Genomic DNA, 288,358 nt, shown 5'->3' with positions numbered 1-288,358 from the left:
CTGCGTCAGCCGATTAAGGATAATCCTTTCTAGAAGCTTCCCCAGTATATCCAGCAGGCATAAGGGCATATACAATGCTGGATTCCCGGCGGTTTCCCTGGTTTCGGCAGCAGCACTAGTTTCTGGATCTTCCACCTATCCGGAAAGTTACCATCTGCTAGGCATTTCTGCAGCACCATCCTAAACAAATCTGGAAACGCCAGTATCGCAGTTTTTAGAGCCACGTTTGGAATTCCATCCGGACCCGGAGCTTTCTTCATCTTCAGACCTTTCGCCACTGATGACAGCTCGTCGTTGGAGACTTGCATACCTGCAATGGTTACTCCGTCTTCATCTACGTACGGTGTAGGTGGCCACATCGTAGAATCATGCTGCGGGAAGAGACCATCAACGATGATCTTCAGCTTGTCCGGACACATTTCCGCTGGCGTCGCTGGACCCCTGATCCTCGCTGTTACGACCCGATAAGCGTTGCCCCAAGGATCAGCGTCAGCTTCTCGGCACAACTCCTTGAAGCAGTTGGATTGGCTGACTTTAATCTCCCGTGTGTATGTATGTGTGTATGTGTGTGTGTGTGTGTGTGTGTGTGTGTGTGCGCAAAAAGTCTAGCCAACTTTTCAGGCGCTTAGCCCTACCCGATTTGCTCGCAACAAGTTGCATTCGACGCAAAATCCTGTCCCATTGTTTCCTATAGAAATTGGCCAGATCGGACTATGGTCTCAGAAGTTATGGTCAAAATACTTTTTTTTAGGCAACAACGAGTGGAAAAGTCTAGCCCATTTTTCAGGCACTTACCCTTAACCGATTTGCTGGCTACAAGTTGCATTCGACGCAGAATCCTGTAACATTTTTTCCTATAGAAAATTGGCCAGATTGGACTATGGGCTCGGTAGATATGCCCAAAATATTTTTTTTCATACCAAAAGTGCGTAGAAATTACTCACTCGAAAAAAAAAACGAGAAAGGCATCATCACCGCTAGGTGGATTAATCTGGGTTTTTTTAATTTGTCTTTATCCTTTATCAACTGCAACCATTGTTCTTCAGCAATTTCTGGTAATTTTTCCTTATCCTCTTTTAAGCTATCGTTCCACGTTTTTGCAGGTCGCCCTCGTTTTTTTTATACGAAACTGTAATTTTTTCGTTACTTTGAGTGGGTGTCTTTCCGGCCTTCTCTCTATATGTGCCCAGTATTTAATTCTCATGACCCTAACTTTCTCGACTGCTGTCTTTTCATCCAATAGTTTAGAAACTGTTATCCTTCCCCTCGGTCTGTTTCTGGAGTATCTTAACATTTCTTTTAATATTTGCAATTCATATCTATTAATCGATTTCCTATTTCTCTTCACTAATGCTGCTGCTTTTAGTCCGTATGTAATAGCTGGCGAAATAACTGTATTATAAATTAGTTTGGAGAGGGCCCATGGTGACTTGTATCGTCTTATAAACTCTATGATAATTTTGCTACTGCTTATCGCTTGCCTGCACCTCTTCCTTGTTGTCTGTGGCCTCTCTAGGGTGTCAGTTAGGAATGTCTTATATTTTTCACTACTGCATAACTTTTTCCATCTAAACTAATCGATTCTGGAATGTTCCTATCTGAAAGTGGCTCCCGTATCATAATTTGAGTTTTATCTACATTAATTTCTAATCCTATTTTTTCTAGTTCTTTTTTTAGTAACCTAATGATTGATTCTATCTGTTTCAATGATGTGGCGATTATTAATAGGTCATCTGCGAAGGCTAATGTCGTTTTCGGTTTTAAACCTGGGTCAGGTCCGACCCCGACTCTGAATAACCGAACGAAAAACGAATCGGGATCGAGTCAGTATGATGGTATTAGTGAGAACTCAATCCCTATAATCTGTTTTGTTTTCAATTCGCATTTTTATCAGCTGGCAGAAACAGACATATTTTATCTATTGAATTTTGTTATTAGTGTTATTTTTTTCTTGTTTTATGAATTATGGGGGAAATCAGACGTTTCTTCTGTTAATTGTTTAATGACTAAAATGACTATTATTTCATCAATAAACTAATATGATTAGGAGCTTGTGATGAATGACGACGGCAATGTGGATTGCCGTGAAAGAATTTATGCCAATCCGTGTTTCCCGATAAACTGTTTATGCTGATTCTATTGATAGAGCAATTATACCTAAAGCATATGTTCGAATACACAACGTAATAGTGAATAAATAGCAGCTACCTTCTCGTCACTGCATTTTATAAACATTTTCAACCAAATTTTCAAACCTCATTTTGTTTATAGTGGAGCTATCATCTGAGGTAATCAGCGAAAAATATGTCTATATCTGAAACCGATACACCATCAGAGAAACTTGAAGACAGCACAAAATTAAAATAATCCTTTTTTGCGTGGAAGAGCAACAAAATTGATAAATTTAACAAATGAAACAAACAAAATCAAATACCCATCCGTGTCTTTTACGTTTTCATTTTCCTTTAGCGTAAACATAAACACCAGTTTGACAGCTTGTGTTTGAATGTATTGGTGAATCTAGGTTGGATCTCGATAAATCGGCAGAGCGAACCTCATTCATTTTGGGTCGGATCTGGTGCGGATCGCGATCCAACCTGAACGAATAACCGAACGTTTTGACAGCTGTTAGAGCGGATCCGGTGCAGAACTAGGTTCGACCCAGCAATAACCGAAAACGACATAACACTACTGGAAGTTTGCTTTTATTTGATTCTAGTAGATTTAAGCTTGGGTAGTTCTTTTTAATTTCCTTCAATACTTTCTGTATTATTAGAGTAAAAATATATGGAGACAGAGGGCAACCTTGCTTGATACCCTTTCCTTTTTCTCTTTCCTCTGAGTACACTCCTTCCCATAAAACACAGGTACGCTCAGTGCTCAAAGCATCCATCACCCTATTTATGAGATGGCTAGGCACATTCAGTTCCTCTAGTATTTGTTGTAGCTATTAGGATTATTGGAAGAATATTACGTTATATTCAAAAACTATTATTTCTTTTCTGTGTAAATTATAAAATAATTATCATTTGCAATCTACTCATCGAGGAAATTTCTACGAAATCAAAAGTATTTTTTATATCAATCGATGTAAGAATGGTTGGCTTTTCGCTATTCCAATATTCCTCCAAGTATCTTCTTGTAAAAACATTTGGTCATCCGTTGATCTGTTCTGCGTGAATGCTGTTTGATGATACCCATGTAGCGACCCTAAACGCCATGCAATAATCATCATTTTTCTTCTATTTTTAAAGTATGTCATATAAACGAACAAAAGGAAAGATTGGACAGGTTGGAACCTGTCCATTTATGTTTATCAAATAGCAACCGCTGTTGAAAATAAACAACGGATATTTAAGTATAAGCAAAACTTGGCGAATAAGCTGGCCTAGAAATAGTAGCTGACTCAATTGTTAAATAATTGTTTATTTAGAGAGTACGAATGCTCTCGGAGCAGAATGTCACATGAGAGTAAATGTAGGTAGCATGCAACATTCTGCAACATTATTGAAAATGAGAGAAAAATTGTAAACAATAGCCAGTAGTTATAAATAACGTTTTTGTAAATAAAGAAGAGAGTCGATTTTTGGACTTGGAGTTAGCAAGTCCCATCAGAATTGTTCAAGTGTTTTATTTTTCAAAATTGTGATGACTGTTTTCCAGAAAACTAACCGCTCGAGCTCGCGCACCCAGGATCGCCTGCATATTCTCGTAATCTCTTTAACAACCATCTCGCATAAATTTTATTACCGATATTGCTTATTGTAATCCTTCTATTTCTCTTTCGTTGATTCTTTCTTCGGTATTGGGACTTGATACGACTGCTTCCATAGTTAATAGAAAAGACAGAATCTCGAATAATTGCCTCAATATCTGGTTTTGTTGGAGATTCCGATAGCTCTTCTCTGTCTATTTTTACTTCTAGTTGTCGCCCTATCGTTTTATCTAGTTCAGCAGTCCATTTTTTTATGGAGATTGGTGTTTTTTTAGCTATTTTTCTCCTAACAAATTGTCGCAGGAATCTATATGATCTTTTGATTCGTTCTCCTACTTCATAGTCTTGTAATTCATTATAAAAATTGAATATTTTTTTCTCATTGTGTTCCTTTACTTTAGCTAGATATTCGTGTCTCCTACAATTCACATTTTCTTTGTGCCAATCCGTTCCTATGCCTTTTTCTTTCGCAAACCTCATTTTTTTCTTGCTTTCATCAGTCCAGCTAAAGCCTTTTTTCTCTTAGGTGTCATCGGAAGTTTTACCTTTCGTAGTACCTTTTTTAAGGGGCCCTCCTTAGCCGTGCGGTAAGATGCGCGGCTACAAAGCCAGACCATGCTGAGGGTGGCTGGGTTCGATTTCCGGTGCCGATCTAGGCAATTTTCGGATTGGAAATTGTCTCGAATTCCCTGGGCATAAAAGCATCATCATGTTAGCCTCATGATATACGAATGCAAAAATGGTAACTTGGCTTAGAAACCTCGCAGTTAATAACTGTGGAAGTGCTTAATGAACACTAAGCTGCGAGGCGGCTCTGTCCCAGTGTGGGGATGTAATGCCAATAAGAAGAAGAAAAAGTACCTTTTTTGCACAATTATTAACTTTTTCTACTACCCTGCTATAAGCTTCTGTGATAATTTTTTTTTCCATTTCTAGTGGGCCATAGCTCTGCAGTTCTTCGTGGTAGGGGAAAGGGTGGCAATATGCCCTAGCTAAGCAAACACTGCTCTATTGTCTTATTTGTAACGCTATTCATGGGTATTTTTACATTATGCATCAACTAAACAAGATAGCTAGTTGATGCCATTCAAAAATTGTCAAAAATCTCAATCATATTGATAATATTCACGTTTCAAAAAAGTGGTGATATTCTGTTGCCGGAAAACTCATGAGGCAAAACGCCTTTTAGCTGGCAGCTCCTAGGGAACAAAGTACCACGCGTCGGCGAATCAGCATTCTACTATGGATAGTCCGTGGAGACGCAAGTACTTTGTAGGTTATTGCCACTAGGGCGTTTTGCCTCGCCAAAATGTTAGATGTTTCTTCAAAATGTGGAAATTTTCGGTTTTTCCGACCTTCCCATGCACTATTTTGAAACTTTCTTCGCCTATCCTACATAATTTTAGATCTAGTTTTGTTACGGACATCTTAATGACGGTAAATATGAGGGAAACCGCAAAAGGCGTTTTGCATCGGGGGGCGCGTTTTGGGGCCTCTTCCCCTACGCTTTTTTTGTTCTTTGTGTTGTAGATTATTTGGATTAGTTGACTTAGTAAGCTTCTTTTCCCTCATATCTTTTTTCCATTGTGCTGTATTTAACCCTATCATTAGAATTTTGTGATCGGTCTGAAATGTGGTCCAATTAGCTCTAACATATTTAATTTTGACTACTGTATTTTCTGAAGCTAATATATGATCCATTTGTGAACTATGTCGAGTGCTTGTCCAAGTTACTAACACGGATTTATCGTATCTCATAGAAACTACGTTCATCTTATGAATTTTTAAAAATATTTTCATGTATTCGCCGTTATCATTTGTTGTGTGGTGTGCAATAAATTTCCTTAACCTATTCAGTTCCTCTTCTTCTGCATCCTCTCCCAATATTATCATTTGCTGTTTTTTTGGATTTCCGTTTACATATGCTCCCAAATTGGCATAGAATGAGTTGGCAGTTGTATTTGGAGCGTGTTTCACCAACAACCAATCTTTTTTTACTCCTTCATACTGAACTATAGCTGTTATGTTTTTATTTACATTTTTAACATTCTTCACACTAGCCTTCCCGTTGTTTCGCCTTTAAATGGCTAGTCTTCTCATGTTATTGTTGTTTCTGTGGTCTGCTATCCACCATTCATAATTGAAAGTATCTATTTTTGTTCCTGACATATTGACTTCTTGTAGAATTGCAATGTCAATGGCGGCTTTATGCAGTTCCTCGCGATCTCTTTTCTTTTTGATAATTGACAGCATCCTCTCACATTTATCGAAGCTATTTTAAGAACGGAATTTGTCATTCCTTCTTTATTGTTATAGTCCTGTAATTGAGTTTGATTCCAAAAGAATAGACCAAATGGGTCTGAGCTTGACGACCGACTGGCAAATAGCTTACACAACCTCACTTGATCAGTACCGTTGCTGATGAAGAATGTGTATAGCCGCCAGACATTCTAAATACTCACGCTCCTCCAATGTGGACGTCTACAATACACATGTGGAAGTATTGGTTTGATAAATGCATTGCGAGTGATTTGACTATGCGTCCAATTTGGGAATCTCGAGCTCGTTCAGTAGCCGCTAGGTTGCGAAGGCCGACGGAGGTCCTTCGTAGCTTAGTTGGTTAAAGCACCAGTCTAGCGTACTGTAGGGTCATGGGTTCGAGTCCCATCGAAGGGAAAGTGGTTACCTCCAATACATTTTCCAAATCAATATCTTCCACATAACGTACATATTCACATATGAGTTTTCATAAATATTAGTTTATGTATGTAAGTATTTTGTTATGAAGTTATGTGACGTTTTCGCAAGTTTAATCAACGAAACACTTATTTTCTACTTTTATTTAAGTAGGCGCAGCAGATTCTTAAAATGAAACTTTCATTCCATTGATTACTATTGTTATGTCTCATCTAGATATGAAACTAAGTCACTTCAGCAAAGCTTGTCGGGCAATATTAATTTTTGCTACTGCCTTTACAATGTTTCTTCTTTTAAAATTATGTGTGTCCCACTTCAACCTGTAGGAATACTGCAATTATTAAAATAAAATAAATGTCATCCTCGTGTTGACATTATTGAGTGCCCATCCATTTTAAACTGAAAATCAAAATTGCGACCACAGTTGTAGCAATTCTTAATGAAAATGTATCTTCGTTGATTACCTCACCCCTTCGTTGATTGCATATTTATTAAGGCAAAAGTAGAAGTAAAGTATGTAATTGAATTCAATTATGAATGACTTACCATGTGATCGCGTTTCGATGAATTTTCAGCTTCTCCTAAAAGTGCTGATTTCTCCGTTCTGTTTCCTTTTTGTTTTTGTATCACCATTCCAACGCTGTCTATTTGGCTTTCTCCATTCAAGTTCATTTGAAGAAGATTGATTTCTCCATGTCCTGCTCTATTTTGCTTTGGTTCGAAAACACCTCCTAACCCGTTCGTTCTGTTCAAATATATTCACTGTTTTTTGCCAAGGCATACTAGGCGGTCTCTCAATGAGCCTAAAATTTCCCATAAATATGTGAATGCACGCTGGCACTTTGACACTATGCTGCTCTTATACATACTCAGTAAATCTAAAAGAGTAAATACGAATTAACCAAATACGCAATAATGAGTTAACGAATTAACACGAATACGAATAAAGGTAATCGAAAACACATAAACTTCCTGAATTTATCTGACTAGGGAGCGGGACCATTTAGACAGCACCCCCTATTCCCGTCCGCAACGTTAATAACTCAGCCGCGCTCCAACCAAATGGCATGATTTTTTGTACATCACTAGATATCGACAGAAACTAACCATGTTCTAAAAAACAAGTAATTCGGTTTTAATGCTCCCGAATAATGAACGTTGTGAACGGGAAAATAAGGGGTGCTGCCCAAATGGTTCTCTACCCTAACCTGAAAAGTGATTAAATTAATGGAAGTGATCAAATTCGCGCCAGAAGAAATTGATGCACCATGCGTCTCCATCTCATCGTTGGTTTATGTACATTTACCAGGGTTAGTAATGTTCACTCAATCTCACGAGCAGAGGATGCTCACTTACGCCGATTTTCGGCGAGCAATCGTTTTGCGGGAAAGAAAATCCCTGAATAATCCACCTAGCGGTGATGTTGCGTTTCTCGATTTTATTGTTTGTTTTTGCCTTAGAGTGATACTCATGAAAAATAATTGCTCACCTTACGACATTTGCAAACGCTTTTTGGCGAACCAACTAACTACACCCAAAAAACAAATCTGACAATTATTGTATAAAATCTGGGCATATACAATTCTGTAAGCTTTTTATACAAATATTGTATTAAAATAATACAAATCTGTATTATTTCAATACAACAATTGTATTAAAATCTTCCGAAATTGTATATGCCCAATTATTATACAGTTTCTGTAAGGTTCTTATGGTTAGGTGTAACCTTATGTGGTTTAATAAAAATCCTTTCCGGGTTGCAGATCTGATCCAGCGTCTGTTCTCTATGTTAGAAGCGGCTCACAACAGCGTATGTTCACTAGAGCATTAGTGATTAATCATGATTAATTAATAATGGGTTATTTAATCATTTATCATTAGTCTTTATCATCCAGAAAAAAAATCAATCATTAATCATTAATCGTTAATGATAGAAATTATTTATAGCATTTAACCATTTATCAATAATCATATTCATAATTGTTTTTCCTTCATTCATTCATTCTTCATCAAATTTATTCATCAATCTTAATAACTGCATACATCGCCTATAATCATATAATATTTATATATATATATGATTATTATCAAATCTAAGGCTATCAAATTTATATTGAATACAATTTGATAGCCTTAGAGAAAGATTTCTTGATTATTGATTACTATGCAAATCATTCAATTCGATTATTCATAATAATCAATCATGAATCATAACAATCGGTTATCTTTAACCATACACATATATGAGCTCTAAAGCCCTATAAGATCAATTATTTTGAAATAACACTCAGTTAAATTATTGGTCTACGTAGTTCGGCAGTGCTGGCAGAATAAACGATTTTTTGCATATGGTTTGAACACTCAATCTTCGAAGCGTTATAACTTTTTTCGTCGACGTTCCAGCAACATGCCTTCTTCAGCAAAGTTTTTCGGCATCCTTTGGGTTATACTTTAACGCAATGTGCCACTTGGTTTACGATGAACTGAAACCTCTAGTAGTAGAAATGCAAAAATATACGTTCTCCCATACTAATTTCCATACAAACTTCAAACGCGATGCGGAAAGCGAGGAAGCAACCAATCGATCCCAAATTCTGCACAGCTGTTCAGGACCCAGAGTGGTTTCGAAAAACCATTGATTTGAAAAAATGACCATGACGCCCCACTCTAGTATCCAGTGTAGTGTGAGTATGGGTTAACTACACTCGACTACAGTTCTCCATGCACTACTTTCATTATTATATCTTTGAAAAGATGGAAGAATCTTACATCAGACTGAAGAGGGAAGCAAAGCAGATAGGACTAGTCATTAACACGTTGAAGACGAAGTAGGCTCAAGAGAAGAAAACGGCCATTCATCACGAGCTTGTATCAATGGCGACAAAATCAAGGTTGTTGAAGAATTCGTGTAGGTACTTGAGCTAATTTAACCTCCGATAACGATACTAGCAGACAAATTCGGAGACGCAACGTAGCAGGAAAGCGTACGTACTTTGGACTCTAAAAAACACTCCGATCGAATAGAATTCGCCGCCGTACCAATCAGACTCCCTCATTGAACCGGTGGCGGTAGTCCTTCTTGGACACGAGATCTGGACAATGCTTGTGGAGGACCAACGTGCACTTTGAGTAAAAAAGGGTCTCTACAACGATCCGACAGACACAAGAAGGCGAGGTGTGCAGCGATCAAGGTGGATCGATCAGGTGGAAGACGATTTACATACCCTCCGTTGACTGCGTAGACGAGCGATCGTTGCTGTGATATACAATGAGCAACACCGTCTAGCAAGCCAAGCCGTGGTGAGGTATCCTTGTAAGCAACGATTTTTGCATACGTACCCCGCTTGCTCTAGTACAACACGGTGTCTCTATCGGGAAACATTATTATTCTAAAATCAGTATCTCTGAAACACCCACCACGTGATAGTATGTGCTCTCCTCTTTCATATAGTGGGTAAACTAAAATGTTCTATGGGGGGATCCAAAGCAATTTTTATTTTTTTCACTTTTTTAATGCAAACTCCATAGAAATCCCAAATCATAGCCGATTTAAATCCCCCAAAAATGTATGAGAAAATTACCTCCGATAGAACATTTTAAAAATGCACTTACATGAAAAAGGAAAACCTATACTTTCGTGTAGTGAGTGTTTTAGAGATACTGATTTTTTGAAAATAAGCCTCTTCGAACAAAGACACCATGACAAAGAAGCCAAACAATCAAACCACATCATGCGTTCTGCTTTATTCGCTCTTCTTTCAAGGTGATAAGATAGTCGAGAGAAAGTATCAACGCCTCCCATTCAGTGTGCTAGAGTTCCAGACTCTAAGAGGTCTTCATTCTTAGAATGCTTGAATGGCTTTTTCTAATAGCGCACCGTTACGACGCTCATTGTTATGTTACCAAGCTTCGCTCAATAGGAATCATCGAACGTGCAATTTCAAAGCTCTTAGGAAGCTCATAACTTGCCCCGCTGCAGAGCATCAAGTTGGCTTAGATTACCCGAATTTTTCTCATGATATGATTTAGCTATATAGCGCATTTGGAAAATCAAATGTGCTAATCACTAGCAATTAAACCTACTGGAGTTTGCTTGCTCCTGGATCACTTATTAAGTATCGGTTGCATTGTGATGTAAACAGCGGGCTTCGCTCAATAGGTGTTGTACTATGTACAACAATGTGAGTCAGCTTGTCGACGACAAAATCAGTGAGAATGCCAAAAACTACGACATTCTACGGTGGGCTGGTTATATTAGGGTAGTGTGAATAGGGACATGAAAAACGTTTCTTGGTAAACGAGTAGAAAAGTTTCAATAGAAATTGTTTGCAATGAGCGGTGAAACGAATGGTGATTCATTATTTCAGTGAAAGTTCCCACTATTCGTACATAGCCCATAATACGCATATAAACCTTAATTATATTCACTTTTGGGATTGTTTATCCTATTACATATTAATAGAAAGGTTTTAGCTCTAAAAAGTAATAAAAAGAATATTTTCGAGATTGTTGCCAAAATCGGGAAGAAAATGTTGCCAAAAACGGATGTTGCCAAAATCAGGGGTAGACAAAAACGGGTGTTGCCAAAATCGGGATGCGACTGTAGTAATTTAGAAAACGCCTTAGTTTTTTGTTAGGGTAAAACTGGCCGTGTGGTGTCCAGGTTCCGGAAACCGTAAAAAAATGCCAACCTAAAAGTACACAACCTATTAGGTTTCCAACACCTCAATCCTCTCAGAATCTCATTAGTAATCCAGATAACGCCATAGTCTTTTGGTAGGGTAAAACTGGGCATGTGATGATCACGGAACAGGTTCTGGGAGCCTGGACTTCACGGTACAAAAGGCCAACAGAGAACAATAAAACAGGTCCAAACCCTTATCTTACCTTACACCTTACTTCTCCGGTACTAAAGACCAACGTAGAACTGCAAAATAAATCACTCTTCAAACATTTTTATGTTCGGATGTACCACTTTGACCAGCTATTAGATCTATCGTAGCATTCCCAGTATTCTTAATATATAGGTGCATCTTCAATTACTCCAATACTATTGATAAGCAATGCAGTATCGGTTTCGATATAGTTCTTGTTTTTTTCTCTCAAGAGGATCATGATAGCCTATTTGGACCCTTTACAGAGAGCAATCTCATTGAATGTGCACCCCTTATCAATAAGAATTCAATCCTTTCTTGAGAATACAGAACAGTAAGGTTATACCCCGTTAGGCATAAGTACGTTAGGCATAAAGGCGTTAGGCATAAGTACGTTAGGCATAATGAACGTTAGGCATAATGGACGATAGGCATAATGTACGTTAGGCATAAAATGACCCAACGAACAGCCTATGACATTGAGAAGGCAGAATTACAGTTAAACCTCCATGAGTCGATGTTCTATGACTCGATATCGACTCATGGAAGCAAATTATGCCATATTAAAAAATATTTTCTGGCTTACTGTGATGGTCCCTTCAAACAGCTTTCCAAAGATTTGCTATTCCTCATCTCGATATTTCCATGAGTCGATGGTCCCTTCGATATCGACTCATGGAGGTTTGACTGTATGCTAAACGTCCATTATGCCTAACGTACATTATGCCTATCGTCCGTTATGCCTAACGTCCATTATGCCTAACGTACTTATGCCTAACGTCCTTATGGATGGAGTCGTTTTGTTGATTTTTCTCGGTGAACAAAAACTAAACACAATTATTTCAGCGTGACGTTTCGGTCTACTGCTTTGCCTCGACCATCTTCAGACGCCTTTTTTATTTAAAAAATTCAAAAAATTAAACAAAGAAAAATAAACATAAATTAGATTAAAATAACTTGGAACAAAACTTCACATTTAAACAAAACACTTTTTTCCACCATAACTCACATATCGATCACCGCAGCGATTACCACCTCGTTTTCTGCTGGGCGATCACTTACCACTGGCAAGTGGGGTTGCAGCTGTGGTGTTTGTCGTCTATCTTTCTCTCTGCGTCGTCTTTCATCATTCGTCAGATCTCGTAGCTTAACCACTAACGCATTGTAGTCAGTGTTGAACATTCCACACTCTCGTTGGAGGTTGACTGTGTTGTGTTCTCCCGCCAACTTGATATGGAATGTCTCCGCCGTCATCCTGCTTTCCTGGTCGTCGATGCGTTCAATTATTTTAGTTTTGTCGAAGTTAAAGTTGTGTCCGTCAAAAAGCGTATGTTGTGTTAATCCCGTACGGTTGTCTTTTCGTTTTACGTCATTCTTGTGTTCGCTTATTCGTGTGTCCAGTTTTCTTCCTGTCTGTCCAATGTATACTTTTCCATCTCCTGTTCCACATGGCACGGAATACACCACGTTTTTCTGCTGTCCTGGTGGTACGGAATCTTTGAGTTTGGAAAAAATGCTGTTCTTTATCTTATTTTTAGGAGGAACGTGCTACATGCAAACTTTCGGCGTACCGATGGGGTCACCATTATCACCAGTGATAGCCAACATTGTTATGGAAAGATTGGAACAGGAGAGCATACGTAAGCTTGAGGAAAACGGGATTAGAATGATCATGTACAGAAGGTACGTAGACGATTGCTTCTGTGTGGCTCGTGACGTAGACGTAGACCGAATACTCGTAGTCTTCAATGAGTTCCACGAGAGGCTACAGTTTACTGTTGAAAAAGAAGAGTATCATAAAATTAAATTTCTTGATATGATGCTCTCAAGGAGGAATGGAACTCTAGAGAAAACCTGGCTACCGAAACAAGAAAACGGAAGATATCTGGACTACAATTCAGAAAGCCCGTTTTCTCATAAACGAAACACGGCCATTGCTCTCGCAGACCGAGCAATCAAGCTCACGGATGCTGTCAATCGACCACAGGCAATAAACACCGTAAAAAGCATTCTGAAATGCAACAATTACCCGAATTGGTTCATTCAGAATGTCTTGAAACAGCGAGTACATAAACACTACAACGGGTTGCAGGACACAAGAGAGGTAGAACAAACAAAATATGTTCCCTCCCCGTACGTCCCATGCCTAAGTGAAAAAATACAGAAAATCCTTAGGCAAAACGGGTTAACGCTGGCTGTGAAACCTAAAAATAAGATAAAGAACAGCATTTTTTCCAAACTCAAAGATTCCGTACCACCAGGACAGCAGAAAAACGTGGTGTATTCCGTGCCATGTGGAACAGGAGATGGAAAAGTATACATTGGACAGACAGGAAGAAAACTGGACACACGAATAAGCGAACACAAGAATGACGTAAAACGAAAAGACAACCGTACGGGATTAACACAACATACGCTTTTTGACGGACACAACTTTAACTTCGACAAAACTAAAATAATTGAACGCATCGACGACCAGGAAAGCAGGATGACGGCGGAGACATTCCATATCAAGTTGGCGGGAGAACACAACACAGTCAACTTCCAACGAGAGTGTGGAATGTTCAACACTGACTACAATGCGTTAGTGGTTAAGCTACGAGATCTGACGAATGATGAAAGACGACGCAGAGAGAAAGATAGACGACAAACACCACAGCTGCAACCCCACTTGCCAGTGGTAAGTGATCGCCCAGCAGAAAACGAGGTGGTAATCGCTGCGGTGATCGATATGTGAGTTATGGTGGAAAAAAGTGTTTTGTTTAAATGTGAAGTTTTGTTCCAAGTTATTTTAATCTAATTTATGTTTATTTTTCTTTGTTTAATTTTTTGAATTTTTTAAATAAAAAAGGCGTCTGAAGATGGTCGAGGCAAAGCAGTAGACCGAAACGTCACGCTGAAATAATTGTGTTTAGTTTTTGTTCACCGAGAAAAATCAACAAAACGACTCCATACTGAGTAACGGTGATTAAACCAATAAAATAAAACTAACGTCCTTATGCCTAACGTACTTATGCCTAACGTCGCGGACCCGAACAGTAATACTGTTATTCGACCAAGTATCGGAGCCCTAGCCACCTCTTTGTCTTGCTTCTACAATATCACCAGTAGAGCAACACACCTGGGATTTAGCTATATGTACAAAACCATTTCCAGCTAAAACATTTTTCCTGCAATGAAAATTTCCTTTATCTTCCTTCCTTCCTTGAACTTCTGAGAATTTAACGAGTTATCCAGAAAACGCCAGATTGCTCTCTTTCTGGCAATTTTATAGGCACAGAGCAAGATTCGGAGTCCCTGGAAAGCCCATTTCGATAGCCTGAGGCCTTTTGTACAGGATATTTCGGGATCCCGAAACCTATCATGAAACAATGGCGTTTTCAAAATTACTCATGAGATTCTGAGAAGTTTAAAGTGCTTGACCGCTTAATTTCGTGGTTCTATGATGACTTTTTATTATTATTTATTACATCAACAGACTTGATACAGCCCCAATGATGGTTTAAAATATATATATAAATACAATATCACATCACTACATTAAAAACATTGTCAAGGATTAAAATACAATACAATCACAAATACATTAACTATAGTCTATGTGCGTCAATTGTTCTGGTCGGTAAAAAATGATGTGAAGAACCGGCGGAGGACATCTCGTGTCAAGTGGAAATCAAACACCGACGCCACTCTATTGAAGACACGCTGCAAACCATGGAGAGCACTACGCAGCCCATAGTTTGTGCGACGAAAAGGAAGTCTTAGCATTAGGTTACTCCGCAGTTGTCGGGGTTGTGCGTTGATGTTTATTTGCCGCAGAAGAGTGTCACAATCTATTCTTCCTTGCAAAATATCGGCGACGGTTAATGCTCTGCATACATCCCTTCGGATACACAGAGGTTCTAAGCTGATCAGCTGACAACGGCTCTCGTAGCGAGGAAGTCGTAGCGGATCTCTCCAGGGAAGGTTGCGGAGTGCGTACCGTATAAATCGACGTTGAACGGATTCGATGCGTTCGACACCATTATTATAGTTTGGACTCCAGACCGCAGAGCAGTATTCTAACGTAGATCGCATGAGAGAGCAATACAGTGTTTTCAAACAGTAGATGTCTGTGAAAGTCTTTGTCACTTTGATCACAAATCCAAGAGACCTGGATGCTCTATCAACAACATATGAAATGTGATCCGAGTATGTCAGTTTGGAGTCCAATAGAACACCGAGATCTTTCACACAGTGCACTCTTTCAATAGTCGTTCCGAACAGGCAGTAGTTGAAGGTAATCGGTTGTTTCTTCCGAGAAAAAGTTATGATCGAGCACTTTTCGGGTTAACTACAAGTCGATTTAGATCGCACCAATGAGCGAAAGCATCGATCTGGTCTTGTAGTAAGTGACAATCAGCTATTGAGCATATGCGCAAAACATTTTAAGATCATCTGCAAATGATAATCGCGGTCCTTTTAGAACTAGATGCACGTCGTTGAAGTAGAGAAGGAATATCAACGGTCCCAGATGACTACCCTGCGGTATGCCAGACATCGCAAAGAAGCTTTCCGAGCGACAATCGCCTAGAGCAACTGTCAGCTGGCGCTCAGTAAGGTACGAACCAAACCATGCAAGTAGGCTGCCTCCAATTCCCAATCTGTCAAGCTTGGCGATCGCAATGCTGTGGTTCAACTTATCAAATGCTGCAGTTAGATCCGTATAAATTACATCTGTTTGATTACAAGCAAGCATACTGTCTGTAACGTATGATGTAAGACACAGTAGATTCGTACATGTAGAACGTTTTTCCATAAAGCCATGTTGATCGGTACTGATATAATGTTTACAGTGACCATTTAGAGAATCCATGACGACCAGCTCAAACAACTTCGATACAGCGCATAGCGACGTGATTCCTCGATAATTATTTATATCGCGCTTGCTTCCCTTTTTGTACACAGGAAACATTTCAGCTGTCTTCCAGCAGGACGGAAATACACCATTAGAGAGGGAGAGCTGGAAAATTCGATGAAGTGGGTCCAGAAGGCAGGAAATGTTCGTTTTTAGGAAAACCGACGGAACACCGTCAGGTCCCGATTTGTACGACGTTTTTAGCCGCGTGGCTGCTCTCGCTATGGCATCTGTACTTGCATCGACAGCGTTTAGCGTTTGATTCGTTAAGGGTACATTACCCGCTGCGCTGGTTATGGAGTCATTGGAGAGGCGCTCATTGACAAACACGCTAGCAAACTTGGCCGAGAATAGGTTACAAATCTCTTGTTGAGTTGAAGCCATGTCTCCATTGTAGACCATGGACGATGGGAGACCTACTTCCTTACGCTGCTCGTTTACGTAGTTCCAAAAGGACTTCGGGTGGGTTTTAAGCCGTTGCTGTATCCTCCGCTGGTAACGTTTAAAATAGAAACGACTTAACCGTTTGTATTCGTTGTTCAGCCTAGCATAATGGTGCTTCAAGGGAAGAGTGCGGAACCTTGTGAACCTTTTCAGGACGGCCTTTTTTGTCCTTTTCAACGAACGAAGGTCGCTTGTCATCCACGGAACCTTAGAGTCGGTATGGGCAATCTTCTTTGGAACATGTCTGTCAATGACATATGCCAAGACATGAGAAAAAGTCTGTGCAGCGATATTTGCATCGGCCGGGTCGAGGATACTCTGTTTGTACTGCTTGTTACGGGCTTCTGGAATCAATTCTGTTGTCATCACTTGGCCAGTTTTACTCTACCAAGGAACTTAGACGTTTTCTGGATGACTTAAGATATTCTGAGAAGTTTGAGGTGTCGGAAGACTTATTTGTATTGTAGTTTTATGTTGGCCTTTTGTACCGATGATTCCGGGTTTCCGAAACATTTTCCATGGTCATCCTATGGCCAGTTCTACCCTAACAAAAAACTATGCTAAAAACTATGGAGTAACTAATCATGAGATTTTGAGAAGCTTAAGGTGTCGGAAGCCTGATTTGTTTTGTATTGTTTTTTTTCACCGGAAATCCCGGGTTTCTGGAACCTGTTCCATGGCCATCAAATGGCCAGTTTTACCCTAGCAAGAAACTATGGCGTTTTCTAAGTTACTGGTGCGATTCAGAGAAGTTCGAGGTGTTAGAAGACCGATATATTCCGTGATTCTATGTTGGCCTATTATACCGGATATTTCGCGTTTTCGAAACCTGTTCGGTGATCATCCGGAGGTCAATTTATATCTATTTGGCTATTGCTGTCGACCATTCACATTGACCATTAATTACTTATACTAAAACATCCGTTATGATGATGATTTCGAAATACTAAACATTTGCTCTAAAAATGACACTTCAAAACTCCCCCCTCTAAAAGAGGGAGAGTCATCCTGAGCATTTTACCCATCTACTTTCTGGAACTACTATTCACCTTGACCACAACTGCAACCGCTTGCATTTTAGTAGAAAATTGACCGAGAACGTTTTAAGCGTTTTTGGTTCATTAGGGGCCCTCCTTAGCGGTGCGGCAACATGCACGGCTACAAAGCAAGACCATGCTGAGGGTGGCTGGGCTCGATTCCCGATGCCGGTCTAGACAATTTTCGGATTGGAAATTGTCTCGACTTTCCTGAGCATAAAATTATTATCGTGTTAGCCTCATGATAAACGAAGAAGAAGAAGAAAGAAGGTTCATTTATAATTTGTCGTCAGTAGTAAGAACTTCAATTTGATCAATCAATCAAGCGATAAGTCAATTGAAAAAAAAGTCAGCCAGTTTCAAATATAACGAAATTTTAATTGAGGTGTCGGAAGCCTAATCTATTTTGTAGTTTTATGTTTGCCATTTTTTACCGGAAATTCTGGATTTCCGCAACCTGTTCCATGGCCATCGCACGGCCAGTTTTACCCTACCAAAAAACTAAGGCGTTTTCTAGATTACTCATGAGATTTTGAGAGGGTAGTTTTATGTCGGCCTTTTGTACCGGAAATTCCTGGTTTCCGGAACCTGTTACATGGCAGTTTTACCCTATTGAAAATCTATGGGGTTACTTATGAGATTCTGAGAAGTTTGAGGTGTCGGAAGCCTAATTTGTTTTGTAGTTTTATGTTGGCCATTTTTTACCGGAAATTTCGGGTTTCCGAACCCTGTTCCGTGGACATTGCATGGCCAGTTCTACCCTACCAAGAAACTAAGGCATTTTCGAAATTACTTAGATTCTGAGAAGTTTGAGGTATTGGAAGCCTAATTTGTTAAGTAGTTTTATCTTGGCTTTTTGTACCGGAAATTCCGGTTTTCCGGAACCTGTTCCGTGGCCATTGCATGGCCAGTTCTACCCTACTGAAAAACTATGACGTTTTCTAAGTTACTTATGAGATTCTGAGAAGTTTGAGCCAGTTTTACCCTACCAAGAAACTATGGTGTTTTCTTAGTTTCCTATGAGATTCAGAGAAGTTTGAGGTGTCGGAAGACCGATATGTTTGGTGATTCTATGCTGGCCTTTTATACCGGATATTCCGGGTTTTCGGAACCAATTCGAAGGTCATCCGGAGGTCAAGTTATGTCTATTTGACGATTGTTGTCAACCAATCACATTTATCATTAATTACTTATACTAAAACACCTGTCACGATGTTAAAAAATTCAAAATACTAAACATTTGCTCAAAAAATGACTTATGCCACACTTCAAAACTCCCCCCTCTAAAAGAGGAACGGTCATCCTGAGCATTTTACCCCTCTATATGCTGGAACTACTATTTCCCTTGATCACAGTTGAAACCGCTTGCAATTTAGTTAAAAATTGACCGAGAACGAGCTGTTTTAAATATCTTGGCTGTGCATATGCACAGCATATGTTTCGGAATGGACAAATTGATATGAAATTTGCAAAAAAGAATCCACGTGTCTTGGAGGGACTCGAACCCTCAACCTCCTACTCTCTAGATAGGCGTGATAACCCCTACACAACAAGACCACTTAAAGGTCACGTTAGCGGAAAAGCCATCAGAATCCGAGTACCAAGCAAGCCTTTGGCACAGCAGAGTGCGATTGATTCGCATTCTATACCTTCCCGCCCAACCAGTTGTTGGGGGGCATGGAGTGCGATCCTCTCGTTCAATAAACAATGTGCACTCGCTTGACTGTGGATATACAACAGTGAAGCACATGTGGAGATTGGACAAATCAAGCATCCGAAAGATATTCAATTTGCAAAAAAGAGAGCTAACCGCGGTGGAGGTTGGTACTCGGATTCTGATGGCTTTTCCGCAAACGTGACCTTTAAGTGGTCTTGTTGTGTAGGGGTTATCACGCCTATCTAGAGAGTAGGAGGTTGAGGGTTCGAGTCCCTCCAAGACACGTGGATTCTTTTTCACAAATTTCATATCAATTTGTCCATTTCGAAACATATGCTGTGCATATGCACAGCCAAGATATTTAACAAAAAAATGCATAACATTTTTAGACCAACGTTTGACAAGGATGATGAAAACAAAATTTTCAAGTAATCAAGGATGAACAACACTCTCCAACGATCGCATATCCAAATTATCAATTCATATAAACTCGCTGGAGAGTAATGGGCCAAACACAATGGATACGTTTGCGTGCGTTTTGACAGTTTTCCCATGGGAAATCTGTCAAAGCGCACGCAAACGTATCAATTGTGTTTGGCCCATAAGAATCGTTCGGTAATTGTATATCGATTCGAAGCATTGGTAAATGATAGGGGAGGGACGTTCAATATGCGCCCCCTAAGCAAATCTTCGAATTTAACGATGATAACGGTCGAAATTATGTACTTTCAATGTGTTAACCACTAATTTAACTTACCATCTATAATACGGAATAAAAATTTGGACGAAAAATCAATTATATTCCGAGAAAACGATTTTATTTTGAAGCTCTGCATTTTCGTGCAAATGCAAACCATGCGGGTTGAAACGCGCCACCCCGAAGCTAAAACGCGCCAGCCTAAAAATGTAAACTAACAGCAGTGAACTGACAGAAGAATCAAGCAATCAATCAATGAAAAGTCCTATTCTCGTTTCCACTGCAATGAAAGCGTTTGAAACGTTATTTTGTTATTTTTTTTTTTGCTAAATTTACGTGTAACTAGTTGACAATATATGTTTATTCTTTAACTTATTTGGTGGGCGCATGTAATCTTGTTTATTATGAAGCCAAATCACGATTTTCTGTTCACGGTACATGTATCACGCTTCCATGAAATTCCAGGAGTGAGATCTTAAGGTCTACATGAGTCCCCAACGATCTATCGGACTGCTTCGAATGTGATTTATGCCCTTTGCTATACGTAGAATAGAATGTGTTCACATCATAGTTTCTTGATAGTCCAAGAAATCTCTGGATCAAGACTACACAGATAGAAAAATCCACTGAAATTTACGCTAAAAATCATGCACATAAATGGAACGCCATTATTAGCGTAATTCCACACGTGATATAGCCTAAATGTATACAATATTTGACGTGAATCGTCGATATTGCATACAAGTTGTAAGCAATCTTGTTAGGAAGATGATCATTTCAGCGTAGAGTAGTGTAAATTTCCGCATACCAAGTTTTACGCGCTGTTTATTTTTCATTATTTTTTCTGTGCATAATGTTTATAGGAGCATCAAAAAATCGATCGGACTGTTTTAAACATGGTACATGCCCTTTATGACACATAGAATAGAATGCCTACCCAGTATAGGTTCTAGATCGTCCAAGAAATCCATGGAATATGCCTTTGTGTCTACAAACGGAACCAAAGATTATTTGGATTGATTCAAATATAAGGTTACTTGGTTTGTTTCAAATATGGCACCTGCCCTTTGTGATGCACAGAATATAATGTGCTCACAGTATGGGTTCTTGGTCATCCAAGAAATCCCTGAAATCAGGCCTTTCGATCTACATGTGTAACCATAGATCAATTGGATTGATTCAAATATGCTACATGCACTTTGTGATACATAGAATAGACCGCGTTCCAAGTATAGGTTCTTGGTCGTCCAAGAAATTCCTGGAATAAGGCCTTAAATCTACATTCGTAACCAAAGGTTACTTGGATTGTTTCAAATATTGAGCATGCCCTTTGTGATCCATATAATAGAATGTGTGAAAAGTATCAATTCTTGGTTGTCCAAACAATCCCTGGAATATGCCGTTTAGATCTACATAAGTAATCATAGAGCAATTGGATTATTTCTAATATGATATATGTGCCTATGCACCACAAAGGACAATTCTCTTTTGTTTTGTAGTAGATCTTAAGGCATTGCTCTTGGTATGTATTGGAATAATAATAATAAATAAATAATATTCTACACATCCAAAAGGGCATGTACCACATTTAAAACAGTCCGAGATATCTTTAGTGTCACGTGTAGATCTTAAGGCCTAACTCCAGGGGTTTCTTGAATGACCCAGAATCTCTTAAGATAGCTCATTCTAAACTAATCATCCAAAACGACATGTGCCATAATTTAAAAAGTCCGATTGAACTTTAGTTATGCGTGTAGATCTGGGGACCTAACTCCAGGGATTTCTTGAATGACCGAGAACGGGCGCGTTTTATCCTGCATGCAGAGGTTTTATTAAAATGTGTGTTTTTCTATGAAAAAAGTAGTAAAGTTAACTTTTTAGTAACTTGGCACAATCTTTACTAATTGGTTTTTCCAGACATGTGCAAAGATTATTGAAAAAATGTTTTTATCTACTGGAAAATCCTTAAGGGAACGGAAGCTTAAATTTTATCAAAAGGCGGAAAAAAACAAATTTATTTTTAAAAAATTTATTATAGGGTGGGTGTACCCATTGTCGCCATACATAAGAAAAAATATTTTTTTTAAAATAAGTAGAAGGCATGTGGGTGAACTTTATATATCAAGGGAAAGGTTTTACTTCCTGTTTCTTAGAACAGCTGTGAAAACTACAGTAAATTTTGTTATTATCATCAAAATTGATTAATTCATAATAGGAACGCATGCACCAGTTGTGGCACTATTCTTAATTTTGGTTCCTTATTTGGCAAATCCCATTGTTTTCTTATGGGATTGGCCAAATAGGGACCACTAGTGCGACAACTGGTGCAAAGGACGTCAAAAATTAAGCAAAATCAATTTTTACAATTATGCTTTGCATGTTTTGGAGGAGTTCAAAGGTGTTATCGTATCATATGAATATACTTTATCGATATGCGCTTGGTTTGCGGTGATTTGATTGGCCATTTGGCATATAAAGCACTAGTGCGACAACTTGTGCTATAGCCACAACTGGTACATCTAGCCTAGATGTCTTTACTATCATTTTAAATTTGTTGATCTAAAAACATGTTTAGGCGTCAGCTGCCATCGGTTTTGTAACTTAATTTAGCCTATTAACCCAGAAAATGCAATGGCGCTGGCGCCATTTAAAACCTAGTTCCCCTACTTTTGAACATATTTTCCTATGTAATACCAAAACACAATGTCAAATATCCGATTGAACTTCATTGTCATCAATCTTCATTGTTATTATCAATCGATTCCCTGGCTCATAGTGTACCACTGAAACCATCACCGACGTGAACTATAATAAACACTAAACACCCGCCACTAAGTCAGTCTAAAACTCCAGTGGCTCATTACAGAAAAGCCCATCGTGAAAGCTGGGCTGTCAACGGCGTTTGGTGGCCATTCTATGGAGGAAATCTGAGTAGACTCGACAACCCATGTTTCTAAATACAATGATTAGAACAAAACACCACAAAATTATTCATACAAGCAAATATCTCAAAAAAGTAGGCTGCATATGAAACTTATTGGTCTTCTTCTTCTTATTGGCATTACATCCCCACACTGGGACAGAGCCGCCTCGCAGCTTAGTGTTCACTCAAGCATTTCCACAGTTATTAACTGCGAGGTTTCTAAGCCAGGTTACCATTTTTGCATTCGTATATCATGAGGCTAAACACGATGATACTTCTATGCTCTGGGAAGTCGAGACAATTTCCAATCCGAAAATTGCCTAGACCGGCACTGGGAATCGAACCCAGCCACCCTCAGCATGGTTTTGATACAGAATTGTTAGAAAATCTAATCACCAGTTGGGTGTACAGAAGTGTAAAATTATTATTTCAAATAGAAATTTGCAATACCCATGAATAATACTTATCCGGAATTGCAATAAGTCAGAGTATTAATAATATGACACCGAAGAAAGCAGATCCCTTCACATTTGAACCAGCGTGGGGAATTAAATATCAGCATCGTGAAAGATTTTAACGACGCTTCGACGTCGATGTACCTCTAGAAAATGCGTGCACCGAGCAAATTGGATCGATCTGGTAGATACATGTATTTCAACCCTCTGTTGGCTCCGTAATCCTTGGAAAAGTTGACTGTTTGATGAACGTACTTTCAGGCCACTTCGGATTTAAGAGAAATGGAAAGAATCAGACATTTATTGCAACAAACTATATTTACAATTTTATTCGAACAGACAAATTAAAATCTTACACTAACTATTTAAAACTAAATACTGTTAGACAAACTCTCTAAAAATGGTTTTCTTTCAAATGATTTTATATCATCTCTATTATTTTTTATCCAAATAAGTAAACCCTTCTGAAATACGTGTTTTAGTTAAACGAACTAGCGGTAATGTTTCCTGTTTTCTTTTGAATTCTAAAGCGTCAGCAATAGAAAATTCTTCAAAAATGTTTCCACTTTTCAAACCAAACCAACGACCCAACCACATCCGATTCTCAATCAGTAAGCTAGCGTTACAAGCCCTCGGTGTTGTTGTTGTTGTAGCTATTGCTCTGGAATTCATCATCCGAAAAATATAAGACTCGAAGGCAAATATTTAATGTTCAAACATTTTTCTTCGACTCTCCTACCCCTGCTGTCCGCACTTCGTTACACCTATCCAGACGGAAGCCAAAGCAAAGTCAACTGAAGACGAAACTCTTCGGCAAAAGAATTTATTGCCACAGCCACCGACCGTGCTCGCCCCCCCCCCCCTTCCTGGGCCACGCTGCGGAACGCAAGGCAACGTCGTCGGAGCTTCTTGAATGACTTCATCCGAGCGAAAAGTAGTAAAACACACATAATCAGGATCATTAGGATCGCTCGAACGGGACCGGTGGTTGGAGGAAAAAGAATCTCGCGCTGGAGGAAAACATTCCATTTCCGGACGATCGGGTGAGGAACAGGCGGATGAGAAAGGGAGGGAGTGAATCCCAAAGTAATAAAAACGAACGCAAGCACACGGGATAGGGCAAAAGAGCGGACGAAAAAAATATCATATCGATATGTGATTGAATTCGTTGAATTCGTCCGGGTGCAATACACCGGGCTAACAAGGATCGATTTTGACTGCGATGGCGTCTTCTAGATTGAGGAAAACTCTCAAACGAGTTTCAATCGTTTCGGTTGCACTGAAGTAAAAAGGTTTCACTCATCGCAATAACAAGCAATTTATTGTAACCCTCTTTCAGAGTTTATTTTCGCGATTTTGTAAAAAGCCTAAATGTATTCAAGTGCAATGAGAACTTTCTTCAGTTGTCCACAGTGTGGAAACTGTTACCTTTCTCATCATTTAACTCAACACGACTCGAGCAACCACATAATGGAACTAATTAATTGAACATTACCCGGCCAATTTGCCAGCGCCCACTAATTGGAGGGCAATCGAGAACCGTGCCATACCGTCGCACTTACCGGCATTACCGTTCGTGGTTCGTCACTTCCGCGAGCGCACTTATTCCCACTCGGTACCGATTCATAGATGAAGGGTAGCAGCAGCTGCGACCAAGCCAAAGCTGGATTTACTTGCATAATTAAACGGGAGGACTTTTTTTTCCTGACGCGAAACGAATCCTACTACCCTTCCCTATCGGGTGTCGGAACTGCGCGATGTCGGCAGGTGGAGCTGGTGCACAAAAACCGACCGTGCTTGTTAATTTGTCACCGTTTAGCGAACAGAATAACAACGGCAGCAACACAAGCAAACAGTGATTGGAACGTTGTGATTTTCCAATTTGGGTGATGGAGAATGAGGCAAGGTGTGGCTGTCGACTAGACACTAGTGAAGGGATAAAAAAACCTTTGTGGAGGGAGGGCATTAAGCGAAGAGAAAGACCGGTGGTACTATCATTGGAAAGTCGATATAAAAAAACTTGAATCAGTGCGATCATTGTCCCATGGAAAGGATAAAAGCGTACTGAAAAAAAACAAGGTGACCAAATCGACCAACACGGGAAGAGCAGGCTTTTTACAAGAATTTTAGTTAAAATTTTCCAAACAATAGCATTAATCCGACATTTTTCAAAATAAAGTTTCGAGTCGCGCAATCAAAATGCTTTTCATCTGAATTTTTGCTGCATTACGTTGCAGTTCAACAGTGCGAAGATTCTAGAAAATGGATAATATTAAAAAAAAAATATACCCAACATTGAATCCGGTGTTTTGACCTTTCCTTCGAAAGTCCCTCTCTGCCTCTAACTTACACGGTTCAAACGATGACAAATAATTTCCAGTTTTGAGATGGAATGCTAGCTGGTTGTGTAGCCTGGAAATATACGTTGAACGTCTATGCCTCAAGAATGCTCCCGGCAGCAGGATTGATTATCATCATTTGCGACGCTCCCATTTTGGCTTGATCGCACCTCTCCTATCGATGCTTGTGGAACAGCATCCACTGAATTCACACAATTTTTATATTTTTTTCATATTTTATCTTTAAGATATTGTTCTAAAATTGTATTTATCTATTCACTGTGGATTTACAGAAGGGCACTAAACATATTTTGCTAGTGAAATTTACAAATATAAGAGATTTTGGGGTCAAATGACCTTAAAAGAGCACTTTTTGTGAATTATTCCTGCATTCTACATACATTAAAATATTTACAGATAATTGTTGGTATTATTGTCCAAAATTGTTAAACATATATTGACAAACAAGAACTAATTAAGTAAGTCGTTTCGCAAATGTTTTAGTTTGTTCTTTTTTTTTAACTTCTGAATAGCATTTTTGTGGTTTTTGGCTTTTCAGTCTGTGGGTTTTTTAGAACAACCGTTTAAGATCTGTCCCAACGTTTCGGCAAATTGTTGTTGCCTTCATCAGGGGAAAAATCATGAATGTAGTTCTACGTCTAACGTCTTTGCTAAGGAGATTGTCTTTTTTAAAGTTGGTAGATGGTTCGTGTAATATGTTTCATAAATTGAACTCAGCTGAAAGTAACTCCATCCATAATAGTGCAAAACAAAATTAATTCTAGAATATGAAATCAAGTTCAATTTATGAAACATATTACACGAACCATCTACCAACTTTATAAAAGGGAATCTCCTTAGCAAAGACGTTAGACGTAGAACTACATTCATGATTTTTCCCCTGATGAAGGCAACAACAATTTGCCGAAACGTTGGGACAGATCTTAAACGATTGTTCTAAAAAACCCACAGACTGAAAAGTCAAAAACCACAAAAATGCTATTCAGAAGTTAAAAAAAAAGAACTCGGTACTTGGAATGTCAGGACCCTACAGTATGGTCCATAAAAAAATGCGAAAATATTTTTTAACTTCTGTTTTTATATATTAAAGTGTTATTTCTACTATTCATATATATGTGTGTAAGCAAACGTATCATGAAAAAAACATTTGTATCTAGTGAATGTATTCATGAAAACAATTGTTACTATGTCACATAGTCTCTCAACTTTGTAACTACGTAACTATAATTTTGATGTTTTCGCATTTTTTTATGGACCATACTGTAAATGAACCTGGACGAGTGAGCCTTCTGGCTCGTGAATTGCAGAAGGTTGGAGTGAACGTGGCCGCTATTCAAGAAGTCCGATGGCCTAGATCCGGAGAACGTGAATTCCGTGCCGTGGACCCCACGACCAACACTGCATTAAAGTATAACATCTATCAAAGCGGCGGCGGAAAAGCAGAGCATGGAGTTGGTTTCGTAGTGATGGGCAAGCAGATGAAGCGAGTTATGCGGTGGAAACCCATTAGCGAACGAATCTGTGTGATGAGGATACGGGGCAAATTCTTAAATTACAGCCTAATCAACGTTTACGCACCGCCAAACGAAAAATCCGACGACGTGAAGGACACGTTTTATGAATGTCTTGATAAAGCCTATGGAGAGTGCCCAAAGCATGACGTGAAAATTGTTATCGGAGACGCTAACGCACAGGTCGGTAGAGAGGACTTTTTTCGTCCCATAATCGGTAGGGAGAGCCTGCACTCCGCTACCAATGTCAACGGCTTACGGCTAGTAAATTTCGCTGCTGCCAGAGGGATGACCATCAGTAGCACCTACTTTGCACGAAAGAATATCCGAAAGCAAACCTGGAAACACCCAAATGGTGAAACTTGCAACCAGATAGACATGTTTTGGTGGATGGGGGCCATTTCTCGGATGTTATGGACATTCAAAGGTCCGAACATTGACTCTGATCACTACCTCGTTGTCAGTCAAATTCGATCACGGTTGTCAACTGTATCGAACGAAAGATCACAGCGAACGATGCGTTACAATATCCAGCGATTGTCGGCAGAAGGAGTATCGGCTGAGTACCGCCAGAAGCTCGACGAACGGATAAGTGCAATCAACGTTAGCGATAACATCAACAATCTACGGGAGTCGATCCATGGAGCGGTGAGCACAACAGCACGAGAAGTGGTTGGCACTGCATAGAGGCGACCCAGGACGGGTTGGTTCGATGTGGAGTGTCAGAGAGTGACAAACGAGAAGAACGTTGCCAGAAGCCGGATGTTGGTGTCGGGTTCCCGATCGAATAGAGATCGGTACTAGGGAGCAAGAGCAGCCGAAATACGAACCCACCGCAGGAATAAGAAAGAGCATGAAGAACAAGTGATTAGCGAGGCGCAGAAAAAAAATGGGGCAGAACGATATGCGGAGGTTCTATGAGTCTGTCAATGGCGTGCGGAGAAAGACAGCGCCATCTCCCGTCATGTACAACGACCAGCAAGGGAATTTGCTGACAGATAAAACCGAAGGCTGCCAGGTGGAAACAACACTTCGAGACATTGTTGAATAGTGAAAGTGACGGTGCATCGGTGAACAGAATAAATATTAGCGACGATGGACAAGCTGTGGAGTCGCCTGCACTAGATGAGGTTAAAAAAGCTGTTAAAGGGCTGAAAAACAATAAGGCTGCGGGGAAGGACCAGCTCCCGGCTGAACTTCTCAAACATGGTAGTGAGCAGCTTTATGAAGTTCTGCACCACATTATGTCGAAAATATGGGAAGACGAGGAAATGCCTGCTAGCTGGTTGGACGGCCTCATTTGCCCTCTCTTAAAGAAAGGGCACAGACTGAAGTGCGCCAATTACCGAGGAATAACCCTCCTTAACTCGGCGTACAAAATTATGTCCCGTATTCTGTTGAACAGATTGCGACCGCTTGACAAGTCCTTCGTCGGCGATTAGGGCCGATCAACGACGGGTCAAATGTTTACCCTGAGACAAATCCTTGATGAATTCCGGGAGTACAACTTGCAGACACATCATCTGTTTATTGATTTCAATATATTGAAGGCGGTGTACGATTCAGTGAAACGGAATGAATTGTGGCAAATTATTCTTAAACATGGTTTTCCGGCGAAACTGATACGGCTGATTCGTATAACATTGGATGGATCAAAATCAAGTGTAAGGGTTGCGGATGAAATATCGACGTCATTTGTTACCTTAGATGGATTGAAGTTCTATTCTGTTCAATATAGCGCTCGAGGGAGCGATTAGGAGAGCTGGTGTGCAAAGAAGCGGTACCATTATCACAAAATCGCATATGCTCCTGGGATTTGCGGACGATATCGATATTATCGGAATTGATCGCCGTGCCGTGGAAGAGGCTTTTGTGCCTTTTAAGAGGGAGACAGCGAGGATTGGACTCACGATCAATACCAGCAAGACGAAGTACATGGTCGCTGGCAATCAACGTGGGTTCATTAGCGGTGGTGGTAGCGAAATGGTGCTGGATGGTGAAAAATTTGAAGTGGTGGAAGAATTTGTGTATCTTGGAACATTAGAGACGTGCGATAATGATGTTACCCGCGAGGTGAAAATGCGTATTGCAGCTGCAAATAGGGCTTATTACGGACTTCGTAACCAGCTTAAGTCCCGTAGTCTGCAAACGAAAACAAAACTCGCGCTGTATTCTACTCTGATTCTTCCGGTGGCTTTATACGGCCATGAGACATGGACGTTAAAGGAGGCTGATCGGAGAGCTTTCGGAGTGTTTGAGCGTAAGGTGCTGCGGACAATACTCGGCGGTAAACAGGAGAACGGTATCTGGCGGCGTCGCATGAATCACGAATTGTACCAGGTGTATAAAGGGCTGGATATTATTAAAGCTTATTCAACACGGCAGACTACGGTGGGCTGGTCACGTTGTTCGTATGCCGGAAGAACGTCAAGCGAAGATAATATTTAGTAGAGAACCCGGAAGAGGCCGCAGGCTTCGTGGAAGGCCGCGTACACGATAGCTTTTTGCAGTTGAAGAGGACCTGAGGGCGCTCAATGTTCAGGGCGACTGGAAGCGATTGGCCCAGGATCGAGTCCAGTTGAAAAGGATACTCCATTCGGCGTAGGTTCATCGAAGAGCTGTAGCCCATCAAGTATCAAGTAAGTATATTGATAAATGTTTGCGAAGCAATGACTAACGAGTAAATCGTTTCCCGAATGTTTTGTTTTGTGATTTATCGTGTAAAAAACGAATTTTAGTCGCTTCTGAACAGGCTTGTAAAATGTCATCTGCATGTCATTTGACCAATTTGTTCATAACTTTCTTTAGAAGCCAAATCTATTCCATAATTTTAGATGTACTCATAACTCTTGAGTAGGGCTACATTTTTGTCCAAGGGTACATTGCTCTAAATATAACATCTGAGGCTGGAGAGTGAAAACTCTCCAAAATGTCACGTGTCATTTGACATAATGTCATTTGAATGACATTTTGCCTCCCACGCCCCAGATTACATATTTACAGCAATGCCTTGTTAGACAAAGTTGTAGGCACATTTAAGCGCTATAAGTTCGTCATACATCATGAATTGATAGCTACCGTCTGGAAAAAGTTCTGGGAAAATTATACAAACGAATGCAAATGACATTTTACAACACTGCTTCTGAACATCATCGATGTCAAAAAATAGGGGAAGGACGGTCAATATGCGCTCCCTAAGCGAATCTTCGAATTTAACGATGATAACAATCGATAGTATATACTTCCAATGTGTTAACCATTGATTTAACTTACTATCTATAATACGGAATAAAAATATGAGATCTATTACTAGAAAATTTAAAAATATGAATGCCCCGGGTGATGATTGTATTTTCTACACACCTATATGGAATAGCTCTTTATTCTTTTTGGATTTATTTTTTTTATTTAACAAATTTATTTAACAAATGTTTTCAATTGGCATACTTCCCAGATAAATGGAAAAACGCCAAAGTTGTTCCAATTTTGAAGCCGGACAAAAATACAGTTGAGGCTTCTAGTTATCGCCCAATCAGTTTGCTTACTTCAATAAGCAAACTTTTTGAAAAGATTATTTTAAATAGAATGTTGGTTCATATTAATGACAATTCTATTTTTGCTGATGAGCAATTTGGTTTTCGCCATGGGCATTCAACCACTCATCAGTTATTAAGAGTTACGAACTTAATTCGGCTCAACAAATCTGAAGGATATTCGACTGGAGTTGCTCTTCTTGATATAGAGAAAGCATTTGACAGTGTTTGGCATGAAGGTTTGATTGTAAAATTGATGAATTTTAATTTTCCTCTGCACATCATTAAACTGATCCAAAATTATTCATCAGATCGCTCACTGCAGGTAAACTATCAGAATACTAAATCTGATAGATTACCTGTAAGAGCTGGTGTTCCCCAAGGCAGCATACTGGGGCCCATTTTGTATAACATTTTTACTTCTGACTTACCTGATTTACCACCAGGGTGTCAAAAATCTTTGTTTGTAGATGACACGGGCCTTTCAGCCAAAGGGCGCAGCCTTCGTGTCATTTGTAGTAGATTGCAAAAAAGTTTGGATATTTTCTCCACTTACTTGCAAAACTGGAAAATTTCCCCGAATGCTTCCAAAACTCAGCTTATAATTTTCCCATATATGCCGAGAGCTTCTTATTTGAAACCTTCTAGCAGACAAATTGTCACTATGAATGGGGTACCAATTAATTGTTATAGCGAAGCTAAATATTTAGGACTTCTGCTAGATCAAAAAATAACTTTTAAAAATCACATTGAAGGCATTCAAGCCAAATGTAACAAACATATTAAGTGTAGACACCTTATGGCCTTATCATCGGATGGCGTTCTTCTGCTTGTAGACTTCAATCAACCAGGACTTGCCTGGTCTCTCTCTCATCATGGATATACGTTTCCTGATCCGCTTTTGTCTACAACTACACCTGCTAGTCGCCAACTAGTCGATGGAATTGCTTTTCTTGGACTCTTGGACTGGACAAATCAACAGGATTTCCAACTTTCAATCAAACATACTCGACTTGGTGTTAATCAATGATTATTCACTGCATGAATGCACTGTCCTTGAGGCACCGGACGCCGCTGTGCCACTTGAGTCACTTGACAACTATCATCCTGCTTTGGGTATATCAATTGACAACGGATTTAATCTACGTTTCGATGGACCTATGAGTGACGACCGACTCAATTTTTGCAAAACCGATTTTCAACAGCTCCGACAATGCTTGTCCCGTATTGACTGGCATCTTTTAGACCGCATGGAATCAGCTGTAGACCGGTTCAACTGTCTACTACGTGACTGCGTTTCGGCCGCTGTACCGAAGCGAAAGCCTCCGAGAAAACCACCATGGACTAACGCTCTATTACGCAACCTGAAAAGAGTGCGCGCTAGAGCTCTTCGCGCTTAATAAATAAACTTCGCGGTATAATAAACTTCTTTACAAGCATTACTAAGAAGTTTTGTTCTTTCGTGAATTCTAAAAGGAAGGAAGCTGGACTGCAATCAAGTGTTTCTCTCAAAAACGACATTGTGCTGAATACTGAGGAGAAATGCAGCCTTTTCGCTTTCTCAAGTGTATTCTCGAGCTATTCGCCTTCTCAGGATGACACTGATAGTGCTGTGAGTGGAGTACCTAGCAATGTAGTGGATGTGGATGTCTTTGATATGACAATGACGTTCAAATGGTTCTGTCAGCGATACGTCAAACCAAATCATCCTTTTCTCCTGGACCTAGCGTTCTTCCATCGGCCGTGCTGAAGAAATGCTCTGATATTCTAGCTGTTCCACTTTGTATACTATTCAACTTATCACTCCAGCAGATTAAATTTCGTGTGCAGTGGAAATGCTCTACTATGTTCCCAGTTTTCAAGAAAGGCGACAAACGTGATGTGAGAAACTACCGTGGCATTACGTCACTCGGAGTGGAGTCGGAAGTGTTCGAGTCGCTGATGAACGATAGAATGTTCGCTTCCTGCAAAAATTACATCAGCCCCTATCAGCATGGTTTCTTTCCCGGCTCTGTGGAAACGAATCTTACCAGTTTTACTTCGTTTTGCATGGAGAACATGTGTAAAAAAATCCAAATAGGGTAACGGTACCAATAGTGGAGGTATTAGTAGATCCACAAAATAAAATATTTTTTCAAAATTGATAATTATGGGAAATTTACAGTTTTAATATCTTAGTCAATAGATAAACTAATAAATTTGCTAACAAAAATGGGATAGATGTCATTTAACATCAACAATTACCAAATATTGCTTGCACCACTATGGGTACACTGTTCCTTTAGTGGCGGTAAAAATTAATTTTGGTTCCCATAGTGGTGCTATCCATTGGTTTCTTATGAGACTCGCCACTATTGGTATAGTTGCACCACTATATGTGCAAGGGAGTCAATTTTGTTAAGGAAAATCATTGTTATCAATAGTTTTTCAAGCGAAATCTTAAGATATGTTGCATTTAACAGGATATTTAAAGCACGACGCATCAACTGAAACCATCGTAAAGTATATAAATATGATAAATTTAATTAAAACCCCACTACCTCCACTATTGGTGCTACCTCCACTAAGGGCACGGTTACCCTAGATGCCGTTTATACCGATCTAAAATCTGCCTTCGACAAAGTTAGTCATGACTTGCTTCTTGAAAAACTAGAAAAAATGGGCTGTTCTTTTGCTTTATGCTCTTTATGGCTCAGATCATATCTGGTTGGACGCCAAATGTCGGTCAGTATTGGAAACAATTCGTCCGACTGTTTCTCGAACCTTTCTGGAGTTCCACAAAGTAGCACCCTTGGACCATTGCTCTTCTCGCTTTTCATAAACGATGTAACCCTTATACTGCAACGTGGAGGTATGCTGCTGTTGTTTTCTGATGACCTTAAAATGTATGTAGTTGTCCGAGACCTCACTGACTGCTATGAGCTACAGAACCTTCTTGAAATCTTCCGTACTGTACTTCCGGTGTACTCGGAATATGATGGTTCTGAGCATTCCGAAGTGCTGTGTCATAAGTTTCTGACGAACGACTAATTTCATTCAGTTTGACTACAGTATTGATGGTTCTCAACTTCAACGGGTTGATCATGTTAAAGACCTAGGCGTTGTTTTGGATGAAAAGCTTATCTATAGCCGCCATTTATCAAATACCTTCGAAGAAGAATCGCCAGCTTGAGTTCATGTTTAAAATCTCCAATGAGTTCCAAGATCCGTTGTGTTTCAAAGCACTGTACTGCTCTCTGGTACACTCAATACTAGAGTTTGCATCTGTTGTTTGGAATCCCTACCAGGCTGTATGGAGTGACCGGTTCGAATCTGTCCAAAGAAGATTCGTCAGATATGCTTTGCGCCACCTTCCATGGAATGACCCGTTGAGCTTGCCTGCTTACGCTGATCGCTGTCGCCTACTCGGGTTGGATACTCTAGCTAAGCGGAGGAATATGGCTCAGTGTGTATTCATTGCCAAGCTTTTATCATTGTATTCAATGCTCCTTAGTTGCTGCCGAGGATCAGTTTATACGCACCTGGCCGGGCGCTTCGAGCGTGAGCGCTGCTACAGGAGGAGCCACTAGCTACAAACTATGCTGCAAACAGTTCCATTGTCGCCATGATCCATCGCCTCAACGAAGTGTCCGATGAATTTGATTTTAACATCTCTACATCCAGATTCCGCTGCCGCTTGCTGGGCCGTTTTTAATGTTTTTATTGTTTGACCACCATTAGATTTAAGAATTTCATGTAGACAACACAGTCCGATGAATAAAAAACAAATACAAATACAAATACATATACATGACCCTGATAAGTTAGCTCATTACGAATTCCGCATCGAACTAAATTAAAGTCCAACCCGAATGAGCGAAATAAACACCAATAATTGGTACCAATTATTGTACCCTTTTGAGAATTTTGGCTTAGAGTTTAAGTTTAAGTCGAGCAAATACAAAAATTGAACTGGTGGTCTCTCGTTCGCGGGAGTGGCGCTTAAGCGGCCAAGTTTTACTGTACCCTCGAGAAATCGGTCGAACGGTTACAGGTTGAACCAGAAAAGGTATTCTCAGCAACTGGCAACATAGCGAACAAAATCCGACGTGGATTGGGAGATAAATAGCTCAGTACTTATATTAGGTCTAATTAAGTTTCATTTTGCCCAGCTCAACAAGTAATGATTTTAACATTTGAAGTTTGTCAACAAATATTGTTTTTCATCCAAAAGTTCTAATCATTTTTTATTTCATTCCCTGAAATTATTCCGAATACCGGTATTTTACCGGTATTACCGGTATTGACTCCACCAAATACCGAATACCGGTATTTGTCAAAAATGACCAATACCGACCATCCTAATCATCAATTAATTTCAATTGCTAATTATTGGCTTCAGCTCCAACGGATAGTATCAATCGTAAACATTCTTAGTCCACCTTTTGCATTGGCTACACCTTCTTGGGAACCCTATTTGCACTTGAAAAAATAACGCCAACGTCACGCCATTCACAAGTGGTCTTCCACAAAGTGATTCGCGAACCGGGCGCTTCGTCAAACGCTACCAGGGAGAGCTCTTTTTCCATCCACGAACGAAAAAAAAAGTCCGCCAATTTCCGAGCATAAATTGAATCAGCGTCCGAAAATTTCGACAAGCCATCGAACAGTGGCATGCTAGCAGTTGATGCTTCCCAACAACCGTATCCTGACGTGGACGGCAGGGCGCTCTTCGCCAGAGAATGACCGCCAAGGCCGCCACTATTCAGGCTGGCCTGGCAGTCAAAATATTTATCCACACAGCCGGCAACGGGCCGACTGTCCGTCCGGTTGATCCGGTGATGGCCATTCCCATGGATTGACGAGTACTTTACCGGAGGAGGAAATCGAATCCCCTTAGCGTTTCGCTGATGGTCATGATCGGATGATACCGTATCGATAGTTGTAGTAGGAAAGGCGATTGAAAAAAAGGGTTCGACCGTCACAGTAGACGATTGACTACGCGGTAGAATCGATAAATTTTTAATCTCTTTAATGGAAGTCAGTAGAGGATTTTTTACTGCTTGTTGTTTTCTGCCTTATTGACAAGGGTGTAGCGACATCGACGGAGGCAATCATGGTGCTAGCCCTGATGGGCTTTTTAGGTCCATTGAAAGCTCGTTCCGCACGATTGACAGGTTAAAGGTGAAATCAGGTTTATTTGATTGAATTGACTTGATGGCTGTTAACGATCGATGATTCGATACTTTTCCTTTATCTTCATGATAAATGAGAATCGATGACTGGCGGAAAATCAGGTTACACTTTTACCAATTTTGTTCGAATCTAAGTTGCAGTTCGGAAAAACCAAACAAGCAAATTGCTGTAACCGGAAACCGTTTGCAACTCCCAACTACCTTCCAATTGGTATCGATTTCCCACACGGGTCGTCTTTATTGTCTGAAAGTAGAAAGCTTTCTCAATTCACACCGAACTTGAATCGTTTGGCAGACAATCGTACGGTAGTCCGGAAATCCTTCCTCCCTCGCTTACAGTCGGAATCTTTTGCGAAGCTATGAAATACGACACAGCCCGGAAGGCGGTGAAACATTGCTACAGTCGACCGTTCAGACAGTGCACAGAATGTTGGCATCACACACCACTTCCATGTCGCTGTCTGCAGGTTCCGTACCCAAGACCCAAGGTCTTACGGGTATAAGATGGAACTAAAAAGAATGAATTAATGGCCCGGTTTTGCCCCCTGCTGGAAGAGTAATGTGGAAGCAAGTATACAATGACGGTCACAAGAGTTTATCGAGAAAAAATGTTTAAAAAACTGTAAAAAACAAAATTATATGATGAAAAAAAAATAAAAAAGTAACTAGCGAGAAAAGAGACAGAAAAATATGCAATATACAATACAAAAATGTAAATAAATAAAAACGGCACGGGAAATCTAGAATGAGAAAACCAGAAGACCTCCGTCAAAAGGAAACAAATTTAGTTTGCTCTAGTTTGAAAAAACTTACTTCTTTATCAAGTAATTTCCAAATCAGCTTCCATCCCGTTCAAGAAATCCCATTTCGCCTATGTTGCGAAAGACAGCAGCTCGAATTGCAATGCAGGAGAATTCAATAAAATTGTTCTCCAACTCTAAGAACCACGAGGGTTACTGACTGGCTTTCGAACCATCCTCTTCTCGGTACACTACACTCAATTTCTTAAGAAAATCACACAAAACCACCAGCCAACCCATTCAGCAACCATTTCCACTACAAGGCTCGGTTCAACTTTCCTCTTACGCCGAACGAATTTGTGCCAAAAAGTCCGAAAAACCGAGATTTCGTCACGCCATGTTCGTCTGCTGCTGCGGGGTTGTGTGTAAGTGCATGTGGTTTTGGCAGTGAAAAAGACCATCGGAAGAATATCACCCTCCGTCGTCCCCGAAAGGAAGGGACGAAAAGTCAATTGGCCTTGCACAGAATCGTTTTATGTGGCGTGAGGATTTCCCGGAATAGGGATTCTTCCCATTCTTGTTGGTCGTAAGTGCACCAAACCCTGGCGGACACCCCTATTCTGTCGAAACCAATCAACTTCCACAGACGCCACTTAGCGAAAAAGGGAAACCCAGCCCCACTGCCGACGACGGTGTGGTCCAACATTTGCGAACAACACACATGAGGAAAGGCTCAATTCTTTCCGACAGGTCTCTTGGGGGGAATACTTGTTGGAGGATTGGCGAAAATTGTTTTCCAAGTTCCGAAAGTTATGGCGTAAACCAAACACGCAGAGTACGCTGGCTGGTGGGATGGTGGAAGAAGTGAAGTTTAGACGGGAATAGGTGGGGATAGAAACAAGTACCAAAGCAATATAAACACGAATAGAATGTTGTACAAATCCTGATGAAGTTTTGAGAAAGTGTTGGACATTTATAGGAAACATAATTTGGGAAATACTTTGAATTGAAACATTCATGGCGATGAAAAATAAATAGCGTAATGGAAATAAAATTGCCAGATGTTGAAAAAGCTGGATACTTCAACTATCCTATGACCCGAATTTAACTGATTTTCCTAAGGGGATGCCGACGAGAAATTTTTGATTCTGTCGGAAATCCTTCGAAAATTCCAACGGTAATCCTTTCAAGATTCTGGGATTCTGTGAGGATTTTGACAAGATTTTTTTGGGAATTCGGGCTGGAATTCTCTGAGGCATCCCTTGGGAATTCTTAGGTGAATACGACTGGTAATCTTTGGAAATTCCAATGAAAAACTTTGGGGATTCCGACGGGAATACAATGGGAATTCTTTGGGGATTCCGACGGGAATCCTTTGGGAATTCCGACGGGAATACTTTGGGTACTTTGGGGACTCCGACAGGAATCCTTTGGGGATTCCGACGGGAATCCTTTGAGGATTCCGACGGGAATCCTTCGGGGACTCCGACGGGAATCCTTTGGGGATTCCGACATGAATCCTTCAGGGATTCCGACGCGAATCCTTTCAGGATTCCGACGGGAATCCTGTGGGGACTCCGACGGGAATCCTTTGGGGATTCTGACGGTAATCCTTTGGGGACTCCGACGGGAATTCTTTGCGGATTCCGAAGGGAACCCTTTGGGGATTCCAACGAGAATCCTTTGGGGATTCCGACGGGAATCCTTTGGGGATTCTGACGTGAATCCTCTGGGGATTCCGAAGGGAATCTTTTGGGGATTCCGACGGGAATCCTTTGGGGATTCCGACGGGAATCCTTTAGGGATTCTTACGGGAATAACTTAGGGATTCCGACGGGAATCCTTTGGGGATTCTGACGGGAATCCTTTAGGGATACCGACGGGAATCTTTTGGGGATTCCGACGGGAATCCCTTGGGGATTCCGACGAAAATCCTTTGGGGATTCCGACGGGAATCCTTTGGAGATTCCGACGGGAATCCTTTGGGGACTCCGACGGGAATCCTTAGGGGATTCGGACGAGAATCCTTTGGGGATTCCGACGGGAATCCTTTGGGAATCCTTTTGGGATTCCGATGGGAATCCTTTGGGGATTCCGACGAGAATCTTTTGGGGATTCTGACTGGAATCCTTTGGGGATTCCGACGGGAATCCTTCAGGGATTCCGACGGGAATACCTTGAGGGAGTCCTTTGGGGATTCCGACGGGAGTCCATTGGGGATTCCGACGGCAATACTTTGGGGATTCCAACAAGAATCATTTGGGGATTCCAACGAGAATCCTTTGGGGATTCCGACGGGAATCTTTTGGGGATTCCGACGGGAATCCTTTGGGGATTCCGACGGGATTTTTTTGGGGATTCCGACGGGAATACTTCGAGGATTCCGACGGGAATCCTTTGAGGATTCCGAAGGGAATCCTTTGGAGACTCCGACGGGAATCCTTTGGAGACTCCGACGGGAATCCTTTGGGGATTCCGACGGGAATCCTTTGGGGATTCCGACGGTAGTACTTTGGGAACTCCAATGGGAATCCTTTGGGGATTCCGACGGAATTCATTTGGGGATTCCGAAGGGAATTCTTTGGGGACTCCGACGGGAACGCTTTGGGGATTCCGACGGTAATACTTTGGGGATTTCAACGAGAATCCTTCGGGGATTTCAAAGAGAATCCTTTGGGGATTCCGACGGGAATCCTTTAGCGATTATGACGGGAATCCTTTGGGGATTCCGACGTGAATCCTTTGGGGATTCCGAAGGGAATCCTTTGGGGATTCCGACGGGAATCCTTTGGGGATTCCGACGGGAATCCTTTGGGGATTCCGACGGGAATCCCTTGGGGATTCCGACGGGAATCCTTTGGGGATTCCGACGGGAATCCTTTGGGGATTCCGACGGGAATCCTTTGGGGATTCCGACGGGAATCCTATGGGTATTCCTACGGGAATCCTTTGGGAATTCCGACGGGAATACTTTGGGTACTTTGGGGACTCCGACAGGAATCCTTTGGGGATTCCGACGGGAATCCTTTGGGGATTCCGACGGGAATCCTTTGGGGATTCCGACGGGAATCCTTTGAGGATTCCGACGGGAATCCTTTGGGGACTCCGACGGGAATCCTTTGGGAATTCCGACATGAATCCTTCAGGGATTCCGACGCGAATCCTTTGGGGATTCTGACGGTAATCCTTTGGGGACTCCGACGGGAATTCTTTGGGGATTCCGAAGGGAACCCTTTGGGGATTCCAACGAGAATCCTTTGGGGATTCCGACGGGAATCCTTTGGGGATTCTGACGTGAATCCTCTGGGGATTCCGAAGGGAATCCTTTGGGGATTCCGACGGGAATCCTTTGGGGATTCCGACGGGAATCCTTTAGGGATTCTTACGGGAATACCTTAGGGATTCCGACGGGAATCCTTTTAAGACTCCGACGGGAATCCTTTGGGGATTCCGACGGGAATCCTTTAGGGATACCGACGGGAATCTTTTGGGGATTCCAACGGGAATCCCTTGGGGATTCCGACGAGAATCCTTTGGGGATTCCGACGGGAATCCTTTGGGGATTCCGACGGGAATCCTTTGGGGACTCCGACGGGAATCCTTTGGGGATTCGGACGGGAATCCTTTGGGAATCCTTTGGGGATTCCGACGAGAATCTTTTGGGAATTCCGACTGGAATCCTTTGGGGATTCCGACGGGAATCCTTCAGGGATTCCGACGGGAATACCTTGAAAGAGTCCTTTGGGGATTCCGACGGGAGTCCTTTGGGGATTCCGACGGCAATACTTTGGGCATTCCAACAAGAATCATTTGGGGATTCCAACGAGAATCCTTTGGGGATCCCGACGGGAATCTTTTGGGGATTCCGACGGGAATACTTTGGGGATTCCGACGGGAATTTTTTGGGGATTCCAACGGTAATACTTTGGGGATTTCAACGAGAATCCTTCGGGGATTTCAAAGAGAATCCTTTGGGGATTTCAAAGAGAATCCTTTGGGGATTCCGACGTGAATCCTTTGGGGATTCCGAAGGGAATCCTTTGGGGATTCCGACGGGAATCCTTTGGGGATTCCGACGGGAATCCTTTGGGGATTCCGACGGGAATCCTTTGGGGATTCCGACGGGAATCCTTTGGGGATTCCGACGGGAATCCTTTGGGGATTCCGACGGGAATCCTTTGGGGATTCCGACGGGAATCCTTTGGGTATTCCTACGGGAATCCTTTGGGGATTCCGACGGGAATCCTTAGGGGATTCCGACGGGAATCCTTAGGGGATTCCGACGGGAATCCTTTGAAGATTCCGACGGGAATCTTTTGGGGATCCGAAGGGAATCCTTGAAGGATTCCGACGGGAATTCTTTGGAGATTCTGACGGCAATACTTTGGTTATTCCAACGAGAATCCTTTGGAGATTCCAACGAGAATCCTTTGGGGATCCCGACGGTAATACTTTGGGGATTCCGAACGGAATCCTTTGGGGACTCCGATTGGAATCTTTTGGGGATTCTGACGGTGATAGTTTGGAGATTCCGACGGGAATCGTTTGGGGATTCCGAAGGGAATCCTTTGGGGATTCCGAAGGGAATCCTTTGGGGATTCCGAAGGGAATCCTTTGGGGATTCCGAAGGGAATCCTTTGGGGATTCCGAAGGGAATCCTTTGGGGATTCCAGGGGAATCCTTTGGGGATTCCGAAGGGAATCCTTTGGGGATTCCGAAGGGAATCCTTTGGGGATTCCGAAGGAATCCTTTGGGGATTCCGAAGGAATCCTTTGGGGATTCCGAAGGAATCCTTTGGGGATTCCGAAGGAATCCTTTGGGGATTCCGAAGGGAATCCTTTGGGGATTCCGAAGGAACTTTGGGGATTCCGAAGGGAATCCTTTGGGGATTCCGAAGGAATCCTTTGGGGATTCCGAAGGAATCCTTTGGGGATTCCGAAGGAATCCTTTGGGGATTCCGAAGGAACTTTGGGGATTCCGAAGGAATCCTTTGGGGATTCCGAAGGGAATCCTTTGGGGATTCCGAAGGAATCCTTTGGGGATTCCGAAGGAATCCTTTGGGGATTCCGAAGGAATCTTTGGGGATTCCGAAGGAATCCTTTGGGATTCCGAAGGAACTTTGGGGATTCCGAAGGAATCTTTGGGGATTCCGAAGGAACTTTGGGATTCCGAAGGGAACTTTGGGGATTCCGAAGGAATCCTTTGGGGATTCCGAAGGAATCCTTTGGGGATTCCGAAGGAATCCTTTGGGATTCGAAGGAATCCTTTGGGGATTCCGAAGGAATCTTTGGGGATTCCTGAAGGAACTTTGGGGATTCCGAAGGAATCCTTTGGGGATTCGAAGGGAATCCTTTGGGGATTCCGAAGGAATCCTTTGGGGATTCCGAAGGAATCTTTGGGGATTCCGAAGGAATCCTTTGGGGATTCCGAAGGAATCCTTTGGGGATTCCGAAGGAATCCTTTGGGGATTCCGAAGGAATCCTTTGGGGATTCCGAAGGAATCCTTTGGGGATTCCGAAGGAATCCTTTGGGGATTCCGAAGGAACTTTGGGGATTCCGAAGGAATCCTTTGGGGATTCCGAAGGAATCCTTTGGGGATTCCGAAGGAATCCTTTGGGGATTCCGAAGGAATCCTTTGGGGATTCCGAAGGAACTTTGGGGATTCCGAAGGAATCCTTTGGGATTCCGAAGGAATCCTTTGGGGATTCCGAAGGAATCCTTTGGGGATTCCGAATGGAATCCTTTGGGGATTCCGAATGGAATCCTTTGGGGATTCCGAATGGAATCCTTTGAGGATTCCGAAGGGAATCCTTTGGGGATTCTGAAGGGAATCCTATGAGGATTCCGAAGGGAATCCTTTGGGGATTCCGAAGGAAATCCTTTGGGGATTCCGTAAGGAATCCTTTGGGGATTCCGTAAGGAATCCTTTGGGGATTCCGATGGGAATCCTTTGGGGATTCCGATGGGAATCCTTTGGGGATTCCGATGGGAATCCTTTGGGGATTCCGAAGGGAATCCTTTGGGGATTCCGAAGGGAATCCTTTGGGGATTCCGAAGGGAATCCTTTGGGGATTCCGAATGGAATCCTTTGGGGATTCCGAATGGAATCCTTTGGGGATTCCGAATGGAATCCTTTGGGGATTCCGAATGGAATCCTTTGGGGATTCCGAATGGAATCCTTTGGGGATTCCGAATGGAATCCTTTGGGGATTCCGAATGGAATCCTTTGGGGATTCCGAATGGAATCCTTTGGGGATTCCGAATGGAATCCTTTGGGGATTCCGAATGGAATCCTTTGGGGATTCCGAATGGAATCCTTTGGGGATTCCGAAGGGAATCCTTTGGGGATTCCGAAAAGAATCCTTTGGGGATTCCGAAGGGAATCCTTTGGGGATTCCGAAGGAATCCTTTGGGATTCCGAAGGAATCCTTTGGGGATTCGAAGGAATCCTTTGGGGATTCCGAAGGAATCTTTGGGGATTCCGAAGGAACTTTTGGGATTCCGAAGGGAATCCTTTCGGGTTTCCGAAGGGAATCCTTTCGGGATTCCGAAAAGAATTCTTTGGGGATTCCGAATGAAATCCTTTTGGGATTTAAAATTTAATCCTTTGGGAATCCCGAATGGAATCCTTTGGGGGCTCCGAAAGGGAATCCTTTGTAGATTCCGAATGGCATCCTTTGGGGATTCCGAAGGAATCCTCTAGGGATTACGAATGGAATCTTTTGGGGATTTCGAATGTAATCTTTTGGGGATTCCGAATGGGATCCTTTGGGGAATCCGAATGGAATCCTTTGGGGATTCCGAATGGAATCCTTTGTGGATTCCGAATGGAATCCTTTTGGGGATTCTGAAGGGAATCCTTTGGGGATTCCGAACGGGAATCCTTTGGGGATTCCGAAGGAATCCTTTGGGGATTCCGAAGGAATCCTTTGGGGATTCCGAAGGGAATCCTTTGGGGATTCCGAAGGGAATCCTTTGGGGATTCCGAAGGGAATCCTTTGGGGATTCCGAAGGAACTTTGGGGATTCCGAAGGAATCCTTTGGGGATTCGAAGGAATCCTTTTGGGATTCCGAAGGGAATCCCTTGGGATTCCGAAGGGAATCCTTTGGGGATTCCGAATGGAATCCTTTGAGGATTCCGAATGGACTCCTTTGGGGATTCCGAAGGGAATCCTTTGGGGATTCCGAATGGAATCCTTTGGGGATTCGAAGGAATCCTTTGGGGATTCGAAGGAATCCTTTGGGGATTCCGAAGGAATCTTTGGGGATTCCGAAGGAATCCTTTGGGGATTCCGAAGGAATCCTTTGGGGATTCCGAAGGAACTTTGGGGATTCCGAAGGAATCCTTTGGGGATTCCGAAGGAATCCTTTGGGGATTCCGAAGGAATCTTTGGGGATTCCGAAGGAATCCTTTGGGGATTCCGAAGGAATCCTTTGGGGATTCCGAAGGAATCCTTTGGGGATTCCGAAGGGAATCCTTTGGGGATTCCGAAGGAATCCTTTGGGGATTCCGAAGGAATCCTTTGGGGATTCCGAAGGAATCCTTTGGGGATTCCGAAGGAATCCTTTGGGATTCCGAAGGGAACTTTGGGGATTCCGAAGGAATTTGGGATTCCGAAGGAATCCTTTGGGGATTCCGAAGGGAATCCTTTGGGGATTCCGAAGGAATCCTTTGGGGATTCCGAAGGAATCCTTTGGGGATTCCGAAGGAACTTTGGGGATTCCGAAGGAATCCTTTGGGGATTCCGAATGGAATCCTTTGGGGATTCCGAATGGAATCCTTTGGGGATTCCGAATGGAATCCTTTGGGGATTCCGAATGGAATCCTTTGGGGATTCCGAATGGAATCCTTTGGGGATGCCGAAGGAACTTTGGGGATTCCGAAGGAATCCTTTGGGGATTCCGAAGGAATCCGTTGGGGATTCCGAATGGAATCCTTGGGGATTCCGAATGGAATCCTTTGGGGATTCCGAATGGAATCCTTTGGGGATTCCGAATGGAATCCTTTGGGGATTCCGAATGGAATCCTTTGGGGATTCCGAATGGAATCCTTTGGGGATTCCGAATGGAATCCTTTGGGGATTCCGAATGGAATCCTTTGGGGATTCCGAATGGAATCCTTTGGGGATTCCGAATGGAATCCTTTGGGGATTCCGAATGGAATCCTTTGGGGATTCCGAATGGAATCCTTTGGGGATTCCGAATGGAATCCTTTGGGGATTCCGAATGGAATCCTTTGGGGATTCCGAATGGAATCCTTTGAGGATTCCGAATGGAATCCTTTGGGGATTCCGAATGGAATCCTTTGGGGATTCCGAATGGAATCCTTTGGGGATTCCGAATGGAATCCTTTGGGGATTCCGAATGGAATCCTTTGGGGATTCCGAAGGAATCTTTGGGGATTCCGAAGGAATCCTTTGGGGATTCCGAATGGAATCCTTTGGGGATTCCGAATGGAATCCTTTGGGGATTCCGAATGGAATCCTTTGGGGATTCCGAATGGAATCCTTTGGGGATTCCGAATGGAATCCTTTGGGGATTCCGAATGGAATCCTTTGGGGATTCCGAAGGGAATCCTTTGGGGATTCCGAAGGGAATCCTTTGGGGATTCCGAAGGAAATCCTTTGGGGATTCCGAAGGGAATCCTTTGGGGATTCCGAAGGGAATCCTTTGGGGATTCCGAAGGGAATCCTTTGGGGATTCCGAAGGGAATCCTTTGGGGATTCCGAAGGGAATCCTTTGAGGATTCCGAAGGGAATCCTTTGAGGATTCCGAAAGGGAATCCTTTGAGGATTCCGAAAGGGAATCCTTTGAGGATTCCGAAAGGGAATCCTTTGAGGATTCCGAAAGGGAATCCTTTGAGGATTCCGAAAGGGAATCCTTTGAGGATTCCGAAAAAGAATCCTTTGAGGATTCCGAAAGGGAATCCTTTGAGGATTCCGAAAGGGAATCCTTTGAGGATTCCGAAAGGGAATCCTTTGAGGATTCCGAAAGGGAATCCTTTGAGGATTCCGAAAGGGAATCCTTTGAGGATTCCGAAAGGGAATCCTTTGAGGATTCCGAAAGGGAATCCTTTGAGGATTCCGAAAGGGAATCCTTTAAGGATTCCGAGAGGGAATCCTTTGAGGATTCCGAAAGGGAATCCTTTGAGGATTCCGAAAGAGAATCCTTTGAGGATTCCGATAGGGAATCCTTTTAGGATTCCGATAGGGAATCCTTTTAGGATTCCGATAGGGAATCCTTTTAGGATTCCGATAGGGAATCCTTTTAGGATTCCGATAGGGAATCCTTTTAGGATTCCGATAGGGAATCCTTTTAGGATTCCGATAGGGAATCCTTTTAGGATTCCGAAAGGGAATCCTTTTAGGATTCCGAAAGGGAATCCTTTTAGGATTCCGAAAGGGAATCCTTTTAGGATTCCGAAAGGGAATCCTTTTAGGATTCCGAAAGGGAATCCTTTGAAGATTCCGAAAGGGAATCCTTTGAGGATTCCGAAAGGGAATCCTTTGGGGATTCCGAAAGGGAATCCTTTAAGGATTCCGAAAGGGAATCCTTTAAGGATTCCGAAAGGAATCTTTGAGGATTCCAAAAGGGAATCCTTTAAGGATTCCAAAAGGGAATCCTTTGAGGATTGCAAAGGGAATCCTTTGGGGATTCCAAAGGGAATCCTTTGAGGATTCCGAAAGGGAATCCTTTGAGGATTCCGAAAGGGAATCCTTTGAGGATTCCGAAAGGGAATCCTTTAAGGATTCCGAAAGGGAATCCTTTAAGGATTCCGAAAGGGAATCCTTTAAGGATTCCGAAAGGGAATCCTTTAAGGATTCCGAGAGGGAATCCTTTGAGGATTCCGAAAAGGAATCCTTTGAGGATTCCGAAAAGGAATCCTTTGAGGATTCCGAAAAGGAATCCTTTGAGGATTCCGAAAAGGAATCCTTTGAGGATTCCGAAAAGGAATCCTTTGAGGATTCCGAAAAGGAATCCTTTGAGGATTCCGAAAAGGAATCCTTTGAGGATTCCGAAAAGAAATCCTTTGAGGATTCCGAAAAGGAATCCTTTGAGGATTCCGAAAAGGAATCCTTTGAGGATTCCGAAAAGGAATCCTTTGAGGATTCCGAAAAGGATCTGTAGACCTATTACGACCTGTGAGATTTCCAGCTGCACAGTAAACAATACCTTTTGTATCAGTTTATGTTATGAGTTTCCAACAAAACATGTTTTTCTTGATAAAATTGTAACAAAATTTGAAAGACTTTTATTTCAAGTAATGTAGTTTTTGATATAAATTTAGATATTTTAACAACATCCTGCATGTTGGAAATGGAAATGGAAATGGAAATTTGGAATATTCCATTTGCATTTGATTTTTGTTTTTACATCGTATTTTTGTTGCGTCGTTGAATGTACGTTGAATGTACTATGTACGAATGTACATAGATGTGGAGAAATGTTCAACCCGAAAATTCCCTAGACCGTACCAGGAATCGAACTAAGCCACAATTAGAATGGTCTTCTAATTGTCTGCTTATTTAGTGCTCATATGAAAGACAGTCTCAATCTTGTGGCATTTTATCTAAGGGAAGCATAGCTTTCACGCTGTAGCTTCTACCTTGTGAGATTGATGTGGATTTTCTTTTGCAATGACAATCTCACATGATTCTGGGATGGTTTAAAATTTCAGTTTTTTTTGACACTATTCCATTATTGTGGTTATTTTTCAAACTTCACAAGTAAATTTCATTTTACCTTCCCAGTAAGATATTGGCCAACGCCAAAAAATAATCATGATTAGCTTTTCACCATCACTCATCGTAACCAGCAGGTGGATAGAAAGAAGTCATCAAGGACTCCGTTGGGGATCCAAACACTGAAAATGATGATCTGCGAAGGCCTACCTTCAATGTTCTTGTTAACGTTTACATATTCCAATACATTACTTTGTAGTTTCTATAGCCATTTATTCTAAGCGCTCGTTTCAATTTCTTGCATTTTTCTGTTCATATCCATAAGTTAATTCAGAAAAAAAAGTTCCACGCAGATTAGTGACGTTCCGCAACTGACACGAAACCTCACGTCATTCGTGTCACACAAACTCCACCTAATCCAGTCTGAAAATTGCTTTCATTAACTAATTTAAACTTTCCCCCTGTCGATCGTACCAACAACCACTTGGCAACCATAAAGTTCATACAATCTTCGTCTCTTCTGTGAGCGTAACACTTTATCTCATCCCGGAAACCCCCTAAAACTGCTCCAGTTATTGCTGTTCCTTGACTTCATCCAGCCAGTCCTACGTATGACGACATCGCATCCTCATCATCATCATCGTCGACACCGACGAGGATGACGACGAAAGCACACACATTTAATACACCACGGAGCCAGAGAAATTGCTGCTCATGAAGATTGGAAAAGTTTTCCCAGCGTCGTGTGGTCTTAACAAACATCAAGCCAACCGAACTCACTCACTATGTCCTACACTTCAAGGTCGGTTGCGCTGAACCACCCAGAACGATGATATTCTTGCTGCTGATGGTGATGAGAATGATTATGATGATGAAGCGGATGCACATAGCAAAAAGTTGCCGAGAGGAAAATAAGCGTTATGAAGTCTTAAATAGTGCACGTGAAAGATTTAAATCGTAATAAATCTGCTCACCCGCTCTTCATCGTCACACCGATCCCAACACAGTAAGCTTCATCAACTCGAGCTAATGAAACACCAACACCGAGCTCGGAACGTGATGAGGCAAAGTTGATGCGAGTTTATAATGAAAACGGATTTGTCTGGGAAGTATTCTTTCGGATAGTTTCGGTGGCTCACCCTTCCTCAATCTGGTTTGCTTGAATAGCCTTGGGGAACAAATTTGGACAACACTCATAAACACGAAAGTAGTGCCACTTCTCATGTCGACGATAATATTTTACGTGGTTGTGAAATTTTCAGTCACAGAACTTTGCACCTTTCTCGATTACTGTTAGGTTAGTAGAACAGGCATTAATGTTTAAAAACTCTTCTCAAAAAGAGAGTTAAGCAAGTTTCAAACTATGAAATTGGAAATTCTGATCCCATTGAATGTTAATCCAGTGTTCGGTTCACCAAATCTAATATGATCACGAACGTACCAAGAGCTAAACAGTGCATCCCAATTTGTTAACCCCCAGTCATGATTTTTAGCTGACTTCTTGATGAGTTTATGATTTGAATAAGTTTGACACTAGCTGAGATCTTCCCACTACGTGCTGGGAAAGAGATTGGTAGTTTGCTGCACGTGCGTATGCGATACGCTAGGATTGCTTTTACGAAGAAGCTTTCATGCTGAGAATCTTAAGCTTGTTCTTCAGAACGGTAAAAGTATTAGACGACTTGCAAAAGTGTTGGAATTCGAGAGCGGATTCTTTTTCAAATAAAAGATTGATCCATTTACTAGTAAAACAATTTTATTTTTTATATTTTATTCTCATTTGTTTCTTTATTTCTTCTTGATCCATCAACAACTCACATATTTCCACAAGAAAATTTTAATAGTGGCAAAATTCTTGCGTTTTGTTTCTTAGTGCGACACATGGCTGACGTATATCGTGTTAGGCACTCTGTCCTACACCTAACTGCAAAAGTACCCATAGCCATAGAAATTGATTTGAATGTCCCCCGTTATGCCGACAATGCCGATTGCCGCTGGCGTATGACAGATGGATGCCTGCAGCGATCCGCTAGTCCTTCTACATCATTTGTTAGATATGCTGATGATGGCGGCAAACGCCTTGTGCAACTCACTGTGAACAATGCGCCTCAACAACGTGATTGTAGTCCTACGAACGGAATAGATTTATTAGCGAATAATATGTAGAACATTTTCAGGGAAACATAGTGGATGATGCGAAGGGCCGGTGTGAGAGCTCGATGTCAACAGGAGCAATCGAATGGTGCTGCAGAGCAGGATCCATGATTGATGATACTTTATCAAAATCAATTAAAATTGTTTCTGTCATTTGCGAGCGAGAAATGGGAAAACGACCGACCGACTGAACGAACGAACGAGAGCAAATCTCTGTCTATGATGGCACATCCTCCAGCTTAATGACAGAGATTGAGAGGTTGGCCATCCCGGTTGTGCATACGACCGGAGGTGGCACAAATTAACAATGTTCCTACACATCCTGTGCGGACTCTGTCTATCTGTCCGGGATCGGTTTCGACAGCTCTGAAAATGATGAAGTGCTGTGTCCCCTTCGACATGTGGGACCTGGCTGGTAACATGTTCGTATGGGCGATGAACACGTGGGGTTACGGTCTTCCATCATTGGATTTTCAAAGTGGTTGGTTCACGTCCACGCGAGCTAAATTGGCTGCTCTCAATTAAACATTTAATTGACAGATATCCGAACGTACCACATTGTTTGACAAAGAAATCTAACACAAAGGGAGCACTAGAAATCTATATGAAATTGTTGCGAGTGGCAACATTTTTTTTTCTTTCAAAGCGAGTACATATTCAGAAAATCATTTCCGGTGTGAATAAGCCTGTGTTCAACAAGCGGGAAAACCCTCACTGGCACGTTTCAAATGAAGGAAGAAATTTCATTTTCATCTCGCGTGTGATTGGAATTTAAATTTTCATTCCTGCTTCCTGAAACGTGTGCTGCGTTGATAGGCTCAAGTTGGATGACGACAGTCGGTAGTACTGTAATGTGTACTGTAAGGCAAAATTATCAGCGGGCTAAAATTGAAAAGATCATGCACCAAGGTGTATTTATTTGGGATAACACTTCCAACAGTTCGACAACAGAACATTCAGACATAAAAACTGCTAAAAGTAACAGCATCCAACAAAATTGAACTTTTTTCCGCTTCCTTCAACGATTTTTAATGTACTCAATAGATTTTTGCCTTCTCGTAAAAGGCTATTGCATTCGCTCCATAACAAACTTTTTGTAGGCTTCGCTGAGACCCATAAAGCTATTGTTTCCTATTGAAAATTGGCCAGATCTGTTATTGCGTTCCGGAGATAGAAAGTCATGGAACGAAAAGCCCGGAAAAGCGGATGCAGCGATTGGGAAACTCAACGATCCGAGAGGAACCCGCAAGCACTCGACGCCAACAGTTGTGTGTGTATGTGTGTGTGTATCTTCAATCTAACCCCCACTGTCCGGCAGTGGTATTATGGAAGTCTTTAATAAAGTCAGCTTTAGCCCGGGAGTTAGAAGGTGTTAGCTCTACTGCAGCTTCAGTAACCCATTTCAGACTGCCTGGTATTTCACGTCCAGTCCGAGGTCACTTTCACTTGCAATAAGTTCCGCCTGTTTATGCTACCATTATCAATTGGATAATGGATCCATAAACAAACTTCCGGATTTTTAAATCCAGCGCGTATTTAGTTTTGGGATCATATAAAAACATATTGAAACAATCTCACCAAGTTGATACAATTCCGTATAAATGAACTGAGGAAGACTACAACTAGTGTCCACTAAAATACCACTACTCTTCCAGCGCTATTCCGAGCAATTCTTTATTGATCCATATTTTCCTGGTATTATCACACATTGATACATGTTTTCACCAAATACATCCCCGTATTTAAACTACACAAACGATTTCGCACGCTCAAATTAGAATACACTTGAGTAAAAGTCACCAAACTCGTAAATCTCAAACTTCAGATAACTTAAACTTTTTCCTTCTAATACATATGCAAAATATATACATCAGCCGAATCTATTTCTTGCGGAAACGAACAAAAACCGTGACAGCAAATTTAAAAGGAACCGTCCGCGCGCATGGCTTGCTGCGATCCTCCATTTTCATTCGCAAGCACTCGACGCCAACAGTTGCTCAGAAATTCGCACCAAAATCGGTTAGAGATTCATTAACTCTGCCGGAGAGTTTTCTGATCAGACGCGATGAAAATTCGACGCCTTTCGGACTCCCAGGGATTCCCAAGCCGGAAAAGGTGAAGCGTAACAAGAAGTGGCGGATAGTGGAAGAAGAGTCGGACCCTGAAACGGGAACCGAAGAAGTACAAGAAGAGTCTATTGAAGAGGATGCATTGCCCAGAAGAAGAAGAAAAAGAAAGATTCGTCGAGGAAGAAGAAAGCTCTTTAGAAAAAAAAAAGGCTGAGAGGAGGAGGAAAGTTCGTAGAATTCTGATAAAAGAGAGGCCGGGAGAAGCCACGTAGGAAACAATGAGGAGTCAGGCATTGTCGACAAAATAGGCAGCATGAACCAACGAAGGCACAGATGATCAATCGGTAAGTCCTGTCCAGGGAGATGCCGACATTTTCCCACAAGTTAGAAGAGTGGCCGATGTTTGTCAGTAGCTACGAAACGTCGACGAAGGCGTGCGGTTTTTCCGACAAGGAAAATTTGGCACGGCTACAGGAGTGCCAGGAAGGAGAGGTGCTGGAAGCGGTCAGGAGCAGGTTGCTTCTATCGAAATCGGACTCCAAGATCATCGAGACAAATGCGCACTGACGGAGAAGCTCCCGGCTGGAACGCAGCTGAAATGGGTACAATATCGCCGGAAAAGCAAAACGGTTACGTTGCGATTGTCATCAAACTTCCTATCAAATATAGTAAAAGATGCTAGCGAAGTTGCTGCGTACGGAGAAGGGTCATCCCGATCCGGGGAACCCGGGTCAAATATAGGAAAATCGAGAAGCCAAGCGAACGACGGCTACGTGCACTCGCATAACGTAGCGGAGAATAGGAGTTCGAGTCCACCCTTGAGAGAAAGGAAGCCCTGCCGGATTTGTGGCAGAGTGGATCACAGAATACAGAACTGCGGAAGGTTTTGAAGATTTCAACTCGGGAAACGTTGGGAAGCTGTTCGCAGATGGAAGTTATGCCAACTTTGTTTAAACGAGCAAGGAACTGCCGGCTGCAAACTAAGCTTCCGTCAAAGGCTGTAAGGAGCTTCAAAATCCACTGTTGCATTTCGTCAAGCCACCAAAAGGACTGAATTGCATCGACCCTGCAGTGCACAACGTTTTTTAATCAAAAGCGCCCACATGGTGGATAGCTTGAAGCGAAGTTCCTCCAGGAATTCCTCCGGAAGTTCCTCCAGGAATTCCTCCGGAAGTTCCTCCAGGAATTCCTCCGGAAGTTCCTCCAGGAATTCCTCCGGAAGTTCCTCCAGGAATTCCTCCGGAAGTTCCTCCAGGAATTCCTCCGGAAGTTCCTCCAGGAATTCCTCCGGAAGTTCCTCCAGGAATTCCTCCGAAGTTCCTCCAGGAATTCCTCCGGAAGTTCCTCCAGGAATTCCTCCGGAAGTTCCTCCAGGAATTCCTCCGGAAGTTCCTCCAGGAATTCCTCCGGAAGTTCCTCCAGGAATTCCTCCGGAAGTTCCTCCAGGAATTCCTCCGAAGTTCCTCCAGGAATTCCTCCGGAAGTTCCTCCAGGAATTCCTCCGGAAGTTCCTCCAGGAATTCCTCCGGAAGTTCCTCCAGGAATTCCTCCGGAAGTTCCTCCAGGAATTCCTCCGGAAGTTCCTCCAGGAATTCCTCCGGAAGTTCCTCCAGGAATTCCTCCGGAAGTTCCTCCAGGAATTCCTCCGGAAGTTCCTCCAGGAATTCCTCCGGAAGTTCCTCCAGGAATTCCTCCGGAAGTTCCTCCAGGAATTCCTCCGGAAGTTCCTCCAGGAATTCCTCCGGAAGTTCCTCCAGGAATTCCTCCGGAAGTTCCTCCAGGAATTCCTCCGGAGGTTCCTCCAGGAATTCCTCCGGAGGTTCCTCCAGGAATTCCTCCGGAGGTTCCTCCAGGAATTCCTCCGGAGGTTCCTCCAGGAATTCCTCCGGAGGTTCCTCCAGGAATTCCTCCGGAGGTTCCTCCAGGAATTCCTCCGGAGGTTCCTCCAGGAATTCCTCCGGAGGTTCCTCCAGGAATTCCTCCGGAGGTTCCTCCAGGAATTCCTCCGGAGGTTCCTCCAGGAATTCCTCCGGAGGTTCCTCCAGGAATTCCTCCGGAGGTTCCTCCAGGAATTCCTCCGGAGGTTCCTCCAGGAATTCCTCCGGAGGTTCCTCCAGGAATTCCTCCGGAGGTTCCTCCAGGAATTCCTCCGAAACTCCTCCAGGAATTCCTCCGGAGGTTCCTCCAGGAATTCCTCCGGAGGTTCCTCCAGGAATTCCTCCGGAGGTTCCTCCAGGAATTCCTCCGGAAGTTCCTCCAGGAATTCCTCCGGAAGTTCCTCCAGGAATTCCTCCGGAAGTTCCTCCAGGAATTCCTCCGGAAGTTCCTCCAGGAATTCCTCCGGAAGTTCCTCCAGGAATTCCTCCGGAAGTTCCTCCAGGAATTCCTCCGGAAGTTCCTCCAGTAATTCCTCCGGAAGTTCCTCCAGGAATTCCTCCCCTCCAGGAATTCCTCCGGAAGTTCCTCCAGGAATTCCTCCGGAAGTTCCTCCAGGAATTCCTCCGGAAGTTCCTCCAGGAATTCCTCCGGAAGTTCCTCCAGGAATTCCTCCGGAAGTTCCTCCAGGAATTCCTCCGGAAGTTCCTCCAGGAATTCCTCCGAAGTTCCTCCAGGAATTCCTCCGAAGTTCCTCCAGGAATTCCTCCGGAAGTTCCTCCAGGAATTCCTCCGGAAGTTCCTCCAGGAATTCCTCCGGAAGTTCCTCCAGGAATTCCTCCGAAGTTCCTCCAGGAATTCCTCCGGAAGTTCCTCCAGGAATTCCTCCGGAAGTTCCTCCAGGAATTCCTCCGGAAGTTCCTCCAGGAATTCCTCCGAAGTTCCTCCAGGAATTCCTCCGGAAGTTCCTCCAGGAATTCCTCCGGAAGTTCCTCCAGGAATTCCTCCGAAGTTCCTCCAGGAATTCCTCCGGAAGTTCCTCCAGGAATTCCTCCGGAAGTTCCTCCAGGAATTCCTCCGGAAGTTCCTCCAGGAATTCCTCCGGAAGTTCCTCCAGGAATTCCTCCGGAAGTTCCTCCAGGAATTCCTCCGGAAGTTCCTCCAGGAATTCCTCCGGAAGTTCCTCCAGGAATTCCTCCGGAAGTTCCTCCAGGAATTCCTCCGGAAGTTCCTCCAGGAATTCCTCCGGAAGTTCCTCCAGGAATTCCTCCGGAAGTTCCTCCAGGAATTCCTCCGAAGTTCCTCCAGGAATTCCTCCGGAAGTTCCTCCAGGAATTCCTCCGGAAGTTCCTCCAGGAATTCCTCCGGAAGTTCCTCCAGGAATTCCTCCGGAAGTTCCTCCAGGAATTCCTCCGAAGTTCCTCCAGGAATTCCTCCGAAGTTCCTCCAGGAATTCCTCCGGAAGTTCCTCCAGAAATTCCTCCGGAAGTTCCTGCAGGAATTCCTGCGAAGTTCCTCCAGGAATTCCTGCGGAAGTTCCTCCAGGAATTCCTGCGGAAGTTCCTCCAGGAATTCCTGCGGAAGTTCCTCCAGGAATTCCTGCGGAAGTTCCTCCAGGAATTCCTGCGGAAGTTCCTCCAGGAATTCCTGCGGAAGTTCCTCCAGGAATTCCTGCGGAAGTTCCTCCAGGAATTCCTGCGGAAGTTCCTCCAGGAATTCCTGCGGAAGTTCCTCCAGGAATTCCTGCGGAAGTTCCTCCAGGAATTCCTCCGGAAGTTCCTCCAGGAATTCCTCCGGAAGTTCCTCCAGGAATTCCTGCGGAAGTTCCTCCAGGAATTCCTCCGGAAGTTCCTCCAGGAATTCCTGCGCAAGTTCCTCCAGGAATTCCTCCGCAAGTTCCTCCAGGAATTCCTCCGGAAGTTCCTCCAGGAATTCCTCCGGAAGTTCCTCCAGGAATTCCTCCGGAAGTTCCTCCAGGAATTCCTCCGGAAGTTCCTCCAGGAATTCCTCCGGAAGTTCCTCCAGGAATTCCTCCGGAAGTTCCTCCAGGAATTCCTCCGGAAGTTCCTCCAGAAATTCCTCCGGAAGTTCCTCCAGAAATTCCTCCGGAAGTTCCTCCAGCAATTCCTCCGGAAGTTCCTCCAGAAATTCCTCCGGAAGTTCCTCCAGAAATTCCTCCGGAAGTTCCTCCAGGAATTCCTCCGGAAGTTCCTCCAGGAATTCCTCCGGAAGTTCCTCCAGGAATTCCTCCGGAAGTTCCTCCAGAAATTCCTCCAGAAATTCCTCCGGAAGTTCCTCCAGAAATTCCTCCGGAAGTTCCTCCAGGAATTCCTCCGGAAGTTCTTCCAGCAATTCCTCCGGAAGTTCCTCCAGGAATTCCTCCGGAAGTTCCTCCAGGAATTCCTCCGGAAGTTCCTCCAGGAATTCCTCCGGAAGTTCCTCCAGAAAGCCTACTTTGAAACTTGCCGTTTGTTCTATGATACCTATCTGTTTTGCGATTGAAGTAATTTGCCGGGAAAATTCGATTAAAAAACTCTTCCACGTAATATTTTGAGACCTACTTTATTGGCACGTCAAAAAGTTGGTTTTGATTTTGCAATGGGCGAAAAGTAAAGAATGGCAGGAATGTCTTTAGTGGCTGTAATCTTCCGGGAGGTCAGAGGATTGTTGAGAGTTGTTGAAAAAAATAATCGGTAATTTACAGTCCAATTTACAGCTTCCGTAACAATGCAAAAAATCCATGAACAATTAAATTTTTTCTACAAAACAAAAATAAATTTCAATATCAATAGTCCAGAATGCTCTACGTTTTAATGAATTTCACGATAAATCAATCATAGGACTTGGAGCAAAACACTTGGATAGAAGGATAGAAGGTAACCATATCACACTTTGTCCAGCGTCCTGTTTTGTCCTACCAGATTTTTTGCAGAAGAAAATTTTATTAAATTTTAATGTGTTTAGGATTCCTTTTCTGTTTAATTTTAATCTTTTGTATGTTTGAATCTTGCTTCTGGAAGACTCCTAGGATGGACCAGAGGGTGGTCTTATTTTAATTCCCCTCCCCTTTTCCAAGTGCACCTGCAACCATGGTTTCATTATTGCAAGTGAAAAAATGTTGTGCATATTAAAATTCACGGTAAAAGGATTAGAAAAATCGAAATTCATCATTTTGTTGTACTTGATTACATTTCACTACCACCGAATGGTTTTCCATAGGGATCCTACATTCAGAGATATGCGAAAGCGGCCATCTTGAGCCAATCGAGCATTGAGAACTGTCAAAATCTGAGCCAAATGAACATCGTTATTGTTGCAGATCGAAAGGTATTGCGATTTGGGTGAAATAGATTTTATGCAAAGTTTTATCGAATAAACAATTTGTTTTGCTTTCGTAAGTTAAAGTAGTCTAGTTAATGCCTTATGTGGTGTTCATTCGTATTGCTTTTTAATTTTAGCGAAAATGCACTGCTAGAGGATAGATAAAATAATCAAAAAGTGTCCTCGAATGTAAAGTCATGTGCAAGCCTAAACATTTTTCACTGCGGCAAGTGCTGGCAGCGTTTGTTTACGAAAGTAACAGCGTTGCTAAATCGTCTGGAAAAGTATTCGCACATCTCTTAATATAGGATCCCTAGTTTTCCACTTTGGAGGTTTCAGTTTCATATTGTGCCACTGTAAATCCGAAAAACCCCAAAAGGGAAAGGATTTATCCGCCACCTCCACGTCCGTTTGCGAAATAAAGTCAATGTTCGGGGGAGTGAGAATTTTATCAATAACGAGCCATCTCGCATGTTTCTCCTGATCCCACATCCCGTCGGGTTTCGTTCGATGCCGTGATTTGCTTCTTCAGGAAATCAGCTTCTGTTGAAATGTCTTCTATTTTTTTTTTTTTGCTCCAAAGTAGGTAACTGTGGGTTGCGAAAAAATCGGATGTGAAAAGCGGAATGCCTAGCGGTTAGTAGTCGACTTTTTTTTTCATTTTTTGCCATGGTATTCTCGCCGCAAGGGACTCTCTCGTAGGAAAGTCCGTTGTTGTCGAGTGTGTCTACTGGGGTGTGGGAATTGAACAGGACCGGTCCGTTGTTGTGATGTGATGTGCATTGTGTTGGCCGGCGGGTGTCGGAATTGCCAGGGAGTGTACGGTTCATAGGTTAGGTCGGCCATCATTATACGCTTGTTAGGCATTTATCTTTAATAGTGTTATCGGGTTTTGTGGGGTATCGGATTTTGCTTTGTTCGACATCCATACGTCAGGAAAATGTTTCTTTTAGATTGAAGATGTAGGAAGTCAGTGCTTCGGTATTGTGGGATTAACTAATTGGTTGGTTGGATAATTTTAGTATAAACACTGCATGATTTAAACGAAAACATATCTGCAAAAAATCAACCAAATTCAAAGTACTTTAAATACTAAAAAGATGCATTTTTACTGTTATAGATCTCAGATGTTCTTCTTCTCCAAAATTTTGAGCTAATTGCAATAAGCCATAGCCAAATCTCACTCACAATTTTTTTTCAGAATGAGAGCATTAATTTGTATATTGTGATGAAAGCTTTGACCACAAAATGGATGCATTATTTTTTTTACCAAGAAAGCATATCATTTTTAAATGAAAGGTCTTATCATATCTTTAATTTGGCAAAAGATGCACTGTTTCTTGCCTTAAAACTCTGGTGAAAAACCACATTCTTGTCAAATTTAGACTTAGGAAAAACTTCTCTAGAGTGTTAAAAGAAGCAACACAGTTTTTCATGATAAATGTCAGGAGACTGTTTTCAAGGTAAATACAAAATTAGACAAAATTTCCTTTGAATTTGGGAAAATGTCTCGATCACATGTAATTATGTATATACCTAGTAAACCAGCAACATCGATTATATAGTTCAATAGCCTCTATTTATTGAATTCTTTCCAGACCCAATCAACTCATTAATCACTCTTTCCACAATAATTACGACATTAAGAGACCCTTCGCCATCTGCTCGAATGAAAATCCTTCAAGGGTCATTTCTCATCCAAAAGTCTGCCACCCTTAGCACAAGAAGACCAAAGTTCAGCTCGTCCCAAAGACCGCTCCATTCTGGTGACAAGTTTGTCCAAGTGCAACTACTTCACCATTCCTTTCGGTAATTGCAATTGTCTCCACTAAAACTGTACGGTACGAAAGCAACTCGAAGCATTCTGGGCCAACACCTACCAAACACTCGAACGCCATTATTATATGTGCTGCAAGTATAAATCAGGCAAAGCGACGTCAGAACTCTGGAGAGAACTTGAGTGGCACTCCAGCAAGAGGCTGGCAAACTCACATTCGTTCATTTGCTACTGATGTTTGCCGTCGTCGTGTGCCGTGTAGGTGCAACTGCACTGTATGAGAAGGGAAACGTTCCACTACTCGCTAACGCCTCTGGGCGCAATTCGGTAGAAACTGATGGTAGTGGCTCCAGCCCATGGAGTACGGTAACACAAATGCTGAGATCTATATTAGTTTAATTTGACACAGGACAGGTACGATTTGACAAAGTGCTTTCAACGAACTGACTCGACATTGTTTGCAAGTGTTGATGAGTGCGACAAATCACAGTTTGGTTGGTTCAATCAAGTATTCGTACGACTTAGGTGATTCAGATTATTTTGAATTATCTTGTAAATGCAGTTGAGATATTTTTATGTATTATTTACTGTTAAATCTTCCAAATACAAAAAAAACACATGCTTCGCGAAACAGAAACAAGACATTTGGTGTTATCTTTATACCAAAAGTTATATTCTTGCGGCACATTATATCTAAAAAGTGACTAAATAACAACAGTTTCTTAATCCATTTTTTTAATTCCTTCATCACCGCCCTTAGCTTACATCTTCAGTGATGAACTTTGTTTAACTTAAAAATCACTTTAATAAAGATATATATAAAATAAACTTAGCTTACATCTAAACAGATAACACTGAATCAACAATTTGACGCCACAATACATGGTTCGAGGGGCCACATCTATCCATCCTCGATCGCGCCCACGCTCGCCAAGTTCTTCTGTACCTGGTCAGCCCACCTTGCTCGCTGCCCTCCACGCCGTCTTGTACTTACCGGGTCGGAAGCGAACATCATCTTTGCAGGGTTTCTTTCCGGCATCCTTCCTGCCCATCGTACCCATCCAGCTTTAGCTACCCTCTGGATACTGGGTTCGCCGGAGAGTTGGGCGAGCTCGTTATTCATCCCTCGCTGGCACACACCGTCCTCTTGCGATTTTTTTAACTTTATTTATGTGTTATTTTAATTCTAGGATTAAGTTCAACACAGCGTCCTCTTGCGAACCGTCAAAGATGGTCCTAAGCACCCGCCTCTCAAATACCCTAAGTGGTTCCATGTCCTCCTCGAGCATGGTACAAGTTTCATATCCGTAGCCTACCGGTTTTATGATATGTATGTGCATGACACATTTTGGTTCTTTTATGACCGCAGTTTCTTCTGGAACCCGAATAAGGCCCGAGTTCCGCAGATGATATAACCCCGTATTTCAAGACTAACATTATTATCAGCCGTTAGCAAGAATCCAAGTAAGATGAATTTCTCGACCACCTCGAAGGTCTATCGTAACAATGCCTCCCAAGCAAGCTGTTCTCGTCCATGATTTTCCATAGCTCTTCACGGTCAATACTGTCATACGCTACCGTGAAATCAATAAACAGATGGTAACCTGGAGGACCAATTGATCTAAACTCCAGAACAATTTGGAGAACCTAGAACATAGGGGGGTCCGGTAGCGTAGTTGGCTACACGTTCGCCTTATAAGCGGATGGTCATGGGTTCGATTCCCAGCGCCTCCACCAAACCCTCGTCAGTCGCCGGATGCGCAGCCCATGCGGTAGCGTTTTGGGAGACGCGCCTATCGTCATGGCTGCCTGATGACGACTGACACTAGTTCTTCTCGGAGGCATTCCTCCAAACGTACCCGGATAAATGGCAACCGAACAATGCAACGATTATTGGATACACGACATGGACAAACTGGCACAATGGACTCACGATGAGATGGACTGGCAACCACAACAATAATGGCAATGGAAATCTAAAAATAGATTCTGTGTGGATTCTGCAAAGCAGAATACTACAGTAGATCTTGGCACACTAGCGGTTAAGTAACACAGAGTGCCTAAATAAATAAATAAAGGAATAAAAAACCTAGAACATCTGAATTCATCTTATTTTAACTGCATATAATACGCAAGGGCTCTAGAGGTTGATGTCTTAGAGGGGAGAAAGAAAACCCAACTGGTTTGATTGAAAGTGTAAGACAAACTGAATTTATTAAATTAATCAAACTTAATGGCTACTATGATTGGTGTTAGATTCACCGAGTTGCTTTGATCTCTATCACTACTCCTTAAGGACAAGCATCACATAATCCAAAACTAAATTCACTCACGTTCTCAAACACCACTCAATACGGAGGTAGCGGTCAACTTTTGTTCTTATTATTTCAGCTTTGCTGCATCGCAGCATGCGTGGAATAATATAAATGACAGTTGTGCAATGCTTTCATATTGAGTGGTGTGCGCTTGAAAACGCGAGTGACTTTTGTTTTGATTCCGAGATGCTTGTCCTTAAGCTCGGCTGGCTGTAGACCAATCCCAAAGGCCAAACCGCATCTTCTCCATCTTCACACGTACCAACGCACTATGGGGAAAAGGGTGGCCATTAATCGGAAAATTTACTATCTCCAATTTGTATAATTTATGTATCATATGAAAGTATATACCTTAGATAAGAGAATCGGAAAATATTGAAGCCCTGTGTTTATTCAGTCAAAAGATATGGGCTGGTGAAGTGAAAAAAGCTGATAAAAATAAAAAATCATTTTCAGAAAAATATATTAAGCTCGTTTAGTGGAATGTATTAAACCGTCTAAGACGAATTAAGTACTGTCCATTTAATTCCACCAGTTAATTTTCGTTATCTTTGCAGATACGTATTTCGACCACAACTGTGTGTGGTCGTCTTCAGTGTCTTGTACTTGACTCGACTTAGTCGAGTCAAGTACAAGACACTGAAGACGACCACACAGTTGTGGTCGAAATACGTATCTGCAAAGATAACGAAAATTAACTGGTGGAATTAAACGGACAGTACTTAATTCGTCTTAGACGGTTTAAAAAATCATTACTAACTTTGATTTGTATGTTATGAAGTCATTTTTTCTCCAAATATAATGTTTTATACCATTTCAAAGCTTAAAATTTTAGCTTTCCGATAGATTGTTTTGCACGCGAAGTTTAATATCAAAAAGTTGTAGAGGAAAAACTTTAATTATCATAATTCTTTGCTATAAAATGGTCCCGCAAACCTAATGTCCCCAAATGTTCCCTGATCTGTAAATGGGGATTGAAATATAATCCTGGTACCACCTTTTAGTGAGTGATTTGCTTGCGCATATTTGCGCGTTTACGAGAACGCTGCAATCAAAGTTTTCTTGAAAATTGTGGTTTTTATTCTCTATACCTCGTTATGATTAGAAAATGAATAACATTATTACTAGAAATATAGTTGTTTGCTATTTTATGCATGCTGTATTGAAAAAGAAAACAAAAAAATACCGCCATCGGGGGTGACAATGGGTCTGGGGGTGAGAATGGGTCATCGCTCTCACCAGCAGCAGCCTGGAGGTCGTAGAGCAAAATCGTTCAAAAAGGTCTCTTATATTTTAGTCTTCTTCCCCTCAGACACATTAAATACATTCTACAAGCATTCTAAGTAGTTGAAACAGTGACCCATTTTCTATTTTCTCTTCCCATGATTAATGTTTTCGTACAATAATTTCACAACGTATAACCGTTTCTGGTGGGAAAAATTCATCATTACTCCTTGCTCATTTTAGAGATAACAACGAATAAATCATTACCTACGGATAGCACTCCTTCTAGGCGTTGTGCCACAGGTAAGTAAACTCGATTCTGTGCTGTATGCGCTGCGCATGAGCCGAAACAAAAAAATCTCATGCAAATGCTGACCGCACGCCAGCACGACTAACGTAGCAGCAAACAAACAGTTTGCTTCATCGGCAAAAAAATGTCACGATGTCGCGTACATACTGCCCAGATTACTGATCCTCCGGGTGAACCTAATTCCAGGCTTAAATCTGATGTTGAGTGTAAGTAACTTAGAGTCCGTTTTGCTTCTGTCCAGTCTCCTTCCGTCGGTTGACTTACATTGCGACCTAAGATCGAGCTGCTGATGGCGATGTCCGATCGGGTATTTACCGCAATGTATAGTAGAGCACCCACTAGACTCTGGAAATCGCCGTTTCTAGGCAAGGGCTCCCCAAGTAACATTTTGAATATTATCATACTCTTTTAGCAGTTTTGGAGAGCAAATTTTCAAGACTAGCAATAAAACTAAAATCTACATGACAACCTCTTGATACCCGCTACAAGATTATGTTATGACCAAGTGGACCACTCTTGAGATCGTCTTCATAGCAAGTTTAAGGCTATTCATAAGAGTTCCATAAAACCGCTGTCAAAAAAAGAAAAAAAATTCCGTTGAGTTTTTTGTTATTGTAGGGTAAAATGCCCAATAGTGGACCCCCAACCAATAGTGGACCCTCCAGCCTTTTTTGCATTATTACAGCACAATTTAAACATTTTGCTATGAAATTCTATCGGGAGAACTTACCTTACAGTCCTATGATTTGATTACATGCATTGGAAATGCTATGGAAAGTAAAACTAGATGATATTTCACAATACTATAAAAAATAAACACGGGAGTGTCCATTATAGGAATATTTTGGGGGGTCCATAATAGGAAAGAAGAACGTCCCGAAACGGAACATAAAAATCAAATGAAGTGTCGACTATAGGGAAGCAATTTCCTATTATGGACCCCCAGGGGGTCTATTATAGGGCGAATTCAGTCAGACTTTTAAATGTTAATTCCAAAGAATAACATCGAGTATTTGAGTGTTTTATGTATGTATCGTAAAGAGGAGATGCAGAGCTTGATATTAGATATCACGCAAAATCAATATTTTGAAAATTTCCACTCCTTATGCCAGGAAGACCAAAATTTCGCTACTAGGGGGTCCACTATTGAGCATTTTACCCTATTGTAGAAAAAGGATAATCGTAGAAATGGAAGAATGAAAAAAAAAACAACATCACGGACATGGATGAAAAATAATGTTCAATAATTGGAAATAGGATGCCCAGGATTCGTTCGCGTGCTTGCAAATTTTTCTGCGCGTTCGAATTTCTGGTGAAAACAGGTAGAGGTAAGAAAATCAGTTTGTTCAAGTGCGCCGTCGTAATACTGTGATTTACGGTCAATTAATTAGTCTAAATAGTACCGTTCCGGTGGCGTTCCGATTTGTAAGGAAACATTTCTCGTGCTTCAAATTTTGAAAATCATCTTGAAATGCAGTTATTATTACTAATGACTATAGATTTTACAAAAGATTTACGCCGATATAAAATTATTGTTTTCTACCAGCATAGCTGATACTACACTGTGGGCAATTTTGACGGCCAAAATAACAGTAAGTATTTTGCTGAAAGTTGCTGCAATCGGTTCCTTACGATTTTAGGTCAATTAGCATTTCCACAGTTATGCGATTACTGATAGCTTTTCTATTTCGAATCGTGGTAATTGCACCACTCGTTGTGTATTCGAATTTATACCATTTTAATTTACCGGAAGTGAAATGATATACTTTGCTTGATTTTTATTATCTGTTTCATTTTCATAAGAGGAATTTGACCAATAAACAACAAAATCTTAAATATGCGAATGCCCAGTTGGGAAAATTTATGTGTGTCATAAAGCATTTGACATTTGTGGTTTTATTGGACGTTTTATTACGATTTTGAAGAAAGCTACATGTCTTCCAATAAGGCTAATCTCGCAGCATTGAGCAAAGCAACGATAAAGCCGTTAAAAAACTTGAATAAATCTATGTAACCTTGCAATTGTTATTTGGGTCCTCCTCCTTCTGCTGTGCATTTGGGCATCCTGGATCCATAGGTATCAGAGAGCGTTTCGCATTCATTTGCCCAAATTGTTTCGCAACTTTCTCGATGTAGGCTCCTTGAATTAGGAAGGATTTTCCACCGGATCGCTTTAATTGGATTCCCAGATAGTGTTTCACGTTTCCAAGGCACGTAATGGTGAAGTTTTCTTCAAGGTGAACTCAGCGTCTTCAGGACCTCGCTGACTTTTTGATTTCACATCTTCCAGCTTGCTTGAGACCGTAGAGGCTTTTTCGTACAAGACAAACCTTTTCCTTTGCACCGCTATGGAATCCTAACAATGCAATGGTTGCTTCATGAAAATGGTTTCCTCCAGCTCTCCGTACAGATACGTCGTCACCTGCATTCCTCGTCGGGCAGCGACACTTACGACACTAGCGACAAGTACGAAAGGTGGTTTGTTTAGCAACTGGCGCAAACACATCGTCGCAATCGGTACCGTACTGTTGGCTATATCCTTGTGCCACAAGTTCTACTCTTATAGCGGATTACGTTTCCACGCTGGTCCATTTTCTCTTAAAAATCCATTTGTAACCAATCGGCTTTTTGTTTGGCATCAAACGGACGACATCCCATGTGGCACGGCAAATACTGGGTAAAGCGTACCGTTGATATTTCGCGTATCTGAAGGAATAAAATAGGCCCCATCTCGCGGTCCTTAGCCTCTTACCCAGCAACTCCTATCTCTAACTTTCTCGTGGTGCTGGTCGGGATACGAGTAACCTTAGGGAAGATCGGGTAACCAACCCCGGTGGGAACTATGGTCGTATGCTGACAGGGAAGGGGGGTTTGCTTCTCTCCGGAGGTGCAAATCTTATTGAGCGTCTGTTCTCTATGTCAGGATCGGCTCACAACAGCGTCTGTTCTCCATGTTAGGGGCGGCTGATCATCGTCCGAGTGCCAGCGCCATGGTCCACCGGGAATAAGGAGGAATGGTCCTTCGGAAATTTAGGGGGTTTGGTGTCAGGCCCTGCAACCCAGTCAACACAAAATCGTATATGGTGCAATATAAGATGCTAAAGTGGAGACGATATACGTATATATTGTATGGGGAAGTACGTATATGGCCTCCACTTTAGCAACTTATGTGATATCATATACGATCTTGTGTTGACTGGGAAGCCAGCGTTTAAAAAAACAAACGCAACGAACAATCAACAAGAGAGTACGGACCGCAACCATCGGCGAAGACCACTGCGACGAAAATGGACTAGCGGTTTGAAACTCAATTCGTACAACTGCAAGCCTCTCAACTTCATCGGGAGGACACGCATACTCGCCGATGTGCTCAGGGACCGTGGATTCGGAGTCCTAGCGCTTTAGGAGATTTGTTGTAAGGGATCAATGGTGCGAACGTTTAGAGGTAATCGAGTGGTGGCCGATCAATTAGAGAATGTGCAGGTTGAGGATCAAAGGCCAGTTCTTCAACTTCAACATAATCAACGTCCATAGCCTACACTCCGGAAGCACTGAAGATTATAAGGACGCATTCTACGTGCAGCTGGAACGTGAATACGATAGCTGTCCAAGCCACGACGTCAAAATCATCATAGGAGATTTTAACGCTCATGTTGGCCAAGAGGAGTTTAGACCGACTATTGGGAAGTTCAGCGCTCACCGGCTGACGAACGAAAACGGCCTACGACTAATTGATTTCGCCGCCTCCATTGGCCATTCGCAGCACCTACTTCCAACACAGCCTCCCGTATCGGTACACCTGGAGATCACCACTGCAGACAGAACCACAAACCGACCACGTTCTGATTGATGGACGGCACTTCTCCGACATTATCGACGTCAGGGCATATCGGGGCGCTAACATCGACTTTGACCACTATCTGGTGATGGTTAAACTGCGCCCAAAACTATCCGTCATCAACAATGTTCGGTACCGACGACCGCCGCGGTACGACCTAGAGCGACTGAAGCAACCTGCTAGAAGAAGGTGAGCTCGATGGGGCCCCTCTTGAGAACTGCTGGAATACAGTCAAAGCAGCCATTAACGAAGCAGCGGAGAACAACGTCGGGTATATGGGACGAAGTCGACGGAACGATTGATTCGATGAAGATTACAGACATATTTTGGAGGAGAAGGACGCAGCGCGGGCGGTCGCGCTGCAACAAGGTACCCGGCAGAACATGGAACATTATAGACGGAAGCGGAGACAGCAGACCCGCCTTTTTCAGGAGAAGAAACGCCGCCTGGAAGAATCGGAGTGCGAGGAGATGGAACAGCTGTGCCGTTCTCAAGAAACACGCAAGTTCTATCAGAAGCTCAACGCATCCCGCAAAGACCGCGAGCCGGAATGTGCAGGGATAAGGATGGCAGCATCTTGACGGACAAACGTGTGGTGATCTAAAGGTGGAAGCAGCACTACGAGGAACATTTGAATGGCGCTGAGAGTACAGGCAGTGAAAGTCAAGGCAGCGGAGGAGATGACTACGACAGTTCAGCGGACGATGGAAGCCAACCAGCCCCCGCCTTGAGGGAAGTTAAGGATGCCATCCAACAGCTAAAGATTAATAAGCAGCTGGCCTTTATCCTTTTTGGTTAATTTATTTAACAAATGTTTTCAATTGGCATACTTCCCAGATAAATGGAAAAACGCCAAAGTTGTTCCTATTTTGAAGCCGGACAAAAATCCAGCTGAGGCTTCTAGTTATCGCCCAATCAGTTTGCTTTCTTCAATAAGCAAACTGTTTGAAAAGATTATTTTAAATAGAATGATGGTTCATATTAATGACAATTCTATTTTTGCTGATGAGCAATTTGGTTTTCGCCATGGGCATTCAACCACTCATCAGTTATTAAGAGTTACGAACTTAATTCGGCTCAACAAATCTGAAGGATATTCGACTGGAGTTGCTCTTCTTGATATAGAGAAAGCATTTGACAGTGTGTGGCATGAAGGTTTGATTGTAAAATTGATGAATTTTAATTTTCCTCTGTACATTATTAAACTGATCCAAAATTATTTATCAGATCGCTGCACTGCAGGTAAACTATCAGAATTCTAAATCTGATAGATTACCTGTAAGGGCTGGTGTCCCCCAAGGCAGCATACTGGGGCCCATTTTGTGTAACATTTTGTACTTCTGACTTACCTGATTTACCACCAGGGTGTCAAAAATCTTTGTTTGCAGATGACACGGGCCTTTCAGCCAAAGGGCGAAGCCTTCGTGTCATTTGTAGTAGATTGCAAAAAAGTTTGGATATTTTCTCCACTTACTTTTTCCAAACGCTTCCAAAACTCAGCTTATAATTTTCCCACATAAGCCGAGAGCTTCTTATTTGGAACCTTCTAACAGACATGTTGTCACTTTTAATGGGGTTCCAATTAATTGGTCTAGCGAAGCCAAATATTTAGGACTTCTGCTAGATCAAAAATTAACTTTTAAAATCACATTGAAGGCCTTCAAGCCAAATGTAACAAATATATTAAGTGTCTATATCCACTTATAAACAGAAAATCAAAACTTTGTCTTAAGAACAAACTTTTGATTTACAAACAAATTTTTAGACCTGCCATGTTGTATGCTGTGCCAATATGGACTAGTTGCTGCAATACCAGAAAGAAGGCACTTCAGAGGATTCAAAATAAAATTCTGAAAATGATTCTGAAGTTGCCTCCGTGGTATAGTACCAATGAACTTCATAGAATTTCTAATATTGAGACATTGCAACAAATGTCCAACAAAATAATTTCCAATTTTAGACAAAAATCGTTGCAATCTTCTATTGCAACGATTAGCTCCTTGTACCCTTAGTTAAAATTAGGTTAAGTTTAGTTTAAGTAGAAAACATTGTAATTCCTACATGGTTTAATTCAGCCAGAGGAAAAATTCTAACTGCCAGAGGCAATTGAAATGTATTAATAATAACTAAAAATATAACATAGCAAATAAGGATGATAGTGTTAAGAAAACACGGAACACCTAGTCTAAGAGATGAATGCATGTATTAGATAATTAGCAAATAAAATTAGTTAAAAAATAAGCAGCTGGCAAGAATGGTATCGGAGCTGAGCTCATCAAGATGGGCCCGGAAAAGCTAGCCACTTACCTGCACAAACTAATAGTCAGAATCTGGGATACTGAACAGCTACCGGAGGAGTGCAAGGAAGGGGTTATATGCCCCATCTAATAAAAAGGCGACAAGCTGGAGTGTGAGAACGTTCGAGCGATCACTATCCTTAATGCCGCCTACAAAGTGATATCCCAGATCATCTTCCGACGTCTGTCACCATTAGTGAATGAGTTCGTGGGAAGCTTCGTAGAAACTCTACTGTTCTAGGATCTCATTGAAATGTATGTCAATAAGATTTTCTATTCAGGGCCGTGCTTTCCAATTAGATACGTCCCTTCCCTAACCAGAGTCTAGGAACTCACTGAGTAACGGGAACGTTGGTGAAACAGAATGCGTACCTCAGGGTTGGACACGCGAGGAAGAACTCAAACATAAAGGCCTTTCCACTAGGGTGACTCAAAAGCTTCCTGAAGAATCTAATTCTAGAAACAACTAAAGGTGGACGACCTCCTAAGATCATTAATAAAGGGCCCTAAGGACGAACTTATATGATAGGGTATACTTGCTCCTCGCATGGTGCCCTAATCTCGAGGGGGTGGTGGACAGGCGATGGTAACCACGGTCGACCGGTGGTTGTGGGGCTGGCTGGTGGTGGCGGCGGGATTCGTTGGTAGATGGTGATGTCATTGTTGATTGGTTGCTTTGGTCGATGTTGGCTCGGAATTCAGCTGGTTTGCGGCCTATGGCGGTGGCGAATACTTGGCCGATGGCGGTAATCTCTATGGCTAGATTATGTGGCAGGTGGGCGGATCACTCTTGGTGGATCGGGACCGGTTTTGACGTTGCTTTCGGCGTTCCAAGATGGCCGATTAGCGATGGCGTCGATGGAAATATACACCACGGGATAGTAGCGAACCCTGTTCACTATGGGGTGGGCGAGCGGTACAAAATGGCGTCGACTGGTCCGTCGCTGTTCCCTTGGGTGCTTTGGCGGGATTTTCTGTCAGGCCGTATGGCTGTCGGATAACTGTGGAGGGAATGGTTAGTTCCCCAAGGAACCTAAGAAAAGAAAAAGCCCACTGGTGGCCCTGCCACACTAGTTAGTTATCATGTCATCCATTTCATTTTCACAATTTTCACACATTTTAACTATCTATTCACCCTTTTATGGAGGGATTTTTTTATACAAAATAGCTTCTTAGAATTGATTTCAACAGCGTTTATCGCACAATTCTTTTCTTGTTCTAGATTTATAAAAGCACATTTAGTGTATACTTAGATTTAAGATTTAGATTTGAGCACTAACCGTACTAATATTTTATTTTTAACCACCTTATTTCGTACTTTAAATCCGTACTATGCTATTATAGCTTTTAACCTAGTTTTAACCAAAAAACACAAACAATTAGTTACTAAGAAATAGATTAAGAACTTTTCACTTCTAACCTCAAAATCTAACTTTTACACACGGCGCGCACTACGTCTTCATATGGCTCTGTAGCAGAAAAGAAATTCCTCAGAAATGTGCTAAGTATTCATATTTTTTTTATGTGGAAAGATGGAGGGCAAACGTCGGATAACCCGATTTTTGACATTTCATCAAACCAAACCATTCGAAATATAACAGAAATATAATTAAGGGATATTATTGTCTGTTTGTGTAACTGCCCATTCGCACAACTCCCGCGCTGTCAATAAATCTTGCCTAAGACGAACCGGAATGAAAAAGAGACGTGAGTGTCTCACCTGTCATTAGTGAGTGAGTTCCGTGGAAACGATCACTAAATCTGTGCTACATTGGAACACGGAAAGAAAAATATAATTCAAATACGTTTGTGGCGGAGCCAACAAATTAAATAATTGTAAGCGTTGGTTACATCGTTGACGGCCGCTCGACAACGGACCAGATAGTGTACGGCAAATCCTTCAAAAATGCCGTGAATACTAAGTTCCAACGCACCATCTGTTTCTGCTAGCCAGGAATGGATCTAATGAAAGGTTCATTGGCCCTGAGCCCTTCTGCGGGATCTCAGACTGCTCTGTAAAAATGGAACTGAACAAATATATGGTCAGTCAAATCACATCAAACTGGAATGCACTTCCCCATACGAGCCAATCCAAAAGGCTCGTAACGATTAACCCCAAGAAAACCCAACAACTATTAGGTCTCAACAAAAGGGATCTCAACATCTACACCGGTCTAATAACTGGACACTGCCCCTGCAGATACCATCTACAAAAGATCGGAGCAATCCAAAACTCAAATTGCCGCTTCTGTGACGAGGAGAGAGAAACATCAGAACACATCCTCTGCTATTGCAGTGCACTCACCCAACGTAGGTTCAAAGTTCTCAGCAAGCCCTTTTTTAGGGCCTGCTGACATATGGATCTTATCCCTCAAGGACGTGGTTGGCTTCATAAAGCTAGTCTCGCCAGAATGGGGGAGTCACATACTGTAACTCAGGATCTCTATTCATCAATAATAGATGGTCTTGAGTTCAGTCGATACCAAGGTATCTCAGTGACAAACATGTTACTGAGATAACTTGCGTATTTCACAGTAAAAGGGTATATCACAATAGTCCTAAAATCTGGACGCAGTGATCTTCACTCGACAAACGAGGAAAAAAAAAAGAGGAGGACCATCTGTTTCGGGAGAACACTCCAGTTCGTTCGAATCGCACCGAGAACTAAGACTAGGTTATGGACTTTCGTGCCTGTTGTTCAACATTGCGCTAGAAGGTGTCTTGCGGAGAGCCGGGTGTAACAGCCAGGGTACGATTTTCAACAGATCCAGTCAATTTATTTGTTTCGCGGATGACATGGACATTGTCGGCCGAACATTTGCAAAGGTGGCAGAACTGTACACCCGCCTGAAACGTGAAGCAACAAAAGTTGGACTGGTGGTGAATGCGTCAAAGACAAAGTACATGCTTGAGGGCGGAACCGAGCGCGACATGGCCCGCCTGGGAAGCAGTGTTACGATAGACGGGGATACCTTCGAGGTAGTCGAGGAATTCGTCTACCTCGGATCCTTGCTAACGGCTTAGTCGTGAAATACGAAGGCGCATCATCTGTGGAAGTCGGGCCTACTACGGGCTCCAGAAGAAACTACGGTCGAAAAAGATTCGCCACCGCACCAAATGTGTCATGTACAAGACGCTTATAAGACCGGTTGTCCTCTACGGACATGAAACATGGACAACGCTCGAGGAGGACTTGCAAGCACTCGGAGTATTCGAGAGACGGGTGCTTACGACCATCTTTGGCGGTGTGCAAGAAGACGTTGTGTGGCGGCGAAGAATGAACCATGAGCTCGCCCAACTCTACGGCGAACCCAGTATCCAGAAGGTAGCTAAAGCCAGAAGGGTACGATGGGCAGGACATGTTGCAAGAATGCCGGACAGCAACCCTACAAAGATGGTGTTCGCTTCCGATCCGGCAGGTACGAGACGGCGTGGCGCGCAGCGAGCGAGATGGGCAGACCAGGTGCAAAACGACTTGGCGAGCGGGGGGCGTATCCGAGGATGGAGAGATGCGGCCTCGAACCGTGCATTGTGGCGTCAAATTGTTGATTCAGTGTTATCTGTTTAGATGTAAACTAAATAAATTAAATGAATAAATGAAGGATAAGAATATTTGAAGCGCATTCACACTTCATGAATCAAGATTGAATTCTTTGATTCTGGCGCAATTTTACAATAAAAATATAATTAATAATTTGCAGTTTATCATAAACTTCCTTATGATTTTCATAAGTTATCCTTGAACCGAACATATTGTTCATTTAAATTGCGATTATCGCATAATCACATTGCATTGCTCTTGCTTAAAATTAATCATCCTATGCTTGCACAAACATGCTCGTGTATGTCACTTACGTTACACACTATTATGCATCTCGAGATAAAATAGAATACTGCGGCTTCCTGCTGGTTGTTTTTCAGGTAATCGCAACGGTCACTAAACACAACAGAGTCAATGAAAGTCTCACCCACCGTATGCACTTGCCTTGATAAACACTCTCCATGTACTTAGTGACTCCGGTTGCCTCTCACTAATACAATCGAACACTGCTGTCATTTCGCGAAAAGCACGTGGTTTTGTTTTGAGCGGGAAAATTCTGCCTATCTTTTAACACGGCGGCTATCTTGACGTTTAGCTTCGCAGTCGAGCCTGCGAATGTAAGACTGCCGCAGGATTCTAGAAAAAGATAAGCGCGACAATACGCATTTCTTTCGACCGCGGTCACTGCTCCAATTCTACTTTTTGTGCCAAACTGGTGCGAAACACCGCACAAAAAAGAGAGCCCAAAAGCCAATCGCGCTGGACGACGGCCGTAATGAAACTCACGTTGCGGACGGGAATAGGAGGTGCTGCCAAAATAGTCCGATACCCTAGTTTAACGTTGATAATCAGAAAATCCAATACAACTGGCAAATCCGTTCAAAACGTTCAAAATCATGATTTCGTTACGCTCCTCAATTTTGAAATTTTCATTTTACACCCTATATCCGAGTCTTCCCTGAGACGTAGTTTACGTCAAAAATCGTAGCTTTCGAGTTGAAGGAGGATTCTCAGTTAGAAACTTGTAAAGTGGTAAGTATTTCCATTAAAATTTATTATTTTGGAATTCTTGTGTTAGATTATATAATGATTCACATTGTAAAAGCTTTGCCGTTCTTGTGAATTGCGTTCCAGGGTTTTGAAACAATCTTTGTTCTATGATTCAAAAGACCCCTTTCGAATATTTTTTTTTCTTCTTCTTCTTCTTCTTGGCATTACATCCCTACTCTGGGACAAAGCCGCCTCGCAGCTTAGTGTTCATTAAGCACTTCCACAGTTGTTAACTGCGAGGTTTCTAAGCCAGGTTACCATTTTTGCATTCGTATATCATGAGGCTAACACGATGATACTTTTATGCCCAGGGAGTCGAGATAATTTCCAATCCGAAAATTGCCTAGACCGGCACCGGGAATCGAACCCAGCCACCCTCAGCATGGTCTTGCTTTGTAGCCGCGCGTCTTTCCTCACGGCTAAGGAGGGCCCCAATTTTTAAATTTAATAAATTATTAAACATATTTGAGTTTATTACCATACAAATGCCTTATACTTTATTGTTGCTAGTGTTGATATATTGTTTAGTTTCTTACTGCCGTATACATAATATTCTGGAGTTCTTTCCACCAGTAATTATTATAGCTATTATTCAGAGAAACCCCGGATTATATGTATATTACTAAAATGTGGCCATATGAGTTATTGCGTTCCAAAATTATTACCAAGACCGTTGAAAAAAGTCATTTTACAATAGGAATGCATCGACTAGATGGTTATCGGTGTTATCAAGACAAGGCGGCAAAATGAAGGCTTTGAAAGTGAAAACGAATTCCAAGTGTGTCCGATTGGACGCAGTGAATCACACAGTTTGGCAGTCGCGATCGAATCACCTCTACGCCCTTGGGGCTCACTTGTCGACACTCTTCCAGCTCAAGATACTTCAGGTTCGGGTACTTCTCCGGCAGCTGCGACAAATATCCATCCGTCAACCAGGAACAGCACTCGAATCTCAATCGTTTAAGGAACTTTTTAGATACCTCCAACATCACCGGCATGGGAATGAATCGGAGCGTAAGTTCTTCCAGACGATCCAAATGGCGGAACTCATCCAAACTGTAACTTCCCGCTATATTGTTTGAAATCGTCAGTCGTTTTAGATGAGGGAAGTTTACGCAGATGAAGACTGTAGCAAATAGGGAGCTGGAAATTTGCGATAGAGTGACATTCATATCGATCACGTTTGGAAGCAACTGACGGAAATCCTCGACGATGCTCATCTCACAGTTCAGGTGCGACATATGCAGACAAAAACAGTTCACACTCTCCAATGGTTTGCATTCCATGACTACTCGTGAATCGACACTTCCGATGAGGCTTAAAGTCTACCAAGAAATAGGATAGCATGTATTAGTGAAATTGAATATCGCCATGCAATATGCTAAGGAAGCGACTTACCTTCAAGCATTTGAGACGTTCTAATGAACGAAAATGGCCCGGCTTCAGCACATCATTCTCGAGATGTAACTTCACAATTCCGGGACAAATATTGGTTATCATGTCTAGCACATGTTCTTTAACATTGAAACCCAAATTCACATCCTTCAACAATTTGAAACCACCGAAGAACGTCCTCAACGCACCGTCTCCGGTTTTACAAATTCGTCCGCCCAAGCGCAACACTTCAACATTCGGAAACTGAAGCTCTTCTATCGGAATATAATACCTCTTCGAATACAATTGAAGGCTCTTCAAATCAGGGGCCAGCCGTCGGAGCAACATTATAGAATTGTTCACATTCGAGCGTTCGGTGAAATTCGTACAGAACGTCGACAAGCTGTAGGAACTCGGGCACTTGATCTGGAACACATTCGCCAGCGGTCCAGAACTTCGCAGATATCGCAACTCGGGAAGGCTGTAGTTCTGTTGGCTTAAAGTTCTGCTGTCCATTCCCACAATCAGCTGCTTGAGATTTGGCGCACGAATTATGAGGTACCACAGCTGTTCCTCTGTAAAATTTATTACACAGTGGAAACTCTCCAAATCGGCACCAAGCTCGTCCAGCACTTTGACGATGAAACCGAAATTGTACTCGCAAGATTCCAGTGCAAACGGTGCCAGGATGAAAACGTTCCGATATCGGCGAGCGGTTTTCCGAAGACGCTCAGACTCGCCCCAGCCCATGATCAGTTTGAGCTCTATGTTACGTAGGAAACGGCCGCTGAAAACTTGTTCACTCCATAAGCGGCACACTAATGAACTGGACTTGCGGTCCGACAGCGGAAGGTACGAGAATATACGGTCCAGCAGTTCCAATGGAAGGTTGTTCATGAGAGTCGTCTTAGAAGTCATGACGAAGAATGTGCTGGAATGAAATGAAACGGATCTGTACAGATTGGTGACTTTTAATCTAACAATGGGTATAAACCCCAAGCTGCTGACCATTAATGGCAGAGTGTGAGGCTACCCGTTCCATTGAAATACAGTTAGGTTTGATGTACCTGAGAAAATAAGTGCAGTCAAATCTCCATGAATCGATAAGGTAGATACCATGGAACAGAAAACCCTTTGGAATGTGTTTGAGAAGACAATAAAAGTTTCCAATTCGCGAAAATAAAGAATGAATTACATAATATTTTTACGTCATCTGGAATGAAACACATAAAAATACAAATTTCACAAAAAAAGGAAAGGCTAGAAAAAAAATCTCCGTAGTTCAGGACCGATTTGCCGAACCTTTAGGATCAAGAGATTATCTCTCGATTGCGTACTGGTCATAATTGGTGCATCATAATTTGACGGGCCTCAACAACGCCGAACATTTTCTGTGTCGCTACCTCAAATACCAGGACTCCAAGGCAGCTTACGTAATATTAACCAGCATCTAGGATGTGCTCGTGGATAATATGAGCATCCTTGCAGCCTTCTGTTCTGTTGTCGAGGATGGTGGCGGTAGCCTTTACTTTGCACCGTTAAATGTGCAAAAACGATCCATAAAATAATGAAGAACGATACGTAAATAACATCTGAATATTCCATAAAACGTTACCATAAATCCATAAAATAGTTCGGGAGTGTCCATAAAGAACAATTTTAAGATCGATAACTACGCTAAAATTTAGTAATTAATAGGAAAATATGTTCCTGTAGACATGGTCAAGAAAAACAATAAAATTCTTGTTATTTTCCCATGAACGTATGACAAATGATCCACGAATCTTTGGAAAATGATCCATAAAAAACTATATTTTGATTCATAAAACTTAAAATGTGCGCAATTTCTATTTATTTATTTATTTTATTCGTTATATTTATGTAACGTAAGATTGACAATCTTTTTTAATGTTACAATGTGAATGTATACAGAAGGATGAGTAATTCAAATTTTTCACCTGATCTTACAACTTAACTGTGCAATGTAGGTCTAATTCAAACAATATTGTGTATTCATGTTTAGTGCGCGTCATTCAACTCTAACAGCAAATCTCGTTTAAAGTTCGATATGTTTATAGAGAATTTTAAGATGAGTGGGAGATTATTCCAGACAGTTATACCCCTTACGAATAACGATCGACTATAATAACTCGATTGATGCGGAGGAACTAAATTTTTTTTAGTTCTTATAATTCTGCATGGTTTTAGTTTTGAGGACAGATAATTAGGTGTACCGGATGAATATATACGAAAAATGTGACAGCAAGATCTGAACTTATAGAATTGTTCGAACGGACAATTTATTAGTGCTCTTTGAAGGTGAAAGACACTTCCGTATCTAGGAATATTAAAAACAAATCTAATGCACGCATTTAGTGCTACGCGCAATTTGTTAAGTGAGCTCGCGGAAGCATTCAAATAAATAAAATCATTGAAAATAAAATGTGGATAAACTAGTGATTTGAATAACTTCAATTTGGTTGTACAGTTGAGACGCTTGGCAGTAAGAGATAGCTGTTTAATGATACCGTAAATTTTTCCTACTTGAGAGTTTATTTTCGGCTCCCAGACTAATTTCGAATTAAATATAACACCAAGATTATAAACCTGATTTGTAAATTGGATTGCTTCGGTATTCAAAAATAACTCGGGGTTATCAATTGTAGATCGTTGGCGGTTGATTAGAATCGCTTTGGTTTTGGATGTGTTTGATAGGGAGAGAGTTATTGTCGATGCAGATAAAATCAAGAACATGCATGAACTAGTCTCAACCACGTCGCTGGTCGCTGGCGACCCTTTCCAGTAAGTGCTCCAGCAACGCAGGCAAATTCCAGCACCAAACTGGAAAGCGCTCGCTAGTTGAGCGGCGTGACGGTCCAGCGACGTTCCAGCGATGATTCGCATAGACAATATTCTGTGACCACTGAGCTATCTGTTTCAGATCATGGTTTATTAACCTTGCAATTACTTCAATGGAAGTATTCGGTTCTGCACAAAAGTAAATTTGTACATCGTCTTGCGAACATATGCACTGAGCAAAACTGAAGTGCTAAAGGAAGATCGTTAATAAATAATGAGAAGAGCAGGGGCCCAATTATTGAGCCTTGAGGAACACCAGAGTCAATAGAACGGAAAGTAGAAATAACATCATTATGAAAAACTGCTTGAGACTGCTAGCGCTGTCCCAGTACTATGACTTTTACGGAACCCTGATTGGTAAGGGTTTAAGAGATTATTTCTGTTTACATGATCCGATATTTGAGTAGAAATAAGCTTTTCGAATGCTTTTGAAAGAGCATTTAGAAGGCTAATTGGTCTTAGATTTGAGATATTGTTAGATCGAGATTTTTTTTATTGGTATAAACTTTACATGTTTTCATGCCTGAGGAAATTTGGAGGTAGTTATTATCGTGTTGAAAAGATGACTGTACAAAGGAAGTGCTAGTGGAAGCATAATTTTGAAAAACTCAATTGGAAGATTATCAATACCATAGGCATTCGAGTTAACGGAATACAGTGCATTAACAATTTCATAATCTTCAACGCATCTGAAACTAAAGTCACCATAAAAAGAAATGTCATTCGTATTGCTTTCGGCAGCAGAAAAGTTCTCCGAGAAATAATTATTAATTTCGTCGGCAGTTGATTTACAACTAACAGTGTATTGCTTTGCATTAGATATTCCGAGAATTTTCACATTTCTCCATAGCTGTTAACTCGATACATTTGTATTCATTCGTTGATTGTTGTAAATGCTCTTGTCGTTTCTGATTAAACAGGTTATTCTATTTCGTCTGCTTCCAGATGACTGGATTTCCAATTTCTATATGCTAAATCTCGTTCAATTATAGCTTTCTCTATGTCTTCAGTAAACCACGGGTTCTTTTTGAATTTGCGGAACTTCAATGGAAATTTTTCCTGATGTAGATACTGAAAGTGAATATTCAAAATATCCATTAGCAAATCAGTATCATTAATTGAGAAATAGTGATTCCAGCACACATCATTAAAAGCAGCTGCTAATAGCTGACTTTCAAAATGTTTGAAATCGCGTTGGTAAAACCCTGCTTGGCTTTCATTGGGTGAAATTGGGGCATTGAAATTTGATTAACCCTGGAGAAAATCTCATGAGAATCGGTTATATAAAGATCTAGTAAAGAACAACTGGATGTGTGGAAGTAAGTAGGCTCGTAGTTGGAACATGAAAAGGATAGGCTACTTAGAACATCTAAAAATCTGGCACTTTTAGATGTACGTTTATTCAAATCAGTATTAAAATCACCTATAATATGACATGTATTATATTTGGCTGATATTTTTCAAAATGATTAAATACCAACTCACTACAGTCGCTATTCGGTGGATTGTAGTAAACTCCGAGAAGGAATTTGTCACGACCAGAGTTGACCTCCAGAAGAAGATATTCAGTGGTAACAAAACCTTCATATTCTGATTGTTTTAAAAGTTTTAAGCATAAATTTGTCCTGAAGTAGACGCATAATCCTTCGCCATGGCGGTTCCGGTCATTACGAATTATGTTGTATCCATCAATACGAATCATTGCATCATTTATCGTTTCGTTAAGCCATGTTTCAGACATACACACGATGTCTGCTTTGCTATCGACAAATACCGACTTCAATTCTTCAAATTTAGAGAACCCTCGAGCACACAAACTTTGAACATTGATATGACATATGTTCAAATGATCTGTCCTAAAAATAGAATTCAACACCGCTCTAGATATGATACTATTCAAAGTGGTATTGCTATTCGGCCTGTTATCCATAATCAGATAGTAGTACACCATCGAAAAATAAACGAGAACCTAACCGAGAGTCGAATGAAGACGCACTTAATACTATGGCACAGCAACAGTTAAATCTAAATACTATAAAAAACAACATTGAGCGTATGGCATAAAACATATGATTTGGTGGTCATCATCTAACGGTAAGATGGCAAATAGGTTTTTGAGATAACTCAACAGCATGGCCCAGTGCCATGTCATTCAATTTTGAAGCACTAAAGTTAATTGACAGCAAGAAAACACCAATCAAACGGCAGCAAGCAATCCAGAGGGTCCAACAGAAAATCGATGGTGACAGACGAACTTGCAGCAATTCACATAAAAATGTAGAGAACACGAATCCAATAACAGCAACGGCAACCCAAACGTCAAAATCAGCAACAGCAACCCAAATGGTCGAACAAGAGGTTCAGTAGTGGTACAGCAACAGCATCAACGATAATGGGTAACCATTGATATGGTAGACTTTCAGGAAGGAACAATCAAGGGAAACATGAGGATGGGTTGCACAGGAGATGTTGGTCAGGATGTATAGAAATTATCAAGGAGAGGAAAATAATTATTATTTATTTATTCAGACTAAGGCCGAAGTAACCTGTGCGGTATATAAGAGTCTTCTCCATTCGGCTCGGTCCATGGCTACACGTCGCCAACCACGCAGTCTACGGAGGGTCCGCAAGTCATCTTCCACCTGATCGATCCACCTTGCCTGCTGCGCACCTCGTCTTCTTGTACCCGTCGGATCGTTGTCGAGAACCATTTTCACCGGGTTATTGCCCGACATTCTGGCTACGTGCCCGGCCCACCGCAGTCGTCCGATTTTCGCGGTGTGAACGATGGATGGTTCTCCCAACAGCTGATGCAACTCGTGGTTCATTCGCCTCCTCCACGTACTGTCCGCCATCTGCACCCCACCATAGATGGTACGCAGCACTCTCCTTTCGAAAACTTCAAGTGCGCGTTGGTCCTCCACGAGCATCGTCCAGGTCTCGTGTCCGTAGAGGACTACCGGTCTAATGAGCGTTTTGTGGATTGTCAGTTTGGTACGGCGGCGAACTCTATTCGATCGGAGCGTCTTGCGGAGTCCAAAGTACGTACGATTTCCAGCCACTATGCGTCTCCGAATTTCTCTGCTGGTGTCATTTTCGGCAGTCACCAGTGAGCCCAAGTACACAAATTCTTCTACCACCTCGATTTCGTCACCACCGATGCAAACTCACGGTGGGTGGCCCACATTGCACAATGGGGAAATCCGATTTCAAAGGTGGAAAAAATTGATAACTTTCTTCACGAACAACTTACAGAAGAGATCAAGAGCTTATTCGAAAGGGAATTTTGCAAAGAATTCAGTGAGCGCTGTTTCATGGATGTGGGACGCTTCTGTATGTAGTTATTGAGCTCGTTTTGCCCTAATGCCCCATATATCGCGAGTTTCCAAACTATTTGTCATTTTATCTTTAAGAAATTGTTCTAAAATTGAGTTTATCTCTTCACTGTGGATCCACAGAAGGGCACCAAATATATTTTGTTGGTAAAAGTTGGAAATTTAAGGGACTTTGGGGTCAAATACGCATCAAAGTGCATTTTATGTGAAATTTTCATGTATTCTGTAAGAAATAGTAATATTTACAGATAAGTGTTGATATTATTGTCTCAAAGTGTTGAACGGATATTGACAAATGTTTGCCAAACAAAAATTAATGAAATAAATCGTTTCACAAATATTTTATTTGGTTATTTATGGAGTAAAAAACGATTTTTAAAAACTTTTGAATAGCACCGATGCCAAACATTTCCAAACCATACCCGATAGCACAACTAGACAAGAATAGTCATATGTTATGAGTCTTGATGTGATCATAGATAGGAGGTGATGGGAGATACTCTTTTTTCTCACCTTTTTGCCCAAATTCCCCTATGAAATAATATAGCTCAATGATTCTGAGGAAGGAAATGATGTTGTAATGTTTACTCAATTGATATTTTTTAATGATATAATGAAAATAACTAATAATCATATAAATCATTAAAAATATTGAATTATAGGGGATTTAGGGGTCATACAGCTCATTTAATGTAACTTTTTATACAAAATACTATAACTTTTCTCACTGCGATAAGGTTAAGGGCTTATTCGGAAGCGAATTTTCCAAGAAATTCAGTGAGAGATGTTTCATAGACGTGAGACACTTCTGTATGTAGTTATTAAGTTCGTTTTGTCCCAATGTCCCATACATCACAGTTTATCATATTTTTCGTGCTTTTATCTTCCAAGTATTGTACTAAAGATGTGTTCTCCTCTTCATTATAGATCCATAGAAAAGCACTATACATGATTTGTTGGTAAAAGTTGGAAATTTAAGGGATTTTGGGGTCAAATAAGTTTTAAATTGCACTTTACGTGAATTTTTCATGTATTCTGTGAAAATTAATAGAAATATTATTGTTCTCCCAAAATGTTCTACAGACATTGATAAATGTTTGCGAAACAATTACTAATGAAGTAAATAATTTCGCAAGTGTTTTGTTTTGTGATTTATTGTGTAAAACCCGATTTTTTAAATGCTTCTGAAAAGTTCCGATGCCAATCACACCCGTTTGCACAACTAGATAAGAGTAAATATATTAGTCGATGTGACAATTGATAGGAATAGATAGGAAATATTCTTTTCTCATGACATGTTTTTTTATGGTATCAATTTCTGTTAAAAAAATTATGACAATAATATCAACTATTATCTGTAAATATCTGAATAATCAATAGGCAGTAGATTTCGCCAAAATTGACCATATGTAGAGCTACATCAATGCTTACAAGTTTTTAAATCACCGTATATTAACCCTAAATGATCATTCGATGTAATATAGTGTAAATGATTTCTTGGGTATTATTATTTTTTACAGAATACATAAAAAATTCACATAGAGGCACTTTGATGATTCAAAGAATCCCTTAAATTTCCAACAAAATATGTATAATGCTATGTATGGATCTAAAATGGATCTACAATGAAGAGGAAAACAGAATTTCAGTGTAATTTTTGAAAGATAAAAGTACCAAAATATGAAAAATTTTGATGTATGGGACATTGGGGCAAAACCAGCTCAATAACTACATACAGAAGTGTCTCACGTCTATGAAACATCTCTCACTGAATTTCTTGGAAAATTCGCTTCCGAATAAGCCCTTAACCTTATCGCAGTGAGAAAAGTTATAGTATTTTGTATAAAAAGTTACATTAAATGAGCTGTATGACCCCTAAATCCCCTATAAGCCAATATTTTTAATGATTTATATGATTATTAGTTATTTTCATTATATCATTAAAAAATATCAATTGAGTAAACATTACAACATCATTTCCTTCCTCAGAATCATTGAGCTATATTATTTCATAGGGGAATTTGGGCAAAAAGGTGAGAAAAAAGAGTATCTCCCATCACCTCCTATCTATGATCACATCAAGACTCATAACATATGACTATTCTTGTCTAGTTGTGCTATCGGGTATGGTTTGGAAATGTTTGGCATCGGTGCTATTCAAAGGTTTTTAAAAATCGTTTTTTACTCCATAAATAACCAAATAAAATATTGGTGAAACGATTTATTTCATTAATTTTTGTTCGGCAAACATTTGTCAATATCCGTTCAACACTTTGAGACAATAATATCAACACTTATCTGTAAATATTACTATTTCTTACAGAATACATGAAAATTTCACATAAAATGCACTTTGATGCGTATTTGACCCCAAAGTCCCTCAAATTTCCAACTTTTACCAACAAAATATATTTGGTGCCCTTCTGTGGATCCACAGTGAAGAGATAAACTCAATTTTAGAACAATGTCTTAAAGATAAAATGACAAATAGTTTGGAAACTCGCGATATATGGGGCATTAGGGCAAAATGAGCTCAATAACTACATACAGAAGCGTCCCACGTCCATGAAACAGCGCTCACTGAATTCTTTGCAAAATTCCCTTTCGAATAAGCTCTTGATCTCTTCTGTAAGTTGTTCGTGAAGAAAGTTATCAATTTTTTCCACCTTTGAAATCGGATTTCCCCATTATGCATTGTCGTCTCTTGAACCTCTTCCTATCATGTACTTCGTCTTCAACGTGTTGATGACTAGACCGATCCGCTTAGCTTCCCTCTTCAGTCTGATGTAGGCTTCCTCCACCTTCTCAAAGTTACGTGCCATGATATCTGCCATATCGCCATTCAGGTACTTTTCGTAGTGCTGCCGCCACCTTTGGATCACCTCACGCTCGTTTGTAAGAAGGTTCCCGTTTATGTCCTTACACATATCGGGCTGTGGCACGTGGCCCTTACGTGAACGGTTCAACTTCTCATAGAACTTTCATGCGTTATTAGCGCGGTACAGTTCCTCCGTCTTTTCACGGTCTCGATCCTCCTGCTGGTGCTTTTCCTCGGGAAAATCGAGTTTTGTCTGTTCCGCGCCCGTTTGTATCGTGCCTCGTTGGCTCTCGTGCGGTGTTGCAGCAATCTCGCCCATGCTGCATTCTTCTCCTCAACTAACTGTTCACATTCGTCGTCATACCAGTCGTTCCTCTGATCCGGAGCCAACGTGCCTAGTGCAGCGGTTGCGGTGCTTCTAATGGCGGATCGAATATCTCTCCAGCCATCTTCGAGAGACGCTGCGCCTAGCTGCTCTTCCGTTGGGAGTGCCACTTCCAGCTGCTGCGCGTATTCTTGGGCTAGTCTACCGTCTTGTAGCCGCCCAATGTTAAGCCGTGGCGTCCGACTTCGACGCATGTTGTACACCGTCGAGAGTTTTAAGCGCAGGCATACTGCAACGAGGTAGTGGTCGGGTTCAATATTCGCACTGCGGTAAGTGCGGACTGCGGACGTTCGTGATGTCGGAGAAGAATTTACCGTCGATTAAAACGTGGTCGGTTTGGTTTTCCGTTACTTGGTTAGGTGATCTCCATGTGGCCTTGTGAATATTTTTGCGGGGGAAGAAGGTGCTTCGGACTACCATTCCTCGGGAGGCTGCGAAGTGTATGCATCGTTGATTGTTGTCATTCGATACGGTGTGCAAACTATCCGGTTTTGTACTTTGCAGAAATTCTACACAGAAAAAAATAATTAAAAATAAATAGCGCGTAAAACTTGATATGCGAAAATTTACGCCATTCTACGCTGAAATGCTTCTCTTGCTAACAAGATTGCTTACAACTTGTATGCAATATTGACGATTCACGTCGAATATTGTATACATTTAGGCTATATCCCGTATGAAATTACGCTAATAATGGCGTTCCATTTATGTGCATGATTTTTAGCGTAAATTTCGGTGGATTTTTCTATCTGTGTACTTAAATTAACTTTAAACTATTAAATTAACTCAAAAATGAAGGTCCTGAATTTATTTTCAATAATGCGTCTATCGATCAAGAAGAGACGATTAATTATTATTGAACGACTTTGGGGAAATGTTACCAAACGAAAATATGAAACTTGTTTGGCGCAAGTCTATCTATAAAGATATGAAAAAATCTTGCGGGAAAATTTTGTTTGAGTCTTGCTGTCGCCGTCCACATAACCACTACCGATGCCATACCGGTTCAAATTTATTTTCGGCAGTGAACAATTTTGTTTGCGTGCTGCTGAAGTCAACGGCAGAAATAGATTTCTGCTGAAACCGCTATCGATGCGATCGTTACAAATTTATTTTTTTCAATCCGTTTCTCGATAATTTTCCATCAACTATCTCTACGTTTATAGAGAAACTGATGCAAATAAATTTGATGCAGGATCCAACACCGATAAACGCCACTGATATCGCCCCAGTAACTATTGTCGATAACCACAGCTTTTAACAATTGGAAGGATCGATCATTAAGCTTACTGATAAAAGGTCTGACAGACACTTTTACGTTAATTAGCATAATTAGCATGGGTGCAGTTCTTTTTTTTTACACGGATAGGTTTTAGTCGATTACGGCTAAAGTTCGAAAAAAATGAAAAACCCAAAAAAATTGAAGAAAATTCAGGTGGAATTTAAAAAGCTGTGTAAGATCAGGTTAACCGGGTAATTAAAGAATACCAACCGTGTAAAAGAGGCGTGATACCAAAAGTTGTCGATAGTGGCACACACCTCTACTTCTGGACATTTATTCAATCAGTGAGACAATGATCAAAATGGTGTTTTGGTAAAATAATAACCTTTCGGTTAAACTAAGTTGAATACATACATTCGCAAACTCATGAATAATGTGAATTGCCGCTCTTTCTCGAGTAGCCAACATCGGCATGAAAACGCGGAATAAAGTTTATCTTCTCACCTTCACAACTTTCATGCACTGGAATCTGTTTGTGTGCAGCAGTGTGATTCAATTTATGAAGAAAAAAATGTCGGGAGGAAGCAAAAAATAACAAAGTGGGCCATGCCGAGATGTTCTTTTTTGAATCCATTTTGATCGCTTTCTACCCTTAGAAAAACCGTGTCCCACGGAGATGTTTTGTTGTCGTTGTCATCGTCAGCCGCTTTGGGACTAATGGTGATCCACATCTAGCTTCAGACGAGCAAAAAAACGACTGGAGCTTCACTTTGTTGTTGAATCCGGGTTCATATTTCATAAAAATGGTTTATTATATCGGAATGTGGTACCTTTCGTTCGTTTCTCATATCCGAGGCGAGCTTCATGGTGTTCGTTGGGACCATTCATTGTGTTTAGTTCTTAATGCATTACCAAAGTAGTTGAATAAGCAAGTTAAGGAACTTGCACTCTCATATTTGACATGGCGCATAACAGCGTTCGATTGTTTTGTTTTCGATTGTTTAAATACTAGAACAATAGGACAAAGAACCGGAACTTAAGGGTTAAAATGATATTTCGGCCATATACCAACCAACCATACCAACAACGGCGACAGAATCTCATTCGTCAGGCGATGGCGTCAGTCGCGTGACGTATACCTGGGGAACCTTAAAGGTTCCCCAAAACACACGCGACACGATTCTATCGCTTGGCGACTATGTCGCCGTTGGTTGGAAGCGTAAATGGAACATTGCCTGTAGGTCTGGGGGAGCCTTAAATCTCTATTCGAGTCGATGGAGACGCATGGTACTTCTTCAGGAGCTTCTTCAGCATTTCCTTCTTATGAATTCCTCCAAATTACCAATGAACATGCTTTCAAAGTTCCACTGGAAACCTACAGCTTGACAGAAGGCAACCGCTCGATGCCCGCTTTTCAATACCGTTTGTCTTCCCATCAAGCAAACAAGATGCAGCGTCACGACGTCAAAGCTGATGAGGTTACTCGTCTGGAATGAGCGACTTTGAGCGACACGCACGACCTCAACTAACTAGAGCGATTATGACCTACCTACTTATAACAGCTTAGCTTCTAATTTCGACTGATTTTTGATTTTTTTGTTAGTTTTGAAATTGCGAAACGGTTAAAATTCCTGAGTTACTATTTAATTATGTGGCTATCTGCTATAAATCCGAAATTGATAACATTGTTGTAATTTTTCCGAGGATTTTTATGGTTACCAGAACTCTTCAAAAGGATTGCTTGCTTTTGGTCATGGAAATATTTACCCTTGATTTGATAACTATTACAAAATTCTAAACTTGAAGTAAATAATATAAAATTCTTTTTATAGATAAAGTATTGCCAATGTAGCAAAGGAACTGAGAGGGCAAGCTGCAACTAGCAAAAGCAAATAAAATAAATTCTACCTCAGTCACAAAAACTTGCATCATCACACTCAATTTAACTTAATTCACTTCGGACACTCTACTTTCACCGTCATTGCCGCGAACCCGAATCAAGATCAAACACAACTTCGTGACCTTAATTCAAGCTTCTAGCGCTATCGATTTTCTATGCCTGCAGCCGGAACCGGCCACTATGGCACCGAATTCCAACCGTTGAAGCCGTTACTTTCCGCACACATGTAGCAGGAGCAGAAACACACATTTATCGCCACAGTCGACGACGACGACCACGAACCGTCATAGACCACATTCATCCGGTTGCAATTCTAGTACAACTGTGCAGAAGAGAGCTTCTGTATAGCCGGAAGAAAAAGTTACCTCCATTTATTTCCCCGGGCTGACGTACAGCCGCCAGCCTAAGCTATTTTTACCCCGCTGGCACAAAATCCTTGCGAAGGCCAAAATTAAAGTTGACCCCGAACCAGCCGTCGCCGTCGTCGTCTGCGACTCAGAAACATTCTAGTCACGCTGCATTAAACATTCAAAAGAATCCGGTCCACCCCTTTTCAAAATTCAAGAACACAATCTGCTAGTTGATTGCATAATGCTTTCCCAGGCTCCCGACCTCGCGTTCCAAACTCCAAGCGCGCGAGAGAGAGGGAGAGGAAAAAAGTGGAGTCGAAACACGCCTTCAACCTCTGCAAACAGTTGCTACCAACCGCGCCGCCAACTCAAACCACAATCCCCACAACGACGACGACGACCGGACCCTCACCCTATCTCATACACGTGATCGCAAATCAAAGGAGGCTGAGAAGCAGCAGCGAGCAACGCCTTCTTTGCAGTGTGGCTAAAGCAACATCGGAGCAGCTGTTCTTTCCGACTTTTTTGACGTAGCAAGGGGACATTTCTGGACTGTGAATGATTGTCAAACTGCTGGGATGAAAGTTCAATCGAAATACATACTCAAGAAAACACAACAAAAATGTATAGAGAATATAGACTCCCGGTTCTATAACTTTTCAAGAAGATTCAATTTGAAAACGGCAGAGGTAGGGCATTTTATCCGTCCCATAATCGGTAGAGAGAGCCTTCATCACGCTGTAAATGACAACAGCCTGCGGCTAGTTAATTTCGCTGCTGCCAGAAGGATGGCCATCAGCAGCACCTACTTTGCACTAAAGAATATCTAAAACCAAATCTGGAGACACCCAAACAATGATTCTTGCAACCAGATAGGCAATGTTCTGGTAGATGGGTGGCATTTCTTGGATGTTATCTATGTGTGGACATTCAGAGGTCCGAACATTGACTCTGATTACTACCTTGTTGTCAGTAAAATTCGATCACAGTTGTCAACTGTATCGAATAAAAAATCACAGCGAAAGATGCGTTACAAAATCCAACGATTGTCGGCGGAAGGAGTATCCACTGAATACCGCCAGAAGGTGGACGAATGGATAAGTGCAATCAACGTCAGCGACAAGACAAAATCTACGATCTATGGGAGTCGATCCATGGAGCGGTGAGCACAAAAGCACTTATAGGCTGTTCGGCCACATTGATAGTTGACGTAAAGTCAATGTCAATTTCTCTACACGATCAGCCTAGATAGCCGTGTGGTGTCGGCAGCTGGTTATCTGGCTAAGAATAACATTACGGATTGCCTGTTCCAGTGATAAAAGTCCACCAAATACAGTGACCCCTAATCCTCGGTGTGATGCGGCTTGATGCTTACCGTGCCTACGAATGAATGGTTAGGGGGGGTCTAATAAGAACCTAACCGCAAACGGAGCCTGTGAAGCACCAGAGCCCCCTTCACAGTATTTAGCCCTCGCTGCGCACCGGAGCTATGGCGTAGTTGACTTTTTGCTTCTCCGAGATAATCGGCTACTCTTATTAAATCTCAACGTGAGGTTAAATAAGAGTGGATTTATGAATATGTGTTTTACTTCGTTTTTCAACAAACTGTCACCTATATGGATTCGCATTATGCGATTTTTTACAATGTACTTTGTGTCTGTCACCTATATGGATTCGCATTATGCGTTTTTCACAGTGTACTCTGTGTTTCGTCTTTGACGTTTAATCTCAACCTGAGGGAGACGATCGAAGTAAGCCGCGCTGGAAGGAGGATGCAAAATTTTCCGCTCCCGTCATTTTAAATTTATTTTTGTTAACTGTTCCTCAATTCTCGAAAGAGACACCTGTTTATGGCAAAAGTGTACCGAAATCGGTGGGACCAACGACCTCAGTGACCAGGTCACCAAGAACCAACAGTGCTTATGGAATACGGCGTTCCGCCTAGGCAGCGAGAGGGACCTGATATAAAGCGTGTGGGACCGGATGTCCGAAACACCTTCGACAATGTATCCAGCAGTATTAAGTGTTCCTGTGTCTGTGCAGGATGGATCTGAAAAATCCGGCTATGGATAGTCAACAAGGCAAGCATGAGACGGGATCTGAAGCTGGCACCTGAAGTGAAGATTGACAGATTGTCCACTGGATTTTGGTGAGCGCTTTCCGATTTATCTCTTTTGCTTCTCTTACAATACGATTAGCCATGTACTATGAAACTGATCAACAGCTGTCATGGAAGGGGAGCTTTATCCATGAAAGCTGTTGCTGTCAAGCACTGTTAGAACTGCTGTCATATAAAAAATGTTAGAACGTATATGAATTTTGATTAGGTTTTGTCGCCTCAGTTTTTGACATCACTTAGTATTTCCTCAGTAGCTCGGCAGACACTTCAACAGATGCGGCTAAGCATTTATTTGGATCTTCAACAGATATGAACTTTGACATGGTTCCGGGAATTTCTCCCTCATACAACTTAAATCTGGTCACGGTGCAATGTTTTCCTGGATTCTCGAAATTAAATCACTTCTACCATTTTAATCACTGTAATGAAATGTTTTGATAAATTTGTATCATGCGATTTCATTGAAATTGGGCGTGTCCTACACCTAAGTGTTATTTTTAAAATTTCCGCCATGTAATGAATTTAATTCTACAAATCGTTAGTTTAATCAAATTGGCTGAATGGTTCAAGTAGAATTATGAAAGTTTGGGTGGGGGTCCTACACATCTCATGCAGAACAAATAACCCGCAATCCGTTTATTTAAGTCTGTCGCAGGTCGCCGTTGTCATCGTTATACATCACCATATCATTTTACGTGTGTGTGAGAAATTTATTAAAGGTGTTCCTGCCAAGTTTTTCGTTGGTTTTCTTCAGCTAGTGCACAGCCAAGTTCAATATTTTTTTTAGCTTTAATAGATTTTATTCGACTACTGCATTTGACAGAAGTCAGCAGTGGAAGGTTGTTTCATGGATTAGGGGATTATAAATAGAACGCTAGTTTTTTAGATGTGAATACGAATCGGTCCACTTTTTAGAACCGTCATGCATGTAGCTAATGTAAGTGTTTCTATTACAAAGAAAACATTCATTATATTTCACGAAAATGATAAAATGTTTTAAACAAGCTGTGTTTGACCGGGATAATCGAGGTAATGATTCCAGACACGAAAAATTTGGAGCTGTTGTAAGTAAAAATGGTATAATTTTATCGTCTTATGGATTTTTGATTGATTTCATTGTATTGGTTTCTTTTCTTCTCATTCCAGAGGGCGAGTAATGGCGCTTGAACCAAGGCTTATATGTACGCTGTGAAAATAGGTGTTCGTCCTGTTTTCATAGTAATCTATATGAATTCACTCGAATTCTTTTGTCCATCAGTGTATAGGCCAGGGCACTAGACTAAAAACTGTGTCCCATCCCAAGAAGTTAAGGACTCAGGGAGTGATCAATAATCATCTTAGCTAGGTCACTCCCAACGTTTCAACAACAATCGTTCAATATCGTAAACGGAGCGGTTGGTACGAGATGTCCCCGTTCTATGACTTAATTGTGAAATCAAGTTAAATATTGATTTTCACAGGTATTTTTAACAACGCTGCACAGTAGGCCTGGCCGCTTTTATGTTTGAACTACATTTATGATGTCATTCAAACATGAATATTGACAAGAAAAGTAATAGATGTAGTCGAGTCTATCACTTTCCAGGATTCTTTCACGAACTGGCTGTGTATGTGTAGACTAGACTAGACTAGACTAGACTAGACGTTTAATCTCAACCTGAGGTTAAATAAGGGTGGGGCTATGAAAAAGTGTTTACTTAGTTTTTCAACAAATTGTCACGTATAGGGATTCGCACAGCGTTTTTTACAATGTACTTTGTGTTTGTCACCTATATGGATTCGCATGATGCGTTCTACACAGTGTACTCTGTGTCCTTGACGATCGGCTTCGGCTACTCTTGTTCAATCTCAACGTGAGGTTAAATAAGAATGGGGTTATGAATATGTTTTTACTTAGTTTTCAACAAATGGCCACCTATATGGATTCACATTATGCGTTTTTTTACAATGAACTTTGTGTTTGTCACCTATATGGATTCGCATTATGCGTTTTTCACAGCGCACTCTGTGTTTCGTCTTTGACGTTCGTCCATTGTTACGCCCTCAGTGTTTTTGTGACACCTCTCTTTAGTCCCTAGCAAATGCGTGTGAGTCTACATAATTGGCTTTCCTATAAATGATATATCATAGTCAGCCGCTGTAAGGATACTTCCGCTTGAGAAGCATTGGGGTGGAACAGATGCTGCCGGAACGTTAGTGTGCATAGTCAGTGGGAAATGGGAGCGAACAAGAGGTGTCGATGAACACGTAGAGTTTTGAGCGCAATGCTTAAGAGTCCCCTCTAAGTATTTTTTGATTGGGGGCTGGAGGCAGGTGTCTGGTTGCAAATTTACTTTCCATGATTAAAATCATCATCGAATTGTCGATTTCTTGTGGCTTCATTCCTAGAAAATAAGGTTAAATTATTACAAAACCATCCATAGGAAAAATACCAAATTCTTGAATAACGTGGGAATAAGAGGAAATGTTTGACATTTGTTTGTTTGTACTCTCAGGTACTCTCAGGTTGATAACGGATAAGTGTCAATGTTTTTCAATGAATGAACTGTGATTGAAATATGTAAATATTTTCTACCTCGTGGATGTCGAAAAGGTACTCGGTCGCCATTAGTGAGCGCAAAATACTGGATACACTATTCACTCGAGCAAATCGCATCTCTGACTCCTGACCACTTCTCGCCTAACTTTTCAAAAGGACCTAAGTAACATTTTTTCATAATTAATTTGAGTAGTGCAATCGAAAGCTTTCATATTTTTCTGTTGATTGCGCTATTCAAATTAATTCATGAAAAAAAAAATGTTACTTAGGTCCTTTTGAAAAATTAAGCGAGACTTCACTGACAACCTAGGTTCACTGGGTGCTGTTCGGTCAATAAAACCGGTAAAGCACTCAGCGTATCTCCTAAATGGGATAAGAAAAGCTTTGAGTGCTCTATCGAAACGGTCATTCACAATCACCATGGATTGGGTCCCTTCTCATTGCTCGATTCCGGGTAATGAGAAAGCGGACTCTTTGGCTAAGGTGGGCGCTGTGAAAGGTGATATTTACGATAGGCAAATCACCTTTGATGAATTTTTCACATTAGTTCGTCAGGAAACCTTGATAAGCTAGCAGCACAAATGGACAAATGGGCAGTTAGGAAGATGGCTGTGTTCAATTCGCCCACATGTGTCGAAGAGACCATGGTTCAAGAAAATGAATATGGGACGAAACTTCATTCGAACCATGTGTCGTCTAATGTCCAATCACTACACTTTGAATGCACATCTTCTCAGAGTGGGGATCTCAGAGGGTAATCTCTGAGTTTGCGGCGAAAACTATCAGGATATCAATCATGTCTTGTAGGCGTGCGACGAGCATCGTGGCCCCAGATCTGCGCTAACAGAACATCTCCGGATCCGAGGAAAACAACCAAAACCTATCAGGGAAGTGTTGGCGGGTCTTGACCTCGAATGCATGTCCTTTGTCTACCAATTCTTGGAAGTTGCTGATGTTAGACTGTATCCATTGTCCACCCATCCCTTTTGCAATCGTAATCTCTTAAAAATGTCTTCATCTTGTCGTCACTCCGAATGCCCGCTTAACCATTTTGTTACCGACAAAAAAAAACACCTTTACGTTACCGACAGGGTACCCGTGAACCCACGGACTTGAAATGATCATAACATTGTCAGTTTTTCACCGATTTTGACGATTTTGGTTACTACGTATGCAAGAGCTTACCCGCTATTCGATACATGTTACGTAGAACCGATTCGGATTACCTGGTTACCGGAATTCCGGATTAACTGGGTCAAGTCCCAAAGTATGTACAGGGTGCTTAACAAATTCGAATACAAATGTTTGATAATTGTGTTTGTAAGCCCAATGTACATATTCTGTATAAGTATTGGTGTCAGCGTTAGCGGTATATATACGCTAACGGATGTGTGTGGTGTTGACATTCTGTCACTTGTTGTTTGTTTATTATGGAACGTACACACGGTCAAGCAGTTTGACCAACATTGACTCCACCTCTCGTTTATTCAAACATCCATCAAGTTCTACCAACAGCGACACGAACAATCATTTTATTCGACCAACAATATCACACACGAACGACCGAAGCACCAACTCGAGCACCAACCATAAAAAAATATATGGGGGTTTGTGCAACTTCACTACAAATGCTCAAACATGTTCGGCGAACCTTGACTCCACCCCCGGCAACTCAAACCAAAATCAAACCGTTTTAATTTTTTCCAACCGAGCCGCCAACTGTCAAATGGTTGTTCGAACAACTTCACACACGTTCAAACAAAGCAGCAACCGAAGCGTTTTCTTGGGGGCGGAGTCAATGTTCGTCCAACTGCTTGACTGGTGTGTACGTTGCATTACGCGCGGTAAAAATGGATTGGGGCATTGTAAACAGCATTTTTTGAAGGTCAAAATCATTGCGGTGTACTACAAAACTGAGTTTTTGGGGAAGATTGATATCCCCCAGTGGCCCGGTGATAAGACGGAGATCAGCCCTACATGTTCCAATAGGACGATAACCCTTTATACACGGAAAATGCGATTTAAGCCTTATATGGGGACAATTTCATCGACTTTTTGGACAAAACTTTGCGACCTCCCAGCTTCCCCGATTTGAACCCTCTTAACTTTCTTGTTTGGTCCTTTATTATGTTAAAGCTGTACGAATACAAGGTCAGTAACTTGGACCAGTTCAAGACGTAATTCTCAAAATCTGGAACGAAATGCCCATGCAGACCGTGCGTGCCGCTTAATTGCGATGGATTTCAAAAACGTTTGAAGCTCGTGAAGAAGTACAAAATAAAGGTCATTCCAGAAGAAATGTTACAAACGTTCCTTATAAACAATACTTTCAATGGAATGTAACCGGGAAAAGAAATAATTTAATTACAATTTTTAAACACTTTTTGAAAGTGTATTCGAACTTATTGAACACCCTGTATACATTGAAGATATATATTCAACCAAATGAAGATTTCCTGTGTCAAACTTCGGTGGAAATCTAAAGAATATAACTTAACTACGTTACAGGACCATCTTATGATTAAATCCCGGAACGGTTATTCCGGGAACAGGTTCCCGTCGGGCCTAAAGTGGCCACAAACTCATTCTGATGAAACACTGGCAATATGGGTATCAAAATTTATGAAATTGTTTCGGAAGCATGATCTGATAAGTTATTGGACCATAGGATGGTTTGACAATGGATGGGTATCAAAATTCATGAAATTGTCTCGAGACATGATCTTTTGGATCATTAGGTTTGAAAATGGACCGGTCATTCTTCATTCATCTTCATTCAGGTTTCCGTGGGGCCCCTCATTTAGAAGAAACTCATGCTGTCTTCTTTTTCCGTTATTTCTTGTCAAAAATACTTTAAAATTCTTGACAGGTACTCAGATATGATTTATAATGAACCACATACTTACAAATTGGTGTTTGCTGAATAATTTACAAAAATAAAAAGAACGACTAAAATTTTCAATTTTTTTTGTCGTGACAAAATGGGTCAAAAACATGACAGAAGCGGAACGTGATGAAATCGGGTCGAAAATGTGATAAAGTCGGAGGTAGATAAAACCGGGGAGTGACATAATCGGGTCAACACTGTGTCTCTTTCCACTTCTCTTGTCTCTCTTTTCATTTCTTTCATTTCACTTTTCACTTTTCTCTTTTCACTTTTTACTTTCCACTTCTCACTGCTCACTTCTCACTATTCACTCCTCACTTGTCATTCGACCCAATAACCATTCGGCCTAACGGTCATTCAGCCTGATGACCCAACATCATTCCCATCTTTTTGGAAAAAAACATGTTTCCGAAAATATTCCAAGAATTTTGATGCCAGGGTGTATTCTAAATGAGTTTGTGGCCACTAAAGGCCTTTCGGGAACTGGTTCTAGGATGACTGTTCTGGTTGATATCCATCCTATGGTTTCAACTTTATGGATAACATATTTCCGAAACAATTCAAGGAGATTTGATACCCATATTGCCAGGGTTTATTCTAAAGAATTTTTTCTCCACTATGGGCTCTCCGGGAACCTGTTACAGAATGACCGTTCCGGTTCATATCCATCCTATTGTCTCAACTACATGAATAAGATGTTTCCGAAACAACTTCAAGAATTTTGATACCCATATTGCCAGGGTTTCTTCAGAATGAATTTGCGGCCACTATGTGACATGGATCGGATGCAGGATGAATTTCTTAATCCATAGCAAACGGAATCGTCCAAATCGGTTGAAAACTGACGAAGTTATGGTCATACCAAAACGTGGATACGCGGGTACCCTCTCGGTACATTACGGGGTAAAAATATTCAGAAGCCCCCAACCCAAGCCCCCCCCCCCCCTCACTGGATTTTCATTCACGGAGTTTCAATTTCCTGCGCTGTTTAGAACCCTAAAAAAATTTCACTTGAAAACGAAAAAGGTACCCGGGTACCCTGTCGGTAACAAAAGGGTTAAACGCCATCCGTATGTTTTCCTCTTGTTGTTGTCTACCCAAGGAAATGTGTCTTTGTCCCGTTACAGATGTCAAACATCACCAAGAATGTCAACCATGTGAACATTAGCATTGCAATTAATTAAACACCCTACATTTTACCTACAACCAAGAAACGGAAAACCAAGTCGACCACGTTCTAATCGACGGTAAATTCTACTCCGACATCACAAACGCCCGCACTTACCGCAGTGCGAATATTGAATCCGACCGCTACCTCATTGCAGTATGCCTGCGCTCAAAACTCTCGACGGTGTACAACACGCGTCGAAGTCGGACGCCGCGGCTTAACATTGGACGGCTACAAGACAGTAGACTAGCGCAAGAATACGTCCAGCAGCTGGAAGTTGCACTCCCAACGGAAGAGCAGCTAGGCGCAGCGTCTCTTGAATATGGCTGGAGAGATATTCGATCCGCCATTGGTAGCACCGCAACCGCTACACTTGGCACGGTGCCCCCGGATCAGAGAAACGACTGGTATGACGGCGAATGTGAGCAGTTAGTGGAAAAGAAGAATGCAGCATGGGCGAGATTGCTGCAACACCGCACGAGGGCGAACGAGGCACGATATAAACGCGGAACAGACAAAAGTCGATTTTCCGGAGGAAAAAGCGCCAGCTGGAAGATCGACACCGTGAAGAGACGGAGCACCTGCATCGCGCTAATAACACAGGAAAGTTCTATGAGAAGTTAAACCATTCACGTAAGGGCCACGTGCCACAGCCTGATATGTGTAAGGACATAAACGGGAACCTTCTTACGAACGAGCGTGAGGTGATCCAAAGGTGGCGCAGCACTACGAAGAACACTTGAATGGCGATGTGGCAGACGAAGATGGCGGTATGGTGATGGACCTGGGAGAACGCGTGCAGGACATAATTTTACCGGCTCCAGATCTTCAGAAAATCCAGGAGGAGATTGGCCGGCTGAAGAACAATAAAGCCCCTGGGGTTGACCAACTACCAAGAGAGCTATTTAAACACGGTGGTGAGGCACTGGCTAGAGCGCTGCACTGGGTCATTACCAAGATTTGGGAGGATGAGGTTTTGCCGCAGGAGTGGATGCAAGGTGTCGTGTGTCCCATCTACAAAAAGGGCGATAATCTGGATTGTAGCAACTACCGCGTAATCACATTGCTGAACGCCGCCTACAAGGTACTCTCCCAAATGTTATGCCGCCGACTAACATCAATTGCAAGAGAGTTCGTGGGGCAGTACCAGGCGGGTTTTATTGGCGAACGCTCCACCACAGACCAGGTGTTCGCCATTCGCCAAGTACTGCAAAATGTCGCGAATACAACGTGCCCACACATCATCTATTCATCGACTTCAAAGCCGCATATGATACAATCGATCGGGACCAGCTATGGCAGCTAATGCACGAATACGGATTTCCGGATAAACTGACACGGTTGATCAAAGCGACGATGGATCGGGTGATATGCGTAGTTCGAGTTTCAGTGGCATTCTCGAGTCCCTTCGAAACGCGTAGAGGGTTACGGCAAGGTGATGGTCTTTCGCGTCTGCTATTCAACATCGCTTTGGAAGGGGTAATACGAAGAGCAGGGATTAAAACGAGTGGTACAATTTTCAATAAGTCCGTCCAGCTATTTGGCTTCGCCGACGTCATAGATATTATGGCATGTAACTTTGAGAAGATGGAGGAAGCCTACATCACACTGAAGAGGGAAGCTAAGCAGATCGGACTAGTCCTCAACACGTCGAAGACGAAGTACATGATAGGAAGAGGTTCAAGAGAAGACAATGTGAGCCACCCACCGCGAGTTTGCATCGGTGGTGACGAAATCGAGGTGGCAGAAGAACTTGTGTATTTGGGCTCACTGGTGACTGCCGAAAATGATCCCAACAGAGAAATTCAGAGACGCATAGTGGCGGGAAATCGTACGTACTTTGGACTCCGCAAGACGCTCTGATCGAATAGAGTTCGCCGCCGTACCGAACTGACAATCTACAAAACGCTCATTAGACCGGTAGTCCTCTACGGACACGAGACCTGGACGATGCTTGTGGAGGACCAACGCGCACTTGGAGTTTTCGAAAGAAAAGTGCTGCGTACCATCTATGGTGGGGTGTAGATGGCGGACGGTACGTGGAGGAGGCGAATGAACCACGAGTTGCATTAGCTGCTGGGAGAATCATCCATCGTTCACACCGCGAAAATCAGACGACTACGGTGACCCGGGCACGTAGCCAGAATGTCAGACAGTAACCCGGTGAAAATGGTTCTCGACAACGATCCGACGGGCACAAAAAGGCGAGGTGCGCAGCGGACAAGATGGTTCGATCGGGTGGAAGATGACTTACGGACCCTCCGGAGACTGCGTGGTTGGCGAAGTGTAGCCATGGACCGAGCCGAATGGAGAAGACTCTTATATACCATACAGGTCACTTCGGCCTTAGTCTGAATAAATAAATAAATAAATCCTACTGTATTATTGTCCCTAATCCCTAACCTCGACCGAACCGCGAGTCTTTCTCATCAAACCCATTCCCAGCTACGCCAATGTTTGCTTACAAGCAAAACAATCGCTTTAAAACCAAGAAATCGATTTTCGCCCAACCATTCATTTCTTCGAATTATATAGATAGGCAGATGAAGCAGGCATTAGTTTTGACAGTCTGGAAAATTTATCTTATTCTTGGGATCATTCAACAGCTTTTGCATTGAGACGCCAAATCGGAAACAATCAGTGCGAAATGACACGGAATTCAACTTTTCTCATACACACAATTTCACTCGCGGCTGTTCCGCACCAGTATTGTGGTTTGGCTCCAACTCGACTCAAGGATAGACTTCGGTAGTGCGAGTGTGGCTGAGAAGAAGGTAGAAGAAGGTAGCACTAAAATAAAACTTGTTGTAAATTCCTACTGGGTTGCTCCTCTGGCTGTTTGGGAGCTTGACTGGGTATTTATCGTAAAAGAGGAGAGGAAATATGGCGGATGCGCAGTTTAGGTTTTCCCCATCGACGATGATTGCGATAGACAGATGTGGAGCAAAACATGCTGTCAATGAAAGCAAATGTAATAAAAGTGTGGCAAACCATGTTTTTTTCCTCTGCATTCTTTTTCTACACCGATAGGATATCTTATAAATAACGCGTTATTGTGGGGATGTTTTGAAGAATTCCAATAAACAGACACGTGGCTTTGGATAAATTATAAGACAAATTGAGGAGGTTAGAAGCAGATGGATGTTCAAATATTTAAAGTCAATAACGGCGCTGGCCACGTCCTTACGGTCGAAGGAAGGGAATATTTGTTAGTTTAGCTCTCCTTGCTATTAGAGACCGAGAACACCTCTGCATCTCCACGATTGTCTTGGGATGTGATATTGTGTTAGTTGTATAGGATATTTTGTCTGGATTCACTTTGGTAAATGATGAGATCTATGGGATGGGAACGAGTAAAAAGTTAAAACATGCACGCCCGGTGGCATATGAAAACTGAGGAGAATCGCGTTTTGGATGACCGAACAAACGCGCAGCAGTCTGTACTTACGTACTCGATGGCTACTTCAAACTTTTGAAGATCGCGCCTGTTTCGACCGGAGCAGTTTTTGTTACACCTCTTTGCATTTGACCCCCTCAATTAATAATTACACCAACTATATTTTTAAATCGAACTCTTCTCGATTTTTTATGAGAGAAACTGACACTTTTATATTTCTCTACAATTGAGTTTTAAGAGGTGGATCAAAATTAATTACACATTTGAGCGACATAGACATAAAAAAATGTTTTAACTGTAATCTATTTCTTATTTTGTGTGGATTGCCATTTTCTCTACAACTCCGCAACTGAACCTGAAACGAAATAGTAGATAATGCTCTGACATGGTCTATCGATCTAGTTTACATATTGGTGTAGATCACAGTGCTGGTTTCGAATCTCTTGAACGCAATTCTGAGAGAATAGGGCAGTTCATTTAAAGGTCGATTTCTCTATCTACACTAAGGCTTCAAATCAGGCCTACGCCTATGAATAAGCATCGCTTAAGACGAATTAAGTACTGTCCATTTAATTCCACCAGTTCCACAAGTCGAGTCAAGTACAAGACACTGAAGACGACCACACAGTTGTGGTCGAAATACGTATCTGCAAAGATAACGAAAATTAACTGGTGGAATTAAATGGACAGTACTTAATTCGTCTTAGACGGTTTAATACATTCCACTAAACGAGCTTAATATATTTTTCTGATCGCTTAAGAGTTAAAAAGAGGGGAACAAATTGGCTTTAAGTGTATGGTGTCTGGCAGAGAACACGATAGCCCAAATGGTGTTGGACCTGATGTGGGAATGTATTGTAAATGGAATCCATTTTCGGGAGGCAAAAATAAAGTAGATTTTAAATAGGGTATTAAACACTGCGATCTGCACTGCCTATTCTTCTTCACAACGTTTACTACTCGGGCGCATTGCAACCGAATTACTTGGTTTTTTGTTCATGGCCATCATTTATAGCTTACTAGTGATGCACACAAAATCAAGTCATATGGTTGGAACGTTTCCAAGCTTAAACGTTCGGACGGAAATAGGATGTGCTGCCCTAATGGTTATTTTTCCTATGTACATTAGGTTCTTCCCCAGAGTTTTCGTCAGTGGTCAGATGCTAGTTCAGAGATGAAAAGAGTTGAATTCATCTATTTGTTCAATGTTGCACATAAACCATTCCATAAAATGGTAAACACTCAGGACCGTCAAGTTGTTAACTACTGCATCGAAAAATACATCAATCATTGCATCACATTCACTTTCAAACTCGTAACAACAATTTCAATCGGCGTTTTTGTTTTGATTCCTTTCAACTTTACTCCACATTATCCCCCACGCATGCGCTCCACCAATTCGATTCCCCAACACCAAACAATGTCTTCAAGCTTACCATTCACCTTCTTCCCCATTCATAGCACGGCCAAATAGATTCATCTCGTTCGTTCCCCCTTTAAATGTGCCACCGTCTCATTCGATCCTGGATGTAAACAGAGTGATAACGGTTTGCCTTCGTACTTCTGGAACAAAATTTGCTAATCGTTCGATATGATTTTGGCACGGCCGAACCAGCTTGCTAGGACTGGACCGTCGCCGGAGTTAGTGTCCTTTCGGCAGCGAAACGAACCGGTCGCGAAACGCGTTTCCTCCCCCACGTGTGGTAGATGAACATTGATGTTGGATAGAGCTGTGTGGTGTGTATTTGCAGTTCCATAGCTCCCATAGCACTATTTTTGGAATACTAGCAGTGCAGTATTATAGTTGTAGTACTACTCGACGCACAAACAGTCCGGCGACGACGGGATGGACAGACGGAACGCAGCTGCGTATCTTCGATCGGGTTGTTCGGGATCAGCTGATAGCTCCATACCGCCGCCCCCGTGTCGGCGAGTTTGGTGGAATCGGGATGGTGTTGACTGCTGAAATGGTGTGCTCCTGGGGATTGCTGTGAACAAGCGGGGTTGCTTTCCTGTGTTATCACACAAGTTGCGTGAAAAATTCTGCGAATGTACGAAGATTTAGTGATATGTTGCTAATAAAAGAAGAAATCAGTTTTGGAATAACATCCGGTCAGTGCTTATGATTATGGATTTTGTGCAATGTGACACTGCCTTCCGGTATGAATGATGTCTTTATAGTAGAGGTTAAAAATACGTTAAAAAATAGTGAAATTGAATGAAATTTAACTGAGTTTGGGTTGCCATAATATTGGGACAACGATTGTAAAGATAAAGTGCAATATTTTTACAGCATCATTATAAGGTTGTCTAAGTAATGGTTATCAAGTAAGAAGAAGTTTCATACAATATAAAGACAACTTGGACATTGGATCATACATTTAATGCCATTTATTATGTCTACTCCTCACCTACACACATGTTCACAGATATGTGATTTTACCGAAATCATAAGAGCATCTAAGAAATAGTGCTCAACTTTGTAGCAAAATCTGGATTTAATATACACTAGTAGATTCATTCTGGGGTCTAAGTCGAAAAGCAGGTCAAGCTCTAGTTGGAATATACCGTTATTGAAGAAGAAGAAAAAGAAGTAGATTCATTCTCAAGGAAGAAAACCATCAAATCTTTTAGTACAGATTGCATTGTTTTAGAAATGTTAAGATGTTATTTTCTTCGATTTATTTATTATCTAGAGCTATTTAAAGATCGACGTAACTAACGTTATTGTATTTGATACACTTCAATAAAATGTGATCTACAGAGTTTTCAACAAAACAAATGCCACATCTGTTGGGAATAGTTTTGATGAAGAATTGATCTTTGGGTAAATTAGTATGACCTGGTCTACAGCGTGTAAATGATCATTTCACGTGCATGTGAGCAATCAGAGAGCATGAGTCATCACTGTGGGCATCTAGCTTGCTTATTATACGGCCCTATGCAAAACGGCGCTGCATTGTGATGATGCATTTTGCCTTTTCGCTGCGATGAGATCTTTCCATCCTCTCTCTAATTTTCAAAGATACAGTGAGTTTCCAATTGTCAAGACCGATGAATATTTTTGATGGTGCGTTCGAATATTCATGAAGTGGTTAGTCAAATCCCCATAATGCATAGACTGTGAGGGAAGCAATAGGCTACTCATAGTTGGTGCATCCGATTGTTCGAACCTTTTGGACGATCCTGTGCCTGATACTTCCATAGCGGTTCGTCGAGATTTAGATTCGTTCCTCTTGATGTTTGTAGTCCACTGTAGATTAAGGGTCCTAAACCACTTACGTGAATTTAAAATAGAAGTACTACGATGGCTTGAAGTCAATTTTGTGGAACACAATCGGATTTTGTGATTTTTTGACAATGAAAATTAGGATGAACAAATATCGGTTTAAAAGTGTGCGGGTGAAATGCACATAGGGTGTGAGTAAACGGACATGTTAACCTTCCGCAACTCGCTTCAACTTTCATAACACGAGAACTCGCGTGTTGTAAAAAGTACAACAGTCCTAAAATTAGTTATAATGAAGCCAATTCAAATGATATCAACGTGATTTTTTCGGGAAAATAATAAAGGGGATATATTCTCTCATTGAGGACATTTTTCAAGTCCAATGGATCTTCTGCTGGTCCTCCGGAAGATCCGGAACCAACGGAACACCGGTGAAAATAATCCATCTTCACAATAAATGACGCAATGTTTCTTATAATAATTCTAGAAACTCTAAAAACTCTGAAAAAATCAAAATCCATCTATAATCCCATGCGGCCCTATGAGTCAAGAAAAAAATGGATTTAGAATTCTCCCACTGAGCGGCGCTAGTGTACATGAAAATACCAGTTTGGTTCGATATCTCGAGATCTATGGTATTTAGGAAATTTCCATCTCCTACAAAGTTGTTCCAGGATTGAAAACCAATATGTTGAGAAACTGTTAAGTTCAGAATTCGGCCGTAAGGCGGCGCTAGTGTATATGAGTTATTAGTTTGGTTAGATATCTCGGGATCTGTGGGAATTAGAAAGTTGCCGTCTTCTACAAAGTTGTTCGAGGATTGGAATCCAATATGTTAAGAAGCTAATTAGTTTAGAATTCATCCGCAAGGTGGCGCTACTTTATATGAGAGATCAGTTCGTTGTTATAAAGTTGTTCGAGCATTGGAAACCAATAAATATGTTGAAATATTGTGATGTTTAAAATTCATCCGTAGAGTAGCAATAGTACATGTGAGACCACCAGTTTGATTATATAACCCCGGATCTGTGATATTAGAGAGTGGACGTCTTCTTCACAGCTGCTCGAGGATAAAAACCATTATTCTGAAAAACTGTTTAGTTTGGCTTACATTCGCTGGGTGGTGAAATATGGATCAACCAGTTTTGTTAGATGTCGCAGAATATTTAAAAGTGCCGTCATTTACAGTTATTTGGAATTTAAAAACCAATGTGTTCAGAAAAGTGTGTCATATAACTACCGTTTCTGCCTCATACACAGGATGCCTTTGGTTCGATCTCAGGCCCATTTCATTCGCCTACTTTGTTTCTTTTTGTATACTTCTCATGTTACAGCAATCGCAAGAACAGGAAATGGATTTCCGTAGCGTTTCCATTTCAATCCTGTACCTTCAACTTGACTAGTCTAACAGTAACTGTTAGTATTGGAAAAGCAGGAAAAATTTATTTCTTACACCTGTCATAAGACGAGTTTATACAATCCCATTGTCCACTAAAAAGCTCAAAATAATTTTCTTATCAAAATGGCATCCAAGCGGAACGAGCGTAGTACTTTTATAGATTTGAAGAGGAGGATCAATGGGATTGTATAAACTCGTCTTATGACAGGTGAAAACATTCCACTAAAAAGCTCAAAATAATTTTCTTATTATTTCTTACATCCAATTAGAATTCCGTATTTTGCGTTCCTATCACATCCCAACAAAGTTTTCTAGCTGAAATAGCTTCTTTTTGGCCAAATAAGACCAATATCTCTCGAATTTCTAATGTGGTTATTATCATTAATGACTACTATTTAGGTATTATTATGATAGAATTAATTATTCATTTGTTTGCGTAGTACAGTGTTGACCCGATTTTGTCACTCCCCGATTTTGTCTACCCCCGATTTTATCACATTTTCGATCCGATTTTATCACGTCCCGATTTTGTCACGTTTTCGACCCGATTTTGCAGGCCAAAAATTTTTGTCTTTCTTTTTATTTTCGTAAATAATACCAAAAACAGCATTGATTTTCATGAAATAACTTTCACCGCCTGTAGTTTATTACGAAGGACTTCTGAGTACCTGGGAAATATTCTGTAAGCAATTTCAACAAGAAATAACGGGTACCGTTCACGCATTTGGCCTTTCCTAGGCATAAAATGATTCATATTTGTGGAATGAATTTAAAAAAAATGAAATTTTTTTTTTCACCAGGGGGTGATAAAATCGGGATATTACTGTACATATATTTTTGGGCTATTATTATACCTTTGGCGAAGGTGGAAAACTTTATACAATATTTGATGGTAAAGAGAATTGACTAACTTCCTAGTCATTATCAGAAATGGCTTAGAAGAAAATCGTTGGTCTAGGACAAACTGTACAAAACGACCATTCACGGACGTTCCAGATTTGCGGAAAGGCCGTCTGGCAGCCACCTGCGGCCGTTGCAGAGTAAGAACTGTGAGTTAACACTAAGACCACCATCAAAAATGTCTTAGAAAAAATTGCGCTACTATATGACGAACCATCCGAAATGACCGTTTTATGGGTTTTCCAAATTATTCGGGAGGCCGCCTGGTGGCCACGTGCAGTCATAGCTGATTAAGACTTTGAAATATCCCCAAGATCACCGTCAGAAAAAGTTTAGAAAAAAATGCGCTACTCTAGAAAAAACTTTCCTAAATCATCATTTCTACGGTCGTTCCGGATTATCCCAAAGGCCATCTGGTGGTCACCTGCGGTCATAGCAGAGTATTGACTGAGAATTTCATCCAAAATCACCATCAGAAATGGTTTAGAAAAATTGCGCTGCTCTAGGACGAACTTTACAAAATTACCAATTTTACGGATGTTTCGGATTATCCGGAAGGCCGTCTGGTGGCCACCTTCGGCCATAGGTGAGTGAGAACTGCGAATTAACTCCAAATGTGTTTTAGCTCAAACATCCCCATCAGAGATGGTTTAGAAAAAAATGCGCTTCTCTAGGACGAACTTTCCAAAATGACAATTTTTACAGACGTTCCGCATTATAAGGAAGACCGTCTGATGGCCACGTTCGGTTATAGCACAATAAGATTTGTGGAATTTCTTTAACATCACCTTCAGAAATGGTTTAGAAAAAATTGCGCTGCTCTAGAACAAACTTCACAAAATTACCATTTTTACGGACGTTCCGGGTTTTCCGGAAGGCCGCCTGGTGGCCACCTACGGTCATAGGTGAGTGAGAACTGCGAATTAACTCCAAGGTTATTATCTGAAATGATATAGAATAAATCGCGTTACTTTATTATGAATTGTTAATGAAATAAATAAATAATTCATTACTGGTCACTTTTCCCAGTGCACCAGAGCCTTTTATTTAGCTATATTTACCCGAGCCTTCTATCGAATCACTTTTATTATTTTTCAATTGATGAAGAACTAATTTTTTGAGGAATACATGGTGGTTTGGTGCAAATTGGTCCAACTGATTAAAAAGTTATCTTATTTTTACTTAATGTGTTGTACTTTTTACAACGGTGCGAGTCCCGGAAGGTTAAGAAATGTCCTCCCGAGTAGACGAAAATAGCTCATTAATATCAAATGTTGATAAGATAGCAAAATGAGATATTGACATGATTGATATAAGAGATAAAAGATCAGACGACAATATCAATATTTTACACTAAAATATCATTAGGAGATCAAATTATGCTATTTGTAAGAAGTGATCAATATCATGTGCCATTAGTTTGTTCTTATCCATAGCATATCTTGATGTTCAAATGATATTTCGGTGCAAATTTTTGTTATTGTTGCCTGTTCTTTTATCTCTTATATCAATCAAAACCATATCATGTTAAGATATTCTGTTCATGGCTTCTGCCCGGGCTAAAACAGTAAGTTTAGTTGATGAATTGTATATACAGGATAAGCATCTAAAAAATGTGCCTTTTGAAATAAAACTGTTGGGTAATAATTAATATATTGGATATATTGGTAACTTTCAATGATTTTACTAAAAACCCTGATTAATCCACCTAGCGGTGATGGTGCCTTTCTCGTGAATTATAAAAATAGCATTTTGACCATTACTCTTGAGCCCATAGTCCGATCTGGCCAATTTTCAATAGGAAACAATGGGAGAGTATACTGTGTCGAATGCAACTTGTTGCGAGTAAATCGGTTGAGGATAAGTGCCTGAAAAATGAGTGACATTTTTTTACTCAATTTTTCTAGAAAAAAGTGGTATTTTGGCCATAATTTCCGAACCCATAGTCCGATCTGACCAATTTTCAATAGGAAACAATGGTAGAGTATCCTGCGTCGAATGCAACTTGTTGCGAGTGAATCGGTTAAGGATAAGTGCCTGAAAAATGAGTGACATTTTTTTACTATTTTTTTCTATAAAAAAGTGGTATTTTGGCCATAACTTTCGAGCCCATAGTCCGATCTGACCAATTTTCAATAGGAAACAATGGTAGAGTATCCTGCGTCGAATGCAACTTGTTGCGAGTAAATCGGTTAAAGATAAGTAGTTGAAAAATGAGTGACATTTTTTTTGGGGTGGGTGCGCACAGACACACACACATACACACACACACACATACACACAGACATCACCTCAATTCGTCGAGCTGAGTCGATCGGTATATAACACTATGGGTCTCCGAGCCTTCTATAAAAAGTTTGTTTTTGGAGCGATCATATAGCCTTTACGTATACTTAGTATACGAGAAAGGCAAAAAGTATGTTACATCAATAAATCACTTTAAAATGCTATTGGTCTAAACAAAACTCGGAAATTCGAATTTTGCAATGAATGATTGGTGCTTTCGGAGGTAAACAATACTAACTTTTCAAAATAAAATTTTGGTGGAAAAAATGTTTGTACACCCAGTTTTTTTACACGGGTGGGGTTTAGTCGATTAAGACCTTTAGCGTTAATGAAACTATAAGTTAACCCCAAGAAAAAAATCACAAAAAATCAAAGAAAATTCAGGTGGTATTTAAAAAGCTGTGAAAAATGAAGTTAACCGGGAAATTAAAGAATACCAACCGTATAAAAAATATTGGGTGTACTTCACATGGACCATATTACCCACACCAGAACGTGTCCGTTTTACCCTACCATGATCCAATTTCTTTAAAAATTCTCAAAAAAATCGAGTTTTGATCCTCGAGGATCATGCGGATCAGTTTTCCCGATTTATGTTCTAAAAGCTTAAATACTGCACATCAAAAATTACATCACCATGGCATTTCAGCCGTAGTTTACATTACGTCTTTAGTATACAGAATAATTATCATTATTTGAATGTAGTAAAACATGTTGCACTCATAATAATTTGAAACAAGCAATAAGATCCACTTGATAGAGTGCCAAATTTTTAACGATTTAGCTCAAACGAGACCCCTGACCGTTTTACACTCTATTCCCTACTCGATTTTTAGCCCTCACTTTGTTGGATCTTTCCGGGAGGAAATCATCCGCCATTTCGTAGGCTAGTTCCACCATAGAAGACATGAACCTTCTAAACGCAGTAAGATTTGGCTCTGGCAACGAGCTTTTAAATGTGGCCCACTTTAAACGATAATCCACATGCAGCTTGGCAACCAAATCATGTAGTAATGCTGGATTTGACAAATAAAATACTTGTTGCGAATTTCGCAAATGCTCCACTACCCGGGTAGAAGCTATGAACAGAAAAACAAAGCATGATATGGACTTGATTGATATAAGAGATAAAAGAACAGGTCACAATATCAAAAATTTGCACCGAAATATCATTTAAATATCAAGATATGCTATGTATAAGAAAAAACTAATGGCACTTGATATCGATTACTTATTACAAATAACATATCTTGATATCCTCATGATATTTTAGTGCAAAATATTGATATTGTTGCCTGATCTTTTATCTCTTATATCAATCATGTCCATATCTAATTTTGCTATCTTATCAACATTTGATATTATTTAGCTATTTTCGTCTACTCGGGTAGACTATCAACTGCCGGTCCGAACTCGATTATGCTGTTCATAACATCACTGCGGGCCCTCCTTAGCCGTGCGGTAAGACGCGCGGCTACAAAGCAAGACCATGCTGAGGGTGGCTGGGTTCGATTCCCGGTGCCGGTCTAGGCAATTTTCGGATTGGAAACTGTCTCGACTTCCCTGGGCATAAAAGTATCATCGTGCTAGCCTCATGATATACGAATGCAAAAATGGTAACCTGGCTTAGAAACCTCGCAGTTAATAACTGAGGCATTCCACGGGGGCATGTCAGTCGATCCTGAGCGACCATTTCGAAAATATTTGAAACTCTGCACAGTTTTTCAATTTCATCTAAATCGTCATTTTTCGATATCAAATCTTCATATTGAGTCACGACTAACTTTTCAAAAGGGTGTATGTGAAAATGGTTCAAAAATATTTAAAAAGCTGCACAGCAAAAACGGAATGTTCGATTGTTATGATTTTTTCAGCAAAGTTAGACAACTAAATGGTGATTCTTAAGAAAATGTGCACAGTAAAAAAAAAAATTTCCCTTTAAAAATATCATTTTTGTCACAAAAACTCAAATATCTCAAAACCCTATCTTTTTCGAACGTAATTTTTTAGGGAAAACGGTCCATTATATTAGCTATCTACCATAAAAATTTGGTGATGGTAAACTAATAAACAAGAAAGTTACGATATTTCAAACATTTCACAATTTTCACATTTAGTAAAAAAAATTTTCTTTCTGTGTAAGTTATTTCGAGAATTGCAGTTTGATGCAGATTTTATTGTTAAGGGACGTGATTTAAACAAGTTGTTTTCATGATATTTTGATTTAATTATTCATAGCATCTATAAGAAACTTAGACACGATCCAGTGTTGTGATCAAAAGTATTGATAGTGTCATAATTTTCATTGCACGTGACTGGCGAAAAATTCTTTTAATAGTGTTGAAACCTGTTCATAATAACGTTGATAGAAACATATCAGAAATGTTATTTTTAAGACAAAAGCTGCAAAATCAAAGATTTATATACACGTGTACGTCTATAGTTTACCTGCAAAAAATATACCTCTTAGAGAATAGACTTTATGATCGGGAGGAAACGGGTATCTTCAACAACAACAAATGCATGATACCATGACAATGCTCACGAAAAAGCAAAAAAATTACTACTACTAAGGTTGTTAAAGATCTTATAGTAATTTTTTTCTTCAGTCAAGCAAATGACACCAAACTAGTCAGTAAAAACTTAAAAGTGATTTTGTTTATTGAAATATTACGAACAACATGAGTAGCCGCTTTCTCAACTGTTGTAGGCCGTTTGAGTTCAAAAGAGTTACGAAATCTCACCGAAAGCACCATAGATAAACTGAAAGCGCCTGGTTATGCTCCAATGTCCACATTGAATACAAATTTACGCATTTGCACGTCCTGCCGTCTAAACGTTGACAAAAGAGCAATCTGTATATCATCGGTTGAGCAGAGCGCAGGAAGTTCGAAAACGACAGCAACTGAGGAATTGCCAGATGTATCGACAACAACTGAGGAATTACCAGAAGTATTAAGTGCTGAGAGCCTTGCCACCGTACCATCAGCGAAATCTGTTTCAACAAATCAATCGGAAGATGAGTGTATCCAAAAGGTCAACATCGAACGCTTTAACGAGGGCATAGCTGGGATAAAAGTGACTCCGATTAAATGGAGTAAGATGGACTACGTTTATTACCCGGAGAAAAATACCGTGAAATAAACGAAGCTGTACGAAGAAACCTCTTCAAATTAGGACCTGATGATGTGGAAAATACAGACTACGATGAGGTAATTATAAATATGAAGGAAAGGTTCTCGAATGCAGCCACGACAAGGAAAGAAAAATTATTGATTTTGTCGATGCTGCCAAGTTCGTGGTCTATTCAGGATGCCATTGATGAGTTCAAAACCAATAGAAATACAGTAAAAGAGGCAAAACAATTGAAGAATAACTGTCTTTCAACCAAAAATACTAGGTCTAGTACTGCATTAACAGATGAGACAAAAGAAATAGTAGTTCAATATTTTGAAGATGATGAAGTAAGTCGAGCTATGCCTGGTCAAAAAGATTATGTATCAGTAAAAAAGATGGAAAGCGTCAAGCAATCCAAAAACGATTAATGATGACGACTTTGAAAGAAGCGTACACACGCTTCAAGGAAATTCACGATAATATTAAAATAGGTTTTCCTCATTTGCAAGCCTTCGGCCAAGGCAATGTAAGCTTCTTTCCAATTCAGGAACACATAATGTGTGTGTGCACAACCCATGAGAATATTAATCTTATTTTACATAGTTTGAAAAGAATCAATTTAACAAAGGATATTAAAATGTTAACTGGTAGTCTTTTGTGTGAAAATACAACATCAAATTGCTATCTACGATCTTGTTCGGATTGTCCAGATTCTTCATCATTGGAAAATACTTTATTCGCTGAGTTTGAAGAAAAATATATTGATCAGTTATCATTTGAGCAATGGGTGACCACGGATAGGTGTGACATAGAAACTATAGTAAAACCTGTAGATGAGTTTGTGTCATATTTTGCTTGAAATTAGAAAGTTTAATCCTCACGATTTCATTAAAACAGAACAATCCAGCTTTTTAAAAATACGAAAATACATTACAAAATGGTGAATTTTTAGTCATTTGTGATTTTTCTGAAAATTACAGCTTTGTATTGCAAGATGAAGTGTAGTCCCATCACTGGAACGTACAACAAGCTACAATTCATCCATTCGTTATTTATTTTAATGGCAGTACGCAAATTGAACACTTAAGTTTTATTATAATTTCCGAAGATTTAAGACACGATTCAGTATCCGTAAACTTGTTCATTGAAAAAATGATTAACTTTTTACGCGTTGATAAGCATAAAGAAGTCGAAAAGATATATTTCATGTCTGATGGAGCAGCGTCGCAGTACAAAAATCGTAAGAATTTTTCGAGCCTATGTCAATTTAAATCAATGTACGGAATTGATGCAGAATGGCATTTTTGCTACATCACATGGCAAAGGTCCTTGTGATGCTATTGAGGCACAATAAAGCGCATGGCCACAAGAGCAAGTTTAGCCAAAGAACGTGAGCATCCAATTAAAACTGCGAAAGAACTTTTTGATTGGGCAAATCGTAGAAAAGAAAAAGATTTAACCAAATTATCATTTTGTTTTACTACTACTGAAGAGTACGAAATAAAGGCTTCAGAGCTCAGCGAGCAATTTAATAACGCGAAAACGATCCAAGGAACCCAAAAATTTCACTGTTTCATTCCATTGTCGGAAAATAAAATTAAAGCAAAACTATACTCAAACTGTGCTGATAATAATTCAAAAGTGTTCGATATTTTAAAAAATTTGAATAAAAATAAATAAAAAATAAGTATTAATAAACTGTTTTCATGATATCATAACCCATACCAAAATTCAAACCCAAAACTCTTGGAGTTTCTATAACAACATTGTGTAACTGCCACATTTAATTTAATACTTAGGATAATATTAATTCATTTTTATTTATTTATACATATAATATTTATACATATAATATACATAATATCGATGAATACATAAATATGGAATATCATACAAACAACTTGTTTAACTCACGCAAGGCCCTTAACAATAAAATCAGCATCAAACTGCGATTCTTGAAAAAAAAAAATACACGGAAATTTTTTTTGTTTACTATATGTGAAAATTGTGAAATGTTTGAAATGTCATAACTTTTTGTTTATTAGTTTACCATCACCAAATTTTTATGGTAGATAGCTAATATAATGGACCGTTTTCCTAAAAAATTACGTTCGAAAAAGATAGGGTTTTGCGATATTTGAGTTTTGTGACAAAATGATATTTTTAAAGGCAAAAAAATTTTTTTTACTGTGCACATTTTCTTAAGAATTACCATTTAGTTGTCTAACTTTGCTGAAAAAATCATAACAATCGAACATTCCGTTTTTGCTGTGCAGCTTTTTAAATATTTTTGAACCATTTTCACATACACCCTTTTGAAAAGTTGGTCGTGACTCAATATGAAGATTTGATATCGAAAAATGACGATTTAGATGAAATTGAAAAACTGTGCAAAGTTTCAACTCAATAGAAAATCATGAATTAAAAATTTTCTTAAATTTTGATGCTGTTGCTTGGAATCGCTCAGGGGTGTTTTATCAATGTTGAATTTTCCGATTCAACTGATGTCGTGCATGAGTAATCAGTATTGATTGTTTGTTTTGGGAAGCTTTAGCTTTTTTTGTATCTTTATTGATGTTTTTTTAAGTTTTACATTCAGTCCAACACATCGGAAGCTTTCGTTGCTAAAATATCATAAACGTGTGAAATAGGAACTGAAAACTTCATGATTTTTTTTGAACCGCTTAATGTTTACATTAAGGGTATGCGATAACACACTTTTTTTTAACGAAACGAAACGAAACGAAATTTAAAATGTCTATGTTGATTCGAAACGAAACGGAACGAAATATAGATTTACTTGCGAGACTTCGAAACGATACGAAATCAGGGTCCATTTAATTCGAAATTTTTCGAAACGAAACGAAATTTAATTTTTTTCCGCGGAATTTTTATTAAATTAGTTTTATATTATGTACGGAATTTCGTTAAAAACATAATTTCACCTGAATTTTCTTTAATTTTTTGTGATTTTTTTAATTTTCTTTAATTTTTTCATAGGGTTAACTCATAGTTTCATTGACGCTAAAGGTCGTAATCGAGTAAAAACCAACAGTGTAAAAAAAGAACTGGGTGTAATCTACTCTGGATAAAAAAAAGTTATTCACTTGCTTCGAAGTTTCCAACTCATGACCAATAATGATGTGCTTACAGTCAATTCATCCCTTAGAGCCTTCTCAATTCTAAAGCGGTGCTTACCCATGTTCTTAAACCTGGTTTGAGGCCGAAGTGGAGGTGAATAAATCGGTTATTAATAAGAGGCGCTGAAAAATGACTTCAAAAGGGCCCTTGGAATCCACGACACGACTTTGCATATTGACAAAGTTATACTGATTCATAGCTGGTTACGTTAAAACAAATAGGATAGAATAGTTAAAGATACTTTTTGTTTTCTGTTAGATATTTCTAACAAAGCACTGAAGACGTTTTATAGAAGATAACTAAATACGAAGACCGCCGATAGCACCGAACATACCGTAGTTCGTTCGATGCATAGGAGCCCTGAACATCGAACTATTTCTAAGGGATCGGGTTTGCACGTGGTAGTTAATTTGTTCCAGAAGAGAAGGGCAGTCGAGTCGTCCTTGTAGTAGATCTGCTATCAGTAATGCCCTCGTTGTGCTTCGGCGGACGGAAAGGGGTTCCAGATCAATCAAACGGCAACGGCTTTCATAGCTTGGAAGACGGAAGGGGGAAGATCCTTTACTTGATTGACTCGTTCAAGTTCTGTGTCATACAAGATATACTTGTGAATTATTGTTTCCCTTTTCCGCGAGAAAGAGATTACCGAACATTTAGATGGGTTACCATCCATTCGGTTAAGCACGCACCAACTTGCAAAGGCATCCAGTTGGCGTTGGAGAGAGTGACAGTCTTCAATGGAACAAATTCGGAGATACAGTTTGAGGTCGTCTGCATAGCAGAGCCGTGGTCCTTTCATTGTTAGAATGGCGTCGTTGAAATAGATCAAAAATATCAGTGGTCCCAGGTGACTACCCTGAGGAATGCCTGAGGTAGCGGCAAAATGGTTCGACTGATGATCTCCGATAACCACGGTAAGGCTGCGACCGGCTAAATACGACTGGAACCATCGCAAGAGAGAACCATGGATTCCGAGGCGAACCAGTTTAGCAATAGCTATGCGGTGATTCAATTTGTCAAAGGCTGCTGTTAGGTCGGTATAGATAACGTCCGTTTGACTGCGATCCACCATGCTGCTATTGATGTAGGAGGTAAGGCACAAAAGATTTGTAGCCGTGGAACGTCCGGGCATAAATCCATGTTGGTTGTCACTAATGTATGATTTACAATGGGCGAGTAGAGGTTCCATGATGACTAGCTCGAACAACTTGGCAACAGCAGGTGATACCACGGTAATTTGCAACGTCCCGTCTGTTACCTTTCTTATGAGCAGGGAACATGTGCGCTATCTTCCAACAAGACTGAAAATTTTCTGACGTAATCGAAAGTTGGAAAACATGGACTAACGGAGTAATAATGCCATCGATGTGCGTTTTCAGAAATACGGAAGGAATTCCATCTGGTCCGGGGTTGTAGGATGCTTTCAGTTTCAATGCAGCTTCGCGAACTATTTCAACATTGATATCAACCATGCTCACAGCTTGGCCGGAGATAGGAACGGAGCTCATAGCATTTCGTATTTGGTCTTCTGATAATCTTTCATTGCTGAGAACACTGGCGAATTTTTCTGCAAACAGTCTACTGCTGTCCTGAGAAATAGACGCCAAAATTCCGTTAAGCGTCATTCGCGAAGGAAGGCCAGATTCATTACGTTGCTCCTTTACGTACTTCCAGAACTTTTTAGGATGTGTTTTCAGCTTCCTCTGCAGTCTACGCTGATAATGCGAGAAGCAACTTTTGGCAGTCCGTTTGTATTCGTGATTGATTTGTGCATAGTGCCGTTTCAGTGACAATGTACGGTACTTTGAGAACTTCCTTAACGCGGCTCTTTTATACGACTTCAGTCGTCGCAGACCACTTGTTTGCCAAGGTGCGTGAGGAGGGTTATGCTTCACTATTTTGGGAACATGTCTGTCAACGAAATATGGTTGGTTACTTAGTTTTACCAGTGGTGATGGAGCCTCGCATATGAACGGCGCGACATCTTGAACGCTGACAAAACATAGGTCTAAGCAACGTTCATTCTGGTTAGTTACGTGATTTATTTGCGAGAGCGTGGCAGAGCTGTAATTGTCTAGAAGGTACGAGGTGTTCTGATGAATGGCAGAGTGGCGCACATCCGGAAAGAGAAAGCAATTGGAAGAATTCACCCAAGAAATTCCTGGGAGGTTGAAATCGCCGATCACAATCATTTCATCGGAGGCTTCCGCTTTTTCCAGAATAGTGGAAACAGATTCACAATGAGTTTTAATAATCCTACGTTTGCGAATTTTGTCGGGTGGAATATACAGCGCGCAGAGGAACAATGTATGATCTCCGAATTCGATTGAAGCCCACAACTGTTCCAAGCAGTTCCATTCCTGATTCTCGATTGAGTTGGAGTGAAGTTTTTTATTAACAGCAACTAATACGCCGCCTGTAGCTTTTTGTCTATTATCCGCAGACCGGTCACATCGCAAAACCTCATAATCGTTGCCAAATATCTGGCTGGAGAGCGTACGTGAGTCCAATCATGTTTCAGTGAGAATGATGATGTCGTAAGAAAGGTCAGAAATTGCTAACATAAAGTTTTGAAGATAGTTTTATGATTTAGCTCAGCGGCGCAGCCAAAATTTTTGATAATATAAAGTATGGTTTAAGTTTAAATTTGTTTCGAAATTCCACGGAATTCCGTTAAATTTCGTGAGAAGCTGGTTTTTTGTAGCGAAATTTTTGTAATTTTACGAAACGAAACGAAATGAATAAATCAGATTTCGTCATGCTCAAATTCCGCGAAATTCCGCGGAATTTCGTTTCGAACCACCTGAAACGAAATTTTTCGAAATACCGTATATGATTAGTTTACCTTCCTATAATGCTCTTTTCAAATGTTGAGAAAGATTTTTTAGTTTTAGTTTAGTCGCGTGGAAAGCGAATGAAAAACCGAGTAAAACAAACGAAATGTCATAGAGCTGTCTCTCCTGTATCAGATTATAATAATACAGTCGCCTCTCCACATCTCGATATTGAAGGGACCATCGAGATACACAGATAAAAATAGTTGATGAAATTTACACGAAAGTAATGCACATAAAGGGAATGCCAAAAAGAGCGTAATCTTAAACGATATTTTCTCTTGAATGTATGCAATTTGTATTGCATTATGTCACTATTTAGTCGACTAAATGGCATAATGCCATACAAATTGCATACATTTAGGGTAAAATTGATGGGGATGATTCATGCATGCTCAGAATAGTGTAATTTACCGCGCCTGTATTTTTTTACGCGCTGATTAGTTTTTAATTATTTTTTTCTGTGTAGGGAGAAATCGAGGAATGGAAGGAAAATTGAAATGGATACTAGATCCAAAAAATGTCGTTGCTATGAAAAGCGACAACAATACAAATGTCATTTTATGTTGTTGATCTGTTTGTTATAGACCAAAGATGGTCTAGTAGCCCAAAAATTTGATCACAGTGAATCCAGAACAAAATATGATCAGAACACATCGAGATAGAGAGTTATCGAGACAGGGAGGTAATCGAGATGTAGAATACCAAAATGTATGAAGATTGAAGGGACCAAGTCATAGGGAGAAATATCGAGATATAGAACATCGAGATGTAGAGAGTCGACTGTAAATAACATTATTTTTTTTACGTTAGGCTAACAAATTTTAAAAAATATCGAAATAGCTTTTTTTTCTGGAGGTATGTTTTTCTCAAGCGACTATCTGGCGAAATATCATATCCCAAAATATCACGCAAAAGAATTTTGTAATAAATTACCTCGCCATCTTCTGCTCGTCGAATCGTTGTCGAGAACCATTATCACCGGATCACTGTCCAACATTTTGGCTACGTGCCCGGCCCATCGTAGTCGTTCGGTTTTCGCAGTTTAAACGTTGGATGATTCTCCCAAAAGCTGATGCCACTCATGGTCTGCCATCTACACCTCTACATAGATGGTACGCAGCACTTCCCTTTCGAAAACTCCCAAAGGATTACCGGTCTAATAAGCGTTTTGTAGATAGTCAGTTTGATACGGCGGCGGCAAAATATGTATGATTTCCAGCCATGATGCGTCTCCGGGTCTCTCTGCTGGTATCGTTTTCGGCAGTCACCAGTGAGCCGGCGATGCCAGCGAAGACGTATTGTGTAGTGGTGTATACTTATTTTGACCTCAGCCTCAAATCTAGCCTTACGGGCTTCTGTCCTCCTATGAAGGGTGAAATGCTTTTGTAGGGTTCTTTTCTCTCTTTGCTGAAGGAAGTTTTTAATACTACCCGAAGCTATTTTAATTTCAACAGTGCTTCTCTGATCTTTGCTTGGACCCGTGCCTTCGTTTTACGTTGGACCCGTTTGCGAAAGTAAAATTCCGGTGGTAATCCTGCACAGTGTTGGTAGAATCATGCTCAAATCTCCCCAACAAACAATTTCAGCTGAATAAGATAGTTTTCTAGCTGAAGAAGATAATTTTTGATTGAATAAACACTCTACTAGCGTCTAATGTTTGTTGGGTCATTCACTGAAGCCTCATGCGCGAGCTGTCTCGCTTGCGATTCTGCATGGAGAGCATCGCGCATGAGTTTTTCACGCAGAATCGCATCATTTCACTCCAAAAAGTGTCAATACCCAATCGAAACGTATTCCATGTTTACGTATGGATTTATTATCCATTGTTTCAAGCAAAGAAAGTTATTCCGACGAATTTAGCGAATAGGAACACGCAAAAATCACACAATGATGCTAATCGCGATTTGAATCGTGGACGATTCTCTAGGGCATGAGTCGGATGAGGTTGGCCTCGCGCTTGATTTGAATCGTGGATGAGATTTGAGAATTTGAGTTTTTACCAACACTGCTCACCCGTCATCTTGTTTTTATTTATGCTCATTTCTGATCGCGGAGACGTGACCTTCTAAGAGGTTTTTTTCCCAGAACGGTGTTCCTGCAGGAATCCTGCAGGGTCTCTGAATTCTCCACTTCCTTCTAAGAAACAAGGTTCAAGACCGTCCTGCCTAAGCGCGGAAAAAATAGAAGGAAACTGGAGGAGACTTCAGATATTCCTTCCAACTACAATATTGAAAATATAATTCCTCTCTTATCGAACTGAGCAATTATTTCGATTTGATGCATGACGAAATTAAGCAAATCGAATGTACCTCTAGACCAGTAAATTCGATCCATACGAAGTAGCAAAGGATTCCGCCAATTATGGTATCTAATACCGAGTTTTATGGCTTTCGAAATTTGATTTTGAGTAATCAATCGGAGATAAAGGGTTCCATTTCAAAATGCTGTGGTGGTGGCTGTCGCGTTTTGCGTGGATCCTTTGACGATCGCGAACGCCTTCTTCAGTATTTAACTGAGAAGTGGCATAAATTTTCACGTACGACGACAAAACTGAGCGGTTGTTCAAAGTCGTCTTGAAAGGGCTCCCCAGTAATGATAAATTACTGAATGAAATTTAAATTAAAACTTCTCAATTACTTGGATTTGCATCAGCTCAAGTAATTAAAATGAAAAAGAAATCTCACACTGGTACTTTCCAGAGGGGTATGTCTCAAGAATTTGAATTAGTTCATTCCACAAAATGATTTTAATTCCGGTTCTGTTACACGAGGTCATCCGTTTTTCGCGTAACGTACGAACTTTGATAGTATGGAAAAACGTTTTTTATGTAATCTTATTCCCTCTACACTGACATACGTTTGTAGGCAGGGTTCGTAATGCTAACTCAATTTCAGGCACACTGGATGCTCCCTCACGAAAATATTCTAGGAGTAGGTAATCGTTTTTCAAGAGAGAAAAACAGCCTGGAGATATCCATTTCACGCTCACTTCGATTGCCACCAAACGTTGGTTTGCTCTTTTTCTTTTATATTCGAGTCTTTTCGTGGCATCATCAATGCAAATGATTGTGGCTTTTGTGGAGCAAATAACTTAATGCTTTCATACAGATAGCATGGTGGTGTGGCTAAAGTAAGCGCATCCCTACGGCTATTATTGTTACTATTATCGAATACCGACGCTGCCATACAATTTTGTAATTGTTCTGCCATAATTCTCACGAAAAGTGAGTGAGTGGTAAAAAATGATGAAAAGAAAAAGGATTTTCATCTAATAGCCAAGATTTTCGTTAATCTTCCAAGGATAATGCTAAAGAAAAAATTGATGAGTGAAGGATGATCTTCAACATAAACAACGAAAAAAGATTCTCCCTTGGCCCGAAAAAGGCTTGTTTTGGTCTCATTGAAACGAAAAGTCGAAACCCTGTTTGAGGCTATGCTCGGTAACAGACATGTGCTCGATATGGTTTTCGACTGGTAGAGGCAAGTGCGATAACACGACGAGATTACTAATACTTTTACCGGGACGATGGACCACGCAATACGAATTGTTTGACAATGTTACCACCTAACGATGTAATCGTAAAACTGATTCTTCTGATAATGTTTGCTTCTTCTGATAACTAAACTTGCAAATATGCAAGTGTGAGACCCAGAAAACTTGACAGAAAAATTTGACAAACTGGCGAGAATATCATTAATTAAAGGTAGGGTAAGACACCCAGACACCACCCTCGTTCCAGTTTTTGCCCACCAAAAGTTGTTGGGAACAGTTAGCTATTAAAAATTGGCCCAATCGGGCATTGCGTTTTGGAGTTATTAGAAAAACATTGATTTTTCCCCATTTTTCTCACGGGTCCCCCCTAGGAAAAAAAATCTAAATGGAAAAAAAATAATCAGAAACTGCTGCAATGCATTCAAATGAACGCAAATAAATATGAATTGATGAAAATAACTGAATCTATCTCCCTAAAGTGCAATTTTGACCCCTCTTATGTGCTTTTCTTGTTGCTTTTTATGTGTTTCACGAGAAAGGCACCATCACCGTTAGGTGGATTAATCTGGGTTTTTCATACAGGGTCCGGCTATTGAAGTGCTTCATTAAAATAAACAGATAAATTGATCAAATAAAAATATTTTATTTAAATTTCATACAGTTTCACGAGAGAACATATCACTTTTTGAAAGTGCATGGGTAAAGTTCATCTTTTTTGTCCTCGAGCTGAACCACTCGTCGCAAACGATTGAGGAACGCATCGTACGAGTCCCGCGGCTGCTTTTGAATTATTTCACTAGAGGTTACCAGATGTCGCTGCAGGACTTGTACAAAAACAGGGTTTCTTACCCCAATCCCGGCCTAACATGCGTACGACTGCATTATTTAATTGATATTTATGACAGTAAGCAACTTTTCCTGAATTTTGTGGGCTGTATAATACTGCAATGGGGTTCACTTCTGCTTAAAAAATAGCTATTTGTGCTAAATATCGTTCAAAAAAGCTTTTATTTGATTTAAAATAACGAGGTGCAGCACTCATTTCAGTCATAGCGATTTGCCATTCCGGCACACGTAAACCCAGTTCCCGGCCTAAACAAAATTTTACTCGATCTCTCAACATTTTTCTCTCATTCTCTCTCGGGACGGTAGAAAATGAGACGTAAACAAAATTATACACGTTCCACGACATCAAGATGCCAAATGGTATGGTTCAAAATCATTTTTTTTTTTTGGTTGAGAAGATATATTTACTCATCCAAATTTCTTCCAAACACTTAAAAACAATATTCTTTTCACCTTTTGAAATCGAGAGAATTATAAATAACATGATAGCGTCAACGTATTAGACAGTTTTCCTGTTAACGATGAAGGATCATTTTCATACTCCTGGCCTTTTGGCAGCACGCACCGCACCGGCTAGAAGTTCTTGGGCCGAGGTGATTTTTTGTTCGGTTTGAGAATACATTTTCAAATGTATTCTAATATGTTTGAATAAGTTCTAGTGAAACGAACTAAAAGGAAGAATTGAAGTGCGTGTGTTTAGAATTATGGTGTGGTGATTAACAACTTAAAGCAATGGTTGTATCGAGCACTGTGACGGTTTTCAGGTAGGTGTTTATTTGATGAAACCGTTTTGTAAAAGTGGAAAGAATCACTCCGGCTCAGTGGTGTGGCAACGGAGAGCGATGTTTTGAAATCTACATTTTTATTTTCTACAATTGGATCAATTAGGAGTAAAACAAGTGGTTGAAATATATTGAGTATTGTGAAAGATAAATAGGAGACTTTTTAAAAATTATCAATCATAAACCTACGGCTTCCAAACAGTATAAATCATTAGTTTTCTGTGCAGTGAGCTGGGAATCGGGTCCTTAGGCCTAAGTAGTGATTTACCCTATGTAGCAGTTCAATTGCCGGACCCTGTAGAGGGATGAAGGCAAACCTGAAAACAGACACCTGAAATTATCATTCAGGGAGTGGGGTTGACGGAACGCTGGACCCTTTAAACACACCCTTACAATGGAAGGTTACTTGAGTTACCCTCTCTATTAATACCGTAGTTCCCCCAGGTACTGAGTTGTGTGACCTTTCATAACGGAAAGAAGATTTTGGAGATTCCGGTGGTTTCTTTAGCGGAAAATTGGATTGCTTCTTCTTTTCGGGCACTGTACACTTCCGATTTATAGCATTTCTGTAAAGGCTGCCGGTTGAGGGAAGCGATTTTCGATGATCCTTGCATTGTTTTTGACTCCTGTTCCGCTGCTTCCCAACTGCAAGAAATTTCACATGCTTTGTCATAAGTGAAACTTGCCTCCGTCAACAACTTCGTACGAAGCGGAAGGAGGAACAATGTGCCCTACACCCAACCAGCGGAAGGCAGATTTTAATACAGTTCTGCACAAGAACCTTACGGAAACTGTATAATAATTGAGCATATACAATTTCGGAAGACTTTAATATAATTGTTGTATAGAAATAATACAGATTTGTATTATTTTAATACCATATCTCTATAAAAAGCTTACAGAATTGTATATGCCCAGATTTCATACAATAATTGTCAGATTTGTTTTTTGGGTGTAGCTAACCAAAGACTGCTTCAATATCAAAGCTGTAACGATTTGTATGGATATTTTCACCTCATGCAACAGTTAAACAATATAGCTAGCTGATGCCATTTATAGATTGAGCATGAGCATGAGCATGATTGACCGCCCACGGTTGCTACTCCGTTATTGCCAGGTCAGCTGTAATTACACAGAGAACCAACAGATGAAGTTTGGGACTAACATCATCTTCAATGTGTAAGAACTGGTGACCCAAAAATAAGCAATACCAGCGCCGGCCGTGTCCGAATGCAGGTCAATTAAGGAATGGGTAGGAAAATGTTGACATGATACTCGCTTTGATAGAAGCCGACGAGTCATCTGCACTTCCACGAGAAATCACTGGGATGTTGGATATAAGGGGTAGGTATTGTGGCAGGGTTCGTTTTGGTAAACGGTATGCCGTGTATAGCGTGTAGTTTGATCAATTCAAAACATAATCGAACGAACACTAATTATTTCAATTACCGACCGCACTAAGCAGAACAAAATTGTCGATGACCAGCCGATCTCTCTGCTAACCGCACAAAGCAGAACAACATTTTCGATGACTGACCAATCGTTCTGCTTTCTAACGCGAACTGAATCTTCACTTTCTAATTAATTTACTCACCCGCACAAAGCAGAACAAGATTTCGATGATCGGGCGATCGTTCTGCTAACCGCACAAAGCAGAACAAATTATGTGATGACCGGCCGATCGTTCTGCCTACTAAATAAAACACGACTGTACATGACCTCTGAATGCTGAACATTTGTCTTTCAAGTAACAAACAAACATGATCTACTTTTTTCACTCAATTCCGACCGAAAATTTGATCTCCTAAATAAACGTCTCTGAGGCATGTTTTCAAGTATAGTATTGTGATTAATAAAATCTATTCACATATCGACCGCACAAGCAGATCAAAAGCTTCTGATTCTCGCGCACTCTGATCTATTTTCTTACCAACTTAATAGGTTCTACAATTTCTACCACTCTTCAAAGAATCAGGTATGTCTAAAATGCATTTTCTACAAACAAAATGGAAAGCGAGGAAGATAGTTGACAAAAGAGATATACACCCGATTCTGTCCTTACATGGATTTTTTTTACACGGCCGTGCAAAAAAAAAAAAAATCTCATACAAAATTTTTGCAAAGCTGCTCCATTTTACATGATTTGTCGAGAACTCATAAAACTTTTTTTACACGGATTCTCGAATTTTGAACTGAAAACCCCTCTTACACGGAACGCATCTCCGCGTAAAAAAAGAATCAGGTGTATTTGAAATAGGCTATGAGAAGGAAGATTTGAAGATAGTCAAAATAGAAGGCAAAATAAATATATATATATATATATACATATTGTGATCTAGGACCGACAGTCTCTCTGAAAGAACTTCCGTTGGTATTCAAACAGAACTCCACTCGGAATTCGGAAAAAAAAAATCCGTTCAAAATTCAGACAGAATTTAATTCGAGTGCGCGTAAGCAAAAATGTGTGTGACTTTTGATGTTTGAAACAGTGGATGCATTTATGTTCCTTGGGTCAGACATAATTTTGTATAAGAACTCCAGCAGGCACGCTAAAAATGAACCACTCAAAACCGAGTCGAATCCGACCCACCCTCATCAAAAACGGGACAACTCAAAATTTGAGTAATATACACTACTTCAATAAAATAATGATTTCGCGAAAGTTAAGCTTGGCCTTCCATCAATTTTTAATACGACAGATGCGAATCAAGTTTATCTATCTATCTAAGTGCATTTTACGACAAACAGACTCCTAGTTTAAGTGCAATCATCATTTTATTGAAGTAGTATCCTTTACTCAAATTTTGAGTTGTCCCGTCTTCAATGAAAATGAGTCGGACTCGACTCAACCTTGAGTAGTTCATTTTTAGCGTGGGTGAATTGAATGTGCATTATTGTGATCTAAGCCAAATGCCTGATAAATTTAAAATTAATACTTTCATACTAGTTTACATTGTAATTGTGAATACCGGAAGATATCTGAGGACACAATAATGCGTTGCCAATGTCCGATTTAGCATGTGGAGTCAGGATTATATATTTAGGATAGATAAGGGGAAAAATGCCAAGACTTAACTTGAAAAGGCTGTTGGAGAAAGAGGGATCGACTTATCAGTCATGACTGAAATATTAGTCAAAGTAGTAACCGGCGCAACTATTGTTTATACATATGTATTATTTGAAGTATATAAAAATAGAGTAATATGAAATATTTTATTGACATTTTTCATAATATATGCATACGAAAATATATTAAATTTGAAAATATGTAAAAATATAGAACTAAGATATTAAACTAATGCATTTTACGCATTTTTTGTTTAATGGCTTGAATGAAGTGACGAGCTCGGTGGTCTAGTGGCTACCGCTTCTGCCTTGTAAGCAGGAGGTCATGGGTTCAATTCCAGGCTCGTCCCTTTCCTACTTTGTATTTCTATCTAAGTTCTTTCTGTGTTTCACGTTCTACCAAAACGATTCCTACTGTTATAACCTTCCACACAATCCCAAGACCTCCCGTGGCACCTATGAGAGGTCGTAGAGTTCTCTGCATCTTTCTTAAGTAGGTGTCCAACTAACCATCCTTCCCCTCCCTCAGCATTCGCAAGGACGTGGCCAGGACAGATCTCGACTATTGGAAGGTGCATTGCTTTCATCTAAGAGATAGTGATTAGTCCCAAATCAATATCTGTGGTAACGAATGAAAGTGATGCTACTTTCGTACAATAGTCTTGGCTTGTACCACCTACGAATTTGTGCGAAATGCTCAATGCTAATGCAATGCTAATGCTAATGCTAATGGCTTGAATGAAGTATAGGGTAACCGTACCCTTAGTGGAGGTAGCACCAATAGTGGAGGTAGTGGGGTTTTATTTGGAATTATCATATATATATACTCTTAACGATGGTTTCAGTTGATTCGCCGTGCTTAAAATATCCTGTTAAATGCAACTTATCTTAAGATTTTACTTGAAAAACTATTGAAAACAATGATTTTTCTTAACAAAATTGACTCCCTTGCACCTATAGTGGTGCAACTGTACCAATAGTGGCGAGTCTCATAAGAAACCAATGGATAGCACCACTATGGGAACCAAAATTAATTTTTACCGCCACTAAAGGAACAGTGTACCCATAGTGGTGCAAGCAATATTTGGTAATTGTTGATGTTAAATGACATCTATCTCATTTTTGTTAGTAAATTTATTAGTTTATTTATTGACTAAGATATTAAATCTGTAAATTTCCCATAATTATCAATTTTTAAAAAATATTTTCTTTTGTGGATCTACTAATACCTCCACTATTGGTACCGTTACCCTAATATTAACATGCGCCTGAAAAAGGCAATTAGGTGTTCGGTTGAACGATTAGGTGTTCGGTTGCAGAAAATAGTGGAACTGAAACACAAAGAGCACTGCACGTATTAAAAATTTATATTCAGCAGAGGAAAACAGCGACATCTCGTGACATCTTGTGTCAGTATACAGTACTAGTGTAGAGCTGGCAAATAAGTAATATTAGAAAAAAATATTAATATCAAGTGTAATAGAGTTCAAGTCTATTTAAATATACTTATAATTAGGTCTACACATAACTCTAAAGCTTTAAACTGTGATGTCAAGTAGGCAAATAAATTTCATCTAACAAGTTGCAGGTATTAATGGCAAAGTATATTTAAACTATAGTGCCTGCATTAATCCAGTCCGTCAATTTAAACAATTCGAGTTTAGAATTGTTTAAACTAACGAGGCTGGATTAATGTCTCACTTATCACAATTATTTCAATTGTATCATTTGCTAACTCAACGACTATCAAAAAAAAATTCACTAGCTTGGTGCACATTTATGAAATATACACATTTTGTTCCGGAAAGCCAATTGGGATTTGATAACAATTACAGTAGTGGTTGAAATATAAATCTAAAAAGAATTAGAAAAAAAACTGCTTTTCTGAGATGAAGTTCACTGACCATTTCACGAACTTTCCAAACTGACCATTTCAGGGGCAGTCCAGATTATTGGAGTATCCTCCGGATTACCACAAAACAATTAATCAGAAGCAACTCTTGTGGGCACCATCTCAAACAAAGGCTGGGGCAATTGTGTACGGTCGACAAATGTCATGGATGAAATACGCACTAATAAAACAAGCCCCACCAAAGCATCGTTATACGTATCGACTCCATTCGAAAACAATCCGGTGTAGTGAATGGGCCACTTTACAAAAAAAAAACTATAAAAAGCTATATTAGAAAGATCTCACCAGGGTTCGCCAGTATACTGCTGTTTCTATCCAGTTTCCAGCAATTGATCCTGTCATTAGCACGTATTGCCAGACCTTCATCCCTTCAATCCCCGCCGTCAAGCCTTGCCACGTCTTGCTATAGTTTTGCCGCTACACCACCTTAGTCGATACTGATACTCCGAAGTAAGAAATCACATCTTTTTTGGTGTTCACTAAAAGAATTTTAGTTCACACAAAAAATCTACTGCGGAAAGAAATTTGACAGGGAAATCAATTTCGCAACCTATCTTGAGCGCGGCACACTTCGATCTCAGCTAGCTGATGCCATTTATAGATTGTAGAAAATCTCAATCATATCGATAATATTCACATTTAAAAAAAGTGCTGATATTTCGTTGCCGGAAAACTCATGAGGCAAAACGCCGTCTGGCTAGCAGCTCTTTGGGAACAACGCACCACCACCCGTCGACGAATCAGAATTCTGGTATGGACAGTGAGTGGAGACGCGTAGTATATTGTAGGATAGTCCCCCTAGGGCGTTTTGCCTCGCCGAAATCTTAGATGTTCCATCAAAATGTGGAAAAATTCGGTTTTTACTACCTTCCCATCTTTTATTTCGACATTTTTTTTGCCTAACATACATATTTTTTGTCTACTTTTATCACGGCCATGCTAAATACGGTAAATATGAGGGAATACTCAAAAGGCGTTTTGCCCTGGGAGGGGGGGCTTTTTGAGGCCTCTTTCCCTATTTAGACTAGAATTTTACACTCCAACGATGAACAGATCACGAAGCACTTCTTGCAGGAACGTCTTATAATCACAAGACTGTGACTGAGCCGTGCGATTCATGACAAACTCCGCCATAGACTGACTAGACTGATTTCCGAAATATTTACCGTTCAGCCACCACATTGACGGTTGGGACTAAATGATTTTTTAGCTCCGCGACTCCGCCTACGACTGCACGGATCGTCGGGTGAACAAACTCTCGACTCGATCGAATACAGACTTGGACCAGCCATAGTCACAAGCATCGGCACTTTCTTATTTTCTTGAACTTCATTCACAAGGAAAAAAGCTATTCTAATCGAATGGTACTCATCGAACTATTCATCAACTATATATGGTTTCAGGTGCCCAAACATAGGAATCGACATTTTTATCACACGTGGCGCAATATTTCCCGACGTTCCTGGCCTTTGTTCTTCACCTTATGACACCACTTTGTCAGATCTTCTTCTACACTGGTTGCCAAACTCCGACGCTTCTGGCCACCGAAGTCACGTTTTTCGAACCGACGTTGTTCAAAAAATGCGTTTTAGACTTGAGTGTATTCTTGAATTCGGCGAGCTCGTTCGTAGGAAAAGTTAACTACACGATGATTTGATCTTTGTTAGCCAACTCATTATTGAAACGATACCACACAGCTGTTTCGCATCCAGTAAGGTTGTCTGTTTTCTGGTCGTTTATGATTGGCGGTAGGGCATCTGAAAAAAAAATTCTTCTAAAAATGTTGTCTCTGAGGGGGGGTTTAGTCCAAAACCACCTCCGTGGGGCGTTATTTTCTGTACGTCGGTACCGAATTAGTTCAGTTCTTATATCCTTATGGTCCGCAAGGGTACCATTTCAAATTGCAAAAAATTGGAATTGAGCCAGGACTCCTTAGATGGCTTGAATCTTATCTCACAGACCGGCAACAAATAATAAAATTTAACGGAAAGAAATCCAATCCCATTCAAGTCACTTCAGGAGTTCCACAAGGCTCTCATCTTGGCCCTCTTTTATTTATATTATATATAAATGACATTACCTTCATTCTCAAAAATATAAAGATTTTAATTTATGCCGATGACATAAAGCTATTTATGGAAATAAAAAATGAAGACGACAAAATCATATTCCAGAATGAAATACACATGTTCTATACATGGTGCAGAAAAAGCCTATTGCAACTGAATGTTAAGAAATGCAACATAATATCATTCAGCAGAAAAAGAATAACACCAAATACACAAATTGTATTAGGGAACAATACTGTAGAAAGACACGAAAGAGTTAGGGATTTAGGAGTGATTTTAGATTCGAAACTAACTCTTGTTGATCACTATAACACAATCATCCACAAAGCTAATAATATGCTAGGCTTTATCAAGCGTTTTTGCTTCAACTTTCAGGATCCCTACACAATCAAAACACTATATATTTCATATGTACGATCTATACTGGAATATTGTAGCATTGTATGGTCGCCTTATACAACCACACATGAAGAAAGAATAGAGTCAGTACAAAAACAATTTCTATTATACGCTCTTCGTAAATTAGGTTGGACGTCATTTCCTCTTCCATCTTATGAAGCACGTTGCATGCTTATAAATATACAAACTTTGAAAGAGCGTCGAGAATGTGCAACGGCTTCATTTGTTAACGATGTAGTTTCTCAACGTGTTGATTCAACTGAAATTTTATCGAAATTTAACTTTTACATACCTTCTCGGCTACTTCGACATAGAACATTATTTTTAACCAACCACTGCCGAACAAATTACGCCAAATTTGGGCCTCTCAACCGAATGATGGCCGTTTACAATCAACACTGCGAAACTATTGACTTAACAATGTCTCGGCATAACATTAGACAGTATTTCCAAAGAACAAACATTACAAATTCAGCAATATAAATTCAAAATCAAAATTATACATCACTTTACTAAACAAAACCTATTATTTAATTATACTATAGCATTACAAAAACAAACATGTATATGTATATGTACTAGTCTACGTTGGTTGACGAAATAAAATAAATAAATAAATAAATAAATAAAGTTTATATTTCCATCGAATGTTTAACTCTGAAAAAAAGTATTCTAAATGAGATTCGCTATAGTGATTAAAAATAAAACTCCTGTTGTGCCGTTGCAAGCATTCCCAAAACAAGAACAATTCCAAGAAAATTATTTAACTCTTTTTTAGTGATTGGTTTTCACCGCCAAAGGACGACTTTAGTACAATTCCGTTTTTTCACGAGGTGGTGGAATTAAATGAAATTGTACTAAACTCGTCTTATGATCCGTTTAGTTCCGTTTTCCATCTCACTGAACATATATTTATCTCATCTCGAAACAAAGAAATACGGCACCAATTTCGTCCCTTCTTTTTGCTAACATGCTTGCTCACCGCTGAAAAAAATCACAAAAATAAGAAACAAATTAAATAGCTTCTCATTGCTTTGAGTTTCATGGGATGAATATCGAAGCTATGAGATGAAGCCTAGATCTAGGAGCAGTAACCAATTTATTCTGGTTCTGAATAGTAACATGTATTGGATGTAGTTTCCAAGCCATTGTTAATCAAACGAGGGAAAATCTTCATCTATCTTGAGCGCAGTTAAAAAATATTCCATTTATATAGGTATCATGTGAATTTGTAAAAAAAAAAACAGAAAACCTTGTTATTCTTATTTTATTAGATAAAAGTTGCTGGAAGTACAACTTTCGTAAAAAAACGTAGTTATTCATAATAAATATATGGGTTCGTTTTTCAAAAGCAGATAAATTGTTTAAATACTACAAAACTGTGATATTCTTCAAAGTCCCACAGTTTTCTTGTATGTTTGGATCCGGAGAGCAAAGTCTCTTATTTGCTTGCTACTCGCTGCGGTTATAAGAACCTTTCATTGCTCAACCACACTTTTTGCCACACTTCATCGTTTAACGGAGGTGAATGCATGTTTGCAGTTTCCCTGGTTTCTACTTTTCTCAACACTTTTTTTTTTAATTTTCACCCTCTAGGGACTGTGAAGCACCAGGCATTATCCCATTATTCGGTGAACATTTTGCCACTTTGTTTGCCATGGACCGCTTTGTGTTTCTTGCTTTTGTGGAGAGGAAGTTGACATACCTGCCTCGGCGCTAGGTGGTCTGTGCCGTTGCAGTGGCATTTGCTGGCAGCGTCAGAAGCGGCAGGACAAAATTAATTTATTATCTTTCACGCCACACAACGGAGTGTTGATGGCGACGATGATGATGGCGTTGGCGAGCGGAGGACAGCGGCTAAGTTCATAAAACGGTCGTCGGAGAGACAAACAGTGCCACCGACCAACCGCCAGCATCATCATCTTCCAGTTGTTGGTCCACAATGTGGCTCAAATGAGCGGTTAGTTGAGTAAAGAAGACTTAATCATCGTCGTACGGCGGCCGGTCGGACATGGGGGTGGATTGGCAGTCGTTGCATAGCAAGTGGGGATTTTTTCTCTGTTTATTTTTCACTTTTTTCGTTTTTTTTTTCAGGGAAAGCTCACTTGTGGTGGACACCGGAAATTATATGGGAGTATGTCAAATGACACGCATTTTCACCGATTTCATAAATCAAAAGCGTATGCAAAAGAGGACGCAACTGTAGAGAATTATTGTCACTGACAAAACGTTGTTTAATACCCATGTACTAAATATCAACATAGATGCTGTTTGTCGCTGCCATTGCTGCAGACGCATGGTTGTGGCACGGTCTTCTGTCAAGCTACCTTTCGCCGAAAAATTCGGATAGATTCACACCATTTGACCATTCGTCGCAAAGCGGAAGCTCTTGCCCATTCGAGTTTTAATTATACGGACTCCACCAAGTCTCGTGCTGCTGCATTTTTATTCCCATTCGCACGTAGCTGGCGCATCATTCGTTTTACGTGGTATGGAAGAAATGTAAATGGCTTCTGTAACAATGCACGCTTGAATATATGCATGCCTGCATGAATTTGTCCCGACTGGACGCCGCCAGTGGAATTTTGCAGGGCCATTACTTTTAGGGGACCAGTTTGCTCTGGTTGTTCCATTTTCAACTGGACTGCACCGCCATCCATTGCATTGCAGGTCACGACTATTGGATCCGTGAATGGTCCATTTTTTGTATTTACGAAACGAAAGCAACATTCATTTGAATTGTCTACTACTCATGAAAGCAAGAATCATATTTTTGGTATCAAAAATTAATTAAAATCACAACGAGTGTAATCATCCCACGAAACACAAAAAGTGCATGAAAATTGAGGCTAATCATGAGCTCCTAGATTCCGCCGTAAGTCCATCTCACCGCTCTTTTTTTCGTATTCCAAAAACTTTTTTACGGCCTTCCCACGGCCATAATTAATCATCATCCACCACGTCCACAGCGGCTCTTGTTTTTTTTTTAATTCTCATTGCACATTCAATTCTCAAAGGACCAACAGTGTCACGATTCGTTTTCCACTTGATGCCCGCGACCACGGCCAGACCGTGGGCAGACCAGCATCATTGGTGTGGTGAAACGCCAACCGACGCGACGTCGACCGTCGTCGTTGCCGTTGAGGTAATTCCGAATAACCAAACCATGGACCGGTGCCTACCACCACTACTCCAGCGACAGTAGCAAATCAGGAAAAAAAATGTCCGAAAACTTCATAAGCTTTGCAAGTGAATTAAAAAACAGGAGCACAACCGGACGTGCGTCAACCCACGTTGGGAATAAATAACTCAAACATGGTATATTTACTTTTAGGTGACCCGTCTGCGAGTGGGCGAAAATAGGAACAAATGTGGGAAGCGAAAAAAAATCGTTTCAATTGTTTGCATTTTTTCTGCATTAGATATTTTGCTTCCGTGGTTTGCTCCATCGTCTTTTTGTAGCTGAAAAAATGCAATTGACCAATGGAAAATTACTATCGTTTATTTTCAATACTTAGAACAAACTGATTCAAGGTACTCATGATTTGGGAGCGGGCCAAACTGTGGACAGCGTTTCAAGTAGGGTCATTTAACATAACGGATTGTTTTTTATTTGTTTAAATTCACAAATTTTGTTATATGTCTGAGCATGGTGTTATCCTTTCTTTGTAATCATGGTTTACCTAGTAAGAACCTGGGACTTCTTGGAAGCAATGGTGAATCTAGCTTCAACAAAGCTTCAGTTCGAAAAAGAGCATGTTGAATGTTATCTCTTCTGTAGAAGTAGACTTTTTCCCGGAATAAAGAAACGGTTAATGTGACTCCTTCTCTGTAGGTAGGCTTTTGTCCGGATTAAGGCAATGGTGGGTGGGATTCTGGGAGATAAAAAATACTATCAGGGAGTACAAGCCTCGTAAAACTAATTGTATGCATTTAAAATTTTATCATTTAAATGTGGTCTGCATTACTTTCTCGGATTTTTATGGTTTCATTAGATCGTATTTCCGCATATGTTCAATAGGGTGGCTCAAAAAACACTTTTTCAAATTTATTGATGGGCCGCCATCTTATTCGGTTCTATTTGATACCCTGATGCTCTGGACAAAATTTCAGCCAAATCGGTCAACGTTTGAGCGGTGCTAAACTCGTTGAAAGTTTATATGGAAAAATGTATGCAGAAATATCCAAAAACAGTGATTTGCAGTTGGACGGTACAATTTACGATCAAGAACCATGATACTCATTCAGTTCTTGTAGAATTAAATACAGAATGTTATGCTGAAAACCGCGAGAAGATAAGAGTTTTTTAGGTAAAGATATTAGCATTTTACTGGAGTGTTGTAGGGGTGAATTTATTTCTTTTCAAAGGTAAAAGAAACGAAATTTGCTCAAACCCCACTTCAGAGAAATGCTAATAACTCAGCCGGACAAACTCTAATCTTCTCGCGGTTTTCTGCATAGCATTCTGTATTAAATTCTTCAAGATCTGAGTGAGTATCATAGTTCTTCATCGTAAGTTGTGCCGTCCAACTGCAATTCGCTGTTTTGGGATGTTTCTGCATACATTTTTGCATATAAACTTCCAACGAGTTTAGCACTGCCCAAACGTTGACCGATTTGGCTGAAATTTTGTCCAGAGCATCAGGGCATCAAATAGAACCGAATAAGAAGGCGGCCCATCAAAAAAATTGAAAAAAGTTTTTCCCATACTAATTTGAGCCACCCTAATGTTCAATCATCAGTTTATATTTATTAGAACATGTCCTCGATGCTAAACAATCTTCTTTTATGTACCATTTTTTCGTAAGCGTAAATTCGGTCAAGGATTCAATTGGATTCAATTGGAATCCCGTAGAAGATTCGATAAGAATTCGGTCGTCAATTCGATCATAATCCCGTCGAATCTCGTCAAGGATTCGATCGCAATACCGTCAAGGATTCAATCAAAATTTGTCGACGATTGGATCAGAATCCTGTGTAACGGAGGATATTTCGTTTTGGTTTTTGGAAAACGGTTGAAAGATTTTGAGAGAATTAGGGAATAGTACTTAGAATTGAAATTTCTGGAGAAATTTATTAGAGGACTTTTTTTACCTCCACATAAATAAACTGAATAGATTTTACTAAAAGATCAAAGCCTACAAGTTTTCAATTTAACTGTTAAAGAGCTCGATGAATATTACTTCTCTTTAACATCATTTCTGGAAAATAGCGTATCCATATAGCTTTTTCGGCATATTACGGCAGTACATAACAGTTTTTTGATGCATGTTTTGGAGAAAATCTTGGAGTTTAAAAATATTATAAGAACTTCTGATTGAATTCTTTGGGGCGAAAAAATCCGATTGAAATCAATTGATAATTCTCCAAGAAGAAATACTGAATGAGTTAAATAAATATAATAAGCTGAACAGAATCCCTTCGGGGATTCGAACAGAATCCCTTCGGGGATTCGAACAGAATCCCTTCGGGGATTCGAACAGAATCCCTTCGGGGATTCGAACAGAATCCCTTCGGGGATTCGAACAGAATCCCTTCGGGGATTCGAACAGAATCCCTTCGGGGATTCGAACAGAATCCCTTCGGGGATTCGAACAGAATCCCTTCGGGGATTCGAACAGAATCCTTCGGGGATTCAGACAGAATCCTTCGGGGATTCGAACAGAATCCCTTCGGGATTCGAACAGAATCCTTCGGGGATTCGAACAGAATCCTTCGGGGATTCGAACAGAATCCTTCGGGGATTCGAACAGAATCCTTCGGGGATTCGAACAGAATCCTTCGGGATTCGAACAGAATCCCTTCGGGATTCAGACAGAATCCCTTCGGGGATTCGAACAGAATCCTTCGGGGATCTGAACAGAATCCCTTCGGGGATTCGAACAGAATCCTTCGGGGATTCGAACAGAATCCTTCGGGGATTCGAACAGAATCCTTCGGGGATTCGAACAGAATCCCTTCGGGGATTCGAACAGAATCCTTCGGGGATTCGAACAGAATCCTTCAGATTCGAACAGAATCCTTCGGGGATTCGAACAGAATCCCTTCGGGGATTCGAACAGAATCCCTTCGGGATTCGAACAGAATCCCTTCGGGGATTCGAACAGAATCCTTCGGGGATTCGAACAGAATCCTTCGGGGATTCGAACAGAATCCTTCGGGGATTCGAACAGAATCCTTCGGGGATTCGAACAGAACTCCTTCGGGGATCTCGAACAGAATCCTTCGGGATTCGAACAGAATCCTTCGGGATTCGAACAGAACCTTCGGGGATCTGAACAGAATCCCTTCGGGGATTCGAACAGAATCCTTCGGGGATTCGAACAGAATCCTTCGGGGATTCGAACAGAATCCCTTCGGGGATTCCAACAGAATCCATTCGGGGATTCGAACAGAATCCCTTCGGGGATTCGCACAGAATCCCTTCGGGGATTCGAACAGAATCCCTTCGGGGATTCGAACAGAATCCCTTCGGGGATTCGAACAGAATCCCTTCGGGATTCGAACAGAATCCCTTCGGGGATTCGAACAGAATCCCTTCGGGGATTCGAACAGAATCCCTTCGGGGATTCGAACAGAATCCCTTCGGGGATTCGAACAGAATCCCTTCGGGGATTCGAACAGAATCCCTTCGGGGATTCGAACAGAATCCCTTCGGGGATTCGAACAGAATCTCTTCGGGGATTCGAACAGAATCGCTTCAGGGATTCGAACAGAATCCCTTCGGGATTCGAACAGAATCCTTCGGGGATTCGAACAGAATCCCTTCGGGGATTCGAACAGAATCCCTTCGGGGATTCGAACAGAATCCCTTCAGGGATTCGAACAGAATCCTTCGGGGATTCGAACAGAACTCCTTCGGGGATCTGAACAGAATCCCTTCGGGGATTCGAACAGAATCCTTCGGGGATTCGAACAGAATCCCTTCGGGGATTCGAACAGAACTCCTTCGGGATTCGAACAGAATCCTTCGGGGATTCGAACAGAATCCTTCGGGGATTCGAACAGAATCCCTTCGGGGATCTCGAACAGAATCCTTCGGGATTCGAACAGAATCCTTCGGGGATTCGAACAGAATCCTTCGGGGATTCGAACAGAATCCCTTCGGGGATTCGAACAGAATCCTTCGGGGATTCGAACAGAATCCCTTCGGGGATTCGAACAGAATCCCTTCGGGATTCGAACAGAACCTTCGGGGATTCGAACAGAATCCTTCGGGGATTCGAACAGAATCCTTCGGGGATTCGAACAGAATCCCTTCGGGATTCGAACAGAACCTTCGGGGATCTGAACAGAATCCCTTCGGGATTCGAACAGAATCCTTCGGGGATTCGAACAGAACCTTCGGGGATTCGAACAGAATCCCTTCGGGGATTCGAACAGAATCCTTCGGGGATTCGAACAGACTCCCTTCGGGGATTCGAACAGAATCCCTTCGGGGATTCGAACAGAATCCTTCGGGGATTCGAACAGAATCCCTTCGGGGATTCGAACAGAATCCTTCGGGATCTGAACAGAACTCTTCGGGGATTCGGACAGAATCCCACCGGGGATTCGGACAGAATCCCACCGGGGATTCGGACAGAATCCCTTCGGGATTCGAACAGAATCCTTCGGGGATCTGAACAGAATCCTTCGGGATTCGAACAGAATCCCTTCGGGGATTCGAACAGAATCCCTTCGGGGATTCGAACAGAATCCCTCCGGGGATTCGAACAGAATCCCTCCGGGGATTCGAACAGAATCCCTCCGGGGATTCGAACAGAATCCCTCCGGGGATTCGAACAGAATCCCTTCGGGGATTCGAGCAGAATCCCTTCGGGGATTCGAGCAGAATCCTTCGGGGATTCGAACAGAATCCTTCGGGGATTCGAACAGAATCCCTTCGGGATTCGAACAGAATCCTTCGGGATTCGAACAGAATCCTTCGGGGATTCGAACAGAATCCCTTCGGGGATTCGAACAGAATCCTTCGGGATTCGAACAGAATCCTTCGGGGATTCGAACAGAATCCTTCGGGGATTCGAACAGAATCCTTCGGGGATTCGAACAGAATCCCTTCGGGGATCTGAACAGAATCCTTCGGGGATTCGAACAGAATCCTTCGGGGATTCGAACAGAATCCCTTCGGGGATTCGAACAGAACCTTCGGGGATTCGAACAGAATCCCTTCGGGGATTCGAACAGAATCCTCTGGGATTCGAACAGAACCTTCGGGGATTCGAACAGAATCCCTTCGGGATTCGAACAGAATCCTTCGGGATTCGAACAGAATCCTTCGGGGATTCGAACAGAATCCTCTGGGATTCGAACAGAACCTTCGGGGATTCGAACAGAACCTTCGGGGATTCGAACAGAATCCCTTCGGGGATTCGAACAGAATCCTTCGGGGATCTGAACAGAATCCTTCGGGGATTCGATCAGATTCCCTTCGGGGATTCGAACAGCATCCCTTCGGGGATTCGAACAGGATCCTTCGGGATTCGAACAGAATCCCTTCGGGGATTCGAACAGAACTCCTTCGGGGATCTCGAACAGAATCCTCTGGGGATTCGAACAGAATCCTTCGGGGATTCGAACAGAATCCCTTCGGGGATTCGAACAGAACTCCTTCGGGATCTGAACAGAATCCTTCGGGGATCTGAACAGAATCCCTTCGGGGATTCGAACAGAACCTTCGGGGATTCGAACAGAATCCCTTCGGGGATCTGAACAGAATCCTTCGGGGATCTGAACAGAACCTTCGGGATTCGAACAGAATCCTTCGGGGATCTGAACAGAACCTTCGGGATCTGAACAGAATCCCTTCGGGGATTCGAACAGAATCCCTTCGGGGATTCGAACAGAACTCCTCTGGGGATTCGAACAGAATCCTTCGGGGATTCGAACAGAACTCCTTCGGGATTCGAACAGAATCCCTTCCGGGATTCGAACAGAACCTTCCGGATTCGAACAGAACCTTCCGGGATTCGAACAGAATCCTTCGGGGATTCGAACAGAATCCCTTCGGGGATTCGAACAGAATCCTTCGGGGATTCGAACAGAACTCCTTCCGGGATTCGAACAGAACCCTTCCGATTCGAACAGAATCCTTCCGGGATTCGAACAGAATCCTTCCGATTCGAACAGAATCCTTCCGGGATTCGAACAGAATCCCTTCCGGGATTCGAACAGAATCCCTTCAGATTCGAACAGAACTCCTTCGGGGATTCGAACAGAATCCCTTCGGGGATTCGAACAGAATCCTTCGGGATCTGAACAGAATCCCTTCGGGGATTCGAACAGAATCCTTCGGGATTCGAACAGAATCCTTCGGGGATTCGAACAGAATCCCTTCGGGGATTCGAACAGAATCCTTCGGGGATTCGAACAGAATCCCTTCAGATTCGAACAGAATCCCTTCGGGGATTCGAACAGAACCTTCGGGGATTCGAACAGAATCCTTCGGGGATTCGAACAGAATCCCTTCGGGATTCGAACAGAATCCCTTCGGGGATTCGAACAGAATCCCTTCGGGATTCGAACAGAATCCTTCGGGATTCGAACAGAACCTTCGGGGATTCAAACAGAATCCTTCGGGGATTCAAACAGAACCTTCGATTCGAACAGAATCCCTTCGGGGATTCGAACAGAACCCTTCGGGGATTCGAACAGAACTCCTTCGGGATTCGAACAGAATCCCTTCGGGGATCTGAACAGAATCCTTCGGGGATCTGAACAGAACTCTTCGGGGATCTCGAACAGAATCCTTCGGGGATTCGAACAGAATCCCTGCGGGATTTGAACAGAATCCTGCGGGGATTCGAACAGAATCCTTCGGGGATTCGAACAGAATCCCTTCGGGGATCTGAACCGAATCCTTCGGGATTCGAACAGAATCCCTTCGGGGATTCGAACCGAATCCCTTCGGGGATTCGAACCGAATCCCTTCGGGGATTCGAACCGAATCCCTTCGGGGATTCGAACCGAATCCCTTCGGGGATTCGAACCGAATCCCTTCGGGGATTCGAACCGAATCCCTTCGGGGATTCGAACCGAATCCCTTCGGGGATTCGAACAGAATCCCTTCGGGGATTCGAACAGAATCCCTTCGGGGATTCGAACAGAATCCCTTCGGGGATTCGAACAGAATCCCTTCGGGGATTCGAACAGAATCCCTTCGGGGATTCGAACAGAATCCCTTCCTGGATTCGAACAGAATCCCTTCGGGGATTCGACCAGAATCCCTTCAAGGATTTGACCGAATCAGTAACAACCATATTTTGGATAGAAATCGAATCAGTAAAAAAATCCGATCCACGCTATGTTGGTATCAAAGTTAATGATTTTCAAATTACTTTTTCAATAGGATTTTTTTGGATTTTTTTTTTCTTATTCAACTGACAGCTTGTAACTGGTATTGGAAGACTCTGAAAAATCGGAATAGCAGTCAAAAATAAAACCAATCCGTATAACATGTTGGAGTGGAAATAAAGTAATATCATTTGTTTGCTCTAGACTCTATCATAGTCAGTTGAGTTACTAAATGATCCTAAACTAAGAAAAATTTGTCTTAGCGTAATCCTTGATTTTGGTTCCCCCTCAAGCCTCGCGTCCTTGGCAGGGGCCAACCAGACTTACCGCATCCTACGGCGCTGGCCGTAGCTAAGGAAAGCATTTTCAGAACTCAAGTGCAGTTTGGGTTAATCAAATGTCCTAAAGGATAGTTTTAATGACGCAGAATTATCTAACGTTAATTGTTTATCCTCTAGCTGATGTGATAAATATTATAAACACTTATCGTAACTTTGAATAACTTTGAATGCTACTGTAGATTGCAAATCAACCCAAAGATCAGACTAAAATGGATCTTATGTATTAAGAACTTAAATTTTATACAGAATAATTGATGTCGTGGCTGTTATAGAGTCTATAATATATAATATAGACAGATGCCATTCTATGTACATATAAGCGATGGATGTTTTTTTTTCTTCTTTATTAAAGAGGCTTTCAGCAGCGATTGATGTGAAGTTGTTCAAACATTATCAATTTTCGTTACGTACACTTATGTATATAAACTAAAAATCGAAGGCATAGAATGATTTACAATATTTTATTTAAAATAAACGTAATCTCAAGTGCTTAATGCAGTTGAATTCATTAGTAAAGGTTAAATGTAATGGCAATGATCAAATACTTTTTTAAATCAAGCCCATATGGCTGCTGGTAGTGTACTCATAATTATTGTTCGCAAATGACCTGACTTCTCTCACTAACGCCCAATGGACTAATGCAAAGGATAACCTCCCCGTCCTCCACTGTGGTAACAAAATGAGTTAAGTGATTCTCCACGAAAGAAACGGCCCTATCCGAAACTGAACACAGAAAAACTCAGTGCAGAATAAAGTGTTTAAAAACCCTCCAACAGTTGTTCGGTGAATACGTTTCACTGATTGTATAATAGCGATTTTTTTATCCATTCTCCAACAGCAACTTAAACGGTGGTGTTTTTGTTTAACCAACTAAAAATGAGTTCAATTGCGGTTTTGAACATTTCGAATGCAGCGATGCCTTCATCATCGCCAACAAACGACTTTAGTGAAAATCTAGGAGATACCCACAGCAGAGCCGAGAAAATAGCCTCAACGAAACCCCTGGCAGATGGCGCTCGCCTGTGTTGAATAAGTGAAGAGTGAAAAATATACTGAAGTCTGAAAGTTGTTAGCCAAAAGTTCGAAAAAAAAGTGACGACCGGAAAGAGCAAGTGCAACCGAAAAGTGTAAACTTCTAAATGCAGCGGCGCTGCGTGGAGAACCATCGAAAGCGGCGAAAAGAACCAGCTTGCTGTGACGGCCTCCCGTTCAAGCTACGGTGTGTGAGTTGAGTCCACCACCTTTGAGTGAATCCAAGTCAGCTCTGGTTGCGGCGAAGACCATAAAGGGAAAACGAGGAAGCCAAAACGGAAGCCATAGTTTTGATGTGCGAGTTAATTAAAAATAATTGCTTGTTGAAACAAGTTGTAGTGGTTCACTAATTAGGGAAAGTGCGAGGGAAAACGAAGAAATAGTTGAAGATAAAGGTTTGATACGATAGCTGAAAATTGAGAAGAAACGCAACAATGCTAGCTAAATTAGGTGTAAATATAGTCATACTGCTAGCCTTAGGAAAAGGTAAGTCATTTTCAATTAGTTTTATACATTTGCAAACAAACTTTTATCTCATGACATTCCTAACTCATAAATATCTCTTGATGCTAAAATATTGAGTGAATGTGCACAGATTGTTGGAAAAAAATGTGCACCTAATTACCGCCAGAAAAGCCAGCACACATATCACGAGCCAACCCTCGCTGTTGGTTTCTAAATTAATTTCCCTATTAGCCCTGTTGCACCGCAATTCAATTGCATCTGCATGGCAGAAAACCGCATCGCAAACGAGCCCAAACTTGTTGAAATAACGCTCAACCAACGGAGAGATACCACCGGGGTGCATATCGTTCTGGTCTGGGGCAGTGTTGCCATCGGGGTTTCAGAGTAAAATTCATTCAATAGTGGAATTTCGTGAATAGTGAATAGTGAAACTCATTTATTGAGAAGCATGAACATTTTTACTCATGCAGTCTTTGGAAATCCCTATCGAGATTGCTATCAGAAATCGAGAACATGAGGGATATTCAACTCGTGTTTAAGGGAAAAATGACAAAATCATAAGTATTACTACTGCTGACAACGCACATCTTCACCGCTACCAGGGACAGGAGGGTACTGTTGATGTATGACCACATGATGAGGCTACCAGTTGGATATTGAATATTGAGGAGGGTATTCATTAAATCAGAATTTGTCTGAAGCGTGTCATGTAATCATGGTTACAATCTTACTCCGTGAAACACAACAAAAGGTATCTACCTGATGTTTCGGATTCTCGAAACCCGGGCAATTTGCAATCCAGAAACCAAGACACTTTGCTTCTTGATATTTTGGGCAACTTGCTTCTCGGAATTTGGAGCATTTCTTCTCGTAACATGGATGGTTCTTTTCTTGGAACTCAGATGTTTTTCTACTCGGGACTAGGACAATTTGCTTCTTCTAACGCGGATAACTTCTTTTCGGAACGCGAAGAAAAGCTTTCTCGGAAACCGGACAATTACTCTATGTACGGTACTCAACCAATTTGCTTTTCGGACCGCGGGACTCGGACAATTTTGATCTCGCAAATCGGGTGCAGCATTTTTTTTTCATTGCGCTTGGATAAGTTGATGGAACGATTATATGATTGACGATGAACTTTTGGAACAAAGTGAGATACTAAGTTGGAATATATCAACTAGCCAATTTTAAGAGCCTCAACTGAGTCAAGAAGAAAAAGCAAAAAATATTAAGGTGATTGTCGACTGGATAAGATGTACTGTTCGGAAGTTGGCTTTCTCAGCCTGAAATATTAAACGATGGTTTATTTACTTGCCCGACATTTCGGCCGATGGGTTATGACCTTTTTCAAGGGTCGTATACTGCCCATGATCGTATATCTGTAACAATCGCATTTTTTTTGCGATTTTGAGGTAGGCTCATGAATTGTCTTCAAATTGTTTATTCTTTCATCTAAGTTGGTGAAATCTAAAATTTTGTTCTAAAAATCTTGAAAAAACTACCAAGTTGTTTTGTAACATCGAGCATAGTGACCGCATAATTGTAACACTGGAACCACGGCATACAAAAAACAAGGCAGGCTCATCACGCATGTAAACATTCAGTTTGAATGTAAACATGTGTCGTCACTACTATCTTCGCACAAGCTGAACCGAGACGATGTTCTACGGTCTTAGCATGCTTACTTTTGTACTCTAACATGTGGCGATAAAATATGCGTCACTCTTGAAGTGTCATTTTTCTTACGAGCCTACCTTGTTGTCTGTATACCGTGCACTGGAACATTATTTCACCGGTGTGCCATGTTCTTTGAACAAAAATTAGCACAATTGATTTGCACTCAAATATTAAGTAATGCAGATATAGCTGACGATGATTTTAACTGCAAAAAGTGTTTGTGCAATTCTTAGATTTTTTTTTAAATGAGTTAGATTTCCTTACTTATGCATATCACAAACTTCATCGTTCCATTTCTCCCATGCCTACTTTTGTCGATTGTTACAAATATGCGATCATGGGCAGTATAGTCTATCGTCCCGCAACTTAAGATAGACGATAGACTATATGACCCTTGAAAAAGGCCACAACCGATCAGCCGAAACATCGGGTAAGTAAATAAACCATCGTTTTGATACTATAGATTGAGAAAGCCAACTTCCGAACAGCAAAAAATATAGTACTTGTTTTTGACGAGTCACCAGTGTTGGGGAAAAACTCAAACTCATGAACGATTCAAATCAAACGTGAGTTGAAACGCACCCAACTCAGCACCTTAAAAGTTATGGCCGAGTTGAATCATCCATTTGAAGCAACGTAGTTTTTCTTTTGTACTCCTTCGTAAATTAACAGTAAATTAACGTTCAACACATAGCACAATGGATACTCATGCGTGCGTAAACTATAAATTGTCCCCAAATTAATTTCAAACACTTTTTGGACCCAAATTATTTTTTGGGAAATGAGTGAAATGATCCGTTTCAGCATGAAAAACTCAGACGTGATTCCTTTAAACTCGCAAACAAGTTAGTTCGCGCGGAAGCGCTCAATGATTGAGTTTTATGAATAATTTTACCAACACTGCGAGTCACTATCTAATTATCGGAAAAGTACTGGTCATACGAAGAAATTTTGTTTTATGTAATAGCTGAAAGAACAGCGCTTAAACATCAAGAAAATTAGAAATTAAATCTTTCAAAATAAGTAGACTCCAGAAATTAGAAATTTATATTGTTAAACCAAAATAGCCGGTTGCTAACTCTAAGTCCGGCAAATTTTGATTGATTTCCTGTTCAGATAAATTGGACTTCCAAATACACCCAAACACAAATCGTACAATTAGGCCGATACAACTATTAAAAATAAATAACAGTGCACTCTTCCTTACTTGCTGTTCTGTAGCTCAATATTTTCCCTTGCTCGATGAAATTTAAAGTATCTTGAATCTAGCATACTGCGTTCCTTCCGTAAGTCGATATCTCCCTTACTCGATATTCTCGTATATATAGTCGAAGTAATTTTTCTATGCATTTTCACCTCACTAACTCGATGTTGTCAGAAACAGTAACATGCACGGCTTAGTTATAAGTTAAAAGGGGAAAGTGATAAGCAAGATGTGGAAAATGAGAAGTGAGAAATGCGAAGTAAGAAATGAGAAATGAGGAAGTGAAAAATAATTGTAAAATTTAAAGTGGGAAGTGAGCAGTGAGAAGTGAAAAGTAATAAGTGTAACATGAAAAGTGACAAGTGAAAAATTAGAAGTAAGAAGTGAAACGTGATAAGTGAAAAATGAGCAGTCAGAAGTGAGATATAAGTAGTAATAACTGAGAAATGAATACAGAGAAGTGAAAAATTCGAAGTGTGAAGTGAAAAGTGAGAAGTGCGAAGTAAGAAATGAGAAGTGGGAAGAGAGAAGTTAGAAGTGAGATATAATAAGTTATAAGTGAGAAGAGAGAAGTAAGATAAGGGAAGTGAAAAGTGCGAAGTAGTGTGAGTAGTAGTGTGAAGTGAGAAATAAGAAGTGAGAAGTTAGATGTGAAACATTTAAAGTGCGAAGTGAGTAGTTTTAAAAGAAAAGAAATAAGTGAAAAGGGAAAAATAAGAAGTGAAAAGTAAGAAGTGAAAGGTTAACAATTAGAAGTGGAAAGTGATAAGTGTGATATGATAAATCAGAACTGTGATATAAATGAGTGAGAAGTGAGAACTAAAAAGAAAGAAGTGAAAAGTGAGAAGTGATGGTTTGGTGTGATAAAGGATGATTGTATCTTGCACCAGAATCAATAATCATGGTTGAAGCTTTTGAAACAATTGAGTTACCGTCAAATGGGGGGAAGATGATCATTGAGGTGAAGATGATCATTTGATGTGTCAGTCAACAATATTATCCGTTCAAGTAATGTTACCGCTAGGTAGAAAATCCGAGTTTTTCGATTATAATCATGGAAATGTATTTTGTGGAAGAAAGAAAGAGATAGTCACAAATGACGCTATTTTCGTTTCAAATATTGACTTCGAAGACTTTTACGTAGCCAATTCAACATTCATACAAATAACCTAGTGTATTTTGACTACTAGGTCATAATGATTTTAGTAGAGCTGTCTTGATCAACTTCACCCCAAACCAGATTACTCAAAAAATATGTGATAATTTAATTTATTTTAATAAATGCGAACGCATTTCATAAAACTAAAGTTGTTGATTATTGTGACATATAGCAATACATTTTTTGAAAATATTTGTTTCGATTTAAAATGTAAACACACATTGTTATTGCATGTTTTGTCTTAAAAATGATCATCTTCCCCCAGTTGACGGTATAAACAAAATATTAAATCGATTAGGAGAAAAAAAATTTAAAATAATTAAAATAATTTTCTTTTATATCAATTTTTTTTTTATATCAAAACTTTGTATGCCTATCAAGTCCTGCTTAAGGGCTGTTGGACCTGGCTCTACCTGGTAAGCCTCCTTTGAAGTCAATAGGCTCGGAAGCCTCCTTTCAAGTCAAGAGGTTCGGAAGCAGCCTACTTTCAATAGGCCCGGAAGCCTCCTTTCAAGAGGCCCCGAAGCCTCCTTTCAAGAGGCTCGGAAGCCTCCTTTCAAGAGGCCCGGAAGCCTCCTTTCAAGAGGCCCGGAAGCCTCCTTTTACGAGGCCCGGAAGCCTCCTTTTACGAGGCCCGGAAGCCTCCTTTCAAGAGGCCCCGAAGCCTCCTTTCAAGAGGCCCCGAAGCCTCCTTTCAAGAGGCCCCGAAGCCTCCTTTCAAGAGGCCCCGAAGCCTCCATTCAAGAGGCCCGGAAGCCTCCTTTCAGGAGGCCCGGATGCCTCCTTTCAAGAGGTCCGGAAGCCTCCTTTCAAGAGGTCCGGAAGCCTCCTTTCAAGAGGCCCGGAAGCCTCCTTTCAAGAGGCCCGGAAGCCTCCTTTCAAGAGGCCCGGAAGCCTCCTTTCAAGAGGCCCGGAAGCCTCCTTTCAAGAAGCCCGGAAGCCTCCTTTCAAGAAGCCTGGAAGCCTCCTTTCAAGAGGCCTGGAAACCTCCTTTCAAGAGGCCTGGAAGCCTCCTTTCAAGAGGCCTGGAAGCCTCCTTTCAAGAGGCCTGGAAGCCTCCTTTCAAGAGGTCTGGAAGCCTCCTTTCAAGAGGCCTGGAAGCCTCCTTTCAAGAGGCCCGGAAGCCTCCTTTCAAGAGGCCCGGAAGCCTCCTTTCAAGAGGCCCGGAAGCCTCCTTTCAAGAGGCCCGGAAGCCTCCTTTCAAGAGACCCGGAAGCCTTCTTTCAAGAGGCCCGGAAGCCTCCTTTCGAGAGGCCCGGAAGCCTCCTTTCAAGAGGCCCGGAAGCCTCCTCGGAAGATTTGTCTGAGCTCTGAAGTCATGCCTTAAGGTCTACACGCCTAATCAGAGATCTATTGACCAGTTTTAAATGTGGAACGTGTCCTTTGTGGTACATATAATAGAATGCGTTCATGATATACAGTGGGGGTATTATAATTAACACAAATAGTCTATTTCATACAAGCAAGTCAACTTTGCGCAGCTGCATCTTTGTCGTTTTTCGATGGATTATTTGAACGTTTCAGAAAAGCTGAAGATGATAACTTGAATTTCAATATGCCAAATTTCCATGAAATATGCTCGGTTTAAGAATGAAGGGCTATATGGAAATTGGTCGTATAATTAGCATATAATGATCTTTGGTTCCATGAAATTCTTGGATAACTGGAGCAGTAGATCATATGTAGCATCAGACCTTGTGCATAATTTTTTCGTAACTTCCAAAAAAATTATATTTTATTTTTACACAATACTCGAGATCTCGAAAATATAAGTTTTTTTACACGACACGCACGCACGCATTAATCGTGAAAAAATAATTTAGTGAACATCAAAAGTTGCATTTTTTTGCTCTAAAAGTCACCCGAAGTAGAGGTGTGCGCCGGTCCTATATTCGTCGGCGGCGGCGTTTGTCAAAATTTTGGTCGGCGGCGGCGGCGTGAATCGGCGTGGCGATTTTTTCATTACTTTTTTCTAGACATTAAAAGATTTTCAAGACATTAAAAGAAAAATCTTTTGAATTTCGCATGAAAAATCTAATGAACTTCTCCAGAAAAATCTATAAGTTTTTCCATAATTTGGAAAATATTTTCGAGCAATCTTTGGAATTACCAAGAGAAGGTCTTTGTAATTCCCAAATAAAATTGATTGGAATTTCAGCAGAAAAATCGTCGCAATTTGCATGAGAAACTTCAGAATTTTCACAAAAAAATGTTCTTAACTTCTACAGGAAAAACTTCAGAAATTTACGAAAAGTTCCTGTTGAATTTCTGTTGAGTATTCTTCGAAATTCTCACAGTTTAACGGAAACTTCTTTAGAATTTCCGCGGAGGATTGTTCAAAATGTCTCCACGAAAAATTGTTATAAAATTATTGGGTTCCTACGGGAAATCCTTTGTACATTAGACGTTCGATAACTGAAAGTAATTTAACAGCAATGCTTTTAACAGCATTTCGATAGTTACATCAGTTTTGCAGTTATCGGACAGCTGAGCTTCAAAACGATGTCAATGTCGATGATAGCTGCATCCAGCTTTCCACGCTCGGTTATGGCGGCTTGTCGGAGTGTAAAAATCAATCGGCCGCTGTACTGTTGGACACTAGCTGGAGGAAAACTCACTGTCGAAAAGGCCTTTTTTCCCTTCCCCTCACCCAGGAACGCCAGTAGGGTTTCCTCCAGCTAGTGTCAAACAGTACAGTGACCAATTGATTTTTACAAACCGATAAGCCGCCATTACCGAACGTGGAAAGCTGGATAGTGCTGAACAATCAGGTGCACTTCTATTCTGACGCCGTCTGACAATTGTTTGCCGTCTTGAATGCGTCGCAGTTATCGAACGCCATTGGCTAGCTGAAACGAAAACATGTTGCAGTTATCGAACGACTAATGTATTGTCCATAAAAAATTGTTGAAAAATCCCATTGGTCGCAAGCGACACTCGGCCGAACTGGTAATTTGGCCCAAATAGTCGATTGCCCTAACAGGTCGTTTGGCCGAATATGTCATCTGCCCAAAAATGCTGTTTGGCCGAAATGGTCGTTTGGCAGAATGGAATATTTGTCCGAAAATATAGTTTAGGCCAACAGGTTATACGGCCAAATGTCAATAACTGAACGGGTAATTTAATCCAAAATATCCATCAATTTGGCCTAATAACATTTACGTTGAAAAGGCTAATCGTCAAACGACCCTTGAACGAAATTCCGTAACCTTTCTACTTTTTAAGTTGATACTGGCCTTTAAGCCAAAAGCCATCTAACCAAATCCCATTAAGGTCACTCCTCACGGAATCCAAGTTTCAAAGTGCTCGCGTTTTCGAGGGCACACCACTCGATACGGAAGCGGTGCACAACTGTCATTTTTGTTGATTTAGCTTTGCTGCGTCGCAGCATGCCGGAAATATAAAAATGACATTTGTGCGTTGCTTCCGAGTGGTGTGCCCCCGAAAACGCAAGCACTTTAAAACTTGGATTCCGTGAGGAGTGACCTTAAGCCGAATTGATATTCGGATAAACGTCTTTTTGGCAAAATGATCAATTCAGCCGAACAGCACTTTTCAAAGAAGGTTGCAGAAAGTACATTTTTGGGCCAAATGGCTCTTTCTACAGAATGACATTTTTTACCAAACGGCATTTTTGGTCAAATGATCTATATTCGGTCAAACGATTTTTTCATCCAAACGGCAAATTCAGCCAAATAGTTAGGGTAAACAATTTTTTACAAGTCTGCCAAAATTTTCCTTCTGCCATTGCCACAGCCATTACTTTCGGCCAAACTACATTTTCGGTCAAACCAGTTTTGACCTGATAACAGTTTCCGTGAAACGTTTAGTTTTTTAGTTTTGCTAAATGGTACCTGGTTATATGTCTTTTGGCCTAAAGGCCAGTATCGACTTAAAAATAGAGAGGCAACGGAATTTTGTTCAATGGTCAATAGACAAAAAAAACATTTCGCCAAACTAATGACCATTTCTGACCATATTACCCGTTCAGTACGAGGACCAGTCATTGAAATTTGGCTGTCAAAAAACTATTTCTGCAAAATGGCATTTTTGGCCAACGATCGTTTCGGCCGAACAACCTGGTAGGGCAAACGGCTTTTTCGGCCAAATTGCCAGTTCGGCCGTCTGTCGCTTTCGGTCAATGGAACTTACCAAGAATTTCTAATCGAAAATAGAAAGAATTTTCTGAAGAAATCCAAAAAAAATCCTCAAAAATTCCGAGCATTTTTTCGATGTTTTAAAGTTGGCTATGCCAAACTAGCCGTTTAGTGATGTTCCCTGCGAAAAATCACTCTAATAAAGGATAAAAAACTAACCGTCTTATATCTAGATTGAGGAAGTTAACGTAAAGCATCTCTTTTACCAATCACAATTTTCTGTGTAAATTTCAAAGAATACTCAACAGAAACTCAATAGGAACATTCCGTGGATATTCCGAACATTTTTCTATAGAAATTTGAAACAACTTATCGTGAAAAATCTGAAGAGATTCTCATGTGAATCCCAAACAACTTTCCTTGGTAAATCCAAAGAGTTCTCGATACTTAAAAGTAGTTTCCGTGGAGAATCTGAAAATAATTTTCGAATAACTATTGCATGAGCATGAGATGACCGTACAATTCGTAGTTGCTACTCCGTGATTGACCAGAACTAGCGGAATCGCACAGGGAACCAAGAGATGGGACTTGGGATTAGCACTCCATCCTCAATGTGCACGTTCCGGAAGCTCAACTTTTAATCGTCCTTATGATCATCGAGGGAAGGGAAGGAATGTTAGTGTAACAACCGTTGTTTTAGAGACCGACGAATCTTCTGCATCTCTACGGTTGTTACAGGAAGGAGTATTGTAAGGAGGGAGAGGAAGTGTCATTACTTAGATCAGGATTCACTTTGGTAAGTGATGTAATCTAAGTAACTAGCATGTTAATGTTGACGCGAGAACAAAGTATAGATCAGTTACGGTCAGTTTTGTCATTGTTCACCCAACGTAAGGGCAGACAATCAATTGCTCCGGTAGAGCTATTGTTAATTTATCTTTCAGCTGTTCGCGATAATTAGCTATTGTCTATTGTCTATGCCTATTCTGAACTAGTCGATTTCTATTTGACAATATAAAGTTAATAATTACGACGATATTACGCGATATTCCAACACTGTTTAGTTCGTTGTTAGGAGCTAGACAGTTATGGTTAAATAAAAATTGAGAATTGTCAATATTTCAATAACATATGCATATACAACCAACCAGCGGACGGTAGATTTTAACACAATTATGCACAAAAATCCGTACAAAACCCCGGCATACACAAATCTGGAAGACTCCAAACGCCGCACCAAAATCTTACATTTCAATATAATACAATTGTAATATTTGTTTTTGGCGTATTTTTGGTTATTGAATACTGCAGATAATAGAGTTACTGCTCCTAGACATCATCCCATAGCTCCGACATTCTTCCCACGAAAAACAAAGTCATGAAAAGAAATTTGATCTGTTTCTTATTTTTGTGATTTATTTCAGTAGTGAGCACTCATGTAAGCAAAAAGTAACGACGAAACTGGTGCTTTAATAAAATTATGCTTAATTTATATTCTTTGTTATACGATGAGACATGGGCGTAGCCAAGGGGGGGCAGGGGGGCCGTCGCCCCCCCTAAATTGTGGAAAGATTGCACGGGTACTGAAATGAATTCCCTTAAACATGTGCACTTTACGATCCAATCATATACAGAAATAGGTGGTTGAAATTCAAAAGATTCCCAAAACTTATTAGGGCATCCAGGATCCATAATATATGAAAGTTCAAAACAACTCGAAACATTTCGGACTCAAAAATTCTCCTTGAAATCCTTCTAGAAGCTCCCCTGGGAACTTCTGAATTCCTCCGGAAAGTTATCCACAAATTCCTCTGAAAATCGTTCGAAAATCCTTCTCATGTAATTGTAATTCCTCCTTATCTAGAATTTTTTTTAGGAAATTCACGAGGAAATTCCTTGAAGATTTCTTTTCTTCTCTCCAAGATTTACTTCTAGATATTTCTTCGGTTATTCTCTTTTCAGAGAAAAACCCGGCATTTTCTTCAGGCATGCATTCGACAGTTCCGTCAAGAATACATACGGAATTTCTTCCCAAAAATCTACCAGAAGTTTCTTCAAAAATTTATGATGGAAATCCTCCGATTTAGCTCCATAATTTCACTTGTAAATCTATAAGAAATTCCTTCGGAAATTCTTTTAGGAACTTCTCCGGGAATTCCTCTCGGAACTCTTCCTTTAATTCCACCGGGATTACTTCCAGGAAATTTTCCGGGAATACCTCCAAACATTCAATAGCGAAATCATCTAGCATTCCAATCTGGAATTCTTTTCGCAATTACTTCAGAATATCCTTCAAGAAATCCTCTAGAAATATCTTCATGAATTTCTCCTGGAATTCGTCCAAGTATTTCCCCAGAAATTCTTACAGGTATTTTTTCGGGAGTTTCTTCAGGTACTTCTCCACGAATTCCTTCAGGAATTTTCCCGGGAGCTTTTCCGCGGAAGTGTACTAGAATTCCTTCCGGACTTCACTCGGAATTTATTCGGATATCTGCCAAGAGTTCTTTCTTCGGAACAATCCACAGGGATTTTCTTCAGCAATTCATCTGGGAATACTTTCAGGATTTCATTTGGGAATTTCTGCATTAATTCCTCCTGGTATTTTTCTGGGAATTCCTTCAGATATTTTTTCGGAAATTCCTTTAGGAACTTCTCTAAGAATTATTTCAGGACTTCCATGTGGGAATTCCTCCGGGAGTGCTTGTGGGAGTTCCTCCGGGAGTTCTTCCTGGAGTTTTTCCAAGAAATTCTCCGGTAATACCTCCAGGAACTTTACAGGGAATTCCTGGACGATATTTGGCAGGAATTTCGCGGGAAATGGGATTTCGGAAGTTCCTTCAGAAATATTTTTTCTCTTCCTCTAGGGTATTCCACCGGATATTCCTCTGAAGTTCCACCAGTAGTTCCTTCGGGAATTCAATCAGGCTTTCTTCCAGGAATTCATTTAGAATTTCTTTAGGCATTTATCTACAAATTCCTCCAGAAATTCCTCGGAGAATTTCTCTGGGAGTTCTTACGGGAATTCCTCCGAGAGGTTCTTTTAAGAATTCTTCCAGGAGTTCCTCCTGGAATTCTTACGGAAGTTCCTTTGGGAGTTCATCCTAGAATTCTTACGAGAGTTCCTCCAGGGTTTCCTCCGGAAATTCTTCCTGTAGTTCTTCAATAAATTCCTTCAGAAGTTCCACCGGCAGTTCCTCCGAGAATTCCTCTGATAATTTCTCCGGAAAGTCCTATAGAAAATCCCCCGGGAGTTCCTCCGGAAATTACTCTGGGAGTTCCTCCGGGAGCTCCTTTTCAGAGAAACACCTGGAGAAACTGCCGGTGAAACTCCCGGAGGAATTCTCGTAGAAACTGCTGGTGGATCTCCCGGAGGAATTCCAGAAGGAACTGCCGGAGGAGCTCCCGTAAGAACTCCCGGAGGAATTTCAGGAGGAACTCCTAGAAGAATTCCTAGAGGACCTCCCGGATGAGCTCCCAGAGAAACTATCGGGAGAACTTCTGGAGGAATTCCTAGCTTAATTTCTGAAGAAAGCCTAAATGATTTCCTGAAAAAAAGCCTGTATAATTTCCTGGAATAGCTTCTGGTGGAACTCCCGGAGGAATTTCCGGAGAAACTCCCGGATGAATTGCTGGTGGAATTCCCGGAGGAACTCTCGAAGGAATTTTCTGGAAGAATTTCTGAAGAAACTCCCTGGAGAATTTTCAAAGGAACCCGGGGAAACTACCAGAAGCATTCTCGGAAACAAGAGAATTCATCTTATAGACAAATCTCGTCTAGCTGAAACCTTTGTTGGGGTTTGTAGCTGGACCATCATCATCATCAGAGGACCTCCCGGAGAATTCCCTGAGGAGCTCGCAGAAAAATTCTCGGAGGAGCTTCTGGTGGAAAATCTATATAAATTCCTGAAGAAGCCTAAATAAATTCCAATTTTGCTGAAATTCCCGGAAGAATTTTCAAAAGAACTGCTGATAGAACTACCGGAATAATTCTCGAAGGAAATCCTAGAGATATTCTTGGTGGAAATGCCGGTGCAACTCCTGGAAGAATTCCAGGAGGAATTTTCGAAGAAACTCCTGGAGGATCTCCCAGTGGAAATCTTGAAGTTTCATCCGGAATTCTTTTAGGATTCCATTGCGAATTAATCTAGGAATTCCCCCGAAAATTCCATTGTTGATTTCATTTTCGGTATAATTTCTGTATAAATTTCCGGTGGAATTCCTGGAGAAATTCTTTGAAATTTTCACAAGAAATTATTCGAAACAATTCACGGAAAATTTTATGGAATTTACACAAGAAATTCGAAGATTTTTCGTGAAATTCTCAGGAATGATTACTGGCAGTTCTGCGGAATTTCCACGGAATATTCTTATTCTTAAAAATTATGGGAAACAGCACGAAATTATTTGAATTATTGCAGAGAATTCTGCAGAACTTATGAAGAAGTTCTTGAAGATTTTCTTGGAGTAAATAATGGTGGAATTCTCGGATCAATTCCCGGCAAAATTTATGGTGGAATTCCTGAAGACACTGCCGAATAAATTGCTGGAGGCATTTCTAAAGAATCCCTGATAGAATTTCGGATAGAATGCCAGGAGCAATTGTCGAAGGAATTCCTGGAGAAAGCTTGCATATTGATTTTTCTGCCTATTTTATAATAAATATTATTTCAGAGAGGATTTGTTTAGAAATTTAGATGTATGGTTCTAGTTTTCTTAAACTTATGGAAGAATGCAGGATTTTTAATTTAATTGTTATAGCCGATTTTATATTCTTTCTGAATACTAAGTTCGTTAATATTTTTCTCACTTTATTAAAAAATATCTGATGAGCAATAAATCACGCATTTTTAAATCCATTATTGTTTTAATCATTATCGTTTCGATTTGGTTTGGATTTGGTTTCATGTGTTAATATTCATGTGTTTTTATAAAATTACTATAAAACTACGATCTAGAAAAAAGTTGGCCCCCCCCTTCTCGAAATCCTGGCTACGCCCATGATGAGATGAATATGTTCAGTGAGATGGAAAATGGAACAGTTTCCCTAGTAGATTGTTGTTTTGTGATCGTGATCGTGTGTATCATCTAGTTAGCGAAAAGTCGGAGTGTCAGGTTTTTTTTACACTGTTTGGTTTTAGTCGTTTAAGATCTTCAGGGTCAATGAAACAAAAAGTCAACCCCACGGAAAAAATTACAAAAACTCAAAAAAAATCGGGTGGTATTTTAAAAGCCGTGAAAGTAAAGGTTAACCGAGAAATTAATGAATTACGACCGCGCAAAAAGAAAAACCTGGGTGTACGTCAATTATTAATACCGCCATCGGGGGCGACAATGGGTCCGGGGGTGAGGATGGTTCATCGCTCTCACAGGCACCGTAGGTCGTAGAGCAAAATCGTTAAAAAAAGGTTTCTTATATTTTAGTTGTCTTGTCCTTAGATACGTTCAATCCATTCTATAAGCATTCTGAGTAGTTGAAACAGTGACCTATTCTCACCCCCATTTGATCCATTGTCACACCCGATGATGGAATGGCAGTTTGTGAATGGCAGGTTAAACTTGACTTTATGTGATTAGCCCTATAAGACCGCAGCCAATCACTCACCATAGTCCTCCAACCCAACACCAGAAGTCCAGAAGCACCTCCGTCAAGTAGCCATGAAGGAGTGGCGTAATCGGGTTGATGCAATGATGCGAGGTGACTGGTAAAGGAGGATGGACCCTAGGATGCGGGAATCAAGCCCAAAATCTTTCACTATTCCAACCAGGGCTGACAATAGTCATTCTCGTCGTATGAAGATAGCGAAAAAAATTTAGTCTTCGTCATAACATTGCACGACGCAACACCTATTCGTTTTCTTCGCGCCGCATGCGTACCACGACGATAGTCGCGCAGCCAAAAGTTATGACGATTTTCGTCGTCACTTCTTCACACAATTGATTGCACGTCACTATAGATGGCCTGGTTAAAAACATAATAGCGTCTCAAATAAACAAATAGTAGGAACTTTGGTAACATAAATATATCGATTACATTCATAACGCTTTCATACTTTGCTTCAAATTCATTATTACAAAGAATTAGTAAAAATCTTCGCATAGCAGCTGAAGCTTGAGGAATAACGGTATGAAGTCTTCGTTCTTCGATGTCGTAATGATGATTTGGTTACACGACGAAAGCTAACATCATGCGCGTCATTGACGATGTTTAGAGTAGCAATGAAGACACTGCAACTCGTCGCTACTGTGGCATTTCGTGCTATGACGATGACTCACGGTGTAAAAAAATGAATTATTATCGAAGTTTCATGTACCTTTGATTTTTTTCCACATAAAGTTAGGCCAGGTCATTAGAGGCACGGGGTGTTTTAAAATATTTCATCGGCGATTTTTTGAAAAAAGTGAGTTTTCTTTTTTTCTTTTCTAATATTCAGCTTGAGCTTGAGCTTGAGCTTGATTGACTGCTCGTTGTTGCTACTCCATTATGACCAGATCAGCTGTTCTTGCACAGGGAACCAACAGATGTTTGCTTGGGACTAGCACACATCTTCAATGTACAAGTACTGGTGATCTCATTTGTTAGGTCATACTGGCGCCTGCCACGTCAGAATGCAAGTCAATGTAGGGAAGTGGGAGGAAATGATGATGCAATCACTCGCCCACTGCAAGCCGAATATACCTCTGCACTTGCCACGAGTTCATGCGGAATTTGTTGGAATTTCTGGGTTAGGTTGGAGAGGCAGAGGTCCGTCTTGGTTAACGAGCTGCCAATGTGATAGATATGAGAAGGTAACTGATGGAATTTCTAATTGGATGTAGGAAACGAGCTCTATAGTTCATTTCCAATTCTAGCAGATTACTGTTAGAATACTCAAGTTGAAGGTATAGGAATAGTAATGGAAACGGTATGGAAGTCCATTTCCAGTTCTAGCGATTGCTAGAACATGAGAAATAAAGAGAAAGATACAAAGTAGGAGAATGGAACGGACCTGGGATTGATCCCACGACCTCCTGCGTATGAGGCAGAAGCAGTAGCCATATGACTACCAAGCCCGCTTCTTTTTTTCTTTTCTATTTTTTTTTTTTCTTTTCTAATATTCAGTATAAAAAGTCAATTGATAACTTAGCAATAGACGATTTATGGTAATTTACCCTCAAAATTAGAAATAATACACATTTGTTACATTTCTTCATAGAAAACCAATTTTTAAACGGATCAAAAATATTGAAAAATCATTAATTTTCGTATTTTAAGCGTTTAAGAAGCTATATTTGCTTAATTTGTTTTATTTTTGCATGAATTACAATCTTTTTCCAACAATTATCATCTATTTCCAGCCTCTATACTCTCTGCTCAATGTTGTATTTGCATTTTTTTTTTGTTCTATTCTTGTTCTGTTTCTATTCGTATTAGATAGCCAGCCCATTGTCAGTCTGTCATATTTTAAAGGATTCATGATATTTTCTTCTTGATACATTGTCTCATAGCTTCAATAGTACACATCACATTTTGCTTGAAAACCACAAAAGCGTCTCATGATTTCCATGCTTCTTTTTTCGAAAATGGCTACCGTATGAACTAAATTTTTATATAGAGCGAATTTCATTTCTGTATGTATGTTACGGAAGCTAAGCTGCTGCTACACGCTCGACTGTCTCATATTTGATTCGGTCCATATCTGCGGGAGTTATTCATGCTTTTATGGGTAGTAAACTGGTTACTAACGTTTTAGAAGACAATTTTCGCAGCAGCAATACATCCTTCAACTTTACGGGAAACATTCCAAGTAATAATTATGACTTTATAATGTTCTTGAAAATAGCGATTTACTATTCAAGCGTGCTATGAAACCATTATAAGTACAACGATAATACTAGAGATCATATTCCCACTTCACTTTCAAAGGTAAACAATTTCCTCAACACATCCAATCACATCTCCTCCTATTCTATTTCTATCCGTAACAATCTACTTCGTATTTCATTCACATTCACTACAAATTCCTCTGTGATCGTTTCAATTGAGCTCGATTTCGTTTGCAAAACCCAGGAGCATATACGTTAGCTCTGCTAAGACGATGTATATGGTTGTGTGTAGAGACAGAGATAAGTTTTGTGTTGATTGTGCTGTGATAGTGTCAGTAAAAAAATGTTATAAATCTTATAAAATTCCGCGCACTTCATCTAACACAAATGTTGAAAGATAAAACTGCAGATATTTTATTTAGCAGAGAACAGGATAGATGCCGGAGATAGATGATAATTGCTGAAAAAAACTGTAACGCAGGCAAAAAAATAAAAAATAAAAACACTTCAAATGGCTTGAATTACATGAAAAAATGATTTTTTACCGTTTTAGATCCGTTTCAATATTGGTTCTCTATACAGAAAAACTACAAATGTGTATATTTCTAATCTTGAGGGTAAATTACTATGATTCATCAATTGCTGACTTATCGATTGACTTTTTATACCGAGTTTTGGAGAAGAAAACAACCAAACCCACTTTTTTCAAAAAATCGCCGATGAAATATTTTAAAACACCCCGTGCCTCATTTCTAATGACCTGGCCTAACTTTCTGTGGAAAAAAATCAGAGGTACATGAAACTTCGATAATACTCCATTTTTTACACCGTGTGACTATTGTCAGCCCTGATTCCAACACATTTCGAAGTGAACGGATGTTAAATTTCCAAATTACTAAATTTAGCAAGCTAGATGAAGTTGCAGTGAAGAGAGTTTGTGGAAGAAGACCAGGCGTATGGGTGAATTCGTGTATAGTTCTGCTTCATCTTTCTAGAACATTGAAACTTTTTAAAACGTTAATCGATTCATCGGCAGCCATACCACCCACATACCCAATTTTTTTTGTGCCTCGGGGTACCTTATATTAATATTGATTATTGTCTACAATACTACTATAACGACCGTTTCACTTCTAAAGTAATTCACACACCTCTATGTGAACAAAACAAGCTGCCCATGTAATTTACATCACAATTAAATATAATGTATTGGGAAACACATAAAATTTTAAATGAAGTAAATTGAAACTTATCTTTGGGACCGTCCTTTGTCATCACCCGCAGATCCGTACCGTACAAAATGTTGCACTCAACACTGCCTCGTCTCCTCACATTTTGTCATGAATCCGCTGCCACACTGATCGATGCGCACACGTTTTCCATAACACCACATGGCCTACGGAATCTGATTCTACCGAATCTATCGAACACGAAAGAACCTGGTTATTTTTCTGGTTCCACAGTCCGGGCTGCCATAACCAGCCGAAACTATTTTGAAGCGAGGAAAAAAACGCGGATGAAAATTTTTCAACGTCTGTATATGAGCGCGGTCTACTACGATCCACCTGTTACGGGCAAGTCTGAAAATTATTTTCGAATAACTATTCTGGAAAAACTAGAAATCTTTCGTTAAAATTTTGAGGCGAAAATCAAAAGATTCTTCCGTTATTGTCTTGAAAATATCCAAAATGACCAATTAAGCCGAACGACACTTTCGACCGAAAGTCCTTTTCGACCAAACGACTATTTTATCGGAAACCAATTGAGGTCTCCAAGCAGATTTTACCAACACTATCACAGAGTGATTTTTTTTTGCTGCGCACTGAATCAAAATGAAAATTATCATTTTCACCTGATGTCTAGTTCAAATTTGCGATATTTTTCTTAGTGTTTCCACGCATTGTTTGTTGTTTTCTAACAGCAAACAAGAAAAATATGACAGTTCTAACAGCAAACAAAGGAAAATTTTGTAAACACAGCACCAACACTGATGGGGATGGAGAGGGCTATATCAAAATTAGTTTTCGATTTGCTCTCATCGACAGCAGGAATAGTTAATGATTGAATGTCACAGTAAGATATTTCTGCTATTACGTTTTGCTATTTTAACCGTTATATCAAATTAGGTAAACATAATCGATGATTTCACAACATAAAAAAAAAGTTATTGGTTTGCTCGGGAAGGCTTCTACCAAATAGTCTTTTCGGTTAAACGCCATATTCGGCCTAACAACTTTCAGCCTTGTGGCTTTCTGCCGAACGACTCTTTCATGTTCAAAAATTCAATTTCACTTAGATTTTTTTTAAATTTCAACGGGAACTCCTTCGCAATTTTTACGCTTAGTATTTACGGAAAGCTTTTCAAAATTTCAACAAGATATTGTATGGAATTTTCATGGAAATATTTGGTATCTTCACGAAAAATTCTCTGGAGTATCAACGTGATGTTGTAGAGATCTATCAGGGAATTATATGGAAATTGCACTGAATCTTTGGAGTTTCCACTGAAAATTTGAATCGGCGTGGAAAATTATAGATCAGCGATGCATAAAGGTTGGCGGTGGCGGCGGCGTGCCAAAAACTGTCAACGGAGGCGGCCTATGCGCGGCGGCGCACACCTCTAGTCAGTATGCCGTAAAATAGAAAAAAAAATTGTTTATGTAATGGGCCACCCTATTTTTTTATGGCACTATAATGATGGCCTTACTATCCCAGCTTTGTAAAACAACTTTTTTTTTCTAAAAAAATATAGTTTTGGCGTAAAATGCATCTTTCCGCATAAAACTGTATCCTGGACCATGGTGCATCGTGCCTCAGCTATACTCCGCCAGGGCCGCTCAGTCAATTGGCTTTGTATTGTGGTGTCCATGCCTTCTAACAAAAGTCTAATTTTGATGGGATACTAAATAAGTGCTCCTTATTCCAGGTGATTCCTAAATATTAAGCAAAAATATAATTCCTTTTTTCCTCTAATCCTAGCATCACTGTTCGTTCCCCAAAATAACTCCACCAGTGTCCATTTAGCTAGGACCTACTTTAGTCAGATTTGGAAAATGTGTAAATCTCATTGTGACCACACAATAATTGTACTATTTCCTCGCTCGTCCTTTCTATCCGTCTCTAACAGAAAGCATTCAAAACCATAAAATTATTCACTAATTAGAGCACTATGATATTGCCACTTACCATTCGGTTGGAACCCTAAACCCTAGTGGCGATTCAGTGCCTGCCATCAAAATAAAGTCATTATGAAATCAGCATAGTAACTTGACATTTCAGTGAAAAGAAAATTGTTTTGAGCTTTTAGTGGAATGTCTTTACTTGTCGTAAGACGAGTTTGTACAATTAATTCCGCCACTCGATTGTACCTTTGACATCAACAGTAAGGCCGTCTTCAGTGTTTCGTACTTGACTCGACTTAACATCTCAGTGAAATGTTAAAAAGGATTTCTTAAGGGTTTGATGTAGATGCTTGGGAAATAGATTCAATTAGTTAGTTGTAAACTTTTGCCTCGAACAATTTTCTCTCTCGCGTTCCGAAACAAACTCTTTAATTGCAGTTTGAGAAGGACAAAACAAACTTTCCATTTTGTTTTGCATATAGAAATAAACATATTATTATCTATGTTCCTCCCAAGGACAACACCGCATGCCAGAGTTGTTTGTTTTCGGCATTTTTCCTGAGATAATTACAGTCCATATTCCAAGAATAATTTGTTACTGATAGGTTTCATCGTGCATGATGTCGAGAAACATCATCACCATTGTTCTGCCGACTTCTACCGGGGGCGGCGGTAACGTCAGGCAATCACAAATGACGATTGTGATTGCAACCTAGGAATGAAAATGCGATAGGATTGCGCGAATCTAATTTGGCACGCACAAACACTCACAGCCGGCAAACCAATGGCGCCTGGATTCTGCCATTCATTCAGTTTCAGATGCGTTTGCACCGCATCATAATTGAACGTTCGTTTGTGCAGGGCAGAACGTCAGCCGAGAAGCCAGCAAACGCGCGCTCGCGGCAACCAGCCAACCAGTACCCACCCAGCGCGACATTTCGCGGGTATAATTTAATTTGTTCTAATTAGGATGTTTTCATTAAAATGCAACCGACAATTAGGAATTATGCACCAGACCGGTTTAGTGTTATGTTCTATGCTCTCAGTATATTGGATGCACGACGAGGAACAAACGGAATAATTAAACCTCGAAAGGTCAAAGTAAATGCATGAGCAGTCTAACTTAGAGAAATTTGTGTGCAGGGAAGGATGGAATTTTTCTTGTGCATTCCGTGGCACACCAGGAGTTAACTGAAAAATCGTATCCATTCCATCCGGATTTTAAAACCTGGCATCTCCGCAGTCAATGAATGTTGTCGAATACTATGCTATAACTAAAGTAAATTGAATTTAAAATGCGATACACACGTTTGCATTTAATTTATAGAAATTCCACCAACACAGCATCTGATTGGCACGATCTCAATCGTGATTTACATTCAGCGTGCCACCCCGGCCTCCAGGCCAAACACAACCGCACGTGTTGTCGATTCGCAGATTTTCGATTATCGCACGTGATCACCACCAAACGAGAAGGGATTTTTTCCACTTCTGATTCAATATTGCCGCCGTGCTGCTCCCCATGCTGCGAAGCAAAAACACACCGAAATGGCATGCCGGCCGCGGTACACGATGCAAATCGTTGTTTTTGGTTCAAACAGTCACATACACGCCTACGCCCGCCCGCCATCCTATTCGGACGGACAATACACGGGGCCGGGTTGGATTGGAAAGCAAATCCCATCGCCTCCGGACATCGTGCCTGAGTTGCCACGAGGAGCTTAATGAATTTAGGAGCGAGCTTACCTCCCACAGCCTCATCATCGAACGCGACGCGACGGTCGATGGCACTCCTACTCGGTCTGTGTGTGATCCGATCCACGGGAGTCGACGTAGACGTATTCCCGGAGGCAGTTCATCGATAGTGATGGACGACAATCGTCCGACGACCGATTGGGTACTGTACGGGCTTGGTCGTGCGTTCACCTCTCACTTACCTCGCTCATGTTGCCATTCATCATGATTACTGGCTTTAGGCTTTCCACTCATCGATACATGCAGGTGAGGAGTGCCACAAATAGAACAGCTTTTTTGCTTCACCTGCTCGGGATGTTTACCCGCGATGGCTATCGATTTGCAGAGGTGTGTTCCACCGCACCGGCGAGGATGTTTGCGTTAAAGCACAATCCATTCGAAGTTGAAGATGCACTTCGGAAGAATACCCAGCTTCAAATGTCAAATCGATAATGCTTGCTGGAACTTTTCCGGAAATTCACTTAAGCAATGGCGAATCTTTCGTTCGCCGTTTGGTTTTCGTTCGCGTTTGAAATATGAGAAACATGAAATTTCGGAATGATACCCATTTATTATTCACTTCACAGGCCGGGCCAGTATATGGGAACGGCTATACACATACTTCATCTTCTATCTTGATAGATTAATAGTTCCATTCTCTTCGGGGCCTGATTGCTCCGGAAGAAGCTCTTTGCTGCCTGCCTTTGAAAGGATGTGGATGGTGTGCTTTTTGCTTGCAGTTTTCCAACCGTACCGTCACGAAGAAGGAGAATGAATCTCTTACTTCTACCAAGCGTTCTTTCTATTGTTCATTGAACACTTGGTTGCTTCCACGGTTTCAGGGCTTTCGTAAGTGGGACGTGATATCAGAAAGCACTATAGCAAATTCTTAGGCTTGTCTCACGTGCTTCAGATCATTTTTTGATTGTTTAGTGGAATTTATCACATTCCAGGGAAAGTTAAAAAAAAGATTAGGACTGCTCATACTGGCCACAAGACAAAAGATTGATTCAGCCTGAAAACTATAAAGGATTTTTTTATACGCCAAGCATGTTGAAGGATTTTCTATTCTACGGAAGTTTTATAAGTTCGAAATTCAATAAAATCAATTAGAAGTGTCAATAAATGGCTTCAAATTTGAATAACGTAAAAACGTGGTAACACATGTATGTGCTTTCGATTTAAATTCAGATAAACAAAAAAAAATAGATAAGATGTGGGATGAGTCATGCGAACAGTGAGTGAAAGAGCACAAATGTATAAAACTTGCTATTCACGATTGTTTTCAATCAACTCTAGACCGCAAGCAATGCACGAGAAATTCTGAAATTCTGCAAGACTGACAAAAACAACGAGAGAAACGCGAATTAGAACAAATACAGTTTCTGGATTCGCAAAAGTCATGGAAGATGAAAATTCATTCAATAGGGTAATTCGCCAAATGTTGAACGGCTAATTTTTCGCCTATGGATGAACGCACGTGCATTTCCTATGGGAGGTCCTTCGTAGCTTAGTTGGTTAAATCACCAGTCTAGCGTACTGTAGGGTCATGGGTTCGAGTCCCATCGTAGGGAAAGTGGTTACCTCCGATACATTTTCCAAATCAATATCTTCCACATAATGTACATATTCACATATGAAAGGGATTGAAAAGGATTGAATCCTAAAGAGAAAGAACAAATCTCGCTAAACTTTTCAAAAGGAATACTGCAATGAAAAGCTTCCATGTTGTTCTGTTGATTGCGCTATTCAAATTAATTCATGAAAAAAATGTTACTTCGGTCCTTTTGAAAAGTTAAGCGAGAATTCTCTCACTTATCATCTCTGTATACATATACGATATTTAGCATACCGCGAGAATCTTTTTTCGCAAGCTGTCATGATAGAGAACTGATTCGGGATGTTATACCCCATGATAAATTTCGTTTAGAAAGCTCCAAATGTGGGGAGCACTGGCTCTGACGATGTATTTCAACTTGTTCTACACAGCTGTGCAGAAACCAACACGAAAGAGCAAAAACAAAGCGAGAATCACCATTTTTCTGTGGGGGCTGCCTATCCGATTCTGTTTTTTAGCACTTGTATATTGCGGATCTTTTCAAAATTTTCCATTTTGCGGATTCCGTAAAGTTCTACCGCAGCTGTCAAAGTTCTACCGCAAGCCTGGAAATCTTAAATACACTGAAACAAAAATCTGATAATTGGCGTTGTCATCGTATAATGCCATGCCAAACAGCAGAGAAAAAGTATGAAGTGACAGCTGCGGTAGTTTAGAAATTGAACCGTAAAGAGGAAAGTTTTCTCTGGAACAGCAATACAAGTTTGATAAATTTGTTATCATGGCTTGTTATGATTCGGAACAGTTTCTGCCTCTCTTTTATCGTTGTTCGTTATCTATTGAGAGTGATTTCTGTAATCTCTGATTATATGCCATAATTCGTTCCGTTTCACTGAGTCGTACGTTGCCTTAAAATCCACAAACAGATTATGAGTCCGCAAGTCTTATTTCCGGAATTCTTCAAGGATTTGCCATAGAGCAGCGGTTCTCAACCTGGAGTACATGCAGCCCTGCAGCCCTGCCGTCCTGTTTAGTCACGCTTAGTCGACAACTAAGAAGCTTTCCCCTAAAGTCAGGATCGCCTATATGGGTCTCAGTATGATAGTTACCACCAACTGTGTGTAGAAAAAATAGTAATAGTACTATAATAAAAAAAACTTATTGTTAAAGTTTTCTTTTAAAGAAGCTCGGAAGCCTCCTTTCAAGAGGCTCGGAAGCCTCCTTTCAAGAGGCTCGGGAGCCTCCTTTCAAGCGGCTCGGGAGCCTCCTTTCAAGAGGCTCGGAAGCCTCCTTTCAAGAGGCTCGGAAGCCTCCTTTCAAGAGGCTCGGAAGCCTCCTTTCAAGAGGCTCGGAAGCCTCCTTTTAAGAGGCTCGGAAGTCTCATTTTAAGATACTCGGAAGCCTCATTTTAAGATACTCGGAAGCCTCCTTTCAAGACGCTCGGAAGCCTCCTTTCAAGAGGCTTGGAAGCCATTTTCAAGAGGCTCGGAAGCCTCCTTTCAAGAGGCTCGGAAGTCTCAATTGAAGAGGCTCGAAAGCTTAATTTCAAGAGACCCGGAAGCCTCCTTTAAAGAGGATCGGAAGCCGCCTTTCAGGAAGTTCGGAAGCCTCTTTTCAACAAGCTCGGAAGCCTCCTTTCAAGAGGCTCGGAAGCCTCCTTTCAAGAGGCTCGGAAGCCTCCTTTCAAGAGGCTCGGAAGCCTCCTTTCAAGAGGCTCGGAAGCCTCCTTTCAAGAGGCTCGGAAGCCTCCTTTCAAGAGGCTCGGAAGCCTCCTTTCAAGAGGCTCGGAAGCCACCTTTCAAGAGGCTCGGAAGCCTCCTTTCAAGAGGCTCGGAAGCCTCCTTTCAAGAGGCTCGGAAGCCTCCTTTCAAGAGGCTCGGAAGCCTCCTTTTAAGAGGCTCGGAAGCCTCATTTTAAGATACTCGGAAGCCTCATTTTAAGATACTCGGAAGCCTCCTTTCAAGACGCTCGGAAGCCTCCTTTCAAGAGGCTTGGAAGCCATTTTCAAGAGGCTTGGAAGCCTCCTTTCAAGAGGCTCGGAAGTCTCAATTGAAGAGGCTCGAAAGCTTAATTTCAAGAGACCCGGAAGCCTCCTTTCAAGAGGATCGGAAGCCGCCTTTCAGGAAGTTCGGAAGCCTCTTTTCAAGAAGCTCGGAAGCCTCCTTTCAAGAGGCTCGGAAGCCTCCTTTCAAGAGGCTCGGAAGCCTCCTTTCAAGAGGCTCGGAAGCCTCCTTTCAAGAGGCTCGGAAGCCTCCTTTCAAGAGGCTCGGAAGCCTCCTTTCAAGAGGCTCGGAAGCCTCCTTTCAAGAGGCTCAGAAGCCTCCTTTCAAGAGGCCTGGAAGCCTCCTTCAAGAGGCCTGGAAGCCTCCTTCAAGAGGCTCAGAGCCTCCTTTCAAGAGGCCTCAGAAGCCTCCTTTCAAGAGGCTCAGAGCCTCCTTTCAAGAGGCTCAAGCCTCCTTTCAAGAGGCTCGGAAGCCTCCTTTCAAGAGGCCTGGAAGCCTCCTTCAAGAGGCTCAGAGCCTCCTTTCAAGAGGCCTGGAAGCCTCCTTTCAAGAGGCTCAGGCCTCCTTTCAAGAGGCCTGGAAGCCTCCTTTCAAGAGGCCTCAGGCCTCCTTTCAAGAGGCTCAGGAAGCCTCCTTCAAGAGGCCTGGAAGCCTCCTTTCAAGAGGCCTCAGAGCCTCCTTTCAAGAGGCTCAGAAGCCTCCTTTCAAGAGGCTCAAGCCTCCTTTCAAGAGGCTCTGGAAGCCTCCTTTCAAGAGGCCTGGAAGCCTCCTTTCAAGAGGCTCAGAAGCCACCTTTCAAGAGGCCTGGAAGCCTCCTTTCAAGAGACTCAGAAGCCTCCTTTCAAGAGGCCTGAAGCCTCCTTTCAAGAGGCTCAAGCCTCCTTTCAAGAGGCCTGGAAGCCTCCTTTCAAGAGGCTCAGCCTCCTTTCAAGAGGCCTGGAAGCCTCCTTTCAAGAGGCCTCAGTAGCCTCCTTTCAAGAGGCTCAGAAGCCACCTTTCAAGAGGCCTGAAGCCTCCTTTCAAGAGGCCTGAGCCTCCTTTCAAGAGGCTCAAGCCTCCTTTCAAGAGGCCTCAAGCCTCCTTTAAGAGGCTCTCAAGCCTCATTTTAAGATACTCGGAAGCCTCATTTTAAGATACTCGGAAGCCTCCTTTCAAGACGCTCGGAAGCCTCCTTTCAAGAGGCTTGGAAGCCATTTTCAAGAGGCTTGGAAGCCTCCTTTCAAGAGGCTCGGAAGTCTCAATTGAAGAGGCTCGAAAGCTTAATTTCAAGAGACCCGGAAGCCTACTTTGAAGAGGATCGGAAGCCGCCTTTCAGGAAGTTCGGAAGCCTCTTTTCAACAAGCTCGGAAGCCTCCTTTCAAGAGGCTCGGAAGCCTCCTTTCAAGAGGCTCGGAAGCCTCCTTTCAAGAGGCTCGGAAGCCTCCTTTCAAGAGGCTCTGGAAGCCTCCTTCAAGGGCCTGGAAGCCTCCTTCAAGAGGCCTGGAAGCCTCCTTTCAAGAGGCCCAAGCCTCCTTTCAAGAGGCTCAGAGCCTCCTTTCAAGAGGCCTGGAAGCCTCCTTTCAAGAGGCCTGGAAGCCTCCTTTCAAGAGGCTCAGAGCCTCCTTTCAAGAGGCTCAGAGCCTCCTTTCAAGAGGCTCAGAAGCCTCCTTTCAAGAGGCCTGGAAGCCTCCTTTCAAGAGGCCTCAGAGCCTCCTTCAAGAGGCTCTCAAGCCTCCTTTCAAGAGGCCTGGAAGCCTCCTTTCAAGAGGCCTGGAAGCCTCCTTCAAGAGGCTCAGAGCCTCCTTTCAAGAGGCTCAGAAGCCTCCTTTCAAGAGGCTCAGAGCCTCCTTTCAAGAGGCTCAGAGCCTCCTTTCAAGAGGCCTGGAAGCCTCCTTTCAAGAGGCTCAGGCCTCCTTTCAAGAGGCCTGGAAGCCTCCTCTCAAGAGGCTCAGAGCCTCCTCTCAAGAGGCTCGGAAGCCTCCTCTCAAGAGGCTCGGAAGCCTCCTCTCAAGAGGCTCGGAAGCCTCCTCTCAAGAGGCTCGAAAGCCTCCTTTCAAGAGGCTCGAAACCTTCCTTCCAAGAGGCTCGAAGCCTAATTTTAAGAGGCTCGGAAACTTCATTTTAAGAGACTCGGAAGCCTCCTTTCAAGAGGCTCGGAAGCCTCCTTTCAAGAGGCTCGGAAGCCTCCTTTCAAGAGGCTCGGAACCCTTTTTTCAAGAGGCTCAGAAGCCTCATTTTAAGAGGCTTGGAAGCCTCATTTTAAGAGACTCGGAAGCCTCATTTTAAGAGACTCGGAAGCCTCATTTTAAGAGACTCGGAAGCCTCCTTTAAAGACGCTCGGAAGCCTCCTTTCAAGAGGCTCGGAAGCCTCCTTTCAAGAGGCTCGGAAGCCTCCTTTCAAGAGGCTCGGAAGCCTCCTTTCAAGAGGCTCTGAAGCCTCCTTTCAAGAGGCTCGAAAGCCTCCTTTCAAGAGGCTCGAAAGCCTCCTTTTAAGAGGCTCGGAAGCCTCATTTTAAGATACTCGGAATCCTCCTTTCAAGACGCTCGGAAGCCTCCTTTCAAGAGGTTCGGAAGCCTCCTTTCAAGAGGCTCGGAAGCCTCCTTTCAAGAGACTCGGAAGCCTCCTTTCAAGAGGCTTGGAAGCCATTTTCAAGAGGCTCGGAAGCCTCCTTTCAAGAGGCTCGGAAGTCTCAATTGAAGAGGCTCGAAAGCTTAATTTCAAGAGACCCGGAAACCTCCTTTAAAGAGGATCAGAAGCCGCCTTTCAGGAAGTTCGGAAGCCTCTTTTCAAGAAGCTCGGAAGCCTCCTTTCAAGAGGCTCGGAAGCCTCCTATCAAGAGGCTTGGAAGCCTCCTTTCAAGAGGCTCAGGCCTCCTTCAAGAGGCTCAGAAGCCTCCTTTCAAGAGGCTCAGAGCCTCCTTTCAAGAGGCTCAGAAGCCTCCTTTCAAGAGGCTCAGAGCCTCCTTTCAAGAGGCTCAGAAGCCTCCTTTCAAGAGGCCTGGAAGCCTCCTTTCAAGAGGCCTGGAAGCCTCCTTTCAAGAGGCTCAGAAGCCTCCTTTCAAGAGGCTCGGAAGCCTCCTTTCAAGAGGCTCAAGCCTCCTTTCAAGAGGCTCAAGCCTCCTTTCAAGAGGCCTCAGAAGCCTCCTTTCAAGAGGCCTGGAAGCCTCCTTTCAAGAGGCCTGGAAGCCTCCTTTCAAGAGGCCTCAGAGCCTCCTTTCAAGAGGCCTGGAAGCCTCCTTTCAAGAGGCTCAGAAGCCTCCTTTCAAGAGGCCTGAAGCCTCCTTTCAAGAGGCCTCAGAGCCTCCTTTCAAGAGGCTCGGAAGCCTCCTTTCAAGAGGCTCGGAAGCCTCCTTTCAAGAGGCTCGGAAGCCTCCTTTCAAGAGGCTCGGAAGCCTCCTTTTAAGAGGCTCGGAAGCCTCATTTAAAGATACTCGGAAGCCTCATTTTAAAATACTCGGAAGCCTCCTTTCAAGACGCTCGGAAGCCTCCTTTCAAGAGGCTCGGAAACCTCCTTTCAAGAGGCTTGGAAGCCATTATCAAGAGGCTCGGAAGCCTCCTTTCAAGAGGCTCGGAAGTCTCAATTGAAGAGGGTCGAAAGCTTAATTTCAAGAGACCCGGAAGCCTCCTTTAAAGAGGATCAGAAGCCGCCTTTCAGGAAGTTCGGAAGCCTCTTTTCAAGAAGCTCGGAAGCCTCCTTTCAAGAGACTCGGAAACCTCCTTTCAAGAGGCTCGGAAGCCTCCTTTCAAGAGGCTCGGAAGCCTCCTCTCAAGAGGCTCGGAAGCCTCCTCTCAAGAGGCTCGGAAGCCTCCTCTCAAGAGGCTCGGAAGCCTCCTCTCAAGAGGCCCGGAAGCCTCCTTTCAAGAGGCTCAGGCCTCCTTTCAAGAGGCCTGGAAGCCTCCTTTCAAGAGGCTCAGGAAGCCTCCTTTCAAGAGGCCTCAAGCCTCCTTTCAAGAGGCCTCAAGCCTCCTTCAAGAGGCCTCAGAAGCCTCCTTTCAAGAGGCCTCAGAAGCCTCCTTTCAAGAGGTCTGGAAGCCTCCTTTCAAGAGGCCTCAAGCCTCCTCTCAAGAGGCCTGGAAGCCTCCTTTCAAGAGGCTCAGTCTCCTTTCAAGAGGCTCTGGAAGCCTCCTTTCAAGAGGCTCAGAAGCCTCCTTTCAAGAGGCCTGAAGCCTCCTTTCAAGAGGCTCAGAAGCCTCATTTGCGAGGCCTGGAAGCCTCATTTTAAGAGACTCAGAGAGCCTCATTTTAAGAGACTCAGAGCCTCCTTTCAAGACGCTCTGGAAGCCTCCTTTCAAGAGGCTCAGAAGCCTCCTTTCAAGAGGCTCAGAGCCTCCTTTCAAGAGGCCTCAAGCCTCCTTTCAAGAGGCTCTGGAAGCCTCCTTTCAAGAGGCTCAAGCCTCCTTTCAAGAGGCCTGGAAGCCTCCTTTCAAGAGGCCTCAAGCCTCCTTTCAAGAGGCTCAGGCCTCCTTTCAAGAGGCTCAGAGCCTCTTTTCAAGAGGCCCGGAAGCCTCCTTTCAAGAGGCTCGGAAGCCTCCTTTCAAGAGGCTCGGAAGCCTCCTTTCAAGAGGCTCGGAAGCCTCCTTTCAAGAGGTTCGGAAGCCTCCTTTCAAGAGGCTCGGAAGCCTCCTCTCAAGAGGCTCGGAAGCCTCCTTTCAAGAGGCTCGGAAGTCTCCTTTCAAGAGGCTCGGAAGCCTCCTTTCAAGAGGCTCGGAAGCCTCCTTTCAAGAGGCTCGGAAGCCTCCTTTCATGAGGCTCAGAAGCCTCATTTTAAGAGGCTCGGAAGCCTCATTTTAAGAGACTCGGAAGCCTCATTTTAAGAGACTCGGAAGCCTCCTTTCAAGACGCTCGGAAGCCTCTTTCAAGAGGCTCGGAAGCCTCCTTTCAAGAGGCTCGGAAGCCTCCTTTCAAAAGGCTCGGAAGCCTCCTTTCAAGAGGCTCGGAAGCCTCCTTTCAAGAGGCTCGGAAGCCTCCTTTCAAGAGGCTCAGAAGCCTCCTTTCAAGAGGCTCAGCCTCCTTTCAAGAGGCCTGGAAGCCTCCTTTCAAGAGGCTCAGAAGCCTCCTTTCAAGAGGCCTGGAAGCCTCCTTTCAAGAGGCTCAGAAGCCTCCTTTCAAGAGGCTCAGAAGCCTCCTTTCAAGAGGCCTGGAAGCCTCCTTTCAAGAGGCTCAGAGCCTCCTTTCAAGAGGCTCAGAAGCCTCCTTTCAAGAGGAGGCTCAAGCCTCCTTTCAAGAGGCCTCAAGCCTCCTTTCAAGAGGCCTGGAAGCCTCCTTTCAAGAGGCCTCAAGCCTCCTTTCAAGAGGCCTGAAGCCTCCTTTCAAGAGGCCTCAAGCCTCCTTTCAAGAGGCCTGAAGCCTCCTTTCAAGAGGCCTCAGAAGCCTCCTTTCAAGAGGCCTGAAGCCTCCTTTCAAGAGGCCTCAAGCCTCCTTCAAGAGGCCTCAAGCCTCCTTTCAAGAGGCCTGAAGCCTCCTTTAAGAGGCGCGGAAGCCTCATTTAAAGATACTCGGAAGCCTCATTTTAAGATACTCGGAAGCCTCCTTTCAAGACGCTCGGAAGCCTCCTTTCAAGAGGCTCGGAAGCCTCCTTTCAAGAGGCTTGGAAGCCATTTTCAAGAGGCTCGGAAGCCTCTTTTCAAGAGGCTCGAAAGTCTCAATTGTAGAGGCCCGAAAGCGTAATTTCAAGAGACCGGGAAGCCGCCTTTAAAAGGATCGGAAGCCGCCTTTCAGGAAGTCTGGAAGCCTCTTTTCAAGAAGCTCGGAAGCCTCCTTTCAAGAGGCTCAGGCCTCCTTTCAAGAGGCTCAGAGCCTCCTTTCAAGAGGCTCAGGCCTCCTTTCAAGAGGCTCAGGAAGCCTCCTTTCAAGAGGCCTGGAAGCCTCCTTTCAAGAGGCTCGGAAGCCTCCTTTCAAGAGGCTCGGAGCCTCCTTTTAAGAGGATCGGAGCCTCCTTTCAAGAGGCTCAGAAGCCTCCTTTCAAGAGGCTCAGAAGCCTCCTTTCAGGAGGCTCAGGAAGCCTCCTTTCAAGAGGCCTGGAAGCCTCCTTTCAAGAGGCCTCCAGCCTCCTTTCAAGAGGCTCAGAAGCCTCCTTTCAAGAGGCCTCAAAGCCTCCTTTCAAGAGGCTCGGAAGCCTCCTTTCAAGAGGCTCGGAAGCCTCCTTTCAAGAGGCTCGGAAGCCTCCTTCCAAGAGGCTCGGAAGCCTAATTTAAAGAGGCTCGGAAGCCTCCTTTCAAGAGGCTCGGAAGCCTCCTTTTAAGAGGCTCGGAAGCCTCCTTTCCAGAGGCTCGGAAGCCTCCTTTCAAGAGGCTCGGAAGCCTAATTTTAAGAAGCTCGGAAGCCTCATTTTAAGAGACTCGGAAGCCTTCTTTCAAGACAATCGGAAGCATCCTTTCAAGAGGCTCGGAAGCCTCCTTTCAAGAGGCTCGGAAGCCTTCTTTCAAGAGGCTCGGAAGCCTCCTTTCAAGAGGCTCGGAAGCCTCCTTTCAAGAGGCTCGGAAGCCTCCTTTCAAGAGGCTCGGAACCCTCATTTTAAGAGACTCGGAAGCCTCCTTCCAAGAGGCTCGGAAGCCTCCTTCCAAGAGGCTCGGAAGCCTAATTTTAAGAGGCTCGGAAGCCTCATTTTAAGAGACTCGGAAGCCTCCTTTCAAGAGGCTCGGAAGCCTCCTTTCAAGAGACTCGGAAGCCTCCTTTCAAGAGGCTCGGAAGCCTCCTTTCAAGAGGCTCGGAAGCCTCCTTTCAAGAGGCTCGGAAGCCTCCTTTCAAGAGGCTCAGAAGCCTCCTTTCAAGAGGCTCAGAAGCCTCCTTTCAAGAGGCTCAGAAGCCTCCTTTCAAGAGGCTCAGAGCCTCCTTTCAAGAGGCCTCAGAAGCCTCCTTCAAGAGGCCTCAGAGCCTCCTTTCAAGTGGCCTGGAAGCCTCCATTCAAGAGGCCTGGAAGCCTCCTTTCAAGTGGCTCAGGAAGCCTCCTTTCAAGAGGCTCAGAAGCCTCCTTTCAAGAGGCTCAGAATCCTCCTCCTCAAGAGGCTCAGAAGCCTCCTCTCAAGAGGCTCAGAAGCCTCCTCTCAAGAGGCTCAGAAGCCTCCTTTCAAGAGGCCTGGAAGCCTCCTCAAGAGGCCTCAAGCCTCCTCTCAAGAGGCCTGGAAGCCTCCTCTCAAGAGGCTCAGGAAGCCTCCTCTCAAGAGGCTCAGGCCTCCTCTCAAGAGGCCTGGAAGCCTCCTCTCAAGAGGCCTCAAGCCTCCTCTCAAGAGGCCTGGAAGCCTCCTCTAAAGAGGCCTGGAAGCCTCCTCTCAAGAGGCCTGGAAGCCTCCTCTCAAGAGGCCTCAGCCTCCTCTCAAGAGGCTCAGGCCTCCTCTCAAGAGGCCTCAGGCCTCCTCTCAAGAGGCCTGGAAGCCTCCTCTCAAGAGGCCTGGAAGCCTCCTCTCAAGAGGCTCAAGCCTCCTCCTCAAGAGGCCTGAAGCCTCCTCTCAAGAGGCCTCAGGCCTCCTCCTCAAGAGGCTCAGAAGCCTCCTCTCAAGAGGCCTCAAGCCTCCTCTCAAGAGGCCTCAGCCTCCTCTCAAGAGGCCTCGAAAGCCTCCTCTCAAGAGGCCTCAAGCCTCCTCTCAAGACGCCTGGAAGCCTCCTCTCAAGAGGCTCAGGCCTCCTCTCAAGAGGCCTGAAGCCTCCTCTCAAGAGGCCTGGAAGCCTCCTCTCAAGAGGCTCGGAAGCCTCCTCTCAAGAGGCCTGGAAGCCTCCTCTCAAGAGGCTCAGGCCTCCTCTCAAGAGGCCTCAGGCCTCCTCTCAAGAGGCCTGGAAGCCTCCTCTCAAGAGGCTCAGAAGCCTCCTTTCAAGAGGCCTGGAAGCCTCCTTTCAAGAGGCCTGGAAGCCTCCTTTCAAGAGGCCTGGAAGCCTCCTTTCAAGAGGCCTGGAAGCCTCCTTTCAAGAGGCTCAGAAGCCTCCTTTCAAGAGGCTCAGAGCCTCCTTTCCAGAGGCTCAGAAGCCTCCTTCAAGAGGCCTCAAGCCTCCTTCCAAGAGGCCTGGAAGCCCACTAATTTTAAGAGGCTCAGAGCTTCATTTTAAAGACTCAGAAGCCTCCTTTCAAGAGGCTGGAAGCCTCCTTTCAAGAGGCTCGGAAGCCTCCTTTCAAGAGGCTCAGGCCTCCTTTCAAGAGGCCCGGAAGCCTCCTTTCAAGAGGCCTCAGCCTCCTTCAAGAGGCCTCAAGCCTCCTTTCAAGAGGCTCAGAAGCCTCCTTTCAAGAGGCTCAGGCCTCCTTTCAAGAGGCCTCAAGCCTCCTTTCAAGAGGCCTCAGGCCTCCTTTCAAGAGGCTCAGGCCTCCTTTCAAGAGGCCTGGAAGCCTCCTTTCAAGAGGCTCAGGCCTCCTTTCAAGAGGCCTCAAGCCTCCTTTCAAGAGGCCTGGAAGCCTCCTTTCAAGAGGCTCAGAAGCCTCCCCTCAAGAGGCTCGGAAGCCTCCTTGCAAGAGGCCTCAGCTTCCTTTAAGAGGCTCAGGCTTTTTCAAGAGGTTCAGAAGCCTCCTTTCAAGAGGCCTGAAAACTCCTTTCAAGAGGCTCAGCCTCCTTTCAAGAGGCTCGGAAGCCTCCTCTCAAGAGGCTCGGAAGCTTTTTTCAAGAGGTTCAGAAGCCTCCTTTCAAGAGGCTCGAAAACTCCTTTCAAGAAGCTCGGAAGCCTCATTTCAATAGGCTCGGAAGTCTCAATTGAAGAGGCTCGGAAGCTTAATTTCAAGAGACCCGGAAGCCTCCTTTAAAGAGAAACGGAAGCCGCCTTTCAGGAAGTTTGGAAGCCTCTTTTTAAGATGCTCGGAAGCCATTTTTCAAGAGGCTCGGAAGCCTCCTTTCAAGAGGCTCGGAAGCCTCCTTTTAAGAGGCTCGGAAGCCTACTTTCAAGAGGCTCGGAAGCCATTTTTCAAGAGGCTCGAAAACTCCTTTCAAGAGGCTCGGAAGCCTCCTTTCAAGAGGCTCGAAAGCCTCCTTTTAAGAGGCTCGGAAGCCTACTTTCAAGAGGCTCGGAAGCCTACTTTCAAGAGGCTCGGAAGCCATTTTTCAAGATGCTCGAAAACTCCTTTCAAGAGGCTCGGAAGCCTCCTTTCAAGAGACTCGGAAGCATCATTTCAATAGGCTCGGAAGCCTTTTTTCAAGAGGGTCGGAAGGCTTCTTTTAAGAGGCTCGGAAGCCTCCAATAATCCTCAAATTCTTGTAAGAAGCTTGATGTATAAACTTGCATAAATTTGAATTGGAAAGTTTCAAACAATAAAACAATCAGGCAACTTTTTGAAGAGCTCTATATCCCGTTAGTTTCCAGGTTCGTTTTTTAAATATCTTAAAAGTTACGCATATTTTCATTTTCAACTACAAAAATAGGGGGTACCTCAATAAAAGCATAAGCTCGAAGGGGTACCTATCAAGAAGAAGGTCAAGAACCGCTGTCATAGAGTAAACATCTGTTACGTTTTTGGTCGTCCTTCTCGAAAACCGCTTTGATATTTGCCGAAAAAAGTCTTCGCAAACGGACACAGTCTGCTAAGCAGAATTCGGGAGATTACCTTATAGGCGGTATTGAGGAATGTTATACATTGATAATTAGCTAAATTGAATCTGAATATAGGACATATCCACAGAAACATTCGGTTTTTATAATGGTTTTATAGAATAATGGTTTTCATGACCATTTTAATACCAAAAATGTTTCTTGGGATGAGGCCATCTTCTAGCTCGAAGGCATTTCTTCTCCCTCCCAAATATTTTCAATCACTTGGTGGGTTTTTTCGTTGGACATTGTTTTGTGACACGAATATCCACTTGAATAAACAAATCTTAAAAGATCCTTTCAATCGTGTAAATACCGCAAAAATTTGTCCGAACCAAAATTGGTAATTGACTGGTGACATTTAAAATTTGATTACACTGAACTGTATTACGTCATGCGATCGTGTCTTGTATATAGCCCTTCTTATTTTTTTAAAAGGTACTTCTTGGTTCTCCAAATCGTCCTGAAGCTCAGAACATGCGATCTACTCGATCGACCAAGTCGTGAAAGATGGTTGATCGTCAATAAACAAGTACACAATTTTCCACAAAATAAAATATTTTTTTCCACAACAAAAACCTAATTGGGTTTACATCGATGATGAGGACATAACAAAAAATACCAATATTATAATGAGAACATTGCAAAAGCTTTGGTTTGTCTGGTAAATACCATGCGTTGAACTCGAGAACGCTTTGGAGTGCCTTGAGGATCTTGTATTCCTGGAAAATAATCACTGGCTTGAGGTTCAGGATGGCTAAACTTGATTGAGTGTGAATTATCAAACAATGTGGTATAGGATGAAATATTTCAGATTTATTTGCATGCTTTCAGAAGTGAAATCTTCCCAAGGTTTTGGATATCTTAGTCTTCAGGGTACAGTCAAACTTAACCATCGATATTTTTCCTGTAATGTCAACATCGTGATGCACAATTTTGCTGAAGAAAGTGGGACCTATCTCTATTCTGTGATTTTACACAGCCTATGTACAACGCCAGGCATATCTGACCCTTTCGTTCCGAAAGAGTTAATAAGTGAAATAACTTCAAAATTCTCTATGAACATGTTCAAGACCATTTTCTATTTCCGATTTGTCATATAAAATCCCATTTTCGTCATTGTCAGTTTTCAGCGCTCGTAATATTTTATTTTTCAACTCTTATTGAAATAATCATCTTCTTGCTAGTTGCACAAATTACTAAGCAGCTTACCATTGTGAAGTAACAAATCAGCTCTCGTGCTACTTTTATCTTCAAATCGTTATTCAGAGCGTTGAGCAGCTCAGTATCTACTTTCTGATTGAATGATAACCCCACGATTCGCTGTACAGACTTTCTCAGTCCTACGCAAAACGATATAATGTATTATTTGATTCTAGTTTACCCCATCCAAAGGCAAAGTCACAAAAGAATCCTTGATAAGACGCTTTAGCTCAAGTGGCACCTCCCGAAGAAGGTCTAAGAAGGGTTACATTCTCTGCGCTTACAGCACGGTGCCGCTGCTGGTGCAACTTTTCTATCTTTCTATTCTTCCCCAATCCGGCGCCATCAAACTTGAATCTGTTCCACTTTTTCGCCGACTTTGGCGATGTCGGTTCGCTCCACGTAATAAAATAATCATGGCGCCAGACTTTTTGACGCCGAAATATTTTTCCACATAAATTTTTAGCTTCGACTCGACCGCTTCACATCGCTACATTCTGCTCTGGTTATGCTCCCCGGGAAGCGCTGTGTGTTATTGTTTGGCACGAACCGCCACGATCATCCACGGGCAAGCTATATAAAAATTGCTGACGCGAAGCATCCCCCCAATGTTCTCGGTGCCTTTCCGTTGAAGAGCGGCGCGTTCTGGATGGAGCCGAAGCCGGGAGGGTGGGGAACCGGAGACCACTTGGCGCCAGCTATCTGCTTCCCCTGTTAGACAAGGGAGCGTCGTCGTCGCTTCGCAACAGAAACTATCTGTTTTGATGCCCGGAAGAACGGGATGCTGGCTGGCTGGCTGGCAGAATATTCTTTCTTTCGATTTTGCTCTTCGCTTGATGTTCGATGATTTAGTAGCCTTGCATGGTTCGGGGAGGGACGGCGAGTTGGAAATAAAACCCCACTCGGTTTATAGATATGGCAGTAGCTGCAGAAACAGCAGCTTTATTTCCGTTTGGCACTCTGTCAACTTGTCCCGGACGCTCTCGGGAAAGATTGATGGGGTTCATGGGACCGGAGCGCACTAAATAAATAGTCACCTGTCAGTGAGGATGCGCAATTAAATAAAGTGATTTTTGTTAGTTGCTTTTGAAAAGGGCTCCCAGCTATAGTCACCGTTTCTGAGGCCGTAAGGGCACCGTGCTGAAGTAATGGAAGTGGGAGAATGGTTCGCTCGATATGATGCGCTGATGATATTTCAATTTAAACGTTTTCGACTTTCCTCTTAATTTGTATTGAATGTAATATGCAGATAATAAGGAGGAACTGATCAATTTTCCATATCACAATCACAAGTTCATTTCACATCGGAAGAATACAAAACTGAATACATCAGAAGCTAAAGAAATGTTTTCCCTCTCGTTTTCAAAAGTCGCAAAATAAGTGAAACTTTGATGCACACGATTTCAAAGTTCTCCATAGACAAGTCTAGCTGTGCGGCTCGAAAACATGAAAAATCCAACAAATTCGTTGCACAAACGTACAAGTTGTGCTAGAAAAATCGCGTTTTCGCAACTGATGGCTCAAATTATTATTTAATTTTTCAAGTTATATTTCTACTCCCTATTTCTATAATACGTACATTACAACTTCGTTTTCTTTATCCTATAATTCACCTTCCACGAGAGTGAAAGACAAATCTTCTCCAATAACAACCATATTTGTCTACACTGTTCTACACATCGGAATCCTCTATCATTTGTGTTACACGCTCACGGAAGTCATGGACTGAAGAACGGACTTTTGCATACTCGCTTTGATTGGATTAAAATATTTTATTCATGCAATCCAACTCGTTGCACGTTTCCCCGACACAGTTCTCTACCCCGAAAGTGATGATAATGCAACAACGGCTCTCTGTGCTGACCCACCCAATGCATACCAAATGATGTTGTGTCTGTCTGTCTGTCCCGCACTGCATGGATGTGGTAACCGATTAAACACATTTATGATTATGACGAATAATAATTGTAAATAAATAATGTTTGCAAATATTATATCACAATAGAGAAAAAAACAGCATTTTCATCAACCGTCATAAAGTAATATAACATGATAGAATATGTAACAACTCATTTAGCATCAAAGGCTAACTTTCTAAAATTAAATCATTTCAACCTAAATCATTTCCATTTTCCACCTCCTTTGCAGAAATCAAAGCCAGCTGGGAAGAATGGTGGACGTACGACGGAATCTCAGGTAGGTCACAAACCATTTCGGGCAACATACATTCCGGGCCGTGGCTAAAACAAGAAATCAAAACAACCAAATCGGCTAACATCAGCAGCAGATGTTACCGTTATCGCTGTCGTCATCATCGCCAGCGTTCTAAAGTTCTGATTCAATTCTTCTATACACTCGGCAGGGTTATAAAAGCTGCCGCCAGGACCTCCATTATGCAGTATATTTTATTACCGTTTGTCACGACAGGGCCATCGTCACCCAACACGGTGTAGCAGTGAGGCACCATGCAACCTTTACCACTACTACTACTAAAAGGCGGAAGAGGAGTCTAAAAGGGGGAGATGGGGGGCCTAACTGATTATTATTAGGTGCCAGTGACTTGAATGGCGGAGAAAACGCGATAACGATAAACACTGTAAGCGATGAAATGACACGAACGTGATTTTCTGGCTCTGATGGATTCTTTGAGGGATGTTTTCTATTCTTACTTCCGAGAGGAATCCAAAGGGGTTTTGATCACTTGATTTTGAGCAAGGAGTGAATTCTCCAGAATAAGTGTCAAATATTAGAAGTTATATTCTCACATATCCTATATATCTATATATCTGTTAACGCAAAATAAATTATATCTCTTTAAGTGATGTACGATGGAATCGTTGGACTGGACTACATTGATTTTCAAACACAAGGTTGCTGAGCTACATTTATGTATTACAAACTTATCTAACACTAAATGAAACGGGGCTTGGGTTCGGTAATCTATTCCCGTCGGCGATTCAGATCTAACTGGTTCGCTGCTCTTCAATCATCGGTTGACCTGTCTGTGGTCTTTGAGCGCAGACGTGTTGTCTACACGTCATCGGATGAGTATAAACGAACATATACTACTTCAGTGCACTAGGCGTTTGACAGAGGCCAAAAAAGGTGATACAGAGGTATTAAATACAGAGATCCAGACATTGTAAAGCTTTTAAATATTTCAAAAACCAAAAATGTGGGCTCAAGTATTTCCATACTGTCACATACACCTCATCGCTTCTAACCACCTGAAATATTTTAAACATCACCCTCCAACATTGGATGCTTCAATAACGTGTCGAATATATTTCTATTGGAACGAATACATCTTATGAAATTTCCGCATTTTCCCTTCCTGGATGCACGAATGATAAAGTGTTAACCTTTTTCTTCTTCTTCATTGGTATTACATTCCCCACTGGGACATTGCCTCACAGCTTTGAGTTCATTAAGTTCTTCCACAGCTACACCCAACCAGAGATTGCAACAATTTATTACAATCTTGCATCAATACCGCGTACAGGTTGTCATGACTTGTGACAAGTGACCAAGTGACCGCAGTTTCTTCTGGAGCCCGTAGTAGGCCCGACTTCCACAGATGATGCGCCTTCGTATTTCACGACTGACATTTTTATCAGCCGTTAGCAAGGATCCGAGGTAGACGAATTCCTCGACCACCTCGAAGGTATCCCCGTCTATCGTAAAAACACTGCTTCCCAGGCGGGCCCTGTCGCGCTCGGTTCCGCCCACAAGCATGTACTTTATCTTTGACGCATTCACTACCAGTCCAACTTTTGCTGCTTCACGTTTCAGGCGGGTGTACAAATCTACCACCTTTGCAAATGTTCGGCTGACAATGTCCATGTCTTCTGCGAAACAAATAAATTGACTGGATCTGTTGAAAATCGTACCCCGGCTGTTACACCCGGCTCTCCGCATGACACCTTTAGTTGAACAACTGGCACGAAAGTCTATCACCTTGTTTTAGTCCCCGGCGCGATTCGAACGAACTGGAGTGTTCGCCCGAAATCTTCACACAGTTTTGCACACGATCCACTGTTGCTTCCCAGGGAAGCTGTTCTCGTCCATAATTTTCCATACTGTCGTATGCCGCCTTGAAATCAACGAACAGATGATGCGTTGGGACCTGGTATTCACGGCATTTTTGAAGGATTTGCCGTACAGTAAAGATCTGGTCCGTTGTCAAGCGGCCGTCAACGAAGCTGGCTTGATAACTTCCCACGAACTCATTCACTAATGGTGACAGATGGTGACAGAAGTCTACTGCAATGACTACTGGATTACGACTTGCCAGGTGTGATGTCAGACGTTTAACCATCTGGGTTAATTTCTCTATCGGCCACCTTGGCGGCGCATAGTAGCTACAGTAGTACACTCCATTTATCTTAGCTATAACTGCACCCTCCGCTCATGTGTTTACCACTTCCTGGATAGAAAATCTTCCCGTCGTACAAATCGCCGCTGATCTGGATCCGTCAGCTACCCAGTTTCGGTTACCCGCGAGGATGTGGTACGGGGCCAACAGGATAGCTACATCTGTCCTGGCTTCTGCTACCGACTCCCACAGCAACTGCTGGGCGGCCGCACAATAGTTGAGGTTGATCTGCGTCACTTGCACGGCTTCCTCGTACTAACACTCAACGGGCAAACAGGCCCAGCCATGACGTGGTTGTGTATCTGATTTCTGCTCGCACATAACGTGCACGATGGTGCTTTCTCGCACGTGTGCGCCTTATGACCCTCTTCGCCGCATCGCTTACATAGGCTACTCCTATCCGGCCCTTTGCACGCCCACGATTTGTGTCCCGCTTCGAGGCAGCGGAAGCACTTATCGACTACTGGTGGTTGGTAGAGGCTGACTGTACATACCGACCAGCCAACTTTCAGCTTACCAACTTTGATTACCTCGCTAGCGTTGGTGGCCGGTAACTTTACCATGGCAATCTGCGTCCCCTGCAGTCCTCTTCGCAGGCGGATAGACGCCTTTGCTACCACCACTCCACCTTGGTCCACCTTTGTGGCCATGGGCAGGGGTCGTCAAGCCCTTGGACATAGTCCCTGCTGCCCTGGCTGTTATTTTGCCTGTCTTGGTAAGATAGTTCCCACGCTATCAGCCAAGCCGTTCCTGGGTAGACGTTAGGCAAAACAACAGCAATTTCAATTTCGTGTTGTTCGCCAATGGTCCTCTGCTTACTTCCCAACTTCTATACGATTTCATACTTGTCGCTCGCTTGCGATAACTTTTAATTATGTGTTTCATCGTGCTTGGTAAATATGCTCCCTTCCACTTTGAGCTTAGGTAGTTCGATCTCACCGATAAAAGCCAATGAAAATCAATCAATTAGTTTCTTGCGGTGATGAAACCTCATAAACATTCCTCCGGAAGTTAATCCAGGAATTCCTCCGGAAGTTCCTCCAGGAATTCCTCCGGAAGTTCCTCCAGGAATTGCTCCGGAAGTTCCTCCAGGAATTCCTCCGGAAGTTCCTCCAGGAATTCCTCCGGAAGTTCCTCCAGGAATTCCTCCGGAAGTTCCTCCAGGAATTCCTGCGGAAGTTCTTCCAGGAATTCCTGCGGGAGTTCTTCCAGGAATTCCTGCGAAAGTTCCTCCAGGAATTCCTGCGAAAGTTCCTCCAGGAATTCCTGCGGAAGTTCCTCCAGGAATTCCTGCGGAAGTTCCTCCAGAATTCCTGCGGAAGTTCCTCCAGAATTCCTGCGGAAGTTCCTCCAGGAATTCCTCCGGAAGTTCCTCCAAGAATTCCTCCGGAAGTTCCTCCAGGAAGTTCCTCCAGGAATTCCTCCGGAAGTCCCTCCAGGAATTCCTCCGAAAGTTCCTCTGGAAGTTCCTCCGGAAGTTTCACCAGGAATTCCTCCAGTAGCTCCTGCAGGAATTCCTCTGGAAGTTCCTCCAGGAGTTCTTCCGGAAGTTCCTCCAGGAATTCTTCCGGAAGTTCCTTTAGGAGTTTCCTCGGAAGCTCATCCAAGTAGTCATCCGGAAGTTTCTCCAAGAATTCCTCCCGAAGTTACTCCAGGAATTCCTCCGGAAGTTCCTCCAGGAATTCCTCCGGAAGTTCCTCCGGAAGTTCCTCCAGGAATTCCTCCAGTAGCTCCTGCAGGAATTCCTCTGGAAGTTCCTCCAGGAGTTCTTCCGGAAGTTCCTCCAGGAATTCTTCCGGAAGTTCCTTTAGGAGTTTCCTCGGAAGCTCATCCAAGAAGTCATCCGGAAGTTTCTCCAAGAATTCCTCCCGAAGTTACTCCGGAAGTTTCTCCAGGAGTTCTTACGGAAGTTTCTCCAAGAGTTCCTTCAGGAGTTTCATCGGAAGTTCATTCAAGTTCCTCCAAGAGTTCCCCCAGGAGCTCCTCAGAAGATCTTTCAGAGGTTCTTCCGGCAGTTCCTCCTTGAGTTCTTCCGGAAGTTCCTTCAAGAGTTTTTTCCAGAAGTTTCTCCCAGAGTTTCCTTGGAAGTCCCTTCAAGAATTCTTGCGAGTTCCAGAAGTTCCTCCTCCATTCCGGAAGTTCCTCCAAGAGATATTCCAGTAGTTACTCCGGAAGTTCCTCCGGGAGTCCTTCCGGAAGTTCCTCCGGGAGTCCTTCCGGAAGTTCCTCCATGAGATCTTCCGGAAGTTCCTCCAGGAGTTCCTTCGGAAGTTTCTACTGGAGTTTTCTCGGAAGTTCCTTCAGGAATTCCTACAGAAGTTTCTCGAAGAGTTCCTCCGGAAATTCTTCCAAGTTCCTATAAAGTTCTTCCGGAAGTTCTGGTTTCTCCAAGAGTTCCTCCGAAAGAGCCTCCAGAAGTTCTTTCGGAATTTCCTCCAAGTGATCTTCCGGAAGTTCCTCCAGAAGTTCCTCCAAGAGATCCTCCGGAAGTTACTTCTGAAATTCCTTCTGTAATCCCTCCATCAATGTCCCCGAAAATTTCTTCGAGGGTTGTTTCAGGCATTCCTTCAAAAAAATCGTTTGAACCCAAAAATTCCACAAGGATTTACTATTGAAATTTCTCCGTGATTTCCTCCGCTTCTAGAAATCTACAAAAATTACATCGAGAACTCTCCAGAATTTTTCTGCGGATTTCTCTCGAAGCTCATGCAGAAATACTTTAGAGCCACCTCCCACATACGCCTCTGGTATTCTACCGGAAATTCCTCCAAGAACTCTCACGGATCATCGTTTAGGTTTTTTTCCTTGAGGATTTCCCTCATAAATTCTTCGAAAAATTCGTCTGCAAATTCGTCTGAGAAAAACCTAGGGGAAATCCTAGGAATGTCTTTCAGAATTCTCCTGGAAATTTGTTTAAGAACTTTTACGAAATGCTTATTTTTTCTTGTTTATTTTTGGCCAAGATACCCTGCATATTTGAATTTTGGTTCCACACAATTTTCGGACACTGTTTGGGGGACTTTTTGAAATATTTCACAGGAAAAGTTTTATCTTGCTCGTCCAAAGGACTGCTTGATTAAATGTAGTTTCACGTTAGCCATGTTGTTGCGAACCAACTGGTCGGGGTTCTGCCAAATCGCACCAAGCGACATCAAAAAAAATACCCATTTTCCAGCCCAAGCTTTCGTTCAGCAGCTTTATTTGATCACAAATCGCATTGGTTATACCTCAACTCCATAACTGAGGATGTCCTACACCAGCGGTTCTCAACCTTTTTCTTGAGAGGCACCCCTTCGAGCATTGATCCTCATTGAGGTACCCTATATTTTTGCTGTAAATGAAAATCACTTAATCACTTAAGACATATGACCAGAAATTACTAGTTACATGGCTCACCAAAAAGTTGTCTAAAGTTTTCGCTATTCGATGAAGCTTCCAATTTAAATTTAGTTTATACGTCAGGCTTCCTATAAGTATTTGAGGACTTTTGGAGGCTTCCAAACCTTTGAAAGGATACTTAAGAACCTCTTGAAAGGAAGCGTCCTCTTGAGCCTCTTTTAAAAGGAAACTTTCGAGCCTCTTGAAAGGAGGCTTCCGAGCCTCTTGAAAGGAGGCTTCCGAGCCTCTTGAAAGGAGGCTTCCGAGCCTCTTGAAAGGAGGCTCCCGAGCCTCTTGAAAGGAGGCTCCCGAGCCTCTTGAAAGGAGGCTCCCGAGCCTCTTGAAAGGAGGCTCCCGAGCCTCTTGAAAGGAGGCTCCCGAGCCTCTTGAAAGGAGGCTCCCGAGCCTCTTGAAAGGAGGCTCCCGAGCCTCTTGAAAGGAGGTTTCCGAGCCTCTTGAAAGGAGGTTTCCGAGCCTCTTGAAAGGAGGCTTCCGAGCCTCTTGAAAGGAGGCTTCCGAGCCTCTTGAAAGGAGGCTTCCGAGCCTCTTGAAAGGAGGCTTCCGAGCCTCTTGAAAGGAGGCTTCCGAGCCTCTTGAAAGGAGGCTTCCGAGCCTCTTGAAAGGAGGCTTCCGAGCCTTGAAAGGAGGCTTCCGAGCCCCTTGAAAGGAGGCTTCCGAGCCTCTTGAAAGGAGGCTTCTGAGCCTCTTGAAAGGAGGCTTCCGAGCCTCTTGAAAGGAGGCTTCCGGGCCTCTTGAAAGGAGGCTTCCGAGCCTCTTGAAAGGAGGCTTCCGAGCCTCTTGAAAGGAGGCTTCCGAGCCTCTTGAAAGGAGGCTTCCGAGTTAGGTGTGCTCCTGCACGGGTGGTGATAACTTGAACAGATTCACAACACATCGGACAGCATGTCCGTCTGGATTTGACTTGAGTAAGAAATGAACGACGTTTCTTTATTGTATCTTTCTTAAATACTAGTTTACAATTGTCTTCTTGCGTTCAGGTACGTGACCCAAACACGTGAGTAGGTAAAATAATAATATAACGGTGTGGTGTCTGACATTGGAAGTGTGCTTAAGGTTAAGGCGTTTATTGTTGATGTTTATAATGTGATGTTTTGGGCAAAACCCGTTAGTGGGTTTGTTTTAGGTAAAACCGTAAAGAGTACTTTTCGTAGACAAATGACAATGACAAGATAATGGTAGCTAATTAGGTATTCGATAATTTATGCTAATGGGTTTATCCTTATTGCTGATTGTTGGATTTTCCTGACATGATATGCTAGTATGCTACACCTCCCCCCTTTAGGAGAATGGTGTAACCATTCGAAAAGAATAAAAAAATATATATAATTTCAATATGAAGTGATGTACGCTCTACTGTGTGATGTACGATGTAACTTTTTACGCTTTAATCAATCTATTTTTGTGAACTTTGGACTGTTTATTTGTGACCGTATGTTTGATTATACAATTTGGTTCTTCTGATTTAATTATTACGTATGGGCCGATGTAAAAAGGGTCTAATTTCTTCCTATTTTCGTTTGTGATATAAACTTTATCTCCTACGCTTAATAAAATAGGGTTTGTATTTGTATTTGCTGCAATTTGTCGGTTTTGTTTACTCTGAATCAAGCTATCTCTAGCTATTTGGTTGGAGTTTTGGAGTCTAAATTTTAGTTCGGCATCATACTGATCAAGATTATAAATTGGTTCAATTGTTGAGTTTAAATTTTAGAATCTTGCGGTAGCCTAGCTTTCTTGCCGAATACTAACTCATAAGGAGTGTAGCCATGTTCGGTGTGTGGTGTAGTATTGAATGTGAATTCATAAAATTTTACCCAATCATCCCAATCTGTTTGATGAGCATTGGTGAAACATCTCAGATATTCGTTTAAACATCTGTGATTTCTCTCCAGTGCTCCAATTGACTGTGGGTGGTATGCTGTCGAAAAATTTTGTTTTATTTCCAATAGTTTACAAATTCGTTCCATAACCTCATTATTATACTCTGATCCTTGGTCAGTTCTAATTTCCAAGAATGATCCATAGATCAGGATAAAATTGTATACTAGTGCTCTGGCTAATATTGCAGCTTCCTTTGTAGGTACTGGTACAAGTACCACATATTTAGTTAAATTACATTGTATTGTCAAAATATACCTGTTCCCTTTATCAGTTCTTGTCAGTGGACCTGCAGTGTCTACTGAAAGGACTTCAAATGGTCTAGAAGGAGTCGTAGTGACTACTTCTGGCGGCTTAGTATGTCTGGTTACTTTATTCACCTTACATTTTTCACAATTTCTGACAAAGTTTGATATTAAATTTTTCATGTTTTTGAACTTATATATTTCTCTCAATTTTAAATATAGCCGATGTTGGCCTATATGACCTCCCGTAGGTGTCATGTGATAATGTGTTAGTATTTCATTGATATCCTCTTCATTTTCTATAAACGTCTGGGGTTTATAAAGTATTATCTCGTACGTGGAAATGGCATTGTTTGCGATTTCCTTGAGTGTATGGAGCGAGATAAAATTAAATATTTCGTTTTCCGTTGAGAGTGCTAGCTTATCTCTCTTGTAATGCTTCATATATTTCGATATTTCTAGAAGAGCAAACTCTAAAGCTTGACTTCCATTTTCGCGCGTGAATGTTACGTTAACTGTTCCTAGCATCTTTCTATAATTATGATTAAAAATGGACATCCTTAACCGATTGTTGTGCACGCTACCATCGAGTTTAAGGAGTTTATTGGTCTGAGAAGGGTTCTCAGTTTGCCAAGCTGTGAGGTGATCAGTCTCACTGCTAGCTTCCTGTGAATCCGTGGGTATTTTTAATGTTTCTTTCTTCTTTGTCATGGCTCTTGTGTTAACCACAAGAACACTTAGACTTTAAGTTGTTCTGAAGTAGTAGGAATTACAATACGTGAGAGCGCGTCCGCACAAACGTTTGCTTTTCCCGCTACGAACTCGATATCGAAATTAAAATCTTCTAAATCAACTCTCATCCTAGTGAGTTTTGACGTAGGATTTTTCATATTGAATAGGTATACCAGAGGCCTATGGTCTGTTCTAACCAAGAACCTTCTTCCGTACAAATATGGTGTGAAATAGTTAACTGCCCAATGGATTGCTGTTAACTCTTTTTCGATTATTGGTTTATTACGTTCACCGGGTGTGAAACTTTTGCTTGCAAAAGCAACTGGGAAATCTCCATCTTCGTACATTTGGGAGAGTACTGCACCACATGCTATATCTGACGCGTCTGTAGTGACAATAAATTTCTTTGAAAAATCTGGGTAGCGTAAAATTTGGGGTGACATTAGATATTGTTTGAGTTTCTGGAAACCTTCTTCATGGGCCTTGGTCCATTGAAATGTTGAACCTTTCTTTTGTAATTCGTTTAATGGTTTGGCAATGTGCGCGAAGTTTGGCACAAACTTCCTGTAGTAATTGCAGAACGCTACAAATCTGCGTGCCTCTTCAGCATTCGTGGGTCTAGGAAAATTTTTCAATACATCGAATTTGGAGTCATCTGGAAGTATTCCTTTATCGGTAATTTTATGACCGAGATAGGTAACCTCAGTCCGAAAAAATTTACATTTGCTGGCATTAAGTTTTAAATTGTAATGCCTTAAACGCTCAAATGTTTTTCGTAAGTTATCAAGGTGATGATCAGCAGAACATCCTGTAACTACAATATCATCAATGTAGATGAACGCACATTCTGGAGTAAGTCCAGCCATTGCTATGTTCATCATTCTCTGAAAACTGTTGGGACTGATATTTAAACCAAAAGGTAATCGTTTAAACTGGAAATGACCCGAGGAAGTAGAGAATGCGGTGTACTTCCTGGATTCTTGGTCTAGTGGGATTTGATGGAATCCTGACATAAGATCAAGAGTACTGAAGTACTTTGCTCTTCCCAATTGGTCCAAAATTGTGTCTATGCGTGGTAGTGGAAATTTATCTGCTAATACCTTTTTGTTTAATTGCCTGAAGTCCACTACAAGTCTCCATTTTTTTGAACTATCATCAGACTTTTTCGGTACTAGGAGAATTGGGGAATTGTAAGAAGACACTGAAGGTTCAATAATGTCTTCATCCAGAAGTTTTTTCACCTGACTTTGAATTTCTTCTTGTTGCGAATGTAATGGTGGTAGGGTTCTGCTTGCTAATTGGGGTTGGATTAGACGTGATGGAAACGGTGGGGGAATTTTCCCACGTTCTGAAGTTTCCACTTAACCTTTTACAAAAAATTATCGAGTTTGCTACAGACTTTAGAGTAGGTTTGGACGGAGTGGAAATTTGCGTATTTTTCAAAATTTGTGTATTTTCTAAGATTTTAGTACATTCCATGTATCGAGCCTTTAACGCTTGGTAAATTTTCACTTCGTCGTTCCACTGTGTATCCGAAAAACAACGCCTGTTTTTGTTTAAGACCGATTTATATTCATTTAAAAAATCTTTGAGTATTTCGCCCTTTTCTAGTATTCCCTGTAGAGACCGAGGACGTTTTATATTCTTCAACAAATTTGTATGTTCCCTTCTAACGTACTCATCGATCGTTCTCAGTCTATTCATTTAGTTTCAAATAAAAGGATTTTACATTTATAACAAATTTTTAATTGTCGTTGAAAGAATTTTAGTATTGTTTTTCCACATCACACTAGTCCATCATTGCTTATCATATGAATTATAAATATATTCTAGCACTTTTTTTTCATACCTGTATGTTTTTCACTACTTCGTATAACGGTATTACTGCTACCACGGTTGCTGGCACCGGCAGTCTTCAGGGTGGTCAGGTTTGACCGTTCGCCCCTGACAATGTGTGATGTCTCCGCACTCGTTGTAGCGTCTCGTAGGGTGGTCTGGCTTCGACCGTTTTGGCCTTGTTGTGATGATTGGTTGTTGCTAACTACGGCTGATTTATTGCATTTCACTATCCTTCACCGCGCTGGCTTGTGCTGTCGCTATGATTATTTTGATCAGTTTTGCTTGTTCACTTTTCTTCTTTTGTTGTTTGTGTTTGTATAGCGCAATGATGATTGTAAGCACTATCACCGCTATCGCTAACGTGGCGATTATTGCTAAGTACATAACGTTTTCATTGATGTTAAATTGTTCCATTGGCACTTGTAAGTATTCCTCACTTTCGGTAGTTTCCACTAAATGAGTGGACGTACTGCCCTCTGTTGTCGTCGTCACTATTATGGGCCAACAGCCCCTTACGCCGCACGCGAGTTTTATCATTAGTTCGTTTTTCTGCGTGTGCACTTTTGTTCTCACTGTGTGCGTATGTTATTTAATTGGATCTCCGCCTGGGCGGCTTGTCGGATTTTCGCACTTGTGAACTTATTGTGGGCGCGTATACACATGTAAGCGACCAGTACGCCTAGCATAATAACAAACGTGCCCGCTATCACTCGCACTTCGATGGTGTTCTCATTATGGTTGATTATCGTGTCACCGAACCACATTTTCAGGCTTTGATTTCACTAATTTTCCGCTGATAACTATAGGTTGCCGATTATAAGTCCGGATCGCACTGAGCTACTTAGACACTTTGTACAAACAGCAAAGGCTAGATCGCCGATTAGAGTCACGGTTCGCCATTAGGTGTGCTCCTGCACGGGTGGTGATAACTTGAACAGATTCACAACACATCGGACAGCATGTCCGTCTGGATTTGACTTGAGTAAGAAATGAACGACGTTTCTTTATTGTATCTTTCTTAAATACTAGTTTACAATTGTCTTCTTGCGTTCAGGTACGTGACCCAAACACGTGAGTAGGTAAAATAATAATATAACGGTGTGGTGTCTGACATTGGAAGTGTGCTTAAGGTTAAGGCGTTTATTGTTGATGTTTATAATGTGATGTTTTGGGCAAAACCCGTTAGTGGGTTTGTTTTAGGTAAAACCGTAAAGAGTACTTTTCGTAGACAAATGACAATGACAAGATAATGGTAGCTAATTAGGTATTCGATAATTTATGCTAATGGGTTTATCCTTATTGCTGATTGTTGGATTTTCCTGACATGATATGCTAGTATGCTACACGAGCCTCTTGAAAGGAGGCTTCCGAGCCTCTTGAAAGGAGGCTTCCGAGCCTCTTGAAAGGAGGCTTCCGAGCCTCTTGAAAGGAGGCTTCCGAGCCTCTTAAAGGAGGCTTCCGAGCCTCTTGAAAGGAGGCTTCCGAGCCTCTTGAAAGGAGGCTTCCGAGCCTCTTGAAAGGAGGCTCCCGAGCCTCTTAAAAGGAGGCTTCCGAGCCTCTTGAAATGAGGCTTCCAAGCCTCTTGAAAGGAGGCTTCCGAGCCTCTTGAAAGGAGGCTTCCGAGCCTCTTGAAAGGAGGCTTCCAAGCCTCTTGAAAGGAGGTTTCTGAGCCTCTTGAAAGGAGGCTTCCGAGCCTCTTGAAGGAGGCTTCCGGGCCTCTTGGAAGGAGGCTTCCGAGCCTCTTGAAAGGAGGCTTCCGAGCCTCTTGAAAGGAGGCTTCCGAGCCTCTTGAAAGGAGGCTTCCGAGCCTCTTGAAAGGAGGCTTCCGAGCCTCTTGAAAGGAGGCTTCCAGGCCTCTTGAAAGGAGGCTTCCGGGCCTCTTGAAAGGAGGCTTCCGGGCCTCTTGAAAGGAGGCTTCCGAGCCTCTTGAAAGGAGGCTTCCGAGCCTCTTGAAAGGAGGCTTCCGAGCCTCTTGAAAGGTGGCTTCCGAGCCTCTTGAAGGGAGGCTTCCGGGCCTCTTGAAAGGAGGCTTCCGAGCCTCTTGAAAGGAGGCTTCCGAGCCTCTTGAAAGGAGGCTTCCGAGCCTCTTGAAAGGAGGCTTCCGAGCCTCTTGAAAGGAGGCTTCCGAGCCTCTTGAAAGGAGGCTTCCGAGCCTCTTGAAATGAGGCTTCCGAGCCTCTTGAAATGGGGCTTCCGAGCCTCTTGAAAGGAGGCTTCCGAGCCTCTTGAAAGGAGGCTTCCGAGCCTCTTGAAAGGAGGCTTCCGAGCCTCTTGAAAGGAGGCTTCCGAGCCTCTTGAAAGGAGGCTTCCGACCCTCTTGAAAGGAGGCTTCCGAGCCTCTTGAAAGGAGGCTTCCGACCCTCTTGAAAGGAGGCTTCCGAGCCTCTTGAAAGGAGGTTTGGAATTGTAATATATCCGCCATTAATTATTTTTGTCCATGGTACCCCTTCAGGCCCCAGGTTGAGAACCGCTATCCTACACAAATGGAACGTATGAATAGATGTGAAATATTTTTTGTCTCTTTTTACGAACTAGAAATATCCTAAATCAGTCAAAAAGCCGCTTGGTACGATTTGGCAAAACCTCGACCAACTGTTTATTTGAAAGAAATACAGAATATTTGAACGATAAACACATTTAGTTTTATTGAAATTATCAGAACAAAACAAAAATCCCATGCCATGAACTTGACTGAAAATAGGTATTTACGACTAAAAAAGCCATTCAGGATAATGGATCAGGATAATAACTTTCAATTTACAATAGAGATGGGACAAGACTTATCTTTAAAAATATCCATGAATTATGTCACGCTTAGAGGGGCAGGGGTGTTAAGCGAAATGTACTACCCATACAAAATTTTCTGATGTTTGATACAAAAAGTTTGACATAGGGCTAAAGGGGTTGAAAATACTCAATTTTTGCGTTACGTAATTTATTAATCTTCCCTAATCAATCAACACATCAACCTATACGGTGGAATAATTCCGTAAAATCCAACACTCAATAAATTTGAAGCTCCATTTTGTTATGCCACGCCTTTGCAACCAGAAACAAACAGAAGCTCCACTCGAAACCGAACAAGGTGGGTTTGCCAGACGACAAGTGCCATTTCAATTGGAAGAGGTGTCTGCAAATAATGGCGGTTGTTATTTTTATTTACCACTCATCGCAACACACTCGGTCGAAGTGCGATGGGTGGGTTCCCGTGTTGTGGATTCAACCCTCCCCGTGCATCACGTTGGCCGATGGCCGTGTCAAAAAGGACAACGGCAGTTAAAAACAACCCCAACCAAAACACAGCTCGCACTGAGCCATGCGGTGTGCTATGAGCTCGATTCGTTAAGTGGAGTGTGCGAATGACTTCAAGTGGAACCAACCACTTCTCGCGTGGTTATTATATGTGGAATTGTTTGTAATCGTTTTCATAAAGCTCGTTGCCAAGTTTAGTTTAAGCTGGCAAAAAACTCACCTTTCTGGAACTCCTTCTCTCTTCCGAGTACCACTCCGCAGTGGCGCTTCGATAGAGACGTTATCGTCGTCGTTCTCAACGGAAAACCCAGAAAATTAAGCGGTACGTGATTAGCGTTCAATTGTCTGCCACTTACTTGGAAACGAGGACCGACGAGGGGGGAAGACGAATGCCTGTGGGTGTTGGGAGCAACCGTACGTGGAAAGCAATTACAAGCTGACGACTTGTCTCTGGCGGAACACCACCCGTGGGGCGTAAATCTCGTTGTTTCACCAGCCAAGTCTAGGTCGGGGTGGCTGTGGGAGAACATTCCGGAACATGGGCAAAATCGTGCCGTTCCTTCACTTCAAATTGAGTCATTCTCACGCCCTTCGCACCGGTTCCGTCGCCCCCTCGTTGCTCGTCAACCGTCGCCAGTTCAACAACATGAACCGAGACGCCGGAAAATCCAACAAGCAAATACCAGAATTCCGCATTTCTCTTCGAGAATACCAATGAACCCGGCGTGCCGATGGCTTCAACATCCGAAGCAAGCAGCTTCCGACCAGACGAAGAAGCCCGGGAAGCAAAATTCAAATCAGGAGGAAGACAGTCAAAGCGCTTTAAAAAATAGGAATTCCAAAGGTTTGGCTTCTTTTCTCGCCGGGTGATGAAGACGGTAGGCAACAGGGAGATGGAATTTGTTTTCCTCATGTTCATCGACCTTCCCGAGCAAAGCTTGAGAGCAAAACGATAACTCGTTTTGATGTTGTGAAATCGCCGAATATGATTACTCAATTTGATGTCTTTTTGGTCGTTTTAACGGTTAAAATAACAAAATGTATAGCAGAAAAATCTTACTGTGACATCAAATCGAAAACTATTCCTGCTATCGATGAGAGCAAATCGAAAACTAAATTTGATATTGGTTCCGATAACAAAATAAGTACACAGTTTGATGTCAGATCATACAATTTAGAAATCTACAGCAAAATGAGATCAAAGTATGTAATCAATCATGATGATTCATATTTGAAAACAAATTATGATTTCAATTTGATGTCGAATTCAAAATGTGTTTTCTATATGCTCTCGTTATGTTTTCAGACTTTGCTCGGGTTTCCGTACTGGGGTTGCGGGCTGCTGCCAAGGTGATCAGCAATCTAATTGGCTGGTGCCGGCGGCTGCACGGATTGATGAAGCGAATCGCTACGTACCTACTACATGAAATGGAAATAATTGGCAACGGAGAAGCGGAATTGATGGCGTTCTTCGCCGTTTAACGGGAGGAATTTGTTTGCCTTGTCTTTGCCGCTGTTCGATTGCAAGTTCATTTAACTTTGAAGAGATGGGAGTATGTAATGGGTATGAATTTCAACATGTTTTGTGCGTAATATTGGAAATGTTTCTGGCGTACCTCACCTGGTCCGTTGGCAGGTATTTCCGGAATCTAACATTTGAAACTGTATGAAAATTACCACGGTTGGGGATTGATTTATCTTCTTTTTCGAGTATTGAGAATACAAAATAATTAGTTGTTTTAACAAAACTATAACAAAAAGGTAAAGTCAGTTATTTTCCAGGTGGAATTTTGAATATCTAGCTCTTTCGTTCCGCAGCTGATAGCTGCCTGGGGCAATTAAAAGTTCATTTGCCTCCTCCATATTCCGTCTTCAATTTCTTATGAAGCAAAGCAATAATACGAATGGAAATGAAAATTGGGATTCTGATTCAAATTGTGACACTGATATTTGAATACCTGTTTATCATATTTTTGTGACAGTTGAAACATCAATCCGGCATTAATGGATTCAAGATGACATATACTCATCGAAATATATTAGGATACAGTAAGGAACGTCAAGTATAAAATCCACTCTTACCACATATCCGCATAAGAACAACATTTTTCTGTTAAGATAATCAAATTCAATTTATATTGATAAACTTTCTTTCATCAAATCATCAACTCCTTATCAGATTGTGTGAACCCTAGAGCAAACCCACGTCAAAACTTCCCTCCTCGCAACGAGCAGGAAACTACTTAACATGTAAAACAGGTCCACCACTGAAAACCGGTAAACCTCGTAAACTGAACCGTCTAAACAACCAATCCGTCTCAAATAGCATTGCTTCGCATGTAAACAAGAAGGAAAACCAGAAATAACAGAAAAACTTCCGGACCTGCGGAAAAGTTAATCTAATCGCAAGCCCTCCTTCGGATTCGTCCTCCCCATTCTGAACGGGGGACGACTTTCGACAACTTACCGACCTTTCAACCAACTTCCACTCCAATGCCATGGCGGTGCCAATGCTGCTGCTTGCCACCCTGATCAAAGTTTGGCCGCCCTCGGGGGAGGAATGAAAGGAAAAACAAATAAACTCATTGAAAGGCGAAGAACGCAATAATCGGGACGAAGACAATACCAGAATGCGGTACCTTCCTACCACCTCCGAGCCGTAGATGCGGGTGGATGTCGAGTGGTTCGTCAGCTCCTTGCAGGGGTGTGCCGCCCATAAATAGAAAAGATAAAGCGCAGCAGATAACAAAGTGCCTCCTTTCGGGTCGGTTCCGTTCGATGCCGGGTTGAATGCCAGGCACTTGAAACATGGCAAACGAAGGAATCGTTGGGAAAACGGAAAACTATGAATAGAATCCGGAGGATTGGTGAAAAACAACAGAGCTTCCGCCTTCAATCGTATGTGTTTCGTTGTTCGGCCGCGTGCGTATGACACGACACGACGTGTAGCGTGGTTCGAAAAGGGCAAGATGAACACAAATGGAAGGGTAGTTTGATGACGATGTTTTTAAAATATTACTACGATCAATATTGAATTGTTTTGAATTAAATTTGGTTATTAGTATTCCAGAGTCTTGACATTCAAATATTCTTCTTCTTATCTTATGGATCCTGTACACCTCCGGTGGTGCAAAGGGCCGACTTGAAAGATCTCCATCCTGAGCGATGCCCGGCTATCGCTTTAACCTGTTGCCAGGTTAGATTTCGGTCGACTTCTTTTATTTCTTTATTAAGGCTTCGCCGCCATGAGCCTCTGGGTCTGCCTCTGCTGCGATGTCCCGCTGGGTTCCAGTCTAATGCTTGCTTACAGATTTCGTTTCTGCCCCTACGTAGAGTGTGGCCGACCCAGCCCCACTTCCGATCCCGAATTTCTGTTGTTATCGGCCTCTGGTGACAACGACGATGGAGCTCGTTGTTTGAGATCTAGTTGTGAGGCCACCAGGCCCGAATTATATACCGCAGGCATCTGTTAATGAACACCTGCAGCCGTTGAGTGCTCTCCACTGATACACATCATGTTTCGCTAGCGTATAACAGCACAGATTTCACGTTAGAGTTGAAAATTCGTATTTTGGTGCGTTCACTTATCTGCCTGTTTTTCCAGATATTTCTTAAACTCGCAAAGACAGCCCTTGCTTTCTTGATCCGTGTGCCTATGTCGATCTTGGTGCCGCCGTCTGATGCCATTTGGCTACCAAGATATTGGAAGCTTTCAACATTCTCCACTGGTTGCCTGGCTACTGTGAAACTGGAAGGAGTCACCGTGTTTACATCCAACGATTTGGTTTTGTTGACGTTGATGACTAAACCTGCCGAGGAGGAGCGATCGGCAAGGTCGTTGAGCTTACTCTGCATATCAGCCATAACAGCCCGCGGTTTGGTTCACGGTCAATCGCATCTACCAGAATCTTATCGATTACGATGAGGAACAGTAACGGTGATAGAATACATCCTTGCCTCACACCAGCTACGACCCGGATAGGGTCGGGCAGGACCCCATTGTGCAGCACTCTACACGAAAAGGCCTCGTACTGTGCTTCGATGAGGCCGATGATTTTCTCAGGAACCCCCTTGCGTCTCAGGGCGCCCCATATATTCTCGTGATTGAGACGGTCGAAAGCTTTTTCGTAGTCAATGAATACCAAGTAAAGGGACTCTTGGAATTCGTTGACCTGCTCCAAAATGATGCGGAGCGTGACAATATGGTCCACACAGGATCTTCCGGCACGGAATCCGGCTTGCTACCGCCGGAGAGTCGCATCGATCTTCTCCTGAATCCGGGCTAGGATAATTTTGCACAGAACTTTGAGAACGGTACACAGCAACATAATGCCTCGCCAGTTATCGCATACAGTCAGTTCACCCTTTTTGGGCACCTTCACTAAGATACCTTGCATCCAGGCGACCGGGAAAGTTGCGGTGTCCCAGATATTACGAAATAAACGATGCAGTAGTTGAGCGGATGTCATGGGGTCAGCTTTGAGCATCTCGGCTGATATGCGGTCGACCCCTGGGGCTTTATTCGATTTCATGCTTTGGATGGCTGTTTGAATCTCTAGCAGTGATGGAGCTTCGGTATTGACACGTGTTATACGTCGGATCCTAGGCAGATCATGCCGAGGTGGTGATGGCCTGGTTGGTACTTGAAAAAGTTGTTCGAAGTGCTCGAACCAGCGTTTCAGCTGGTCAGTTGGGTCGGTCAATAACTGATCATTCGCGTCTTTCACAGGCATCGTTGCATTCATCTTCGCCCCGCTTAAGCGTCGTGAGATATCGTAGAGGAGGCGAATGTCCCCGGTTGCGGCGGCTCTCTCTCCTTCGTCGGCCAGAGAGTCTGCCCACGCTTGCTTGTCCCGTCGACATGAGCGTTTTACTTCCTTCTCAAGAGCCGTGTATCGTTGACGGGCTAAGACTTTGGCTCCTCTGATTTTCGATCGCTCTATCGCGGCTTTGGCTTCTCTTCGCTCCTCTATCTTCCTCCAGGTCTCATCGGTGATCCATTGTTTTCTTAGGGTGCGTAGTTCGCCCAGATTGTTCTCGCTGGTGGTGATGAAGGCATTCTTGATGGCGGTCCATTGGTCTTCCACGCTGCCACCTTCCGGAATATCTGCAGCACGCGTCTCCAGTTCTTCAACAAAGGACCGTTTCACCGTGGCATCTTCCAGTCGGCGTGTGTTGAATCGTCGTCCAACTCTTTCCTCCTGCCGACGAATCCGCGCAATGCGCAGGCGTATATCGCCGATGAGGAGGTGATGATCAGACGCGATATCGGCACTACGTTTATTCCGTACATCAAGAAGGCTCCGTTTCCATTTTCGGCTGATGCAGATGTGGTCGATTTGATTTTCTGTAAAGCCGTCACGGGAGACCCACGTGACCTTGTGAACCGGTCGATGAGGGAAGAGCGATTCCGATCACCATGTCGTTATTACCACAAAATTCTGCGAACAGCTCTCCGTTTTCGCTCATTTCTCCGAGACCATGGCGTCCCATAATGCGCTCATGGTTCGAGTTGTCGGATCCGATCTTCGCATTGAAGTCGCCCAAACAGATCTTGATATCACCCTTCGGAATTCTGTCTACGACGGCATTGAGTTGACTGTAGAAGTTCTCTTTGTCTTGCAGATCGGCAGCATCGGTTGGCGCATAACATTGGATTATAGTAAGGTTTCGGACCCGTGTTCTAAATCTGGCAACGATTATCCTTTCACTTATAGGTTCCCACTTCATAAGCGCAGAGTGTGCCTGAGCGCTTAGTAGGAAGCCAACTCCGCGATGCCGGGGAGCGTGTTCACCTCGTAAACCAGAGTATAGCTGAACTTGTCCCGACGGCGTTCTGTGTTCTCCAAAGTTTGGCCAACGGACTTCACTCAGTCCCAGGATCTCAAGCTTCATGCGGCGTGCCTCATTGGCAAGTTGTGCCAATTTACCCTGCTGGGCTAGGGTTAAAACGTTCCATGTTCCTATTCGTGTCCGTTGTTTCGCGCTAAGAGTCGTCGCCGTAAAATCAGTCCGTATTCTTTCATTATCGGATTCTCGAACAAATTGATGTTTCGGGAACAGTAGGTTGTTGGCCCAAGGTTCCCTATCCACCGGGATGGGGCTGCCATCTTAGGTATAGCTTCCGGGGAATAGCATTTCATACTCAGTCGCTGGATGGCAGAACATACGCTGTTGGAGCCGCACCTCCTTGGTGGACAGACGCTCGATCAGTCGGGTCAAATTTGTTTAAAGTCCCACCCAACACCAGGACTAGGCTAGTGCGCTTTGAGCGGCACACGGTCGCTTTGATAGGGCCTGCTTGGGGACACATGCAGCTTTTTATAGAAGTTCAACAGTGCCCACTGTCGAACCCCACCACATCCTAGGCAGACCCCACAGTACGCACCCTCTCACTCTAGCTGATGTCAGAAGGACAACAGTGCCCAGGCTGCACTACCAGCTAAGTACGCAACCCTTAGCTGGCGGTCAATTGTCATCGGAAGACCCGTGGAAGCGTGAGTATTGGAACTTGTGAGGACCAGAGCTATGTTAGGCGCCCCTTCCCGGATGTCAACTCACCATTTCGCAGCCCTGACATTCAAATAGATTTATTTTGACATTCAAATAGATTTATTTTATTTAACATCAGACTAAGAACGGAGTGGCAGTGCGTAAAAGTCTGCTCCATTCAGCTCAGTCCATGGCTGCACGTTGCCAACCACGCAGTCTGCGGAGGGTCCGCAAATCGTCCTCCACCTGATCGATCCCCTTGCTCTCTGTTTCCTCCCCTTTAGTTTCCGTCGGATCATTGTCGAGTACCATTTTCACCGAATTACTGTTCGACATTCTGGCTATGTGCTCGGCCCACCGCAGTCTTCCGATTTTCGCGGTGTGAACGATGGATGGTTCTCCCAACAGCTGATGCAACTCGTGGTTCATTCGCCTCCTCCACGTACCGTTTGCCATCTGCACCCCACCATAGATGGTACGCAGCACTTTCCTTTCGAAAACTCCCAGTGCGCGTTGGTCCTCCACGAGCGTATGTATGTATGCGTGAATGTGAACAAAATTTTAACGACACACTTTTTGGAACTTAGCATTGACCGACTTACTCGCAACAAGTTCCATTCGACGAGGAATCCTGTCCTATTGTTCACTATTGAAAATTGGTCAGATTGGATCAGAAGTTATGGCCAAAATACTATTTCATGATCGTATAACGCCGAAAAAACACTCACTAATATATTTGCTTTATATGTAAAGCTTTATATGTAGACGAAGAATCAGAAGGAATAAATTTTGGCTGTTACGCCCTTTTCAAATGTTGGTCTAGATTTTATTATTTTGTTTGAACGAGAAAGGTACCAACACCGCTAGGTGGATTGATCAGGTATTTTTTTTAATTGAAAATGGGCTGCAATTATAACCTAGAATTAATTGGAACCTCAAATGAAATTAATTAGGCTGGGATCCCACTTGTGGTTCTATAGGAATACTAACTGAGAATCGACTGAAATTTCAACTGTGGGTTGATTGAAATCCCTATTTGTTCTAATTTTCGATTGGAATAGCTTCTGGGATTTGGCTGAAATATCCATATGAATCAGGTTGAAATGCTAATTGAAATTCAGCTGAAATACGAACTGTGCTTGATCCACAACTTCAGCGAATTCAACTGAAATAACGGATGAAATTCGACAGAATTTTCAATTATATTTCGGACGGAGTGGACGACTATCCTACTAGAAACCGAGGAACACCCCGCAGCACCTGAGGCTAGAGGGGAGTAGAACGTACTTTCTCAGAAATAAACCATGCAAGAGACGCCGGAGGAAGAAAGTGTTAACCAATTGGCTTTATCAGGGTGCACTTTTTTTCGATTAACAGCAGATGTGTTCAAAAATAATGTCAATACCCTTCGAAGCAAGCAAGTACCCAAGTTTCCAAACCCGTAAATGCAGCAAAACAAACCCTCAGTCATTCATGCCGGAGTGGTAAGTCCCAAACCTAGGGATTGAATCCAAAAGAGAATAAGAAAGTCTCTCACTTATCATCTCTGCATACATATACGATATGTAGCATACCGCGAGGGGCTTTTTTCGCAAGCTGTCATGATAAAGAACTGATACGGGAGGCTATTCCTCGGGGGGATCACTGGCTCTGATGATGCATTTCAATGATCGAGAATGATCGATTTTGAGCGTGTCTACAGCGGCACACTAGGAGTTAACTTTCGGAAATCACTATGGCGAAAGGCATCTAATGTTTAATATATCGAAAATAAGCACCTTCATCGAAAAAATATTTGGTAGATGTAGTAGAAGACACCTTCCTTCATAACCGGTACCAAATAGTTTTTCATGAAAAGTTCCTATTGTTGAGAAAACCCGCGTTAGATGTCTTTCGCCATACAAGCTTCAAGTGGTTAACTCATGCTGGTTATTATCGCATATACGTTAGCGCCTGAAGCTGGCTGCGGCGGCCACCGTATGTGATTCATTTGTTCTACACAGCTGTGGGAGCTGCCTATCCGTTTTGGTTTTTTCGCACTGGTATACAAGTTCGATAAATTTGTTATCATGACTTGTTATGATTCGCAACAGTATTTGCCTTTCTTTTATCGTTGTTCGTTATCTTTTGAGAGCGGTTTCTGCAAACCCTGCCTGGATGTGAAAACCTTTCCGTACCGTTCTTTCTTGGCAAAACTTGCGCTTCATGGATCATTCAAACCGGGCGGTCAGGCCCACCTCCGCTAGTCTGTTCCTTTGTCCAGACCATGTTCTCCAACGAAGTCTTCATGAGCTTCCGTCGATGGAGTCTCGGCCCATAATTCTTCAAGTGTATTTCGGCCCATTACGGACTTCTCCGTCCCCTATCATGGTGGTAAAAGTTCACCAAGCAGCTCTTCGTTAACCGAATATAGTCAGTAATCGAACTCACGATTGGTATGGCTCCACCAATGCTCAACCAACATCGGCATTTCATCAGTCGGTTTAGTTAGCCTTGTTCTACATTCTCCAGCAAACTGGCTTTATGATCCGAACCTTGGGTGAGAAATACTGCGGGTGGACCTAAATAGGAAGGAACATAAAAAAATAAGAAAGAAGCCTGTGCCGCCTATAGGACTTCCAACTGCGGATATAAAAAGATAATCCGGAAAGCATTAACAACTTTTTGAGAATAATTCCTGGATGACATTTGGCTATCTCAAACCTCCGTCGTCTACAAGCTACGATAGAAAGCTCTATCTAATGGATATAAAGCAGCGCCATAGCGTGTTGTTAGTCAGGTTGACCCTCGCCAAGCTTATAAAAGACGATTCTCTTGGGAGCTACATCCGAAGTCAACCGTTTAACCAATGTCCGAAAAGTCCTTTTCCCCCAATAACTGATGCATACGAAAACATGCTGGACCGGACCGAGAATCGAACTCTCCATGTCCGGATTGGCACGCCAATTGGAGACCCTTCATCATTTACCTGATGGAAAAGGAAGTGATAAATAAGAAGAAACAGGAAATACAAATGGAATGAAGAATGGAACAAGTCTTCCGGGAAAAAGCCCTAGACGAGTACTTCAATACGCCAAAGGCACACAGAGTAGACTGTAAAAAAAAAACTCTGAAAGGGAGATCCCCCAGTGCGCGGCACATAAGCCATTTATCGAAAAACTTTGTAGCTACATATCCGCATTATGTTTAATTGTATACCATTGTACACCAAATATGATTATTGATGGTTCCATATAAACTATTTTTGACGGAAGGTATATTTCCTAGTGCATGGGAATCTGCTGACAACACTCCCGTGCATAAAGCTGGCAGTTTGCACAACGTCGAAAATTACCGTGGAATCTCTATATTGAGCTGTTTACCGAAGGTTTTTGAAAGCCTTATCCACGATGCGCTTTACCCACAAGTGCATCATATTATTTCGGAATTTCAACATGGATTCGTAAAGAAACGTTCTACCACTACCAACCTGATACGTGACTTCATTGGTGAAATCGCTTGATAAGATGCCATTTATATCGATTTTGCCAAAGCATTTGATAGAATGTCTCACTCTTTGGCAGTAGAAAAGCTGGACAAAATGGGTCTACCTACCTGGTTGACGAACTGGATGCTTTCGTATCTTACGGAACGTAGCGCTTGCGTACGCATTGGCGAAACTAAGTCGGACTCTTTCCCTATCACATCTAGTGTGCCTCAAGGCAGTCATCTTTGCCCACTTCTTTTTGTATTGTTTGTCAACGATCTCTGCATTGCAATTAAATCTCCAAAGCTAATGTTTGCCGATGACTTAAAATTCTGTCGTGTAGTGTTATCAGTTACAGAGTGCTATGCTATCCAAGCCGACATTGACACATTACTGAACTGGTGTAAGTTGAACGAAATGGAAGTAAATGTCAAGAAGTGTAATGCGATTTCATTTTGTCGAACGAGGAATGCAACTGTCTTCAACTATATGATGGCATCTGTCAGCATCACCCGAGTCAACACTGTCAAGAATCTTGGATGAAAAACTCAAGTTTGCTCAGCACATTGCAGTAACGACTGCAAAAGCATACGCAGGGCTTGGTTTCATAAAGCGCAATACGCAGCAGTTCACCGACGTTTATAGTTTGAAGTCACTCTACTGTGCAATTGTACGGAGCATTCTTGAATATGGTGTTCTGGTCTGGGCACCATATCAGGCCGTTAACACTAACCGGATCGAACGAATTCAACGAAATTTCCTTCGTTTCGCTCTTCACCTCCTGCCATGTAACGATCCCGTTCGTTTGCCACCATATGAGCATCGTTGCGCCTTGGTACATCTGCCAACTTTGGCTAGCAGGAGGATTCTCTTGCAGCGCTTATTCGTGTTTGACATATTAAGCAGCAACTTCGACTGCTCGGAACTGTTGAACAACATCGACCTCAACGTTCCGACTAGAAATGCTCGACGTGCAGAATTCGTTCGTCTTCCTGTTCATCGTACTGTTTTCGGGCAAAACAACCCTTTCAATGTTTGTTGCCGTCGTTTTAACGAAGTGTCTGCGAAATTTGATTTTAATTTGTCCAAGTTAAGGCTCCCCCAGACCTAAGCGATATCATCGCCGCGACGGCGACAACTAGTCGCCGCGATTCTATCGTTGGGTCGCTGCAGGGAATGTTCTATTTACGCTTCCATACTAACAGCGACAGAATCGCTGTCGCCAAGCGATAGAATCGCGTCGTCACTGTCGCGTCGCGTGTGTTTGGGGGAACCTTTAATGTTTAGAAATCGGATTAGTAAATAGTTTTATCTGTCTGTGCGACCAGTTCGAAGACTAGTAGAAATTAATAAATACCTAAATAATAAGGGACATTCTTTAAATCGCCAATAAAACATTAAATGTTTTATTGGCGATTTAAAGAATGTCCCTTATTATTTATTTATTAATTTCTACTAGTCTTCGAACTGGTCGCACAGACAGATAAAACTATTTGTTTATAGAATTTTGTTTATAGAAATTTTCTATAAACAAATACGCAGCAACCTACGCCGATTAGTGAATACCCCTATTGTATATCTAACAAAACATTAGGGGTATACACTTAACGGCGTAGGTCGCTGCGTATCTGATTATAGAAATGTTTCACACTCAATCACAAGGGACATATTTCAAATCGCCTATGAAACATTTCCATAAACAGATACACAGCAACCTACGCCGTTAAGTGAATCCCCCTATTAGCTTTATGTACCCGGCCTTGCTCGGAATTGCCAGTTTGGTTCGCAGTTTTTTCACAATCGAAAAATGATAAAACCAATTGGTCAACAGGGTAATTGTGTTTACCTATTGATACTTCATCATTTTATTGAAAGAAGGCTTTTGAAAACATTGATTGATTTAGAAGAAGGGATCAAACCCACAATCGCTTTATTTCGGGCAAACGTCTATTTCTAAAGAAGGAAAAACGTCCACCATTGCCTTATTCCGGGCGAATGCCTACTTTTAAATAAGCAATCACATCCACCATCCAGAAGGAAGCACATTAATCCTTGCTTTTCACTGGGAAACTATGATTCCGATGAAGGGTAACAATTATCATTGATTTATACCCAGCAAATGCATGCTTTCTATGAAAGGTTTTTCTGATGTTGTTCATAATTGCTTCATCCAGGGAAATGTCATATTCTGGGATATGTTTATCGGGAAGTATCATTTTCAGGAAATATCACTTTCGTTAAAGTCATTTTTGGGGAAATGTTATTTCCAGGAAAATGTAATTGTCGAGGATTTGCTATTTTTGAGAAATTCGGGCAATCGGTTTTCGGAGCATTGTACAATGTCAAAGAACCTCGGATGAACTCGAAATCGTTTTCTAAACAATACCCAGCCCCAATAACCTCCCGCATTCCAAAAGTCCCTCCCAGCCTCTCTAGTTTTCTTTGGGTAGAGAATATGTGTTTACAAATTTGATTTGAATTGACCCATGCGATAAAAAGGTATACTAAATTATTCGTTTAATAAATATACCCTCTCTCATTCATCTATAACACTCCAAGCCAGTCTGATATGGTCTTCCTTAGACAGAGTATATGGGTTCCAAATTTGGTAGACATCGGTTAATGGGTTCAGAAGTTACTCTCACACCCTCCCTCTTTTGAAATGACCTATCCACATCCACTAAAATCGTTTCCTTAGTACAAACAATAGTTTATACAAATTTGGTTCAATTCGGTAATGGGGTAAATTGAGTTGGTCGATTACTAAACAATACCCTTCCCCTCCCTCTTTTCCAAAGAGCATTCCTAACTTCCCTTTCGTCGTCTACTTAAGATAAAGAATGTGCGTTCCAAATTTGGATGAAATCGGCAAAGGCGTTTAGAAGTTACAATGAGTTGATCGATAACTAAGCAATACGCCTCCCCCACACTCTCCCCCTTGTTCAAAGAGCATCCCCTCCTATAATCGTCTCCTATTAATAATGTGTGTTCCAAATTTGGTTGAAATCAGTCAATGGGTTCAAAAGTTATAATGGAACATACATACAAACATTGAGTTTTATATATATATAAGTTAAGTCCGATACCTCGGGATTTCACTTTTTTAAAAATAACTCTGAACTACACGCTTTCGGTGTCGAAACTGGAATGGTTTATTGAATTCTAATGGAGACCTAAGTGCCCTGCCTTTGTACCTAAAACTGCTGACTTGACGCCTAGCAACGATGGTCCTCCGGTGGTCACGTAGTCCAGGTGGATATTGCTGATGGTAGGTGTCGCGTTGCATCCGTTGGTGCTCCACTTCGATGTTGCTGACTTCGCTGTATCGCTGTTGGTGTTTATTGATTGTCCAGGTATTGCTGATTTATCAGTTAAGTTCGGTTGGGCAGTATCGTGTTTAACTTATATATGATCGTTATTTAAAATATGGCCGATATTGACCATCTCCACATAATAATCTAAAGGCCGATGCCCACGAAGCCTTTTTAAGCTTTTTTAAGCATGTCGCATCCACGCAAGGTACTCAACATCAAACAGAGTAATGCTCTCGTATACGTATGCACGACTATATTTGATGCTGGGTACCTAGCGTGGATGCGGCGTGCAGGCAGTTCAAAAGAACGCTACATGGGCATCAGCCGTAAACGTGCTGACGGTGCATTCCCGATCGGGTGAGTACCCTCTGACGCGCAACATGACACACAAACGACATGGACTGGCACTGGCACAGCCGATCGAGCAAGAACAACGAATTGTGGCGAAACATGCCTCAAATTGGTGGTAGGTCATTTGGCATAAAGTCGTTTGGTATAAAAGTCGTTAAGCATAATGGTCCTTCTTTCTATTGAAGCATTCGCTCGGATTAATGCAAGGGGAGATATGACCTCTTCTTTGAGAAATACATTTGAACGGCTTCGTCGGACACACGATATGTACTGTGGGCTACAACAGAAAGCACGTGCTTGAGGAAAGAGAATATGGATGAGTGTGATTGATCCGGAATTGCCTTAAGTGGTTGGACCGTATTTATCACATTACCCCAAAGATAACTTAATGAGGTGTTAAAATGTTAATATTTTTAAAAGAATGCTCAAAATAGATAAATAATATGAAGGGGCTATAGCCCCCTCTAGGAATCGGGGCTAGAATACCTTTTCAGTCTCTTGTAACAATGAAAGTCGAACTAAATCTTTTCTCCTTATCTTAAATTGACAGTGAGGACGTGGTCAGCATCGTCGTTGGTCTTAAAATAATGACACTCCAAAGCATATACACTAGAGTGGGGCGTCATGGTCATTTTTTCAAATCAACGGTTTCTTGAAGCCATTCTGGATCCTGAACAACTGTGCAGAATTTGGGCACGATTGGTTGCTTCCTCGCTTTCCGCATCGCAATTGAAGTTTGTATGGAAATTAGTATGGTAGGATGCATATTTTTACATGTTTACTTCTAGAGGTTTCAGTTCATCGTAAACCAAGTGGCACATTACGTTAAAGTATAACCCAAAGGATGCCGAAAAACTTTGCAGAAGAAGACAAGAAAAGAAGATAAAGAACAAGAAATTTTTACCTCTTTTTCTTTCACCTTCCTTTTTTATTTTTTCCTTCTTCTTTCTCTTTATTCCCTGTTTTGCCTTTTTCTGCTTTTCTTCTGCTTGAAGATCCAACTTTTAATAATCAAGAAATAAGACGTCTCTTTTCTCTATCTTACTATCTAACTTTTTTCATTTTTAAATTCTTACTTCACATTTCCTACTTCTCACTTCTCCTTTCCCACTTCTCACCTCACATCTCTCACTCCGACTGAGTGTTCTTAGACATATCCAATTCGTTCGACCAGACCTGGTCCCACTCAAGCTGACAGAATGGGAGCCCATGACATCTATTAAGATTTTTGAGAGGCTGGAACCCCTAATAGGTTAAATTAAAATGCATGGATATTTTGACGTTGGCTTTCTCAGTCTAATTGAATTAAGACGGCTAGTTTGGCATAGCCCGACGTTTCGGTCCCGTGTATTGGACCTTTTTCAAGGGATAATGTTTCTATTAAACGTTTTGTAACATGAATTCTCGTTAGATATGGAATGAATGCCTTAACTGGGTAGTTGGAGTTTCTTGTATTTGCTTAATATAACATTTTTTAAATTGACGATCATGGAAATTTTGTTTGAATTCTAGTTTGAGTCATGATTGACCAGCACACTTGACATTGACGATTTTCTGTTCTCCATGTATAACTGAATCTGGTCACACAAAGGTTGCTGCAAGCAAATCACCTTAAGGTGTGTTAATTTGAAGCGCACCTGTAAATTAAGATTATGCTGGAATCCCGTTTGAAATTCAACTCAACGAAACCCAATTGGAGTATGAGCAAAAACATTAGCAAAATATTTCCGGAGGCTCAACTAGCATGTCAAAGCTCAAGCTGTGTCAAAAACGTTATATGCTAAGAACAAATGTAAACAATAAAACGGAACTAAATTACTCCGGAAGAGGGTGAGCTCGATGGGGCCCCTCTTGAGAACTGCGCTGGAATACAGTCAAAACAGTCATTAACGACGCAGCGGACAACAACGTCGGGTATATGGGTCGAAGTCGTTCCGTCGATTGGTTCGACGAGGAGTGCAGACAGATTCTGGAGGAGAAGGACGCAGCGCGGGCGGTCACGCTGCAGCAAGGTACCCGGCAGAACGTGGAACGTTATAGACGGAAGTGGAGACAGCAGACCCGCCTTTTTCGGGAGAAGAAACGCCGCCTGGAATAAGCGGAGGGCGAGGAGATGAAACAGCTGTACCGTTCTCAAGAAACACGCAAGTTCTAGCAGAAGCTCAACGCATCCTGCAAAGGCTTCGTGCCGCGAGTCGAAATGTGCCGGGATAAGGATGGGAGCATCTTGACGGACGAACGTGTGGTGATCGAAAGGTGTAAGCAACACTACGAGGAACATTTGAATGGCGCTGAGAGCACAGGCAGTGAAAGTCAAGGCAGCGGATGAGATGACTACGTCAGTTCAGCGGACGATGGAAGCCAACCAGCCCCCACCTTGAGGGAAGTTAAGGATGCCATTTAACAGCTAAAGACCAATAAAACAGCTGGTAAGGATGGTATCGGAGCTGAGCTCATCAAGATGGCCCCGGAAAAGCTGGCCACTTGCCTGCACAAACTGGTAGTCAGAATCTGGGAAACCGAACAGCTACCGGAGGCGTGGAAGGGGTTATATGCCCCATCTACAAGAAAGGCGACAAGCTGGAGTGTGAGAACTTTCGAGCGATCACCATCCTTAATGCCGCCTACAAAGTGATATCCCAGATCATCTTCCGTCGTCTGTCACCATTAGTGAATGAGTTCGTGGGAAGTTATCAAGCCGGCTTCGTTGACGGCCGCTCGACAACGGACCAGATCTTTACTGTACGGCAAATCCTTCAAAAATGCCGTGAATACCAGGTCCCAACGCACCATCTGCTCGTTGATTTCAAGGCGGCATATGACAGTATAAACCGCGTAGAGCTATGGAAAATTGTGGACGAGAACAGCTTCCCTGGGAAGCTTACCAGACTGATCAAAGCAATGGTGGAGGGCGTGCAAAACTGTGTGAAGATTTCGGGCTAACACTCCAGTTCGTTCGAATCGCGCCGCGGACTAAGACAAGGTGATGGACTTTCGTGCCTGTTGTTCAACATTACGCTAGAAGGTGTCATGCGGAGAACCGGGTGTAACAGCCGGGGTACGATTTTCAACAGATCCAGTCAATTTATTTGTTTCGCGGATGACATGGGCATTGTCGGCCGAACATTTGCAAAGGTGGCAGAACTGTACACCCGCCTGAAATGTGAAGCAACAAAAGTTGGACTGGTGGAGAATGAGTCAAAGACAAAGTACATACTTGTGGGCGGAACCGAGCGCGACAGGGCCCGCCTGGGAAGCAGTGTTACGATAGACGGGGATACCTTCGAGGTGGTCGAGGAATTCGTCTACCTCGGATCCTTGCTAACGGCTGAAAACAATGTCAGTCGTGAAATACGAAGGCGCATCATCTGTGGAAGTCGGGCCTACTACGGGCTCCAGAAGAAACTGCGGTCGAAAAAGATTCGCCACCGCCCCAAATGTGTCATGTACAAGACGCTAATAAGACCGGTTGTCCTCTACGGACATGAAACATGGACAATGCTCGAGGAGGACTTGCAAGCTCTCGAAGTATTCGAGAGACGGGTGTTTAGGACCATCTTTGGCGGTGTGCAAGAAGACGGTGTTTGGCGGCGAAGAATGAACCAACTCTACGGCGAACCCAGTATCCAGAAGGTAGCTAAAGCTGGAAGGGTACGATGGGCAGGACATGTTGCAAGAATGCCGGACAGCAACCCTGCAAAGATGGTGTTCGCTTCCGATCCGGCAGGTACGAGACGGCGTGGAGCGCAGCGAGCGAGATGGGCAGACAAGTGATTCAGTGTTATCTGTATAGATGTAAACTAAATAAATGAAATGAAGTTACTCCTTGATAAAGAACCATCACAGTCAATCTTTCCTAGAAAGTATTTTTTTGGGGAAACGTTATTTCAAGCAAAATGATATTAGCGAGGATTTGCTATGTTTGAGAAACTCGGGCAAATTGTTTTTGGAGGTGTAGAATCTCAGAAAATCTCAGATGAACTAAAGAAGGAGGAATTTAAATTATGCCTAACGTCCATTATGCCTAACATACATTATGTCAGATGTTATAATGCTTATACTCATACATAAACGCACACTCTTCTCCACCCACATACCTTCCCCTTTTCCCAATGACGAATACGAATATGATAGCGAATATGTGTTCCAATATTGGGATATCGGCTAAGGGGTGCAGAAGTTATCTGAATTGTTCGTTTTCTTCGGTGGTGACGAAATCGAGGTGGTAGAAGAATTTGTGTACTTGGGCTCACTAAATTAATATTTGCGTACAACAATTTCACAACGTATGGCCATTTTTTGGGGCAAATATTCATTTCATTACTTGGTTGGGGTTCAACCAAATCGCACTAAGCGTTTATGAAAAATTACTAATTTTCTTGCGGAAATTTTCGTGTGGTGGATCCAATCGCTCACAAATCGTATTGGATATTTTTCCACCCTTTAAATGAGGATATCCAACAACAAATGTACGAATGAATAGATATGAATTCATTTTCGTTTTAATTCTACGAACAAAATATTACAAGCCAGTTAAAAATGCACTTGGTGTGGTTTCGCTAAACCCCGACCACTTCTTGCTCATTTTAGAGAATAGAACAAATGAATCAGTAACTGTGGCTAGCATTATTTCCAAGGCTATACGCCACAGGTAATTACACTCGATTCGGCTCTGTTTGCGCTGCGCACGAGCCGAAAAAAGAAAATTCATGCAAATGTTTGCGGCACCGTCTGCACGGGACTCTCACGCAGCAGCAGACAAACATTCTGCGGAATAAAAAAAATGGTCAAATGTTCAGTAACTTTTTTTTGAAACTATCTCGATTTGTTCGGTGCATGAATTTTACAGGATGGAATGCAAATATTCACAGAACCACAGTGTTTTATTGTACTTTTCCCTACACTTGCTTCCACCCAGTCTAATAGCGTCTTTCTTAGTAAGAGAATCTTTTCCGAATTTGTTAAAAATTGGTAAAGAGGATCAGAAGTTACACTGAATTGATCGATAACTAAACAATAGCTCTCCCTTCCATACCCCCACCTCTCCAGACCCCACCCCTTTTACCATTACTTTAATTTTAGCCTTAGGGCAGAGAATATGCACACTTAATTTTTTTTACTGGGATATCAGCAAAATGTTTAACTTTTACCGAGATTCGCACAGCCGTGCCCCAGTAAACATGTTTTTTGCCGAGATTTCTGTCAAAGTTGCTGAAAATCAGCAAATAATTTGCCGAAAATCAGCTAACAAACGTCATTTTTGCCGAGATATCAGTTTTCCATTTTGCTGGCGCACGGCTGTGCGGATTTTTGCCGAGCTGCAGAAATAAAAACTAAGTGTGTGTGTTCCAAATTTGCTTCATATCGGCCAGGTGGTTCAGCCGTTACATTGAGCTGATAGATAACTAAACGGTACCCCTTCCCCGCACCTTCCTCCTTTTCCAAAGATCATAGCACCCGCCTCTAGAATTTGACTTGAATCCTAGCAACGAATCCTCGGGTTCAGATCTTCCTATGATTCATTTTAAATTGGATTCTGAAGAAATCAAAATTCTGACCGCAATGGTTTGTCATACATTTGACTTGATTCTATTTTCACGAATCACCTTCCGTTTGCAACCACCCTGCTGCACTGATCGAAACAGTTCACCACCACAAAAGAAAAGAAAGGACTTTTCCACCAAATCATTTGATAAGTGAATCGTTCGGTCTACGGCCGGGGCCACCTACTTGCAGACGTCCTTTCCTTCGTGAGTGCTGCTGGCACGAACGCTAAGTGGAAAGCGAGAAAAACATCCAATGCTCGACTCTGGGAAGACATATTTGGCCTAGACATGCAAAAATGCTGTTCATTGGGGTGAGCGGTTAAAGCGGGGGTTGTTTGGCTTTTGTTCGTCCCACTCGAGTTCTCTAAACACCGTCAAATCAAGTCTGATCAATCTTTAATCGAGCGGTTTTGTTTTCCTCTTGCCTTCGCAGGGCCCGCCTTCTGGGGATTGATCAACCCACAGTGGAATATGTGCAACAAAGGTCGCCGCCAGTCACCCATCAACGTGGAGCCGGAGAAGCTGCTGTTCGATCCCTATCTCAGGTCGCTGCACATCGATAAGCACAAGGTGAGTTTGGCTGGGGAGAAAATCGGAGTCAACCCTTTCGCTGCTGGGAAAACCGTGACAATGCAGAATTCAAGCTACAACAGCTGTGAAATTCATCATCATCAACATGGCACATTGAACAGACCGGTAACGGGGGACAGGGTTATGCAAAGTAGGCGACGAAAGGTTTACTACGACGAAGGTGGAACGATGACGGGTGAAAATTCTGTCGCGCGTAAAACACTTCCTCGAAGGAACAATTACCCTTATAGCGATGCGAGGCTAAAGACGTCATAAAGCTCTTCGTCACCCTGAATTTGATTATGGCTTTGAGCATTTGCCGTCCTGTAGCCCCAGCTCAATGCTTCTTGCCAGTAATGTTGGCAGAAAGCTAGTCAACTGATACCTACTGAATACTCGTACTAAGCCAGCTCAACTGGCAACACAGTTTCCCACTTTCGCTTATTTTCCGACAAAGACACGGTACGAGGGAAGATTGCGTGTGCGTAGCATTAAACACCATTCGGAGCGTAATAAAATTTAGGCAATAAACACACATATTGCCACCATTTACCGCCATAACAAGCCGAAAACGAGCTTAAAGTGTTGTGCTTACCCTCGGGGATGAAAGGGGTGGAAAATTAAATTTCCCAGCGCAGATATTCGCACCTTGATATGATGCTTCTGTTTTCCCCGCGATGGTTTTTGCAGATTTCCGGCACGCTGCACAACACGGGCCAGTCGTTGGTGTTCCGCGTGGACAAGGACACCAAGCAGCATGTAAATATTTCCAGCGGTCCCCTCGCCTATCGGTACCAGTTCGAGGAGATCTATTTCCACTACGGGACGGATGATGGCCAGGGCTCGGAGCATCACGTCCACGGGTACAGCTTTCCAGGGGAGGTGAGTATCGTATTTATATTTATATTTTCATTCTCGATTCTCTCAGTAAGGGATGATCCATTATTAATTGGATAAGGGCCGTTTGGGCGAAAACCATATGGCCGAAGGCCACTAGATCGAAAGTTGTTTGTCCGAATATACCATTTGGTCAAACAAACCATTAGGCCGAACAGTCAGGGATTGAATCCAACATACAATGAAAAAGTCTTACACTTATCACACTGATAAAGAACTGATTCGGGAGGCTATACAGCATCATAAATTTCTTTTAAAAAGCTCCAAACTCTGAGAGCACTGGTTCTGATGATGCATTTTAACTTGTCCTTCATAGCTGGGCAGCCACAACACAAAATGAGTGAGAACAAAGCGAGAATTATCGCTTCTCTGTGGGGCTGCCTATCCGATTTTTTTGCACTTATATACAAGTTATGAGCATTTGTTATCAAGGCTTGTTATGATTCGGAACAGTTTTTGACTTTTTTCATCGTTGTGTTGTTCGTTATCTATTGAACCCTATTTCTGCAAAACCTGCGAACAGTTCATTTGGCCGAATTGGTCCTTTGACATCTCACTTTTCACTTCTCACTGCGAACAGAGGCAACTCTCTTTTTTATTCGCTCTTACCACTTTTCACAGTGTGAAGTGATAAGTAAGAAATAACAAGCGAGTCGTCTCACTACTCACTTCGCACTTTTCACTTTTCACAGTGAGAAATAAGAAATGAGTAATGAGATGTGAGACGTGTTTTCCTCACTTCGCACCAATCATTTCTCACTTCTCACTGTGAGCTTGAGCTTGCTTGAGCTTGATTGACTGCTCGTAGTTGCTACTCCATTATGACCAGATCAGCTGTTCTTGCACAGGGAACCAACAGATGTTTGCTTGGGACTAGCACACATCTTCAATGTACAAGTACTGGTGATCTCATTTGTTAGGTCATACTGGCGCCTGCCACGTCAGAATGCAAGTCAATGTAGGGAAGGGGGAGGAAATGATGATGCAATCACTCGCCCACTGCAAGCCGAATATACCTCTGCACTTGCCACGAGTTCATGCGGAATTTGTTGGAATTTCTGGGTTAGGTTGGAGAGGCAGAGGTCCGTCTTGGTTAACGAGCTGCCAATGTGATAGATAGGAGAAGGTAACTGATGGAATTTCTAATTGGATGTAGGAAACGAGCTCTATAGTTCATTTCCAATTCTAGCAGATTACTGTTAGAATACTCAAGTTTAAGGTATAGGAATAAAAATGGAAACGGTATGAAAGTCCATTTCCAGTTCTAGCGATTGCTAGAACATGAGAAATAAAGAGAGAAACAAAGTAGGAGAATGGAATGGACCTGGGATTGAACCCACGACCTCCTGCGTATGAGGCAGAAGCAGTAGCCATATGACTACCAAGCCCGCACCCAATCATTTCTCACTTCTCACTGTGAGAATAAAAAGTGCGAAATGAGTAGTGCTACGTCTCACTGCTCACTTCGCACCTTTCACTTTTCACAGTAAGAACTGAGAAATTTCTCACTTCTGACTTCTAATTGTGAAAAGTGAGAAATGCGAAGTGAGTACAGAGAGATATCTCACTTCTTATTTCGCACTACTCATTTTTTACAGTGAGTAGTGTGTATTGAGAAGTTATACATCTGCACACTGTTCAAATTGAAAAGTGAATAATTATTATGGCGAAGTGACTACTAATTTCTCATTTCTCACTGTGAAAAGTGAAAAGTGCGAAGTGAGTAGTAAGACGTCTCACTTCGCACTGCTCACTTTTGACAGTGAGAAGCGAGAAATGATAAATGAGAAATAATTAGTGAGGAGTTAGAAGTGAAACGTCTCACTTCTCACTTATCGTTTCTTATTTCTCACTTCTCCCTGTGAAAAGTGCGAATTGAGAAGTGATACGTCTACTCACTTTTCTTTGTGAAAAGTGGGAAAATCGAGAAGTGAGACGTCAAATGACCTATGAGCCAAATATCATATTCGACTGAATGACCCATTCGGGCAATTAACATATTGGACCGAATGATTTGTTCGGCCAAATGACCTATTCACCCAAATGACTTTCGGTCAGATGGGTTTCGGCCAAACGACCCATCCCTCTTAATAACGTAACGCAAAAAAGGGCCACTTTCAACCCGCCTCATCACACTTTTGGTTTGAAACATCTTAAAATATTGTGTGGGTCGTCACAGTTCGGGCATCTCGCTCTCCTCCCTCATACCGTTACATAATTTATGGATGTTCTCTAGTAAACATGGCAATAATGGTCTCCAAAATTGCAATAAAACTAATGTGTTTATTGTGAAACAACACACTCGAAAATATATATTCATCTGTGATAAAACCTTTTCCATATTATTTATGTCGATGGAAGCTATATCATATAGCAAATAATAACGATGGAGAGATAGAAGTTGAACAAAAAGATCCTGAACACTTCTTAAAACTTCTCAGGAATTTGATGCAGCTTGATCCTCTACCGAAGAAGAAAATAGCGAAAAAAAGCTCAACCCAAAAAGTTCCAACCCAGACGACACGACGACGATGCAACTCGGGCCAAAGTCAAAGGTGTTACCCAAGCTGAGCTGCATTTCGCGTTTAGTTTTTAAGCTTGTTATGTAAATAAGTTGCACGTTCGCACGTTTCCGCCTTTCTTTGCTCGTTCCTTTTTCGCTAGTTCCTTTCATATTCTGCGGAAAAGCGAGCATCCGGGTTCGGCACTAATGCAACATGATGTTGCTATTAAAAACCAGAAGAACACATAAAAGCTGGTTTCTACTCCTCCTCCTGTTTCCTAGGAGCGTTGCACATTCTTCCACAAAACGCCGCCGTATGGCTAAGAGCCGCTAGAGAAAAAAAATACATGCCAAAGAAAACTAGTTAAGACAACGTGATGGTAATCAGAAATAATGGCTTCGAGTAACGGCGTTCGAAATTACGTAAGAGCCCATGACGACGACGACGACGATGATGACGTCCTGTTCACGAGGATATGAAGCGAAAAAAACACGTCCTGCAAAAAAGAATGTTAATAACGTGTAATTTAGTGTTTTGTAAGTAGAGGAGACTCAAACCCGCGAGCGGAGCGGCCGTATGTCGTTCGTGCGCGACTGTGCTTCAAGCTGACAACTTCCGGTAATCCTTCGGGGCACCTCTATTTCTCCCTCGGCCCGATAACGGAGGCCAAGATAGACGTGACCCGCCTTTATTTTGTTCATTGGAAAACAGATTGTAAAACCAAACGATTATTACCTTTTATTAACTTCACGGGACAAACGGTGAAATCGTTCGTATATCTTATCGGACATTTTTTATCGCAACGAAATGGTTTTTTTCTTCTTTATTTTTTCCTCCTCTGGGCCTCACACAAAAGATTCAATTATACGGCTTCAACAAGGAACTGTATCACAACATGTCCGAGGCGCAGCACAAGGCCCAGGGCATTGTGGGGATCTCGCTGATGGTGCAGATCGGCGACACGCCCAACCCAGAGCTGCGAATAATCACCAGCACCTTCAACAAGGTCACCTACAAAGGTATGTCATCTATTAAATCACCAAAGTTCGGAATTATTGAACGTTCTCTACTTCTGACAGGTTCTTCCACGCCGATTCGGCACATCTCGCTGCGGTCGCTGTTGCCAAATACGGAGCAGTACATGACGTACGAGGGATCCACCACGCACCCGGGCTGCTGGGAGAGCACGGTATGGATCATCCTGAACAAACCGATCTACATCACCAAGCAGGAGGTAAGACTTACCAGCATCGTCGAAGTCCGACCAGAATTTTACAAATGAAGCATGATGTTTTTTTTTTGTATTTTTTAAATAGTTATATGCGCTGCGGAAGTTGATGCAAGGCTCGGAGCAGACACCGAAGGCACCGCTGGGGAACAATGCGAGGCCGCTGCAAGCGTTGCATCACCGGACGGTGCGAACGAATATCGACTTTGCTCACACCGGGGCAAATAAGGTAAGTTCAATTTGTAATACCGTCTTCGGGGGTGACAATGGGTCACTGTTTCAATTACTTAGAATACACATAGAACAGATTGAATGTATCTGAGGGCAAGGAAACTAGGTCATAAGAGACCTATTTGAACGATTTTGTTATCCGACCCGACATAAATTTGACAGAATTCCTTTGCGACTTTCGATGAGTTTCCTACGGGAACTGGATCCCTTCACGAATTCCTGCAGCATACCTTCCGGAATTCCGTTTGAACTTCCTTCGGAATGCCAAAAGATTTTTTTTCTTGAAATTTCGACACAATTACTTTCGAAATTTATAAAGAATTCCTTCCGGAATTCCGACAGTACTTCTCTGACAGAATACTACTCGGAATTCCGATAAAATACTTTTCAGAACTCAGTCAGAAATCTTTTAGGAATTCGAAATTTTGACGGAAATTTTAACAGAATTTTACCAAAATATAATTCGGAATTCGGAAAAATTTGGGAGTTCCGACAAAATTGAATTCCAGTAAAATTTCTCTTTGAATTTCGTCAGAATTTCATCCGGAAAGCGACACAATTCCTTCCGGAATTCTGACAGACTTTCTTTCGGAATTCCGGGAAAACTCCTTCCGTAATTCCTAAAGGATTACCACCAGTATTTCGATAGATTTCTCACTAAAATTCAAACAGAGATCCAACCGCAATTCTGACAAAATTTTCACTGGAATATTTAACGGATTTTATTCCAGAAATTAGACTAAATTTCTTTCGGAGTTCACACAGACTTTCTTCTGGAATACCGACAGAATTCCTCATGTAATTCCGAAAAAAATAAGTTCGAAATTCATACAAAATGCTTTTCGGAATTCCGAATGAGCTTCTAACGGATATCCGACAAAACTGCATTAGGAACCCCGATAGAATTCACATCGGTATTCCAACAAAATTCCAATCAGACGTCCAATACAACTCCCACCGGAACTCCGACAGAATTTTCCGCAAGCATGGATAAAGTTTATACCAGAATTCCGACACAATTGTCTCCCGTGTTCCAACAGAATTTTCTTCAGAATACCAACAGTTTTCTCAGCATAATTCCAACCAGAATTCTGACACAATTCTCAGCAGAATTTCGATAGTATTCCCACGGATATTTTGACAGAATTTCCATTGGAAGTCCGTCAAAATACGCACCGGAGTTCCTACAGTTTTTTTACCGAAGCTCCGAAAAATTCCCACCAGAATTCCGAGTGAGTTCTACTTGTAATTTGGACAGAATTCTATTCCTTTCGGAATTTCGACCGGATTGCTCCGGGAATTCCGACAGAATTTCTTACAGAATTTCATTCGGAATCTCAACAGAATTCCTTTTGGACTTCCGACAGATTTCCTCCCGATTGTTTTACAATTTTAAGCCAGAATTTCAACATTATTATAATCTGATTTCAAACAGAATTCATACCGGACTTCCGACAGAAGTCCCACCGAAGCTTTGTCAGAATTAGCACAGGACCTCTGATAGATTTCCCATAAGATCGGATTTCAGATAGAGTTTCAATCGGAATTTGGACACAATTCCATTCTTCTCACTGGAATCCCGAAATGATTCACACTGTAATAAGGACAGAATTCCCACCGAAATTCCTAACGGAATTCTTTTCAGGCCTGGACAGAATTCCTTACAGATTTCCAATAGATTTTCTTTTGAAATTCTGACAAAATTATTTCTTAACTTCCGACACAATTCCTTCCTGATTTCCGACAGAACTTCTTTCGGCATTCCGACAGAATTTCTATCAGAGTTCTAACAGAATTCCAACACAATTCCGACCGTAATTCTAACAGCATTTCCACCGGAATTCCGACAAAATTTTCACCAGAACTCCGGTAACCCGACAGTTTTTCCAACGGAATCCCTACAGAATTTCCACCAAAATTTCAACAGGTTAACCATCGGGAGTTCGATAGAATCACCGTCGGAATTCTGAAAGATTTCGTATAGGATTTCTGTCAATTTTTTATCAGAATTTTGACAGATTTCCCACCGGTATTCCGGCAGAATTGCCACCACAATTCTGATTCAATTTCCTCCGGTTTTGCAACAGAATTTCCTCCGGAAATTCTACAGACTTCTCACTGAAATTCCGACAGAATTCTTTTCGAATTTTAGACGGAATTCTTATTGGAATTTGTATATATTTGTATTTGTATTATAAAGGATTCCATTCCTTTGATATTTCGACAAAAATCCTTCCGGGATTCCGACGGAATTTCTTTCTGAGTTCCGACAGAATTCTATCCAAAATGGCATCATAATTCCTTTCAGAATTTTATTCGGAATCACAACAGAGCTCCTTTTGGACTTCCCACAGATTTTTTTTTCAAAATGGGGTCCTAAAATGATATAAAAACTTATATTATTTAAAATGTATAAATCATAAAAATATTACTTTCTCTGACTAAGACTATTACCAGAATTTATTTTACAATTTATATAACATAAGGCATAAATTCCTAACCGATGCACTATCGTTTGCAATCATAAACCTGGTAGGACTTTAAGATCCAATTCTGACAGAAAACCTTTTAGAATTCCGAGAGGAATCCTATCGAAATTCTGGAGGAATTTATATCTGAATTCAAACAGAATCCCTTCCGGTATTCCAATAGAATTTTAACCTCAATGCCGACAGAATTTCGTCCGTAATTCCGACAAAACATTCAACAGAATTCTGACAAAATTACTACCGAAATTCTGACCAAATGTCCATTGTAATTCTGACAGAATTTATACCCGAGTTCCAACAGAATTCCCGCTTGTACTCCGACAGAATACCCACCAAAATTTCAACAAAATTTCCACTAGAATTTCGACTGATTATTTTCACGGCATTTCGACAGAAATTCTATTACAAAAATTCCTTACGAACTTCCCACAGAATTTCTTTATCATTCCGACAGAAGTTCTTCCGCCATTCTAACTGAATTTCTGTCTGAATTTTGATAGATTTCTATTCAGAACTCCGACAAAGTTTGCTTCAAAATTCCGAAAATTTCTTTCAGAATTTCTTTTGAAATTACGACAGAAATTCTTTGATAAAAAGAAATTCTACCATAATTCCCAACTGATTTCTGACAGAATACCTACCGGAGTTTTGACTGAATTGGCACCAGAATTTCTAGTGAAGTAGCCATCGAGCAAGCAAGTACAGTGCGTGTTTTAGTCGTCGGGAAAATAATAGAAATAATATCTTGTGTTCGGTGGCTCATGCGCATGTTTTGCGCTTTGCTCCGGTCGAAACAAGTTCGATCTTCTATAGCTTGCAGTAGCCATCGGGAAAGTAAGTACAGTGCGTGTGCTATTCGTCGCGAGTAAGTACAGTCGGTTCGGCGTGCAAAACGCGATCCTCCACAGTTTGCATATGCCGCCGGGCATGCATAGTGAGTAGTGTCCATGCTCGGTTCATAGACACGTCGAAAGATCTGGTATCGTTATACTCTGTGATAAACAACAGTTTATCAAACAAATGCATTATAGGAAAATTAGTTAAAATGCTGAATTAGTTGCGAGTGTATTTATAAAAAATCTGAGTGAAGCATTATTACCGTGCGCGTTTCATTCGAGCTTTTCTTTCAATATTCGCTAAAGCTGCCAAAGTAAAAATGTAAAGTTTTATGTTGTTTTGCACACAAACCTCTACATAATGTAGGAGATTTGGGACAAACTTTCTAAAAATTCAAAGTAATCTCATCTGAGATTGGAAGCTGTCTCTCCAGATATTCGGTACCGCCTCTCCGGAGATTCAGAGCAACCTTTTCGGAGATTCAGAGCAACCTCTGCGGTCACCGAGAAGGAATCTCAAAGACGATTTGTGGGCAATCTACTCGGAGATGCAGATTAAATTGTAATTCAAACCAAATCTCAGAAATTCTTTGGAATGTATCCTGAGGTTCTTCGGAAATTCTCCAGATATTTTTCGGAATCACTCTAGCGATTCTTTGGGAACCACAACAGATTCTGTGGAATTGACTACAGATTCTGTGGAATTGACTACAGATTCTGTGGAATCTGTCTACAGATTCTGTGGAATCTGTCTACAGATTCTGTGGAATCTGTCTACAGATTCTGTGGAAACTGTCTACAGATTCTGTGGAAACTGTCTACAGATTCTGTGGAAACTGTCTACAGATTCTGTGGAATCTGTCTACAGATTCTGTGGAATCTGTCTACAGATTCTGTGGAAACTGTCTACAGATTCTGTGGAATCTGTCTACAGATTCTGTGGAATCTGTCTACAGATTCTGTGGAATCTTTCTACAGATTCTGTGGAATCTGTCTACAGATTCTGTGGAATCTGTCTACAGATTCTGTGGAATCTGTCTACAGATTCTGTGGAATCTGTCTACAGATTCTGTGAAATCTGTCTACAGATTCTGTGAAATCTGTCTACAGATTCTGTGGAATCTGTCTACAGATTCTGTGGAATCTGTCTACAGATTCTGTGGAATCTGTCTACAGATTCTGTGGAATCTGTCTACAGATTCTGTGGAATCTGTCTACAGATTCTGTGGAATCTGTCTGCAGATTCTGTGGAATCTGTCTACAGATTTTGTGGAATCTGTCTACAGATTCTGTGGAATCTGTCTACAGATTCTGTGGAATCTGTCTACAGATTCTGTGGAATCTGTCTACAGATTCTGTGGAATCTGTCTACAGATTCTGTGGAATCTGTCTACAGATTCTGTGGAATCTGTCTACAGATTCTGTGGAATCTGTCTACAGATTCTGTGGAATCTGTCTACAGATTCTGTGGAATCTGTCTACAGATTCTGTGGAATCTGTCTACAGATTCTGTGGAATCTGTCTACAGATTCTGTGAAATCTGTCTACAGATTCTGTGAAATCTGTCTACAGATTCTGTGGAATCTGTCTACAGATTCTGTGGAATCTGTCTACAGATTCTGTGGAATCTGTCTACAGATTCTGTGGAATCTGTCTACAGATTCTGTGGAAACTGTCTACAGATTCTGTGGAAACTGTCTACAGATTCTGTGGAATCTGTCTACAGATTCTGTGGAATCTGTCTACAGATTCTGTGGAATCTTTCTACAGATTCTGTGGAATCTGTCTACAGATTCTGTGGAATCTGTCTACAGATTCTGTGGAATCTGTCTACAGATTCTGTGGAATCTGTCTACAGATTCTGTGGAATCTGTCTACAGATTCTGTGGAATCTGTCTACAGATTCTGTGGAATCTGTCTACAGATTCTGTGGAATCTGTCTACAGATTCTGTGGAATCTGTCTACAGATTCGGTGGAATCTGTCTACAGATTCTGTGGAATCTGTCTACAGATTCTGTGGAATCTGTCTACAGATTCTGTGGAAACTGTCTACAGATTCTGTGGAAACTGTCTACAGATTCTGTGGAAACTGTCTACAGATTCTGTGGAATCTGTCTACAGATTCTGTGGAATCTTTCTACAGATTCTGTGGAATCTGTCTACAGATTCTGTGGAATCTGTCAACAGATTCTGTGTAATCTGTCTACAGATTCTGTGAAATCTGTCTACAGATTCTGTGAAATCTGTCTACAGATTCTGTGAAATCTGTCTACAGATTCTGTGGAATCTGTCTACAGATTCTGTGGAATCTGTCTACAGATTCTGTGGAATCTGTCTACAGATTCAGTGGAATCTGTCTACAGATTCTGTGGAATCTGTCTACAGATTCTGTGGAATCTGTCTACAGATTCTGTGGAATCTGTCTACAGATTCTGTGGCATATGTCTACAGATTCTGTGGAATCTGTCTACAGATTCTGTGGAATCTGTCTACAGATTCTGTGGAATCTGTCTACAGATTCTGTGGAATCTGTCTACAGATTCTGTGGAATCTGTCTACAGATTCTGTGGAATCTGTCTACAGATTCTGTGGAATCTGTCTACAGATTCTGTGGAATCTGTCTACAGATTCTGTGGAAACTGTCTACAGATTCTGTGGAATCTGTCTACAGATTCTGTGGAATCTGTCTACAGATTTTGTGGGATCTGTCTACAGATTCTGTGGAATCTGTCTACAGATTCTGTGGAATCTGTCTACAGATTGTGTGGGATCTGTCTACAGATTCTGTAGAATCTGTCTACAGATTCTGTAGAATCTGTCTACAGATTCTGTGGAATCTGTCTACAGATTCTGTGGAATCTGTCTACAGATTCTGTGGAATCTGTCTACAGATTCTGTGGAATCTGTCTGCAGATTCTGTGGAATCTGTCTACAGATTCTGTGGAATCTGTCTACAGATTCTGTGGAATCTGTCTACAGATTCTGTGGAATCTGTCTACAGATTCTGTGGAATCTGTCTACAGATTCTGTGGAATCTGTCTACAGATTCTGTGGAATCTGTCTACAGATTCTGTGGAATCTGTCTACAGATTCTGTGGAATCTGTCTACAGATTCTGTGGAATCTGTCTGCAGATGCTGTGTAATCTGTCTACAGATTCTGTGGAATCTGTCTGCAGATTCTGTGGAATCTGTCTACAGATTCTGTGAAATCTGTCTACAGATTCTGTGAAATCTGTCTACAGATTCTGTGGAATCTGTCTACAGATTCTGTGGATTCTGTCTACAGATTCAGTGGAATCTGTCTGCAGATTCTGTGGAATCTGTCTACAGATTCTGTGGAATCTGTCTACAGATTCTGTGGAATCTGTGTAAAGATTCTGTGGAATCTGTCTGCAGATTCTGTGGAATCTGTCTACAGATTCTGTGGAATCTGTCTACAGATTCTGTGGAATCTGTCTACAGATTCTGTGGAATCTGTCTACAGATTCTGTGGAATCTGTCTACAGATTCTGTGGAATCTGTCTACAGATTCTGTGAAATCTGTCTACAGATTCTGTGAAATCTGTCTACAGATTCTGTGGAATCTGTCTACAGATTCTGTGGAATCTGTCTACAGATTCTGTGGAATCTGTCTACAGATTCTGTGGAATCTGTCTACAGATTCTGTGGAAACTGTCTACAGATTCTGTGGAAACTGTCTACAGATTCTGTGGAATCTGTCTACAGATTCTGTGGAATCTGTCTACAGATTCTGTGGAATCTTTCTACAGATTCTGTGGAATCTGTCTACAGATTCTGTGGAATCTGTCTACAGATTCTGTGGAATCTGTCTACAGATTCTGTGGAATCTGTCTACAGATTCTGTGGAATCTGTCTACAGATTCTGTGGAATCTGTCTACAGATTCTGTGGAAACTGTCTACAGATTCTGTGGAAACTGTCTACAGATTCTGTGGAATCTGTCTACAGATTCTGTGGAATCTTTCTACAGATTCTGTGGAATCTGTCTACAGATTCTGTGGAATCTGTCTACAGATTCTGTGGAATCTGTCAACAGATTCTGTGTAATCTGTCTACAGATTCTGTGAAATCTGTCTACAGATTCTGTGGAATCTGTCTACAGATTCTGTGGAATCTGTCTACAGATTCTGTGGAATCTGTCTACAGATTCTGTGGAATCTGTCTACAGATTCTGTGGAATCTGTCTACAGATTCTGTGGAATCTGTCTACAGATTCTGTGGAATCTGTCTACACATTCTGTGCAATTTGTCTGCAGTTTCTATGGAATCTGTCTGCAGATTCTGTGGAATCTGTCTGCAGATTCAGTGGAATCTGTCTGTAGATTCTGTGGAATCTGTCTGCAGATTCTGTGGAATCTGTCTGCAGATTCTGTGGAATCTGTCTGCAGATTCTGTGGAATCTGTCTGCAGATTCTGTGGAATCTGTCTACAGATTCTGTGGAATCTGTCTACAGATTCTGTGGAATCTGTCTACAGATTCTGTGGAATCTGTCTACAGATTCTGTGGAATCTGTCTACAGATTCTGTGGAATCTGTCTACAGATTCTGTGGAATCTGTCTACAGATTCTGTGGAAACTGTCTACAGATTCTGTGGAATCTGTCTACAGATTCTGTGGAATCTGTCTACAGATTTTGTGGGATCTGTCTACAGATTCTGTGGAATCTGTCTACAGATTCTGTGGAATCTGTCTACAGATTGTGTGGGATCTGTCTACAGATTCTGTAGAATCTGTCTACAGATTCTGTGGAATCTGTCTACAGATTCTGTGGAATCTGTCTACAGATTCTGTGGAATCTGTCTACAGATTCTGTGGAATCTGTCTACAGATTCTGTGGAATCTGTCTACAGATTCTGTGGAATCTGTCTACAGATTCTGTGGAATCTGTCTACAGATTCTGTGGAATCTGTCTACAGATTCTGTGGAATCTGTCTGCAGATTCTGTGGAATCTGTCTGCAGATTCTGTGGAATCTGTCTGCAGATTCTGTGGAATCTGTCTGCAGATTCTGTGGAATCTGTCTGCAGATTCTGTGGAATCTGTCTGCAGATTCTGTGGAATCTTTTTGCAGATTCTGTGGAATGTTTCTGCAGATTCTGTGGAATCTGTCTACAGGTTCTGTGGAATCTGTCTACAGATTCTGTGGAATCTGTCTACAGAATCTGTGCAATATGTCTACAGATTCTGTGGAATCTTTCTACAGATTCTGTGGAATCTGTCTACAGATTCTGTGGAATCTGTCTACAGATTCTGTGGAATCTGTCTACAGATTCTGTGGAATCTGTCTACAGATTCTGTGGAATCTGTCTACAGATTCTGTGGAATCTGTCTACAGATTCTGTGGAATCTGTCTACAGATTCTGTGAAATCTGTCTACAGATTCTGTGGAATCTGTCTACAGATTCTGTGGAATCTGTCTACAGATTCTGTGGAATCTGTCTACAGATTCTGTGGAATCTGTCTACAGATTCTGTGGAATCTGTCTACAGATTCGGTGGAATCTGTCTACAGATTCGGTGGAATCTGTCTACGGATTCGGTGGAATCTGTCTACAGATTCTGTTGAATCTGTCTACAGATTCGGTGGAAACTGTCTACAGATTCGGTGGAATCTGTCTACAGATTCGGTGGAATCTGTCTACAGATTCGGTGGAATCTGTCTACAGATTCGGTGGAATCTGTCTACAGATTCTGTGGAATCTGTCTACAGATTCTGTGGAATCTGTCTACAGATTCTGTGGAATCTGTCTACAGATTCTGTGGAATCTGTCTACAGATTCTGTGGAATCTGTCTACAGATTCTGTGGAATCTGTCTACAGATTCGGTGGGATCTGTCTACAGATTCCGTGGAATCTGTCTACACATTCTGTGGAATCTGTCTACAGATTCTGTGGAATCTGTCTACAGATTCTGTGGAATCTGTCTACAGATTCTGTGGAATCTGTCTACAGATTCTGTGGAATCTGTCTACAGATTCTGTGGAATCTGTCTACAGATTCGGTTGAATCTGTCTACAGATTCTGTGGAATCTGTCTACAGATTCTGTGGAATCTGTCTACAGATTCTGTGGAATCTGTCTACAGATTCAGTGGAATCTGTCTACAGAATAGGTGGAATCTGTCTACAGATTCGGTGCAATCTGTCTACAGATTCGGTGCAATTTGTCTACAGATTCGGTGGAATTTGTTTACAGATTCGGTGCAATTTGTCTACAGATTCGATGGAATCTGTTTACAGATTCGGTGGAATCTGTTTACAGATTCGGTTGAATCTGTCTACAGATTCGGTGGAATCTGTCTACAGATTCGGTGGAATCTGTCTACAGATTCAGTGGAAACTTTCTACAGATTCGGTGGAATCTGTCTACAGATTCGGTGGAATCTGTCTACAGATTCGGTGGAATCTGTCTACAGATTCTGTGGAATCTGTCTGCAGATTCGGTGGAATCTGTCTACAGATTCGGTGGAATCTGTCTACAGATTCTGTGGAATCTGTCTACAGATTCTGTGGAATCTGTCTACAGATTCGGTGGAATCCGTCTACTGATTCTGTGGAATCTGTCCACTGATTCTGTGGAATCTGTCTACTGATTCTGTGGAATCTGTGTACAGATTCTGTGGAATCTGTGTACAGATTCTGTGGAATCTGTGTACTGATTCGGTGGAATCTGTCTACAGATTCGGTGGAATCTGTCTACAGATTCAGTGGAAACTTTCTACAGATTCGGTGGAATCTGTCTACAGATTCGGTGGAATCTGTCTACAGATTCGGTGGAATCTGTCTACAGATTCTGTGGAATCTGTCTGCAGATTCGGTGGAATCTGTCTACAGATTCGGTGGAATCTGTCTACAGATTCGGTGGAATCTGTCTACAGATTCGGTGCAATCTGTCTACAGATTCGGTGGAATCTGTCTACAGATTCTGTGGAATCTGTCTACAGATTCGGTTGAATCTGTCTACAGATTCTGTGGAATCTGTCTACAGATTCTGTGGAATCTGTCTACAGATTCAGTGGAATCTGTCTACAGAATAGGTGGAATCTGTCTACAGATTCGGTGCAATCTGTCTACAGATTCGGTGCAATTTGTCTACAGATTCGGTGGAATTTGTTTACAGATTCGGTGCAATTTGTCTACAGATTCGATGGAATCTGTTTACAGATTCGGTGGAATCTGTTTACAGATTCGGTTGAATCTGTCTACAGATTCGGTGGAATCTGTTTACAGATTCGGTGGAATCTGTCTACAGATTCAGTGGAAACTTTCTACAGATTCGGTGGAATCTGTCTACAGATTCGGTGGAATCTGTCTACAGATTCGGTGGAATCTGTCTACAGATTCTGTGGAATCTGTCTGCAGATTCGGTGGAATCTGTCTACAGATTCGGTGGAATCTGTCTACAGATTCGGTGGAATCTGTCTACAGATTCGGTGGAATCTGTCTACAGATTCTGTGGAATCTGTCTACAGATTCGGTGGAATCCGTCTACTGATTCTGTGGAATCTGTCTACTGATTCTGTGGAATCTGTCTACTGATTCTGTGGAATCTGTGTACAGATTCTGTGGAATCTGTGTACAGATGCTGTGGAATCTGTGTACTGATTCGGTGGAATCTGTCTACAGATTCGGTGGAATCTGTCTACAGATTCAGTGGAAACTTTCTACAGATTCGGTGGAATCTGTCTACAGATTCGGTGGAATCTGTCTACAGATTCGGTGGAATCTGTCTACAGATTCTGTGGAATCTGTCTACAGATTCTGTGGAATCTGTCTGCAGATTCGGTGGAATCTGTCTACAGATTCGGTGGAATCTGTCTACAGATTCGGTGGAATCTGTCTACAGATTCGGTGCAATCTGTCTACAGATTCGGTGGAATCTGTCTACAGATTCTGTGGAATCTGTCTACAGATTCGGTGGAATCTGTCTACAGATTCGGTGGAATCTGTCTACAGATTCTGTGGAATCTGTCTGCAGATTCGGTGGAATCTGTCTACAGATTCTGTGGAATCTGTCTACAGATTCGGTGGAATCTGTCTACAGATTCGGTGGAATCTGTCTACAGATTCGGTGGAATCTGTCTACAGATTCTGTGGAATCTGTCTGCAGATTCGGTGGAAACTGTCTATAGATTCGGTGGAATCTGTCTACAGATTCGGTGGAATCTGCCTACAGATTCGGTGCAATCTGTCTACAGATTCGGTGGAATCTGTTTACAGATTCGGTGGAATCTGTTTACAGATTCGGTGGAATCTGTTTACTGATTCGGTGGAAACTGTCTACAGATTCGGTGGAACCTGTCTACAGATTCGTTGGAATCTGTCTACAGATTCGGTGGAATCTGTCTACAGATTCGGTGGAATCTGTCTACAGATTCAGTGGAATCTGTCTACAGATTCAGTGGAATCTGTCTACAGATTCTGTGGAATCTGTCTGCAGATTCAGTGGAATCTGTCTACAGATTCAGTGGAATCTGTCTACAGATTCGTTGGAATCTGTCTACAGATTCGGTGGAATCTGTCTACAGATTCTGATACCGTTTCTGGTGTGGCTTCTTGCCCTCGAGGAACTGCTCGACGGAACCCGGAAGGGGATCAGTCTTAAACCCCTCGGTTGCTGGTCTATATCCAACGGCAACCTATGGGGTGGGCACGCAAGATCTCTTCTGGTCCTCAAGTCCCAGGGTCGGTGGAGGTTATGCGGAGGTTTTCGAACCTTGCTAGAATCTGAATCTGTAGACAGATTTCACAGAATCTGTAGACAGATTACACAGAATCTGTTGACAGATTCCACAGAATCTGTAGACAGATTCCACAGAATCTGTAGACAGATTCCACAGAATCTGTAGAAAGATTCCACAGAATCTGTAGACAGATTCCACAGAATCTGTAGACAGTTTCCACAGAATCTGTAGACAGTTTCCACAGAATCTGTAGACAGATTCCACAGAATCTGTAGACAGATTCCACAGAATCTGTAGACAGATTCCACAGAATCTGTAGACAGATTCACAGAATCTGTAGACAGATTCACAGAATCTGTAGACAGATTCCACAGAATCTGTAGACAGATTCCACAGAATCTGTAGACAGATTCCACAGAATCTGTAGAAAGATTCCACAGAATCTGTAGACAGATTCCACAGAATCTGTAGACAGATTCCACAGAATCTGTAGACAGTTTCCACAGAATCTGTAGACAGTTTCCACAGAATCTGTAGACAGATTCCACAGAATCTGTAGACAGATTCCACAGAATCTGTAGACAGATTCCACAGTGGAAACTTTCTACAGATTCGGTGGAATCTGTCTACAGATTCGGTGGAATCTGTCTACAGATTCGGTGGAATCTGTCTACAGATTCTGTGGAATCTGTCTGCAGATTCGGTGGAATCTGTCTACAGATTCGGTGGAATCTGTCTACAGATTCGGTGGAATCTGTCTACAGATTCTGTGGAATCTGTCTACAGATTCTGTGGAATCTGTCTACAGATTCTGTGGAATCTGTCTACAGATTCTGTGGAATCTGTCTACAGATTCGGTGGAATCCGTCTACTGATTCTGTGGAATCTGTCTACTGATTCTGTGGAATCTGTCTACTGATTCTGTGGAATCTGTGTACAGATTCTGTGGAATCTGTGTACAGATTCTGTGGAATCTGTGTACTGATTCGGTGGAATCTGTCTACAGATTCGGTGGAATCTGTCTACAGATTCAGTGGAAACTTTCTACAGATTCGGTGGAATCTGTCTACAGATTCGGTGGAATCTGTCTACAGATTCGGTGGAATCTGTCTACAGATTCTGTGGAATCTGTCTGCAGATTCGGTGGAATCTGTCTACAGATTCGGTGGAATCTGTCTACAGATTCGGTGGAATCTGTCTACAGATTCGGTGCAATCTGTCTACAGATTCGGTGGAATCTATTTACAGATTCGGTGGAAACTGTCTACAGATTCTGTGGAAACTGTCTATAGATTCGGTGGAATCTGTCTACAGATTCGGTGGAATCTGCCTACAGATTCGGTGCAATCTGTCTACAGATTCGGTGGAATCTGTTTACAGATTCGGTGGAATCTGTTTACAGATTCGGTGGAATCTGTTTACTGATTCGGTGGAAACTGTCTACAGATTCGGTGGAACCTGTCTACAGATTCGTTGGAATCTGTCTACAGATTCGGTGGAATCTGTCTACAGATTCGGTGGAATCTGTCTACAGATTCGGTGGAATCTGTCTACAGATTCGGTGGAATCTGTCTACAGATTCGGTGGAATCTGTCTACAGATTCTGTGGAATCTGTCTGCAGATTCGGTGGAATCTGTCTACAGATTCGGTGGAATCTGTCTACAGATTCGTTGGAATCTGTCTACAGATTCGGTGGAATCTGTCTACAGATTCTGATACCGTTTCTGGTGTGGCTTCTTGCCCTCGAGGAACTGCTCGACGGAACCCGGAAGGGGATCAGTCTTAAACCCCTCGGTTGCTGGTCTATATCCAACGGCAACCTATGGGGTGGGCACGCAAGATCTCTTCTGGTCCTCAAGTCCCAGGGTCGGTGGAGGTTATGCGGAGGTTTTCGAACCTTGCTAGTTACTGGAGATCGGAAGGTTAGCTTTATAAACTCCTTTTTACTCACGATTTTGGCCGGAGAAACGATGAATTGCCAGGAGCGGAATACAGGACGAGCGATGAAGCGTCGGCTGGTCGGAATGCCGGACGAGCAATGATGCGCTGGCGGAACGATGGAGCAGTGGCGACGTGAATTGCCGGACGAAGAATGGAACGCCTGCAGCGCGGATTGCCGGACGAACAATGAAGCGTCGGCAGGGTCGGGTGGGATGCCGGACGAGTGATGGACTATCGGCACCACGATGGAAAGCCGGAAGGCCGGCGAATGGAAGCCGGGGCACCGGGAGGCTGATGAATCGAGTGGGGCTGTGCTTTGCAGGTTAGCTTGCGTTTTTTGACACCGGCGATCGGCCGGACGCCGACAGGTTGTATGATCGCAGCCGTATGACGGGGTCGGCCAACAGAGCGTCGAGTCTGCTTACCCAAATGAGACGGCGGCAAACGTTCACCGGACGAAAATTGTAATTCACGTCGAGGCACTTGATCGGACGGCAACCTTCCTGAGTCGATAGTGCAGTCGCGCAGTTAACAATGCGGAGGGGGACCCGCGACGACTACCGGTGTAGCTCTTTGATACTGAGTCGCGGTGATAAACAATCACCCCGGGCGAGCCCGGTAAAACCTTCCAATATTTTTCTTTTAGCCAGCTTCAACTAGTGCTACTGGTCATCGGGGCTCTCCAGCCAGTTGGACCGTCCCAGAAGCACGTGACTAACTTTTCTCCAGTTGCACTTCTCAAAAAAACAACTTGAATTCACACAATGTAACTACATTCACGGTCGCAACTAAAAAGCTTGGGCCTGTCTCCAACAGACTCGCGGGAACCTCTATTTTCATTTCCACCAATTATTTCGGTAGCCATCGGTTATCCGGTTCGAACAATCGGTGAGCGAATGGCACTGCTACCAATTTGATTTACGCCCGCCAGAGTAAAAGAGCTCTGCGCCGCCCAACCTAGCTCTGCTGGTTGCCAGAGTGTGTGTAACAATCACTTTGAATGCATTTCTCATTTCATAAAAACAATTTCATTTGTATCACTGAGATAATTCCCCATCTAAATTCTATGTGCAATGCACATGTATTTTTGCAATCAAGCTTTGCAAATAATTTTTATTGGCAGTGCACATAAAACTGGAGATTTATCGACCATTTGATTTTATGTGCAAAGCATACATAAACTAAACGCACGCCCAATGTAATTTAAATAACCCTTTCAATGCTTTTTATGTGCGACTGCTAATATTATTCATTCGACTTTCCTCTTAAACCCAAATCCGTTTTGTTTCTTTTTGTTTTTATCTCTCAAAAATAAAACGTATAAAAACTCACAAAGTGATTAATATATTCAAATTTATTGTGGCATTTAACATATGCTTCGAATATACATTTGGGGAGTCCAATCGAAAATCATTATTCCGGTACTTCGTAGGTGTTTGGGTGGTTCCTCAACACCTTTTCCATCAAATTGTGGTCTCCAAACTCGTCATAACACAACATAAATTCCATCATATTATGTTCCTCTATGACGATCCTTGAAGCGGTGAACTTGAAAATACTCACGTCCATTACTATAGAAGATTCCCGTCAATCTTTCCTCAGCACCTCTGACGACATTTTGGCGGGACCTCTGGTGACATCTGCGGAAGAAAAATACCCGTCGACCCTTTCTTGAAACAGTAAGCTTGTGGTATAATTCATGTCCATTAAAAGAAGATTCCCGTAAAGCGATCTGTCGTCGGCTCCTCAGGCAACATTTGGGAAATGGAAACACGATTTCTGCACCAAAACTTGAGGATGATATTTTGGTTTGTATAAAATGGATCAGCAGTACTCGCAATATACGTTTTTCGGATACTGCATTCTCTCTGCGTCCGCCAAAATAGTGGATTAAACTGGCCATGTATAATTTTCTAAATGCCGGTGTTACCAGAACCGGATACTGCACACCCATGCTAGGAGTTTGAAGCTGGAAAAAATGAAGGAAATAGTGTATTCATCTGATATTATTGGTAATAAATTTAATTCGCTTACCTGGTTTTGTCACCAGAACATGATTCCGATCCCTTCAGTCGGCCATTTAGGAAAAATCTATTCTACTGTGCGCTTTTGAATTCTATGTGCCATTGATGATAATTATTAACTATGCATCGATGCACATAAAATTTAATGTTCGAATGAATAACTTATAAATGAGTTTTCTTTGTTTTATAAATGCTCAGCCATTAAGGTGATTATACAATTAAGCCATGTGGTGAATTTTAAATTCACCACACGGTTTTCTACTCCTATTATGAAAAGTTCAAATCTAGCGTAATAATCTTCGTACAATGCTGAAATTCAAGTCGATTGTTTAGCATAAGTAAGCAAATGATCTACGGATGTTTTAATCTCCATGGGCATTGTAGTTCTCTCAATTCGTGCTCTTGAAAAATCACTAGTAAAAGCACGTGGTTTCCAAGATGGCCGATTTGTGGCTTTGTTGTATAATCACCTTAAATATCCATGTTAGACGATCCCCACCAGTGCGTAAATAAAGCCAAAATAGCAACCTCTATCATGACGCGAACTCGCACCGGTCGTTGGTAAACGGGTTTGGGAAATGTAAACGCAACCTTCGGTGAATAGCGAGTTGGCAAATTTGGCGACCCGCTCCAACCGTTGCCAAACCATCACACGGAAATATAAAGTAACCCATAAATAAAAAATATGCCGTCTGCTGAAAAATTGTTCGGGTACTCATCATCAAAACCATTGTGATGGAGGTCAGTTTAGTTTGGATTTCAACTGGTTGGCGGCGCTAGTGCATATGAAATAACCTGATAGGTTAGATATCTCGAAATCTGGAATTTTTTGAATATTGGCGTCTTCTACAAAGTTGTTCGGGTGGTCAAAACCATCATGACGAAAACAAGTTTAATTTGAAATACAACCGCAAGGCTGCGCTAGTGAATTGGAAATAACCTAAAAGGTTAGATATTTCGATAGTTGAAATCTTAAGAATATTGCCGTCTTCTACAAAATTGTTCGGATGATTAAAATCATCATGACGAAAGCAAGTTTAGTTAATAATACAACCGCGTGGCGGCGCTAGTGTATTGGAAATAACCTGAAATGTCAGGTATCTCAAAATATATAATTTTTAGAATATTGCCGCCTTCTACAAAGTTGTTCGGGTGGTCAAAACCATTATGATCAACGCAGGTTTAGATTAAGATTTAACCGCTTGGTGGCGCTAGTGTATAAGATATAGCTTGCTAGGTTAGATATTTCGAAAACTGAAATTTTTAGAATATTGCCGTATTCCACAAAGTTGTTCGGGTGGTGAAAACCGTCATGATGCAAGCAAGTTTAGTTTTAAACACAATCGCTTAGCGGCGCTAGTGTATAAGAAATAAACTGATAGGTTAAATATCTCAAAATCTGGAATTTTCAGAATATTGACGTATTCTACAAAGTAAAGAGCCCCGCACATAGGATACGTTTGCGTTGCGTTTGACACATTTCCCATGGGAAAACTGTCAAACGCAACGCAAACGTATGCTATGTGCGGGGCTCTTAACTTGCCATAAGACGAGTTCGTACAATTCCATTTAATTCCACCACTTGGTTGTACCTTTGACAGATACTACAGTAAGACCATCTTCAGTGTCTCGTATTTGACTCGATTCGACTCAACTCGAGCGCCAATTAGTATTGCGGTTTCAAACTAAACTTCTGGTTTTGATTACCCTGTTAAATCTTACATAAAAACCAACATAACAGATAATTCGGATAACTTTGTAGAAAATGGCCACTACGGATTTAGAAATATTTAATCTAACAGGTTATTTCTCATACACTAGCGCCGCTATGCGTATGAATTCCAAACTAAACTAGTCTCCATCATAAATGTTATGGCTACCCGAACAACTTTGTAGAAGACAAAATCTTTCTAAGTCTTATAGATCTCGAGATATCCACCTCACTAAATTATTGCATATAAGCTAGCGCCACCTAGCAGATGTGTGTCTAGCTAATCGGATAATCACAAAATGCATTACGCACATATTTATATTACAAAAGTTGGAGCGCGTTCTGAAAGATTTGAAAATAAATAATATTTGTTTCCTGATTTTATTTATTTCCGTGTTTGCCTCAAAAGCAACCGGATATTCACCACCGGTGCGAAGCATGATTGCACTTCAACAACCTTGATAGAAACAACCGGTGCGAGAACAAGTGCATAAATAAAATATGAACGCATTTCGTTCCTATACTAGACACTCATTTGGATACGCATCGGTGGGGATCGTCTTAGCAAATAGTATTTAAAAGCTGCACATAAAATCAAGCTAAGGCCAGTTGAATCTTTTTTATATGATTCACGCACATAAAACATATTGGTAGTTTGACTTCGGTGTAACACTTAGCGATTACAATTCCATGGAATCTTTCCACAGATTCTGTGGCATCTTTCCACAGATTCTGTGGAATCTGTCCACAGATTCTTTAGAATCTGTCCACAGATTCTTTAGAATCTGTCCACAGTTTCCACAGCATATGTGGAGAGAAACCACAGCATCTGTACATAGATGCTGTGGTTTCTCTCCACAGATGCTGTAGAATCTGTTCACAGATGTTGTGGAATATGTCCACAGATTCTGTGGAATCTGTCCACAGATTCTGTGGAATCTGTCCACAGATTCTGTGGAATCTGTCCACAGATTCTGTGGAATCTATTCGCAGATTCTGTGGAATATGCCCACAGATTCTGTAGAATCTGTCCATAGTTTCTGTTATGTGGAATCTGTACACAGATGCTGTGGTTTCTCTCCTCAAATAATGTAGAATCTGTCCACAGATGTTGTGAAATATGTCCACAGATGCTGTGGAATCTGTCCACAGATTCTGTGGAATCTGTCCACAGATTCAAAGTTATTTCATGAAAATTACAATTAAAAAATAGCAATCATAAAAAGAGCGACTAAAATTATTCCAAAGTCGGATTGAAAACGTGATCAAATTGGGGAGAGACAAGCTCGGATGAATACTATATTATAAAATAAAATCGAACTTAGCTGTCAATTATCTTTCGAACCCAGTCACATTTATTAATTCTAATCCTTTTGTCTTTTCTCCAGAATCAGAACTGCCCCACCATGTACAAGGATATGTACTACAAGGCGAATCGGTGGACGTCGGAAATTGCGTCCCGTGGTCGCGAACGAGGTCTTCCCGACATAGATTCGGTGTTCCACTCGCTACCGTAGTGGAGCTGGAGCGGGGGTGGTGGCAGCGGTAGCGTCGGTTCGAGTAACCGCCTCGGCGGAAGTGTGGCCAAATATCCCCATTGAAGAATCACCGAAGCCGTAGTGGCAGTAGCAGCTGTGCGGCCTGCGGGTAAGTCCCGCAGGGGTGTTTGACTTTCTTAGCTAGGGATTTCACGATGAGATCGAATGAGAATGAGATGTGTAAAAAAAAAACAGAATGACAAATGCAAAGTATTCCTATTTTTATGAAGAACTGATTATGGATGGGCGTCGTAGAAAATCTGTATAAAATGTACTGTTACTAGATCTTTACTGTAAAGTATGACCGGAAAGTGCGAAGGAGATTGCTTCTCGAAAAAATATGAAATGCCAAACAAAATTACCACTGATCGAAAAAGACAGAACTAAACTGAACGAGGAACCCCTTTTTGGGGTGGACAATAATTCAAATATTTAACAAAAAAAAAGTTTTGATCAAAACGAACTCACAAACACTCATACATCAATCCGCTTAACTACGAGCAGACCTGTCAAGTTTCAAGATGACGATATTTTTATAGCAAAATCCAAGCAAGCATGTTCTGTCAGTCCACCCTCATTGTTGCTTGCATGCAGTGCTAATTGCAGATCTTTTGTACATACTCATAACCTCCAAATACCGAAGGTAACGTTGTAGAACAATACGAACAACTAGCAAAAAGTGCTTCTATTGAACTTACTAGAAAATTAACCTTCAACAAAGTAACGGAAGCCTAAACGAACATAACAATTAAACAACCACAGTATAGTAGAATTTTTATAACATGATGCCTAAACGAATATTATAGTGAACATTGCATTAGTTGTACATTTGCAAATACAGTCGTTGTTATCATGGGTTTGTAATTTCAAGAAGCAGATGTAAAGGCTATGAATTAACTGTCTGTAAAAAATAATTACACTCGTAATTCGATACTATCGAAGGGGAACACGGTGAACCAAACGTAACGAAAACTGCTGCGACAATTACGACGATGAAAGTGCGAACATGAACAGACTTCCAGGCTGGCGTTGAGTTGTTTTGTTTCCTCTGGCAACCGGATGCTTAGATGGATGTGCGGCGTGCAATTTGTAAACAAAACCGAAGCATCTGTCAATCAAACCGATAAACGTGCATCAATTAGAACCGTGTTTTGCCAAGCATGTTTCTTGAACACAAAATTAAACAAGTGCTTAATGAAGATATTATACTGCTGTATACTGAAATAGTGAACAAAACACGAAACAAAAAGAATACAAAAAACGAAACGCAATATTCTACTACAACCATCCACATACACACAAAAATACCCTACCATGTAACCAAAGTATTGAAAACACTCTCCTATATACCACTTTCTGAACCGAAAACAAACAGGTTTGAAGCAAATCAAATTATTGAATTTATTTAACCAAGAATTCAATTCAAAATGACAAAAGCAAAGCGAATAAAAGTTATTAACCATTTCCGTGGTGGTGTTTTGACGTTTATGAATGATGACAGCTGTCAACTTCCGGAGCAACATTTTGCGACCAACTTCTCGAAACTATACTTCTAGTGCCGGCCGGCAACTTGAAAACAAATTAATTCCTCTTCTCAAAACAAAAGTCTCAACACCTCCTCTATTTACAGTTTCAGCAAAAACACCAAATCCCCTTCATTCTGATGAAAGGAACCCAGACAGGTTCGCTGGTGTTTGCCCTACCCCCCAAACCACCATCGCGGCAAGGGCAAGGAGGCAGCAAACAAAAGCAAAGCTTAACTTAATCACTAACTTTCGCTCCTGTCCTACTTTGACGGCTGAAACTACGGTGGTCGGTCGCCCGAATGGCTTGATGGGGTTTGGTTACGGCGCAGGTAAGTGAGTGAGGAAGAACCTTTGCCAGCATCCTGGCACACAGTTTGATTACAAAAAAAAAGCAATTGAAACAGTCCGGTGGTTGCCTGCACAGTCAGTTGGTAAATAGGGTTTCGGAAGCCGGATCGACCGGACCGAAGCCAACCGCACACACGAGGAAGATGAACCCGGACTTTGGGTATCGCAGCAACCCGGTGTACAAGTTTTCCTTCAGCGGGCAGCATGGAGGAGTTTGTAGTGTTTTTATCGTTCTGCCGTGTTTATCGGGATGTTGGTTTTTGTGTTCGGAACGGAAAGTTTCTATTTTATAAGTACTCATGTTCCTATCTGCTGAAATCCGGGGCCTGATCTTGGCGGAAGTGAGGACTAATGTGACTGGTAAGTTGACCTGCAAAAAGTGTGGCTTTACATAAGAGAGGAGTTCAGATAACTGCTGGTCGTTTGGATTCACATTTGTTAATTGAAAAGAACGTTTTCAAAGTGCACCCAATATTTCTTTTACACGGTTGGTATTCTTAAATTTGCCGATTAACCTGATTTTTCACAACTTTTTAAATTCCACCTGAACTTTCGTTGATTTTTTTATGAATTTTTTTATTGGTTTAACTCATAGTTTCATTAACGCTAAAGGTCTTAACCGACTAAAACCCACCCGTGTAAAAAAGAACTGGGTGTAAGTCGATTCATTGAAGTCGGTCTATTCCTATAGTAAAACCTATTTAATAATAGTGAACTCTAATTGACTCAATGTTTAAGAGATTGTCAAATAATGGAAGTTATTGAAAAAATTTAAATTAGTATGCAGGATAAGGTGACTCAGAAAACACTTTCAAAGCTTTTGATGGGCCGCACTCTCATTCCATTTAATTTGACGCCCCGATGCTATGGACAAAATTTCAGCCAAATCGGTTTGGGCGGTGCTAAATATGTACATTGGAATATTTTTTAAAGTTTATTTTAAAGTCATGATCAAGGTTTTGATTCCAAATATGTTTGTGTCGGGTAAATTCGTTGATAGTTCTGCTTCATTTTTCTAGAAGATTGTTACCAATCTGGTCTGGTCCTCACAAGTTCCAATACTCACGCTTCCACGGTTCTTCCGATAACAATTGACCGCCAGCTAAGGGCTGCGTACTTAGCTGGTAGTGCAGCCTGGGCACTGTTGTCCTTCTGACATCAGCAAGAGTGAGAGGGTGCGTTCTGTGGGGTCTGCCTAGGATGTGGTGGGGTTCGACAGTGGGCTCGGTCATTGGCGTAACTACAGGGGGGCTAGGGGAGGCTATAGCCCCACCTAGGATCTGGCTAGCCCCCCCTAGACAATTTGTTACTTTGTATAAGTATTACACATATCTAGTCCACTGATTATATACGGGGGTATATGCAGAGAAAGGATTGTCTTCATTATCCAATCCCTCTCTTCGAAACACTACAGCAAGTTGAATCTATTCGCTCAAGTTTTTGAACTTCGAGCAATTGTTATAAGGCTTGCTCATGACAAAATCTGGACCCCTCAAAACACGTTATAACTTATGAAATACCAAAGAAAATACCTCATCATCAAGTGAATTAAAAAATATATTATTTATTAGTTTTACAAGTACTTAATGGATAATGGACAATTCCTTGAGATTTTCAAGTTTTTCCAGGTTTTGTGAGTAATTGTTATCTAAATCGAGCGTATGATCTTACCCTCCTAACTAACATCAATCCTAAAAGCTGCAGCGCATTTTAATTATCACTGTGGGCTTCTTGAGAAAGGTTCGGTAAAACTCTTAGATTTCAAGTAGAGGTAATTAAAAGTTGAATAAGAAAGAACTTTGTATTCTTTCGGATGGATTTTAGAAACTCCACATACTATTCAATTCTTTAAACTCCTATTGTCGATGCATCAATGAAACCAGTGAAAATGTCTCAGTAGGCGGGAAACAGACCTACTGAGAGAAAATATGTGTTAAATATTCCTATGTGTAAACAAATGCTCCTATAGTTAATTTGTTGCAATTTTTTTAACTAAATTGAAAATTTACCTCCTAGAATTTTTCATTAGTTACGCCAATGGGCTCTGTTGAACTTCTATAAAAAGCTGCATGTGTCCCCAAGCAGGCCCTATCAAAGCGACCGTGTGCCGCTCAAAGCGCACTACCTTAGTCCTGGTGTTGGGTGGAATTTTAAACAAATTTGACCCGACTGATCGAGCGTCTGTCTACCAAGGAGGTGCGGCTCCAACAGCGTCTGTTCTGGTATCCAGCGGCTGAGTATGAAATGCTATTCCCCGGAAGCTATACCTAAGATGGCAGCCCCATCCCGGTGGATAGGGAACCTTGGGCCAACAACCTACTGTTCGAAGCATCAATTTGTTCGAGAATCCGATAATGAAAGAATACAGACTGATTTTACAGCGACGACTCTTAGCGCAAAACAACGGACACGAGTAGGAACATGGAACGTTTTAACCCTAGCCCACCAGGGTAAATTGGTACAACTTGCCAATGAGGCACGCCGCATGAAGCTTGAGATCCTGGGACTGAGTGAAGTCCGTTGGCCAAACTTTGGAGAACGCAGAACGCCGTGAGGGTGAACACGCTCCCCGGCATCGCGGATTTGGCTTCCTACTAAGCACGCAGGCACACTCTGCGCTTATGAAGTGGGAACCTATAAGTGAAAGGATAATCGTTGCCAGATTTAGAACGCGGGTCCGAAACCTTACTATAATCCAATGTATATTATCAAGATCTGTTTGGGCGACTTCAATGCGAAGATCGGATCCGACAACTCGAACCATAAGCGCATTATGGGACGCCATGGTATCGGAGAAATGAGCGAAAACGGAGAGCTGTTCGCAGAATTTTGTGGTAATAACGACATCAGGGGATCGCTCTTCCCTCATCGACCGGTTCACAAGATCACGTGGGTCTCCCGTGACGGCTTTACAGAAAATCAAATCGACCACATCTGCATCAGCCGAAAATGGAAACAGAGTCTTCTTGATGTACGGAATAAACGTAGTGCCGATATCGCGTCTGATCATTACCTCCCTCACCGGCGAAATACGCCTACACATTGCGTGGATTCATCGGCTGGAGGAAAGAGTTGGACGACGATTCAACACACGCTGACTGGAAAATGCCACGGTGAAACGGTGCTTCGCTGAAGAACTGGAGACGCGTGCTGCAGATATTCCGGAAGGTGGCAGCGTGGAAGACCAATGGACCGCCATCAAGAATGCCTTCATCGCCACCAGCGAGAACAATCGGGGCGAACTACGCACCCAGAGAAAACAATGGATCACCGATGAGACCTGGAGAAAGATAGAGGAGCGAAGAGAAGCCAAAGCCGCGATAGAGCGATCGAAAACCTGAGGAGCCAAAGCTTTAGCCCGTCAACGATACGCGGCTCTTGAGAAGGAAGTAAAATGATCATGTCGACGGGACAAGCAAGCGTGAGCAAACTCTCTGGCCGACGAAGAAGAGAGAGCCACCGCAACCGGGGACATTCGCCTCCTCTACGATATCTCACGATGCTTAAGCGAGGAGAAGATGAATATCGTTGCATTCATCTTCTCCTCGCCTGTGAAAGACGCGAATGATCAGTTATTGACCGGCCCAAATGACCAGCTGAAACGCTGGTTCGAGCACTTCGAACAACTTTTTCAAGAGCCACCCAGGCCATCACCACCTCGGCATGATCTGCCGAGGATCCGACGTATAACACGCGTCAATACCGAAGCTCCATCACTGCTAGAGATTCAAACAGCCATCCAAAGCATGAAATCGAATAAAGCCTCAGGGGTCGACCGCATATCAGCCGAGATGCTCAAAGCTGACCCCATGACATCCGCTCAACTACTGCATCGTTTATTTCGTAATATCTGGGACACCGCAACTTTCCCGGTCGACTGGATGCAAGGTATCTTAGTGAAGGTGCCCAAAAAGGGTGACCTGACTATATGCGATAACTGGTGAGGCATTATGTTGCTGTGTACCGTTCTCAAAGTTCTGTGTAAAATTATCCTAGCCCGGATTCAGGAGAACATCGATGCGACTCTCCGGCGGTAGCAAGCCGGATTCGGTGCCGGAAGATCCTGTGTGGACCATATTGTCACGCTCCGCATAATTCTGGAGCAGGTCAACGAATTCCAAGAGTACCTTTACTTGGTATTCATTGATTACGAAAAAGCTTTCGACCGTCTCAATCACGAGAATATGTGGGGCGCCCTGAGACGCAAGGGGGTTCCTGAGAAAATCATCGGCCTCATCGAAGCACAGTACGAGGCCTTTTCATGTAGAATGCTGCACAATAGGATCCTGTCCGACCCTATCCGGGTCGTAGCTGGTGTGAGGCAAGGATGTATTCTATCACCGTTACTGTTCCTCATACTAATCGATGAGATTCTGGAAGATGCGATTGACCGTGAACCAAACCGCGGGCTGTTATGGCAGCCTATAACCATGGAGCACCTAAACGACTTTGAATTGGCTGTTGATGTCGCACTCCTCACGCAACGGCGCTCTGATATGCAGAGTAAGCTCAACGACCTTGCCGAGCGCTCCTCTTCGGCAGGTTTAGTCATCAACGTCAACAAAACCAAATCGTTGGATGTAAACACGGTGACTCTTTCCAGTTTCACAGTAGCCGGGCAACCAGTGGAGAATGTTAAAGGTTCCAATATCTTGGTAGCCAAATGGCGTCAGACGGCGGTACCAAGATCGACATAGGCGCACGGATCAAGAAAGCAAGGGCTGCCTTTGCGAGTTTAAGAAATATCTGGAAAACAGGCAGATAAGTGAACGCACCAAAATACGAATTTTCAACTCTAACGTGAAATCTGTGCTGTTATACGCTAGCGAAACATGGTGTGTATCAGTGGAGAACACTCAACGGCTGCAGGTGTTCATTAACAGATGCCTGCGGTATATAATTCGGGCCTGGTGGCCTTACAACTGGATCTCAAATAACGAGCTCCATCGTCGTTGTCACCAGAGGCCGATAGCAACAGAAATTCGGGATCGGAAGTGGGGCTGGGTCGGCCACACTCTACGTAGGGGAGGAAACGAAATCTGTAAACAAGCATTAGACTGGAACCCAGCGGGACATCGCAGCAGAGGCAGACCCAGAGGCTCATGGCGGCGAAGTCTCAATAAAGAAATAAAAGAAGTCGACCGAAATCTAACCTGGCAACAGGTTAAAGCGATAGCCGGGCAACGCTCAGGATGGAGATCTTTCAAGTCGGCCCTTTGCACCTCCGGAGGTGTACATGATTCATAAGTAAGTAAGTAAGTTACCAATAAAAACGTTCATAGATTCATCGGCAGCCAGAGGACCCACTTACCCCGTATTTCAACTTGCCCGGGGTACCTTATGGAAAATATATTAAGAAGCGGAAAACAGTAATTTTGAACTAGATGTCACCATTTACAGGGCTGTTACAGTAGTCGCGGATTTCACGATTTTCGCGTTTTTCGCGGTTCCTTGAAATGTTGTCGCGAAAATCGTGGAATTATATTACACTCTCTTGAAAATTGGTTGATATTTTCATGATATTTGTTAGACCATTTGTTCAGAAGTTAGTTTTAATTTTCAATATTTTTAACAATGTGGATTATTATTCCAATTTGGGGAAAGACACTTTGTCTATTTTTCTCTCCAAGAGTGATATTGTCCAGATCAAGCGCACTGAAATTCCCACCTGGAAACGCCGGAACTGAGCTAAAGCACGTGGGTTGTCTCACAAAATCATGCTGGTTATCATCAACTCTGTACGATTGAGCGATAGAGAGGCTCTTCATTTTCTGTCCTTTTACTGCATCCAGGTCTGCTCCATAGTGATTACCAGTACTTCTGGCTGCTTATTCCAATTATTTGCTAGTCTAGTCATTTTTTCTTCTTCCTATTTGGCATAACATCCCCACACTGGGACAGAGCCGCCTCGCCGCTTAGTGTTCATTAAGCACTTCCACAGTTATTAACTGCGAGGTTTCTAAGCCAAGTTACCATTTTTGCATTCGTATAACATGAGGCTAACACGATGATACTTTTATGCCCAGGGAAGTCGAGACAATTTCCATTAGCATTAGCATTAGTATTTAGCAGTTCGCACAAATTCGTAGGTGGTACAAGCCAAGATTATTGTATGAGAGTAGTATCACTTTCATCCGTCACCACAGATATTGATTTGGGACTAATCACTAACTCTTAGATGGAAGCAATGCACTCTCCAATAGTCGAGACCTGTCCAGGCCACGTCCTTGCGAATGCTGAGGAAGGGGAAGGATGGTTTGTTGGATACCTACTTAAGGAAGGTGCAGAGAATTCTATGACCTCTCATAGGTGCCACGGGAGGTTTTTGGATTGTGTGGAAGGTTATAACAGTAGGAATCGTTTTGGTAGAACGTGAAACACAGAAAGAACTGAGTTAGAAATACAAAGGGACGAGCCTGGAATTGAACCCACGACCCCCTGCTTATAAGGCAGAAGCGATAGCCACTAGACCACCGAGCTCGCCAAATGTTAAAATTGTCTAGACCGGCACCGGGAATCGAACCCAGCCACCCTCAGCATGGTCTTGCTTTGTAGACACGCGTCTTACCTAGTTCTTTGTACTGTTATTATTTATTCAGACTAAGGCCGAAGTGGCCTGTGCGGTATATATGAGTCTTCTTCATTCGGCTCGGTCCATGGCTACACGTCGCCAACCACGCGGTCTACGGTGGGTCCGCAAGTCATCTTCCACCTGATCAATCCATCTTGCCCGATGCGCACCTCGCCTCTTGTGGCCGTCGGATCGTTGTCGAAAACTATTTTCACCGGGTTACTGTCCGACATTCTGGCTATTTGCCCGGTCCACCACAGTCGTCCGATTTTCGCAGTGTGAACGATGGATGGTTCTCCCAGCAGCTCATGCAACTCGTGGTTCATTCGCCTCCTCCACGTACCGTCCGCCATCTGCACTCCAGCAAAGATGGTACGCAGCACTTTCCTTTCGAAAACTGCAAGTGCGTGTTGGTCCTCCACGAGCATCGTCCAGGTCTCGTGTCCGTAGAGAACTACCGGTCTAATGAGCGTTTTGAAGATTGTCAGTTTGGTACGGCGGCAAACTCTGTTCGATCGGAACGTCTTGCGGAGTCCAAAGTACACAAGCTGCCATAGCTGCTCCCGATCGATTGTATCATATGCGGCTTTGAAGTCGATGAATAGATTATGCGTGGGCACGTTGTATTCGCGGAATTTCTGCAGTACTTAGCGAATGGCGTACAGCTGGTCCGTGGTGGAGCCCGTTCGCCCATAAAATCCGCCTTGTACTGCCCCACGAACTCTTTTGCAATTGGTGCTAGTCGACGGCATAAAATTTGGAAGAGTACCTTATAGGCGACGTTCAGCAATGTGATTGCGCGGTAGTTGCTACAATCCAGCTTATCGCCCTTTTTGTAGATGGGACACACGACACCTTCCATCCACTCCTGCGGCAAAACTTCCTCCTACTAAATCTTGGTAATGACCCAGTGCAGCGCTCTAGCCAGTGCCTCATCACCGTGTATAAATAGCTCTCCTGGTAGTTGGTCACCCCCAGGGGCTTTGTTGTTCTTCAGCAAGCTAATCTGCTTCTGGATTTCCTGGAGATCCGGAACCGGTAGAATTATGTCCTGCGCGCGTTCTCCTCGGTTCATCACCATACCTCCATCTTCGTCTGCCACATCGCCATTCAGGTGTTCTTCGTAGTGTTGCCGCTACCTTTGAATCACCCCACGCTCGTTCGTAAGAAGGTTCCCGTTTATGTCCGTTTATGTGGCACGCGGCCTTTACGTGAACGGTTCAACTTCTCATAGAACTTTTGTGTTTTATTAGCGCGGTACAGTTGCTCCGTCTCTTCATGGTCTCGATCTTCCTGCTGGCGCTTTTTCCTCCAGAAAATCGAGTTTTGTCTGTTCCGCGCCCATTTATATCGTGCCTCGTTCGCCCTCGTGTGGTGTTGCAGCAATCTCACCCATGCTGCATTTTTCTTCTCAACTAACTGGACCGCCGTCATACCAGTCGTTTCTCTGATCCAGGAGCACCGTGCCTAGTGCGGCGGTTGTGGTGCTACCAATGGCGGATCGAATATCTCTCCAGCCATCTTCAAGATACGCTGCGCCTAGCTGCTGCGCGTATCCTTGGGCTAGTATATCGTCTGTAACCTGTGAAACCCAGCGCCTTGCAGTTCTATGTTCCAACCCAAGCAGCACGCGCAACATCTTTCAAATAGGTGTTTGTTCCTAATAAATTGCATTGAAGACACTGGCAATACATCGAGTCACATTAAAGCCACTTTCCAGTTTCAGAAAATCACAATGTTTCATTTCCGTTTAAGTGGCGTCGCAATATTCTACCCATCTGACTTCTTGGGTAGTTTAAAATTCGATGTGTTTCATATCAGAAACAAAACAGATAAGTTGCAGAATTAATAACACTTCGGTTCATTGCTGTTACGACAATGTTTCTGATATGTTGCAAAACACTTTGAGCTCAGCTGAGCAGTATTTTATGTTTGACAGTCCCCTGCATGTTCCGTATAAGGTACAATGAAGTTACAAATGACTTTGTTGTTTATGTAGTGCACTTGTAGCAGAATCTCCAAATAGAATTGTTGGTGTGATGGTTATAGTAGCAGGTTGCAAATCTCAAGGTCCATGGTTCGATTCCCGGTTGGTTTTTGTGTTTTTATTTTCATTGTAGCCGCAAGATGTTGCAAATAGCCTCCACCTCTTGCGCTTTTTGTGTCACAAAGGAGTTCCAAATACGACGCGTTGTGCATAAGTCAGACCTTTAGTAAGTCACACCACAGTTGTTGTTACTCACTGAGAAACAAGAGGTGTTGCTTGGGAAGCTTCCAACCGTGATCCTTTATTCTTCGCCTAGGTCTTTGCCGATTATATCGAGTCGTATTATCTCTTATATCGCTCGTAATTATTTGTTTTCCAGGCGGCTCTTTGGGCCTGCGCAAACCTCATGTCTCGTCGGAGGGCTGTCGTGTCAGGTCTGTTTTGTGTCCCACTTGACACCAGGACTTGGGCTTGTGCGTTTTGAGCGGCACACGGTCGCTTTGGTGGGGCCTACTTGCGGATACATGCAGCTTTTTAAAGGAGTTTAACAGGGCCCACCGTCAAACCCCACCACATCCTAGGCAAGCCCCACAACTCGCAGATGGCCTGGGGAGGGATCGTCAAGCACTTGGACATAGTCCCTGCTGCCCGCGTTAGTGTATGTACGACGATGAATTTGATGAGTGAATGTTTGATGTGTTTTGTCCGTTTGACTGTAGTTCAAAGGACAATTTTGGAAAATACGCTAATTCTATCATGCGCTATATCAGACTTCATAAAAAATCATGTGTCCTACCAAACATCATGTTTTCGAAAGTTATTGCATTATATGATACCTTTGTACTTTCTAGGTAACATTTTGCTCCATTCAAATCAGCACACCAATTCCAATGGGATCGAAAAGCAGACCTGAAGTTGGATTACTGTATTTAGAGATTTGTTTATTTTCAACAATCTCAGTAATCAGTAAATTCCAATCGATCAATGATGGGCTAGGAAGTACAAAACTAGCCCCTGCCCAAGATCAAGGGAAGAAAGATTTGATCTATATGGAGACGCATGGTATGTCAAGTGCACAATTAGTGATGCAATTCCAATAATTCATCGTTTTCAAATTATTGAGTTTTATTTCACTATTATTCATACAATTCACTATGTCTTAATCCGGATTTCCGAAATTGAACAGATAGATGATTTGATAGCATCCACAAATGGATTCGAGCAATAATTATGAACGTAATCTTCTTCTTATCTTATTATATCTATATATCTTCTTCTTCTTCATCTTTATATCTAGGGTACTTATTCGAAAGGACGTATGTGATTTTGTAAACAAGGATTGAAACGTCGATTTATCGGAGAGGATCGAAGTGTGCCGTGCGCGACGGACGGACGTCAACAATTTTCAGGGTGCGTTTTTTTTTCGTTTCGGCTGCCGATAACTCCCAGAAGATAAATTGCAGAATAAATTGTGTCGCAGAGTTGTTACAGAGCTGAGATGAAGATTGTAGGGAGCACCGCAAACGATTGTTAAAAAAAGTTCACGTGACAAAGTCCCGCGTTTGCAAATCATTGGTGAAATAATATAATTCCATCGGTTGTGATGTGGTTAGTGTGAAGATTTTGGGATTTTGGAGATAGTGGCGTAGCGATCGGGCACAAATGAAATTCAAAACATGCCTTAGACGATGTGGTGTTCAACGAAGTGGCTTATTCGCAGACCCAAATTGAAAAATGAAAATAATAGGTGTAAAAAAGTGGATGTGTCGGATGATCCTGGTGTTTTCTATTCACGAGTGGAGCCTCTTCGATAGTGGAAAAACTTCATTGGTGAGCACGTTCCAGCTCTATTCCTTTCCTTCTTTCATTACTTCATCATTTCAAAAAATAAAAATTAAAACTAAATACGTACAGGGCATCGTTTGCTGCTATTGCCGCGGATATTGTGGGAGTCCCAGGTATCCGGTTTACGCTTTAGTTAGCAACGATGGCTCTTGTCGACCTTCTACTCCCTGAGTAGTTAGTACGGATAAGGGCGTCCTTGTGAAGTTTTGCTGTACCTGTTATGAACATCTAGTACATCCCATTCCCAACATTTACTGAAGAAACCTTTCTTTCTGCAGAAGTGAATCCTTTTTGTAGTACACCCGATTCTTTTTTCACACGGGGGATGCGTTCCGTGTAAAAAAAGTTTTCAGTTCAAAATCTGAAAATCCGTGTAAAAAAATTTTTATGATTTCTCGACAAATCAAGCAAAATGGAGCAACTTTGCAAAAATTTTATATGGGATTTTTTTACACGGCCGTGTAAAAAAATCCGTGTAAAAACAGAATCGGGTGTACTAGTCATCGTAACAAAAAGGGCACCATTACGGAGCATGAGATCTGATCAAATTATTCGTAGTACTACTTGATCAACACCCCCAGTTGGGTGAGGGATAGAGGATGACGCACACACACAAAGATTGAAACGTCGATTTATCCAATCTGATGGCACTCCCACGCAAACCAACACCACCAACAGGTAGCCGAAGGCTTTCCCTACCTGTCTGTGGTGATGGTTTTCGTGAGAGGGCTATCAGAATGGACAAGTCGACGTTTTAATCTTTGTTTACAAAATCACATACGTCCTTTTGAATAAGTACCCGAAATATCTCTATATATAAAAATGAGTTCGATCAATCGATTCGTCTTGGGATCAGCTGTGTTTGTACATACTAAGATTTAATCAATTTGACGGCGAAAGTTCGGAAATGTCAAAAGGCAACGGTTTCATGAGTTCTAAAGAAAGCCATCAAGCTTGAACTGAAATCGATCTAGGGTATCTGTTAAGCATATGCGGTATTTCGAACAATTTCGTTTCAGGGCATTCGAAATGAAATTTCGCGGAATTCCTTTTCTGATTTCGTTTGGTATCGTTAAATTTCAAAAATTTCGACAGAAAAATTCTTTTAACGAAATTAAAAGGAATTTCGCGGAATTTTGAAATGAATTTATACTAAATCAAATTTTCAAATCATAAAAAAATTCGGCTGCGCCGCTGAATAAAGCCATTCAAACTCTATTCAAAACTTTATAACTACATAAAAATTCGTTTACTAAATCTCACTACATAATACAACTCTGTATCCTCAACAATAACATATTTGGCTTTCCACTTCAAATTTTGTTCAATGTTTTGATGAAAGTCTATAAAAGTATAAAACGTAAGGCATATCTGTTGATTTAGTTAAAAAAAAGTTCAGTGAAGTAAATATAATTTGTATAGATCTCATCGTTTTGGTATGCTTTATTTTTATTTTAGTTGACTGAGTTGTGTATGTAATTTGTAATGTATTGTGAAGCGATAGTTCAATTTGTGATCTAGTTGTGGAAACTCTTCGATAAGCGAAATTTCCCTCACTGATCTACTGAGCAGAGCTTCAAATATTCGATTATATTTTATGAAGTCCATCGGCCTTGTCACTTCACTTCTAAACATATTCATATTCGGCTCTGCACCGTCAATTTTCAGAATGAATATGGGTCAGTGAGTATTTATTTGAATAACACAAATTATTAAATAATCTTAAAACTGAACACATGTTTGATGATTTAAATAAATACACGCATAGATCTAATCCCGACGTTCAATTGAGGGGCATTTTTAACGCCAAATGTCAATGAAATCAAGGTCAATTTTCACTTGTCATAAGACGAGTTTATACAATCCCATTGAATTCCACCACTTAATTGTATCACTGAAGACGCTGAAGACGGCCTTACTGTTGAGGTCGAAATACGTATCTGTCAAGATACAATTAAGTGGTGGAATTCAATGGGATTGTATAAACTCGTCTTATGACAAGTGAAGACATTCCAGTAAAAAGCTCAAAATAATTTTCTTATCAAGGCTTACTTTGTTTTTTTGTTTTCGCGCGCAGTTACCATACTCAGTTGTAATCAATTGAATGACTTTATGAAGAATAAAACTGAGTAAGTCATTCTATGTTTTGAATAATCAAAACACGAATGTCAAAAGTCGGAGTGAATGTGCTTCATGAAAGTGAATATTTTATGCTCTGCTACTGAGTATTGTCTGTTCTCCGCTGTCTTTTAAAAGAATTCAGTCTAAGCAACCATTGTTTAAAAACAGTGAAATGGTGATGTTTCAGAAGTTTTCGTGATTTAGTAGATTCTTAGATCTTTGCATTTCTTTTTTTTTTATAAATAAAGTTAAAAAAAATTCTTTCATATTCTGGAACAGATTCAGATCCTTCCAATTGAGATCATTGTCATATTAAGATATTTTTGATTCCGTATGTCATGGAAATCTATCATTTTTCCACGTTTTCTAGACCCTGCAAATACAGATTATTCAAATGCTTCAAAATCGCACTGATTTTCTGTCACAATCACAATATTTAGCAATAAACGTAAATGTCTGCGTTCGAGTTTGTTGGCATAAAATTAGTTTATATTTAATAGTCAAAGGCTTATGCATTATTCTCAAGGTCTGCAAAGATTAATAACTGTTGATTTGAAGCATTATATTCACTTTTTGTCATTTGTTTTATCTAGCCTCAGTCAAAAAAAAAGAAAAGTGAAATGTTTTGTATTTAAATCTTTCACTACTCCTACAAAAATAATGGATAGGAAGGAAGATAAACATCGAGCTTGAAAACATATTGTTTCAAACATTCTGTTCCAAATTAGTTTGGTTACTACCCTCTGAATAGTAACAAGGCGGTCTCGATTGAATTGTCACATCATGTTCTAGCTTCCTGCAAACACGTGTTTTGCCGAGAATTATGATGTTTTATTTTAAAACACAGGAAATAGTTTACTGGAAATCAGCAAATAACCGTATTTTCATTTTACTGAAATCTGTTCTTTCATTAATATTGCGAAAAAAAATTAAATATTCAAAATTAGGTACCTTCATCCTATAACTTCAGTAGACTCTCAAGACCCTCAACTTCAGTAGGCTCAAGTTCCCCCTTTTCTCTTAACTATTCAGATCTGTTACAGATTTATTTACATTCCATTTCCAATGGATTGAATTTCCGGGATTTACAGTTGCACAATGGAATGCGGAACGTTTTCCGGCGCCAGACAATGCGAGACCAGTAGGCTGAACCCGTTTGGTCACCGTAACCTAATGCCTACATGCAGATAGCGTGATGGTGTGTGAGTAAGCGCATCTCACGGCTATTATTGTTAAGGTTCGACTCCCACCGCAGCTCATCACAGATTTTTTCTAATTGTTCTCGCAAAAAGTGAGTGAGAGGTGATGAGGTGATGAAACAAAAACAGGCTTTCATGTAGCAGTCACGATTTTCGTTTATCTTCCGAGGCTAACTCTATAAAAAAAAGTAATGAATGGAAGACCATCCTGGAAAGTATTAAAGAATCGATAAATCTTCATGAATTTGGTTGAGCTTTATTCAAAATATAAATTAAAATATAATTTTTCGCGGAAAAAAATTAATTTCGTTTCGTTAGGTTAAATTTCGAATTAAATGGACCTCAATTTCGTTTCGTTTCGAAGTCTCGGAAGTAAATCTGAATTTCCTTTCGTTTCGTTTCGAACCAACAATAACATTTCTAATTTCGTTTCGTTTCGTTTCGTCAGGAAAAAATGTGTTATCGCATACCCTTTGTATCTGTTCCATTATTAATGACATGCTCCTATATCAATAACATTCGCAAAACAGACTATTTAGGTTCAATTTGTGTCGTGTTTTGTTGATAAAAATAAGAAAAAATCACAAAAATGAGAAATAAAACAATTTGCGCATCAATTCTTTGTTTGAATGGTATGAATTCAAGGAGCAGTTCCCTATAAAATAGCAGGGCCTATATAATAAAAATGAAATGGTCTGTGTTCGATTCCGCAGAACTCGAAAATTGCTGTATGAATTTTCTTTATTCCTTCAGCAGATATGTTTATTATAGTTTCCCAAGGGTTCATATGATATTTCTTCTTGCGAAAATTACGAGTAAAGTTAATTAAATCATGCAAATTACCGTCTTGGGGGGTGACAATGGGTCACTGTAGCAACTACTTAGAGTTCTCGTAGAATAGATTGAATGTATCTGATGGCAAGAATGCGAAAATATAAGAGACATTTTTCCGTCCGAGAGCCTACCGTCTCAATGCAACGTTTTTTCCGCCTAGGCTGCAGCCATTTTCGTCGCCGCCACCCTTCCTGCAGATAAACCGATCGCGATCCTTACGGACTCGGCGAGTGTGGTGGCTGCCCTTCAAAGCCACACACCAAAGCACCCATGGATCCAAGGAATCCTTGCAGGTATGGCACCAGACACCTGCTTCGCCTGGATTCCTGGTCATTGCGGCATCAGGGAGAATGTGGAAGCTGTTGTCCTCGCCTGTGTTGGGCATGAAGGCTTGCTCTATACCCGTTCCGTTCCGCTGGCCGACATTCAAAAATGGACAAAAAGTGTCGTCGGCCAGGACTGGGCCCGGGCATGGAACAGCAACAACGTCCTACCCGTAAGGAAGGTGAAAGGCACCACTGGTCCCTGGCACGACCTGACCTCGCAAAAACAGCAGACCATCTTATCCAGCCTCCGGACCGGTCATACCAGGGTCTCCCACAAATTCGGCGGGGGCCCTTTCCGGTCGGAATGTGACTATTGCGAGGTTAGGAACAGAGTCGAGCATTTCGTATGCAGGTGCCCGAAATTCGACCACCCAGGAACCATTCTGGCATTCCAGCTAGCATCCGGGATGCGCTAGCTGACGATGAAGCTATGACAGCTGCACTCTTCTGTTTCCTGAAGGATGCAGGTCTGTACTATACAATATAGATTTGGACCCCTGCCTAAGGCGGACGGGCCCTCTTTGGATATAAATCCCACCCCCTCAGTGAACCCCCTTTTAGTTCAGCTGAGGGGGTTTCAGCCTCCTTTTGTTCCCAGCCATTTTGTTTTATTAACGACATCTGCCATGTTATCGAACCACCTTTTCCACCATTTTACCAAGGTCTCTTAAAAGTTACCAAAGATAAGTACAAGATTTTATAAGTACAAGATAGCCCACTCTTCATCATCCCATACAATCCGCTAGCGAACAACTTTTCTGTAGTACAGCGCCAACTGATGATTAGAAGTCTAACTATTTTAGTGAAAACGATCAAAGTAACCTCGAATTTTCACTGTCCTATTTTGAAGGACAACAACAAACATGTTGATTGTTGACAGAACTCGTCAGAATATTATTTGTGAAAGGTTCTGACTCATGGAAGTATTTCGTTCACGAGCTAATAAATAGAGAAACTGGAACAGATGCCAGGACCTCAGGCGCAATTTGATTGCTTTGGACCCCTTGCAACGATTTCGGCAAGTGCTACCCGAGGAGGATTCCCAGACAAGTATCGGCTCTGAAAACCCCGGAAGGAATTATGGGGAGGCGTCCTTAGAACTAAAGGTCACATGCTTTTCTATTTGTTGAAAAGTACGAATACATTAATATTTAATAAATAGGGGAACAGACGGCTTTGGCAGGTTTTGTTCTATTATTGGCAGGGGGGTTTTTGTCGACCGAATTTTATGAAATTTGGCCACAATATTCTTTGATATGCAAAGAATGTTTGGGCCAAATTTGAGCATAATCAGTCATAAAAAACCCCCCTGCCAATAATAGAACAAAACCTGCCAAAGCCGTCATTACCCCTACTTAATCTTTTTCTGTGTTTGTACTTAGGTTTGTACCGCTTACAGTACTGTATTGTAATAATCCCATTTTTAATTTTTTGGTCCGTTGTGTATTCACCAGAAGCAAGTGAGAGCTGACCTTCGAGAAATTGCTGCATGAGCTGACCAAATCTTCATGGCATATTCCGTATGAATTTATGTTCATGAACTTGGTTATGTAGTACATAATTTCGGTGAAGGGCTGCTGGATAATAATGGAGTCATCTTTTTTGTTAGAAAAAGGGGCTAGAGTATACGCGATAGCTCAACGTTTTTGAAAAATAAAGTGTTAAAACTAAGAACAACAACGAACGCGACCCAACAAAGTAAATATGAAAAACATTAGGTTTTTGGGCCCCATACACGCTCCGACATGATGTTGTACAACTTTGACACCCCCAGGAAATTCAGTGTACAGCCATTTAAGGTTTTCGGGAAGGTAGCCATCAGAACCACTAGTTTTTCATAAGTTTTGAATTGTTATATGGGCTGTGCGTAAAAACGAGTATTTCCATCAGAATTTTTATCCCAAATAAAAAACGGCAAAAAAAATTAATTTTTCGGAGGGTAGGGTAGCTCTTTCCAATAAATTGAAAAGATAATGACGTTTAGCATTTCATTTTGTTTTGATTGTTTCGGAAGCAACGATGAACTTCGCAACGGTGCGCCTCAAAGCGTCGAATTGAAGGCAACGATGCGCCGCCACGCGTTGCTTTGATGAAATAGTTCGACCGCCATCCGTCGTAGCGCTGGAGTCGTGTTCGCCTGTTTTGAGCAAGAGTGGACTATATTGTTAATATATAATATTTGAAGTTACCCACGTTCGGGGAAAACAAGATCCCTTCCGAAAAATTCGGATTCTGAGTTTTGCCAAACCTCCAAATAGCATTCGAACCTTTCAAACGAAAGGGCTGAATTTAATTAAAGGATTGAATAAGGCAGAAAATGGCCGATAAAATGGGAACATATATGACAGTCCAATCTAAACCCCCATCCTTCAGCCGAATAGGCATCACCGGAGAACAGCGCACTCAGGATTTAAAACCCACAAGGAACCACCGGAAAGCAGCACTCGGAGGAAAGCAGAGCAGGACATCAATCGTCACAGGAGTACTTACACCGGGAAAAGACCCTACCCACTTCGGAAACCCCGCTTTCAACTTGTTTTTTTTGTGTAGTGTCATCATCTTATTTTTAATTGTCTCAACTGTGAACCTTTTTATTTTCTTCTTACTATTATTCAAAGTTTTTTAAAGTGTTAGATTTAATTAGTTTTAGTAATATCAAAATGTCAACTGGTGATGCCCTTGGTTGGCACGCAGGGCGGCCCCTCCGGCCGCCCCTCTCCTTAATGAAGCTCCGCTTTATCACCATCTGCGGGACCCAAGGTTCGCCCGCAAAGGGATCTCCTCAAGCTCCCTTTCATCCGGTGTTGAACTTAATCTGTTGATTAAAAAAACACCTTAATAAAGATTAAAACAAAAAGAGACATTTTTGAACGATTTTGCTCAACGACTGCCGATGACGATGACTTATTCTCACCCACCAGACCCATTGTCATCCCCGATGGCGGTAGCTAAGTGTGACAATCCATACAAAATTTGTTGAAACTCCATACAAAAAGTGTGACATACATATATAGGTGGGGAGGGGGTTTGAAAATTTGCCAATTCTTGCGTCACGTAATTAATGGTTCTTCATGGAACATTAAGCTGAATCCCTCCTAAGAAGCGCATTAACTTACAGATGAAATATCTGGAAGACACCATTAGGCTAAGGGCCGATTTCTTCACCTCCGCTTAGTGCTTAAGCCAGAGTTAAGCGGAGGAGAAGAAATTGGCCCTAAATCGTACAATAAAAGTATTATTAAATAAACGGGCTAAAAAACGATTTTTGCCACTGTGCACTGATGAGCATGAAGAAAAGTGAAACTCTACCGACTTATCCAACTATTAGGTGGATTCTCTCCATGTCATGACCTAATAAACTCAAGCATTAGTGACGCTTGCGATACAAATATGCCTAAAAAATTCATAAAAACTTTTATACCTTTTTTATTTTTTATGTTTTTAAGTCGCAACAGTCACCAAATGGTGTATTTTAATAATATCTGTAACTTCATTATAACTTCATAGGGCATGCAAAAAATGTTAAAATGATAGTAAAAAGATTTAATAGAAAACCATTTTGAATGGGTTGTCGGCTTAAAACATGACATACCGCCAACGGGGGTGTCATGGGGCCAAAATGTGGTATGCTCCAAATAAATGTTTCAATGTTCTAGAAGTTAACATTGGAATCAAGTTTAAATTAGTTTGATATAAACTTGAATAATAAATTTACCACTGTGTGAGGAAAAAATAATAAATTAAGGAAATTCTTCAAAATCATATGCTGTTTACAATTGGCCCATTCTCACCCCTCACAAGGGGTGACATTGGGCCACATCAAATAAAGTTCAGCGGTGACGATGCCTCGATTGAAACGTTCATTAAAAATAATTGCCTACATTACGGCTCTTACCAACTATGTATATATAGCAAATCAACCAAAGGCTTGGCTCAACCACCCTTTTGAGCGTGCATTGGTCGTTGCTACGAAAAACCAGAAACGCTATATAAAATATCCATAAAATTCTATAAAACAACAACAGATTATCGCAACATGATAACCAGGTATCCATCGATCTAAAAACTAGATATGTAATTGATGTGTGGGGCATTACTGACACTATTTTAATACGGGTTCATTCTATCAATAGTTTTATATTCAAATTCCAAGCATTATGTTACGAGCACAATTAGTTCTTGGAATTTGTTTTGTGATTTCCTAGACGTGAATTTTACTATAATTTCGACCCGTTTAAAGTTTTGATCAAAATTCGCAACAGTTTCTGAGATATTAGGAGTTGAAACATTTTTCGTTTTTGGCCCAATCTTACCCCCTAGGCCCAATGTCACCCCGAACGACGGTATCTCCAAAAATAATGAAATTACGAGCGACAAAGTTTTTCAGGGGAAGTTTTGCCACAACTTTTGTAAAAACACGAACCTTGTATGCTGAAAAATAGGAAGAATATTTTTTTCATCTTACTAATAGGAGGAATTATCATTAAGCTGAATACCTCTAAAGAAGCATATTAACTTACTGATAAAATGTCATCTTCTTCTACATTCTAACTGGAACTTGGGCTGCTTTTCAACTTAGTATTCTATTAGCATTTCCTCAGTTATTAATTGAAAGCTTTCCTATGCCCGCCATGGCGTGAGTATGTCCAGTATATGTCCAGGGAGTCAAGAATGTTTTCAACCCGAAAACATCCTAGACCGGACCGAGAATCGAACTCGCCATCTCCGGATTAGCAATCCTACGCCTTTGCTCGCAAGGCTACTGGAGACCCAGAAGACATTATTACGCTAAATCGCATAATAAAGGTACTACTAAACGCACTAAAAACACTATTTTAGCCACTGTGCAGTACCCAAATCTGATGCTATTTTATTTCCGCCGTCGCCGCCGAAGCCTCTTAATATTGTTCCCTTTGTCAACTCAAACGAAGCGTAAAATCTTTTCTTCCTCTCCGCCATCACGAGAAACTTTGCCCACTTGGATGAAGATATTTTCTCAAAGACACAAATTCCTCTCGGAAAAGCAAATCTTTGAATCGCCAGACTCCATGTTTAAATAATAAATTTGATTCCATAACAGTTTTTCACCGTGGAATGGGACGGTTTTTCGCAACATCGGGAGGCAGATGGTGGAAAAACTAACAAAAAGTGAATAAATTATGATTATTGCGCTGTTTGTTGCTGAGGTGACTTTTAACTTGCCCAGTTCAAAGAGACTCGCACCCGGCATGGGAAAAGCGGCCTGGCCCGGCCGAGTGTCAAGGCAGCTCGAAAATCACCACTTGCCACTGTCAGAGTTAATTGAAAATTGCTGTCCGGAACCGCTTCATGGCTTACTGCGCCGAGCGCAGCAACCGTCCGTCTGGCCGGGCGGGGCTTTGGCAGCAGAACAATCCGGTCGAGTATCGATGCACTTGTTAAATCGTTTAATCCGATAAACATTTACAGCGGATTACAACGAAGCAGTGCAATGCAACCCCACGCATCGGGGCATCGGGGAGAGTTCGGTGATTCGCTTTGATCACTACCTTCATCGTTGTCATCGGTTCACACTGGGACAGGTTGTCAAATGTTACGATACGCATCTCAGTCGATAACGTACAGTGTACACTGATAAAAATGCAATCATTATATGTATGTGTGGCACGCACCCCGAGCAAAGTCTGAAAACATAATGAGAGCAGATAGAAAACATATTTTTATATGTATCAAATTTGAAAATTGAAATCATAATTTGTTTTCAATTATGAATCATCATGACTGATTACATATTTTGATCTCGTTTTGTTGTTGATTTCTGAATTGTATGATCTGCTGACATCAAACTGTGTACTTATTTTGTTATCGGAACCAATATCATAGATAGATTTATAGATTTTTCTGCTATACGTTTTGTTATTTTAACCGTTAAAACGACCAAAAAGATATCAAATTAAGTAATCTTATTCGGCGATTTCACAACGTCAAAACAAGTTATCGATTTGCTCTCAAGCTTTGCTCGGGACGAGTTTCGACGATAGTGTTTTTTTTATATAATGACCTGAGAATAATGACCATATGAATTTGCGTGATACATTTGTTGAAACACACATAGCCTTTATTTGACTAATGACCGTATACGTAAAAACTGAAATCATCACATTGACAATCATTTCAAAAGACAGGTTTGTCGTAACCAAAAATCAAAACCTTGAATTATAAACAAGAATATCTGTATCTACCACAAGGTTCACCAAAAGATATTTTAGTTACTAGATAAATATTGTCGCTGTCCGGAACATCTTTTGCTGGCGAGAATAGGGGAGCTAAATGTCAAAGAAGGAAAATTCATACGATTTGACAGCTTGGTACCCAACATGTTCCGGACAGCATAACAAAGAGAACCGAAGCGACAATCTTTATCTAGTAACTGAAATATCTTTTGGTTCACCTCCTTCGATCATACACACTTAATTATTTTTACCGCGATCTCAGCGAAATGGTCAACTTTTACCGAGATTCGCAGAGCCGTGCCCCAACAAACATATTTTTTGCCGAGATTTCTGTCAAAATTGCTGGAAATCAGCAAATAATATGCCGAAAATCAGCTAACAAACATCATTTTTGCCGGAATATCAGTTTTTCATTTTGCTGGCCCACGGCTGTGCGGATTTTTGCCGAGCTGCAGAAATAAAAACTAAGTGTGTACACATAAAAAATGAGAACATAAGAAATACATAAAATCGACCATATTGCATGTATGTTACAGTTTTCATATGTTCTTTTTCTTATTTTACTACCAACTATCAAGCTCATTCGTCCCATTGCGCACAGCTTGAGCGTATTTCTAAGCGACATCTGGATTTTACAACACTGTAGCGCAGTGTTTTTGACGTAGGACTACGTCTGTGTTTTCTATATTGGGGTACACTTTACGATTGCGAAAATCTGGGACCGTCACGAAAATATGATAGACTTTAAACTTTAATATCTAAGCCGTTTCTCGATGGATTTTCAATTTTTTTGGACCATTCGATCAAGGATGAGTCAACGCTTCTTTGTATTTATTTGAAAATACTGATTTTTAACTATTTATTATCGATAATTGATAAAAAGTTTAGAAATAGGTAAACTAACCAATCAGGTACATGCATCACTAGCACAGACATCTAAAATCAATCACTTGCGGGTTTGGATCTAATCCTCAGTTTGAACAAGATTTTACGCATAGCAGACGCATCAAAGCGATCGTAGCGGAGCAGCATCACGGAGGCGCTAATAACATTTTCAAAGAAAATCCATCGCATTGGTGGTGGTCCTCGATGTGTTGCTGCAGATTATTCAACCTCAACGAACCAGAATTTCATATAAAGAAAAGGTTGACCATAAAAATAGTACTGTGGCGATTCCGCACCGCCAGTGCCGATGCTGAATATTTATTACAAATTGTGGTGTCAGTTGGAAAGGAACATTGAGAAAAGAAAATTGATTCTTCTCAGGACCAACATTTTATGAAAAGAAAGAGTTAATTGCGAAAATGTACTGTTTCGGTGGCATCGGGTTTGGCGTGGTAGCTTGGTTGCTGTTAGTGATCCCATCCATTGAAATTTTCTACATCATCTCCCTCCGACGCGCTATCAAATTCGCTATTTACGATTGAGTTTTGAACTTTGCAGAAAGTTTATTTCGGATCAACTTTCTTTTGTATAAAATCCATGAAGACGCCACCTTTGTGAAAACTATCTACCTATAGCAACTACCCATTAGTGAACGTCGCTTGGACAGACAGATGTCAAAGATAATGTTTGGTAATATGAAGAAACTTCGTCTTGAGTCAAATTTCTGTTGTCATTCCTCGCAACAATACGCATCTTAGATAAACAACATCTCATAACCAAATTCAGAATCTTTCGAGAAAGTTTCATTGGATTCTTAGAATTCATAATTCTCCGAACGGTCTGTGGAATCCCGATCGAAATGGCTCGCGCGCGCGGAAAAGCGGCTTTCTTATATCTAATGAAGTAATCCCATTAGCCCCGCCCCTTCATTATTCGTTATGAGTGCACATTATATTTACACCATATCAGCTCCCAAAGGGGCGGGGCTTACGGTTTTAATTTATTAAATACTAGCAGACCCGACGAACTTCGTTTCGCCTAAAATTGATTTATTTTCTGATTAGATCTCGAGTTATGAAGAAATTGGTGTTTCATTTGTATGGGAGCCCCCCTTTCCAAAGCGGGGAGGGGTCTCGCACCATCTTAAGAACCTTCCCCGGCTCCAAAAACCTCTACATACAAATTTTCACGTCGATCGGTTCAGTAGTTTCGGAGTCTATAAGGCACAGACAGACAGAAATTCATGTTTATGTATATAGAAGAAGAAGATAAGAAAGCTGCTGTTCGGCGCGCGCGAGCTATTTTGATCGGAATTGCACAGAAGGCGGTCCGACATTCGATGCAACGAACCGGACACAGCAGCACGAAGTGGGTGGCAGTGTGGCAATGCTGCAAATTTACACGATTGGATTGGATGCAGTTAGTTATTGGAATGGGAATTGGGAAAAGAAAATTGGTTCTTCTCAGGGCCAACATTTTACGAAAAGAAAGAGTTAATTGCGAAAATGGACTGTTTCGGTGGCATCGGGTTTGGCGTGGTAGCTTGGTTGCTGTTAGTGATCGCATCCATTCAAATTTACTTCATCATCTCCCTCCGACGCGCTATGCCGATGCAGCGGAGCGAACACAGCAGCACGAAGGCGCTCTGGTAGCATTTTTAAAGGAAAATCATCGAATTGGTGGTGGAAGTCTGCATTGATGATCGTCATTCAACCTCAACAAACCAGCATTTTATGTGAAGAAAGGGTTGATTACAAAAATGACGTCTGTTTCGATCCCGATCCCTCATCGAGTGGTCGTCGAACAATAACAGCATGAAGTGGAATTCTAATCCTAAAGTTTCGACGAGCATTGGGTTGCAGTTAGTTATTGGAAAGGTGCATTGGGGACACAAAATTGGTCCTTCTCAGGACCAGCATCTTCTGAACAGAAAGGGATGATTGCAAAATGGACTGTTTCGGTGGAATCGGCGTTTGGCGTGATAGTTCGGTTGCTGTGAGCGATTCCATTCATTCGAACAAATTTGTTGCGTTGTCACTCACCGACGCGCGCTTATGATTCTGCTATCGAAGGGTAACTTTCTGTCAACGCCAAACTATTAATTTTGGACTTTGATGAACATTCTTGCATCCCGGATTAAACTACCCTTGTGTAAAATAATGGTACTGTAAAGAACCGATATGTTTCCAATAATGGAGCTTTTCAATCCTCAACTACAACAAAACATAATCAAAATCTTGTGAGGAAATTCCATTTGACTGCTACTGACGCCATCCATTTGAACAAACTCATTGCATCATCTCCTTCCGACGCGCGCTTGTGGTTGTGCTAAAAAAGGGCAACTTTCTGTCGTCACCAAACGATGGTAACCCGGAAAAAATCGATATCATTTCTAATGATTAACGAAACAAAACCAATGAATCTTGCCAGAAAATTTCACTTTCCGTCGACGACGGCCAAATCGATGAAGACGCCACCTTAGTGAAAACTGACGTTTAGCTGCCTTAGTTTTTCAAATGGCGCATTATTAAAAACAATAAATCTTTCCAAAATCGTCATTGTCGTTTAAACAGCTGAACAGTCTGTTTGTCTGGGTAAACAATTTTCCCAACGTTCAAAACCTCTTCTTGGATGAATAGTTTAAGTCCTGAAAAGGACTGTTTGTAATTTATTCTTCAAGTCCCGCTCACTTTGCCACCAGCGCTGTAGAAAACGATGCATGTATGCTTCCATCGCCGGTGGAAATCGAACGTTGCAAATTAATATATTTGTGTTTGGTTTCGCGCCACCTCCGATTCTGCTTATTTTTCCATTATTTCGGACATTTGTGAGCATAATGTCTTCTAGGATTCTGATGATATCCACTGAAAGATAGACGAGTGGCTTCAGTGGCGATGCGGCCGATGAGTCGTTTCTTTTCCACGGCTGGTTCATCCAACTGGGATGTTTTCAGTTTCTTGATTCGGTTGACCTCCGAGCAGTTTGCAGAATGCTAATAAATTGATACAAGTTATGATGAAAAATACCCTCCATTTCGTATAGCTACGTAGTCCTACGTCACCTTTGCGTACAACCCGATTGGGCTGCACCTTTGAGTTTTTTTTTGTCTTTATTATCGGGACTTCGTCTCGAACTAGCGCAGAGTCAATTATGTATCATTTTTTATACACCGCTGAAGACGGACGGACGGAAGATTTCTGCGTCTAAATAGCCCCAGGTTGAAGTTGATTGCTCAAAGTTACTACAAATAAAAAAAATCGTTGGTATAATTAAGAAAATCAGTTAGTGGTTTTCAGTAGAAAGTATATAACTGTTGAATCTACCAATTCAAAAAATGTCACTTCGGTAAAAACTTTGCAGTAGCAAACATTTTAAAACAACATTTTCCTTACCGCTATTTTGTCCTGGAATAAATTTTGTACTTGGTCTTACTTCGATGTTGTTGTGTTTCGTCAAGGCATAATCTTCCGCCAACTTGATTGGCATGTACAGCTGGCCATATATGCATTGCCGCAATGAACAAACACCATCATTTAAACATAACCTTTAGAGTAATTGAAAAAGGAAAAGGGTCATAAATGCATTGAATCGTCAAAATAATTAACCTTACCGTTTGTTTGCCCCAAATTTTGCAGCAATCAACAAATATCAATGACTTTCCTTCGAGAGCCAATCTGAACCGACAGGTCTTTTGATTTTCCTGAAAAAAAATATACAGACAGATTGTCATGGGCTGCCAGTTAGTTTGTTTTAAGTTGTCAGTTTTACCAGAAATAACTAATTTTTGGGAGTAGTTTGAGTGTTTTATAAATTTTGTTTTAAAAGCTTGTCATCCACCCCTCGGACCCTAGTCCAAGGGGGCGCATGAGACTCGGAGATAAAGAATTATGTAATTTAGAATGGATGCCACTGGTATTGACCCCAGGATCCAAATACCTGATTCGCAGCACCAACTAGGTTCGAGAAAAGCAGAACCATCCCACGAATAATCGAGCCATTCCAACTCAAAAGAGACATTCTAGTTTCACAGAAAAATGGGGGTGATCATATAGAGCAGCGGTTCTCAACCTTTTTCTTGAGAGGTACCCCTTCGAACTTTTGCATTGATTGAGGTACCCCTTCATGATATTAAGCTTCCAAGCCTCTTGAAAGAATAGTTCCGAGCCCTATAAAGGGAGGCTTCCGACCCTCTTGAAAGGAGCTTCTGAATCTCTTGAAAGTAGGCCTCCGCAGCTCTTGATAAGAGGCTTCTGAGCCTTTTGTAGAGAGGCTTTCGAGCTTCTAGAATGGCGGCTTTAGACCCTCTTGAAAGGAGGCTTTCGAGCCACTTAGAAGAAGGCTTCCTTTGCATCTTGAAAGGACGCTTCTGAGCCTGTTGAAAGTATGCTTCCAAGCTTCTTGAAAATAAGCTTTCGAGCATCTGAAAGAAAACTTCCGAGCCTCATAGAGCTTCATAGCCTCTTGAAAGAAGGCTTCCGAGCCTCTTGAAAGGAGGCTTCCGAGCCTCTTGAAAGGAGGCTTCCGAGCCTCTTGAAAGGAGGCTTCCGAGCCTCTTGAAAGGAGGCTTCCAGGCCTCTTGGAAAGGAGGCTTCCGAGCCTCTTGAAAGGAGGCTTGAGCCTCTTGAAAGGAGGCTTGAGCCTCTTGAAAGGAGGCTTCCAGGCCTCTTGAAAGGAGGCTTCCGAGCCTCTTGAAAGGAGGCTTCCTGAGCTCTTGAAAGGAGGCTTCCAGCCTCTTGAAAGGAGGCTTCCTGAGCCTCTTGAAAGGAGGCTTCGAGCCTCTTGAAAGGAGGCTTCTGAGCCTCTTGAAAGGAGGCTTGAGCCTCTTGAAAGGAGGCTTCCGAGGCCTCTTGAAAGGAGGCTTGAGCCTCTTGAAAGGAGGCTTCTGAGCCTCTTGAAAGGAGGCTCTGAGCCTCTTGAAAGGAGGCTTCCGAGCCTCTTGAAAGGAGGCCTGAGCCTCTTGAAAGGAGGCTTCTGAGCCTCTTGAAAGGAGGCTCTGAGCCTCTTGAAGGGAGGCTTCCTGAGCCTCTTGAAAGGAGGCTTGAGCCTCTTGAAGGAGGCTTGAGCCTCTTGAAAGGAGGCTTCCAGGCCTCTTGAAAGGAGGCTTGAGCCTCTTGAAAGGAGGCTTCTGAGCCTCTTGAAAGGAGGCTCTGAGCTCTTGAAAGGAGGCTTCTGAGCCTCTTGAAAGGAGGCTTCTGAGCCTCTTGAAAGGAGGCTTCCTGAGCCTCTTGAAAGGAGGCTTCCTGAGCCTCTTGAAAGGAGGCCTGGAGCCTCTTGAAAGGAGGCTTCTGAGCCTCTTGAAAGGAGGCCTGAGCCTCTTGAAAGGAGGCTTCCTGAGCCTCTTGAAAGGAGGCTCTGAGCCTCTTGAAAGGAGGCTTGAGCCTCTTGAAAGGAGGCTTCCGAGCCTCTTGAAAGGAGGCTTCCGAGCCTCTTGAAAGGAGGCTTCTGAGCCTCTTGAAAGGAGGCTTCCTGAGCCTCTTGAAAGGAGGCTTGAGCCTCTTGAAAGGAGGCTTCCAGGCCTCTTGAAAGGAGGCTTCCGAGCCTCTTGAAAGGAGGCCTGAGCCTCTTGAAAGGAGGCTTCGAGCCTCTTGAAAGGAGGCTTCCTGAGTTTCTTGAAAGGAGGCTTCCAGGCCTCTTGAAAGGAGGCTTGAGCCTCTTGAAAGGTGGCTTCTGAGCCTCTTGAAAGGAGGCTTTCGAGTCTCTTGAAAGGGGCCTTCGCCCCTCTTGAAAAGAGGCTTTCGAGGCCTCTTGAAAGGAGGCTTTGAGCCTCTTGAAAGGAGGCTTCTGAGCCTCTTGAAAGGAGGCTTCCGAGCCTCTTGAAAGGAGGCTTGAGCCCTCTTGAAAGGAGGCTTCCTGAGCCTCTTGAAAGGAGGCCTGAGCCTCTTGAAAGGAGGCTTCTGAGCCTCTTGAAAGGAGGCTCTGAGCCTCTTGAAAGGAGGCCTGAGCCTCTTGAAAGGAGGCTTCCTGAGCCTCTTGAAGGAGGCTTGAGCCTCTTGAAAGGAGGCTTCCGAGCCTCTTGAAAGGAGGCTTCCGAGCCTCTTGAAAGGAGGCTTCTGAGCCTCTTGAAAGGAGGCTTCTGAGCCTCTTGAAAGGAGGCTTCCGAGCCTCTTGAAAGGAGGCTCTGAGCTCTTGAAAGGAGGCTTCCTGAGCCTCTTGAAAGGAGGCTCTGAGCCTCTTGAAGGAGGCTTCCAGCTCTTGAAAGGAGGCTTCTGAGCCTCTTGAAAGGAGGCTTCTGAGCTCTTGAAAGGAGGCTTCCTGAGCCTCTTGAAAGGAGGCTTCCTGAGCCTCTTGAAAGGAGGCTTCCGGAGCCTCTTGAAAGGAGGCTTCCAGGCCTCTTGAAAGGAGGCTTCTGAGCCTCTTGAAAGGAGGCTTCTGAGCCTCTTGAAAGGAGGCCTGGAGCCTCTTGAAAGGAGGCTCTGAGCCTCTTGAAAGGAGGCTTCCAGGCCTCTTGAAAGGAGGCTTCCAGAGCCTCTTGAAAGGAGGCTTCTGAGCCTCTTGAAAGGAGGCTTCTGAGCTCTTGAAAGGAGGCTTCTGAGCCTCTTGAAAGGAGGCTTCCTGAGCCTCTTGAAAGGAGGCTCTGAGCCTCTTGAAAGGAGGCTTCTGAGCCTCTTGAAAGGAGGCTTCCTGAGCCTCTTGAAAGGAGGCTCTGAGCCTCTTGAAAGGGAGGCTTCCTGAGCCTCTTGAAAGGAGGCTTGAGCCTCTTGAAAGGAGGCTTCCAGGCCTCTTGAAAGGAGGCTTCCGAGCCTCTTGAAAGGAGGCTCTGAGCCTCTTGAAAGGAGGCTTCTGAGCCTCTTGAAAGGAGGCTGAGCCTCTTGAAAGGAGGCTTCTGAGCCTCTTGAAAGGAGGCTTCCAGCCTCTTGAAAGGAGGCTTCCTGAGCCTCTTGAAAGGAGGCTTCTGAGCCTCTTGAAAGGAGGCTGGAGCCTCTTGAAAGGAGGCCTGAGCCTCTTGAAAGGAGGCTTCCTGAGCCTCTTGAAAGGAGGCTTCCTGAGCCTCTTGAAAGGAGGCTTCTGAGCCTCTTGAAAGGAGGCTTCCTGAGCCTCTTGAAAGGAGGCTTCTGAGCCTCTTGAAAGGAGGCTTCCGAGCCTCTTGAAAGGAGGCTTCCGGACCCTCTTGAAAGGAGGCTTCCGAGCCTCTTGGAAAGGAGGCTTCCGAGCCTCTTGAAAGGAGGCTTCCGAGCCTCTTGAAAGGAGGCTTCCGAGCCTCTTGAAAGGAGGCTTCCGAGCCTCTTGAAAGGAGGCTTCCGAGCCTCTTGAAAGGAGGCTTCCGAGCCTCTTGAAAGGAGGCTTCTGAGCGTCTTGAAAGGAGGCTTCCGAGCCTTTTAAAAGGAGGCTTCCGAGCCTCTTGAAAGAAGGCTTCCGAGCCTCTTGAAAGGAGGGATTCTGAGCCTCTTGAAAAGAGGCTTCTGAGCCTCTTGAAAGGAGACTTCCGATCCTCTTGAAAGGAGGCTCTGAGCCTCTTGAAAGGAGGCTTGAGCCTCTTGAAAGGAGGCTTCTGAGCCTCTTGAAAGGAGGCTTCCGAGCCTCTTGAAAGGAGGCTCTGAGCCTCTTGAAAGGAGGCTTCTGAGCTCTTGAAAGGAGGCTTCCGAGGCCTCTTGAAAGGAGGCTTCGAGCCTCTTGAAAGGAGGCTTCTGAGCCTCTTGAAAGGAGGCTTCCTGAGCCTCTTGAAAGGAGGCTTGAGCCTCTTGAAAGGAGGCTTCCTGAGCTCTTGAAAGGAGGCTTCCGAGCCTCTTGAAAGGAGGCTTCCGAGCCTCTTGAAAGGAGGCTTCCGAGCCTCTTGAAAGGAGGCTTCCGAGCCTCTTGAAAGGAGGCTTCCGAGCCTCTTGAAAGGAGGCTTCCGAGCCTCTTGAAAGGAGGCTTCCGAGCCTCTTGAAAGGAGGCTTCCGAGCCTCTTGAAGGGGGCTTCCGAGCCTCTTGAAGGGGGCTTCCGAGCCTCTTGAAAGGATCGATCCGAGCTTTTTGAAAAAAGGCTTCTGACTCTCTTAAAATGAGGCTTCTGGGCCTCTTGGATGGAGACATAGGCCCTCGTGAAAGGAGGCTTCCGAACCTTCCCTTGCACCACGGGTGTTCCACATGGATTACGACAACTCATGTGTGGCCAGATTTAGTCACTACAAAGTTGCTGCAACCATTTTTTCCTGACATGTGCTGCTCGAGTTTTGCAAGAAGGCTTCTGAACATTTTGAAAGGAGGCATTCGAGCTACTCTGAAGAAGGCTTCCGAAGCAAGGATGTTAACGATCATTCAGTAATTTGCGTTCGATCAATTAGTAGTTTGTCAATAACACATTCCAGAAGCTGAACTTCAAATTATGTTGTATGGTGGACTTCTAGTGCGAAGGTTTTTCTACAACTCTGTCTTATGGTTCGTTGTTTGAATTCCATTAGTAAAGGAGTTATAGCTATAGTTTCAGTAACTTAGACTAAATGATAACAACATTCCAATCATTTAGTTTAAGTTACTGTAACTAGTGCTCTAACTCCGTTATTAGTTGAATTCTAATAACGAACCATTAGGCAAAGTTGTAGAAAAACCTTCGCACTAGAAGTCCACCATACAACATATTTTTAAATTCAGCTTCTTGAATGTGTTATTGACAAACTACTAAATGATCGAACGCAAATTACTGAATGATCGTTAACATCCTTGCCGAGAAGTGTAGAAGGATGTTTCTAATCCTCTTGCAACGAAGCAACCGAGCTTTTCTGAAAAAAAAAACCATCATGCCTCTGAAACGGAGGCTTCCTAACCTTTAGATTCCAGATTTTAGTTCAAAAGCATGTTTCTAACATATTATTCAACATTTTGTATAGATCAGGTAGATTGCATTGAAGATCTTTTAAATTTGATCATTCGATGTTTTGTCCGTTTAATCTTTTGTTCCGCAGCCCTTCATACGCTGTTGGCTTTGATCTACTGATCGCCATGCATATTATGTACAAGACAAAGTCTTGAAATAAAAAAACACAATTATCAAAACTTTATCAATAAGCTCCGATTGAAATTGTAATACGTCCGCCATTATGGATTTTTGTCCGAGGTACCCCCTAAGACCAGCGAAGGTACCCCCAGGGGTACATGTACCCCAGGTTGAGAACCGCTGATATAGAGTGTACTTACATTTATTGATGAACTTAGCCTATGTTTGACTTATCCTAGGGTTTTGTTGTAGTGTAGTGCGTGTGTTTTCGTCTATCCCACGGTGACAGCTAGGCACACGATCGTGTCCGGACACATGAGAGGGAGAAAGACTACCGGCGCCATGCCGGCCACCCCGCTGCTTGACATGCCATTGTCGAACTCGCACCACAACATCACCTTCTGCATGCTATTGCACCATGGTGTCGAAGAAAGGCCTAGGATAGGCATCGAAATAAAACATTAGCAAGACGATAATTGCACTACATTTTTCGGATTATGGTGAAACTCATCTAATCAGTCTCTTACCGATCTCAAGAAGTATAATCTACTCCTGCCACATCGGAGCTACTGACGTATTTCCCACTTAATCTTCTCCTGCTGAGAAAGACACTTCACTTTAGTGGGTCAGAGGTCAAAACAAGGTCAGCACAACTTACAGAAACTACATCAAAATCCTCACACTGGGCAAAGGCAACACTTTTAAATTTTGTTTAATGTTATATTTGTTCCGCGCGCGCGTGATCTACTCAGGAGTCGAGTTATATCTGATCGTCGCTCCCTATCTGCAGATTGATCATATGTACCTGAGCCGTGTGTGATATGCGATCGGATTTACTCCGACAGGATCGTTCTTCGTGATTACGGGAGATGATATCTCTTATCAGAGAGTGAGTTATATGATCGGGTTCTTGTATGCATGTGCGTAATCTTATGGCAAATGATCAGACGAGTCCTCCCTGTTGGAAGTGTGCGGTAATGGTTGGGTGATATTGACTTCGCATACGCATATCTTAGCAGCTTGCGCCCAGCGGAGCACTCATAGGGCATGTGGCCCAATCGAATGTCGCTTGATTACATTCGATTAGTTAAAAGTGTTCTGTTGTATCGTTGTTTTTAGGTGTGGTGATTTGACATGGTAACATTTAACTACAACCCCTTTGTTGATTGGTAAGGCTGAGAGCTCAACAAGATGCTCAATTCACGGAGCAATAGTCATCTGCCACATACATCAAGCAAAGGAGCAGGTTACAAGCTCTCACTGTAAAAATAACAATTTTACACTAAGAAAAAATTTTACTTTTAAATTGAATATTTTAACACTCAAAACTACCAAATTTTCCAAATTTTTAAAATGAAATGTGCCTAATGTTAAAATCCCAACTTTTTTTCTCTGTGTGGCCAGTTGATTCAAAAGTTTAGGAAGAGAATGTCGTTCCTGTTCGCGTGACTAACAGCCAAAGTACCGGTACTACAAGTGTCAAACCGATGTTGGTGATGAAACTGAACATGCACTATAACCTGATGCATACATTATGGCCAATTGACCTATCCCGTCAAAAATTGTATCTCGTTTTATTGTCTTAGTCGATTCTTTGGCTTATTTAAGGTCAACTTTCCCAAAGAACCCATATTTTTTGAAGCCTCTAACTGTTTTTAAAATCGAAAACAAAAACCGAAAAAGTGGTGTACGTGTGAATCGGCCTGAAAAATTCACCCGATGTTCGTTCAAAATCGGGCCAATCTTAAAAAACATCACTTTTTCGATTTTTGTTTTAAATTTTAAAAATACTTATGCTATGTTTCGACAGGGCAAGTGAATTGAACAACTCAGTTGAAATAAATTGACTTGCCAAACGTTGAACATGTTCAACTTTCTTTTCGTTCAAGTGTTTAGACGTTCAGCTCGCGTTTGATTCAAACGACTTGCTCAATTCACTTGCCTTGTTTAAACGTACACACTCACACACTTAAAATAAATCACCGAATTCGGTAAAATTTTACCGAAATCTCAACAGCTGAACTGTTCGGTAAATAATTTTACTGATTTTCGGTGATTTTGACAGTTGAACAATGGAAAAAATTACAAAAAATCTGTAAAATTATTTACCGAACAGTTCTGCTGTTGAGATTTCGGTAAAATTTACCGAATACTGTGAAATGAGTTAAGTGTGCAGTTTTTATGTCTGCATCTCGGCAAAATCCGTACAGCCGTGTTCCCAGCAAAACAGAAAACTGATATCCCGTCAAAAATGAGGTTTGTTAGCTGAGTTTCGGCAAATTATTTGCTGGTTTTCAGCAACTTTGATATCTCGGCAAAAAAACATGTTTGCTGGGACTCGGCTGTGCGAATCTCGGTAAAAGTTGTACAAATTGCTGAGATCCCGTTAAAAAAATAAGTGTGTAGCTTTAGAGCCGTCGAAAAATATGGGTTCTTTGGGAAAGTTGACCTTAAATAAGCCATAGAATCGATTGAGCGAATAAAAATGTTCGACAGAAAAAGTCAATTGAAGCTTGTTGAAGCATAATTTCGCAAAATAATTTAAATGACTACAGCGCCACTAGACTACAGCGACCCTGCAGCGGATAGATCGACTCCACGGGATTGTTCTTCACTATACTGAGTCTTCTGGGTCACTGATAATTTTTGGATTGCTCAGCAACTACCTACCGGGTCTTCAAAACGCTCTCCGAGATTGGGATCAACAGGCAAACTGTCATTGACGATGCCATCGCAACTTTTCGCCTATTGACTAAGATCCGGAACCGACCCGTCTCTGTTACTCAAGGCAGCAAGCTTGCTGCCGTAAGATTTCCTGTCTCTTTTCGAAGGAATTTGTCCATATTTCCTTTTAAAGGCCAACACCTCATCCAGGGCCATCATTGCGCATCTCCTTTCGACAGTTCTTTCGTATGACAGTGTGCATGATTTGCTGGTTTCGAGTTGAAATACGCAATGCCACCAGCTTGTGTTCACATATTCCTCTTCTCTTCACCTTACTTCTTTTCGATCCCGCTTTCGATAGTGCTTCGGTGCTTTTTAGGCGTGTTTCATCTATCTTGTCACCGGTCGATTGTACCTTCGATTCACAATGCTTGCAGATGTATTGTTTCACGCGCTCAACTACTGTTAACAGTTAGGCTATAGTTTTAATATTTCAATTACCAGTTGATATTTAACTTAGTACTAGTTGACCCGGCAGACGTTGTCCTGCATAGTAGGCGAAAATGATCATTGAGAACTGCATATGCGAGATTCCCATACGAATTTTTTTTTTTAGAATTTCATGATTTACTCAGCTTAGCTAATAATTTTAGACTCAGGAAATATCATATAAACCCGTCGGAAACTATAACGAATCCATCCAGCCGTTTTCGAGATATGCGGATACGAACACAGACCATTTCATTTTTATAATATAGATTAAGTTTTAGATAATAGAATCAATTACTACGACTTTTACTTTAGAATTTCTAGTCCTTTGTCCTTTTCTCACTCTTGTACACTAATATATAGCGAACTCGTACGAGTCGTTGCCTCCGAGACGAGCTCGGTAGTCTAGTGGCTACCGCTTCTGCCTTATAATCAGGAGGTCGTGGGTTCAATTCCAAGCTCGTTCCTTTCCTACTTTGTATTTCTATCTTAGTTTTTTTCTGTGTTTCACGTTCTACCAAAACGATTCCTACTGTTATAACCTTCCACACAATCCCAAAACCTCCCGTGGCACCTATGAGAGGTCGTAGAGTTCTCTGCATCTTTCTTAAGTAGGTGTCCAACTAACCATCCTTCCCCTTCCTCAGCATTCGCAAGGACGTGGCCAGGACAGATCTCGACTATTGGAGAGTGCAATGCTTCCATCTAAGAGATAGTGATTAGTCCCAAATCAATATCTGAGGTAACGGATGAAAGTAATGCTACTCTCATACTAATGCTAAATGCTAATGCTAACTCGTACGAGTCGTTGTCTCCAAATAAAACCTTCGGTAGGGTTACTGCTACGAGGGATCCCATCGGTACCGAAACTTTGAAGAGTTCTTGTACAAATTGAAAAGACTTACCCTTGGAAATTCCGAATATTTCGAATTTTCTTTATAAATTTTAATCACGTTTTGTAGACATTTAGCATATTCTAAGAAATATCTCATAGGATTTCAAAAAAAAACTTCCCTGGAAATTTCAAAAAAAATCCCTTGGATTTTTAGAAGCATTTCTCTCGCAATTTAAAAAAAATTCCTATGGAAATTCCGAAGAACTTTAAACAAATTGTTTTATAAATTCCGAAGAATTTCATTCAGTTCAAGTTTTATCCCGAAGAATTTCTCGTAAAAATTTCAAAGAATTTCCCCTGAAAATTCTTCACAAAATTTTTTTTTGGGTCTCCATCTATTCCCCTCGCATTTCAGGCATATTAAAATATTTCTGGAGAATGGATTTTTATTTCGCATTTTCATCGAATCACCCCAAGGTGCATCGCTTGAGGGTCAAAGGTCTAGGTTATGTTACCTTGGTACATCGCATGCATCGTTCTGTTTCACACCGAATAACACGCGCGGTTTAGTGCTGAATCGTCCTCCAGGGAAGGGCGTTCAGCTGTTTGTATCGTTCCTGCAAGAACATGATTATGTCCCGATGCCACATTGCCACAGTCATTGGAACAGAGAGGAAGAAAATTCCTCCATACTTGGAAAGCAAATTCTACTGAACGACAACACAGACGACGACGACGCCGGAAAGCCTCGTCGCAGATAAACAAATGGTCAAATAAATAAACATAAGCCTAAGCAGCAGCCTGCCGGCAGGGCTAGAAATAGGACTGAGAGTTCGTAGGTTTCCTGCGTTTCAGCCAGCCGACGTCGTATCAAGCTCGATTAATTATGTGGCTTTTGTAAGCAGTGAAACTTCACACATTTGCTTAATTTTCCTGAGGGGTTCCGTCGTTGAACGTCGCCTTTTGGTTCAACCTTCTCATTCCCATGTAAAGCACGAGTAGGAAGTGTTGGATGACGTGCGAATGTTTTGCATCCAATTTATGGAAGTAGAAATACCGGAGTAGACGAACGTTTGTGATTGTCAGACGTGTTTAGGCGATGAATCGGTGGAATCGTGTACCACTTAAACTGTATGCGGGTCAGATTGAGTCTTAAAGTGACACTGTTTAGTAGCGCATGATTTCAAGAAGATCAGTGCAGCGTGGTTTAGTTGAAAATGAGATTAGGTAGATAAAAGAAAAATTGCTATATTGATCTCGCCATTCAACCTTAGAAACTTCAACAATGCAAAGCATACTAAATGCGACTAGGTTCGAGTCTTCTCCTGATCGTTAAAAAATCAGAATGGAATTTTCCCCTAGACTGCTCGAACCAGGAAAGGCAAAGTTCGAATGAATCAATTTCCAGCCAATAAAACTTTTATTGATTGTTTCGCTACTGACCGGCGACCCGCCGCGCGTCGCCAAGTGATTCTCAGATTGGCTTTTCGCCTTCACGATGGCTGCTATCCCTAGGGGACACTTTTCTCCGACTAAAATAATAAGTCGGTTCACTTCGAGAAACCGGTTGCGAAAGTCAATGCCTGCAAAAATAACCCCAAGGCATTCTATCGGTTGCCTTGTATGTGTGCTCGTGCTGGACATATCCATAGTTAGCGGCAGTTAAAGACGGGACTGCGAAATTCATGGCAGAGCTGGAAGGTAGCTGAGCCAACATCCCATAGTAAAATAAGAAAAAGAAATAAAATAGAAAAAAAAAATTGAAGACATTTTAATAAACATTTTCTGTTTTTAAGTTACGTTCTAACCAAGTAAAGATGCGTTACGATACCCAAGTAAAGTAGCAGATTGATAACAGGACTTCATTCGGACAGGTCTATCAAAAAAAAATCTGTCAGACCGCAGCAGCAATATGTCTTTTCACTTCACGGAACATGTCATTGTCACATGTCATATGCGTCCCAAGATGCACATTCTTCAACAACTTCAAACACATCAAGCACTATCGTGGCACCAACACCACAAGATCCACATCTGTCTTTACCCGCAACCATGAGCTTTGACTTGGTAGAGTTAATGGTTAAGCCTATCTTCACTGTCTCCCTCTTCAGAAGGCCAAAAGTCTCCACTACTGCCCTGCGAACGATTCCAATGAAATATTTACGTAAATAGGTTATGAACTTTCTCTCACAACTTTCTTATTTTTCGTTCTGGTCATAACGATGCAAAAAATAAAATAAAATAGTATAATAAATCATCTTTCAGATCATTTTTCTGGACATTGGAACTTCCACTGGCAGAGCAAGTGGAATGCCAATGAGCCACAATTTATGGATGTTTTCCTCCCCCTTTTTGCCTTTCTCGTATACAATTCGACGTCGATGAGGGTTACCCGCTTCATCCTTTTGTCGTAGACCACAATATCGGGCCGATTGGCACGAATGAGGATATCCGTTATGATCTCGCGATCCCAGTACAGCTTCACGAAACTATTTTCCAGAACCGAGACAGGCACATATTTGTAGTAGGCGACAAACTGGTTAACCAAGTTGTGCTTTAAAGCAAGCTGTTGGTGCACAATCTTAGCTCCTTCGTTATGACGACCGAGATAGGCTGAATCAGCTAAGGTTGAACACCCGGACACGATATGTTCGATCGTCTCTCCTGTCTCTACTGAATTGTACTTCCTGCAGCGGTCCTCCACGTTTTCGTGCAATATATAGTGCCGATAGTTCTTCGTCGCAATCACCCCGCACCAGCCACGTATTCGACGCCGCTTTGTCGATATATTCCAGCTCCAGTTGATGCAGGACACTGAATCCGTAGTCAGCTTCACACACAGCGCGATAGATTTCGTGGCGGTTCTGGCTTTCCACGAAGTATCTTCGCAACTGCTGGATGTCCTACTGTACGTGGCAGGGTGACTCTCTCAATGGACGATTTTGGATGGCGCATGCGATGCTTAGTGAACGCCACTCGTACTGCTCGTTCCAACGCCTCCAAGTCAGTCTTGGTCCACTTCACCACCCCGAAACTGTATGTCAACAAGGGCACAGCAAACGTGTTTATTGCCTTCACCTAGGAACTTGTACGTTTCGCCTTCAACCTGAATACCGTTACAAGCCGCAGAAATTGGTGCAGCTTCTCCACAGATTCCGCAAACAGCTTCAAGTCGTCCATAAAGAAGGTGTGGGTAATGTTTGTACTCCTTTCCCCACTCTTCAAGTGATAGCCACACAGATAGAAAAATCCACTGAAAATTACGCTAAAAATCATGCACATAAATGGAACACCATTATTAGCGTAATTCCACACGGGATATAGCCTAAATGTATACAATATTTGACGTGAATCGTCGATATTGCATACAAGTTGTAAGCAATCTTGATAGGAAGAGGACCATTTCAGCGTAGAATAGCGTAAATTTCCGCATGTCAAGTTTTACGCGCTGTTTACTTTTAATTATTTTTTTCTGTGATAGTTGTGTTGATTGAGTGCTCTGCTAAGAGGGTTCAAAACCATAGAGGACTAAAGGTATCGCCTTGGAATATGCCCCTCCTGATGCTGAGAGTCCTGGACCTTAACACCTTTTCTACGTCGGTAATGTGTGCTCCACATCCCCATATCGTGCTGCATTAGCCTGATGACGTTACCGTCTATCTTATACAACTGCAGTACCTTAAGAAGGTACGAGTGAGGCACTGAGTCGTATGCCTTTTTATAGTCGATATACGCCATGCTCAGGTTTCTTTGCTTGTGGGTGGCCTGCCCAACAACGACTGCATCAATGATGACCTGATCCTTGCAGCCTCGTGTGTTGCGTCGACAACCTTTTTGTTTCTTGGTCATCAGGTTGTTGATTTCGCAATGGTTCTGCACCCTCCTCGCTATTACCGATGACAGCACTTTGTACAGACTCGAAAGACACGTTATTGGTCTGTAGTTGGCTGGGTTTAAAGTGCTCCGACCCTTCGGCATAAGATAAGTGACACCCCTAGTGATGAATTCCGGTAGCTGCCCGGGGTTATCTAGTACCGTGTTGAAGCATTCCGCCATCCGCCCGTGGACCGTTGTGAGTTTTTTATACCAGAAATTATGCATAAAATCGGGTTCTAGTGCAGCCCAATTCCTGGTATACCGGGTAGCCTCACGTATGTCTTGGATGGTCACGTTGATAGCGGTCATGTCTCCAATTTCACCACAATATCGCTCTTCTTCTGCCATCCACACCCCATCACCGTTATGTATGACGGGGTTCTCCCATAGATTGGACCAAAACTGCGTGACTTCTTCAATCTCCGGAAGGCCCTCGCCAAAGTCGGCTTTATCGTTTCGGATGTGGTTGTAGAACTCCCTTTCGTTGATGTTGAACATTCGATATTGCTCCTTCCTTCCGAACATTCTCCATAACGTCGCAGCCGTTTAGCTAGAGCACTCAACCGCTGTACATGGGTGTCGAGGATCTCAGTTATGTTCGCCTCGGTGAGATCACGGAGTTCTGTGGGTTTCACAATTTCAGCAACATTCCGAACTAGCCTGGTTGATCGATTCCCCTGCTTGTACTGTGTTAATCGACCAACCTTTGACCGCAGTGTGGCGATGCAGGTCTCCAGATGTCGCATCCACGCGGGTTTTTGTGCTTTGGGGCGTGCGCGTCCATCACTCTCACCTTGTGGACGCGTTCGCAATCCCAACGTTCTTACAACAGCCACTGCAGCCGAATACACGATAAATTGCAGCTCCTCAAGTTCTCCACAGTTTCCAAGTACTGTGGCAAAATATCCTGGTTAAGGATGCTTACTGTACTCGTCAACCGATAGGAGTACTGGATTATTATCGAAGTTTCATGTACCTCCGATTTTTTTTTCACAGAAAGTTAGGCGAGGTCATGAGAAATGAGCCACGAGGTGTTTTAAAATATTTCATTGGCGATTTTTGAATAAACAATTTTTATTGTTTTCCTCTCCAACATACCATATAAAAAGTCAATTGATAACTCAGCAATTGATGAATCATGATAATAAACCCTCAAAATTGAAAATATACATATTTGTAACATTTCTTAGACCCAATTTTTAAATTGATCAAAAATTGTGAAAAATCATTTATTTCTGTATTTTAAGCGTTTTATAAGCATTTTTATTCTGTTTTTGCATAAATCACAATCTTTTTCCAGCAATTATAATCAATTGCCAGCCTTCATCGAGTTCTCTGCTCAATGTTGTAAATGCAGTTTTTTTGCTTCCAACAGTCGTACTAGATAGCCAGCCCATTGCCAGTATGCCATATTTTAAAGGATTCATAATATTTTCCTCTTGATATACTGTCTTATCCAGCTCTCCACGATCACCATAATGGCGGATGCTATAAAAAGTTTGACAAGAACTGTTTCCCGACACTGAACTTGAATTTTGATCAGAGCAAACATTGGTATCCCCGTTACCAACGACATCCATTAGGTTGTTCATTTTTCAAACAACAAGGATATTGCGCAAGATAAAAGCCGTCAATTAAAATCATTGAAAAAATTACTAATTTCTCTTTCATTTCAGACATTATTGATACAAAAACTATATGATTGATGCCAGAACACATTATTGATACCATATTACTAAATGCTCTGACAGGAAGTTTACTGAACTGGAATTCCAACAGATAGTATTGGATTTTCCTATGACCCCTGTTATACTCACTGTGCCCAGCTCTCAACCACATATCGTGTCCTTAAATTTTAACAATAGGGCTCCACTCCACTGACTAGCCGTTTAACATAACATAAAACCTTTTTTTCCAAGACCCTGCGATAACTTCAATGACGCTCTATGTTCTCATGATTGTTCTCTACACTACATTTTCCGGGTATTCCCCCACAGACGAATCCCATACAAATAATCCATAGGTCACAGCAGAAAAGGTTCCGAATTCCCAATATATGTAGCATTTTAAGCTGGGAAGTATCTTCAACATGAGTGTTTTTAAGAGGAAATCTTTCGGACTTGCTTTACCCTTCTCTCGTTTTCTGACACCAACGAACGAACTCCGAGACCAATTAATATGTTTGATAATTGAATATTATACATTATTCGTCATGATAACAGTGATTATACATAGCACTTCTTTTGCATAGTTTTTTTTACAATATGTTATTCACAAAAATATCAATAGATTTTGTGGTGTAGGCAGCGACAGATTTGCTATACAGACAGAAGGAATCAACATCATCTCTGGCATTCTCCACTTCTACGGTGAATAAGCTGATGGTACCGCTATTTACTTCAGAAATGTCATACAGAATCCCAGGAAACTTTTGGTCCTTTAGATATGAGCGAGAAGATTGTAGTGGTCGCAGTGCCGCGGCTGTTCCTGGAGGATTTTGCAACGGATGGCTTACGCGCCACCTCCGAAGAGGACCACCTGTCGTGTTAGTTTGCCCGGCTATAGACTGGTTAATGAACCAGTCCGGAAATTGTTCAACACACCAGGAACACGCGTAACCGCCCACCCACACTCAAATTGTCTAACCCACGATACCGACAACCAAACTCTTACAATCCTGACCAACGAAACCCAGCACACTCCCAAATCCTATCACGTGTCCACAGTATAAAGCTATCATCACTGGTAACAATCTTCCCACCCCATCTTTCCCTCTCGCTTCGAAAGACGAACAATTCGGATCAACATACGCGGACAGACAATACTAACGCGAAACGTGAAATACCCTCCAGACTCTTTCAGTCACATCTGTCTAACTAGGAACTACAATTTACAGAAACAAAAAACATACTAAATTAATGATTTCGTGTGTGTTACTTCTACGTGAAGTTAAACGATTTACAATGATATGGAAATGCTAATATCATCTTCCAAACTTGGACGTACATTAGGGTGGCTCAAATTAGTATGGGAAAAACTTTTTTCAATTTTTTTGATGGGCCGCCCTTTTATTCGATTCTATTTGATGCCCTGATGCTCTGGACAAAATTTCAGCCAAATCGGCCAACGTTTGGGGGGTGCTAAAGTCGTTGGAAGTTTATATGCAAAAATGTATGCAGAAACATCAAAAAACAGTGAATTGCAGTTGGACGGCACAACTTACCATGAAGAACTATAATACTCATTCAGATCTTGAAGAATTTAATACAGAACATTATGCAGAAAACCGCGAGAAGATTAGAGTTTGCCCGGCTAAGTTATTAGCATTTCTATGATGTGGGGTTTGAGCACATTTCGTTTCTTTTACCTTTGAAAAGAAATAAATTCACTCCTACAACACTCCAGTAAAATGCTAATATCTTTGCCTAATAAACTCTAATCTTCTCGCGGTTTTCAGCATAACATTCTGTATTTAATTCTACAAGAACTGAATGAGTATCATGGTTCTTGATCGGAAATTGTGCCGTCCAACTGCAATTCACTGTTTTAGGATGTTTCTGCATACATTTTTCCATATAAACTTCCAACGAGTTTAGCACCGCCCAAACGTTGACCGATTTGGCTGAAATTTTGTCCAGAGCATCAGGGCACCAAATAAAACCGAATAAGAGAGCGGCCCATCAAAAAATTTGAAAAATTGTTTTTTGAGCCACCCTAACGTACATGTTCATGATAGAATTAGAGGCGAAAGTATAGAATTGATAGTTCCGTTAGGATACGGCAGGCATGAAGAATGTTTTTATAGAAGTCGATTTGAAAGCGAGCGGAGGGCAATATTTGTGATGGCACATATCACACGACCTTCCTTCTGCCAAGCTCCCGTATGAAGGGGGAGGGAAGAATATCAGTGTGGAAGCTGATATATCTCCACTGGCCAGTGGCCATATGTGCCATCACAAATATTGCCCTCCGCTCGCTTTCAAATCGACTTCTATAAAAACATAGTTTATTTCGGTAGGACATTTTTATAATTTGTTTCAAATCATATCTCTGGGCCGGCCTACTTGGTCCCCTTCACTTCCCTAGCTTGTGCGGTCTTCCACTCTTTCTCTACTTCTACACTACAAAAATTCTACACATTTTTATTGGCAAAAATCCATTAATTTAATTCATGATTCTAATTAGTGCACACATAACCACTCTCCACGCGAAGTACAAATATAATCTATAATCAAATAAAATGTATGTGTGGTCTCTAAGATGCAGTTATTGAATTTATGTGTGGGTACAAATTGCATATATTTGGGTCACCAAATTGCAAAAATTTATGTGTGCGACAAATATATTCAATATAAAGAATTTTTTCGGTGTAGCGCTGTTCGGTATCACTTGTTTTGCATGCGGCGACTTATTCTAATTGGCCATTTCGGCCACTGCGATGGACTCCGACTGGAGTTTACGACAGTTCGCCTATTTTCGCTGACTACAGCACACTCGGAACCGCGAACGGGTCCGGAAAAAACTCAATCGGCCGGGGTTTGACTGGGGGTCGCCGGTTGGAGTGCAGTTGACGGTTGCTACTCCCTTCCGCCTTCGTCAAGGCGGGAAACCTTGAGTCCAGAGCATGACAAGGGTTGGCGATGGCGACGAGCAATTGTGATGACGTGCAGGCGGAGGCTTTGTCGTCTAGGCTGTTCAAAATAAAGACAGCGAAGGTCGTTGACCGCACAGATACATAGGTCATTGACACAATTAGATTACACTAATGACACTCAATTCTTGGTCTGGTTACCTTCAATACACAAGACAGTCGCGCAGCTCACAAAAAACTCTACCGCACAATTTACAACTAGGCTAGCCTATACGGGGAACACAGAAAAGATTAATTAGCCTGTCGAACACTTCACGTTTAAATTCACGAACCAATTACACCACGGAACAAACTAAAGGATCGCGCCCTTCTTTCACCACGGTGAGGATCAAAGTGAACGAGTCGATTGCAAATAAGCCTCAGATTAACGTTCTTTGGCAATGTAACCGGAAATTGAAGCGCGACGGATTACGTTGACCCTGATTGTAAGAGATAGATTGTAAACATCTCCCTCCCATTCGAAGCGGTTTGGTCTGCTACTCCTATTCCCGATTGTAAGTCGAACCCTTTCTCATTGCTCGGATTTTATGTAACAGTGTCACTAAGCATATGCGGTATTTCGAAAAATTTCGTTTCAGGTGATTCGAAACGAAATTCCGCGGAATTTCGCGGAATTTGAGCATGGCGAAATCAGATTTCTTGATTTCGTTTCGTAAAATTACAAAAATTTCGCTAGAAAAAACTAGCTTATAACGAAATTTTACGGAATTCCGCGGAATTTCGAAACAAATTTAGACTTCAGCCATACTGTCACGTAGGGTCGAGTATTTTAAAAAATTTTGGCTGCGCCGCTGAACAAAATCATAAAACTATTTTCAAAACTTAGTGTTTTACAAATTTTTCTATTAACGCCTACTGCATAATCCCATTTTAAGTCGACAAATACGTATTTAGTTTTCTTCTATAAAACGTCTTCGGTGTCCAACAGAAAACGAAAAATATCTTTAACATTCTATCCCATTTTTTCAAAAGTGATTCGACTCAATATTTAAGACGTAAGGCTCAGAGTGTAAACGTAATCAGATATGAATCAGAGCAGTACAACTTTGTCAAAGAGGCAAAGTCGTGGCGTGAATTCCTAATGCCCTTGTGAAGTATTTTTAGAGCGCCTCTTTTTGCCTTTCTCGTACAACAAAGTTGTACCTGAAAGGCTTTCATTTCACTCCCAAAACGTACTTTTTATAGAGCGCTTGTAGACCCATAGTATTATATACCATTCGATTCAGCTCGACAAACTGAGCAAATGTCTGTCTGTCCGTGTGTGTGTCCGTGTGTGTGTGTGTGCGTATGTGTGTGCACATTGAAACATTAGACAATTTTTCTAGTACTAAACCTGAATCGATTTTGCTACAACAAGTTGCATTCGATGGGGAATGTTTTCTTCTTGTTCGCTATTGAATTTCATAATGATGGCACGGCTCAAAAAATAGTAAATATTCAAAGAGTTATGAGACATCATTATTTCGTAACAAATAAGCTATCGATTTTCTAGGTTATGTTCTCCCAAGACACAATTTATTCGAAACCGGCACACTGACAGCATAGAATACACAGCTTACACGGAAGAAAAAAACTTCACAAAGAAACATAGAAACCCATTAATGAGTTAAAAAGTACCTATTTTAAGATTTCATGTATACACTGAAAATTCTAGTTTATTTTTCAAAATGACCTAAGAAACATATTTTCATGAATGAATTTTAATATTGCGATCAACAGACCAATATGATAGCTTTTGATTGCAGTACACAAATTAATTCATGAAAAAAGGTGACATATGTTCTTTTTAAAAATTAAGCGTCATTTCTGCCATTTCTTTCCCCTATGGGCCGATGTGAGCAGTGAGAAGTGAAAAGTGAGACGTGAGAAGTGCGAAGTGAGGAGTGAAAAGTAAGAAGTAAGAAATGAAAAATGAGAAATGAAAAATCACCAGATGATCCGAAATGAAAACAAAAATGTTTTTCCAAATTCAATCTAGACTATCCTTTGAGAAGGGCTGAAATTTTTTTGCTAATATTTTCAAATGGATATAATAGAAAAACGACGCATCCCACAAAAAAGTGTTGTATGGGTGACCATCGCAAAATCAGTCAAAATTTCTTGTGAAAATATCGGAAACAATCCAAATTGAGCCCTACACTGAAAAAAATCAGTTTAAAAATTTTAAAGTCGATTTGCGAAAAAATGCTCTTTTTTATTTAAATGAAATTTTGTCTCAAGATAGGTGATTATGTTCCCTACCAACCGTCCATACATCGCAAGCTGGGCACTCTTAAGGAAAAAAAGTTTTTCTAACAAAAACTTTTTCTTGTTCAATCTATAGTTCAATCGAGTATGTTCTGTCAAACGGAATGTAAACAGAGAGAATAAGAGATAGCTGTCTCCGTGTTTAGTATTCCGCCTGCAGGAGAGACAACCTTCAGCGCATGGCGAATGTGAGTAAACAGAGAGAATAAGAGTAATTTCATCTGCGTGTAGTATGTTGCCTGTTGGAAAGGCATCCCTCATGGCATGAATTGACAGTTAATTTATAGACAAGCAAATTGTGCTCGATGACTTTAAAAAGCAATATAATTTATTGAGCAGTTGCAACCGATTAAAACATTATGCCGATACCACATGTTTTGTAAATTGAGATATTGTTACGACACAAATTATAAGTTTTATGTTTATTCGAATTTATGCCACAGATCCAATTTTGCGCTAAATAATTTAAAGCTAAAAAAGGATTCGATAATAAATTACTTTGATGTTTCTATGTGTTTTAATTAAATGCACTTGAGTCATCTCATGCGCGTTTTTTTATTTAGCTCATTTATTTTTACGTAGATTTTGGAATAAACACGTTTTTACGCAGATTTTCCTCATGGATTTTTCACGCGGTTTATCGAAATCGTCAAGAAATACGTGAAAACTTCGAAAAATCGATTTTAGTTGAAGTCGTTTTTACGCGGATTTCGGGATAATTAGAGATTGCATATTGTCAGGGAACTGTAAAAGTAGGTATACTTATGACATTGTTTTCCTCAAGAAACAATAATAAAACATTTATAACAAATAATAACAAATTATAATTCAAAACTTTCAGAAAGAAATGACTCTCGAACAACATTCGAAAGCTAAAAAGGTGACGAGTGTTTTTCATTCGACTTGAGTCGTTTTTCAGTGTGCTATCGAGCATACATAATGCCAAAACATCTCGTTATTCTTGTACCTCCTCGATCATACTCGAACGCTGAGTCGTTTTCGAGATCGAATCGAAACCCGTAATGCCAAACATGTTCGACTCGATAGAATTACGTTCGAATCGAGATGCACAATGCCACCCCAGGTTTAAGCGCATGACTAAGCACCGCTTAAGAGTTAAGAAGTTAAGAAGGAAAACATTAAACAAAGTACATGATTTTGCGTTGGATTGATTTGAAACATTTTCGTCTTCGAGTTTTCAAATTAACTTCGATTACTATAAATATTTAGTCGCTTTCCAAGGTGGCTTCACATTAATTACTTTAACATTAACATTAACATTACATTAATTTTCAACAAATCAAAGATTTCTTTCACGTGGCGCTCACGGAGATGTATAATCTTATAATAATGAGTATCAAACTAATTTTCCTCTCCTTACCCCAAATTGTCTGTAAGGGCGTGGCCGGCTCATACTGTTCATAGCAGCTGTTTCTTACACTTAATTGAAGTCAGTTGAGGATGAAAATTTGACAACAATTTTTGCATGCCTCATATGAACAAACACATAACAAGGACAAACAGACAATAGCTTGGTTCTTCGAGTTGATTGTATATAAGACTATATTTTTCTTGATTAATGACTTGTGAGGGAGATCAGATTCGATGGATACGGGGAATTGACTGATATCCCATTGTTATTAGCTGGTAATGAAAAAACTTCTCGCAAGAGCAGCTGTTGTATAATTGGTAATACGTCCGTGTACTTAATGAAATAGGGTGGGTTCAAGTCCCACCAGCAGCCGAATTTTTTTTTTCGCAGTATCTCGTGAAAAGCAACGCAAATAGCAAACGTAACTATGTGTATCAAAATTGAACATCTTTTCCAAAAAAACTATAAGACTATGGATCTACTATAATAAGGTTGAATTTGAAGGGAACTGATATCCTTTTGTTACAAGTTTTTGTAGGAGGCAGTACAAATTATTTCTTCTTACCTAGCAAACTACAGTCGTAAAAGCTTTGCGAAAACATTTCACAAACACAATCTGAAAGACATATCTTGTGCATTTTAGAAAGGTGCAGAGGATTCGTCTAGCGAGCAAATGTATGCTATTAACAATTCTCTATCTGCGTATACTGTATTCGTAAGTATATTCTGGTTTTGATTTAGCTTAATACCATAAAACGACGCTGATAAATGAATATGACGTATGCTTCAACTTAATCACATAAGATAAGGCTGACTTGCGGTTAGCGGCAGTAATGCTCTTCAATGTATATTTTGCCTAAATTAAAACTTGAAAAAAGAGTGAACCCAAACTTTTGGCCGATGCATACCATGCACTTGAGTAAACATTTTGATTTTTAATAATAAAAAAAGATTTTTTCGCCGAAGTTTCATCAAAGCATATCAAAGATGATAAAAATTGGGTTCTGTTCCACTTTTTATTTCAAAATTTTGTGGGCTCAATTTTGTGAAAAATCAACTTTATTTTACAACATAAATTTATGAAAAATGTGTATCTTTATGTAAGATTTTAGCACATAAAAAATAAATATTATTAGTTTCAAATACCTACGATGCAAGATCTACTTATATTCTTTGTATTGATCTAACAATACCCGAAATCGGATGAAAGACGGCGAAAAGACGGCCAAAAACTTTTGCCAATATTTATCGAGGGTGAACCCAATCTTTTGGCTGGGAGTGTATATATATATCATATACATACTTATTGATATAAAGCTGAACTGATACAAAACTGATCAGATACGGGAGCACCCACTCCAGGATGAATTCCTTTGAAAGCGGCACAAATGCTGGAGTATTGCCTTTTCGCCAATGTTAACGGGAACACGGCGATTTCTCGCTTAACTTTTCAAAAGGACCTAAGTAAAAAAAAATCACGATTTAATTTGAGTACTACAATCAAAAGCTTTCATGTTGTTCTATTCAAATTAATTCATGAAATACTGCTTCTTCTGTTACTATAATTCTATTGGTCGCAAAGCAGTTATTTGCCTTTGAGAAAATTTAATCAGAATCGCGTACATAATGTAAAATCAATTCAATAAAAGTTCCGCGGAAAAAAATGTAATTTTGTTTCGTTTCGAAAAATTTCGAATTAAATGGACGTTGATTTCGTATCGTTTCGAAGTTTCGAAAGTAAATATATATTTCGTTTCGTTTCATTTCGAATCAACACAGACATTTTAAATTTCGTTTCGTTTCGTTAGGAAAAAGTGTCTTATCGCATACCCTTAGGTGTCACGAATGGTGATCCGCTTCAAAGGCGCTTATGCGTTTCAGGCGTAGCAACTAACCTCTTCACGCAACGTTCTATTTAAATTGCATGCAAGTCTGCACCAGCTACACGGTTCGTTTTATTTGGTATTCCATGTTGTGTTGTATCCAAATTTACGAATTTGAATTAAGTCTAGAATAATTATTAACATTTAACAAAGAAGTATATATTTACAGTTTTAGATATTTATATTTACAAATTTAGAAACTTAATTTACAAAGAACTTCAAAAACAAATATTGACTACCGTTACAAGATATCACCGCCATACAACTTTGTCACGCCAGATTAGGGTTTCTGAACGATAATTATTAGAGTAGCTTCACAATATCTGGAATAGAATGTTTAATGATTAAAAAATAGAAACATGAATATGAAATCGATATGTGTGTATATTTTCTTGTTTATAGAAAAATAACAAGTATAAGGTTGTCGTTGGCACCGAAAAACATCGTTGCATGCTGAATCAAAAATTTCAGTTCAGTGTCGGGAAATAGTTAATGTCAAATTTTTTATAGCATCCGCCATTATGGCGAGCGTGGATAGCTGGATAGTTTAATTTTGCTTGAAAACAACAAAAGCTTCTCATAATTTTAATGATTCATCTTCGAAAATAGCTACCGGATGAACTAAAGTTTTATTTAGAGCGAATTTAATTTCTGTCTGTGTGTTACGGAAGCTAAGCTGCTTCTACACGCTCAACAGTCTTTATTTGATTCGCTCCATATCTGCGGGGGTTATTCATGCGTTTATAGGTAGTAAAATGGTTACTTACATCTTAGAAAACCATTTTCGCAGCTGCAATACGTCTTTCAACTTTACGGGAAACATCCCGTAAAAGTCATAATTATGGCACAGAGAAACAGACGTCTCACTTAGAACAAAATGCAATCAAAATCATCGTCAAGGAATCATTATCAACCAATTCTAAATTCACTGTGTTTGGACAAGCGGCAACTAGATGGCGGTAGTGCGTAAATGTCAAACACAAGCAAAATCGATGGAAGCGCCATTAGTGGCCAATTGACCACCTACAAAAAATTGAATCCACCGTTAAAAAGGTGAACAATAGAACATGTGTTGAGTTAGACGTCTGTTTCTCTGTGATTATGGTTTTATATTGTTCTTAAAGATAACGATTTAATCTTCAACTGTGCCATGAAACCATTATAAGTACAACGATATTACTAGGGATCATTGTCCCACTTCACAAGCATTCCAAGGTAAAAAAAAAATCCTCAACATCTCCAACCACATCTCCTACATATCCTCTTATTCTATTTCTATCCGTAACAATCTACTTCGTATTGGTAGAGTGACTGGTTATATCTAATCTTACCGTTTCAATCTTGAGTTTCCAATAAGCTCAAGTTCGTCTGCAAAACCCAGGATAATATGTGTCAGCTCTGTTAAGACTATGTACATGGTTGCGTGTGGAGACAGAGACAAGTTCTGTGTTGTTTGTGCTGAGGTAGTGCTTAAAGGTATCGATCATGACGTTTCCTGTGAAGCATTTCTACTACGAATAAGGTTACCTTCGGCTTACGTAATAAGTTCTAGTACTTGGCTTTCCAATTTTACGAGTTTAAGGTGTTACGTGTGACGCATACGCTTGAGTTACGACCTGTATCATATGTCCAAAGAAAAAATGTTATAGATCTTATAAAATATTGCGCACTTCAGTGGGCAGGTCATCTAGCACAAATATTGAAAGATAGAATTGCAGATATTTTATTCAACAGATAACTGGAAAGATGGCGGAGATAGATGATAATTGCTTGAAAAAGATTGTAACCCACGCAAAAAAAAAACAAAAAAAACTTGAAAAACGTTTAAATTTCATTAGAAAAAAGATTTTT

The 288,358-nt window shown here is 41.7% G+C and overlaps 3 protein-coding genes and 2 long non-coding RNA genes across 10 annotated transcripts; 3 read left to right on the top strand and 2 right to left on the bottom strand.

The window, feature by feature from the left end:
* The first annotated feature begins 12,859 nt into the window (after positions 1-12,859).
* LOC134207295 (uncharacterized) lies at positions 12,860-14,023 on the top strand. Its single transcript, XM_062683017.1, has 2 exons — positions 12,860-12,926; positions 13,233-14,023. The coding sequence occupies exons 1-2, from the start codon at positions 12,860-12,862 to the stop codon at positions 14,021-14,023; spliced, it is 858 nt and encodes a 285-aa protein (XP_062539001.1).
* Positions 14,024-73,219: 59,196 nt separating this feature from the next.
* Positions 73,220-75,493, bottom strand: LOC134213729 (uncharacterized). Its single transcript, XM_062693040.1, has 2 exons — positions 74,566-75,493; positions 73,220-74,492 (listed from the first exon to the last, which is right to left on the bottom strand). The coding sequence occupies exons 1-2, from the start codon at positions 75,457-75,459 to the stop codon at positions 73,896-73,898; spliced, it is 1,491 nt and encodes a 496-aa protein (XP_062549024.1). The 5' UTR covers positions 75,460-75,493; the 3' UTR covers positions 73,220-73,895.
* A 25,665-nt stretch (positions 75,494-101,158) lies between these two features.
* LOC134207367 (carbonic anhydrase-related protein 10) lies at positions 101,159-237,188 on the top strand. 6 transcript variants are annotated; one of them, XM_062683093.1, is made up of 9 exons: positions 101,159-101,490; positions 140,468-141,147; positions 178,313-178,360; positions 211,484-211,620; positions 212,311-212,502; positions 215,878-216,040; positions 216,101-216,255; positions 216,338-216,478; positions 235,573-237,188. In XM_062683093.1, exons 2-9 carry the CDS (start codon positions 141,096-141,098, stop codon positions 235,699-235,701), a joined length of 1,017 nt encoding a protein of 338 aa, XP_062539077.1. In that variant the 5' UTR covers positions 101,159-101,490; positions 140,468-141,095; the 3' UTR covers positions 235,702-237,188. The 6 variants fall into 6 exon arrangements, with proteins under 6 accessions (XP_062539077.1, XP_062539074.1, XP_062539072.1 ...); XM_062683090.1 differs by having other exon boundaries at positions 101,159-101,571; XM_062683088.1 differs by having other exon boundaries at positions 101,159-101,632.
* LOC134213725 (uncharacterized) lies at positions 184,772-185,267 on the top strand. Its single transcript, XR_009979513.1, has 2 exons — positions 184,772-184,840; positions 184,913-185,267. It is a non-coding gene; the product is annotated as an uncharacterized LOC134213725 (long non-coding RNA).
* A 31,623-nt stretch (positions 237,189-268,811) lies between the features above and the next one.
* On the bottom strand, positions 268,812-269,509 carry LOC134213720 (uncharacterized). Its single transcript, XR_009979511.1, has 3 exons — positions 269,149-269,509; positions 269,018-269,089; positions 268,812-268,926 (listed from the first exon to the last, which is right to left on the bottom strand). It is a non-coding gene; the product is annotated as an uncharacterized LOC134213720 (long non-coding RNA).
* Positions 269,510-288,358: the final 18,849 nt, after the last annotated feature.

This window comes from Armigeres subalbatus, chromosome 1, assembly GCF_024139115.2.
Source record: "Armigeres subalbatus isolate Guangzhou_Male chromosome 1, GZ_Asu_2, whole genome shotgun sequence".
NCBI lineage: Eukaryota > Metazoa > Arthropoda > Insecta > Diptera > Culicidae > Armigeres > Armigeres subalbatus.
Note: the sequence above shows the minus strand (reverse complement) of the source record. Positions and strands in the feature narration are given on the sequence as shown.

What these genes read in the sequence shown, in the direction of transcription:
- LOC134207367 (XM_062683093.1), top strand. Translation starts at nt 141,096, where the DNA reads ATGCTAGCTAAATTAGGTGTAAATATAGTCATACTGCTAGCCTTAGGA. An exon ending in ACTGCTAGCCTTAGGAAAAG is followed by an intron (nt 141,148 to 178,312) that starts GTAAGTCATTTT and finishes CCTCCTTTGCAG; the next exon opens with AAATCAAAGCCAGCTGGGAA. An exon ending in GGTACAGCTTTCCAGGGGAG is followed by an intron (nt 212,503 to 215,877) that starts GTGAGTATCGTA and finishes CTCACACAAAAG; the next exon opens with ATTCAATTATACGGCTTCAA.
- LOC134207295 (XM_062683017.1), top strand. Translation starts at nt 12,860, where the DNA reads ATGGGGTCACCATTATCACCAGTGATAGCCAACATTGTTATGGAAAGA. An exon ending in ATTGGAACAGGAGAGCATAC is followed by an intron (nt 12,927 to 13,232) that starts GTAAGCTTGAGG and finishes TTGCTCTCGCAG; the next exon opens with ACCGAGCAATCAAGCTCACG.
- LOC134213729 (XM_062693040.1), bottom strand. Translation starts at nt 75,459, where the DNA reads ATGACTTCTAAGACGACTCTCATGAACAACCTTCCATTGGAACTGCTG. An exon ending in AACGTCTCAAATGCTTGAAG is followed by an intron (nt 74,493 to 74,565) that starts GTAAGTCGCTTC and finishes ATTTCTTGGTAG; the next exon opens with ACTTTAAGCCTCATCGGAAG.